The sequence below is a fragment of the Leopardus geoffroyi genome, chromosome A2 (genome assembly GCF_018350155.1).
Source record: "Leopardus geoffroyi isolate Oge1 chromosome A2, O.geoffroyi_Oge1_pat1.0, whole genome shotgun sequence".
Taxonomy (NCBI): Eukaryota; Metazoa; Chordata; class Mammalia; order Carnivora; family Felidae; genus Leopardus; species Leopardus geoffroyi.
In genome coordinates, this window is record NC_059331.1 from 9,942,474 (window position 1) to 10,201,165 (window position 258,692).

General features: G+C 54.8%; 9 protein-coding genes and 4 long non-coding RNA genes across 23 annotated transcripts; 7 read left to right on the plus strand and 6 right to left on the minus strand.

The window, feature by feature from the left end:
- The first annotated feature begins 11,923 nt into the window (after positions 1–11,923).
- Positions 11,924–14,888, plus strand: RLN3 (relaxin 3). The gene is made up of 2 exons (XM_045492227.1): positions 11,924–12,601; positions 14,095–14,888. Exons 1-2 carry the CDS (start codon positions 12,051–12,053, stop codon positions 14,318–14,320), a joined length of 777 nt encoding a protein of 258 aa, XP_045348183.1. The 5' UTR covers positions 11,924–12,050; the 3' UTR covers positions 14,321–14,888.
- Positions 14,889–15,060: 172 nt separating this feature from the next.
- On the plus strand, positions 15,061–31,924 carry IL27RA (interleukin 27 receptor subunit alpha). The gene is given in 15 exon segments (XM_045492226.1): positions 15,061–15,312; positions 15,739–15,856; positions 19,087–19,244; positions 19,340–19,497; positions 21,065–21,224; positions 21,334–21,398; positions 24,879–25,062; positions 25,162–25,350; positions 27,455–27,556; positions 27,631–27,789; positions 30,240–30,365; positions 30,738–30,831; positions 31,020–31,113; positions 31,243–31,404; positions 31,407–31,924. Coding segments are annotated over 15 exon segments (1,887 nt in total). The 5' UTR covers positions 15,061–15,218; the 3' UTR covers positions 31,431–31,924.
- Positions 31,925–32,086: 162 nt separating this feature from the next.
- On the minus strand, positions 32,087–40,538 carry PALM3 (paralemmin 3). Of its 2 annotated transcripts, XM_045492225.1 has the most exons (9): positions 40,321–40,538; positions 37,802–37,850; positions 36,683–36,763; positions 35,979–36,121; positions 35,754–35,838; positions 34,215–34,260; positions 32,953–34,098; positions 32,855–32,889; positions 32,087–32,788 (listed from the first exon to the last, which is right to left on the minus strand). In XM_045492225.1, exons 1-9 carry the CDS (start codon positions 40,359–40,361, stop codon positions 32,327–32,329), a joined length of 2,088 nt encoding a protein of 695 aa, XP_045348181.1. In that variant the 5' UTR covers positions 40,362–40,538; the 3' UTR covers positions 32,087–32,326. The 2 variants fall into 2 exon arrangements, with proteins under 2 accessions (XP_045348181.1, XP_045348180.1); XM_045492224.1 differs by having other exon boundaries at positions 32,855–34,098.
- A 3,688-nt stretch (positions 40,539–44,226) lies between these two features.
- On the plus strand, positions 44,227–48,414 carry MISP3 (MISP family member 3). 2 transcript variants are annotated; one of them, XR_006715744.1, is made up of 3 exons: positions 44,227–47,181; positions 47,555–47,775; positions 48,050–48,414. XR_006715744.1 is itself a non-coding variant. In XM_045492228.1 (3 exons), exons 1-3 carry the CDS (start codon positions 46,614–46,616, stop codon positions 48,065–48,067), a joined length of 660 nt encoding a protein of 219 aa, XP_045348184.1. In that variant the 5' UTR covers positions 44,227–46,613; the 3' UTR covers positions 48,068–48,414. The 2 variants fall into 2 exon arrangements, 1 of the variants encoding a protein (XP_045348184.1); XM_045492228.1 differs by having other exon boundaries at positions 47,702–47,775.
- Positions 48,415–52,697: 4,283 nt separating this feature from the next.
- CA2H19orf67 (chromosome A2 C19orf67 homolog) lies at positions 52,698–55,869 on the minus strand. Of its 2 annotated transcripts, none has more exons than XM_045492231.1 (6): positions 55,340–55,869; positions 54,535–54,676; positions 54,312–54,412; positions 54,040–54,225; positions 53,560–53,694; positions 52,698–53,080 (listed from the first exon to the last, which is right to left on the minus strand). In XM_045492231.1, exons 1-6 carry the CDS (start codon positions 55,672–55,674, stop codon positions 52,906–52,908), a joined length of 1,074 nt encoding a protein of 357 aa, XP_045348187.1. In that variant the 5' UTR covers positions 55,675–55,869; the 3' UTR covers positions 52,698–52,905. The 2 variants fall into 2 exon arrangements, with proteins under 2 accessions (XP_045348187.1, XP_045348185.1); XM_045492229.1 differs by having other exon boundaries at positions 54,535–54,679; positions 55,340–55,867.
- Positions 55,870–56,918: 1,049 nt separating this feature from the next.
- On the minus strand, positions 56,919–60,463 carry SAMD1 (sterile alpha motif domain containing 1). The gene is made up of 6 exons (XM_045492238.1): positions 60,367–60,463; positions 58,894–60,002; positions 58,162–58,456; positions 57,974–58,070; positions 57,764–57,875; positions 56,919–57,663 (listed from the first exon to the last, which is right to left on the minus strand). Exons 2-6 carry the CDS (start codon positions 59,845–59,847, stop codon positions 57,505–57,507), a joined length of 1,617 nt encoding a protein of 538 aa, XP_045348194.1. The 5' UTR covers positions 59,848–60,002; positions 60,367–60,463; the 3' UTR covers positions 56,919–57,504.
- Positions 60,464–61,129: 666 nt separating this feature from the next.
- On the minus strand, positions 61,130–78,299 carry PRKACA (protein kinase cAMP-activated catalytic subunit alpha). 3 transcript variants are annotated; one of them, XM_045492240.1, is made up of 10 exons: positions 78,039–78,299; positions 70,038–70,099; positions 69,421–69,549; positions 67,362–67,460; positions 66,333–66,415; positions 65,406–65,532; positions 65,210–65,305; positions 65,000–65,122; positions 63,150–63,314; positions 61,130–62,725 (listed from the first exon to the last, which is right to left on the minus strand). In XM_045492240.1, the coding sequence occupies exons 1-10, from the start codon at positions 78,082–78,084 to the stop codon at positions 62,600–62,602; spliced, it is 1,056 nt and encodes a 351-aa protein (XP_045348196.1). In that variant the 5' UTR covers positions 78,085–78,299; the 3' UTR covers positions 61,130–62,599. The 3 variants fall into 3 exon arrangements, with proteins under 3 accessions (XP_045348196.1, XP_045348197.1, XP_045348195.1); XM_045492241.1 differs by lacking the exon at positions 78,039–78,299 and adding an exon at positions 74,621–74,657; XM_045492239.1 differs by lacking the exon at positions 78,039–78,299 and adding an exon at positions 72,743–72,892.
- A 1,738-nt stretch (positions 78,300–80,037) lies between these two features.
- On the minus strand, positions 80,038–89,312 carry ASF1B (anti-silencing function 1B histone chaperone). Its single transcript, XM_045492242.1, has 4 exons — positions 88,668–89,312; positions 84,362–84,477; positions 81,616–81,792; positions 80,038–81,231 (listed from the first exon to the last, which is right to left on the minus strand). The coding sequence occupies exons 1-4, from the start codon at positions 88,774–88,776 to the stop codon at positions 81,025–81,027; spliced, it is 609 nt and encodes a 202-aa protein (XP_045348198.1). The 5' UTR covers positions 88,777–89,312; the 3' UTR covers positions 80,038–81,024.
- A 79-nt stretch (positions 89,313–89,391) lies between these two features.
- On the plus strand, positions 89,392–109,906 carry LOC123605398. The gene is made up of 2 exons (XR_006715745.1): positions 89,392–89,533; positions 109,477–109,906. It is a non-coding gene; the product is annotated as an uncharacterized LOC123605398 (long non-coding RNA).
- On the minus strand, positions 104,269–147,038 carry ADGRL1 (adhesion G protein-coupled receptor L1). Of its 6 annotated transcripts, XM_045492234.1 has the most exons (24): positions 146,891–147,038; positions 131,024–131,188; positions 127,889–128,102; positions 124,712–124,821; positions 120,935–120,949; positions 116,599–117,399; positions 115,491–115,805; positions 114,697–114,800; positions 114,202–114,387; positions 113,847–113,885; positions 113,471–113,654; positions 113,176–113,298; positions 112,428–112,642; positions 111,962–112,132; positions 111,304–111,513; positions 110,988–111,208; positions 110,710–110,776; positions 110,183–110,274; positions 109,464–109,632; positions 107,986–108,114; positions 107,704–107,800; positions 107,483–107,611; positions 107,292–107,309; positions 104,269–106,869 (listed from the first exon to the last, which is right to left on the minus strand). In XM_045492234.1, exons 2-24 carry the CDS (start codon positions 131,091–131,093, stop codon positions 106,127–106,129), a joined length of 4,422 nt encoding a protein of 1,473 aa, XP_045348190.1. In that variant the 5' UTR covers positions 131,094–131,188; positions 146,891–147,038; the 3' UTR covers positions 104,269–106,126. The 6 variants fall into 6 exon arrangements, with proteins under 6 accessions (XP_045348190.1, XP_045348189.1, XP_045348191.1 ...); XM_045492233.1 differs by lacking the exon at positions 146,891–147,038 and having other exon boundaries at positions 111,304–111,396; XM_045492235.1 differs by lacking the exons at positions 131,024–131,188; positions 146,891–147,038 and adding an exon at positions 118,562–118,646 and having other exon boundaries at positions 127,889–128,096.
- Positions 147,039–194,526: 47,488 nt separating this feature from the next.
- Positions 194,527–196,154, plus strand: LOC123605399. Its single transcript, XR_006715747.1, has 2 exons — positions 194,527–194,778; positions 195,159–196,154. It is a non-coding gene; the product is annotated as an uncharacterized LOC123605399 (long non-coding RNA).
- Positions 196,155–223,723: 27,569 nt separating this feature from the next.
- Positions 223,724–225,462, plus strand: LOC123607556. The gene is made up of 3 exons (XR_006716781.1): positions 223,724–224,338; positions 224,657–224,777; positions 225,330–225,462. It is a non-coding gene; the product is annotated as an uncharacterized LOC123607556 (long non-coding RNA).
- Positions 225,463–234,745: 9,283 nt separating this feature from the next.
- On the plus strand, positions 234,746–235,917 carry LOC123607557. Its single transcript, XR_006716782.1, has 2 exons — positions 234,746–235,115; positions 235,544–235,917. It is a non-coding gene; the product is annotated as an uncharacterized LOC123607557 (long non-coding RNA).
- Positions 235,918–258,692: the final 22,775 nt, after the last annotated feature.

The following is a 258,692-nucleotide window of genomic DNA, read 5'->3' on the forward strand; positions in this document are numbered from 1 at the left end:
AAATCTATGTCCTTTATGTATGTCATACCCCAATTTGAAACTTAAAAACACACGTTATACCATTGGAAGTCAAGTTATACTCTTGACCAACTCCTTTCTGAAACATTGGTAATTAGGGGGGCCTGGGTAGCTCAGTCCATTAAGCGTTCATCTCTTGATTTCAGCTCAGATTATGATCTCACAGTTCGTGGGATCAGGCCCCATGTCGGGCTCCTCGATAATGGCACAGAGTCTGCTTGGGATGCTCTCTCTCCCTCTGTCTCTTTCCCTCTCCCGCTTGCTCACTCTCAAAATAAATAAACTTTTTTTTTTTTTAATGCAGAAAGAATGAAAGAATTAGAAAAAATGCCATTTTGGGGCTTCCGGGTGGTTCAGTCCATTGAGCATCCAGCTCTTGATTTTGGCTCAAGTCATGATCTCATGGTCTGTTGAGTTCGAGCCCCATGTTGGGCTCTGTGCTGACAGTGCAGAGCTTGCTTGGGATTCACGCTCTCCTTTTCTCTCTCTGCCCCTCCTTTCCTCTTCCTCTCTCTCTCAAAATAAATGAACTTAAAAAAAGAAAAAGAAAATTTGCCGTTTTGCAAAAGCCAAGGAAATCATTGATCTGGGCAATGATCGTCGATGGGCATCATAAAGCAGCAGGTGAGAGAATGACGGGGAACAAACTATGCACAGGGTGCTGGATGGCTCACGGAGCCCAGGGGTGTGGATTTGATCACGGAGGCCAAGCTGTCACCAGCATTAGCTGCCAGGCAGCTCAGCAGCACAGTAAAGGGCCCTGGGCCTCCGATGTGATGCGAAAGGAAGTTCACAGCTTCCCCTAGGACACGTCTTGCCAAAATGTTAAACCTGACTCTGATGAAGTCTCTCAACCTCACATCCAGTTTGCAGGAAATGGAAAGGGTAGAGAAACAAGTTAAATGACAATATCAGGAAGCGACAGACAGACAAATCCACAGTCCGGGGTGGGGGGGGGGTGTACCACATGACAACTGTCCCTGTCTCTTCAACAAGTCAGTCATGAAAAAAAGGGACTGGGGACTTTTCTAGGGCAGGCGGCACCGTCAACACTTGGGGCCAAATTGTTCTTTGTGGTGGGAAACTGTCCTTTGTGTTTTACGATATTAAGCAGTGCCCCTGGCCGCCACCCACTAGATGCCAGGGCACAGGCTTCCCAGCTATCCACCAGCAGAGACCAACCTTCTCTCGCATTTAAGCCAGTCATCGGGTCTCTGTTAAACCAAGGGAACCGCGCCTCGGTGGTTCTGTTCCAAATTTTTATATTCATTGAAAGTTTTGCACCGGGTGAGCATACTCACTGAGGTGGGTCACTGGAGGCAACGTACATGTCCATCTTTCTAGCAAGATGAACTAAAAAAGCGGCATGATCCAGACTCCTCAGCCAAGTAGCCCGGCAGCAAAAAGTAGCTTACAAAGTATCGTGCTAATGGGCGTGAAACCCAGACACCATTGCATTTTAAGACCCGGCAACCCTGTTCCTCCCCCAAGCGGCAGGAGAAAGAGATCTCCGTGGAGTTTTGCTAAAAGGGAGAAAAAGAAGAAATTTAAAACTATCTACGAATGTGCCAGCTACTAAGGAGAATCTGACCCTCGGTGCATTGGAATGCAAACAAGACATCCTCCTGTTACGCTGGCAAATCATCATAAAAGCTGGTGCATTTCTGCTTATTATTAAGTGTTATGCTTAGCAGGCTAGTTCTAACTTTTCAAGCCACACAATGGGGTAAGAGAAAAAAAAATATCGTAAATGTGTGAATACTATGCAGATATATCCATGGATAAAATGGAATCTAGTGTCAGAGGACACCCAGTCCAACAGGTTTGGGGAACTATGTTGCAAGCAGGGTTTTGATGAGTTAAGGTGATCTTGGGAAAATATTGTTGAAGGTATTGCATCATCGAGCCGAAGGAAAAGTTGGGGGGAAAAAAAAAGGAATGAACTGAGATTTACAAAATAACAGGGGCGCCTGGGTAGCTCAGGCGGTTAAGCATCTGACCTCACTCAGCTCAGGTCATGATCTCACGGTTTGTGGGTTCAAGCCCCGCATCGGGCTCTGTGCTGACAGCTCAGAGCCCGGAGCCTGCTTCGGATTCTGTGTCTCTGTCTCACTCTCCCCTGCTCACGCTCTTTCTCTCTCTCTCTCAAAAATAAATAAACATTAAAAAAAATTAAAATAAATGCAAAATTAAAAAACAAAAATCCGAGATGTGAGGGACGCTTGGGTGGCTCAGCTGGTTAAGCCTCTGACTCTTGATTTCAGCTCAGGTCATGATCTTGAGGTTTGTGAGTTAAAGCCCCACGTAAGGCTCTGTGCTGACCGCACAGAGCCTGCTTGGGATTCTCTCTCTCTCCCTGTCTCTCTGCCCCTCCCCTGCTCTCTCTGGCACATGTCGTCTCTCCCCGCCCCCCCCCCCCCCGCCCAGTCTTTCAAAATAAATAAATAAACTTTTTAAAAAATCTGAGAAGTGATCCCCTAAATACTTGGGCTTTGAGAGAAAATGCTTGGGACACATGCATATCCACATGAACTTGTGTCAACCTATTCCCACCCCCCACCAAGTGGTAAGACAATTTTTGGTGGGGAGAGGCTGAAGGAAATAAGTTAATAACTGCTTTGACTCTCTTAACAAAACTGCAATATATCACTGAGCTAAAAGGGTACAGATGGAAATCTAGTACACAGTCCCATTGTGCCAGTCACAACATACTTGCACACACATACAAAGTGAGCATATAAACATACACAGTGGTACATCCTATTGTTCGAGGTTATTTTTTTTTTTTAATTTTTTTTTTCAACGTTTATTTATTTTTGGGACAGAGAGAGACAGAGCATGAACGGGGGAGGGGCAGAGAGAGAGGGAGACACAGAATCGGAAACAGGCTCCAGGCTCTGAGCCATCAGCCCAGAGCCCGACGCGGGGCTCGAACTCACGGACCGCGAGATCGTGACCTGGCTGAAGTTGGACGCTTAACCGACTGCGCCACCCAGGCGCCCCTCGAGGTTATGTACCTGTTCAGGAACACAGGGCAAATGTCTTAGAGATTCTGGCAGTGGTTTGGGAAGAGCAAGAAATTGGTTATCTGGGATGAAATTACACCAGTGGGCGCTTTGCCTGGACCAGTGAGGGCGTGATAGTGTCTGGGGAGAGATGGGACTGGGTGAGACCTAGGTTCCCTGGCATTTGGGGACCATATAGCAGATTGCAAACGGCTGAGGGCCAATTGGGAGGTGAATGGAGACAGTGAATGTAGGTTAGATGTATTTGGGTCAGGAAGACAGATTTGAAATCTGCACTAATATGGTGGCTGCGGGGGTGGGGGGGGGAGGAAGGGACACCTTTTATTTATTTTTTTAATGTTTTTGAAACATTTATTCGTTTTTGAGAGGGCTCGAGGGCTGGGGGCGGAGCAAGGAGAGGGGGACAGAGGATCTGAAGCGGGCTCTGCACTGACAGCAGAGAGCCCGACGCGGGACTCGAACTCATGAACCGTGAGAGATCATGACCCGAGCAGAAGTTAGACTCTGAACAGACTGAGCCACCCAGTCGCCCCTACCTTCTATTCCTTTTTCTGCCAAATTGCTCTGGCTGGGACTTGCGGTACTGTGTTGAATAAAAGTAGTGGGAACGGGTACCCTTGTCTCATTCCTGTCTTAGAGGAAAAGCTTTCAGTGTTATACTATTATGTCAGTTGTGGGCTTGTCGTACGTGGCCTTTATTACGTCGAACTACGTCTCCTCTATGCCCAGTTTGTTGAGAGTTTCCGTTACGAAAGGATGTTGGATTTTGTCGAATGCTCTTCTGCATCTCTTGTGATGATCATTTATGATTTTTGTCCTTCATTTTGCTAGCGTATTACACTGATTTGCAGATACGGAGCCGTCCTTGCATCCCCGGAATAAATCCCACTTGATCGTGGTGTGTGATCCTTTTAATGTATTGTTGAATTCAGTTTGCTAATATTTTGTTGAGGGTTTTTGCACCTACGTGCATCGGGGATCCTGACTAGTGATTTCCCACATGCTGTCAAAATTAAAAGTAACTTGGGATGCCTGGGTAGCTCAGTCAATGAAGCGCCGGACTCTTGATCTCAGCTCAGGTCATGATCTCACAGTTCATGAGTTCGAGCCTGGCGTCGGGCTCTGCACTGACAGTGCAGCCTTCTTGGGATTCTGTCTCTTCCTTGGCCCCTTCCCCACTCTCTAACACACACCGTCTCTCTCAAAATAAATAAATACCCTTAAAAAAAAATAAAAGTAACTAAAATAAAATACAACGAACAACTTAGTTCCTCATCGCTATTGGACACATTTCAAGCGCTCAGTAGCCAGCTGGTGGCCACCATGGTGGAAAGCACAGATATAGAACACTCCCACCATCATAGAAAGTTCTGTTGGTCTGGGCTGTAAATCAACTCTGAAAAGACATTTCACAGACTCAGGGAAATCTGAATATGTGTTCGGCTTAAGATGATACCGAAGAACGATTGTATATTTGTCAGTGTATAAATATCCTTATTTTCTAGAGATGCATGTTATACGTAGTATTTAGAGACGAAAAATGATGTCCGTCAGGTTGGCTAGGGTGTTTAAAGCACCGCAGAAGACCAGGCGTCCATCAAATTCTCAATAAATGTCAGTGTTCATTAATTTAAAAGTTTGGAGAAACGGCAACCTGGGAGAAAATATTTATCCCCCATCGGATAACCAGATAAGAGATCTGCTTAATATATAAAGAACTCCTAGAAATCAAGAAGAAAAAGATCAACAACCTAAAAAATAACGGGCAACGAAGGTGACCAGAGAGGAAAGAGAAAACTGTAATAGCTCTTGAACACATGGGAGTACGTCCCACTGTACTTATGGAAGGGAAGTGTAAATTTTCTCTATTCCGAGATACCATTTTTCACCTGTTATGCTGGCAAAAATCCAAAGGTTGACACACTCTGTGGGTGAGGCCATAGAGGAGCGGAACACTCATTAATTGCTGGAGGGAGTGTGGATTAATCTATCCCCCAAAGGGGAAATTTGGCAATATCTATAAAAAGCACAAATGCGCATATTGTTCGAGCCAGGAATCTCACTTTGGGGAATTTTTCTACTGATACACTTGCATATGTGCAAAATGACATTTCTACAAGGTTTTTCACTGCAGTGTTAGCTCCAGAACAAACCGATGAAAAATGTCGTCTGTCTCTGGGAGTGAAATTAACTATGGGACATCCACACAGCAGAATACTACCCAGCTGTAGAACAAGGTGTGTGAAGAGAGTTTAGATATGGGGAGATCTCCGGCATTTGTTGTTAAGTGGGGCGGGAGGGGGCGGGGGGAGCAAGGTGTAGCAGAATGTATAAAACGTGCCACCCTGAATTGAAGTTTTGACACATGCTACAACATGGATGAACTTGAAAACGTCGTGCCTGGGGCACCTGGGTGGCTCAGCTGGTCCAGCATCTGACTCTTGATTACAGCTCAGGTCATGGCCTCGTGGTTTGTGAGTTCAAGCCCCACATCAGGCTCTGCACTTGACAGCGTGGAGCCTGCTTGGGATTCTCTGTTTCCCTCTCTCTTTCTCTGCCCCTCCCCTGTTCATGCACACACTCCCTTGTTCTCTCTCTCTCTCAAAAAAAAAAAAAAAAAATTAATTAAAAAAAAAAAAAAGGAAAAGAGGGACGTCTGGGTGGCTCAGTCAGTTAAGGTTCCAACTCTTGATTTCCGCTCAAGACAATGATCTCACGGTTTGTGAGTTCGAGCCCCGCATCAGGCTCTGCGCTGTGTCAGCTCGGAGCCTGCTTGGAAGTCTCTCTCCCTCTCTCTGTGCCCCTACCCACCCCCTCTCTTTCCCAAAATAAAGAAATAGACTTAAAAATTAAAGAAAAGAAAAGAAAACATTGTGCCAAGTTCAAGAAGCCAGACACAAAACGACAAACGTCATAGGAGTTTACTCACACGAGGTACCTGGAATGGGCAAATCCATAGAGACAAAAAGGGGGAATGATGGGAGCCTGAGTGGAAGGGGGGAAGTGAGAGATTAGTGTTTCATGGGGACAGAGTTTCAGTTTGGGAAAATGAAAGGGTTCTGAAGAGGAGCGCCTGGGTGGCTCAGTGGGTTAAGCGTCAGACTCTTTTTTTTTTTTTTTTTTAATTTTTTTTTCAACGTTTATTTATGTTTGGGACAGAGAGAGACAGAGCATGAAAGGGGGAGGGGCAGAGAGAGAGGGAGACACAGAATCTGAAACAGGCTCCAGGCTCTGAGCCATCAGCCCAGAGCCCGACGCGGGGCTCGAACTCATGGACCGCGAGATCGCGACCTGGCTGAAGTCGGACGCTTAACCAACTGCGCCACCCAGGCGCCCCAACGTCAGACTCTTGATACCGGCTCAGGTCGTGATCTCAGGGTTCAGGGGACTGAGCCCCAGGTCGGGTTCTGTGCTGACATCGTGGAGTCTGCTTGGAATTCTCCCTCTCTTTTTTTCTGTCTCTGTCTCTCGGCCCCTCCCCTATTGTGCACGTGTGTGCATGCTCCCTCGCTCTCTCTCAAAATAAATAAATTTTAAAAATAAATTTTAAAAACATAGGGGTGCTAAAGATGCATAGTGGGGATGGCTGTACAACAATGCGACGTATTTAATGCTGCTGAACAGGACACTTAAAATGGTTAAAATGACATACTGTATGTTATGTATATTTTACCACAATAAACAATTAAAAACATTTTTTTAATGTTTGTTTATTTTTGAGAGCGAGTCAGGGAGGAGCAGAGAGAGAGGGAGACACAGAATCCGAAGCAGGCTCCAAGCTGTCCGCACAGAGCCCGACGCGGGGCTCAAACCCACGAACCGCGAGATCATGACCTCAACCGAAGCCGGATGCTTAACTGACTGAGCCACCCAGGCGCCTCACCACAATTAAACAATTTTAAATGCTACCTTTCATGTGTGTATGTGGGGGGGGGGGGGAGGATAAGAACCTATATTCACATGTTTGTACAGGTGCACAGAAATTCTGGAAAGATACTCAGGAGATTAAGAGCAGTGAGTTACCTGTAGGGGAAAGTGGGGGCTGAGATTGGGAGGGAGATACTGCAGCTGATCTTACGCTTTTTATTTCCTGATGCACCAGGCTGTACCGACCATCCAGAAATAGGATTAGTTAAGTTTGGAGAGAGTGGTTTTATTTAGGATTGGTAAACTTTGGGTGCATTTGTATGCTGACCAAAAATAATAATGGTAATGAAAATAACAATGATATTGGTAGCAGGCGGGCTTTCCTAATTCTTACGTATTCGTTTCCTGTGGCTGCTTTGATAGTTGCCACAAACTGGGGGGCTTACAAAAGCAGAAATGTATTCTCTCACAGTTCTAGAGGCCAGAAGGCTGAGATCAAGGTCCGCAAGGCCATGCTCCCTCCAAAGACTCTGGGGGAAGGTCCTCCCGTGTCTCTTCCAGCTTCTGGTGGCTCCAGACATGACTTGGTTTCTTCGTGTATATCACTCTAACCTCTGCCTCTGTCTTCACATGGCCTTATCTCCCCTGTGTCATTGGGTCTAGGGTCCAACGGGATAATCCAGGACCATCTCATCTCAAGGGCCTTAATTACGTATGCAAAGACCCTTTCCGCAAATAATATCAGGTTCAGAGTTCCGGAGGGTTAGGACGCGGGGAGGTACCTTGGTGCAGGGTCACACCCAACCCACCGCACTTACCGTGTGCTGTGCGTGATGCTCAGCACTTTACAGAATTTCACCCAAGTCCCCAGACAGCCCCAGGAAGGAAATAGGCCTATTTTTTTAATTTTCTTTCTTTTTTTTTTTTTTTTTAATGTTTATTCATTTTAGAGAGAGAGTGTGTGAACGGGGGAGTCACAGAGAGAATGGGGGACCGCTGTCAGCACAGAGCCCGACGTGGGGCTCAAACTCGTGAACCGCGAGATCATGACTCGAGCTGAAGTCAGAGGCTCAACCGACTGAGCCACCCAGGCGCCCCAGGAAATATGATAATTAACTCCGTCTTCCCAATGAATTCAGAGAGGTGTAAGGCCTTTCTCAAGTTCACAGAGGAACTGGAATTTGAATGCAGCTATATTGGGCTCAAAACTCTGACTCTGTGTGAAGCACAAAAGAGCCTTCTGGTTATGGGCCAGGCAGTCAAACTCAGACAGACAGCAATTATTTCCCAGCGAGTTTGTTCTTTGCCAGCCCTTGAGCCAGGCACTGGGGATATGGAGAAAAGGGCAGAAGGGTACGTCCCTGGAGAGTCGCTGGGAGGAGAGGAGGTGGGGGGAGCATTTTATTCATCAGCCCTTTCAAAGCAGTACAATCAGATATGACTCCCGCCTCCTGGAGCATTGCCTGGGCCCAAGACACCACAGGGGGCAACAGAGGCCAGGAGTTTGTCATGAAGAAAAGGACAAAGGGATAAAGTTCGGATCCAAAGAGAATGTGTCAAGTAGAAATAACAGAAGTACACAGCGCTTGCCCGCCGGCCCTGGGATGTTTTAAGATGCGCGCATTGAATCTTCCTTGTTTTACAGGTGAGAAAACCAAGGTACAGAGAGGTTAAATGCCTTCCTTGCCTACTAGGGTCACACAGCAGGAAAGAGGCAAGGGTGGGATTCCAACGCAGCTCAGCCCATCATGGGAGCCCCTAGTATTGCTTATTTAAATCGAGGTGAAATTGACGTAACACAAAACTATGTTAAAGTGAACAATTCAGCGGCAGATAGGATAGTCACAATGTTCTGCGACCACTACCTCTGTGCAAAACATTTTCACCCCCGCAAAGGGATACCCAGTAGTGATCACTCCCCATTCTGTCCTCCTCCCAGCCCCTGGCAACCCACTAGTCCGCTTTCTGTCTCCAGGGATGTGCTTATTTTGGGTATTTCAGATCAACGCAATCCTATAATATGTGACCTTTTGGGTCTGGCTTCTTTCACTCGCTGTAATGTTTTCAAGGTTCAACCACGCTGTAACGTGTATCCGAACCTCGTTTCTTTTTATGACCGAATAATATTCCATTGTATGGATCTACCACATTTTGTCTATCCATACATCTGTTGACGGGTTGTTCCTGCTGTTTGTGTGAATAGTGCTATCAACAAACATGTACATGTAACACCGAAATGGTTAATTTTACCTGTATGAATTTTACCCAGTATTTTAAAAAAAATGAATGCCGGACGCCTGGGGGGCTTGGTCAGTTACGCGTCTGACTTTGGCTCAGGCCATGATCTCACAGTTTGTGGGTTTGAGCCCCGCGTCGGGCTCTGTGCTGACAGCTCGGAGCCTGGAGCCTGCTTCGGATTCTGTATCTCCCTCGCCCTCTGCCCCTCCCCTGCTCTCTCTCTCTCTCTTTCTCTCTCCCAAAAATAAACATTAAAAAATTAAAATAAATCAATAAAAATTAAAAAAGGAAGACTCTCAGCTGAGAGGACCTAGAAGCAATGACATACCCGTCCCACCCCCACCCCCAATAGTGATGGACACACCCAGTGCCCAGGTCTTGACTTCCCATTGCGATACTCCAATAAAAGGGAATCCTGACTCCTTAGGAAAGCGTCTGATTCTAGGACTGGGGCAGGGAAAACACGAGGCAAGCCCCACGTTTCTTGTGGTGCCAGGAAATAAGAAGTGCTAAAAAAACAAAAACAAACCAACAAAAAATACGGAGTCACGGCGAAAGGACAGCACCTGAAATAAAATGCTTAGAGCAGGAGCCAACTGAAAGAGCTCCCAATGGCCACAGCTGGAACAGTTTGAGGAACAAAATAAATAACAATAGTGTCAGGTTACAACCCAAAGACTGAAATAACCGTTCACGAGTCCATATTGGTATAAATAAATGATTGAATGAACAAATAACTGGAGACAGAACAACTCTTCCTCCAGAATTCCAAATAATAAGTGATAGTAAATGTGGAAGGGATGAGGTACGTGGAAAATTACTAATCAACAAACACCACAGTAACACTTCTATGCACACAATCTACCCAGAATGCTAGCACGAGTGGGTAAACTGGGAAACAAGATCTTTGCAGAGCCTCGAAGTGTTTCATCCAAAGCGTATCTCAGCTACTGTATTGTAAAAAAATTTTTTTTAACGTTTATTCATGTTTGAGAGACAGAGCATGAGTGGGGGAGGGGCAGAGAGAGAGGGGGAGACACAGAATCCGAAGCAGGCTCCAGGCTCTGAGCTGCCAGCACAGAGCCTGATGCGGGGCTTGAACCCACGAACCACGAGATCATGACCCGAGCTGAAGTCGGCGCGTAACCAACCAAGCCACCCAGGCGCCCCTCAACTACTGTACTTTTGACGTATGTCCACAAATCCTTCCAAATTCGCCCTTCCCAAAAGGTGGAGCTTCGTTCCTCTATCTTGGGGGGTGGTTGGAAGGGGTGTTTCTGGGCCCGAGTCATAGTTACGCAGTATGTTTGGTCTGTGAAAATTCTTCCGGGTGTCCACGAATGATCTGTGTGCTCTTCCTTAAGTGTGTCATACTTTGATCACAAGTTCAATTGATGGGGCTCCTGGGTGGCTCAGTTGGTTGAGCGTGGGACTCTTGGTTTTGGCTGAGGTCATGATCCCAGGGTCATGGGGGCTAGCCCCATGTTGGGTTCCGTGCTGAGCATAAAGCTTGCTTGAGATTCTCCCTCTCCCTCTGCACCTCTCCCCACCTCCTGTTCTCTCTCCCTCTAAAATAAAAAATAATAAAGAAGGCAAGAGAAATGCACAAGGAAAGAAGGAAACAGAACTATCTGTCCCAGAAATGCACGTTGGAGTTAGAATCGCAACAAAATACAAAGAAGCGACAACTAAAGCTACCCCTAGGGGGTGGGAGGGCCTGTGACAGGATTATGCAGCGGGGGATGTCTATGCTGCTGGCACAGTCCCATTTCCTGACCTGAGCGGTAACAACATGGGTGTCTTGTTTATGATTCTTTCAACTGCACGTTCTGGCCGAGTCAGCTGACACTCGCTTGTGAGACCTGATGGTTGACGCTTCAGGACTCTGCTGACCACGCAGACGTCATATTGGTAGCTTGAAATTGGCCGGAAACCAACAGCTGCTACAAACCAGGGTCTTTTTAATTTCTTTCTTTCTTTTTTTTTTTTTTTCTTTCTTCTGGAGAACTCATTGGTAAACGCTCCCCAGCACATCCCAGTTTCTTGATGTATGTTATCTTAATTAAACATTTTAAAGTTATTTTTTAATGGTGGTAAAATACGCATAAAATTGATCATCTTCGTCGCTTTTACGTGTCCAGTTCATCTGTCTCCAGCGCTCTTTTCACCTTGCAAAACTGCAACCCTCTACCCATAATATATTCTTTGTGATCTTTAAGATTTTCCCTTGGAGAGCATGGATTTTGGAGTCAGGTGGCTCTGCTTGAATCCCCATCCCCGCCCCCACTTACTAGCCAAGCTTGGGCCCCTTCTGTCACCACTCTGTGCCTCAGTTTCCTTATCTGTAATATGGGCATAATCTTAGTCCTAATCTCATAGTCCAGTGGGTCTCAATAGTGTGGTTTCTGGGGTGCCTTGGGTGACAGCCGGTTGAGCAGCCGACTCTTGATTTTGGCTCAGGTCACGGTCTCACATTCGTGAGTTTGAGCCCTTCATCGGGTTCTGCGGTCACAGCGAGGAGCCTGCGACAGATCCTCTGTCTCCTTCTCTCTGCCCCTTCCCATCCCCTTTCTCAAAAATAAATAAATGTAAAAAAAAAAAAAAAAAAAAGAAAGAAAGAAAAGTGCCGTTTCTGGAGCAACGTAGCAACAGCACGGCCTGGAGATTTGTTGCAAATGCAGATTCTCAGATGCTCTGTAAATAGGGCCCGGGAATCTGTGTTTTAATGAGCCCTCTGGGAGATACTGAGGCTTGCTCAAATTTGAGAACCATTATCATAGGTCACTGGGAGGATGAAACAGATGCAAAATACTTAGAGCAGTGCCTGGCCTTGTAGCTTAGCCCACACTGCGGAAGCAGAAATGCTCATTATCATTGTTATTCTAGAGGAGATCCAGCCCTATGCGGGGGTTGTATCTGGCTGTGCCCTCTCTTCGGGTCTGGTGGGGTCTGGGTCCCCGGTCTCTGCTGAATCGAGACCTTCTCGCCCTTCTAGATGAAGATGACAGTGAGCTGGAGCACGTCACTCCGTCCCTGGTTAAAGGTTATCACTTGCTCCTGGAAACGGGAAAGGTCGGGGTTGGGGGGGGCATGCCAGCCTCCCCTCTGCTGGAGGAGATAAAGGAGGTCACTTGCCTTCTCCGTGACAGGTGGGGGGAACCCGGGGTGTATAAATGGGGGGCCAGGAGGCAGCAGAGACACAGACTCCCAGGGAGGTTGCGTCGCTGTGCCCCAGCGTCCCAGGTGTTCCTGTCCAGCATGGCCAAGTGCTCGCTGCTGCTGCTGCTGGCCGTGTGGGTGCTGGCTGGGGAGCTGTGGCTGAGCACCGAGGCCCGGACATCACCCTACGGAGTGAAGCTTTGCGGCCGGGAATTCATCCGGGCCGTCATCTTCACCTGCGGGGGCTCCCGATGGAGGCGGTCAGACATCCTGGCCCATGAAGCTACGGGTGAGGCTGGGGGGGGTGCGGCTGGTGGGGGGGCAGTGTGGCGGGGAGGGGTGGACAATGGATGGGACATGGGATGGTCCAAGGAGCCAGGGATGGAGATGAGATGAAGGGCCGGGGCAGGAGAGTCCCTGTCCTATGATGTACAGCCGGGGAAACTGGCCCAGGCCTCAGAGCTGTGCCGAGGCAGGGAGGAGCCAGTTAGCAGACCTGCGGAGTCGTGAGAGAACTGGCGGCTGTTTTTGGAGCACCTGCTGTGTATGAGCCTGTCCTTAAGGATGGGGGGTCGGGTGGGAGATGGGACGCCATTGAGAAACTGACACTGAACCGCTTTTCAACCCTCTGCGGAAGGTAGTGTGAGGGGTGTGGTGTATACAAGGCCAGATTTTGCCACCTAGCTGGTGACCCTCCTGGCAAGTTGCTTACCCTCTCTGAGCCTCCTTATCTGCAAATGAGAGGCACAGTCCCTGAATCTCCCAGGATGGCTAAGTGGCAACACTGAGTCAAAGCAGATCAGGACGGTGGGCAGGGGGCTCAGTCTGGGCTCAAGCGGGGGGCATGGGGCCTGGTTTCATGAAGGGCAGGAGCCTGGCGAAAAAATTAAACAAAAGTTTTCATGATGGTGATGATATAAAGGTGGTCTTGGAAGACACGCTGCCTGGGTTCAAGTAGGAGACCTACAACTTAATGGCTGCGTGTTCTTGTGCAAGTTGGTTTACGAAACCGTGCCTCAGTGTTCTCCTCTGGCAAATGGGCATGGTAATAGGTGCCCCCACCTCATGGGGTTGTCATTGTGAGGAATAAAGGAGTTAGCCCACTAAATCCTTTAAAACAGTGTTTGGCAGAGGGTGCCTGGGCGGCTCAGTCGGTTAAGTGTATGACTTCAGCTCAGGTCACGATCTCACAGTTTGTGAGTTCGAGCCCCACATCGGGTGCTCTGTTGTCGGTACAGAGCCCACTTTGGATCCTCTGTCTTTCTCTCTGCCCTTCCCCTGCTTTTTCTTTCTCTCTCTGTCCGTGAAAACTAAATAAACATTAAAAAAAACCAACAACAACACAGTGGCTGGCACATGGTAAGTATATGGTGAGTGCTTCTCGTGTGCCAGACTCTGTTCTAAGCTTTTCCATGGGTATTAATTCTGTCATCTACTCCACGTAAAACCCTAGAAGGTAGGCATTATTATTATCCCCACTTTGCACACAAGGAAACCAAGGGTCGGAGAAGTACATTCATGTGCTCCAGAGTATAACTCAGAGAGGCTCCCAAACACATGTTCTTAACCATCAGGTCCTCAATGAATAAAGAGTAGGAGAAAAGAAATGACAAGAGAGGACAGTCAAGCTCTGTGAGGTTGAATAATCTGCCTGTCAAAACTGGAAGGTAGGCCTGAATGGGATAAAACTTTTGACCATGAAGCTGCATCACAAGAATAGAAGTAGCTGAGACAGCCTCTGGGTGTGATCGCAGCTGAGCCCCAAGCACTAACTCTTTTCATCCTTCACCTTCCCAGACACAGACTCTGACACAGACAGCGAGCTGGATGGGGCAGTAGCCTCCAGCGAGTGGCTGGCCCTGACCAAGTACCCCCGGGCTTTGTATGCAGACCGACCTGGCTGGCAGGGAACTCCAGGGGCTCTGCGCGCTGTCCGTGATGTCCTGGATGGCCTCTCCAGCAACTGCTGCAAGTGGGGGTGCAGTAAGAGTGAAATCAGCAGCCTCTGCTAGACCAGCCACCGGGTGGCCAGGGGCCCAGGGGCCAGCTGGGCACCTGACTCTGGCCCCTCATGCGTTCATTCATCCGCAACTCAGGGGTCAGGCACTGTGCACTTGGACACGCCCCCCCCCCATGACCCTGACCTTTGACCAGCCTCTCCTAAACCGGAGCAAACTTCCCCTACCTGGCCAAATGGGAACCTCTGATCCTGACCCCTGACCTCTCCTTAGGTCATATCATGCCTTTGCCTGGCCTATACTGTTCCCTGCCACAGTGGCGCCCCTATTGTACTGAAACCGGCCACGCTGAGACCTTTGCCCAAACTGCGATTCTCTCTTGCCCCAACTGTGGCCACTCTTCCAAATTACGCCCCGGCTCCATTCCAGCCTTTGCTCGTTGCCTTCTCCCTGCCTTCCAGCCCCTCCTCCTCCAACCCCACCGGCTGGGGTTCTAGAGCTGTGGACCCTAGAATAATGGTGGGGACCCCTGGGCTCCCTTCACCCATCCTGGGGTGGGAGGCTCGGTGGGGGGGACCGATCGGAACCTTCTTCGACCCCAATAATAAAAGTTCCAAAGGACTTTGCGGCGTGTGCGTTGTTGCGGGGTGGGGAGGGCACGGGTTTCACACGAGCTCGGCGAGGCGCTCAGCACCCGGCAGACGCCCCAGGCCGTTTTCCCCTCCCTCTCGACAGCCCCAGCCTGCGCCGCTGGGGACTTTCCGCCACCGGGAAGGGGCGGGGACCCGGAGCGCAAGGTGCGGAGGCGGCTGGGAGGGGAGGGGCGCTTCCCGTGGCCGCCTGGGTGCCGGACCCGGAGAGCGAGGCGAGCGGCGCTGCCGCGCCGGGCAGGGCAGGGCCGGGCAGGGCCGGGCAGGGCCGGCCGGACTCGGGGCGCGGTAGGGGGAGCGCCATGCGAGGGGCCCGGGCCGCTCCCTTCCGGCCGCGGCCGGAGCTGGTGCTGCTGCCTCTGTTGTCGCTGCTGTGCCACCGGAGTCGACCCCAGGGTGAGTTCTGGAGCGAGCTCGTGTCGGGCGCTCTGGCGCCGCGCTCGCCCCGGGGGCGCAAAGCCTCCGGGTGCACGGCAAGTTTGCGGAACGACCGCCGCCTCTCTGCACCTCCTGGGGCGGGGACCGCGCCAAGAGGGCAGCGGGGGAACGGGGGTCGGCAGCGAGGTGGGAGCCCGAGGCCCGGGGGCGGGGTGGAGGCTCTTGGGTTGGCAACAGGATGTGGCTGGCAGAGGGAGTGGAGTAGTTATGCCCAAAGCCTGGGGAGGGGTATCCAGCGCCCCCTTCCTACTGCTCGCCTCCGGCAGGGACCCTGGATCGCCCTCCCCAGTTGGCAGAAGTCCGGGGGAAGTTCAGGTTCTGGGATGTGCAGGCGGCTGGGAGAATTGACCCTCTTCCCTGGGACCCTCCCACCTCCCTCTCCAGGAAGTCCCGGGCCACTGCAGTGCTATGGAGTTGGACCCTTGGGCGACTTGAACTGCTCTTGGGGACCTCTTGGGGATCTGGCAGCCCCCTCCACGCTGCACCTCCAGAGCCAGAAGTAGTGAGTACAACCGGCTGACGTGGGGAAACTGAGGCTTTGGAAGGGTGGCCAGTCAGGTCCCAGCATACTCAGTTGAGAGGACCCCTCCCCCCCCACTCTCAAGCCCTTTCTTTGATTCCAGGTTGTGCATTTCCTTGCTGTGCGACCCTAAAGCAGTCACTTTCCCTCTCTGAGCCTCTCTTTCCTCCCTCACCAAATGGCCAGAATAAAGGGACCTGCCTCCCAGCTTTGGCTTTGAGGGTTCAACGAGTTAGGCACTGGCCAAGAGAAGTTGCTTAATAATTAGAAGCTGGTTTTTATTGCTGTGTGACCTTAGGCAAGTAGCTTAACTTCTCTGAGCGTATAAAAAGGATCTGGTCTGGTGCTGGGGATGCCGCAGTGAAAGAGGCCGACCGACAGCCTGGACCTCGTGGAAGTCACAGTTGAAGGGGGGAGACCTGGGTTGCTTCATGATGAATCACACCTGTAAACTCCAATTCATGTCGAATTTGGCTAAGTGAGGGAGGCGTCAAAGGGGCATGGAAAGGTGGGAACCACTGGTTGGGGAGGGGCTGTTGCCTTTTTAAGGATGGTAAAATAGTCCTATCAAATTATACCATCTTTTTTTCTCAGCCATTTTTAAGTGTTCGGTGGCATTCGGTACATTCACATCGTTGGGCAGCCGTCCCCACCGTTCCTTTCCAGAGGGGCCTAGGTTTAAGCCCCCTCGGTTTAAGAGGGGGCAGTCGGAGAAGGTCCCCCCCTTTTTTAAGGAGGCGAAATTCACATAACACAAAGTTAACCATTTCAAAGCGAACAATCCAGTGGCGTTTGGTACATTCACAGTGTTGTGCAACCACCTTCTCTACTTCCAGAACATTCTCATCACCCCAAAAGGAAGTTCCATCCCACGAACAGTCCGCTCCCTATCGTGCTCCCCACCGGTCCCCGTCACCGCCATCCCACTTTCTGTCTCTGTGGGTTTACTGGTTCTGAACATTTCATATAAAAGGAATATACACTATGTGGCCTTTTGTGTGTGGCTTCTTTTACTTAGCATGTTGTTTTTTTTTTTTTTTTTAAGTTTGTTCATTTTTGAGAGAGAGGGAGAGAGACAGAGTGCAAGCAGGGGAGGGGCAGAGAGAGAAGGAGACGCAGAATCCGAAGCAGGCTCCAGGCTCCGAGCTGTCCGCCCAGAACCTGATGTCCGGCTCGAACTCATGACCTGAGCCGAAGTCAGAGGCTTAACCGACTGAGCCACCCAGGCGCCCCTCACTTAGCGGGTTTTGAGGTTCATCCATGTTGTAGCATGAGTCAGAACACCGTTCCTTTTTATGGCTGAATAATATTCCACTGTAAGGATGGACCACATTTTGCATATCCACTCATCTGTTTGGTTTCTTTTTTAAGCTTATTATTTATTTTGAGAGAGACAGAGAGAGTGAGTGGGACAGGGGCAGAGAGAGACGGAGAAAGACAATCCCAAATAGGCTCTGCACTGTCAGTGCAGAGCCCGGTTCGGGGCTCAACCCCACAAACTGTGAGATCATGACCTGAGCCAAAATCAAGAGTCGCCACCCAGGCGCCCCTCCATTCATCTGTTGATGGCCATTTAGTTTGTTTCCCCCTTTTGGGAACTGTGACTAGCACCGTTAGGAACATACACCTACAAGCGTTTGAGTCCCTGTGTTCCATTCTTTGGGGTCCATGCATAGGGGTGGAGTTGCCGGGTCGCACAGCAATTCTGGGTTTAACTGAGAAACGGCCCAACTGTTTTCTGCAGCAGCTGTAACATTTTCCATTCCAGTAGGAGGGCTACGGTTTCTCCGCATCTTCACGAGCGCCTGTGTTTTTGTTGTTGTTGCTGTTTTATGAAGGCCTCGTTTTTGCATCTTTGCAACCTAATCCTTCAGGATATCCCCAGCGCCGCTCTGTCACCCACCTCTGACCTGTCAGCGAGCCTTGCCGGCTCCACCTTCTCCAGTATCCAGAATCTGGCTCTCTCTCCTTCCCCAGCACCCACCCTGGTCTAGCCCCCATCCTGGCCAGCAGAGCCGGGACCACGCAGTCCCCACCTCCTTCCTGGGCTCCGGTTTGCGCCCTCCCGGCGTGTTCTCCGCCACAGCAGCCAGAGGGCGCCCGTGGACACCTGAGTCAGGGCGCATCTGTCCACCTCCCTCGTTGCACCCCTGCCACGCGGGCTTCCTTGCCGTTCCTCAAACACACCGGTCAGTTGACCTCGAGGCCTTTGCACCGACTGCCTATTCTTCCTAAAAAACGCTTCCCCTCCCCCGCCCACCACCACCCTATACTGCACGGCCCCGCCCTCATATCCTCCGGGCCTTTGTTCAAAGGTCTCCACCTCTGAGAGAGGCTCCTGACCACCCTGCTTAAAATAGCACTGTCTTTCCTCACCACATCACCGCACTGTATCCTCTCCACCCAGATGATTGTTCTGTGTATCGCGTATAACCACCATCGATTATATATTTATGTGTTTCTTGTTGGCCTCCCCCCTACTGGAGGAGCAGCTCTAGAGAGCCGGGTCCTGGCCCGCTCTGGTCCCAGTCCTGTCCCCAGCTCCCACAGCAGGGCCTGGCACAATATGGATTTGCTGACTGTACCGTTGCATAAGTGTAAATGTGCCCGCCTGGAAGTAGGTGCTCAATAAATGCAACGAGCAATGCTCACGTGGCTTGTAGTGGGCACCCACTGCTGTTTTGGTTTGTTTTTTAAGCTTATTTATTTATTTGGAGAGAGAAAGAGACAGCTCGAGCAGGGGAGGGGCAGAGAAAGGGGGAGAGAGAGAATCCCAGGCAGGCTCTGCCCTATCAAGTGCAGAGCCCAGTGTGGGGCTCGGACACAGGAACCGTGAGATCATGACCTGAGCAGGATCCAAGAGTCGGACGCTTAACCGACTGAGCCACCCAGGTGCCCCCCCCCCCCCCCCGCCAATGCTGTTCTAAACGTTCCACGTATTACCACGCGGTTCATGTTCTAAACATATGTGGTAATACATTCCACGTCTTACCTCATTGATTCCCCTCGCTCTTCCGCCCTTCGGCAGGCGCTTCTGTCACCCTCATTTTGTAGATGAGGAAACTGAGGCACAGAGAAGTGAAGCCATTTGCTCAAGGTCACACAGCCCTGAAGCAGCAAAGCTGGGATTTGAACCCAGGCAGAGCAGTTATCATGATGGCTTTGGCCCCAACCCAATCTATACCCCCCTTCCCCCACATCTCTCCTCACAGCCATCCCAACAGAACGTGGACTGTGACAGTGCCCACTGGGCAGAGCTGGGTGACCATTCCGCGGGAACAGCTTACCATGTCTGATGAACTGCTTGTCTGGGGTACCGAGGCCGGCCAGCCTCTCTGGCCCCCAGTCTTCGTGAACCTGGAAACCCGAAGTAACAGGGGGGATGGGGGGTGGGGGCGTGCTGTGGGGGGGGGGGGGTGGTCCTGGAGACCCCGGCTAAATACGTTCCGGCCTCTCCTTCCTCAGTGAAGCCGGATGCCCCCCGGCTCTACCCTGACGTCGACTTTTCAGAGGATGACCCCTTGGAGGCCACTGTCCATTGGGCCCCGCCGGTGTGGCCACCCCACAAGGTCCTGGTCTGCCAGTTCTACTATCAAAGATGCCAGGGGACTGCCTGGACTCTGGTGAGTGTCAGGGGCCCCTCTTCCCCCACCCTACTCCAGGCAGGGTCCAAGGCATCATCCCCAAATCAGAGACCCAGCCCAGAACCCGTTCCTCACTTGTTCCTGGAGTCTGTCCCCATCTCACACAAAAGGCCTGTATGTTGCATCTTGTTCAGCTAAAAAAAAATCACACCCCGCCCCACCAAATAATCTCAAATTTCATGCAGTCCCAATCCAAACTCCACTTGGGAATTTTGAGAAACTCAGTAAACTTCCTCCAGCCTTTTTGTGAATGCAAAGAAGCCCTCCGATAGCTTACATTAACCTTAAAATAACAGAAGACATTTAGAAAGCGTCTGCTGTGTGCCAGGCACTATTCTAGGCTCTTTATTGAACCCTTACAAGAACTCTTTGAGGTAGATGCCTTTTTTTTTTTTTTTAATGTTTATTTATTTTAGAGAGAGTAGGGGGGAAGGGCCAGAGAGAGAGGGAGACACAGAATCCGAAGCAGACTCCAGGCTCTGAGCTGTCAGCACAGAGCCCGATGCAGGGCCGGAACTCACAGACCACGAGATCATGACCTGAGCTGAAGTCGGACACTTAACCGACGGAGCCACCCAGGCGCCCCGAGGTAGATGCCTTTTATACCTACTCGCTTTACAGATGAGGAGCAAGGCTTGGTTTAAATAAACACTAAAAAATAATTAATAAAGGCAGCTGACATTTCTGAGCACCTGCTGGGCATCATCAGGTCCCAGGCTAATTGCACAGATTATCTTGATGAGTCCCTCCCAACTTTCCTTTATAGCAGATGCTTTTACGATATCTGTTTCACAGTCGGGGAAGCCAACCTCAGAGAAGCTAAGCACCTTACCAAGCTCGCACAGCAAGAAAATGGAAGAGAACCCTAGATCGAGGAGACCCCCAGAAGGAGTTGGGGGACCCGCCCATGCACTTTGTACAACACAGAAGTTGCCAGGATCATTTCCTCTCATATCTCATTGGCCAGGACACGGTCACGTGGTCCCACCTGATTGTAAGGGAGGCTGGGAAATGTAGTCCTCAGTCTTGACAGCCATGTTCCCCACTGATACTCAGGGCTTCTATTTCCAAAGGAAAAAGGGGAGAATGGATATTGGGGATCACCAGTTGTCTCAGGCGCCTCATGCAAAACATTGCAATATTGAAGAAAGTTGTCATTGTGATTATTCATGCGATTCAGAGCAATGCTGAGAGGCAGACTTTGGAATCTGACTGCCTGGCTATGACTCTCATCTCCAGCACCCACCTGCTTTGTGACCTTGGGCAAGGCACTTCCCCCTCTCCAGGGCCTCAGTTTTCCTCAACTGTAAAAGGGGGAGAATAACAGAGTTTACTACTACCTACTGCTGTACATGAGCCATAGAGTGGCCAATTTGTCTCCTCTTTTTGCTGGGGATTGTCCCAATGTCAAACCCAAAAGGCCTGTGTCCTGGGAGTCCCCTTGGTCTTGTGCAAAGCAGAGGGCAGTTGGACCCTGCGGAGATACCAGGTCAGATACTCGCAACTCAGCCCTCGGCTTCACTGCTCTTCCCTGTCTCTCCGCCAGCTGGAGCCAGAAGTGAAGTCCATACCCCTGACCCCCGTTGAGATCCAGGACCTGGAGCTAGCCACTGGCTATCGGGTGTACGGCCGCTGCCGAATGGAGAACGAAGAGGGTCTGTGGGGCCACCGGAGCCCCGTTCTGTCCTTCCAGACGCCGCCCTCTGGTGAGGCTCTCCAGGCTTGCCCGACACCCTCGTCTCCCCTCCCGGAAGTCTGTACCACCGTGCCTCTCTCACTCGTACCCCCTTTCCTCCTCCTTGGCAACTCCAAAAGACGTATGGATATCGGGGAATGTCTGCGGGACAGCGGGCACACAGGAAGCCCTGCTTCTGTGGAAGGTGAGCTGTGGGGCTCCGTCCCATTTCCCTGCGCATGTCAGGAAGCCCCAAATAACAACCACGTGGACAAGACAGAGGTGACGATGCGGATGCTGCCTACTTGAGGTGACCTCAAGGCTTTGCGGTGGGGGGCGGGGAGGGATGCTCAGAGAGGTCCTGGCTTAGGGCAAGCCTCCCCCAACATCAGCTACTTCTAGGAGGTCTGAGCTGAGACATGAAAGGTGGGTGCAGGCCGGGGGGAACAGCAGGTGCAAAGGTTTGAAAGCAAGAGTAGGCTCAGCTCCATAAAATACAGCACAGTGTGCCAGGGCCCCGGTGCTAGTATGGAAGTGGCGTTAGGAGAGGACAGAAACCCATCCCCACTGCTCCCAATCTGTTGAGCACCTACGATGTTCCAGGCGTCGCTAGGCCCTGGTGCACAGTAAATATGGCAGAGGAACAAAACAGCAGGGCCCATAACCCTCTTAGGCCACATGGTCTAATATTAATTTTTTTTTTTTTTTTTTGAGAGAGACAGCACGATCCGAATAGGGCCAGAGAGAGACAGAGACAGAGACAGAGGATCTGAAGAGTGCTCCACGCTGACAGCAGCAAGCATGATGCGGGGCTTAAACTCACAAATGTGAGATCATGACCTGAGGCAAAATTAGATGCTTAATTGAGCCACCCAGGTGTCCCTAATATTAATTTTTAATACATTCTTTTATTTTATATTAAATTTTAAAATGTTTATTTTTGAGAGAGAGAGAGAGAGCGAGAGACAGCATGAGCAGGAGAGGGGAAGAAAGAGAGGGAGACACAGAATCCGAAGTAGGCTCCACGCTCTGAGCTGTCAGCACAGAATGCGACGTGGGGCTTAAACTCACAAACCATGAGATCATGACCTGAGCTGAAGTCAGAGGCTTAACCAACTGAGCCACCCAGGCACCCCTATAGTCATGTTTTTAAAAAAATATGATAAAGAGTTCTGATTGTAACATTCAGTAGAAAGTGAAGGGGAGGGGCCCCTGCGTGGCTCAGTTGGTTAAACGTCTGGCTTCAGCTCAGGTCATGATCTCGTGGTTCATGAGTTTGAGCCCTCATTGGGCTCTCTGCTGTCAGTGCAGAGCCCGCTTTGGATCCTCTGTCTCCCTCTCTCTCCCTCTCTCTCTCAAAAATAAATAAACACAAGAAAGAGAAAGAAGAAAGGAAGGAAGGAAGGAAGGAAGAAAGAAAGAAGAAAAAGGGAGAGAGGGAGGGAGGGAAAGAAAGAAAAGAAAGAAAGAAAAAGAAAGAAAGAAAAGAAAAAGAAAAGAAAAGAAAAAAAGGGAAGGGAAGGGAGGGGGAGGAAGGGAAGGAAGAAGAAAATGAAGGGGAAATAAGGTAGCTACATGACGGCAACAATTCAGTTCACCTATATGATATGAGTACTAAAACTATATGTACCTAATAATATGGCTTTAAAATACATATAGCAAAAATTGACAGAACTACAAGGAGAAATATATGAATCCACAACCATTGTGGGAGAGTTTAACACACTCCTATCAGTAATTTCATAATAGATGAAAAACAAGTCAAGATCTAGAATATCTGAGCATGTGATTAGCAAACAACCTAATAGACTCACATAGGAAATGTCAGAACATGCCTTTCTTCCATGTACAATTAAGACATTTACCAAAATCAACTGCATACCAGGCCATAGAGCCAGTTTCCAGGGGCTTCAAAGGGGTGAGGTGATGCAGGGCACATTAAAGAATTCTCTAATTAGAACACAGACTGTACTGGGAATTGATAATAAAAAACTGCCTAGAAATCCCCATATTCTGAATATTTAAAAGTTCAGTGAGCATTCACACCAGGCCCCCCCAAGGTTTTGTCTTTATACATCAAAAGGAGGGGCGCCTGGGTGGCTCAGTTGGTTAAGCGTCCGACTTCAGCTCAGGTCACGATCTCGCGGCCCGTGGGTTCGAGCCCCGCGTCAGGCTCCGGGCTGATGGCTTGGAGCCTGGAGCCTGCTTCCGATTCTGTGTCTCCCTCTCTCTCTGCCCCTCCCCCATTCAAGCTCTGTCTCTCTCTGTCTCAAAAATAAATAAACGTTAAAAAAACATTTAAAACAAACAAACAGGGGCGCCTGGGTGGCACAGTCGGTTAAGCGTCCGACTTCAGCCAGGTCACGATCTCGCGGTCCGTGAGTTCGAGCCCCGCATCAGGCTCTGGGCTGATGGCTCGGAGCCTGGAGCCTGTTTCCCATTCTGTGTCTCCCTCTCTCTCTGCCCCTCCCCCGTTCATGCTCTGTCTCTCTCTGTCCCAAAAATAAATAAACATTGGAAAAAAAAAATTAAAAAAAAAAAAAAAAAACAAACAAACAAACAAAAGGAGTTTGCTTCTAGGGGCACCTGGGTGGCTCAGTCGGCTAAGCATCCAACTTCAGCCCAGGTCATGATCTCATGGTTTGTGGGTTCAGCCCCGAGTCAGGCTCTGGGCTGACAGCTTGGAGCCTAGAGCTTGCTTCGGATTCTGTGTGTGTGTGTCTCTCTCTCTGCCCCTCCCCTGCTCTCTCTCTCTCTTTCTCTCTCAAAAGTAAATAAGCATCTTTTTAAAGAAGGAGTTTCGTTGTAGGAACAGTTAACATTATTAGATAGGCTTTTCATCTACGGAAGTTTCCAGTGGGGATGGCATTCTAAAGCCACAATGGTCAAGGGGCAGTTTTTTGTTTCCAGGACAGTGTTACATCCCTGGCTCTTGCCCATCAAATACCAATCACATTTCGGCTCAGGTCATGATCTCACAGTTCATGGGGTCGAGCCCCATGTGGGGCTCTTCGCTGACAGAGTGGAACCCGCTTGGGATTCTCTCTCTCTCTCTCTCTCTCTCTCTCTCTGCCCCTCCCCTACTCACATGCACATGCACGCTCTCAAAACAAAGAAACAAACATAAAAAACAATACCAGTCATTGAGGCAACCAAAAATGCTCACAGACTTCCCCAGAGCCACGATCCTGGAGGCTGCGGTCCTCTTTGCTCCACATTCCCTCCCCTCTGTACAACAGCGGGGATTTTTAAATCCCAAAGAGCCACGCAGGACACAGATTACGATGAAAGAGTAAGGCAGGGCCATACAAGTGCAGGGGCAGATCCTGTCTGTCCTTAAAATCTTGAAATTTTGTTTGTCATGGGTTGTTTGGCCTTCATTGTGATGGAGTAGAATAGAATTTTTCTTGATTGCTGGGTTTTCCCTATCCTCTCCTTCAACTTTTGCACCCGAGGCGAGGGCCTCACCCCCCACTTCACCCTAGTTGGGGCCCTGGAACTGTATTCTAATTTCACCTGTGCCACAGAGCCCCCTAGAGGCTCCGTTGCTTCATCCGTAACACGGAGCTGGCAGAAACAGTCCACGGACTGCTTTGTCAGGCGGACCTCACGGAGACCCACAGCCACAGCGTGTGCCTGGCAAATGGGAGATAGTAACTAACACCTTTTTCCTGTCGGCCTTCAGGCCCCGGGCCACTGCGTGCGGATGAGCTATAAAGTCTGGTTCCAGATTAAAGGTCAGGAGCTGATCCGGAAGACGGCTGCCTGCTGCAACTTCTCCATCCCCAGCCAGGCGGGGTGGGTTGGGCTGTCCACCGTCAATGCCACGAGCTGGAAGCCTCTCACGAACCTTTCTTTGGCCTGCTTGGGTAAGAGGCTCTGGATCTGCCCCGCCCCCGCCCCGCCCCGCCCCTGAGAGGGAGGCGGGGCCTCCTAGCGTGGACCGCTGAGACTCCTCCCCCGTCCAGGTCCAAGTGCTGCCCCCCATGGCGTGGTGGTCAGGAGCGTGGCCGGGAGCCCGGAACTGCTGGTGACTTGGCAGCGGGGGTCTGGGGAGTTGCAGGAGCACGTGGTGGACTGGGCCCGGGACGGGGATCCCCTGGACGCCCTCAACTGGATCCGGCTTCCCCCTGAGAACCTCAGAGCGCTATTGCCAGGTGAGGCCCGGGGACACCGGGGTTCCCGTCTCAGCGCTTGCATAGCGGACTGATGAGTGGGCCTGCAGGAGAGAATGTTACGTTTAAAGTCTCATTAATTCATGCATGCGGTATTCTCCGACCGCTCACTGTGGGCCAGGCCGTGTGTGGGACACTGGTGTGCAGTGAGAGCCGCGGATGTCTGTTGGCATTTACCGTAAGCATTAAATGATTCAAACTGCCTTATAAAGTAGGCCTCTGTTATTATCGTGCCCGAGGTATAGGTGAAGAAAAAGGCCCAGGGAGGTTAAGCAACTTGCCCGGGACCACACGGCAAATAGGTGGTAGAACCAGGAGTTGAACCACATTATCAGGCCCCTGAAGCCAAACCCTGAGCCGTCACACTACCCTCCCTCTCGGCAACATCCCCATCGTCATGGAGCTGACTTTCTTATGGGTGAGCAGCCAATGAAACAAACAAACAACAAAGCAAATACACGGACAGTGTAATTGGGGGGGGGGGGGGAAATAAAACATAGTAAAGGGGAGGAGGGAGCACTGCTATTTTAGAAAGAAAGGTTAGATGGGGCGCCTGGGTGGCTCAGTCGGTTGAGCGTCCGACTTCAGCCAGGTCACGATCTCGCGGTCCGTGAGTTCGAGCCCTGCGTCGGGCTCTGGGCTGATGGCTCGGAGCCTGGAGCCTGTTTCCGATTCTGTGTCTCCCTCTCTCTCTGCCCCTCCCCCGTTCATGCTCTGTCTCTCTCTGTCCCAAAAATAAATAAACGTTGAAAAAAAAAATTAAAAAAAAAAAAAAAAAAGAAAGAAAGAAAGGTTAGAAAAGGCCTTTGTGGAAAAGCCACATTTGAACCGACACCCGAAGGAGGTGAGAGAGGGAGCTGTGAGGATGTCTGAGGGAAAAGCAAGAGGGAACAGACAGCGCAAGGGCCCAGAGGCAGGAATGTGCCTGATATGTTAGAAGAACAGCGAGGAGGCCGGTGTGGCAGGAGTAGAATGCATGAGGGGAGAGAGGGGGAGGAGGTGAGGGCAGGGAGGTGACAGGCAAATTGTGCAAAGCCTGGTGGGTTACAAGGACTTGGGTTTATCCCGAGTGAGGTAGGAGCAAGAATGGATATGCCCTGACTCGGTTGCTCACAGGTGCCCTTTGGCTGCTCTTGGGGGGAGTGGACTGGGAAGGGGTGAGGGCTGGACCACGTGGGAAGTGAGGAAGGGGAGAGAAGCAGGCAGGTTCTGACTGGGGAGTCCTGGGCAGAATTTTGGGCATCCGCTTGGATATGTTTTGTTGGAGATGTTCATCCAAATGGAGCTGTCCATGGGGCTGTTGGATACTCAGGTCTGGGGCTTGCTATGAGTTCTGGGCTGGGATGTGGTGCTGGGGAGCCCATCCTTGGTGTAAAGGACTTGGGAGAGCATGAGAGGGAGGCATTGAGTGAAAAATTTAGGAAGGACAGAGTCCCGAGGACCATAGTATGTATGGAGAAAAGAGGAGGAGCCCCGATTTTGGAAAATTCCCATCTGGGGAAGGCCATGCAGCAGCCGTAGGCTTTGAGAAGGGACCTCAGGAGCCTCACCTACCATGATGGGTGGCGTCAGAGCCACCCCACCCGTAGCCCGGTGTTTTGACCGTCTGCCAGCCTCCGGCACCTGCATTTCCTTTGCCCTGAAGCCTTTTTCTGGTCACTGAAGCATTTCGCCTGCCTAAGCAGCCGGCTGGAAGTGCTTGGGAATTAAGTCCCATCAGATGCAGCCCTCCACCGATTACTGGTAAGGGTTGGTGGATACATACCCCAGCTTCCTCCCTCCGCGGGTGGGTTGGCTCTCAGGCATGTGCTCTCTGCTGCCTCCCAGAGGTCGCCGGCGGGGTTGCATTTCCATTGCCTACATTGGGAAATTGTTCTCGTCATTTACTGGAGGGCTGCCTCTCTTTCCCTATTTCACTTCCCAGCCGCCCTGGTGGTGTTCTGTGGGGCTACCACCCAGGAAAATTACTTTTACCCAAATATTTCTCTCAGCATGTCCTTCAGGAGACCCAAATGAAGACGCCTACTGGGTAGGGACTGAGTAGTGGAGGGGGTGCCAACTCTGTCTTTGTGCCTCCACCCACCAGGGGAGTTTGAAGGAGGGGTCCCCTACCGAATCACGGTGACAGCAGTCTCTCCTTGCGGCTTGGCCTCTGCCCCCTCAGTCTGGAGGTTCAGAGAGGAACTAGGTAAGCGGTGGGGCTGGAGAATGGTGGAACCCTCTAGAACCGTGACAAACCTTGACCCCTGGCTTCCTCCCCAGTGCCCTTAGCAGGACCAACACTTTGGCGACTCCAGGACACCCCGCCAGGAACCCCCGCCATAGCATGGGGAGAGGTCCCAAGGCGCCAACTTCGGGGCCATCTCACCCACTACACCTTGTGCTCACAGAGCGGGACCGGGCCTTCCGTCTGCATGAATGGTGAGCTTCCCTGCCCCTGTCCCCTGCTCCTAGCCCCCACAAGACCCACCCATCAGTCTACCCAACTCTTGTCCCCAGATTGGCCCCTTGGTTCCCTCTCAGCCCCTGGGAAAATAACAGGGTGTCCTCAGCTCCCTAGTGGACAATAATCCTGTGGCTATCAATATAACGAACTGCCATTTGGCCATTAAAAATGAAGACTTTGATCTATATTTATTGACATTGAGAGATGCCTGTCATGTTTTATTAAGCGAAAAAGATAAAAAGATGACAAAACTCCAAGAGATGGTTCCATTTCTGCAAAAGAAACCCAGCACTGAGCAAAGCAGAGGTGCAAATATGGAAAGAAATTGTGTACCATGTCAACAGGGTCACAGGGTTATGTGTGATTTTTATTTCAAGTATGTATCCATCGTTAGATTTAAAAAAAAATTGTTTTGGGGCACCTGGGTGGCTCAGTCGGTTAAGGGTCCGACTTCAGCTCAGGTCATGATCTCGCGGTCCATGGGTTCGAGCCCCGCGTTGGGCTCTGGGCTGACGGCCCAGAGCCTGGAGCCTGCTTCCGATTCTGTGTCTCCCTCTCTCTCTGACCCTCCCCCATTCACGCTCTGTCTCTCTTCGTCTCAAAAATAAACGTTAAAAAAAAATTAAAAAAAAATTTGTTTTAATTTTAGAGAGAGGGTGCAGACAAGGCACAAGGGTAAAGGGGGAGAGAGAGAGAGAGAGAGAGAGAGAGAGAGAGAGAGAATCTTAAGCAGGCCCTGTGCTCAGTGCAGAGCCTGCGTGGGTTTCAATCCCATGACCCTGGGATCATGACCTGGACTGAAATCAAGAGTCAGATGCTAAACCGACTGAACCACCCAGGCACCCCTTACATTTTTATATTTATATGTTATTAAATATATACACATGTATGTATTATGATTATTTTTAAAAGAGGACCATGTATTGGGGCACCTGGGTGGCTCAGTTGGTTAAGCATCTGACTTCAGCTCAGGTCATGATCTCGTGGTTCATGAGTTCAAACCCTGCATTGAACTCTCTGCTGTCAGTGCAGAGCTCGCTTTGGATCCTCTGTCTCCCTCTTCCTCTGCCCCTCCCCTGCTCGTGCTCTCTCTCTCTCTCTCTCAAAAATAAATAAACATTTAAAAAAAGGGCGGGGCGCCTGGGTGGCTCAGCCAGTTAAATGGCTGACTTTTGATTTCCGCTCACGTCATGATCTCATGGTCCTGAGTTCGAGCCCCGCATCGGGTTTTGTGCTCACATTGTGGAGCCTGCTTCGGACCCTCTGTCTCCCTCTTTCGGCCCCTCCCCGGCTCATTCTCTCCCCGTCTCTCCTTCTCAAAAATAAATCGATGTTAAATCGTAAAAAATAAAACAAAATAAAATAAAATACCATGTTACAGACTATAGTTGGGCCCCTGAATCTCTTAGGACTGTGATATTTTGCAACTTTATTTTTTTCACCTGCTGATTTAGCTTAGACATTTTCCGTGCTCATGTCTCCTATTATCCTGTAACAAACCAAAAAGCTACTTCCTCTTTTAGCTTAAAAACAAAAAAGACAATTTAGTTAAAAAAAAAAAAAAAAAAAAAAGGTAGACAAATATAGCTCTGGGAGGTGCACATGTCTTCCCCTTATCTGGGGAGAATCTCTATTCACTGGGTCAATGTGCAGGTGAGGAATATGATGCTCATTCATTCTTCTAGTTATTCAAATGTATGTCGTTTTTGAGGGCTTTCTGTGTGCCAGGCACTGATCTAGGTGCTGGGAATATGGCCCTTGTAGAGCTTTCTTTTTTCTTTCTTTCTTTCTTTTTTTTAAGTTTACTTATTTATTTTGGGTGCCTGGGTGGCTCAATCGGTTTAAGCATCCGACTTTGGCCCAGGTCGTGAACTCGCGGTTCATGAGTTCGAGCCCCGCATCGGGCTCTGTGCTGATAGCTCGGAGACTGAAGCCTGCTTCAGATTCTGTGTCTCCCTCTCTCTCTGCCACTCCCCCACTCATGCTCTGTCTGTCTCTCTCAAAAATGAATAAACATTACATTTTTTTTAATAAATAAAAATAAAGTTTACTTATTTATTTTGAGAGAGAGAGAGAACGAGCACAGAGGAGGGGCAGAGAGAGAGAGAGAGAGAGAATGAATCCCAAGCAGGCTCTGCACTGTCAGTGTGGAGCCCAGCATGGGGTTCGATCTCAGGAACCATGAGACTGTGACCTGAGCTGAAACCAAGAGCTGGACACTTAACTGGCTGAGCCACCCAGGCTCCTTGTGGAGCCAACTTTCCTGTGGTCAGGGAGGACCTCACTGAGGAGGTGAAATCTGAGCAAAGAAGGCTGGAGCCATGTGGGTATCTGGGGAGAGTGTTGCAGACATAGAGAAAGCACATGCAAAGGCCCTGAGGTAGGACTTGACTGCCTCCCCAACCTCTCTGGGTGTGTCCTTCAGTGAGTGGCAGCGCCCGGAACATCACCCTGCCTGACCTTCCCTGGGGTCCTTGTGAGCTGTGGATGACTGCATCCACCATCGCAGGACAGGGCCCACCCGGTCCCAGCCTCCGGCTTCACCTACCAGGTAGAGGGGCTGGGGTTGGGACTACCACAGGAGGGGGCCTGCTCCATTTCAAGGAGATAGGGGTTTCAGAGAGTGAGCAACCTTTTGACTTGGGGGTAGTTATTGATGATGCCTCAGGGGCATTCTGATCCTGCAGAGTACTCTGGATTATCAGGCAGTGTGTGTGTCTCACCCTTTCGCCCATCCCTGACGACTGTTTTGTTCACAACCCTCCCTCCCACCCCAAGATGTCCCCCACCCTTAGCCCTTACCCACTCCTAAGCCCCGCCCACTTACCTGCCTCCCGCACCCAAGCCCTGCCCCATCCGTGATCCATACCTGATCCCTCCCCCATCCCTGGTGTCTAAATGTTCTTCTGTCCCTCGGCCTCAGATAACACCCTGAAGTGGAAAGTTCTGCCAGGTGTCTTTCTCCTGTGGGGCTTGGTCCTGATGGGCTGTGGTATGAGCCTGGCCACCTCTGGAAGGTGAGGCTGCCGGCCAGGTGGGTCTCTGCACAGGTGGGGAGGGCAGCTGGACCGAGCTAAGCTTTGCGGCGGGGTGGGGGGAGCCGATGGTGAGGGGACACTCAGGGCTCTGTGACGCTCCCGGACTCTGCAGCCTGGGCGTGGGTATCAGGTCACCTAGATTCCCTGCCCTCTTACCTGCTTGCCAGGTGCCTCCACCTTCGGCACAAGGTACTGCCCCGCTGGGTCTGGGAGAAGGTTCCTGATCCTGCCAATAGCAATTCTGGCCAGCCTCACATGGAGGTGAGCAAAAAGGCGGGCTTACCTGGGCCCTCTGGAAGGGTGGCGGGTGCTGGGAGAGTGGGGAGCGGGTGGGAACAGAGCGGGGAGAGTGGGGGGGGGGGGCAGTATCTCAGTCTCGTTTCTTCCCAGGAGATGCCTCAGGCTCAGCCCCTCGGGGACTTCCCCATCCTGAAAGTGGAGGAGATGGAACCACTCCCCGTTGCGGAGCCCCCCCAGGCCTCCACCCGGCTTGACTCTGGGTATGAGAAGCACTTCCTGCCCACCCCTGAGGAGCTAGGCCTTCTGGGCCCGCCCCCAGGCCCCAAGTTCTGGCCTGAACCCACCACAAGCCAGGAGACGGCCGCTCATTTGACGGATGAAGACACGGAGGATCAGGGAGGCTGAGTCACTTGCCTGAGGACACCCAGCCAAGGACCCCTACAGCGAAGGGCCTGGCCCTACGGGGGCACATACGGATGGATGAGGGAGCAAAGGAAAACGTATGACGTTGAGAGTGGCAGCCGCCTCCCCAGGTCCATCCCGTCCCGCTGCTATAACAGAACCGGAGCCCGGCGTCCCCAGCCTCCCTCGCAGCTCGGTGCAGCCACGGACCAAGTTCTCGTCCACGGAACGTGAGCGGCAGTGCCACGTGCCGACGCCCAGACTGTTCTCTTCCCTTTCCTGTGAGCTGGAACATCAACAGTGCCTGTGATCCCGCTTTAACCACACCGAAGGGGAAGGTGAGGCAAGTAGGGGAAAGAAACCTGAGTACCCAAGTGACTGCATGAATCAGAGCCACCCGGAGAAATAAACTTTTATGTTTTTATAGCTACGGTAGCTTGGGAACTTGCCACAGGAGCCGCGTATATCCTCACACTGGCTCAGTCTTTGATCCTAGCAGAGCGAGGCCTTGGACTTCCCACCAGGGGACGGACGGCGAGGTGGTTCCGTGTACACACACACACACACACAGACACACACACACACCCAACTGTCCGAATGCTTTAACGTTTTTATTTTCAAGTATAAAGGCTTTGTCGTAGAAGGGAGCCGGGGTCACAGGCAGTGGGCGAGGGGTCCGGAAGCCCAGGTGGAGGTGGACGAGCGGGCCAGCTGGCTCCCAGGTGCCACAGCCGGTCCTGTGGTGCCCTGTCTGTGCCCGGGACCCGCTGCTGGATGCCAAGAGGCCGAGGTAGCTGTGAGAGGAGCCGGGCGTGGGGTGGAGGGTGTGGGCTCACATGACCACACAACACTGGCACGTCTTTTGCTTAGGGCCACTTGCCTCTTCACCCTCGGGAGGGGCAGGTGGCTCGGGCTGCCGGGCAGGTGCATAGGTGGGCACGGGGCGGGCACTAGGGTTGGCCCTGGGCCCTTCCACCTGAAGCAGTGGCTGGCACTCGGCAGGCTGCTCTGGAGCTGGGGTCTCTGCCAGGAGGGGGGTGGTGGCGTCTCCTGAGGGGCCCTGGCCCTCAGCAGGGGTTTGGGGCCTTACAGATTCTTCCTCCAGGGAGCCTTCCTGCTTCTCCTGGGGCTGTGGTCCTTCCTCTTCCGGTCTTGACTCTTCCTTGGCCCCCAAGGAAGCCCCTGCCTCACTCACCTCCTCTGCCTGACATTCCTTTCCTCCTCCGGACTCTCTCTGCTCTTCTGGACTCAGATGTTCTTCAACCACGTCAGTCTTCTCTGCCTTCAGTGACGCCTCACCTCCTCCTTTCTCTGCCCCCAGTAGCGCCTCACGTCCTGTCCTCTCTGCCTTCGGTGACACCTCCCCTCCTCTCTCTGCTTCCGATGGCGCCTCACCTCCTTTCTCAGCTCCCAATAGTGCCTCACCTCCTATTCTCTCTGCCTCCGAAGGCGCCTCACCTCCTCCTTTCTCTGCCCCCAGTGATTTCTCGCCTTCCTTTCCCTCTGTCACCAATGGTTCTTCAGTCGCCTCTACTTTTTCTTCATCTTCTTTCTGCTCTACTCGCAATGGCCCCTCACCTCTTTCCCTCTCTGCCCTCAAAGGTCCCTCAACTGCCTTTCTTGCGGCTGACGGTGGTTCCTCAACTGCTTTCCTCTCTGGCCTCAGCTTTTCCTCCCCTCCTCCCCTCTCTGGCTCCAAAGAGCCCTCGCTTCCCCCCCTCTCCCCCACCAGAGACACGTCTGCCCCTGCCTCTTCCTCAGTCCCCTTCTTTCCTTCGCCCACTGATTCCACCCGTTCCTCTGCTTGGCTCCTTCCCGCCCCCCAGGCGTCCTCCCCTGCCCCCCTCTCCACCCCCAGCGGACTCTCAGGCCCTCCCCCGCTTCCCGGTGCCCTTGGCCCTTCCAACCCCTCCACGACCAATTCCTCCCCCAGCTCCTCCCACTCTTCGCTGAGGGTCACCCTCTCCACCCAAATGAAGGACCCCTCCTCTCCTCCAGAGCCCCCTGGCCCATCACCGTCAGAGCTGCCCCTGGGGACGCCGCCTTCTCCAGGAGCTGCTCCCTCTAGCCTCACCTGGAGCCTCGGGGAGCTGGTCTGCGCGGCCTTCTGGCCCCTGCCCCCGTCCCCTGTGGCCTCGGAGTCGCTGCTCTCCGGCCCTCCCACCCCCTCCCAGACCACCTCCACGATGCCCCTGTCCTCCTTCACCCAGGACGGGGGCTCTGGGCAGGCAGCTTCCTGCCTGTCCCCAATGGCCTCCAGCACCATTTCCTCCACCTTAGCCTCCAGCTCTGGGCCCGTGGCCTCCGTGGCACAGTCCTCTGTGGCCCTCAGCCCCTCCCATACCACCTCCACCACGCCCCCTCCTTTGGCCTCACCCACGCCCCCCTCAGATGCTGCCAGCCCCTGACTCGGCCCCTGTTCTGCAGCGGGGCTGGGTCCAGGGCAGGGGCCGTTGGCTTCTGAGGAGGCCCCTGCTGCCCCAGGGAACAGCCTCAGGGTGGGTGGAACCCTGACAGCCTCATCTCTGGGCTGAGAGGGGGACTCTGGGGAGGTGTCCACTGGTCCAGCTGGGAGGGAGGCTCTCCTGCTCAGATCAGTGTGGCCTTGGGGAGTAAGGGGAGGAAAGGAGAGGAGACAGGGGGCAACAGAGTGAGATCCTGGCCCCCCAGATTCAGGCCCCTCTTCGTGGGACCCCCAGACCTGGGGCCCAAACACCCACCTGTGGGACCTGCCTCCACGGTAGGCTGGGAGAGAGGTCGATGACCCTGCAGGGGTAACAGAGACAAGGTGAGGCCAGCCAGCGTCTCCACCTCCAACCTCCCTGCGTGCTGGTTCGCTCCCCAACCCAGACACCCTCGATGGCTCCTCTATCAAGTTCAGGACCACACCCTCCTCAGCCTTCCTCCCCTGTCTTACCGCTCTCTGCTCAAGTGCCCCCCACACAGTAGGTGCTTAATCAATACTGTGTTCATGGGCCAACAGCTCTGTATTAGGAACCTATTCCGTCAGCTACTGAGATTACTGTGGACAAGGGACACTTACTGAAGCCTTTTGCCATTGGAACTTACGTTCTAGGGGGTGGGGTATAAACATAAACACAAATAAACCTGTAATGTCAGGAGTGAGAAAGACTACGGCTGGAAAAACCAAAAAGTAGGACGAGGGGCTACAGAGAGCCTGGGAGGTGGTGGGGTGCCTCCTTTATGTAGAAGATGCAGGAGGGCCTCTAGGAGGAAGTGACATTGAGCAGAGACCTGAAGCGTGAGAGGAGCTGGCCTCAGAGGAGCTGGCCTCGAGGCTCAAGAGGTAGATAAGGCCATTCCAGGCAGAGGGGAGAGCAGCTGCAAAAGGCCTGGGGCTGCAATGAGCTGACAAGGTCAAGGACTAGAAAAGAGGGTCAGTGTTGCTGTAGTAGAGTGAAGGGAAGGGCCAGAGTATGAAAATGGGCTCAGAGAAGCAGGGGGTGGGGTCAAACCCCAGGGATCTCCTCCTCACAGTTCCCTGTAAGATAAGAACCTTCTTTCCAGCCTCCAGGCTTTCGTGTGGGCTGTTTCCTCTGCCTGGAATTCTCTTTCCCCTCTTGCCTGGTCCCCAGCAGACTCCATACAGGTACCACGGCCTCCAGGAAGCCTTCCTGGGTCACTCGGGTGATTCCTCTGTGCTCCTCCCATGCCCAGGGCTCCCCTGTCACAGGCTCTTGGATAGTGGGCTCCTCTCTAGCAAGAAACTCCTGGCCTATACTAAAAACCCAACAAACTCTTCCCAGATCCATTAACAGGTCTCTTGGCCCTTTGCCCTGCCAGAGGCACCTGGGAATCTTAATAAAGGTGCTGCCGAAACAGAAACCCGTGTGGATGCCTCAGATCACAAGAGCATCTCATGGTGACCCATTCCTCCCTTTGAAAAGAACAAATTCCACAAGCACTGCACCCCCCCCCCCCATTTTCCCACCACATTCCTCATTCTGGCATTAGCAGTCCCACAACAAAACTTCCCCAGGCCTGTTCCTAGGATCATGTCCACCCAACCCCCGCCCCCCCCCCCACCCCGGGGCCTCTTCCACGTGTGTGCTGTCGTTCCTCTCATTTTAGACATAGGGAAACTGAGGCTTGAACAACGAAAGCGGCTTGCCCGAGACCACAGAGCAGAGAAACAGCAGAGGACTTAGAGGTTAAACCGCACTTGGAGAAGGCCCGCTTTGGTCCCTGCTGGTCGCACCTCGCCCCCTCCCATTTGCTCCCCTGCCCCCGGTTCTCACCTGTCTGCGCCAGGTGGGCCTGCCGGGGGACTTGTGCTGGGCACCTGTGGATGCACTTTGCAACAGCTGCAGCTGGGATTGGAGTCTGAGGGAGAGAGGAGGCTGCTGGGAGCCGGGCCCCCAGGCTCAACGCCAAGGCCCCCTCAATGTGCCACTTCCCCGGTGTGGACCTAGGGCCCTGGTCTAGCCAGGCCGGCAAAGCCAGCAGGCAGGGGCCCAACTCACGTGAACAAGCTGTCTTCCAAGTTGCGGATTCGGGCCTGAGCCTGGCCCTCAGGTGACTGGGGGTCTTTAGAGGTGGAGTCCTCCTGCTGCTCCGGCTCCTCAGCTGCCCCGTCCATGAGCCAACGCTCCCGGAGAGACTTCCTCTGGGCACGGGAGGGGAGCTCTGGCTGTGCATACTGGCTACCCCACCCCATGGAGGGCTCCCTCCTAATCCCCGAGCTGGGAAGATTTCTTATTGTCCAAAACCACCCGAACGGCACAGACATCTCTCCTTCAGGTGAGGATATGATCCCCCCCTCAACACGCCAGGTGGGACAGACGCCCCAATACCAGCCTAGAGCTCTCCCAGGCTGGAACAAAACACCCCTCATCTCCCCACCCCTTCCAGAATGGGACAGGCACTCCCAGAGATGAAATCAACGTCTCTATGGGCCCCTCCCTACCCCAAAGCTGGGCAAACACCTTCTCTGTCCCCATACTCTTCCCAAAGGTGGTACAAATGTCCCCATCATTATCACCCCCCCCCCCCCGCCCCACCACCCGCTCTCCCAAGCAGAGGAAAAACGCCCGCCTAAGCTGGAACCAATACCCCCTGCTGCCCCCACCCAAACTGGACAGAGCCTCCCATGATCCCCCAGACCGACTCTCATTGATACCCCCACTTCGTTACCCAGGCTTGACAGGCGCCCCCGCCCGCCCCCAACCTTGAGCCGCTCCACGCGGAGTTTCTCCTCTTCCAGCTCCCGGCGCGCGGCGCGGATCTCCTCCTGCAGCCGCCGCTTCTCCTGCGCACAGAGGACCCGGAGCTGCCCGCGGGCCGGGCGGGGCCGCCACCTCCCCTTCCGCCTGCCCTCCTCCTCGGGGCTCCCGGGACTCCCGGGGCTGCGAACGGGGCGGGGCGGCGGAGCGCACGTCGGGGCCCCTGGCGGGGAGGGGGCTGCGGAGGCGCTGACTCAGCAGCGGGTGGGGGCGGGGCGGCGGGGGCGGGGCCGGCCGCGCCCGCGATGCTGCGGAGGCCTCGCCGGCGCCGAATGGGGCGGGGGGGGGGGGGGGGGGGAGGGTCTGTGGAAGGGGGTGGGGCCTTGGGATGGAGATCCCAAAGGGAGACCGAGCTGTGGGGGGGGGGGGGTCCGAGATCCGGGGTCACGAGAGAGGCGATTCAGAGATAATGGGGGTCTAGATATCAGAGGAAGGGGGTGATGAGATGGGGGGGGGCGCGGAGAGACTGGGGCGTAGAGATGAGGTCCAGAGAAATGAAGGAGCAGAAGTCGAGAGCAGAGAGAGGGGACTTGGTGAGATAGGGGTTCAGAGGGATGGGGTACAGATCTGAGGGTCAGAAGGATGGGGGTTTAGAGAGGCCAGGATGTTGAGATGGGATCCAGAAAGATGGGGGTGCAGGAGTGGGGGAGCAGAGAGATAGGGGTTAGCGAGATGGGGGTTCATAGAGATGGGGTTCAGACATGAGGTGTTTGAGAGACCGAGGTTCAAGAATGGAGCATCGGATGTGGATTCTGGGAGTGTGGGGTGCACAGCCTCACCATTCTGGGGGTGGTGGCGACCAGATAGAGGAACTGGGGAGCAGAGGGGCCTGAGGTTTTAGGTGGGGCGCTCCAAGGCAGGGCTGGAGCTGAGGGTGCTGCCCACCCCCCCTCCTCACTTCACAGGTTTAGGCCTGTTTTCCTGGATGAGAGAGAGGCGAGGAAGAAACCTGGGGAATGGCTAGGAGTGCCCAGGAGGCGGGGAAGGGGGGGAGGGGTGGTGGAGGGGGGCGCCAGAAGCGGGGGTGGGCGTGGGGGGTGGGGAAGGAGGGGTAACTCACTTACAGCAATGACCTCTAGCCGCTGCCGGTAGAGGGAGCTCTCGGCCATGGGTCTGTGAGAAGAGGGCAGAGACTGGGGAGGGGGTCTTCCCAGGTCCCCACCCCTCGACAGGCCACCTCCTGAATGCCCCTTTCTGGGTCAAGATCCCTGAGCTGCTTGGAAACCAACTAAAGCCCAGCATTTTCCTCTCTTTCTCCTCTGCAACTGAAAGGAGTTGGAGTAGAGGTCAGGGAGTCCTATGAGGGGGAGAAAGCAGAGACGCTGACAAGCTGAGCTAAAGCCCTTCCTAGGCTTGACATTACCTCTCTGAGCCTCAGTTTCCTCATCTGTAAAATGGGTCAGGATAGCTTGATCCTCACCTTATAGAGAGGTGCCCTTGCAAGGAAGTCTCCATGCAGGGGAAAAAAAAAATGGACATAGCGTTCCTAAAACAGTAGCATCATTTATTATCATTCATAACTTTAATAATTCCCATGATTAATAATGTTTATGGTTATTTATAAGGAGCATTTCCAGGCTGGCCCTCAGATACTCTCAAATCCTGCCAGGCCCCTAACATGCTGTGTGTCTCTTTCCAATTCTATACCCTCTCTGGACCTCAGCTCCTACCCAGGATACCTTAAGCACCAGGGGCTGAGGGAGTCTGGGGAGAGAAGCGTCCATCCCACCATGGACACATGCTATCCCCATGGTAACTATGGAGCTACCTGCCAAATCCCCTCCCTGGGAGCAAATGTTACCAGGACATGTAGCCTAGCGCTGGACTCTGAGCTGGGAGGAGACAGAAGGGTCTTGCTGTTTAAGGTTTAACCTGAGATGCCGCCATTGTTGATTTCCTTGCAGCACCCCAGGATCCCCGATTTCCAGCTCCAGAGCTGCCCCTTCTGTGCTTCCCTGACTGTGGTACTTCAGGACACTTAGGGGACAGATGTTGTTACGTTAACTTGTCATCGCAGATGTGCATCGAGTACCCCCTACTTGCAGGCGTTTCATAGGCCAGTATCTCGAAGGATGCATCTATTTGTCTGTTGTCCCTGACACTTAGCCCAGGGAGGGCACAGGGCAAGCCCTCAAACATTTATTAATTTGAGCACTAACTCCATTGGGTGAGCATTAGCCTCATTGCCCAAACTCTGCCGGGGCCTCCCAGATCCTCCCTGGCCACACCATAAAGACATAACAGTGCGGATACTTAGCCCTTACTATCTATAGTGCTCTAAGTGCTCGACAGGGCTTCCGCCAGGCCCTCCCAGCCACCCCCGCCTTTCCCTCCCTGCCCTGATCTTGAGACACTGTCGTCCACTCTTTGCTGAGTTGATATTCTGACAATAAAATCAGCCAACCATCAGCCAGCGCATACCATGTTCCAGGTACTGTTACATGCTATGCCTGCAGGAACTCATTTAATCCTTCCAAAGATCCTGGGAGGCAAGTAGTACGACTGTCCCTATTTTATGGATGGGGAAACTGAGGCTCCAAGAAGTGGTGAAAAGACTTGTCTACGGTCGCTGAGTCAGGATCAGAACTCAGGGCTCTCGGGCCTCAAATACTGGGAACGCTGCGGGGGAAGAGGGGGAGTCCAGGCATCCTTGTCTTGGCAGCCAGGAGGCCAGAGATCAGCCTGGGGGTTCCCGATTTCACTCGGGGCAGGGGGCTGAAGTCATGCTTTGCAGGGTATCCCAAAGGGAGCCCAGACCCCCTACTAATAGGTTTGCCCTTGGGGGAGGGCTGACATCCTCCCTCTGCTGTCCCATTCCCAAGATGTAATCTCCTTGCCTCTTCCTTGCTGGGGGGGAGGGGGGGGTGATCAGGTTCCCGTTGCTAGGCAACCAGGTTTGTAGTTGGTGAATAATGCATCAGGGGACCCAAAAGAGTGAGGAACCGAATTGGGGTCCCTGGGGGGAAACTCTTTTCCAGAACTCTTTACAAACCTCTGGAGCCCCTCCACCCTCTTACTTTAAAAGGCCCTCAAACCTTGAATGTTAAAACCCTCGGCACACCCCATTTGATATTGTTTATCTCCAACTCTACAAGAACAGGGTTCGTGGCTATGGCCTGTTGTCACCAGGAGCAATGGGTGGCCCTTTCATTAAGCCGGTGATGGTTGCAATTTTGCCATCACCTTTCCCAGTTGGGCAGCTGTTAACTTTCCCTGTTGTATCTCAAGCATTTCTTCCTACCCTGGAAGCTGAGGGGTGTTTCAAGAGGCAAAACATGGGAGTGAGGAACCCTGGCGTTTCCTGGCCCCCCAGTCCTAGCCCCACCCCCCAAGCCTGGACTTTGAGCTTGAAGACTGCCAGTGGAAAAATCCCCGGAAAAAAGAAAGTGGAGGTTCACATCCATCTCCAACCCGACTCTGGGGAGAGGGATCCGAAGAGCCTGCGGGGTTGCCTGCTGACCTCTCTCCGCTCCCCCTGGTCCCCTTAGGAGAGGCCAGCTGGGGCTCTCACCCCGTGGAAAGGCCAGTGACCCTCCCAGGCCCTGCGCACCCGCCCCCCCTCCCCCCGACCCAGGACACTTACGTGGGTGTGGCCGGAGACCACATCTGGCTCTGCAGGGCCATCTCTGCCCGGAAGCCCACCTTCGTTTGGGTCTCCAAGATCAGGACCCCCCACCCGGTTGCTTGAAGGTGCCCTGGAGACTGTGACTTGGCTGGCGCGAAGGGGGGGGGGGGGGCTGCAGGCGGGCACCGGGAGAGCTGGTCCAGCTGGTTTGGGTCAGGAGGCAGGAGGCAAACGGGGCGAGGGGGGCTGGGGGCTGGCGGGCAGTTCTGGGGAGGTACTATCAGCTGTCCTGATAAATTATTTACCAGCCACTGGCCTCCTTGCCGCACTTGGCTGCCTCGCAGCAAACACACTCTCACGCGCGTGGTGCAGTATGTGGGTGAGAACGGGGAGTCGCTGACCCCCTCCAGGGAATGGCACCTGCACTTGGCACCCCAGACGCCTCAAGTCCAGCTGCCCACCGAGGGTCACCGACATGTGAGCCTCATGGCATAGCACACGTGTGGGATACTCTTCTGCATGACTGCCCCTCCCTTCCTGGACCCTGGTGGGGAGGGAGGGACTGATCCAGCTAAGGGATTCTGGAGCCCAGAGGCTGAGCACCATGGGAATCAGGAGGCCTGGCCCAGGGGTTTCTAGGCCTCAGTTTGCCCTTTTGTGAAATTAGATCAGGTGGCCTCCAGGACCCTGACACCCCTCAGATGCTATAACAATTAGGGATGGGGTGGTGATGAGGAAGGTCCAGAGAACTTCCTACCCAAATCCTCCCCATCTTGTTCTTTTTTTTTTTAAACTATTTATTTTATTTTAAGTTTATTTATTTTGAGGGAGACAGAGACAACGTGAGCAGGGGAGAGGCAGAGAGAGAGAATTCCAAGCAGGCTCTGCACCATCAGTGCAGAGCCCGACGTGGGGCTCGAACTCATGAAACAGTGAGATCATGATCTAAGCTGAAACGGGGAGTCTGGATGCTTAACTGACTGAGCCACCCAGGTGCCCATTATTATTATTATTTAAAAATGTTTATTTTTGGGGTGTCTGGGTGGCTCAGTGGGTTAAGCGTCCAACTTCCGCTCAGGTCATGATCTTGCAGTTGGTGGTGAGTTCAAGTCCGCGTCCGGCTCTGTGCTGACAGCTCAGAGCCTGGAGCCTGCTTCAGATTCTGTGTCTCCCTCTCTCTGCCCCTCCCCAACTCACGTGCATTCTCTCTCTCTCTCTCTCTCTCTCTCTCTCTTTCTCTCTTTGAATGTTTATTTTTGAGTGAGAGAGAAAGATAGAGAGAGTGAGAGGGAGAGACAGAATCCTAAGCAGGCTCCATGCTGTCAGCACAGAGCCTAATATGGGACTGGAACTCACGAGCCTAACTCTGAGATCAAGGCCTGAGCCAAAGTCAAAGTCTGCTGCTTAACCAACTGTTAAGCGCCCTCCCCATCCTGTTCTTAAAGGGCCAGCACACCCTTTATCAAATGACAGGGTGCCTCATTTACCCTTTGCCACTTGGGGAACTCATCTCCTACTTTCCAGGCTAGTCTCCCACAGCCCCCAGTCCTCCCCTCATCAGAGCCCTGGTCATGCTGTGCAATTTGACAGAAGCCTCGGTAAGAAGGGTCCTTGCCCTCAGCTCCCTGCTCTAGAGGGCACACTCCAGCTAGGACCCCCTCCCCCCACCCCTGCCCCCAGGTGGCAAAGGTCAGGTACCTTCCTAACTCCTCCCTCCCTCTTGCAGATTCTCCTCAGGGTACTGGTGACCCCAGAATTCCCTATCCAAAGGGTCCTTAGCTCACCCATAAGGCCTCTGTGCCTTGTGAATGCAGACCCCACAACCAGGATGTGTCTCACCCCACTGCCTCCAGCCTGAGAAGTGGTCAAAGGCAGCTATTGGCAGAAGGGTAAGGATAAAGCTGGGACTCATGGTTCAGAGCCCCTCCTCCGTATGGGCACAAGCCTCCTTGCTATGCAGGAGAGCATTGAAAGGGAGAAGTACAGGAGGCCAGACTGAGAGCTGGGGTTTCCCTGTGCCCCACATTCTAGTACGAAACTCCTAGGGATCCAAAATGTTTTTGTTTGAACCTGGCCTTCTAAGTCATTCTGAAAATACATTTGCTATGATAAGAGAACACATTTAAAAAAAATTTTTTTGAAGTGTATTTATTTTGAGAGAGAAAGAGAGGGAGTGCACGTGGGGTAGGGACAGAGAGAGAGGGAGAGAGACTTCCAAGCAGCCTCTGCGCTGACACGGTGCGGATCCTGACGCGGGGCTCCCAACTCATGAATCGTGAGATCATGACATGAGCTGAAATCAAGAGTTGGACACCTAACGGACTGAGCCACCCAGGCGCCCCAAGATTGTTCTATTTATAATTGGGTCTGTCTCCCAAACTCAACTGTACCTTCCCAGTCTGATGTGTTTCTTTATTTCCAGCACGGGGGTAGGCGCCTAGTAAGTATCATTAAAGAATTCTTAAGCAACCGTTGTGTATCAGGTATTGTTCTAGGCATGAGGTAGTTGGGTCTAGAGGTGAGCAAACAGAAAATGCTGTAATGCAGCTCACTTTTGGTGGTGACGAGGAGAGAGCGATAAAATACAGATAAAGGCAATTGGTAATAACTGCCATATAGGGTGAGTCACAGAAAATAGCAGGATTAGGGTTACGGAGAAGGGCTGTGTGTGATGCAGGGTGAGTGATCAGGGACTATTTGTCTAAGGAAGTGATATTTGAGTCAAGACCTGCATAGCTGAAGCCAGCCAGGGGGTGAGTCCTTCCAAGCAGAGAAAGAAAGGCAAGTCAGTGCAAAGGTCCTGAGGTAGGAGTGCAGTTGGGGGTTTGAGGGAAGCACAAAGGCTGGAATGGAGGAGTGAGGGAGAGTGTCAGAAGATGAGATCTGAGAAGTGGGCAGGGCCTTCTGGGTCAGAGTGGGGAGTCTGGGTTTTTCTGGTTGGTGGGTGGGGAGCCACCACTCAGTGAAGAGGGCAGTGTAGTGGCTGGGACTAGGGTGGAGAGAAGCGGACGAATTCAGAATATGTTTTGGAGGCAGAGTCAACAGATTCAACAGCAATCCAGCATGAGGATGGATTGGAACAGGGCTGAGAGAGAGTTGAGGTAGATTCCTAGGTTTGGGGCATGAAAGACAGAATGGATGAGTTGCCACACATGGTGAAGAGCAGGGCTGGAGTAGGGGCGGGAGCCGAGAGCTCAGTTTTGAAAATGTTCAGTTGGAGGGGCGCCGGGGTGGCTCAGCCGGTTGAGCTGTCCAACTTCGGCTCAGGGCATGATCTCACAGCTAGTGGGTTCGGGCCCCGCATCGGGCTCTGTGCTGACAGCTGGACGCCGGGAGCCTGCCTGGGATTCTGTGTCTCCCTCTCTCTCTGCCCCTCCCCCCGCTCACACTCCCTCTCTCTCCATCTCTCAAAAACAAATAAACGTCGAAAAACCCAATTTTAAACCCAGAGGAGAAGTCAGAGATAGAGATTTGAGAGACACCAGCACAGAGATGTTGTTTAAAGTATGAGGTTGTGGGGGCGCCCAGGTGGCTCCGGGGGTTAAGTCTGGGACTCTTGATTTCGGTTCAGGTTATGATCTCACCGTCCGTGAGTTCAAGCCTGTGTTGGGCTTCTCATTGAAAGCGCAGAGGCTGCTTGGTATTCTCTCTCTCTCAAAATAAATAAATACACTTAAAAAAATAAAATAAAGTATGAGGTTGGAATTGGTCAGGGGCTCAGTGCTGGCAGGAAAGAGATGGCATACTCAAACTGAGTAACTCATCAGAGCTCAGTAAAGAGTTAGGGTTTAAAAAAATGTTTGTTTATTTTTGAGAGAGAGGAAGAGAGGGGAGAGCAAGCAGGGGAGGGGCTGAGCGAGGGAGACAGGAAACCAAGCCTGCTCCTTGCTGACAGCAGAGAGCCAGATGCAGGGCTTGAGCTCACCAACTGCAAGACCATGACCTGAGCTGAGATCGGAGGCTTAACTGACTGAGCCACCCAGGCACCCCAAAAAAGAGTTGGTTTACAAAGATTTGGGGAAACAATCTCTGTTAGCAACAGCCCGGGGCTGTATCCACGCACTGGCCTTGGCGAGAGAGCTGTGTGGAGTAACTACCAGCAGCGAGGGACACAAGCAGCGTGGCTTACGGGCAGGGGCATGGAATAAACGTGCTGACCTCACTCCCCCTCTCCCATCAGCCAACCCCAGTGGAAGCCAGGGAGGAAAGGAAGCCTGTCCATGTCCATGCAGGTGAAACAGAAGTCTGAGAAGAAATGCCTGAGGGGGAAACCAGGAAAAGATGGCATCCTCAGAGACCCAGGAGCTAATGGAAGAGGAAGTCAGACCCGGAACCAGGGTCTGGCAAGTGAAGTCCATCCGTGTCCTTGGATGGAAAAGGCTCGGTGGGGTGGTGAGACCCAGAGCCTTGTCAGTGCTGTCAAACATAAACAGGAGGCGATGAAGACGAGAGAATGCTGTAGACAACTCTTTCCAGAAGTAAAGCTTTAATCTTCATGACCCCCCCCCCCCCCAAGCAAGTGGACACCGCTCTGCCCATTTTACAAACAAGGGAACTGAGCCTTGGCGAAGGCTGGTAACTTGCGGAGGTTTTGCGTGGGATGGAACCCAGCTGGGCCCAATTCCAATTAGACCAAAGGGGTCAGAGGGAGGAGCTTGAGACTAGGATCTAGGGGAAGGAGGGGAGTCGCCAGAGTAGGCGGAGAGCTGGGGGAAGGAGTGATTGTTAGTTGGATTATTGGAGGTTCCCAGGCTGTTCAGCAACCACCCCCCCCCCCCAACCTTTCTCTAGGTAACTATATCTTTCTTCCTGGTCACCCTAGAACGGTAGAGTAGGGCCAGAGGACAGATTTGGGGAGAGCCTGGGGGAAGAGAGTGGAAAATGTCTTTGGGGGTGGGTCGGCGCGGGGGCGTCGACCCTGCTGCCTCTGAACGCCAAGATCTGGCGCCAGCTGCGGAGAGCTGCTCCACACCGCAAGCCTGGATACCTCTCTGGGCCTTCCCAGCCGTCTGGGCCCAAGGTGACCGCCTTTCAACCGCAGCTGCTCCTCTAAGCCACGGGCGCGCTGGGTCTGTCCCTCCCTCTTCCCTCAGTCTGGAAGTGCACTTGGCCGCGGACGCCTTGCGGACTTTTCCAGGAGGGTGCGGGGAAGCAGCCTCGGGCTTGACGCGAGCGGCGGGTACACCTCTCGGAAGAAGCCTAGTGGAGCCCAGGCACTGGGCGGGGGAGCTTGCGACGCGCCATGAGAGGGCTCCTGGCGCCCCCTTCAGTCTGAGCTGTGCGCTGCAGGGGTGGAACGTGGATGGACAGCCCGGGGGCCGGGGGCGTTGCTGCCCGCTGGTCTGGGCGGGGCTAGCAAGGCTTCGGAAAGATGGCTTTGGAGCACACCGGCACCAGAAAGCCGGCGGTTCAAACACCCGACCCAGGACAGAGTTGGGGTCAAGCCTCCCGGGAATGCCGGGGACGTGAGGGCGAAAAGGTGCCAGGGTGGCGCCCCGTTAGTGGAACGGCACCCAGACTTGTCCCCCAGCCGGCGGGGGGGTCTACCTCCTACGAGAGGTCTGGTGCCCTGAGCTGACCTGAGGCGCGTCAAGTGAACCAAATGCAGTGCCCTGCCGGGGCGCCCCCGCCCCGAGGGCGGGGCCAGGGCGGGGCCCAAGTCTTTCCTGCAGGTGCAGGGGGCGGTGCCCGGCCCTGTCCCCGGGGGCCGTTCTCGGAGGCCAGGGGCGGGTCAGAGAAGCGGCTGAGGTAGGCGACGCCTTAGAACCCGCGGGCGGTGACTGTGCCACAGGTGCTGCGCAGGGCACCGTGTCTCAGCTCTGAGCATCAAAACTCCGGCTCTGGAAACTAAGGCTTCCGAACTGCTCCCAACCCTGGACACCGAGGCCCCCGGGCCGGAGAGCGGAGCCCTGGGGTCGTCCGAAGCTCGGGGCCCCGAGCCCCCCGGGTCAGACATCGAAGTCCCGGGGCCTGCCGCAGAGCAGGACGCCGACGTACCCAGGCCAAGAGGCAAGGTCTCCGTGCTCTCCGCGGAGCAGGGCGCGGAGACCCCTGAGCGAGAGAGTGAAGTCTTTGGGCCATCAGCGGGGCTGGACACAGAACGCCCCGGGCCATCCGCAGCTGGGGGTTTTGAGAGTCTCGAGACAGGCGACGACAACCCCGAGCCGTCTGAAGCACGAAGCGCGGGGGTCCCGAAGCACTGTCCTCTTCAGTGTCCCGAGACCTCCTCTTCGGGGTCAGACTCGGAAACCCCCCTGCTGCATTTTCTACTGCGCCCCGAGACCCCCCAACAGGTCCCCGGGAAGCCGCTCATGGAGACGCCCATCGAGCGAGAAATCCGCCGCAGCTGCGAACGCGAGGAGAGCCTGCGCCGGAGCCGGGGCCTGAGCCCAGGCCGCGCCGGCCGAGAACTCGTCGAGCTGCGCGTGCGACCGGTGCTCAGCCTGCCGGGCCCGGGCCCCGCGCTCCCGCGCGCCTTGGAGCGCGCGCGGGCGGGCGCGCAAATGCAGCGAGACATCGAGCGGGAGGCTCACCGTCAGGCGGCGCTGGCGCGTCCCGCGGCCCCAGAGCAGTGCGCCCGGCCGCCGCCGCAGCCGCTGGGAGAGCTCAAGCGATTCTTTGAGACCGCCGCGGGACGCGGCTCCTCGCCGGCGGAGGAAGGCGGCGCGGGCCCGCAGGGGCTGCCGGATCCCGGAGGCCGGCCTCGCTTGGCCGTGCAAGGCCGGTGCCCGGTGCTGGCCCGTGCCCCGCCGCGGGTCGCGCCGTCGCTGCTGGAGCAGGAGGTGCGCGAGGTGCATGAGCGCGAGCGGGAGCTGCAGCGCCAGAGGCTCAGCGTCTACGGCACCGCTGAGTTCAAGGAGCCCGCGCCGAGCCTCACGGGTAAGCCACGCGCGCCCCCACTCTAGGGACTCTCAGGGCTCCAGCCGCCCTCACCAACTGCCCAACTCCAGGAGCCTCTCTTCTGGCACTTAGGGTACCTCCTTGGGGCTCCCAGACTCCTGGGGCCCTCTCTCAGCTCTCCGTTCACTGCCCCACCCCTTTAGGGCTGCTCTCTCTCTGTGCTCCACGCCCTACTCTGAATGGTCGACTCCTGGATACATCTCACCTAGGCTTTGGGTGGGAGGAAGGGAGGAGGATTCTAGATGTCTTTATCGGATTCCAGGGAACCTGCCTGGGTTCTGACACTCCTGGATGCTCCCTGTGAATTTGCGGGTTTCCACCTCCCCATTCTGGGTTCGCCTCCCTCCTTCAGGTTGCTCCCTCCTCCCGAATGGAGGCCTCCATGGGAAGGAGGGTAAACGCCTGTGTGTTTAAGGGGCGCGGCCGGTCTCCTTGGTGCTGGCCGCCTCCAGCTGGTGACAGGAGGGGCAACCCCGGCTGAGTGCCCCTTCCCCCGCAGCGAGCAGGGGCGACGGAAAGCTGGCGGTGATCTGGCCTCCCCGCAGAAAGGCATCGGAGAACGGCTTGGAGCAGGTGGGAGCCCTTTTCCCCCCCTCTTCCCTCAAGCGCAAGTCGCTCTTCCCTCACCTCTCCTCCCTGGGGCGTCAGGATGCTGGGCCACGGGAAGTGCACCCCCGCGCCCCCTGGGAAGTTACTCTGGGCTAGGACACAAAGTTCTGGACACGGCCAGGGGGTGACGAGGATGCCATAGTCCTGGGAACCAAGCTGCCCCACCCTGTGCATGAGTGTCACTCCCACGGTGCCCGGGTCTCTGAGGTCGGCCTTCTGTCTGGCCTCCTCTCCCCAGGAGGAGCGGAAGCCTTGAGGTTCCAGTAGGTTGGGACACCCTGCCAGAGGTAACACGCACATCAGAGGAAACTGGTAGGGGCGCCAGGGAGTGCCCTCCGAATCCGCGGAAGGCCTGGAGAGGGTCAGCAGTCTGCTCGGAGGAAGATGAAATCGACCAGCTCCTCTTTGCGAGATTGACCATTCTCTTCTATAAAACTATTAGTCCACGTTGGGAAACACCACCACTGTCAATCCTGCCAGTGAAACTGTCCAGCCCTTCTCCGCCTAACTGCGAACTGAACTGGCCTCTGACTCCGGCCTTTACCGTTCGAGTAAATGCCTCGGCTACCCTCACTCCCCAATAAAGCCCCTTCTTTCTGGGCAGTGCAGGCTGTTTTCCTCTGGGTCCTCTTATTTTGGGCTGGGGCGGGAGCGCGTTTGGCGGAAGAAGGCCTGAGGAAACCACAGGAGGTGCCAGCCGGAGTATGGAATGTGCCCTTATCGCCCAGTTCTGGGGCTGCTGGTCTCCCCCGGGTCCTGGTGCCCCCTGGCGGCGCGGGCGCGAACTGCGGTGTTCGGACAAACTGGCTCATGCCCTCCCTTTTTCCAGACTTCTTCAACATTTATTGTGCCAGTGCCAATGGTATGCCCGGGAGCTGGGCGCTGGCTAGACAGAGGTGATAAGAGGTTGTTCCTGATTTGGGGACGTAAGCAATAGCTACCAAAAAAAGGGGGGTGGTGGTGGCGGTGAGGGTACAAACTTCTTCGCAGGGCATACAAAGCCATTTATGATCTGTCCAGCTGTTGCAAACCTCCCATGCGTGTAGACCCCAGACAAATATTAAGGAGAGAAATGGGGTATGCTGGGAAATGCCTTATTTCAACGCGCAGGTAAGTGTTCCTCCATATCCGTAGTGAGTGAGCTTCTGATTTCCAAAAGCAAGGGGGAAACCTAGCCTTTAAAAGAGAAATCTCGGGGTGCCTAAGTGGCTCAGTCAGTTGAGCATCCGTGGCTTGATTTCGGCTCAGGTCATGATCCCAGGATCATGGGACCAAGGCCTCCCTGCTTCCCCTGCCCCTGCTGAGCTCTTCAGTGAGTGTGGAGCCTGCTTAAGATTCTCTCTCTCCCTCCCTCTCTCTCTCTCTCCCCCTCCCCCTCTGCCCATCTTCCTGGCTCGCATGCCCTCTCTCTCTTAAAAAAAAAAAAAAAAAAAGAGGGGTGCCTGGTGGCTCAGTCGGTTAAGCATCTGACCCTTGTTTTTGGTTCAGGTTATGATCTCACAGTTTGTGAGATTGAGCCCCACATCAGGCTCTGTGCTGGCAGTGCAGAGCCTTCTTGGGATTCTCTCTCTCTCCCTCTCTTTCTGCTCCTCCTCCACTCATGCTGTCTCTTTCTCAAAATAAATACGTAAACTTAAAAAAATTAAAAAAAATTTTAATGTTTATTTTGAGAGAGAGAGAGAGAGAGAGAGAGCTAGAGCACAAGTGGGGGAGGGACAGAGAGAGAGAGGGAGACGCAGAATCTGAAGTCGGCTTCAGGCTCTGAGCTGTCCGCACACAGGCGGGCATCGAACTTGTGAACCGTGAGATCATGGCCTGAGCCAAAGTTAGTCGCTCAACCGACTGAGCCACCCAAATAAATAAACTTAAAAAAATGTTTTATTTATTTTTGAGAGAGACAGTGTAAGCAGGGGAGGGTCAGAGAGAGAGGGGGGAACAGAGGATCTGAAGTGGGCTCTGTGCTGACAGCAGACAGCCTGATGTGGGGCTCAGTCTCACAAACTGTGAGATCACGACCTAAGCCGAAGTCGGACGCTTAACCGACTGAGCCACCAAATGCCCCTAAATAAGTAAACTTAAAAAAAAAGAGAAAGAAAGAAATCTACTGAACTTTAAATGTGACTACTTAGAAACATTTTTAAATGGGGTGTGGGGCACAGGCATGTTAATAAGCAAAGCCTGTTTGTAGTAGAGCTTGTAGCTGTCAATTGCCAAGCCCTCCTTAATTTCCCTCCCAAGCCAGGGGGCTCAGGCCCCTCCCCCCGATGGAGTTCAAGAGTTTGTGGACACCCTAAGTTGAAAAAGTGTATCGTTGCAGCTATATTCTGTGGTTTTAGGGTATCAGCTTCTTAGGGGTGCACTAAGACCCAGAAAAGACCCAGGAATGATTTAGAATCGTTGTTTAAACTCTTGGATTTGTCCAACACTGTGTGCCCTGGGTCTAGCAACAGACTTGATCCTACATAGGACAAGTAGCTAATGAAGAACTGAAGAATGCTCACACAGCATTGCACCCCAAGAGCAGCTCAGCCCAAGAAGGAACCACACCCCATCCCATCATCACCACGCTGAGCACATGCTTGATGGTGACTCTCAAAGGTCTGGAGAGAAAACAAAGAGCCAGTGCTGCCAGGGTGGGAAATGGAAACACCCAGAGCACATTAAAAAAAAAATTATTTTTTGGTGGGGGCGGGCAACGAGAGAAGAAGAGAGAGAATTTCAAGCAGGCTCTGCACTGTCAGTAAAGAGCTGGACATAGGGCTGGAACTCACGAACTGCAAGATCATGACCTGAGCCGAAATCAAGAGTCACAGGCTCAACTGACTGAGCCACCCGGGGGGCCCAGCATCTGTATTTGTTAAAGCTCTACGGGTGCTTTCCACATGGAGCCAAGTTTGAGGACCATCATGTAGATGTAGGCCAGCAGTCCTCAAAGTGTAGTGCCTGGACCAGCAGCATCAGGATGGCTTGGGATTTTGTCAACAAACACACATTCTTGGATCCCACCCCAGACTTAAAAATCAAACCTTCCACATGATTCCACACTCAAGTTGGAGAATCATGCGTATAGATAGTTCCTGAGCGACAGGATCCAGGAAATCAGGCCTGTTTCTTTCCTCTCCCAGCACCTCACACCAGAAACCTTTAATGTTTATTTATTTATTTTTTTGAGAGAGAGAGAGAGAGAGAGCGAGAGAGCACGAACTTAAGTAGGGGAGGGCAGAGAGGGAGACAGAATCTGAAGAAGGCTCCAGGCTGCGAGCTGTCAGCATGGAGCCCGACGTGGGGCTCGAACTCACGGACTGAGAGATCCTGACCTGAGCGCAAGTTGGATGCTTAACCGACTAAGCCACCCAGGTGCCCCCAGAAGCCTTTAGTCTTAAGTGGCCTGTGGATTTGTCTTAAGGGAGACAGTCTCAAGCTATGTGTGGCTGGTCTGAACTGAAATATGCTGTAAGTATGAAATACCAGATTGCAAAAACTCAGTACCCCCAAAAGGGAAATATCTCATTAATAGTTTCTCGCATAGATTATAGGTTGAAATAATATTTTGGATATGTTGGGTTAAATAAAAACATCACTAAAATTAACCTGACCTTATTTTTTTTTTTACCTCATTTTTAATTTTTATTATTTTGAGACACAGAGAGGGAGACAGAATCTCAAGCAGAGCCCCATGAGGGGCTCAAACTCAAGAATGGTGAGATCATAACCTGAGTGGAAGAGTTGGATGCTTAAAGGACTAAGCCACTCAGGCGTCCCTTTACCTCATTTTTCATATGTGGTTACTAGAAAGTTTGAAATTACACGTGACTTGCGTTTTTGGCTCAATTTAAACTTCTATTTAATTAAGCTAGAGTCTTACAGTGTATGTCACTCACAGGGACTAACTTAAATCAGTATTAGGCAGCTTCAGAATCCCCTTGAACTCATTCAGACCAAAAAATCTTTGATGAAATCAGAAATTGTCACCAGAAGCTGTCTCCCCCCGCCACCCCCCAAAGATAAAAGGTTTTGGCGTCCAGTCTTGATTCATTTTACCTCTCACGTCCGTTTTTATCATCTTAAACTGGTGCTTACAATACTATGTGCCTTTGTGCCTCGGAGTTTTAGGTAAGCGAGTGCTTTGCTCAAAAGCATAAATGCTAGGTCTCTCCTCCGACGACTCCAAAAATGTTACCAGGAATGAAAAGGCAGCCCCTACGGGGGTAACTGGCAGATGAGTGACACCCGGGTCAGGAATGACACCCTTCCCTTCGCAAGGGACCAGCTGTAATCAGAAAGACCCGGTTCAGGATGGAGCTCCGCCACTCGCGCGCTGTAGCTTTCGAAGAGGTGAGTTCACTTCTCTCAACCCGTGACTCCTTTCCAGTCCAAGGTTGGAGTGGAGCTTAGAGATCCCGAGCTGGAGTTTCTTACGGCTTTCCCATCCCGCGCGCGCCCCGGACACCCCGCGAAGTAAGATGACCTGCCCACTCCATGACCCAAAAGCTGGAAGAGGAAGATTTGACTCTGGCCTTTAGGAAACTGATCACGGGCCCTTTGCTGATGCACGTCGGGAAATATAGTCTCTTCGGTAAAAAGAAGTCACTTCCGGGTCAAAATATGAGAGTGGGCGTGGCCCCGAGGTCCCTTCCCCCATTGGGCGTTGAATTTCCCGGCTACCCAAAACTTGAGGTTTTCTAGGTTCCGGTTGTTGACAGGCACTGCTACTTCCCTTTTAGCTTCATGTGCGCCTCTGCGCATGCCTTGAGAGCTGGTCCGCCAGTCAGGGGACTTTGGTTTTGTTTCAAAGACTACATTTCCCAGAAGGCCGCGCAGGTGGGCGGGGCCTCCTCGCCCCAAGGGGTGGGGCGCGGCGCACCGAGCGGACGCCGAGCCTGTGACCTCTTTCTTTCTTTTATTTAACGCAAAACTGGTGTGTCCCCGCGCAGGGCTCCGCGGCCAGGTCCGACCCGGTGCGAACGGGCCAGCTTGGCCTGGCCCCTTGGAAGGCGAGGCCGAGGTGCACTAGGAGAACGAGTGAGCCCCTCCCCTGCTCCCTCTCCTGGAGTTTGGAACTGTCAGGCTCCGGCTCCCATTCTCTCTCCAGGTTCAAGACCCCTGCGCGGCCCACGCCGCGGGCCCCGCCGCGCTCGGGGGACGGGCCGGGCCTGACTGGCCCGTGAGGATCTGCACCAGCAGGTCGGTGGCCACCATGTGCGAGGGCTCTTCGAAGCCGATGGTCAGCAGTTGCTGGTAGTCCCCAGGAGGCTGCGGGCACAAGATCCTGGGGGCAGGGACAGACAGGCCAGGACGTGAGCGCCCCCAGCTTCTCGGGAACCCCTCCCCTCCGAGTGAGAGGCCGGTGGCTGAAAGAGGCTTTGTTTCAGCTGGGGGGGGGGGGGTGGGAAAAACCCTGGGGGGGGGAGTGCTTTTCTTGTTGCTGAGAAGCCTAGAGCTAATGGCTCTGGGAGGTTGAACAACTCTAGCCCTGACCTGGCCTATCACCCAGTTAAACCTAGCTGTGTGCCCTTGGGCAGGTAACTTAACCTCTCTGAGCACCTGTTTTTTCTTTGTAAAATGGGGCCTGTAGTATAGACCTCAATGGGTTGTGACACAAGTCTGCATAAAGCACTTTTCAGGGCACAATAAAATGCTCTCCTTATTACCAAGGGAAACAATGTGGGGGGAAGTGGATGGTCTTTGGTGAGGTTCTGCCCCTCCCTCCAGGGCCCAAGCCCACCTTGCCATTGTCCTAGTTCTTACCACGAATAAAGGTCATCCTCAGCTGGTCCTAGCGGCACCCATCGGCCAATGGACCACAGCTTCTGGATCTGGGGGCATGAATTGGCTGGACTCTTGCCTGTGTCTTCCCATGTATCTCGATAGCACAGGAAGTAGCTGGGAGGGAAGGAGGGTATTAATTAAGAACGAGCAGTTTCCTTCTTCAGTTGAGGGCTTTGATTGGGGTGGGGGGCGTGAGGTGGAAATTCATCAGAATTTGCCCTCAAGTTCTCGGGTAGGGATGTGGCTCCCGACGGAGGCCTTTTCTCCTTGCCAGCCTACTTTTAAGATGAAGACTTTTTTAATGGGAGGGTGAATTTTTTTTAAAAAGTGGGGAGGGCCTTTCAAAGATCTTTGGTTTCCCGCCGGGCTTTCCATGCTTTGGTGGTGGTGGTGGTTCAGAGGCCCACACTGGCATTCTGCACAGAGAGGGGAGAACTTTCATTCTCTCAGGGGACTCACTAATCCACGCGGGAATCTTGCCCCCTGCTGCTGGGCTCTGGGGCGGTTTCCAGATTCCAGCGCATCTTCTTATAGAGGTAGCGGGGGAAGCGGCTGGCGGTGTAAGCGGCTGGGGCACAGTATCTGAAGATGGACACCTCGTGGGACGGGCTGATGGAGAACCTTCCGCAGAAGAAACAGGAGATACTGGCAGGAGACAGGACGGTGGGAAATGAGGCTGGGCTCTGGACGCCACCCTCTCCCCACCCCACTCCAGTCTCCTACCCTTTTACCTTAGGGGGTCGGTCTCCTCCAGGTCCACAAACCCAAAGGAGGCATACATGAGGACCAGCTGTTCTAGGCGCAGGGTCAGCTGTTGGGAGATCTCCAACAGCTGCATGGAAGAGGGGGCATAATGAGATTAGCTGGCCTGCCCGCATCGCCCTCCCCCCACCATTTCCCAAGCCCGAGGAATGAAGAAAGGGGCACAGGGTCTAGAAAACCTGCTCCACACACCCCCTTTCGGACCAGCTCCTGCAGGACTCCATAGATGGGAGGCACACTCCTCGCGGCTGCCTCCAGGTAAAGAAAGTAGGGCTCACACATCTGTAAGAAGGTGGGCATGGCCTTTGCCAGCTGTTCCTTCTGCACTCGGTCCCTGCTAAAGAGAGAAAGGGGCCTTTGCCCGGGGTCCCTCATTCCCCACTCACTGGCAACCAGTCTTCCTGGCCTGGGGTTCCCCTGGCAAAATCCCCCTGCGCCAGGACTTTCTCAGAGTATCTCCCAGGACCATTTGCATCACAGCCATTTGGAACACTTGTTAAGGTGCTGACACCTGAATTCTACAACTGACTTTTCACTCAAAATGTCCTGTAGGGTGGAGCCCAGAAATCTAGGGTTTCAACAGCCTCCCAGAGGATTCCAATGGATACTGAAATGTGAGAATTACAGTCTCTGCTCCCCTGGGCTGGGAATCACATTATCCTTTGGGGTCCCACGCTGGTAGCCAGAGGGCCAAGTCTGGCACAGATTGGTTTTGTTTAGCCTGCCCAGGGTTTAAAATATAAGCCAACAGTTAAAAACTAGGAGAACCGTCCTCGTGATTTGGCAACCCCTGGGGGCCGCGTAATAGCAGGCCCTCCCTAACCCCAAATTTCTACACAGTCCTTATCACTCTTCGAAATTGGATCCTCAATCAACTAGCTTCATTTACTGTCGCTGGCTCCTAACGCTTTTGAGTTTGCGAACCTAGCGTGCGTTGCCTATCCTGTTGCTCTCCTCAGTCTCATTCCGAGGGACCTAGGACCCCACCCAGCACCACCTGTAAAGTAAGTAGCTCTGGAAATCATCTGCCTTCTTGAGCAGGTAGCGGAGCTGTTCGGTGATGGGGCTGAACATGGTGTCCAAGGGTAGGCGAGGAGGGGCGGGCCCTGGGCCCGGGGCCAGAGGCTCGGGGGAAGGAGTAGCGGTAGAGGCCTCGGGGAGCTGTCCCTGGACGTCCTCCGGTTCCGCCTCGGGTGGGTCCCCAGGTCCGCCAGGGGACGCCAACCAGGAGGGATCTCCGCAGGGCTGTGCCCCAGGTTCCAAGTCGTCCGCGGGCGGTGTTTCCCCAGGGCCGGGGGGCAGCGGCTCCACGAACCACTGCTCGGTAGCCATCGTGGGGCCGCAGGAGGGGAACGCAGCTCTTTAAGCCGCCGCCGCTCTCGTTGGCCGCGGGTTTGACCCCGCCCCGGGAACCTCGGACTTGCCGGGACTGGGAGCGCGGCCCCCTCCAACTCGCCCCTGCCTCGACCTCTCGGTCGGGGCGGCGCCGCGCGGAGGGAGTTCGCCTCGTTTGAATTTCAACACGCAGGAGGGGCGCGCCGCTCCGGTCCGCGGTGCGCGCCCGCGGGGCCCCGCGCAAACGCGCGCTCCCGGAACCTGGCTTGGGGGACGCGTCCAAGGGGGGCGACCTGGGCCGGTCCTGGCGCGGCCATGTCCCGGGGTGTGGCTGGGGGGGCCAGCGCCTTTCTCGCTCCTAAGCCGTTTCCTGGGGAGGAGGGGTCTTTACCGAGCGTCCAAACTCGGGGCGCAGGTACATAAAGGGAGGAAGCCCCGGCCTCGAGAAGTGTCTGACTCTCTGGCTCCAGAATCTGTATCTTAAAAAACAAACAAACAAAAAAACCCCCCCAAAAACACAACTCTAATGGAGTTGGGAAACTGCATTAGAACTTAGTGGGAATTGGGATATCAGTGGCTGCTTTCTACGGATAACAATCCTAAAAATCTTCACTTGGAAAAACGTGCGTGTCCCATGGTCTCATCCCTTCTGTTCCTCTTACTGGTGAGGACCGGTGAAGCCTGGAGACCCTACCGTGGGCCCAAGACAGACCCCTGCCCCCAATAGTTATAGACTGGATTCTTGGTGGCTTGCAAAGGCTGACTACATACGGCTATAAAGCTAAATACACTAATTACATTTTAAAAGACTCTGGGTAAAGAACTCAGACAGGTGTCTGACCCCACCCTGTGTGACCCTGAGCAAGCATCTTTGCTGTGCTGAGCCAGTTGCCTCTTCTGGAAAGTGGGTTTTTATGAGCTCTCTGCCTCACTGGGCTGGGGAGAGAACAACCGAGAAAATGCTCATAAAGCCTAGTTAACTGCTGGTCACTCAACAAGTATTTGAGCACCTACTGTGTGCCAGGGCACTGTTCTGAGCATGGGGAGAGGATGGCACCTGATCTCCTGGAGCACCTCGTGTTCTAGCTGGCTGTGAGGCAGGCCCGTGAACTACCTGGCTTGCTCCTCCAACAACTCTGTGTTAACCTAGACTCTCCCCGGAGGGGGCCCCCCCCCCCCCCCCCCCCCCGTTTGCTCTTCACCCCCCTCCCCCACTCCATTCATGAAGTGAACTCCCGGCATTTTTTTTTTTTTAAAACTTTATTTAAAAAACCTTCGGTGCAATATTAAAAAGCAATACGGCCAGCTGGAGCGACAACCAACAGAAAGAAAGAGGATTAGGGAAGACCCAGGGACCCCACCCCGGCTATTCCCAGGGGCTGGAGGCCAGGGGCAGACCAGGATGGGGCGTGGGTGGTGGGGGAGAGAGGAAAGGCCACCCACCAAAATGAACAGGCAGAACAAAACATTTATATAGGAAACATCTGGCTGAACTGAAGAGGACCTAGGGGAGATGGGAAGCCCCCATTTTTTTTTTTTTTTTTCAAAAATGTCCTAGACTTGGGGGGTGGGGGGAGGTTGGCTTCCTGGGGTGAAATGAGCAGGCCCTGTTCTCACCCCACACTCCTCTATCATGGAGTACAGGATGTGCTGGGGGCCAAATGTATGTATGCTGGGGAAACACAGGGAAGAGAGGAGTAGGGAGGAACACCCCCTCACTGGAATCTGTTAGGAGGGCTGAGAGTGTCCCCATCCAGCTCCTGGACTCTGGGGGTTTCGGGTGAGATGGGGGCTGGAATGGGTTGGGGCAGGGGAGAGGCTGGGTGCTCAGCCTAGAAAGCCATCGGGGTCGTCATCCTCAAAGTGGCCTTGCTGCAGCACCTTGATGTGGTGCTCGTAGATTTTCAGGGCTGGGCCCAGGCGGATGGACAGGCCAGTCAGCACATCTGTGCGCTGCATGAGCAGCAAAGACTTGCCATCGATTTCCTGGGTGGGACAGACAGACAGAGTCAGAGCAGATCCCCCTTTCCCCCCCACCACTGAGGCTCTGGGACAGAGAGGGGTACATTGAGGGCTGGGAACTCACCTGCTCTTGGAAAGCTGTTGCCTGCTCGGGGAAGCCTGCCTCAGTGAAGTACTCGACCACGTCCATCACCGTCCACTCCACAGGGTCGGCCGGCTTCTCTTTGCGCCCAGAACTGTGGCAGAACAAGGGGAACCAGTGAGTAGCGATACTCCTCTGGTTCTATTACACGTCGGTAGGCAACACGCCCATGGCTCAAATACCCCAACTTACGGACAGCCAAAGGGGGTCCCATCAGCCCCAGGGAGGGCTGGTTTTCCTGGGGGCAAAGGCACAGGGGACGGGGAGTCTGGCCCAGTGGCAGCAGAGGCTGGGAAAGAAAAAGCATATGCCTGTGGCTTTGTCTTGGGGCTCAGTTCCTCCCCATCAGGCAACCTTCCCCAACTCAGAGAGATCCTTACCTGATCCCCCTTCCTTATTCATGGCTGCCATGGAGAACACTTGGCGGGTACCACTGCCTGGTGCTGGCCCCCGGCCCTCATCCTGGCCCTGGAGGGGTCCACAGGGTGTCCACTCCTTGACCCTCTCCTTGGCACTCTGAGGGCCTCGCTCGCCATTAAGCTGGTGGTGCTGGGCACCTGCTGGACGGTCACCCTCCGGCACTTCGGATCCCTCTGACACATCATCTTCATCATCTTCATCTTCATCATCTTCTTCCTCTTCTTCCTTCTCAAGCACCCGCTCTTCTCCACCTCTCTGGTGCCAGGGAGAGAAGCAGGAAAAGGTTAGTGGCTGTTCTGGCCTTTCGCCCAGTCCCTGTGATCCAGGATCGAGTGGTGTGCTTACCACCCACCTTTAATATCAACACGGACTAACTTTTACGCATTCAGTCCGTGCCACGCTCTGTGTTAATAAAGCCCTTAGTAGCCAAATCTCACTAAACTCGCTCAACAACCTCAAGGGGTCGCTACTGCTATTAAGTCGCGTTGTACAAGCAGAGGAAACTGAGGCTCGGGAAGATTAAGTCACTTGCCAAGGTCACCACGGGCCGAACCCGCAGGGAAGACGCGAAAAGCCAAGGCCGCCCGCCACCCGGTTCCTCCCGGGACTCGCGCCCCACCACCAACTTCGCCCGCACCTGCCTACAGCGCGGCACCCACCCCCCCACCCCGCCCTTTCCCCGGCGCGCTCACCTTGCTCCGCGACGCGCGGGCGCTGGCGGCCGGCGGCGCCCGTCCGGGCCTGTCCCCGCGGGGCAGTGCGAGCGCTCCGAGGCGGGTGCGCTCCAGGCGGCCCCGCGCTGCCGCCTCTTCCTCCAGCAACCCCTGCACGCGGCCGCGGGTCAGGCGACCGCCGGCGCCGCCGCTGCCCCCGAGGTAGCGCACGACTTCCCGCAGGCTCACGGGCCGCGCCGGGCCGCCGGCCCGCGCCGCGCCCCCCTCCGGCGGCTGCTGTGGCTGCGGCGGCGGCGGCTGCTGCTGCTGTGGCGGCGCCGGCGGCTGTGGCGGCGGCGGCAGCGGCGGCTCCCGGGCGGCGACGGCGGGCGGGGGGGCGCGGCGCGGGCCGGCCGGGGGCGCCACTGCCGGAGGAGCGGCAGGCGCGGGCGGCGGCGCGGCCAGGGGCGCGGCCCGCTGCGCGCGGGGGCCCGGCTGCGCGGGGCCGGGCGAGGGGGGCGCTGTGGCGGCGGCAGCGGCGGCCGCGCGGGGCGCCCGGGCCGGGGCGGCGGCGGCGACGGGCGCGGGCGGTGGCGGCGGGGCGGGCGTGGGCGGCGGCGCGGCGGCGGCGGCGGCTGGGCCCCCGCGGGGGGCGCGCGGCGGGGCCGGCGGGGTGGCTCCGCGCCGGGGCGGCTGGACGCGCGCCGCGTTGCGGTACGAGATGCTCCCCTTGTAGCTGACCCGGAGCACGGCGCGCTGCTGGATCAGTTTCTCGAGCTCGGCGCGCGTGCGCTCCGGCTCCGGGCCGTGCCGCCGCCGCACCATCCGGCAGATGCGCTCCAGGTCCGGCCGCGCCTTGCGCGAGCGCAGCGAGTCGATGGTGTCCAGGATCCACTCTTGGTAGTGCGGGGAAGCGGCGGACGACGAGGCAGCGGCCGCCGTGGTGGCGGCCGCCGCCGTCTCCGGCGGGGGTAGGGCCGGGGGCCCCGCCATGCCTCCCGCCCGGCCCGGCTGCACCGTGCGCGCTGCCTCCCTCCCAGCGCGGCGCCCCCCTCTCCGGCTCCCCTCCCTCCGCCGCTGCCCGCCTCCTCCGCCTCCCCCCCCGGGGGGCGCAGCGCCTCGGCGGAGCGGCGGCGGCGCTGCTGTTTCTTTGCAAAAAAAAAAAAAAAAAAAAAAAAGCGAGAGAGAGGGAGCGAGAGAGAGAAAAAACAGTGAGAGAGAAAGAAAAGAGAGAAAAAAATATGCACACACTCACTCACTCGCACGCACGCACACACAGACCCGCTTCTGCTGGGCGCGCGCGGGGCCGGGGATGCGAGGAGGGAGGAGGGGAGCGCGGCGCGGCCGGCCCCTCCCCGCCGCCGCCGCCGCCGCACGCGCGCCCTGCGCCCGGGACACTCCGGCCCCCCTTCCTTCCCTCCCTCCCTCCTCCCCGCCGCCCGCCTTCCTCCCTCCCACCCCCACGCGCCCGCTTTTAAGGTGGAGCTCGGGCCCCCCGCCCGCCCCCTTTACCCTGCGCTCTCGCTCACTCAGGCTCGCTCCGGCCCCCCCTTACAACTCCCGCGCGCTTTTTAAGGAGGCGCCGTGGAGTTGGCGCCGGGGCGGGGGCGGGGGAAAGCGGCGGGCGGGGGAGGGGGAGGGGAGCGCCGGGGGGAGGGGAGAGGGGGCGGGCGGGGCGGGCGGGCGGCGCTCGGCCGCCCTCCAGCCATTGGGCGCGGGACCCAGACGTCCCCGGCGCCCAGCCCCCCTCTCCACGCCTCCCCGGCGCGCTCCGCTCTCGGGACCGCACTTACCGGGAACTCGCCGCCCGCGGGCCGGGCCGCTGCGCTTGCCGGGCGCCGCGGGGACCCTCGGACTGTCGCCGCCCCCGCGCCCCAACGGCGCGCTTGTCCCCGCGCTCCGCGCCGAGGATGCGGGGAGGGGGGCGCGCACCGTCTCCCCCACCCCTTACCCCCCCCCTTGCCGGGGCCGCCTCCGCCGCCGCTCGGCCTCCCGGCGCGCCGGCCCCAGCGTCTCCCTAGAGCGCCCTCTCGGCCGGGGGCTGGACGCCGAGGGGGCGCGCCACAGATTCGGGAACCCCGAATCCAGGGTCAAAGGGCAATTTGGCGCCCCCCTCTCCTGCAGGGCGGGGTAGTGGCGGAATTCCGGCTAAACCCGGTTTTACAAAGACTCCAGGCCAGGTCCTGATCAGCCTGGACGTTGGGGTCCGAAATGGTCTTTCCAAACCCCTGGGGGTGTGTGGGTGGGTGACCGAAGTCGGGAACACCAGCGACACTTTTTTTTTAAACAAAACTTTATTGGTAATAGTTTTCAAATATGTTTACAACAGCACACTGTTCAAGAGGAAGTCGCGTCCTTCGCAGCACACAGGTTGAATCGCCCCCGCGCCCACCCGGGGCCCCACCCTAGGCCTGAGAGCTCCTCCTGGTTGGGGAGAAGTTATGAGAGACAGATATGGGGATGAATGGGGTGGTTCCCCAGGGGCTCCCCACTTTTCTGTTGAGAGAGAAAAAAGCACAAATGGGGGGGGGGAGGAGTGATGGACAGCTGACAGCTACGCAGAGGAGGAGCGCCCAGGTTGGGGGGAGGGGGGGCGGAGGCTGCTAGGTGAATAAAACCGGCAGCCGCTCCCCAGCAACCCTGGCCTTGAACCCTGGGCCACAAGAGGGAGGAGGGCTTTGCCTTCTTTTGCTGGGGTTGCCTTCCCAACTGAGCTGAGAGGAGGCTGGGCATTAAAATCTAGCTGAGAATAAAATTCAGGAGTTTGGGGCGATTGCTGGTGGGAGGAAAGACCCTGGGGTTGGGGCTCCCCTTCTATCTTTTTGGGGGGCAACTCCTCTTTGGCAGGGAGAGGGGCAGCTGCTTTGTCTCGGTCCCGAAGCCCAAGGGTGAAGAAAGGTCTGTTGGGGCAGAAGGGGATAGGGGCTTCCTAAAGGGGCTGAGACCCTTCCAGGGGCTTGGCAGGGGACCCCCCCCAAGGTGGGGGGAGTGGGCAGAGGAGCAGAGGAGATTAGCAGCTTGGGGCGGAGGTTTGAACCCCAGCTCCTTCCTTTACAAATTCAGTCTGCTTCTCAGCCTAGTTAAAATGGATTTGGGAAGTGGGGGGCATGGAAGGGGTAAGGGTAGAGGAAGGAGGGAGGGAGGCACTGGTGGAACTTAAATAAGAGTATACAAATTTTTTTTTTTTTTTTTTTTTAAATTCTAGCAAGCAGCCCACTGAACAGGTCACTAAAATCTCTCCTCTCCAGTCACCATTGCTCTGAAGAGAAGGCTGGCCTTTCCTTCATTAGTTGGCGATGCCTGTGGTTTGGGGGAATGGGGATGGAGTTAAGTTTGGGCCTCTCTTTGCACACCCTGTCCCTGAATACACCAGCAAGACGTGGTCTGACTGGAACTCAGAAACTCATTTAAAACAGGCAGAAGTAGGCTGGTTGGGGGCGGCGGGGGGGGGGGGGGCTTTAGGGGAGGAGGAAGGCAAAAGCAGTTGGGTCTGGGGGTGGGAGCAGGAGGGTGAGGGAATGAGGGGGAGCAGCTGGTGTTTCCATCCCTCCATGTATCTGGGCTTCCTGCTCCCCCCTACCCTGGAGGGTGGGGTGGGGGTGAAATTAGATGCAAGGAACTCTGGGGCCCTCTGGCTGTTCAATCCAACCCTCCCACCCACCCCCCACCAAAAAAAAAAAAAAAAAAAAAAAAAAGAAGAAGAAAGAAAGAAAGAAAGAAAACCCATGGGGGCATAGGCACACCCCTAAAACTCAGTAAACTCCTTGCCACACTTCTCATTGATGGAGACTCGGATCTCTTCCTCCTCATAGTCGTCGAAATTACTCGTGTCCCCAGGGCCTTTAAACTTTGGTATGAAGGGAGCTTCCACCTGGAGAGGGGTTAAGAACCACCCAGACCTCAGTAGTCAACATAATCATCCTTATAACAATAAATGTGAATGGCCTAACATTTATGAGATGACTTACTCTGACCCAGGCCTGAGCTTAGCATCAGGCTGTGAATTCACCTTAATAACCTAAGAATCTCATTATAGCCAACTCACCAGAGGGGCATCTCCTGCCCAAGGTCACAGAGTGGCCAAATGACCCCACAATCCCATTTCTAGACCCCCACTGCTCTAAGGTGCCTCAGCTAGGTTGACTCAGAGCCTGCGGCCTATTTCCAAATGCCACTTCCCTTTCCATCTCTCCACTGGCAGCCCTCTCTGGCTTATAGCCTCCTCCCAAAACCCTCAGTGCACTGGGGGGGGGGAGGAGGGGGGAGCACATGGCACGGGGAAGGAGGCGGCCCACCTTCCTCTGGTAGATGGCGATCCAGTCAGTTGTGGCAAACCATTTGTGGTTCTTGATATCGTTGACTCCATTCTTGAGGTTCCCAAAGCGTTTGGTGAGGTCCACCTGCAGTAGGTTCCGCAGCAGATCCTTCAGGTCGGAGCTGAAGTGGGATGGGAACCGCACCTGGAGAGAGGGGGTTAACACAGGGTGGGCAAGTTGTCTGGAGTTTGGGGAGCCTGGGTTGCCTTTGCTGCCTCATAGACCTACCTGGTGGAGGGCTGCCAATTTGAGTGCACTTCAGAATCTCATTAAAACCTGGTTGGGCCCACTGGAGTTTGATTCCGGAGGTCTGAGTGGGGCCTGAGAACCCATGTACCTAGCCAGTTCGTCAGCCATGCTGATACTGCTGGAGAGGGGGCCGCTTTGAGAACTGCTGCTCTAAGGTAAATGCTATGGTGCTTCCCATTTTAGAGAAGAGGAAACAGGCTCAGAGGGGTTAAATAGCCTGCCTAAGGTCACACAGAGGAGTGGGACGGGGGTGTTTAATCTTGGGTCTGTTGGGAGTCCAGAACATGCATTCTTAGCTACTGCTTCCTCAGGCAGCTCTACTGGTGTCTGGGGATTTCTGAAATATTCATGGTTAGGAGAGGAACAATTGTTTTTCTGATTCCCCCTCTCTCCACTGACTGACTCTTCTCTTTAAGGTCCAGTTTAACTTTCCCAGAAACTTTCCCAAACCCTGGGAGCCCAAACTTTGCAAGTAGTCACTGGATTTACAGCTACAAGAAGTGACTTTCAGCAATGCTCTATATTTTACATGCTGTGTGACCTTGGCCACGGCCCTTAACCTCTCTGGGCCTGCGCCTGCCTTTCTGGCATGGGGCAGATATCCCAGAGTTGCATGAGGGAGATAATACTGCCGAGGGTGCGTGGGAACTGTAAAATGCTACAAAGAAGGGAGTTACGCTCATCTTCTCTTCCCCCTCAGAACTGTCCGTGGTTTTTTTTCTTTTTCTACTTTGGGCCATTTTCCCTGCAATTTCTGTTCTGCCTGGGGGCAGACACCTCGTCTTCCCCTTTTTAGTGACCCCACCTTGCAGCTGAGAAGTGTCTGGTCCCCCCATTCTCATATGAGTAAGAGGAGGTTCAGAGGGTGAAGGCACTTGCCCCAGGCTGAGCTGTTCCCACTAATTCCTGGGCTAGGTGGAAGGATGGCTGGGTCCCCGCAGCAAGGTAGTGAGCTGAGGGCAGAGGTGGGGTTCCCAACCTATCTCGAGACCTGGGGGCCTAGGATGATGCCGTGGTGTGGTCCCAGGCCAGACATTTCCCCTCTCCAAGCCTGAGCTCCATCACTCTTTCAAAGTGCTGGGGTAGAGCTGAGGGGGTGCATCGTGGGGCAGTGAGCATGTTATCACCACACCCTGTAACAGTTCTGTCCCCCCTACCTGCACCCTGAGAGTTAGGAAGTCTGCATTTGGGAGGGGAGGCATGGGCCACATACCCTAGGTGATCCCTGCAAGGTCTGGAGGGGCACCTGCGAACTGCACATGGTCTCTTTTCTACTGTGAAAAGTCAGGCTCGGTGGGGCGACTGGAGGCGAGCTGAGCCTCCTGTTGGGCTGGAGAGGTGTTCAGGTGAGGCTTGGGATTTTGGAAGCCCTTGAAGTTTCAGCAGTGTGGGTCCAGGATTAGATGGGGAGGTTGTGTGAGGTGCTCGCCTGTTAAGGTGGCTGGTGCACCCAGCTTCATTGCTTGGCCTAACTCAATGAACTTCCAGATGGTTCTGACAATAAGCAGGGCTCCACGGTGAGCAGAACTGGTGGGGGAAGGGTCTGTCTGGGGGCTTAGCCACCGTTATCTAGGCCTCACCTTCCCAGAGACAATCTTCTCATAGATCTGGATGGGCTGGTCAGCGAAGAAAGGCGGGTAGCCAGCGGCCATCTCGTAGATGAGAACCCCTAGGGCCCACCAGTCCACGGCCTTGTTGTAGCCCTAGAGTGAGAAGGGATACAGGGTGAGGGGAGGAGGGCAGGGAGGGGGTGGGCCTCAGGGCAGTGGGGTGGGCGGGGCGGTGCCTACTTTGCTCAGGATGATCTCCGGGGCCAGGTACTCAGGGGTCCCGCATAAGGTCCAGGTGCGGCCTTTTACACGCTTGGCAAAACCGAAGTCTGTCACCTGCGGGCACGAGAACGGGCTGTTGGCCAGGAAGGAGGGAGGGTGGGTCCAGCCCTCGGCCGCCTGGGCCTGCCCCTTGCCCGCCCGGCCTGGTGGGCACCTGAATGTAGCCCTGCTGGTCAATGAGGAGGTTCTCCGGCTTCAGGTCCCGGTAGATGAGGTCAAGTGAGTGCAGGTACTCGAAGGTCAGGACGATCTGGGCCGCATAAAAGCGCGCGTGAGGTTCACTGATGGGGACAATCGGGGAGGGGACGGTGAGTGCCGGTGGCCACATCTGGCACGACCTGCCTACCTCCAAATGGTCTAGCAGCTGGGCCTACAGGGCCACCTCCGGCCCAGCTATTGAAAATCTGTAAGCAGGGCAGACTCTTTCGTGTGTGGCCCCACACGGGAAAGAGCCTGGATGTCCGTCGACAGAGCAACAGAATCAGACTGTGGTAGATTCGTACAATGGAATTGTACCCAACACCACCGCCAGGATGGACGATGAATATACTCAACAACACGGCTAGATGTCAAAATGATCACGGGAAGCAGAAGAAAGGAACCAAGAAAATATGAACTGTGTGATTCCATTTATAACACGGCCAAACTCAGACCGAACACACTCATGGTGTTTGAAACCAGAAAGGATTTGCCAAGCAAAGGATTCGAGGGAATTTTCTAGGGTGGTGGAAATGCTCTATATGGTATTTCGGGTGGCGGTTTCACGGCGTATGTAACTGTCAACACTCACGGAGCAGAACACTGAACACCTGTGCCTTCTGTTGTATGCAAAGTGCGTTTCTATATACATAAGGAAAACAATAGCGTACATTTTAAAACTGCCAACTTAAATGGTGACAGCTAGAGTCACCATGTTTATTTTGTTTTGTGGTGGTTGAGAAATCACAGATTCCTTGGCTCACCGGGAACAAGTACCCAGACAGACCCCGAGAGCCCACTTCACGTCCCCAGGACAGCTTGGTCACGCAACGACACCCATGGACACACCCGGGCCCATGATGGCAGGGGCTGGCCAGCTCACCTGAACCTTCCAATCCGCCGCAGGTGTGAGAACATCTCCCCGCCAGGCACGTACTCCATGACCATGTATAAGTTCGAGTTGTCCTATGGGAAGCAGCAGCTGATCAGGGCCCCGCTCCCTAAGCCTAAGGCCCCATTTGAAGGCCTGGTGCCCTTACGTGGCAGGTGTTCCAAAATAAAGCGACAACGACAATCCTGGCTCCCATGAGAAGTCTGCTCTGAGCGCCAGGCACTGTATTTCCTGAGCGACCCGTCTCGCTTCCTTCTGCTCATGAAGATGAAGGGGGCAGTTCTGATCTTGCTTATAGGGGGTGAAAGTGAGCACCGGCGGGTGGGGTGTAAGGGACCGGCCAGCAGGCCTGGGCTGGAGAGAGGACCCCATGGTGGCTCATGTCTGAGACTGTCTTGACCAAAGCCTGAGATGACAATTTTGCTTTCAATCACGCATGGGGCCCTTGTGACTGCCTGGGTCTTAGGCCTTGAATGGCTTTTCCCAGATCTTGCAGTCACAGCTTAGGACAGCATCCAAAATAGCTCAGGCAGGGTGCTCACATTGTGCTCGGAACAGTCACGGCAACCCCTTCAGATGGGGGCCGTTATGATCCCCATTTTATAGATGGGGAAACCGAGGCTCAGGGCAGTGAAGTCCCTCACCAGCGCCAAATAGCCTGGGAAGTGCAGAGAGCTAGGATTTGAATCCAGGCTGCGTGGCACAGCCTGTGCCTATAGCCGTGTGCCAGGTGCTTGCTGTAAAAGGCAGAGGCGGTTTGCAGGGATGGCATCCAGGTTGGGCGACTTGCCCAAGGTTCTCAAGCTAGAAGCTAGTGTGCCCAGGAGTTGAACATGGGTCTCCCAGAGTCTCAGGCTGACTCCTGCCCCCTAGCATCCCTCTGGGGCTCTCCTTCCTTCCTGTCAGTGGGCCTGCCTCCTTGGGCAGCCACTGCTTGTCCTTGGCCCCCGTCCCAGCTCTGGGAGCCCAGAGGCTGTACCAGCCAGCAGTGGCCCTCGCCACTGGGTGTGGGGACCCCACCTTGAAGGAGAACTCGAGTTTGACGAGGAACGGAAAGTTGACCGCTTGCAGGATGCGCTTTTCGTTCAGGGTGTGCTCAATCTGTTTCAGCTTCACCACCTGCAGGGGTGGGAAGGGAGGGCGAAGAGAATGGTGTGTGAGAGGGTCCTCCTCTTCCCCGATGCCTGGAAGTAGAGGTGCCCGGGCTGGGCTAGTTCCTTTGAGTGCTTATGGTCTGTGGAGCCTTGGGCTGAATGCTGGGGACACCCAGAAGGCAGAGGCTGCCTGTCCCTGCATGGCATGCGGTTCAGGGCAAGAACATGTGAGTCACCAGGCCTCACGGCCCAGAGGTGTCAGAGCCGTGCTGGGGGAAGCTCGGGGCCTCTGGATGCCCAGATAAGGTGTCTAGTAAAGTCAGGGGGAGGGGGAAGTCAGAGAAGGCTTCCTGGAGGAAGGGGCAGCTAAGCTGAAACTGAAAAGACAAGCAAGAGTAATGCCTACGAGGTGGGTTGTTTAGAAATACCCTTCCTGCATCCAGGGCACCCTCCACACAGCCACTCAAACCCCAGGCTAATTCCTCCTCAACCCTCAGCTGTCCCCAGCAGGTGCCTCACACATAGAAACAAGAGCCCTGAGGGGTATGCACTGTGAACATGCCATTTTGGAAGATCCAGATGCAGAGAAGGGAAGTGATTTGCCCAAGGTCACTTGCAGCTAGTCAGTATCAGGCCCGCATGTCGTGTGCAGGCAGGCTGGCCCCTCAGTCAGCTCTCATCTGCTGTGTAGGGCTTTTTCTGCTTTGCTCATAGCTATATCCTGTGGGTCCATACCTGTGCTGCCCAGTATAATCCACGCTAGCCAGGTATGGCTGCTGAGCACTTAGAACCAGGCTAGTTGACTGGGGAACTGAGTTTTAAGGTTCTAGGGGTGCCTGGGTGGCTCAGTCGGGTAAGCGTCTGACGTCGGCTCAGGTCATGATCTCGAGGTTTGTGAGTTCGAGCCCCACATTGGGCTCTGGGCTGACAGCCTGGAGCCTGGAGCCTGCTTTGGATTCTGTGTCTCCCTCCCTCTCTCCCACTTCCCTGCTCACACTGTTTCTCTCTCTCACTCAAAAATAAACATTAAAAAATTTTTTTAAAAATTTAAAAATGTTAAGGTTCTAAAATGAAAATATAAAAACACTTAATGCAGTTACTCATTGCAACACCTGGGCTGTGTGTGAATGTGCTTTTCCAACTTCTCTGCTTTCTCTGGTTTTTCTAGGGAAAAGTTAACATCGGAACAGAGCTGTAAGGGTAAAACACATGCTGGATTTTGAACACTTGACACAGAAAAAAAGAATATAAAATGTCTCATTAATGATATTTTTTACACTGGTTACAGACATTGAAATCATAATATCATAGATATACTGGCTTAATTAAAGCACGTCGTTGAAATTAATTCTACCTGTTTCTTTTTACTATTTATTTATTTATTTATTTATTTATTTATTTATTTATTTATTTATTTTTTCAGGGAGTGCGTGTGCAAGCGGGGGAGGGTCAGAGAGGGAGACAGAGGATCCCAGAGAGCCCAATGCGGGGCTCCAACTCATGAACCGTGAGATCGTGACCTGAGCTGAAGTCAGATGCTTAACCGACTGAGCCACCCGGGTGCCCCTCTTCTTACTTTTTAAGTGGGGTTTCTGGCAAATTTAAAACTATACATGGCTTATAGTACACTTCTGTTGGACGGTGGTGCTCTAGAGCAGCTCCTGGCATCACGTAGGGTCTCAAAAATATTTCTAGAGATGAGGTCTGTGTGAATAAAACACTTTTCCCAGGGAGACTTTTGGCTGCCTTGATACAGGCTGGGTGTCTGAACCCGTGTCCCCTGCCTGGATTCTCATCAGCGGCTGGTGTGGGGGGAAGCTTCGTGGAGGCAGTAAGGGCCCTTCTGGCCCTTGAGTCTGGCACGTCACGAAGGCTCAGGAAACAGTCGGTGAACAGATAGTTAGGAAGACCAGCCAGTCAGTGGGAACAGCCCGAACGAAGGCCTGGTGGGTGGGATGGCGGCCTCCTGGCGGGGCTGGGCTTACCTTCTGTTTGTCGAGGATCTTCATGGCAAAGTGGTTCCCGGTCTCCTTGTGCTTTACCAGCATCACCCGCCCAAAGGAGCCCGTGCCGAGGGTCTTGATTCGTTCAAACTGATCCAAATGGGCTGTATTCTGTGGGCAGAGAAGTTGGGAGGGTCAGGGACCCCCCCACCCAAGTGGCCTGCAAGGTCAAGGTCTGGGGCATCCTCTCTGCCACCAGCAGAGGGGGCCCTGGGGGGTGGGTGGCATGTGATGGGGGTGAGGACAGGGGGCGGAAAAACAAGATGGCGAAGACACATTCCTTAAGGCTGGTGGCAGGGGCCAGATCCGGCCCTGGCCTGGGGCCCAGGAACTGCTGGCAGCTGCGTGGGGGGGGGGGGGGGGTCGGGGGGGGGGGCAGGGGCCACCAGGTGGACGGGGGTGGTGGGGTGGGGGAGCCTGGCAGTGGGTGATTGGGTGCCTCCACCCAGGAGCCCCCACAGGCATCTAGGGAGCAAATGGGGGCAGGTCTGGAGCCCTCCACATGGCCCTAAAAATCCTTGCCATGTTATGGGGACACAGCCGGAGGATGGGGGGGCCATCGGCTTACTCCTTCCAGGGCTCTGCTTCAGGGGGCTTACCTGAGCAGGATTTTCCCATTTTTTAAGAAAATCTTCTTTGGCTTTGGCTAAGAACTCTTTCACTGAAAGGAAAAGAGAGAGAGTTAGATAGAGACTCTAACTCGTCAGGGTGGGCCTAGGCTATTCCTGGGGAGATGCCCATTTGTGCAAAGTGGGGTGCAGCTGTCTCAACCCAGAGACCGACCCTTTCCCAGTAGCTTCAAGTGCCCTGCTTGAGCTGGAGAATAGCTCTGGGGGGCCCTGATTTGGGCTGGGGTCTGGGACCCCTTTACTCAGGGAAGTGGGATCCAACCTCAACTTTGTCCCAAATGGGGTACAAGGTGACTTGGGGGTTACTCTTAGGGGTACCGAGAGCTGTGCCCAGGCCAGCCCACCCCCACTCGCCCCAGTTCTGACCGACATTCCATGGCCAGGGCCGACGGCAGCCAAGATATTTATAGCCTGGGGATTTGGCTGCTCCTCTAGCCCCTTCTCTGGGGAGGCCGGGCCTTAGGTGGAGGCCTCCGGGGCTCGGGTAGCAGGCGCCTTGGGGGGCTCAGCTGTTGCCTTGGCCCCCAGCTGGCCCCAGTCCTGCCTTTGCCAGTCCAGGGGCCCTTCCTTGCTGCGGAGCTGGTTCAAGGGGAGCCTTACCCAATACCCACACCCATGGGCCCTTCAGCACCCCAAGGCGAATATCACCATCCGGCTAATGTTGAAGGCCTCCTGGATCTGCTGCTTTGTCTCCACTATCTCATTTGGCTTACCTACCAACTTTCCTTTTATCCATTCTTCCCATTTAACACCCTAGGAAACCGAGGCTTGAAAATAGGCATTCTCATCAAGGCTGAGAAGGAGCCCAGCAAAGCACTTAAGGGCCAGGACTCTGGGACAAGATCAAGTTCAAATCCCAGCCTGGTCTCTGATGAGCTGTGCAACCTTAGACAAGACCTTACCTCTCTGGGCCTCAGTTTTTCTCATCTGTAAAATAGGGACAATAATAGTAATGACACGACCAGGGGTTTTAAGGACTGAATGACCTAATCTTGGCAAAGGGGGTTGGATAGTGGCTGGTATGGGGTTTAGTGCCATATAAATGGCAACTATCATTTTGCTTTTAAGTATTTTCAAAAATTGAAGTATGGGGCATCTGGGTGGCTCAGCTGGTTAAATATCTGACTCCGGCTCAGGTCATGACCTCACGGTTCATGAGTTGGAGCCCAGCATCGGGCTCTGTGCTGACAGTTTAGAGCCTGGAGCCTGTTTCGGATTCTGTGTCTCCCCCTGTCTCTCTGCCCCTCCCCCACTCATGCTCTGTCTCTCTCTCAAAAAAAAAAACATTAAAAAAAATTGAGGTATAAAACACAGAGGGTGCATTGCCTGTTCAGACTTTAAGTGTACAGTCTGATGAATTCTTTTTTTATTAACAAAATTTTTTTTTTTAATGTTTATTTATGAGAGAGAGAGACAGAGTGCGAGCAGGGGCAGAGAGAGAGGGAGGCACAGAATCCGAAGTAGGCTCCGGGCTCCGAGCTGTCAGCACAGAGCCTAACGTGGGGCTCCAACCCACGAACTGTGAGATCATGACCTGAGCCGAAGTCGGACGCTCAACCGACTAAGCCACCCAGGCGCCCCTAGTCTGATGGATTCTTACAGTACAGGCCTGTCCTTGTAACCACCAGCTGGGGCCAGGCTCGCTGCTGTTCAGGACCCTTCCTGTGTGCCAGTGCTGGGCTGAATGCTTTCTATGCTTGATTCCTGCCCTAATGGGTCAGACCTGCTACCACTCTCAATGCACTTGTTAAGACTGACCAGGCCTGAGGTTGCCTGCTGGACCTCACTGCCCACAAGTTTAACCCTGGTGGCAGTTCAGCAGGGTGGCCCACAGACAGAGTGGTCTTCCGCCCCCTGCTGTTCTTGTGGCGACTGCCACCCAAGGGGTCCTGCACATGTGCACTCTGGCCTTGCCTGTCATCTGCCCGGACTACGCATACACCATGCCAGGAATCCCACACAGCCTCATGGGTGGCCACCACTCCCACTGTCCCCAAGAACCCCTCAGAGTTTAGAGACAAGGGCCTTCCACTGGGCTACAAGGGCGGCAGATGGAGAGACTGTTGGCTAGGAAAGTCCTAAAGTGAGTGACTGGGCAGACAGGGGGCAGTCAAGGAATGGCCAGGAGTTCTAGGCCGGTACTTGGCTGGGCCACCAACATCCTGAGACCTGGGGGCTGCACCAAATCCAATGCTTTCACTAGCAGGATCTTTTTTGACACACAGCACCCTCCTTGGCAACCTCCAAACATATGCCCTGAATTCTCGATGAAGGTTGGGGGAGAGGGTACCCTCTCAGGATTTTACCTCTGCCGACCCAAGAGAACAAAGAAAGGGGTGTGGAAAGAATCCAGGAGGATGCCCGGTCCTGCTTCCCTCTTTGCTCTCGGCCATCCCTGAGAACTGCCATATTCTGCTTTTTCCTGTCTCAGTGGGCCTGCGCTTCTGGCTGTCCGCTGGTACCCCACTGAGGGGCTCCATGGGTGCCTTGGTCCTAGTACAGCTCTTCTCTGGACTCTCAAAGGATAAGAGGGCCAAGACTGTGTCCCTTCTGGTGCCATTGGCTTGCCAGATTTGGGCACAGTGGTGGGGGAGGGGGGACAGTGCCAGAAGGACTGGACAGATAAAGAGGGATCATGATGGGAGGGAACCCCAGCCTGGAGTCCCCATACTCACCTCTGCTTCCTACCTCTTCCAGCAGAGGGTGCAATGGGAAGGGTGGAGAGGGATAGAGTGAGCTGGGACCCATCTGCCCCTGGCCAGGGGGGCTCAGGGTGCTGGCCGCGCCTTAGGTGCCCAGAAGGCGTGGTGCAGGTAGCCCAGGAAACGGACAGTCAGGTGGGCCCAGAGGAGCAGCTGTAGCCACAGCTGGAAGGTCGTCTCCGAGTCACTGCCCTGGCCACTGCCTGACCCCGTATCCATCCCAGGCTGCCCTGGGCTCTCCCTGGAATCTTCCCTCTGCAGGGAAACCAGGAATACGCAGAGCCTCTGAGCTGGCTTCCTCTGGAGGGCCTCGGGGGACCGGGGAGGAGGAGCTGGTTGCCAGGGAAGCATTTAAAGGTACCTGCTCCTGGCCGGCCAAGGTTTGCAAAGGCCCTCCTTGGCAGAAGGCAGTGGGAAGATTCTCCTGAGGGTGTCCCTTCTGGCTGGCCTGGCTGCCCCAGGGGTGGAGTGCTAAAGCTAACTTCCTGTTCCAGAGACTTCACTGCTCCCAAGATGCCAGGTCCTGACTTCCTCAGTGGGTGCTGAACTACCCAGAGGATGGCACCGGATGTGCCCAGGGCAGTGCCCACTGGGCAGAGGGGAAGGAGTTAAGGTTCAGGCCCAGGCAGCAGCAAGGGGCTCCCTGGGGGCCAAAGAGGCCCCAGAGCCCAGTTAATTAGCTGAAAGAGCCGCTGGAGAGAAAGGCGGGGGGGGGGGGGGGAATGGCCAAGGGCTACCCTAGCTCCTTCCCCAAGTCCTTTTTGAACCTGGAGCCTCCAGATCCTGGTACCCCAAGAGAAAAGTGGGTACATCTGGATTCGTCCTGCTTCTATGTAGGGGCAGAGAGGGGACCGATATCGCAGGATGTCCTTGGCCTCTGTCAAACCTTGCCCTGAGCTTGGCTCTGCTTTCAGCCACGAAAGTCCAACCGGAAACGAAAGGCTAAACCTAGGGGTGGGGGAGGGGGAGGCAGCCTTGACCATCTTCCTCCTTCTTTCCAGATCCCCAAAAAAGTGGAGGGTCAGTGGCAGCTTCCCTGAAAGTGCCCAGCACCCCTGGCCCCTGCTGACAACAGGAAGTGGCAGAGAAGGGAAACCCAGCCAGCTCCTGGCTTATGAAACCACCCCACTGCTATGTCTCCTATGGGGGATGGGGGGTGGCTGCCAGCCTCCACTCTGGTCTGGATTCGATTTGGGCTAACAGACAGAACCCCAGACACCCTTCAAAAAGCCAGGGCCACAGCATGAGGAGGAAGCCCAGCCTCAGACCCCCCTCAGCAGATAGCAATCTCAGCACACTTTGCCCTCTGAAACCTGTTTGTCCTGGGAATTCTGGGACAAGGATGCCCAGCCTGGGCTGGGGCCCCTACTTTGGGCTGGCTGATTCCTCTAATCTAGCTTGGATCCCCTGCTCTGGGCTAGACCCCGACAATGGACTGGACCAACTCCCATTCTGAACTAGATCCCTATTGTGGACTGGATCACCCCCAGTCGGATGGACCCCCATTCTGTACTCAACCATCATCCATTAAGACCCGGACTCCACCACTGAATTGAACCAACACCCATTCTGAGCTTAACCCAACACTGGGCTGGACCACTCTACTGCCTCAGTCTGAGCTGGACTCCTACTCTGGGTGGACCATCTCCCCTTGTCTGAACTACCCACACCTCTGGTCTTCCCCAGGCCCCCAAGGCCAGGGTTGTTAGTAAGGGAGGGGTTTCCAGGGCCAGCCAGGGGTCCACAGACTCTTCCTTGCCACCTGTTTCCTAAACCCCACTGCAGCCCTTCCCTGGCTTGAGGGGCAGACAGTGCCTGGGAAGTTGCTATGGCAACAGGGCTCATCCTCACCATAGTTGGGGTTGGAAGCCATCATTCAGTCTTCCTCTCAGGGCACCAAGACTACGGTGGCTGGGAAGGCTCATGAGACCTGCTGTACCAGCTTGGTTACCCATCCCCAATGCCCTATCTATAAGGGGGAGACAGGGAGTTTGGGGGGTGGTGGCAGGAAGAGAAACCTAACTTAGGGACCAATGGGTGCAGGGGAGGGACAGATAGGACCCTCCAGCTTCTGTAGGCCTTCCTGGCTGAGGAAAAAGCTGCCTTGACAGGACCCTCTTGGGCACCCGTACAACTGCTGGTGCACAGGTGTTTGCCTCTCAGACAGACTTCTGAAGGATGTTACAGGGCCCCAATTCTTCCCAGCCAGGGACCTCTTGGGGACACTTCTCAGAGAGCCTGGATTTGCTTGTCCCTGGGACCTGGAGGGGTATCTGGGGGCTCCCTCTCACCAGCCCTGCCCCTTCTCCTGTGGGCCAGCTCCCAGGGGTGCCTACGGCCAGTGCCAGCCAAGGCCTGAGCTCCACTTGGCCGCCTGTCCCTGGGCCTCTTGGGACCACTGCCTTCTCTCAGTTCTCCAGCTTGCTCAGACCCCTGGGCTTGGTCTTCTTCTACACTCTCTTAGCATCTTACTCAGGCCCCTGCCAATGGCTTTGGCATCTTTGTGTACAGATCTCCCCTGCCCCATCCCAGGGCTTGTTCTAGATCCCTGCCCTCCTGGGAGGAAGCTGACACTGTCCTGCCCTGCCGTGGAGACAGCAGCACGGGGGCTGCAGGATGCCTAAGTGGTGCCTACTGTGGCTTGGGCATTTTCCTTCCCCAGGTCAGGCTGGCAGCTGACAGATGAAATTCAGGTGCCCCCTGCAGGCTGGCCTGGCTACTGCCCCCGCCCCCGCCGGCACCCCACCATAGTTACGCGAGGGCAAATTTTGTCTAATTCCATCCTTTTGGAATCAGAGCCTCGGAGCAAAAAGGGGCTTCCTCTCTCACCTTATTTCCTTCTCTGAGAGCCCCTGCAAGTCTCTGGAAGGAAGTACAGCTTGCGGCATTTCCCAAAGTGTGCCCAGGGTCCCATTGGTAGGGCATAAAATCGTTTTAGAGATGTTTCGTTTTTCCAGTTACGTTATGTTTTAATGTGTATCACAGAGACTAGGACTGGCACAGCGGTCTCATGATTTCATTTATATGATTGCCTAGGACAGATCAAAGTTTGCATCTGAATGAAAGTGGCTCAAAACTTCATTATTTTCAATTAAGAAAATATAAGCGAAGAGAGTAAAAATCAGGGAGGCACCTTGAGAATATCTGGGTTGGGAAATTCTGGGGTCCAGGAAGCTGGCTGCTAAGTGGATCTGGATGTGAATCCTGCCTCTTTGACATCATCAGTGTCAAACTCGGCGTGTTTGGAAAATTCAGAAAAAACTACTATAAAAATCACTCGAGCGGACAGATCTATGGAGACCATTTAGCCTGGCACATCCTAGATGCCCAACAAATAGGAGCTCTATTTCATTGTGACAGTCCACTCCTGGGTGTCTAGCCCACGCTCTGGGAGAATTAGCGGTTCCTTCCAGAGCCTCTGATCTTTTTCTCGGGGCGGGGGAGATACTTTTCCCTGGGTGGCTTCCTGCCCCACACTGCATGTGTTTGATACGCCTTGAAAGTTTTCCAGGACTATGTCATCTCCCCAACTTTCAACTGAGCTACTGCAATATATCGCTTGCCTGCCTCTACCTTCTACCTCCCAGCCAGCCTCACCTGCTGGGGGCCCAGCCCCTCCCCCTCTGCCTAGTCCCCTCCGAGCTCATGCCCAGACCTTTTTTGGTCACTACCCACCTGCTCTTCTGTCATCAAGCGCTCAGCTACAGGCACTTGCCTCCCTGTCCCCCGCCCATTGGTGACATGTCAGGCCTTCTCATGGCTGCTTGGTGATTCTGAGTTCTGCCATTTGAATCCGCGTGGAAATAAAGTTCCCTGGGTTTCATGCCTGGATCCTTCTGGGAGGGGGTATTCAAAGGACTCAAATGCAGGGGTCTGAGACCGGAAATTGGGAAGGGTGTATTTGGACATGGCCTCTCTTTTCAGCTCTATTTTCTGGGTAACTGGAAGGGGACCCTAGCTAAGCTCCAGCTATAGGTCTGGAGTGATGACATTTTAAGAGTTGGAGGAACTGAGGAAGGGGCTTGAGGCCATTTCTGAAGGCATTTCCAGAATGCAGACAAAATACATACAGAATCTGGGACAAAAAGGCCAACATAATTTGGGGGCTGAGGGGGAAACAGACTTCTCTCTGGCTGAGCCCCGGGAATGATCAGAATCTATTTGTCCCTTGGTAAAGCAAGTCATTAGATATCACTCACTACTTTCCCCACTGTCAAGCCTCAAGTCCCCTTTCTCACCATCCCAGCTCAAGCTGAATGAGCCCTGCTAAACCCAGGCACTTCATATCCCACTTTTCATCCTGAGCCAGGAGCGGGTGAAGAAGTCCTGGGAACTGGGTGAATGACAGCGCCTCACTTGTGAAACAACCATTTATTTAGGGGCACTCCAAGAAGTCTAGAGCTCACGGCACACCAGGAGATAGGAAGGGGCTTTGCTGCTGCCCCCCTACCCCCAACCCAGGAAAGAAGATGCAATGACTCCCAGCAAGATGGGCCCAACTTGGCTTTGGAAGCACTGAAGCAGTTCTCTAGGTTCACAAACAGTCTGCTACCCCAGCAAGGGACAGACGTTTGCTTGGAGGAGGGAACACAAGCAGAGAGGCAGAGTGACAGGATGAGAGAGGGGCAGAGGGACCCAGAAAGATCCTGTCCCCCATGCCAAGTGACACACAAGGGAAAAACAATGCTGGAGGTGGCTCTGGGAAATGCTTAAGGGGGGCAGAGTGGGTTTGGAGGGGGGCTGTGATAAGGTGAAAAGGGGAAGGGCAGGAGAAAGATGGCGGGGGCTGGAGGGGGGAGGGGTGTGGTCAATAAGTGGCCAAGGTCCCTGCGGGGTGGAGGCAGACCCCACAGCACTCCCAAACTGGTAGAAGCCTTGGTCAGGGTCTGGTAGTGGGTCCCATCAGTGGGAGAGGTGAGTGAGGAAGTGGGGGGATTAGAATCTGGGAAGAGGGGCCTGGAAAGGAGGGGGTGGGGTGGTGACAGGGCCCCATGTGGGGCCCCAGCGGTCATACGTGCCTTGGTTGGCAGTGACAGCTGGGTGGGGGGGCACAGTCTTTGCGGTGGGGGGTGGACTTTGGCAAAGAGGCCCCTTCGGGGGTCTTCTGCGGGCTCTGGGCCCCAACCTTGGACAGGCAGGGAGAAGGGGTGCTGGGGGATGAGCAGAGAGAAATGGGGGGGGGCGTAGGAGGAGGGGCCAGGCGGTGATGGACGGGGGGGGGGGGCTGGCAGCGCGAGGCCGGGATCGGGGTCATGGCCCGGGCACTCACCGCTCTCCTGCTCGCTGCCCTTCTTGGCGGCTGCGGCGTTGCCCATCGCGGCGACGGCGGCCGGGGCCGGTCCCGGAGCTGCGGCGCGGCGGGTGCTGGCGGCGGCCGGCGGCCCCGGAGCGCGCTGGGCGGCGGCGGCGGCCCCTCGGGTTGGCTGCGCTGGCTGCGGCGCCGCGACCCCCGCCCAGCCCCTGCTTCCCGCGTCTCTCCGCGCCCGCCCGCCCGGGAACCTCAGCCCAAGTCCGCTGCTGCTGTCCGTGACGCCCCCGCAGCCCTCCGCTCATTGGCCTAGGCCGCCCTGAGTGACGGCGCCGCGCCGCTGCCCATTGGCCCTACACGACCCTCCCGAGCCTCCATAGGCCCTCGGCTCCGTGACGCGCTCCGCGGACGCCCCACCACTCGCGAGCTTGCGAGGCCTCAGCTGGGCGGGCCGGCGCATCTGATTGGCTAAGATTCCCGACAGGGCCCTTGGCCAGCCCACCGAGGCCGCCAATTGGCGGAGGCGAGCCGTCCGGCAAGCCTCCCGCAGAACGTTCAGTGTCAATCCCGGGGTGAGAGGGCGGGGCGGAGATGCAGCCTACTGCCCGGGCCGGCCGGGCGGGGCGGCAGAGGCTGGCGGGCAGCCGCGCCGCGCTCGAGACCCAGGAGGCGGTCCAGGCGAGCGCCCGCCTGGCCTCGTACACGCCGCAGTCCCCCGCCTCCGCTCAGTGCGGCAGCGGCCGCCGGCCAGCCGAGGTTGGCGCCAGGGCCTCCCCCCACCCTCCCGGCGCAGCCTCTGTCCACCTGCCAGCGGGGGAGGGGTGCGGCGGGCGCCTCGGGTCAGAGGTCGCCCGGCCGCAGGCAGTCGTCATTCATAAGGCCTGGCGCAGGATATCAGGGTCCAGGCCGAGGAGCCTTCTGGGTCTCCCCCAGCCACAGCCAGATCTTCAGGAGGATGCTGGGCCCCGGGAACAGGGGATGGTTGGAAGGGGGCTCTGTGTCTATCCCTTTGCTGGGCATCTACCCTGGGCTTGTGTGCGTCAGTAGTAAGAGCTGGCACTCGTTAAATAAATTACTTTTCACCACACTCCTATCACGGAGGTACTATTAGCATCACTCCCATTTTACAGATGAGGAGTCTGGGGCATAGCCAGGCTAAGGATTCCTTTTGTCCCAGAACAATAAAGATGACCATTTTTCTGGGTGCCCTTTTAAAACACAGCCTGAGGTCAGTTTCTCTCTGCCACACTAATGACATTTGGGGCAGGGTCATACTTTGTTGGGGAAGGGGGCTGTCTCGCGCACTGAAGGTTTAAAGGCATCCTGTCTCTACCCACTGGATGCCAGTAGAAGCCCTTCCCCCCCGCCCCCCCCCCCCCCCCAACCATCTCCAGACATTGTTAAATTGCCCCCGCTTGAGAAACACTGCAGAAGACCCAAACAGAAGGTGCCAAGAAGGGAGGGGGGCTGGATGAGCCAGCTATCTTGACTCAGAGGGCTAGCTAGTCTCAGGTCTACAAGCCAATTTGCTGTCCTGCCCATAGGCTTCTACAACCTGCACCCTATCCAGTAGCTGTCTTCACCCATGTTCCTAGGTCCACCAGTTTCTGGGAGGTAAGTGTCTGGGCACTTCTGTGAATTATGGGGAAATGGCTCACCAGCCAGACAAGTCTACCCTGGGCTGTGGGGTTACAAAGTAAAGTAAAATTTAATATGTTGCTGTGTGTGTCCTTGGAGCATGATGTTAACTTCTTCCTGTGGGTCAAGGTCAAAGTCTAAAAAATCACTGGTTATGCTCTATCCGGAACAGCTGGGTTGCTTAACTTTTGACAATGAAAAATCCCTCCCTGAACCTCAGTCTGGAGTACAATTAGGTAACCAATTAAGACTAGGGTAAGAAGCTAAGCAAGGGAACACGGGACAGTCAACCCACTGTCTGGGGCAAGAGCCCCCTCAGCACGTCACGAGGAGAGATGGACAAGAGATGGTCAGCCCACCTAAGACAAAAGCAGAAACAGTCTAGATGAAGTGCTTTTTATTTTTAGACCAACCAAACATGTTTAATATAAAAACCTTTTAATATACAAACTGCAATCACAACAGCATCCACGTAGCAGCGAGAGGGCCGGGTGTGCCAGGGGCAGCATGGCAGGAGGAGAGGTTTCCAGAGTCCCTACTGTTTCCTGTGCCTGTAGTCTGTCTGTAGCCTGAGAGCATGAGGTCTTTGCAGAGGGGCCCGATGCCGACACCGAGATGGACAGAGCACAATGGACTCCTCCAACATGCCATCCTCCCACTGTGACAGCCTCCAGGGAAAGCCAGATCCAGTTAGGAGATGACAGGAAGGTGGCTGTGACTGAGAGTTGGACCATCATTCCTCAGCATCCTGCTGAGCACAGCTTTGGGAACAGAGGTTTTCCAGAGGCTGTTGGATTGAAAAGACCTAAAAACTGTCCTGGAAGGACAGAAATTATGTCCAAGTCCACCTTCTAACCAAGATTTCTTGCCTGTGACTCCAAAAAGCTGGGTGGATCAGCTCAGATGTTTGGGAAGGGACAGGAATGACAGGCTTTGTCTCAATAGTGCTGGAGCCTTGCCAGACATTGACCAAGAAAGTCTCAAGGCAGGGCAGGGAGGTCTGTGGGAAGAATTTTGGGTCAGTGGTATTCACAGGACCATGGTGGCACAAAGGCCTGCAGGCGGAATTTATAGTGTGTGTGGAAAGGAGAAAAGACACAAGTCACAAAGAATTAAAAACTGAAGTACCCGCTTCTTACAGGCCTGGGCACTAGAGGTAAGATGATCCTTCTGGGTCAGGGTTGGGAGAGACCTGAGGCCCGCTCCTTCCTCAGAGCCATGTCTGCCTAGCCTTGGTGTATTTGATGGCCCCAGAGTCCTCCAGATGGCCTCCATGGGACTGTCTGGGAGGACCGCCTGCCCCCTCCAGATGCTCTAGGAGACTGGCCACAATCCCAGCTGGGCCCAGGCTGGGCCTGGATCCCTGCAGCTAGATGCAGTCCATGGAATTCTCGGGGAGGAGGCCAGGAATGCAGCCAGGGAGACCCAAGCCCTTGATGGGAGCACAGCTGAGGGGGAGGCCACAGCCCAGGGCAGGGTCCTGGTTCTCTATGGCTTCTAGACTGTCCATGTTGTTGTCCCAGTTGATGTGGAAGCGGGTCACGCGGGGGTTCGAGGCCAAGATGTTCCTCTGGAGCTGGGGCAGAAAGAGGAATGTCAACCCTTGTAGGCATGCCCTCTCATTACTCCCACAGAGCCGGGGCCCCCCCAAACCCCTGCCCCAAAGTCAGGAAGAACAGATCTCACTTATTCCATCTCCATCAACAACTACATGTAGAACTCCAGGGAGCGCCTGTGTACCATGACTTAGGGCTGGGACCTATCTAATCTTGATTCTGCGAGGGGTGCTTCTGAGAAACAAAAGACCTTTCTCTCTCCAGTTCTAGTCTGGAGCTGCAAGATATGAGGATGGCTTGAAAACCTTCAGAAGTGACCTTGGCTCCCAGTTCCAATGAGTCAACTCCCCCAGGTGCAAAGGAGCCAGCCTGTCTGAAGCAGGAAGTGCAGAGACAAGCCCCACCTGAGAGAAGTCTGGCTTCAGGGGTGGGTTCTCCCGCAGCTCGGGATTGGGGTATTCGTTGTTGACATAGTAGCCCACACGGATGAACTCCTGTCCGTGGTACGTGCAGGTGATGAGGACCACGGTCACACCCACGGCATCGGTCTCGGGGATGAGGGATGGGTTGGGGGCGTCAGCCTAGAGGAAACACATCCTGGGCCTTAGTACTGACTGCACAGCCACACCTCAACCAGGAATACAACGATTTTCAAGCAACACATATTTTACTGAGCCAAAGTATGGTCTCTGCCAACAGGAGTTTTTAATCGAGTGGGGAAGACAGAATCAATCCCGCAAATGCCTGTAAAATGCTCAGTGTGACAAGTGCCACAAAGAAGGAAGTGGTGCTGAGGAGTGTAGTGAGCAGGGGGGGAGGGCAGCATAAGATAAGGCTGAACAGGTAGGCAGGTTGGTACCAGGCCACCCAGGGCCTTTTGGGCCAGTTAAAGGCTCAGGAAAGACCAAGAATGTTTAGCAGGAGATAAGGGGTCTGTGAAGAAGACTGGCAGGGGTGCCTGGGTGGCTCAGCTGGTTAAGGGTCTGGCTTGAGCTCAGGTCATGATATCATGATTCCTGAGTTCAAGCCCTGTGTCGGGCCCCTTCCCTGCTTATGCTCGCTCTTACAGAAATTAAAACTTAAAAAAAATTTTTTTTCAAAATTGAGTCAACTCCCAGGGCGCCTGGTGGCTCAGTCTGTTAGTTGGTTAGGCGTCCAACTTCGGCTCAGGTCATGATCTCAGTCCATGGGTTTGAGCCCTGCGTAGGGCTGTGCTGACAGCTCAGAGCCTGGAGCCTGCTTCGGATTCTGTGTCTCTGCCTCTGCCCCTCCCCTGCTTGTGCTGTCTCTCTCTCTCAAAAATAAACATTAAAAAAAAAAAAAAAAAAAAAAAAAAGAGTGGCAGTGTGGGACACTGTGACAGGAGGACGGCCGGCTGCTGTTAGAGCAGGGATACTGGGCAGGAGGTTACAGCAGTCATCCTGGAGCAGGGACAAACTTAAACCAGGAAGTAGAGGACAGACGTGGACAGATTTGGGGTGTGTTGTTATGGACAGGAGCAGCTGTGTAACGGGTGCAAAATGAAACCAATATAACCAAATGAAACATGGGGTCCCTTGTTCACAAGTTAGTAAGTTTCAGCCAGCGACAGCAGAACATTGTGCCGGGTGCAAGGCCCTTGTGGCTGCATGGGCCGAATGCTCGGGACGCCAGCCCTGCTTGTGGAGTGGAGTAGGTGGGCTCACTGGGGCCTGGATACAGGTGGATGAGGTAACACCTCCTAACAGCATGAAATGGAGTTGCTTGGACTGGGGTGGGAGGAGCAGAAGGGGAGGTAGGTGAGGATTTGAGCAAAGCCTCTGAAACTTCAGGGAGCGTTAAGAATTGCCCTGTACCTGTGCTCCTGCAGCCCCTGTGGCCCTGGATTAGAGTCATGTAGCAGCTATAGTGAATCTTCATTTGTGAATTCGCCTTCTTGCTAATTAGTAGTAGTTATCTGTAACCTCAAAATTGGGGTGTTTTCGTGGTCATTTGAGGACATGCAGAGTGGGGAAAAATCGAGTTGTCTGATGTACGTGTTCCCAGGTGAGGTCATCACCTCACCTCATCTCAGCACATACTGTAAATGAGCATCCTTTTTGTGGTCTTTTTAATGCCACGTTTCTCACATTTTGGTGCTTTTTGTTGGTGATTTTGCAGTTTAAAATGGCCACCAGAGGTGCCTGGGTGGCTCAGTTGGTTGAGCGTCCAACTTCAGCTCAGATCATGATCTCACGGTTCGTGAGTTCAAGCCCCACGTCGGCTCACTGCTGTCAGTGTGAGGCCTGCTTTGGGTCCTCTGTCCCCCTCCTTTTCTGCCTCTCCCCCACTCACATGCGTGCGTGTCTCTCTCTCTCTCAAAAATAAACAAACATTAAAAAAAAAAAAAAAAAAAAAAAAAGGCCACCAGGGCGCCTGGGTGGCAGTTGGTTAAGTGTCCGACTTTGGCTCAGGTCATGATCTCACGGTTAGTGAGTTCGAGCCCCACGTCAGGCTCTGTGCTGACAGTGTGGAGCCGTGGAGTGTGGAGCCTGCTGCTTCAGATTCTGTGTCTCCCTCTCTCTCTGCCCCTCCCCCCTCTCACTGTCTCTGTCTCAAAAATAAACATTAAAAAAAAAAAAAAAAAAAAAAAAAAAGGCCACCAAGCATAGTGCTTACTACTGTCTAGGGTCCCTAAGGGCAAGAAGGTGATGATGTGCCTTATGGAGAAAATACATGTGTTAGATAAGCTTTTTTCAGGCATGAGTTACAGTGCTGTTGGCCAGGAGGTCAATGGGAATGAACCAACAATAATATTAAATAAAGGGTCTTTAAACAAACACACATAAAACAAGCTTACGTATTTACTGGTTGACAAAAATAGGACTTGTAGGAACCTAATCCGTATTTCTTCCAGGGGCAATGGTTCGGTATTCGTTAATTCAGCATTTACAGCGACCTTCTGAAGCATAACTCCCGTGAATAAGGAGAATCGACTGTGATCAGTGGCTTATGGTGACAACGATGACACAGAGGTGGAGGAAAGGGAAACGTGTGAAGTACTTCCGAGAGGTCAGAGTTCTTGAAAGCAAGAGCCAGAATTCTGAACCTGAACCACTGAACCACACCGTGTGCTTTTGGACAGAAGAGGATAATTCTAGGTGCCAAAGCCTCAGGCCTTGTCTTTCTTACCTGAAAGATGAACATGTGTCTCCCTGCTGGAACAGGCCCAACCAGCACGGAGTCTAGGATTTGATCAAACTCCTCACTCTCCGCTGAGCCAACATAAATGATCTTCCACTCTAGGTCTGTAAGGATATGAGGTGTTAGGGACTTGAAATAGCTGGGGAGCACGAAGGCAGGGGAAGGGTCTTCTCGAGTTTTGGACAGATCCTTAATATGCTGGAAGAGTTTTATTCTCAAGACCACCTGGCATCTCCTGGGCACTAAGTGCTGGGCACCACTGTCCTGTACACTGGAAGGGGCACGAGCCTCTAATTCTAGGGGGTAAATTTCTCCTGTGAGCCTAGCTTTGCCAAGCGACCTCGACTCTGCACCTCTGGGGGAACTCGGGGATCTCAGAGCCTGAGGGTGAACCGTATGGCAGAGGTTGAATTAGGCGCCACGTGACAGAGGCGTGCTGAGGAGGGAACAGCAGGGAATTGGGCCATTTCAGGGCTCTGCCCACTGGGTGCTGGGATAGGAAGCAGCATCCTCTTTCACACACAGGGACCGGTGCCACCGAACTGAATAGATCCCTCGACAACTGGGGCATGGCAGCAGATTCCAATCCAGCAGGAGAGCCAGACAGCAGGAGGGGGAAGACGAGGCCACTGGGGGAGCCAGCCAGGCCCCAGGTCTTCCAGATCAGGCACCAACTCATGCCGGCTCTTAGACCCTTGGGTGACAGTGACTCAGTCAACAAATGTGGCACCAAAAGATGATCCTCCGAACCCCAACTCTTTCATCCCATCCAGTGGGGGGATCTCATCCCTGAGTATGTTCTAGCAAGGTGAAAGGAAAAGTGCTTAAGGAGAGACCCGGCCCATCAAGCGCCGGAAATCCCTGGTCACCGCTGCCTCTTGCAGGAGGTCCAAGTGTATCAGGGGCAAGGTCACACTAGTACACGGAGGCTTGGCAGGAGACCTGAAACTTATTTTGGGTTCTTTGAAATTACACAACCCACAGCTCCAGCAGCCAGGGGCGGGGCGGGGGGAAGTTTCACAGGAAGTAAACTGTTGTTGAAGTTGCCCTGTTTCTTGGTCCAGTGTCCCACAAGAGCATCCAACTTTGGAAACACAGCTATGCAGGGCCACAACTACAGAGGTTTGACACCTGAGCCCCCAGCTCTTCCTTGATACACTGACTTTCTGTCGCTTTGCAGTTTTACCCAGGCCCTCTACTCAGGAAAAAGGAGCCTGAAGGAGAGCAGGCCCCGCGTAGGCCACAGGCACTTGATGTCCAACACCACTGGCAAAACCTAAACAGCGACCGGAGTGGGTGCTGACTAGAAGAGAAAGCATGCTGTGCCGGCAGCCAGGCAAACGGGCGGCAACGGCTCCCTCAATGCGGGCCGTTAAGAAATCAGAGAATTAACAGAAGGCCATAGTGAAATATTGACTCGAGGGTTAGAGGAGCTGCTGAAGTCATCCATGGAAGACAGCAGATGATTGAGATAAAGGCCTACAAATTGGATCACCTTAAACTTGCCAGAGTGTTTTAAACAGAAGCATTCCTAAGTGGCTTCATTTTGGAATTTAACCATTCTTTAGAATTAGATGTGGGACATCAATCACCAATACAGCACAAACTCATTCCTCTGGAATACAGGACTCAATTGTACCTATGAAACATGGTGCACCTAACTTTTTAGGCAACTTCAAGGGTAACTTGACAATATTCAATTTTGTCTTCACGCTCTAACTTTACAACCTAACACCTGACAACATGTTCCTCCACTATATATGAAAACAAAACCCAAACCAACAACCTGATTAAAGCCATGCAAAAAACTATCGTTAGTTGAACTAGCTGGAGAATGTTTCCTGCCTTAAAACACAACACAACACAGAAACCGCCCATGTAGGAGGCTTTTTTCTGTTTATCACTTTGCCGTTTTTCATAATCATATAGACGAACCCTGGTCTGACCACGGTGACAGCTGTGGGTCAGAACATCTGCTTCCATGACTTATTCAAACAGCAGCTGTTGAATTTCTCCATGAAACAGAGGAAAAACACACGTAATGTATTAAACGTGGACCTATGCCTTGGAAGCATCTATTTCCAGTTGCTGAGGAGAGAAAAGAACCAAAGGGGCCCAGAGCCCTTGGGAAACACGGTCAGCCAGTGACTGGGGGTTGGGTCTTTTGTCAGGTCTTCAGTTGCCAGTGTCAAGGTGACAGGACTGAGATTTCTCCAGAACCTGAGAGACTCCTAAAGCCAGGCCCCCTCCATCTGTTTGGGAGTCAGGAAACGGATTCCCTCTGCTCCATGGGAAGAAGTCCGGGAAGAGGCAGAGAGCAAGTTGGCAAGTCAGAGTCATGGATAGCCCTAGGGATAGAACCAGAGTCTGGATTTTCAGGCCAGAGTTTGCTTTCCAACTTGAATTTCTCTGAGCAAAAGCTTTATTGTCTGGGTGCAATTAGTAATAGCACTCTCCTCATTCTGTTTTGAGAGTGTCCTGGTGTGGAAATAAATTCTACGCTCAGTTCCATTTACGTTCCATTTCTAAAATGAGGGATGCATTCTTTCTTTCCCGGGTTATAGTAAAAGCGGAGAACTCTGGACTCAGGACTCACAGACAAACTCTAGTGTCAATACTTCTACAGACCGGCTGTGTGACCTTGGAGAAGTCATCTCATTTCTATTAAGAAACGACCAGCGGTGGACTTTTGCCTTTCCTGCTCTGAGTCTATAAACAGATTAGTAAAGTAACAGGGCAGGGGTTTTCCTAGGAATAAAACTGCTAGATAATGACAATGCAACCATTTTTAAATGCAAGGAGCGCAAACAGGCTGTTTGAAACCCGATCTCCTGCCTTCTGGGAACTGTGAATCCCTTAACCTATTAGCTCCTTACATCTCCTCCTGGCTTTAAAATTAAATCTTATTCCACAGTGTCATTCTACACTTTAATTATTTATTTACACCCTGCCTTGTTCCAGAAAGGATTTAACTGGGCTTATTCTATAGTTAGTCACAAGTAGATTCCTTAATTTAAAAAGGAGAAGAACCTAGGAGAGATTGATCCGTTGGCCCGGCCGAAAAGCACACATATCTCAAACCGTATCGGCCCCAAGCTAATCCAAGTGGCTGGCTTTTCCCACAAACCACCCACCTACCGCTGAGAGGTGCTAGTTAGCACACCATGGCCTCACAGATCTCCACCTCCTCAGCGGCTGTTTCTTCTCCTTTAACCACCAAGTGGAGAATTGGTCTAATGGAGTACTTCCTTCCTGAAAGTGGTGCCAAGAGTCCCTGGGCAACCTTACATTTTAGATTTTTATAGACCTTTACTTGAAAGGTCTTTCATTCTTTGTGGCTTCCGTCTTGTCATCTGTGAGATGAGAGCCATGTCCACCTTTATAACACACAGATGAATAAGTACGTCTGTGAAAGCACCCTGGAAAAGATGCACAAAAAGTTCTGACCTCTCAGCCGGTTGTTTGAAGCCAGATACCGTCATGGCTCAGCCTGGCCCACCTAACCCCCCCGAGACTAGGTCAGACCATCAAAAGTGTTGCAAGAAGCGCCTCAGTAGATCAGCTGGAACCTGGTGGGCAGACAGTGGGAGCTGGCTAAGGCTTGCCTGGCTATGCCACCCCTCCAATAGGAGTGTTTATCAAAGCAGGCAGAGAGGAGGGAGGGACCGAAGCTGGGGAGACCAAGTTATCTTGAAAGACTGGAGCTGGAAACCTGCCCTGCCTCCCCAGGTGGGTATCAAGAGTGGAAAACTGGGGCCTAGCTAAGGAGGTGGGAAGTCAGGTTCTAGGATGTGTGCTTTGGGGTAGAAAACAATCAGAAGGGGGTGGGGGTGGGGTTGTTTTAATATCAGCAGGCTAGGGAGGGGACTGGGAGACAAATGGGGAGATAGGGGCGAATTAGGTCTTGCCACGGGGGAAAGGGATTTCACAGGGAGAAAGGGTGATAGAGGGGCTCCGTTGCGGAAAAAGGGAGGGAGTTTGGGGAAGATAGGGTGACTGAAGGTCTCTGCAGGTTAAAGAACGGAGACTGAGGTCTCTACAGAGAAAATAGGTGCCCAGCAGGAGCTCCACAGAAAAAAAGAGGGGGGTGATGAGGTCTCCACAGGGATAACTGGAGTGACCCCGGCAGGGGGTTGGGTTGGCCATGGGGTGTCAGGGGTAGTCTCTACAAGGAGGCTAGGGCTGAAGCGGAGGGAAAGAGGGAGATCAGGGTTGGAAGGGAGATCAGTTGTTTCACGGAGGAGGTCGGGGTCCGCCGGGGGGAGGGGGAATCTCCACACAGGCCCAGCCTCACCGTCCGCCAGGGCCTCACTGCACTCGAAGCTGATCTCGAACCGGAAGGGGCTGTGGAAAGGGCTCGGATTCTCCAGCACCGCCACGTTCAGCACAGAAACCTTGGCCATCGCCTTGCCGGGCTGCGGCAGAGGCCACAGCTGGGGCCGGGCCCGCGCCGAAGTCCTCTGTGGTCAGCCGGGTAGCGTTACCTAGAACCGCTCCCGCCTCTTCTGTCCGCGGACTGAAGTGCGTATTTGGTCCGCGCGCCTCCTTCAAATAGCCGGCCCCACCCTCCGGCCAATCACCGTCAACGCTTTCCGGCAGCGCGAGCACACCCTCAGCCAACCCTGGAGCGCGGGGTCGGCGCGCGCCGAGCCTCCGCGGACCAATCCGTGGAGCTCCCTCTCCGGGATGCGCGAGGGAGGCGGAACCATTTCTTGGCTTCTTCGGGTGTCCACCGGGAACCAATCCCCAGCGTCTCCGACTTGGGTGTCTAGGGAGGGGGTGGGCGGAATCAGAGAGCGGGGCTCCTATCGGCCAATCCCGAAGGTTCCCGCACCGGCGTGGCCCGCGCTTCGCCCAGTCCTTCCGGGAGACTCATCCCGGCGGAGGGCAGCGCCGCCAACTGCCTAGCGGTGGCGCGCGGCGCTCGCCCAAGAGGGCGGGAAGGGCGGTGCCGGCGCCCGCGGTGATTGGCAGGGAGGAGAGTGGCAGGGACGCAGCAGATTCTTTGAGAGGTGATTGGCTGGATTGGTCGCGGGGGCGGGTGGAGAGGAATACTTAGCTGGGGATTCGCGGCAGAGGAGCGGAAGTTGGTTGCCGGCGTGGTTGAAGCGTGTGTAGAGGGAGAGGAGGAGCGTTTGTCGCCTTGGCGTCTGTCAGCAGGTGAGCGTTGCCGGGACCTTCTTTAAGGGGCTCCCGGCCCCTCCTCAGACCCAGCGGTGGGGGAGTCCGTTGTGAACTTTGTGAACGTTGGTCACCCCTCCCCCACTCCCCCGAGGGAAGACGGAGAGGCGGTCGCGCGACGCGCTGGGGCTGGGGCCCCGGGAGTGGGGCCTGGTTCGAGTCCCGCTCTCGCCTCCTTGAGCTGCTGGGAGGTTTCAGGTGGACACCGAGCACTGTGAGTGGGAGTTGGGGTCCTGCCTTCTGCGACTCAGCTCCCGAGGCCACGTCCCCCCCACCCCCCCCCCCCCCCCGCCCCGCCGCTCATTGAACGGGGCCGTGAAAACTCGCTGACGCGACTTGTGACTGCATAGTGTAACTAGAAACTTCTCTCGGCCCCCACGCCAGGGTCGGACCGCTGTCGCGCCCTGCCGGCCAGACTCCCGCTTCCACCCGGTGGAAAAATAACACGAGCCGCCTTTCTCGTGTCACATTTTTTCTAGCAAGGACGTCTCAGTGAAAAAAAAAAAAAGTAAAAAAAAAAAAAAAAATACAGGTGGAATGAATTTTAATGTTATCTTTAACCTAGTATAGCCAAAATAGTATTTCAACAAGTGATGGGCCTAAAACATACAAATGAGATGCCTCACGTTCTTCTGCTAGGGTACTGAGGCTTCGAAGTCCCCTGTTTTAGGGTTACAGCTACACTTTCATCGGAAATAGTTGGTCTGGCTTTGGGTTTCCTAAAATTGACACTTGAAAATGGAGAAGCTAGTGCCCACGCTGTCGGCAACAGGCTTAGAAGTTTTCCCTGAGCTCAATTACACACCGGTTTTTTATTTTTATTTTTTATTTATTTATTTATTTATTTATTTATTTATTTATTTATTTATTTTTTAATTTTTTTTTCAACGTTTGTTTATTTTTGGAACAGAGAGAGACAGAGCATGAACGGGGGAGGGGCAGAGAGAGAGGGAGACACAGAATCGGAAACAGGCTCCAGGCTCTGAGCCATCAGCCCAGAGCCCGACGCGGGGCTCGAACTCCCGGACCGCGAGATCGTGACCTGGCTGAAGTCGGACGCCCAACCGACTGCGCCACCCAGGCGCCCCTACACACCGGTTTTTTAAATGTCAGTGTTAATTAGTTAGAATTAAGTGACGTGGAAAGTTCTATTTTTACAGCGCAGCTGGAACTGTCTCCAGGTGTTCACAAGCCCCTGTGGCAAGTGGTTCCTGTATTCCTGGACAGTGTGGGTCTGAAACCGGTTGGATCACTCTTTTTAAAAATTAAAAAAAAAAAAAAAATTTTTTTTTCATGTTTATTTTTGAGAGCGAGACACGGAGTGCCAGTGGGGGAGGGGCAGATGGAGAAGGAGACACAGAATCCGAAGCGGGGTCCAGACTCGGAGCCGTGGGCCCAGAGCCCGTCGCAGGGCTTGAACCCCCGAACCTGGAGATCATGACCTGAACCGAAGTGGGACTCTTTTTTTTTTTTTTTTTTTTAATTTTTTTTTTTCAACGTTTATTTATTTTTGGGACAGAGAGACAGAGCATGAGCGGGGGAGGGGCAGAGAGAGAGGGAGACACAGAATCGGAAACAGGCTCCAGGCTCTGAGCCATCAGCCCAGAGCCCGACGCGGGGCTCGAACTCCCAGACCGCGAGATCGTGACCTGGCTGAAGTCAGACGCTTAACCGACTGCGCCACCCAGGCGCCCCTCGAAGTGGGACTCTTAACCGACTGAGCCACCTGGCGCCCCTGGATCAGTCACTCTTTAAACATGAGTGTTTTTCTGCTTTCCCGGTGAGAATGTGGTCTTCCAGGCTCTACAGCCTTGTTTCTGGTCACCGCTCCCCAGGCCCGACCCCAGCTTCAATTCAGCCACACTGTCTTTTTGTTTTTGCCAACCTGACCTGGCATTTCCAGCACAGAACCCCTCTCTACCCAGAACCTCTTCCCCTGTTCTTGGCATGGCTGGTGCCAGGTTTACCTGTTCAAATGTGCTTTTCTCAGAGAAGCCTTTCCAAGGGTCCCCTGGCCAGTGTTCAGACTCAGCGTGTAGGCCTGAACACCAATTCAAGCTACTAGCTTTTCTTATCCAGCCACCTCTGTGGTTTTGGTACAGTGAGTTGTAAGGCCTCGTGATGCTAGGCTTTTTTTTTTTTTTTTTTTTTTTGTATTTATATCTTACATTAAGTACAAAAATGTTTTGTGGCTAAAATCATTGAAAGTGTTTTTTCCTTTGAGATGATTTGGCTGCAAGAAGATCCACTTTTATGATCGGCTATGATTTTTTGGCGGATTTTCGTGACTGAGAAAATCTGATTTTCAGATTATTTCCAAATGTAATTCAGTTGTTTATATGAATACTGCATTTAATGATGAACGAAGTTGCCATGATGTTGTTTTCTAGACGTGTCATTAAATACTTATTCACTCCAACTTTGTAGTGTTCTTTTTGCATTGTGGAACTCCCCCCCCCCCCCCCCCCCACCTTTTTCATACCGCCTGAAAAGCTCATCAGCCACAAGTGTTATGTCTGTGGTGCTAATGAAGTAAATGGCTCCGTCTGTAATGAGTTCTCCATACAGCTGGCTGAATAATCTTCAGTTGTAAACCAGATCATGTCATTACCCTGCTTAAAACCTTCAAAGGCTCCTCAGGTTTAGAATGAAACCTAAGGTCTTTACTGTGGCTCAGGCCCTGCACCATAACCTCAGCTGACCTCTCAGGCTTCACCACCTAGTCTTCCTCTTGTTCCCACTCTCAAGTCCTGCCGGCTTTATTTACCATCTTTCAACACACCAAGCTTGTTCCTGCTGTAGGGCCTTGCACTTGCCATTCCCCCTGGAATGTGCTGTTTTCATATAATTGCATGGCTGTCTCATTCCCATCGTTTATGGCTCAACTCAGTGCCCCTCTCAAAGAGGCTTTCCCAGGCCACCCTAGTTAAAGCAGCTCCTTTTTTTTTTTTTTTTTTTTTTTAATGTTTATTTTGAGAGGAGAGAGCAGGGGAGGGGCAGAGAGAGAGAGAGGGAGGGAGACAGAATCCCAAGCAGGCTCTGAGCTGTCCGTGCAGAGCCTGACGTGGGGCTCATACCCATGAACTGTGAGATTGTGAGTGGAGTCGAGACCAAGAGTCGGATGCTTGACCTACTGAGTCACCCAGGCACCATAACGCAGTTTTTCCTTACATCACCCTGTTTTACTATCTTGGTAACATTCAGAACTTAAATTGGTTTTACACTGTGCTTCTCATCATCCCTCAGTAGATGGACAGCTAGTCGAGGGCAGAGCTCTCACTTGCCTCACATTGACCTTTGAGTGTATTCAAAAGAGTAAATTCACATAAAGGGCTTAACGTAGTACCTAGAGTCTGAAGAGCACTCCATGACCTAAACTTTTAGTAGTATACAGTAATAAGGAGATGAGTCTTTATTCTTAACATAATATTTCAGGTGCACACACACTTGGAAAGGTATAAGAAATGCTATAACAAAATACATTTTTACCTGTTTCCCAGCTTAAGGAGTCAAACATCAGAGATGCCATTGACAGGCCTTGTGTACCCCTGCCTCAAACCAAGTCCTTTCCCCTTATAACTACAACCCTAGATTCAGGGTTTATTTTTCTGTGCGTGTTTGTACAATTTAATATCTGTGTGTCTTTAAACAATGCATAGTATTATGTGTCATGTTCTACAGTTTTATATAAATGAAATCTGTGCAAAAAAGAGTTGGCCATAGTAGGTATGAGACTGCTGTCCTTTAGGAAGGCCTGTTTGCATGGTTGGCCCTTGACTGGTCTCTAGGAACTTGGATTTCAGAAGAGTTCTGCCATCCCCTAAAGAGTGGTTCTTGGTGCCTAAACTGTACAATGTGCTTTATGTTGAATATCTCCTTTCCTTCTGGAGTCTAGTGTTTTTGGTACTTGACTAGCCCCCAATAAATACCCTGGGCATTGATTCTCTAATGAGCTTCCAGTGGGCAGTATTTCACATGTGTTGTCCCAACTCCCCTGGGGAAACTAAGTGCATCCCACGTGACTCCACTAGGAGAGGATTCCTGGAATCTTGTGCTCCAGACTTTGCACCATGGGCCTTTTCCCTTGGCCAGTTTTGCTTTGTACCCTTTCACTGTAAGAGATCATAGCTGTGTGAAGGCTCTATGCAAAATTCTGTGAGTCCTCCTAGTGAGTCATTGAACCTAGGATGATCTTGGGGACCCCGGACAAGGTAGCATACCGGACATATACTTAAAAGGTGAGGCGAGCATGGCATCTGTGGCACAAAATCTGAGGAGGCATTCACTCTCAGGGTCACACAAGTGTCCAACCTATACAACGCTGAGGGTGAGCGCCTCCTAGAATTTTCATTCTAGACACCTTGCTTGCTCCACTCTGGTCACAGCCGTTACCTCTGAAACTTGCTTTTTTCGTCCAACAGAATGCCTTTGCAGTGTATATGTGTTTACGTATGTGTAACATCGCTGCAAAAGCATTACGTTGGACCCAAAAAAATACATTTTCACTGCTGTAGCTATGCTGTCTGATGTGGTAGCCATTTTCTACTTGTGGCTATTTGGATTTCAATTAATCAAAATTAAATACAAAGTTCAATTCCCAGTCACTCCTAGCCACATTTTATGTGTTTAATAGGCACCCTGTGGCTGATGGCAACCACATTTGGACAGCATGGGTAGAGAAAGCTTCCACGGTCACAGACAGTTTTGTTGGACAGTGTTTACTTACCTTACCCATTTACCTCTTGCTCAGTATTTAGGTTGTTTCTTGTTTTCTACTCTTGCAAACAGTGCTTCAGTGGTTGTTGCTGTATATGTCTCCTTGTACACACATGCAGGAGTTTCCCTAGGATACGTATCAGGAGTTGAATTACTGGGTTATGGGAATATCCACCTTTCCTAGATATTGCCAGTTTGCTCTTCAGAATGACCATTCCAGTTCTTACTCCCCCAGCAAGGTTGCTATTGCCCAGTGTCCTTATCAATACTTGGTACTGTCAGATTTTTACGTTTCTGTTTTTTGATTTGTGTAAATTAGCAGTTTCCGTTAGCATTTTCCTGATGACCAGTGAGATTGAGCTATTTATGTCTGTTTATTGACCCTTTATCTTCTGTGAGTTGCCTCTTCATATCTTCGCCCGTTTTCCTGCTGGATTGCCCTCATCTTATTGAGTATAGATGGTTCTCACATCTGAAACTTGCCTTTTCATTTGTATGGTGTCTTTTGAAGTTCAGAGTTTATTATTACTATGTTAATGTCATCAGAATGATCAGTCTACTTAAAGTTTGTGTTTTTTGTGCCCTGCTTAAGAAATCTTAACCTGTATCTACTCTTTTTTCCTCCATGGAAGTTTTACTTTTCATATTTAGCTTTTAAAAAATCTACCTGGAATTTATTTTTGTTTATGATGTGAGCTGGGACTGTGTTTTTGTTTTTTCCACACAGAAACCAGTTGTCCCTGTTTCCTTTATTTTTTTTATTTTTATTTTTTTTTCAACGTTTTTATTTATTTTTGGGACAGAGAGAGACAGAGCATGAACGCGGGAGGGGCAGAGAGAGAGGGAGACACAGAATCGGAAACAGGCTCCAGGCTCTGAGCCATCAGCCCAGAGCCCGACGCGGGGCTCGAACTCACGGACTGCGAGATCGTGACCTGGCTGAAGTCGGAAGCTTCCCGGTTTCCTTTATTGAGTAGTTCAGTGGTTTTCAGAATGTGATCCCCTGGGGATCCACGAGGTAAACCATTTTCATAATGGTTCTAAAGGGTCACCTCCATTTCTCGTTTGCACAGTGTTGTCCTCTGCACGACTCGTAGAAAAGCAGTGGTGGGTAAAACCGCTGGTGCCTTAGCACAGGAGTCCGTGCAGTGTCCCCACAAGGTAGTAGTAGTTGTCCTTGTATTCCTCGTTGCTGCCACACATTCATTGTGAAAATGATTTCACCTAAGAGTGTCCTTGAAGAAGCCATGAAAAGTAGTAATTGCGTTAAAACTGAGCCTCTGAACAAGTCTTTGTAATATTCTGTGTGCTGAAATGGGAAGTTTGCACGGAGCACGTCTATTGCTTGCTGAAGAGCGACGGGAGGTGAGGAAGTGCACTTGTACAGTTGTTTGAGTAGAGGTGGAACTGGTGCCTTTTTTCATGGAACACCATTTTTACTTGAAAGAATGACAGACGGTAGTTATTCAGTTAAGATATTTGGCCGATATTTTCTCAGAAATGAATGAAGGGAGCTGGTCACTTCGAGGACCATTGATGGTCTGTTGCCAGTGATAAAATTTGAGCTTTCAAGCAGAATTTAGTCTTTGGGAAAACTTTTATTCACCATGAGCCTGACTACTTTGCAATATTTAAAGATATTTTTCTGATGAGATCAGTGGTGATATTAACAAAGAAGATTTTCAAAATATTGTATAGGAATTCAGTAGATCAGTATTTTCCAATAGGCCAAGGGGGCTCAATGTAACAGTATGAAAAATTCATTGATACAGTTTCATATTCCACCTTACAACCAACTCTTAATTTTTTAAACATTTTTAAATTTATTTTTGAGAGGCAGAGAGCATGAGCATGGGAAGGGCAGGGAGAGGCAGACACAGAATCCGAAGCAGGCTCCAGGCTCTGAGCTGTCAGCACAGAGCCTGATGTGGGGCTCGAACTCACAAACTGCGAGATCATGACCTGAGCTGAAGTTGGACGCTCAACTGACTGAGCCACCCAGGTGCCCCTGACCTTACAACTAACTTGAACACACCACTACTTGTTGAGTTTTGGTAAGTAACAAAGTAGGATATCCCCAATTAGCTGAAAAGGCTATCGCACTCCTCCTTTTCTAACTGCATCTGTGTGAGGCTGGATTTCCTTTATGAACTTCGACCAAGACAGCATATTGCAACAGATTGATTGCAGAACCTGTGTGAGAATTCTGGTCTCTTCTATTGGGCCAAACACTAGGAGCTTCACAAAATGTAAAACAATGCCATTCTTTTCACTACTTTGTTTTTAAAAACATAGTTATTCTTTATTTTTGGGACAGAGAGAGACAGAGCATGAACGGGGGAGGGGCAGAGAGAGGGAGACACAGAATCGGAAACAGGCTCCAGGCTCTGAGCCATCAGCCCAGAGCCTGACGCGGGGCTCGAACTCACGGACCGCGAGATCGTGACCTGAGCTGAAGTCGGACGCTCAACCGACTGCGCCACCCAGGCGCCCCAAAACATAGTTATTCTTAAAAATAGCTGACTTATGTTAACATCTGTTGGATTTATTAGCTTATGTTGTTTTTTTTTTTTTTAATTTTTTTTTTCAGTGTTTATTTTTGGGACAGAGAGAGACAGAGCATGAACGGGGGAGGGGCAGAGAGACAGGGAGACACAGAATCGGAAGCAGGCTCCAGGCTCTGAGCCATCAGCCCAGAGCCCGACGCGGGGCTCGAACTCACAGACCGCGAGATCGTGACCTGGCTGAAGTCGGACGCTTAACCGACTGCGCCACCCAGGCGCCCCTTATGTATTTTTTTAAATGTTTATTTTGAGAGAGAAAGAGGATGAGTGGGGAAGGGGCAGAGTGAAGGGGGTGGTCAGAGGATGGGAAGCAGGCTCTGTGCTGACAGCAGTGAGCCTCGTGCAGGGCTTCAGCTCTTGAACTGTGAAATCATGACTTGAGCTGAAGTCGGACGCTTAACCGAATGAGCCACCCAGGTGCCCCTGATTTATTAGCTAATTTAAATTTTTAAAAAATTGTCAGTTGTAGTTTCTAATTTAGTAAATATACATAGAAATAATCCCTATCCCTATAAACAACAGCTCTTTAGGGTTCTCATTAGTTTTTTTTTTTTTTTTAAGATTTAATTTATTTTTAAAATTTTTTTAGTGTTTGTTTAGAGACAGTACGGAAGAGGGGCAGAGAGAGAGATAGAATCCCAAGCAGACTCTGTGCTCCCAGCACAGAGCTGACATGGGGCTCAAACCCATGAATTGTGAGATCATGACCTGAGCTGAGATCAAGAGTCAGACGCTTAACTGAGCCTCCCAGGCGCCCCTTAATTTTTTTTAAGAGCAGTTTCAGGTTCACAGCAAAATTGAGAGTAAGGTACAGAGATTTTCTGTATGCCCCCTGCCTCCCCTTTTCTCATGCATGGCCTCCCCCACCATTAACATCCCCACCAGAGTGGTATATTTATAGTTGATCCTACATTCATATATCATTATCACCCAAAGTCTATAGTTCACATTAGGGTTCACTCTTGGTGTTGTACGTTCTGTGGATTTGGACAAATGTGTGCCGTCATTATAGTCTCAAGAGTATTTTCCTTGTCTCCCAAATCTTTTGTGCTCCACCTGGTCCTCCCCAATTCCACTCATGAAGTTTTGTGAGGGTAAAGGGATCCCAAGACCAAAACCCTTGAGATCCTCTGGATCAATCCGTCCTTTCTCTAGTGATTTGTAACCTCTGTCTAGAACAAGTTTGCATGGGCCTGTTTGTCTTCCTGTGCCAACACCACATTTTCTTAAACATTAGCACATAACAACCAGTCTTTGTAAGGGCTGGTTCTCACACCTAGTTCTTCATTCTTTCAGAGGTATCGGTTATTCTTGGTTTTTGTTATTCCACAGAAAGTAGGACACACGAATACTTTTTCCTTTTACCAAAGTAATACATGCTTAATGAAAAAATTAAAAAAAAATTTTTTTAACGTTTATTTTTGAGAGACAGAGATAGAACATGAGTGGGAGAGGAGCAGAGAGAGAGGGGGACACAGAATCCAAAGCAGGTTCCAGGCCCTGAGCTGTCAGCGCAGAGCCCGACGTGGGGCCTGAACCCATGAACTGTGAGATCATGACCTGAGCCGAAATCGGATGCTTAATTGACTGAGCCACCCAGGCGACCCTGAAATAATTTTTTTATTTAAAAAAAAAAAAGTTTTTTTTCAACGTTTATTTATTTTTGGGACAGAGACAGAGCATGAACGGGGGAGGGGCAGAGAGAGAGGGAGACACAGAATCGGAAACAGGCTCCAGGCTCTGAGTCATCAGTCCAGAGCCTGACGCGGGGCTCGAACTCACGGACCGCGAGATCGTGACCTGGCTGAAGTCGGACGCTTAACCGACTGCGCCACCCAGGCGCCCCGAAATAATTTTTTTAAATGCAGAATTGGAAGAAAGTAAGTTACTCACCGTTCATATTCTGAAGTATAGCTTTATATTCTGATGTTATATGTGTGTACATATACGTACATGTAATGTTAACCTTAAGGATAAAACTGAGTTTTAACAGCAAAAATGAGTTTATTTGGGAATAAGAGAATTGCATTTTGGGACTTGCAAGCTGTGACCAGACAAAACCTTACCATAGGCAACTCTAAAGGACAAAGGAGAGGTATGCTCTTATAGAGAAAAGGGAAAGTTGGGAAGGCTGTAATAAACCAAGAGTGCTTTGGAGTGAACTGGCAGTGCGAAGTGTAGTGGCTTTTCATAGGCTGAGCTAATCTGTATCTCTTCAACTGGGCTTTTGTGGGGCGGGGTGGGGGGGAGGATTGGTTGGAGGGAGAAAACCTTCCTCCTGCTGGGGTAGGGAAGCGGTATCTACTTGCTTGGTGCATCTCTTCCTGTTGGGTCTGCAAATGACTGCTGGCGATAGGGCACGAGAGCTCCACCTTCTGGCCTCTTGACTCCATTTTAGTGAGGTTTCCCTTTATTAATTTTCACAATATACACATGCATGTGTGTGTACATGCACAAATACACACAAGTTTATGTAACGTTTATGCACTGTTTGTATAGAAGTGTCATTCGAAAAGGTGGGTCATGCTTTATCTTTTTTATACCTAAATTTTTATACAAAATCTGATTAGAAATTTATTTCTATGTCATTTAATGTTCTTCTGCACCATCTTTAAAATTTATTCATTTATTTATTTTTAAATGATTTATTTATTTTTGAGAGTACAAGCAGGGGAGGGGCAGAGAGAGAGGGGGACAGAAGATCTGAAGTGGGCTCTGTGCCGACAGCAGCAAGCCCGATGTGGGGTTCGAACTCACGAGATCATGACCTGAGCCAAAGTTGAATACTCAACCGACTAAGCCACCCAGATGCCCCTTGCATCGTTGTATTTAATGGCTATATGTATTGTTTTATGTGCCTGATTTATGTAATGATTTTCTGTGCTGAAATTTTATTCGTTGTGTTTCACTCACAGAAGCCTGACCACAGTGAACCTTCTTGTTGCTAAGTTTTCATGTGCATTTGTGATTGTTTAGGATTGATTCCCAGGAGAGGACTGGTTGGGTTACAATGAGGGCTTCAGTTGTGAGAGGCTGGGATCACTTAGATGAAGGTGGAGGGTTGTGGAAGACAGTGGGACAGGACAAATAGAAAAGATTAGCAGCTGCAAGGATTTTGGTCAAGGAGAGTCCTGGTGCAGTGAACATGATATAAGTGGGGGAGGGAGGAGGCAGCAGGGGCCTGTCCTCATTGCTGGTTTCCATGACTGATGTTTGAAGGGGTAAGAGAAGAGCACAATAAGCCTGTGGATGTTGTGGGGATTGAGGACTAGCCTCAGCCTGGCTTCCCCAGGTCTTGCTGAGAGTTTGTGGGACAGAGGAGGTTTTTTCTGGGTTGGAGGCCCCCAGTGCCTTTAGCCTTTTGGGGGTCTGGAGAGAATCCTCTGTGGCTCTGCATTTAGGCCGTCCTTCTGGCTTGACTCACATCAGCCCGCTCTGGACAGCCCTAATACTACCTACGTGGGGACTGTTGGGGAGTGTGGTGTGCTTAGTGGGCATCTCCTGTGATGTGAGGAGCCAGATCGTCAACCCTCTGTATTGTGTGCCACATGGGGTTGGTGAACAGTGATGAGGAGTGGGCAGTTGCAGCCAAGCACAGACATCCCTAGAAGCAGCTCCTGGGATCAGAAGACCAAGATGGAGGCCTGGTCCAGCTCTTTCTTATTAGCCAAGTGAACCTGGGGATAAGCTGTCCTGGGCTTCGTCTTCTGCAGCCATAAAACAGGGCTAATACCTGCCTCGTCGGGTCACTGAAAGGATTAAAATGGATGGCATGTAAAGCATCTGCGGGATGCAGACACTTTGAACTGCCCAGTTGTCCTGTTTGAGTAGGTCATTGTCACTCTAAGCTCAGTTTCCTCATTTGACGAATAGGGATAAGAATACATACTTTGTGATAAGTACATGCGGTGAATTGTAGGAAGCAACTTGGAAGTGATAAATGTCAACGTAAGTGTTACCGTTCCTGGGCATGTGCAGATGGCTGCACCAGGTATGTACGGGTGCCACTAACAGCCACCTGAGGGTCACAGGCATCTGGCACGGCAGATTGAGATTGTGCTAGCAGAGGAGGGTGTGTGCCGTGCTGGGGAGAGTAAAGGACACAGAGGTGAGAGAGCTGGTTGTGTTGTAGAACCTCCTCTTATGCTGGGATTTGATCTCAAAATCAGAGCACGAAGTCAGAATCATATGTAGTTAAATTTGATTACCCTTAAAGTCCCCACACCTGCTCACAGAGTGTCTCAGTAAGTCCAGTACCATCAGCTCCTCTTCCAGCATAGGAGCAGATTGCCTTTTCTTGGGTTGGGTACCAGCAGAAGTAGCGAACTTAGGTTTCAGGGCTGCGCTAAATTAAACTCAGCATTGCGCAGTGAGGGGCACATGGGAACCGAGAGCAGTGGAAGAAATGGCCGATTCACACAGTTCCATCATTTGTAACTCTCGTCTCAGGCTCACTCTAGGTCTCCCTTTCATTTCAGCTTTCCATCCTTTAACAAATATTTATTGATCACTTACTGTGTGTCAGATGCTGTGCTAGACACTGGGGAACAGCACTGAACAAAAACACACCATTCTACATTACATTCTGGTTGGGGAGGCGGATAATAAACAAGCAAAAGAAGTTTCTTAGTTTGCTAGATAGGAGTGCTATGGGAGACCAACAAAGCAAAATGTGTTTTAGGGAGTTCTGGAGTAGCCAGTTGCAGTTTAAATGGAGTGGCTTGGGAAGCTCTGATTTTCATAAGCAGGAGAATTCTCTGCAGGAGAATAAGTGAATGCTATGGAATGGCCAGGGCAAAGGCTCTGAGGCAGGTGCCTGCATCTTTGTGTGCAGTGAGGAACCCAGCATGGCTAGAGTGGAGGGAAGCAGGAGGAGAGCCATGGGGATGAGATCTGATGTCGTAGAGCCTCATAGGTCATTGTAGGCTGTTGGGCTGACTTTGGCCTTTTGTCTGGGCAAGAGAAGAGGTTACTAGAGAGTTTTGAGCAGAGGAGGGACAAGGTGCTTACCAAGATCATTCTGGTTTCTGTGTTGAGAAAAGCCTGAAGAAGGACAAGGGAATTAGGGGAGTGTTGCAGTGGTCGTGATGAGAGACAATGGTGGCTTGAACCAGGGTGATAAGAATTAACTGTGGATAATTTGAAGTTAGAACCACCATTCCATTTTCTGTCAGTTTAGATGTGAGGTTGAACAAAGGTAAGTTCAAAGGAACCTCCAAGGGTTTATTCTTGAGTTGCAGATGGATTTGCGATTAGTTGAGGTGGGGAGCCTATGAGAGGAGCTGTGGGGGACAGGTTTGGACAAGTTAAGTTTGAAGTCCTGCCAGACACCTAGGGGGAAATGTGGAGGGGGTAGGTTGGATGTGAAAGAATTTGGAACTCAAGGCAGAAGTTCAGCCTGGAATTCTGTGTTTGGGGGTTGTCAGTTTATAGTTATTATGTACAACCATGCAATAAGGCTGAGATCTCCTAAGGAGTGAGTGTAGGTATCTGGTCTCACCGGTGTTAAGAGTCAGGAGATGAGAAGGAACCAGCCACAAACTGGGAAGGAGTGGCTGGAGAGGTGGGAAGAGAATCGGGAGTGTGGCATCCTGGATGCAGATGTTGAAGGGAGGGAGGCACAGAGAGATGCTCGCACTGTTTGAATAGTCCTTCCTCTCTCGGAGCACTGGGAGCTGCATTTGAGAATGTGCAATACATGTGATGCGGTCCCACCTTGGCACGTTTGAAATGCACCGTTCCAGCAGCACGTGGGGGTCTAGGAATGGCAGGTGGAACGAGACAGGCACAGCATACAGTGCCTGCACTCTGAAATACAGCTGGTGGGGCTTCTCTGACACTTGATATGCAGTGGCCTGGCCAGAGAGACTTGGGCATTCATCTAGGCACTGTAAGCCAGGTTCCCCATCTGCAAAATGGAGATCTGATAACCTCCCCCATAGAGCATTTATGTGGATTCAAAGAGAAACTGCACCTGAAGTGCTCAGCCAGACCCAGGAACTTACAAAGTTCTCTGTGAGTGTTAGGATTCTGTGACTCGCCAGGCCTCTGCAGTGGGTTCAAAATGCTGCAGTGCAGGTTCTCACCGTGTCAGCCTCATGGGGACACTCTGAGCAGATCCACTCACCCACTTCTTACCCCCCAGCGAGTCACGCCACTCTTGTCATTCCAAGAAATCTTAATTTCTTTATTGTTTGATTTTTTTGACTCAACAATTTTTTTTAAACTTTTTGTTTTTTTCTGAAACGTTCTTGTTATGAGCCTTTTGTTTTGTTCTCGTTAAATGCACTCGACCCAAAATTGGTTTGGCATATCGAAAAGGAGACCAAGGAGGGACTGGGGGGCATGGGAGAGAGGGGAGGAGGCCCGAATGGACACAAGAGATATTGAGGGTGAAAGAAGAGGTACACAGAGACAGTGAAAAAGACACAGGGAAAGAGGTGTTGACAGAGAAAGGAAGGCCAGGGAAACAACAACAAAAAATACTAAGATTTAAAAGCAAATGAATTCAGGAGCCCAAGGAAGAGAGTAGGAGAGGAAACCAAGACCCTTCCTTCTCTATACTGTCCCAGCTGGGGTGGGGTGTCAAGGCACCAGGTCTGGTTGGGGTGAGGGGACACCTGGGCTCTCGGGGGTGGCTTTGCACTTGACTGCAGTGGTGTCCAACCCCACCAGGGGGCCCTGCCATGCAGCTCTGAGGCCTGGGAATCCACCTTGGTGATTTTGGCTGGAATGAGAACCTAGGGACCCACCACACCCTCTCTCCCCTTGATTGTCAGTATCTGGAGAGATAAAAGGAGGGCTGGTCAGGGGAGAGAAAGCTGATTCCTTGCCTGCCTCCAGCACCCACCCCCTGTGGAACTCTCCCTCCAAGCCTGCTCTCCAGCCCTCTTACTGGTGGCAGAGGCAGCCTCTGGCTGGACTGACGCCTGGCCAACTTCTCCATTGTCCCTCCTCTCTTGCCAGCTCTTCACAGACCTCTAACTGCCCCTTCCTAAGTGGAGTTCCTGGCCTAGTGATACCAAGGAAGGCCACAGAGCTGTCTGGGCAAGACTGTTCCCTATACTTCTCTCTTCCCCATCCAGACTTACCCATGTTCTTCCGCTGAATGAGGTTAAGCCTTCCTACTGAAAAGCCACATATGGAACCCAAACCTGCCTTCTCCCCACACCTGTCTCCCTACATGGGACAAACCACCATCTTTGGTCTGACCCCTTCTCCCCTAACTGATGGGGACAAGCCAGCCCCAGCTCCCCAGGAGAAGGGAGGGACTTTCTAGCAGCAAAAAGGGTTCCTCCAGCCACCTACCTGTCCCTTTCCCCTAGTTCCTCCCTAGAGCCTTCCCCCCCCACCCCTGCCCCCTTAACCCAAAGAAGTTTATGGCAGCAGCAGGCTGAGACCCGAAGATGTTTGAAAACTCATGGCACTTGTGAGAAAAGAGAGAGGGGCAAAAGAGACAAGAAGGGGGCCAGAATAGGGGTGGAGGGCCACCCCTGGGAGAATGGCAATGATAGGGCTGGGCTAAGTGTGGCAATGGGACTACCCTACCCTCAAAGAGTTGGGGCAGGGGAGGCCAGGGTAAGAGGCTGGAGAGGAGGGTGCTGGAAGAGGTACTCAGGAGACATCCCCAGCCTGAAGCTTCCAGAGTCTATAGGTTGGGGGTAGAGCCCCCAATACAAAGGTGTCCTGACTGCAGGCCCTGGTACTTGGCTCTGTGTCCCCTGCAGGAGGGTGTAGGGGAGGGAAGGTGATCTCTCACCTTTGCATACCCTCCCCACCCCCCTCGAGAGAAGACAACTTCACCACTCCTAGCCTCCCGGTCACACCCACCACTTGCTGCCTCCACTTTCCTTCCCCCATCAACCTCTCTAGGTGGGAAATCAGTCCCTTCTTCCTCGGCCCAGAGTCCCAGAAGCAATATACAAGAAGCAGGAACTCAAAGGGACAGCGCAGCCATCTTGGCAAAAGCATCTTTGGGTGTGAGGGTGTCTCCCCCGGGCCAGTGGGGAGGGGAGGGGGAGACAGGCCCCGGTCCTGGGGCAGGCAGTGAGGTACACGCCCCAGGAGGGCTGACTGAGGCCAGGGACAGGCGGAGCAGGGAAAGAGGCGACAGAAACAGTGCCGGGAAGGAAACAGGTTCTTTGTTTCGCTGTTGCTTCTAGATTTTGTTTTCTGTCTCTGGATTGTAAAAAGCTGCTCTGGCGGCCCGCCCACCCCGGCTGGGGATGCACACATACACGGAGGAGTCCTGGCTGCCAGGGCCCGGCGGCGCCACTCTGCTCCGGAGAAAGCCCCGGGCTGGCTGGGCCACAGGCTCCCGGTGGCTTCAAGTGATGAGATTTTCTTTCCTTTTTTTTTTTTTTTTTGTCTTTTTTTTTTTTTTGTCTTTTTCATTTCGTTGAAATATTTACAGCAATGGGGGAGGAGGAGGAGAGAGGAAGGGGTAAGATGGCCCCCTAGGGAAAGATCCAAGCCCAGGACCCACTCCCCAGGGAGATCCAGACCCAAAATCTGCTCCCCAGTTAGCCGAGCCCACAGGACTGGGAACTACCCAAATATGGCCACCCCTGTGGGCTGGGGGCCCTGCGGGGAGTTGTGCTTCATCAGGAGTCACCCCAAGGGAGGGGGTCACTGGGTGCACTTGAGGAGGCTGATGGGCAGGCTTGCTGGGGAGGCAAGGATGAAGAGCAGAGGAGGGAAGGAGCTTCAGAGAAAGTTCCACCTTTAAACCAGCAGCCACAACTGCCCTTCCGCCTGCCCTGGGGCCTTCTCTTGGGCCAGAGGCCCCAGTCTCCAAGGAGCAGGGAGCTAGTACAGGAGGAACCTGTCTGCCTGCTCCCACTGCTCCTTCCTGGTGCAGCTGGCAGCATTTCCAGATGCAGAGACAGGAGCAGCGGACAGGTTCCATTCAGCAGGGCCCTTGGCCCAAGGAGACCAAAGCCCTCGTTTCCCTCCAGGGGGTAGGAAGGTAGGGGAGAGGGGGAAGTAGAGAGTGGGCTGCACCCATCCAATTTCTCCTTCCTTACTCCCTTGGGGACCTCTTGGCTTCTCCTCACTGCACTTCCCCCAATTCGAGCTGGTGCACGTGGCTGGTAGGAAACCCTGTCTGTGAACCCTGCACCACAGGCCCCCATGGCAGAACTCCTGAGGGGCCTAGAGGGCCCACGGCCGACGGGTACTTGGAGAGAGTGGCCCACCAGCCACTGCCTCCATGAGTCTCCCTCTCCCACCAGAGCCCCACCCAGGGTTCCCTCCCTGGCCTGGGCCACCAGCCCCTGGTCCGTGAGGTCCCTCAGAGACTGGTGACCAGCTGCATCTGCCCATCCCCATCGGGCCCTGGCCCCTCGAGGCCTGGGGCTGCCAGGTAGCCCTCGTGGCTGGGCCGCCGCACCTGGTAGTAGCCCTGCAGGGGGTTCCGGGCCACCAGGGCCGGTGGGCGCGAGGTGTAGTAGATTTCAGGGGGGCCGGGGGGCGCAGGCGGGGGTGGTGGGAGGGCCTCGCTGGGCCCCTCGGGGCTGCTGTCCGGGTAGGAGGGCGAGTCCCGCAGGTTGGCCCCGCTGGCATAGAGGGAGTCCCGGCCCGGAGGGGAGGAGAGGGGCCGGCTGGTGGCCCCATCCTCCGCAGTGCAGCTCTCCGACTCATCCAGATCGCTCTGGTACAGCACCGACTGGGCCCGGGGCAGCAGCAGCGGCTCCTCCAGGGCCTTGTAGAGAAGTTCGATCTCTGCCCGGTCAGCACCCCCGGGCCCGCCTGCTTCTTCCTCGCCACCGCCCCCTGGCACAGGTGGCACGGGGGGTTCGGGTGGTGGAGGGCCCTTGGCCCCGCTGCTGCCGCCCCGCAGGTTGTTGTGTACCAGCTCTGAGATGATCATCTTCTCGAAGGCGGCAGCGTCGGCCAGGTTCCGGCCTCGCGGTGGCTCGGAGGCCCCATCCCCTGGAGGGAAATCCCCACTTCGCAAGGAGTAACTGTTGTTGAAGTTGCCATTGAGGGGCAGTGTGTCCATGCCACAGGCTTCCCGGCCTCCCAGAGGGTGCTCTGCAGGCAAAAGAGGATCGGCTCAGGAGGTGCGTGGGCGGCGACAGGGGCATGGGCACACGGGAGAGGGGGTGCCTGCTTCCCCCTGGGCTGAGCTCTTCCATTCCCATTCTTTCTCACTGGTAGAGGGGACACCAGCCCAGCAGCAGGTTTGGGGAAGGGGGTGGGGACCAGTTCTCTCCGGGTCCCCTCGCAGGTAGAGGCTATGTGAAGAGTTCTGTGTGACCGGTTCCATTTCCTGTGCTCTGACACTCCTCACCTTCACTGCCTACCTGAGAGCCAAATATAACCCCCTCCGGCTGTATGTGGGGGGGGGGGTTGGGGGCACCCTGAGTTCTCCTCCCTGAGTGAGATCATCCCAGGAGGCCACCATCACATTTTCCTCCCAGCCTCAGAAACGTTACCAGGCAAGTCACACTTACTGGGTTCCCGGTAGCTCCCTGCAGGTGCCAGCGAGGAGAGAAAAGAGAGAAGGTGAGAGTGTGCTTGGGAAGTCAAGCCCAGGCTCCAGTTCAGGAAGCATGAGGATGCCCCAAGCAGAGACCCTTGGGATGCAGACCTCACACTCCCCGATCTGAGCTGCTGATCGCTTCCTGTACTGGAGTGCTCTCACCTGGGGAGTTGAAGACAGGGGGCGAGGAGGGATTGAAGCCCACCGACTCAGCAATGAGGGTGTTGTAGGGGCTGGTGCCCCCACGGGGCTGTAGCACGGGGTTGGTCAGCAGGTGGTTCCCCATGGTACCTGTCCGGGACGTCAGAGGTCACAAGGTGGCCCAGAGACACTGGTCTAAGAATCTTGAGGGATAAAGTGAAGGGCGAGGGATGCTGTCTCACCTCTGTTCAGGGTGGGGGTACTGTTGATGTCGCCTGCCATGAAGGAGGACTCCGTCTGTTTCCTCACGGTGTCGTTCCACATCCTCCGGATTCGGCTCTGGGGACATAGCCTGGACGTGAGGGGGCCCCCGGGGCGCCCACCCTCCAGGATCTTTCTGAGGTCACTCGCCTGATGAGCACCACCAGGGACCCGGGCTGAGTGCTGCCTTGCCTCTCGGGCTTGTGGGTGCAACACTCAGCCCCAGGGAGCCCTGCCCGGTGCCCTGGCCCCGGCCCAGATACCTGGGTCCCTGTGTAGTAGCGGGTGTTGCTCCGCATGGCTGAGGTCTTCAGTGAGCCGTGAGCGCCCCCGGGGGGGGAACGGATGCAGCAGTAGGAGTGACGCAGGCACTTGCTGTACTCCTTGTGCACCTGGGTGGGGAGGAAGACAGGGAGCTGGCAGCGGGCGCCCCGCGAGCCTCTCAGACCTCTCCGTCTCCCGTCCCACCACAGCCAGCCAGCCAGCCTCTCTTGCTGCTCAGGCCCAACCTCCTTTCTCCACATCCACTGCTGGGTTTCTCGTTTGTTCACACGACAGATCTTTAATGAGCATGTGCCGTGCGCCAGGGAGAGTTTAGGTCCCAGGAATGGCATAGAACAAATCAGACCCACGGCTCTACCTCTGAGAGCTAGTACCGTGGTACACAGAGACACACGTAGATGCAAACGTCGGCACGTCGTGTGGGATGTTTGATGGTGTCAGGTGCTGTACAGACAACTATGGCCGGGAAGGGGGCCGGGCGGTGCTGTGGGTTGGGGGTGTAGTGGGGATCTGTGATTTCAAATAGACCAGGGGGAGCCTCCCTGAGGAGCCCTCTCAGCAAAGATCTGAAAGAAATAAGGCAGCAGACCTTGTGGATATGTGGGGAGGAGCAGGGACAAGCCCTGAGGAGAGTCCGTGTCTAGGTGTTCGAGAGAAAGCAGAGGAGAGCATGGCTGGAGGGGAGGAGAGGGAGGCCCGGGTAGGAATGTGCGAGCCTACGGCTGCTGTAAGGGTGTCACTGTCACTGTGTGTGAAGTGGGGGCTGTGCGAGGATGTTGGCTTTGGCTGTGTGCCATGGGGGCGGCAAGGAGGTCACACTGTCCCTGCGTACCAACGCAGGCCCCAGGGTCTTGCAGCAGCGATCTTGTGATCCCTGCTTCCTCTGTCCCCTGCTTCAGCCTTCCCCGCTTCACTGTCCACCTGCTCCCACCACTGTCTGGGGCTCCCTACTCCCTTGAAGATGAAGTCTACAAACACCTTGGTTCAGGTTCCCCAACTTTCATCTAGAGCTTACTGCCTGTACACCCTCTCCACACTCGTCTGCTTCTGTGATCTCCTTCGTATATATATTTCTTCATGATTCAGATTTTCACACATTTGAAAAGGAAACTGTTACCACAAAACTCACAGTTCATCTCCCAACTACTGAAGTAGAAACGTTCTGTCTGGGTGGTACTCAGTCCTCTCCCTCCTACACCCTTGATTTGTGCCCCACGCTGGGCGGGGGGGGGGGGGTGTGGGGGTGAGGTTGATCCTCTGTCACAATCCTGCCCTGTGCTCTCCCAGCTCCCCAGACCTGTCCTGCTTTCTTGCTCCCCCGTGTTGCCGTATCTTGCTCTTTTCCAGAGCCATCTTCACCCCTGCCTAAATCCTTCCTGACCCCAAGCCTGCTCTCCCCTCACAGCAGACACAGTGCCACTGCAGAAGGCAGGCACTTGCACCCCACCCCTGACCTCACCTTCTTTTGTAAGGCGCAGTGAAAGACAAAGATGAAGACCCCCTGGAAGGCGTTAAAAGTGGTGAAGAGATAGGCCATGACCACCGACTCCTTATTGATGAAGAGCAGGCCGAAAGCCCAAGTGAGACCCAGCAGGAAGAGCAGCGCGATGGCCCCCAGGGCCCAGGATCTGGGGAGGGGGAGAGGGAGAAGGGATATCAAAGTCCCTTACAGTGGAGAAACCCTGCCCCGTAGCCCTGCTGCGTGTCCCTCTTCAGGCGAGCCTCGATGCCGTCTGCAAAGACCCACCTAGGATGCGTGGGCCTCGGGGGGAATGGCCTGCACAGCGGTACTTTCAACCAGCCCGGGCCCGAGGTCGGGGTTTGGGGTTTTGCAAAGGTCAGTCGTTAGCCTTCACCCTTTGGTCCGTGTTTCCAGACCCTTAACCTGTCTTTTGCTGCCTATTTCTCTGTAAGTTTCCTTGAAGGGGACTTACCTTTTGCACTTAGCCTTACGCTAACCAGCTATGTCTCCAAGAGCACAGGTTAGATGTGTTAAATCCCGCATTTTCCAATACTCATTAAGTAGATACATAACAAGCACAATAAAACACCACATTTGTCCTTAAAATCACATCGTGTGGTACTGAGAGTGAGAGCACCACGTTTTAGGAAGCCCTGGGAGAGGCCAGGCCCAGTATGGAGACCTCAGGGGCAGGGGTGTGCAGAAGGGTTGCTCACTTAATGTTGTCGAGGCGACTGGAGTCGGGCTTGAGCACAGATGAGCTCCGGATCATCTTGTGCAGGGTCACCATGAGGAACACCAGGTTCACCTGGGGGTGGGACAAGGGGAGGGGCTAGGCTACACGTGGTACTGGCCAGGCTGGGGGTCCCTCCACCTCCCATTGTGAGCTCCTGGCCAAGTCTTAGTCTCAACCCTCCTTCTTCAGGGCTGCCTCTGCCAATGTACCTGTGCTCAGGTGTCTGCTGACCGGTAACAACTGTTAATGTGGCTCCTGCTGCTGGGAGGACAGGGCCCACACCTGACACAGGCAGGGGCTCAAATCACAGTGCCTGGATGGATGGGCCTCGGTGCTGGAGCTTTACGGACCTGCTATGCTCTTGTCCTCTTGGTTGGCTGCTCGGTTTCGATGGTGGTCAAACCAGCCCTCTCAAGGCTCGGGGGGAGTGGGGGGTGCTCAGGGGTCAAGGCTAGCTTGCATGAAGAACAGAGACGTGGTACTGGCGGGTACCACCTTCCTACTTACCACGATAACAAAGGAGACTGGCCCGATGAAGCTCCAGATGAAATAATTGTCCACTCGGAGCCAGCAGCTATAAAGGAAGTGGGGCTGGGGTAGACAAGAGGCGGGAAAGCCCTCCCCCCCTCCCCAATCCTAGTCCCCAGGGACTCTGCTGTGGCCTTAGATCTCAGGAGGAGGGAGGCCAGTGCCCTGAGGGTCCTGGCCTAAGAGGTACTGCTGAGCAGAGAGCCAGGCAGGAGGAAAGACTTGGGGGGGTGGGGGGTGGGAGGAGGAACACTCACGCCTTCTCGGTGCCATAGCTGCGGTAGTCGATGGCAGCCGCGATGCCCACCACCAGTGCCGGGAAGCAGTAGCCCCCCAAGTAGTAGTACTTGGTGCGGGAGTACTCGCTCTCAAACACTTCCACCAGCAGCAGATAGAGGTGCACACCCTCCAGGCACAGCCAGGAGAAGGCGGCCAGGAAGAAGTAGTGCAGCAAGCCCGCGAAGATGGGGCAGGCGATCTGGGGGCAGCGGGGACGGGGACCACAGGTGAGGAGCCACCCGGGCCGGCGCCGCCTCTCCTCCCGCCCGCCTCTGTCCCTGAGCCCCAGCCCACCTCATACTGAGTCTTGTCGATCCCGACCAGGAAGAGCAGCTCAGCCAGGAAGAGGTTGATGCACAGGTTCTTGTGGATGGTGTTGCGGTCGGTCTGCAGCCCCCGCAAGAAGCAGAAGGTAGAGATACAGATGGCCAGGCAGACGAGGGAGATCACGATGCCCACCCAGGTGATGACCGACAACAGCAGCTCATTGATGCGGCCCTGGTACTGGGGGATTGGGGGGGGGGGGCACTCAGCACCTGTGGCCTTTGTGTAGCCAGGCTCGCTCTGGGCTCAGCCAGGTACTAGTGGCGAGCAAGGCCATAGGTCACGGGCACCACCAGTGCTGCCCGTCTGGCCTTCTGCCCCCTGGCCGGCTCGCCGGCCCCCACCCTTCTGCGGCTGGCACGCTCACTTCCTCATGCTCTGGAAGGCTTGTGGAGAGATGACGAAGGTGACACCGACTTGCTTCTCCAGAGAAGGGAGAAGGTGGGACCGTGACCAGAAAGAACCAGACATACGGCCTCATGCCCCAGGCAAGACTGGTGGCCCCCCTCCTGCCCACATGCCCACGAGGCTGGCCTTCCCTGCACTGTCCATGCAGTGCTCTCTCTGCCATGCAAGGCCAGGAGAGCAGGTGGGCCTGCCCAGAGGAGCGGAGCGCCAGCCAGCTTACGATCTCGTGGTGGGCCATCAGCACGGCGAAGTTGGTGAGGTGGCTGCAGGCACACGTGGTGTGGGTCTTGTTGGACTCCACCAGGCGGCAGCCCTGGGTTGACCAGTAGCCCAGCATGGAACGCTCCGAGTAGTTCCAGAAGGAGCAGTTAGCATTGAAGTGGTTCTTGGCCTGTCGTGTGGTGGCGGCCGGGAAGTCAGGTCCAGGGAGTCCCGTTCCAGCCCCCACACCCAGCTCCCGGGATGGTGACAAGCATGAGAAAAGGGGCCGGGGCTCCAGGTGACAGTCTGGGGTCTCCGGGGACAAATGGCCCAAGCTGTTGAGATGGAGGCCGGGGGACCGGCGTCCCAGAAAGGGATCGTAACTTGTTCTTGGGGTGGGTGAACACGTAGTGGGGAGAATATGCAGGCTGGGAACATGGAAGGTGGTGGGACCCCCACAGAGGGAGGGGGATGCCTCAGCTCACCTCCAGGTGGGCCACGGTGAAGATGACAGGGTCCATGAGAAAGACTCGACTGGACTCCTTGTTGATGGACGCCGCGATGACCTGCGAATTCACCACCAGGGAGGCGCCGCCTGGGCCACCTGTGCCTGCTTCACCTGCCAGCTTCACTGTGGCGTTCTCGGTGGACAGGAAGAGACCCAGGTTGTTGTAGAGGATGAAAACGACTTTGACTACACCTGGGGACGATGGGCGTGGCAGGGCGAGCCATCAGTCCTCGGCCAGCAGCCCCCCCCCCCCGCCCCAAGCCACACCGGCCAGCAGGACCTCCAGAGCCAGGCTGTGGCCCAGGTGAGGGGGGCTTGGGGAGCCCTTCTGTGTACCATTGTTCAGTTAGTTGTAAACGGTTCCAAATGACAGGGCCGTGTCCCCAGCCCCACCTCATTTGCTGTGTTACCTTGAGGAAATCCCCATTCTCTGAGCCTTAGTCTCAAATGGGACAGACCTCCCTGAGCTATGAGAGTAGACTGCTTTTACACAGGAGTGAGCCCGGCAAAGTTCCTGTGCTGTGGGGCTTTGGGTGGGGTGGGGGGGGGGGGCGGGAGGGAGGACTCCACGAATCCCCTGAAATATTATGCTAGCTTGAATATAGGACAGTCTTGTGTGTGGTGGGTCCCACCCTTTTCTCGGATTCTTCAAAACCACTAAAATTTAAGAACTGATGTTTTTTGCCAGTGAAGCAGGGATGCCAGCCCAGGGTTTGGGCACTGACCGTTGCGGCTGTTCTGCTTGATGGTATTGGCGGACAGCTGGATGGAGTTCTCGCTTGGGTACTCCTGGGGGAACACCAGCTCCTGCACTTGGCCCTCGGTGTTGAGGACTGTCACCTCCAGGACTGTGGGGACAGGGGACGGCAGGACAGATGTGGTTGCGGTCTGTCCCCAGTCCAGAGGCCCAGCTATGGCAAGAGGCCCAAGGCCAGGGCATCCCCCGTGGTCTCTGGGCTGCAGCCCTCACAGTTCGAGATTTGCACTTGAACTTGCCCTGGTCATGACCGCAGCACTCACCCACATTCTGCTTGGCAGCCAGGAAGCGGGCGGGCTCCCTGACATTGTCGGCCAGCAGGAAGGCACCCTCCTCCAGGACATCCAAGAGCATGGTGGCTGTGTGCACCTGCTCCGTAGCATTCATGTCCTTCCAGGATTCCAGAGCCTCTGGCCGCAGCAGGTTGTCCACAGTCTCTACCACAGCCTACACAGGTGAGGGGGTGGCATTGTGATTCCCCCCACGTCCTCCAGTTCCTTGGGCTGGGCTCTGCATCCCTTTTCTCAGCCTCCCTCCCCAGTGCTGCCTGGGGCGTGCCCAGAAGCCATGAGGGCTGTCTCGCCAGCTCTCCCTCCCCTGCTGCTCGGCCTTGGCCAGCAGGAGCCCTCTGGGCCTCACCTTGATGTAGTCTTTGCAGGTTCTCTCCCGCTTGTGCATCTGGGAAAAGAGAGAGAGTTGCTGTCATTTCCCTCCGCCCCCCGCCCAGCCCCCCATGCTGACACGTCCGGGCCCCAGATAGGTTGCTCTTCCGTAGCTGTTACCGACCCAGGGCTGGGCCACGAGCAAGACCTATTCCTAAGGGACCCCCAACCCTAAGGACCACCCAGGGCAACTTGAGAGGAAGATCCAACATGCCTAGGACCAGCCCTCTCTGACCACCATGGGTGGCAGTCCAGCGTGGAGGTACCAGGCTGGCTCTTCTTGAACCCTCAGGGCACTGCCCCACCCTGTTGGCCCCACTGCCACGCCCCACCTTGTTGTAGTTCTTGCCAGCTGACTCGCGCTCGATGGGCCGCAAGGCCTGCAGCTGGGCGTCCAGAATATCCAGCAGCTGCTCCATCAGCTTCACGGAGGAGGACACGTCACCCGCATAGATGGAGCCTCGGGTGTGACGGGCTAGCTCACTGGCAATGTTGGCTGCATTCTCCCCACTCTTGATCTGTGTGAGGTGGAGTAGGGGCCCCCGGCTACCTCAGAGACCATCCTGCTTCCCGCATGTTCCCTTTTAACATGCCCAGCCTGCTTGGCCCCTCTCCTCCCTCTCTCTCTGGCCTCTTTGCCCTCCCCATCCGTCTCTGTTCCCGCAATAGGCCAGGGAGGGGACCCCACACAGTCCTGGCTCCCAGACCTGCCGGCCTATTTGTCTCCCCAATTGCTCTACTGCCCCCAGTGCGCCTTGTGCCCGGCCACCCAGGGCCCAATGTGCAAGCAAATGTGCCAGTCTGGAAGGGGCAGCTGCTGCTGGTACCTTCTGGGCCACCTGGTTGACCCAGGGGGAGGTGCAGTTGCTGAGGTCAGGGCCCCGGGGGTTCCAGAGCCCCAGGGCTGGTAGACACTGGAAGGAGGCAATTCCTGCAGGGACAGACAGGAACAGAGAAGGGGGCCACAGGGAAGGAGAGGAGAAGGGGCCACAGCAGGGAAAAGAGATAACAGAGGAGAACAAGTAGGTGAAGGAAACACGGAAGACCAGACATGAAGAGGGCCGGACAGTCAAGAGAGACATCACTCTGAGGTGACGTAAGCCACCCCTCACTTCTCAGCTCCCCCTCTTGGTTCCTCCTCCTTCCATCTTTGCCCACCAGAAATGGAACTTTCTAGCAAAGTCCATCTTGGAAGCCCTCCCTCTCCCTGAAGCCACTTCAGACCCTCCCCTTGGATCGCTCCACTTGGAGCACGGGGTCCTGCCCCCCCCCCCCCCCCCCCGCCCCAGGGCACTCGAGCTGCTCTCTGTGCTGCTGCTACTGGCTGCTCCAGGGCCCGAGTCACCTCCTGTGGGCTCCCTTCACGGTCTGCCCGCCACTGCAAGAGGGGACAGGGCAGGGGGACTCACTGAGCTGCTCCTGTGCCCTGAGAGCACAGCTGCAGAGGTCAGGCGTGACCCCTGTCCTCAGAAAGCCCATGCTTGGGCGTGGAACGTGAACAAGGGAGTGTGCCTGGGCCAAGCTGAGTGGCGGACACGTTCCCGACCCCTTCCCCGGCCAGACCAGATCTGGCCACTCCCCAGGCCAGCCACAGTGAGGCGGCCGCAGCCTCTGTACTCACCTCGGGTCCCCTTGGGGCAGGGCCTCTCCACCAGCATGCCCTGCTGGGTGGCCGGCCACTGGACCCGCCGCACCTCTCTAGGTTCACAGAAGAGCTCTGGGGACACGTGCAGGTTGGGGGCTGGGGGCCGCCGGGTGCTGGGAGCTGGGGCTGTGGCTGGAGGCAGGTCAGGTCCCAGCTGGTTGATGGCACCCACAGGGTGTGTGGTGAGGGGCACCCGGCGGAGCGGGGTGGTGGCTGCGGGCGAGGCCGTGCTGGTGAGGGGTGTGGGTCGGGCTGTGGTGGTCGTGCTGACAGGTGGGGAAGTGGCTGGGCCTGGAAGCGAAGAGGGTATCCAAGGCAGAGTCACCCCTGTGCCCGGAGTCCTGCCGTGGTGTGCCCAGGCACGGGGTCTCTGGCATTCTAGCATGTTCCCTAAAGTGGGAGGATGTCCTGGTCCCCCCTGGGTCTGGGAGATTTCCCCTGGCCTCTCTCTACCCCCAAGACCACCAGAAACATCAAAAGGCAGTAAAAATCCACTTGAGTGTACCCTGAGGTATGAGAGCAACCAGAGAGCGCAGGCCAGGAAGAGGATGTCACAACACAGGCACCTGCCATCCCCGTTCCACTCTCCGGCCTCTGTGACCTGGCCGAATCCCGGTGGAGGCCTCAGATCCCCATTTTGCCAATGAGGTTGGATTAGATGGGGCTCCCTGCGGCTGCTCAGAGCTGGCTGAGGGCAGCTGAGAGAGCAAAATGAGACTGCCCAGGGACACTCAGTCCTGGCATCTTTACTGACCCCAGGCTTTCACCCAAGATTTTGGGCCCAAAGTGCCCAGGCCCCTGGGCCAGGCGGGGGGTGACTTAGTGGTTAGGAGCGCAGAGCCCTGGATATAGACCGGCAGAGAAGTAAGCACGCCCCTACTGCCCTCCCAGTGCTTCAGTCTCTGCACCTTACGTAAAAGGCAGGAACGATCCCCGCCCCATAAGCCATGACGACGAACTGAGAGGCTGAGACCAGCCTCTGTCCCGTGCTATTTGTCGTTGACCTCCCCGCTCTCAGCACGCAGTATACCCCCACCCCACGCCAAGCAACCAAGGAGGCAGAGCCCAGGGCAGCCAAGCCTACCCGCACTGGGGTCGGGCGGCCCGAACTCCAGGCTGTAGCGCACCACAAAATAGTTGTTCCAGACGTAAAGCTGGTTGTCGCGAGGGTTGTAGTCCACGGAGGAGACGAACTGGTAGGGGTTGGGGAAGGCCAGGCTCACGGGCTCCTCGCGGTTGGCGTTGGTGTTGAAGGCGTAGTCCACGCGGTTGCCCGCCGCCTCGCTGTCGTCGTCCACGTACACGGAGCGCAGCACGTACAGGACCCCGCACACCATGAAGGCGTTGGACGCCGAGCGCTTGTCGTAGCCGGTCTCCCACGTGCCCTCGAAACGCAGCGTGTAGGGGTTAAGCTGGCTCACCACCAGGCGCCCGTTGTTGCCCTCGGTGGCGTAAATGACCCACAGCCCGTTCTCGTCCACAGCTAGGTCGATGTCGGTCTTGCCCCCCCAGCGGTAGGGCGAGGTGTCGTGGTAGTTGGCCGTGTTGATGACCGTCTCCCCGCTCTTGATGCGCGTGCGCAGGTCGTACTTGACGATGTTGCGCGTGCGCTCCTTGTTGTAGAAGACGGCGCCGTCATAGACCACGAAGCCCGTGCCGTCCACGCGGTTGGGCAGGCGGTAGGTGGTGGTGTGGCGCGCGGCCACGTAGTCCTCCCACGAGGCGTACTCGGTCAGCGTGTCCGTGCGGTAGGGGATCCAGGGCATGACGTAGATACGGTCGCCCGCCTGCAGCGGGTCCTTGCACCAGGCGCCAGACTGGTGTTCCGACTCGTGCGTGGAGGTGGGCTCCAACACCTTCTGCAGGGTCCCTGGGCACACGAAGACTGGGCCGGGCGGATGGGAGGGCGGGGAAGACATGGGGAGAGGAGGCGCAGAGGCGAGGGAGGGGGAGAGAGAGAGGCAAGTTGGTCACGCGGCCTGGGGTAGCCAGGCTGTCCCCTCCTGCTGCTGCAGTCACGGTTGCTTGGTAGGGCTGGTGACGGGAAGGGGGTTTCCGGGCTGGGACCCCTGCCCTGCCCAGCTGCCCCTCTCCCTGGAGAGGTCAACCCTGGAGGCCATTAAGAGCAGGGTTAGTGTGTGGGGTGGTGGTACCCCTCTCCTTCCCTGGCTGCTAGAGACCCCACAGGCTGGGGATAAAGGGTTTGGCAAGAGCCCTTCCAGAGTCGTCTTCGTGTGCCTTAAGTGGGGGCGGAAAGATCTCCTCACTGCAGCCACTGGTGGCTTTGAGGCTCCAGGGACTCAGTGCCCTGCTCCTTTACCATCGTCACAGCCCCCTACGGAAGAGCTATGGGTCGAGGGTCCCATCCTTCCCCAACCACACCAGGACAGATTTTTTTTTTTTTTAAACTCTTTCTCCCCTCTCCCCCCAACCCCCCGCAAAAATTGCAAGGTAGAGTGATGTTTCCGTACCCACAGTGGGTGTCAGGAGTGCCCCCCTATTCCAGGGTGGAGGAGGCACCCAGGGTTCCCGATGCAGCCTGTGCCCCCACCCCCCCACCCAGTACCCACGAAATCAGCAGGTGAGGAAGGGTTTTTGGAAAAATCCAGCCCCTCCCTGATGGTGCCCCGCCCTGCCCCCAGCCGGCAAGGTCTCTCATGGGGTTTGTTCAGCAGCAGACACTGACACTGGTGCACGGGGGTGGGGGAGGTTGGGGGACATGGGAAAGGAGGGGGCTTCCCGGGAGAGTTGGGGAGGGGAAAGGAGAGCTGCGTGGAGGGAAGAGAGACAAGGTGGGGGGGCCTCGGCGAGGTCCTGGCTCCAAGGGAGGCACGCTGGAGACCACCTGGGAAGAAAGGGTTAGTGCTGGCGAGGAGAGAGGGGTGAGCAGAGAATTCACTCCAAGGCCCAGGCCCGACTGAGGGTCCCTCGGGGGGGCAGTCCCAGGTCCAGCTCAGAGGGGGCAAGGGAGGGAACCAGGAGCTAGGATAAAGACCCAGCCCGCCCCAGCCGGCCCGCCCCCTCCCCTGCCCCGGACCCCGATTTACCTGCGACCATCCCCGGCTCGGGAGGAGGGACCAAGGCACCGCTGATGTCAGAAAGGTGGGGGGCCCCGCCCCACCCCCCCATTCCCTGAAAAGGAGGAAAACCTCAACTGCATCTCGTTGGCCGCCGCTGGCCTGCCCACCCTTGCCCCGTCACACCCCGGTGCCACCTACTCCTAGCCTCCCCTCACCGACCCGGTAGGGGTCTGGACTCAGGAGTGGGGATGTCCAGACGCCCCTCCCTCCAGGATGGCCGGGCCTCCCTCTCACCTCCCTGCTGGCCGAACCCACACACAGGCCAGGGTGAGGGTTTGCAGTGAATTCTCTGCTCCTGCTTGGCCTGTCACCAAAGCAGCTGGCCCCAGGGGGAAAAGGGAGGGCTGGGACCTGGTGCGGGCTTGGGGGGCAGCCCCAGTGGCAAGAGGGTCTTGGACAGGCACCACTCCTCACTCCCCCACGTCCAGCCTCTTCACCAGGCTTGGGTGGGGGGATGTCCAGCCCTCCCTTCACAGCATCAGGGACGGCTTGGCCCGAGGGTCCCCGGGCACAAAGCAGCCAGGAGCACACCCTGTTTTAGGAGGGGGAGGGGAGCCTGGGACACAGACGTCAGCAGGGACCAGAGGGATCCTGGCTTGCGCCCTAGGGCTCCACCATCTCCTTGTCCCCAGTGCCCTGAGGGGTTGGCCTGCGCCCTGTGTCCCGCACACCTGGCCTCCAGCTTTTTCCTCTGTGCCCAGGTCTCCCCTCTCCCCAAGCCAGGACCCCTGCCAGCTCTGTGGCCCCTGAGCAGATGTGTCTGTGTGTGGGGGGGGGGGCGGTGGGAGGCCTCAGAGCCTGACCTGGTCAGAAGGGTGTGGAGGAGGAAAACGTGGTTAGAGGTTACCCCGGGGAAGGGGGAGAAGATGAGGAAGGGTCTGCCTGGGGCCTTTGACAGCAAGGACCCTCCCCAGCACCAAGCTCCCAACACCTCCTCTTCCCTCCCCCCTCCCCCCCCGCCCCCCCCTCCCCACCCCCCTCCTCGAAGAGAAAAGATCCAGGGCTGCAGGGTCCAAACCACCACCGGGCCTGTAAGAAGAGTGTCTCAGGGAGAGAGAGGGAGAGAGTGGCGGGGCAGTGAGGGTCGGGGGCCTGGGCTGGCTACCCAGGCCTCTCTGAGGTGGGGGAGGGCAGGGGGAGGGGAGCAGCTCGGAGGGACCCCGCCCCACCTTCCTCAAAGGGATGCTCCACAGACCACCGTAATTTCAAGGCAAAAAACGACCCTGAAAGGATGGCTCGCCCGCAGCCAACCTCAAAGCTGTCATTTCCCCCCAAATTCAGGGGAGCGCTGGGCCATCTCCAATATCCCACCCACCCTCGAAGTTCTTCCGCGGCAGTGTGCCCCCCCGCCCCCCCCCCCCCAACACCAAAGGCCAGAGAGCTCCACCCCACCTTGGAGTTTTCCCCTTCCCCTGCTGAAGGTTAACCCTGCAAGAAATTACGGTGCTCACGGAAGTCCCCAGACCAGGCATGTACCTCCCCCAACCCCCCTCTCCCTGGTCCTCTAACCAAAACAGCCCAGAAGAAACCCTGACTGCAGCTTTGCAAGTGTTTCAGAACCAGAGAAAACGTTCCCCCACCCCGCGCTCCCCCCCACAGCGAGGCCCACCCCCACCCCTTCCCCCCCAATTTGGCAGACTGCCCTCCCAAGGCTTGGGACAGCTGACATCCCTCCCCAGGGCTGGGCCCCCGGCTGGTCAAGGATGGGGGTTGGGGGTGGGGGAAACTGGTGCTCCGTGCTCCAAAACAGCTCTGGGCCTTGGAAACGCCAAACCAGAAGGAACTTATGCCACCAGGAGCCCGAGAGATAGAAGGAATCTGCTCCCCCAAAGGAAAACAAAGGTGTCCCCTCCATCCCGCCTCCCCTGAGCCAGACACGTGTTACAAAAGTTGGGGCAGGAAGAAAAGGAGAGAGACCCGGTGCACTCTGCCCCCAGCTGGGAGCCAGACAAGGGGGTCCCTCCCTCCCCTCCCGCCCTGGATGCTTACGCACGTCTCCTGAAGGAGGCAAAAGAAGTGTGAGAGAAGGCCAGGTCCCCCCTGAAGGGCTGGGACGAGGGAGGAGGGACAGGGAGAGACCGAGAGAGAGAAAAAGAGGCAGAGAGAGAGAGAGAGAGAGAGAGAGACAGAAGGTCCTGCCCGTGCTCAGAGAGGAGCTTCCTCGGGTGTCTGGAGGGTGGAGTCGCCCGTGGCGGCACCAGGGCTGGCCCCACCGGGAGGACACCCGGGGTGGGGGGTGGGGAGAAGAAGGGGCCAAGAGGGGAGGGCGGGTCACATAAGTATGGTACAGGTAAGAACAAAGTGTGAGTTAGGGGTTAGCATTGGTAACAGTGCGTTTACCTTTCTGCTCCACTTCTACTTTAAGCATCGGAAGAGAGAGAGAAAACAAATTGAAAAAAAATGTGCAAGAAAAAAAAGAGAAAAAAAAAAGATTAAATTGCTTTCGTTTCTTATCTGGCAACATGCCCCCTTTTCCTTTCTTTCCTCATCCTGGTTCCCCAACCCCGAAACGTAGCATCAGCTCAGCCCCCGCCCCCAAGTCCCTTCCTCTGGGGAGGGTGTCGGGGGAGACAGTCACAGGGAGGGGGAGACACGCGAGGACAGAGACCAAGAGAGACACGGGGGGGGGGGGTGTGTACAAACAGGCAGGTGGACGGAGCCCTCAGATGGGTGGGAGCACCCTCGGTGCAGTGGGGGTTGGGGAGGGGGTAGCTTCAGCTGGAAGGTAGGCTCTGGTTAGGGGAGCACCAGGGGCGAGGGGGTGGGGAAGAGCCACACGGGTCCCCTCACACCCTGCCTGCTGCCCTCCAGCTAGAACCAGGGGCCCAGGGGGAGGGGGTTCAGTGCCTCCAGGGGCCTGGGTGCCCCCAGCTGAGAGAGCATGCTGAGCTCCTTCCCTTTCTGTGCTGGCCGTGCTAGAGTCCAGCCGAGCTCCTCCAAGCCCTCGCAACCCAGAAGAAGCCAACACAGAGAGAGAGAGGGCGGCAGAGTGGAACACAGAGTGACGGAGAGGCAGACAGGCAGAGCCCCTGGGCCTCGGAGAGCCGGGTGGGGGAGACAGAGGCAGAGAAGGAAGAGGCTGGGGTGGGGGAACATCACAGACAGCAGGTGGGGGCACAGACACGCTCCCACGCTCCCCAGCTCCCCCGGGGCAAGCCTGTGGCTCCGTTTGTCTGCCTAGCCCCCCCACCCCTGGGGGCCCGGGAGCCAGGAGCCCCCTGTCTGCTGCCCAGTGGGCGGGCGCACCTAGGGGAGGAAGGGGCACGGTTAGAATGTGCTCAGCTGCAAGGCAAATCCAGCGTTAGTCGGGCCTGTCTGGATGTGTGTGTGTTTGTGTGTGTGTGTGGTGGTGGGGGGGGGGGAGTCCCACACACCCACTGCCCCCTCCCCACGGTGGCCCCTACACCCACCCCTGACTCGCCCGCACCAGCACTGGGGTCACCCCAGCCTCTGAAGCCCAGGGCCAGATGGCTGCCCAGGCTGCTCCCCCTTCAGGCTCTGTGTCCCTGGCCCCTCAGGATCTTCTGGCCGGGGCCTTGCTCCCCTGCCGCCTCTCTAGAGGCACAAGCAGGGAGTCCACAGGGGAGTGTTTGGCTTCCTTCCCAGCGCCTCATCCAGGGCCTGGCACACAGGAAGTGCTCAGCGAACAGGAACATCGCGGGACGAGTGAGTGCCCGCCTTCCTGTTCTCTGGCCTAGCTACCCTCACCCTTGTTAACTGCAGTCCCCACTTCTTCTGGAACCAGGAGCTACACCCCCACACCCCTGGGTCCTGCCTGTCGAGGGCACACACGGCCCCACGTGTCCCAGACACATTCACTGCGCGTCCTGCCTCCCCCGGGGCTCAGGCTAGCTCTCTCCCCCAGGCCGGAGCTGCCCATGCTTGGGCCATCCAGTCTCTGTGGGCCGTGCCCCCTGGCCCACCCTCGGGGGCCGGGGGGCGGTCAGCTTCAGGAGGCCCGTAGGCCTCTTTCCTCCCTGTGCTGCGTAACTTTTTTCCTGCTTCTTCACCCACGTGGCGTCCACTTGCTTTGGACTCGACTTGGATCAAGGTCTTCTTTTCCTGCCCTTTATCTCACCTACCTCAGGAGGAGTTGTGTTCGTCACTAGTCATTACTTTTGGTTTTGATTACCAACGGCAGTAATGTTAACTGGTAAAAATCGCTACAAGTAGCCACAACAAAAGCAATGACTACCAAGTACCTAGCACTTGGTAAGTGACGAAGTGCCAGGAGCTGTGCTAGGAACTTCCCAGGTAGTTTTTCAAGAGCCCTGTCTGCGGATGGGGAAGCTGAGGCTCAGTGAAGTGAAACGACACAACTGAGGCCACTGAGCAGCTGGCAGAAGCGGGCACCGTTTCTCTGACACCTATGGTGCGGGGCGCACGAGGCGCTTCACCCACATTCTGTCTACTGCTGGCCGCATCCCTGGGAAGGGGCCCCTCCCGCCATCACAGATGAAGGTGCAGGCTAAGCTGGCTCGGAAGGGCACCCGAACCCTTGCTGAGCACATCCTGAACCAGGCTCGGGTCTGGGCGCTGGGGCATGAAGACGAAGCCTCTGCCCTGGGGGAGTTTACACCCGCACCTGCCACAGGGAGCCAGCTCTGCGGCCAGCCTCAGGTCAGGCGTTTCACACACACCGTCTCCTGGACTCTCGCCTCCTTTGGCCGCAGCTCAGAGAAGTTAAGTCATGTGCTCAAGTTTCAGAGTCAGAAAATCCAAGAACCAGGCTGAGCCGCAAACCCAGCCTGATTTCCCTGCTGTGCAATGCTCCCAGCCTCCCGCCTTCCTTCCCTGATGCCCCAGCCACGGGGGTGGATGGGCAGTGTCCCCAGTGCTGTGGGGAGGCTTCAAAGATCAGATGGGCGTCCCCCTCAGGTGGCGGCTGGAGGCCTCCGTTGCTGAAAGGAAAGGGTGAGGAGTAAAAGAAGGTTATGGAAGCACATAGGTGATCCTGTTTCCCCCGGCCTGTACGCCATCACCTGCGAGGAGAAATCAAAGGTTGAGGGGGACGGCTGGGGTGGGAGGGCAGAGGAGGGAGAGTCACAGGGCCTCCTGCTCCCCTGCCCCTGCCCCCCACTCTCTGACACTCTGGTGGCCCTGCCTCCTCCCCCATCTGCCCGGAGGCCCTACCTCCAGGTTGGCTACATGAAGCTGGCAGGGAGAGGAGGGGAATGGATGATGGGGAGAAGGGAAGGGAGAGTGAGGGCAGGAAAGAAGGGCCATGTTAAGAGCAGAGCGCTGAGGAGGAGAGACCCTGTCTTTGTTTGCTCCCTTTGGCCAGAGGCAAGAAAGCCAGGCCCCTGGCTCCCCAGATCACCCTCCTCAGGCTTCCTGGGGGGGGGGGGTGGGGCACTCTAGTCCAACATGGCAGCACTTCCCTTGCAGACAGGAAGTGCTACCATGGTAATGGGCAAACTAACCAAGAGATAGTAGCTGAGGAAGATGCCCCTAGTCCTTCGAACCAGATCTGCCGCCAGGCCTCAGACGGTGGCCTGCCTCTCTGTGGGTTTGGAGTCCAGCTTCCAGGACTGGGAAGGGGCAGGACTAGGAGTATGTGAGAAGTGAGGGCGACGAGAAAGAGGAGAGGGAGTTGAGAAAGGAGATGGAGTGAGTGAGAGGGAAGAGCAGGCGTGTAAGGTGGGGTCAGGAGAGGAAGAGATGTGAGAGGGGAAGGAGGCAGAGAGGCTGGAGGGCAGCAAGGCCCAGGCCCAGGGAACAGGAGACTGACAAGTGCACCGACCAGAGTTCTGGCCTTGAAGTGTTAAGTGAGCAAGGGGCACGTGCAGGAGCAGGGCTAATGGGCCAGAGTAACAAGAGGTGGGGAAGGTGCCCTGGGGATGGGGACAAAGTCTGTGAGCGGGGGGGGGGGGGGGGGGGGGGGGGGGGCAGGTTCCGAGTGTGGACAGAGGGGCTGGGAGAAGAAAATGTGTGAGGGAGGGAGCAGGCCGGCTGTCCCCCAAGTACCTGGTCCCGACTTGGCCCTGTGCGTGCGTGTGTGTGTGTGTGTGTGTGTGTGTGTGTGTGTGTGAGAGAGAGAGAGTCAAGGTGTCTCCTCCTCGCTTGCTTCTGGGAGGGGGAAGGGCCCGTGTCCGCACAAGGAACAAGATGACTCACTGTAGGGGACACAGTCGTACTGCACCTCCAGGTACTTGTAGGTCCCAGGACAGGGGTCGGGAAAGGCGTCAGAGCCGGCAACCACCACGCACTGGGTGCGGTTGTTACACCTGAGAGAAGAGACAAGGAGCTGAGATAAGACAGGCCTAGAACTGGGGGGGGGGGGGGGGGGCGGCATCTAGGGCCAGGAGAGGAACGCGCCCCCCCAGGCTGAGAAGCAACTCTGGCGACCAGGGCCCGCGGCCTTGTGGGGGCATCGTGTCCCGTTTCCTGCCTGCTCTCTCTTTCCCACCACACAGGTTTCTTCTGTTCTCAGCCTCAGGGCTGGGCCAGAGCTGCGCCCCAGAAACTGCTTCCCTGGCTGCCCTTCGCCATTTTCATCCCATCGGAGGGTCACGCCCGCCGTTACATCCTTGGCGTTTTTCCCGAACTGACCATAAGACGCGAGGCCACACGTGCGGGGACGAGGTGGCGTCTCCGCCAAAGTGCTGCTAACGAGACGCTCACGGTGCCTGTCTGCGTCCACCTCAGGCCACGTCTTAGGCGTACGTGTCTCGGCCTTTGGACGGCGCCGCTGTGACCACGTGCAGGTAGGACACGGGCAGTCTCTCGGCCTCGTGCGGAAGCCCCTCTCAGTTCCCCAAGGGGACTTGGGAGTCCCCACCCACTGCCCGGGAGCCCGGCTAGCACGTGAGGGGACTCCCTAACGACAAAACGAGGTTTCTCTGCTGTCTCTCCAACCAAAGTCATTAACTAACGAATCTGCTCACTCCCACCCACCTCATCCCCCTGGCTCAAAACACAGAGCACTGGCCTGGGAAGGTTAAGTAGAGGGTTGCCCAGGACCCGGCAACTGCACCCCTACTAGTCGTGTTCCCAAAGACCCAGAAGCGGGCGCTCAAACAACTGCTTGTACGTTCACGGCAGGACCGCTGTCGCGAGAGCCAAAGTGGGGGAACAGCCCCACTGTCCGCTGACGGATGAACGGATGAGCCAAATGTGGTCGGTCCGTGCCGTGGAACATTATTTGGCCATAAAAAAAAAAAAAAAAAGAAAGAAAGAAGTTCCGGTGCGCCACCGTGTGGCTGAACCCCGGCAACGCTGTACTGAGCAAAAGAAGTCAGACCCAAGAGGCCACGTCTCAGATTCTCTATGAAACGTCCGGAGCGGGCAAATCCAGAGAGACAGAAAGCAGGTGGTGTCGAGTGTCTGGGGGCGGGGCAGTGACTGGATGGGGTTGCCCTTCGGGGGTATGGAGATGTTCCGGAACTAGACAGGGGTGGTGGCGCACGTATTAAATAGCACTGAATTGTCCGCTTTAAGATGACGGACAGCGATACGTGAACGTCACCTCACTGTCCGGAAGAGAAAGGGGCTGGAGACCGCAGGTCCCAGCCTCCCCCTGCAGCTGGCCGTGCCCGGGAGGTGGCAAAGGGCCCACGGTGGCCTTCAAACGGGATGGGTGCAGGGAGGCACCGAGACAGCGAGAGGCGGGTGGCCTTCTTGCTTCCCGTCTTGTTTCCGGAGGCTGTCAGCCCTAAGCAGGTCGAGGAGCCTCCAGGTTTCAAGAGGGCAGAGCAACGGCCTCTCGCTCCCTGGGCCCCAGTAACCACACCGCACAGCGTCCCTGCTTTTGGAAGTGAGAACCCGCGGACACCGGAACCGGGCCGGGGAGAACACCGCAGACGCCGAGGCCAGCGCTGAACGACCGAAGTGGGCAGTGAGAAACTTGGAGGCGGGAGGTGGGAGGAAAGGGATCCCCAAGGAGGATGGGGCGTAGTCTAAGCCAAGGTTGACACCATGCAGGGTGTCAGAGAGGGAAGGGGGGGCAGGACCGCTGGAGGGGGTGCACGTTTGAGAGAGAAAAGGTGGGAGGGAGGGAACGAGGTGGCTCCAGCCTGGCCCACCGGTCAGAGCCACCTGCCCGTGCCCACGCCCTGCCCAAAAGCCTCTGGAGGCTCTCAGTGACCCTGCCCCATGACTTATTCTAGAATCTTCTGCCAACATTCAAGAGGCTGCCGAGCTGGCCCCAGCCCTCCTCCCCTTCTTCAGTTCTGTGCTCTGGATCCTGGAGTGAACCTTATGCCCTCTCGGGCCTTTAGCAAAAACTCAGTGAATGCCTCTGTATCTGGCTGGGGACAGCAGTGACAGACACAACGCCCTGTCCCCATGGGGCAAAGACAAAACGAACACAATAACAGAGGGAACTATTCTGTTCTACAGAACTGTGGCTAGAGGTCAGGGCTAGAAGATAAAGCAGGGAAGGAGCTAGGAAGTGGGGTGGGGGCAGTGATCTTAGGGTGGTCAAACGGGCCTCACCAAGAGGAGCATTAGGTGAGAAAATCTACGGAGGAGGGGAGGGAGGAGCCGTGCGGGTGTCAGGGAACAGCATTCCCGGCAGGGGGAACAGCCAGTGCCAAGACCCAGAGGAGGCCCGTGGCAGACGATGCCTGATGTATGTCAGGAGCAGGCAGGGCAGCGAGGGGGAGCGTGGAGAGGGGGAGGGCCGGGAGAGGGGCACAAGGCACAGAGTGCAGGGCCTCGTGGGCCTCGGGGAAGACAGGCTTTCGCTCTGAGTGAGGTGGGTGCTCACAGGTACCCTCTGGCTGCTGCGGGGCGGGCGGGGGAAACAGACGGTAGCGGGCGAGACAGGGCAACCCCAGGGGGAGCTGTGGCCACGGAAGCAATGGTCAAGTGTGGGCGTGGTTTGAAGCAGGAGCCGACCAGCTCTAACTGGACTTCTGCAGCAGGTGTGAGGAAGGCTTTGGCAGACCTGTCACACTCACACACAGCCTTGCACACTCAAGCACTCGCTTTCTCTTACACTCACGTATACTTCTGTCATCTGTGTTCAGGCTTCACCTCCTTGGGGAAGCCTGAGTGGCCTCTGGGCTCTCCCTCGGAGCCTGTGACACCTTCACCCTGTCCTGCTCTTGCGTTTACACTGCAAGACTGCCCCTTCCCCCCCGACTAGTCTCGGGATGGGCTTCTGGAGGCTGGTGGGGAAGACGGGCCGGGTCTTACCGGCTGTTTGCACGGGACCTGGCACCTAGTAGGCACGGAAGGAGGACTGAAGGCGTGGACAGGGCGCCCTGACCAGGGGGGTGTTTATCCAGGGACCCCGGGGACTGTCCCCACCCCTCCTCCCAGGAGCCCGGTGGGGCCGGGGCCTCTCACCTCTGTGACATGATCTTGAAGGCATCAGGCAGGTAGCATTGCACGTTCTCCATCTGGAAAGGGTCGGCGTCACAGATCTTGTCGTCTGTGCGCCCATAGTTGGCGTTCTCCACCATGATGACGTCGCTGCCTGGGCACCGCAGCTCGATGGGATAGCCTTCGCACGCCAGCTCCCGGCGCATCAGCCCGAACGGGAGCCCAGCCCGGCTCAGGCCTACGGGGAGGGAAGACCCTGCTGAGGAGGTCCCACCTCCAGCTTGGGCTGCATCCAGGAACCCCAGTTCTTTCATCTGCAAAACGGGCTTCCCAACGTGCCCAGCCGCGCAGTGAGGCCTCTGCCCTCGGCTCCCGGGGAAGTGCCTCCAAGCACCCGGAGTGTCCCGCCCGATGAGTGTCTTTGTTGACCTGGGGGCCTCGGGCCAGGTCAGACAGTCTGCACTGTTTTGGGCTGAGTTGTGTCCTCCCGTCCTCATCCCTCGTACCTCAGGATGTGACCAAATTTGAAACAGGCCATCAAGTTAAGATGAGCTGAGCCTGTTAAGGTAGGCCCTGCCCCAGTATGACCACTGTCTTTATAAAGAGGGGAAATGTGGACACAGAGACAGAGGGAAGACAGCCAGCCACGAGCCCAGGAAAGAGCGGGAACAGCTCCTTCCCTCACGACCCTTGGAAGGAGCCAGCCCCCTGACAACTTGATCTTGAACTTAAAGCCTCTAGAAACTGCAAGACAATAAACTTCTGCTGTTTCAAGCCACCAAGTCTGCAGTACGTTGTTACAGCAGGCCTAGCAAAAGAGCATAGTAAGGACGTGATCTAGGGTGGGAGTCTTGGGGTGTCAGTGTACCTCTGGAAGGGCAGGAGACTGAGGCCAGTGCTGCGGGGGGTCTCCCGCATCTATATGACTGAGCCCCAGTGAAGGCTCTGGACAGCGGGGCTCGGGGAGCGTCCCACGTTGGCAGGGCACCATGCGTGTTGTCGCACAGCACGTGTGACCACTCCGTGGGGAGGGGGCGAACCGCGAGCCCTGGGCACGGAAACTTCCCGGACGCTGCCCCACACACCGCTTCCCTTGGCGGATTTCCTCTGCATCCGTCGGCTGTAAGAAGCTGTCACCATGAGCACGACAGCATTCTGGAATACGCTTCTAGTGAATCATCATGTCTGAGGGTGGTCTAAGGAACTCCCGAACTTGCAGTTGGAGTCGGAAGTGAGGGAGGTCTTGGGCGCTCCCCTAACCTCGCACCGCCCCACGCAAGCAGGAGAGATGGCGTGGGAGGAAGTGCTCTCCTGTTAGGGAGGACACCGCAGAGCCTGGCTTTGCCACTTCTCGGCTGATGGGCCAGAGCCTCTCACGGCATGGCCTGGGGGTCAGTGGCACCGACGTCCCGTGGTGGCTGCTTAAGAAGGCAGATTCTGCCCCCCCACCCCACCCCCAGGCCTGCTGTATCAGGATCTCGGGGGTGATACCAGGAGCCTCGGACCTGTGTGCCCACCAGCGGTTCCGACGCGTGCTCAGTTCGGACAGCCACAGCTTTAGCCTCCTCGGGCCTCAAGTTCCGACCTGTAAGATCGGCACTAACAGCCCAGGAATGTACTTCGAGGACTCGGTGCACTAGAGAATGTTCCTGAAGGAAGCACTGAGCGCGGTGCCGTGTGGGGAGGGTCAGCTCCCCGTGGGGTCGCACTGTCACACGTCCTTGCCCATCCTGTGCCGTGTGAGGACCCAGGGGGTTTAAATCCCCGGCTGACGGCCTGGCCCAGTAACGGACCACCTCCGTGGCCCCAGATCCTTCTCCGAGGAGCCGCTGCTCCCACCTCAAGGCACCGCTGAGGGGCTGCGACAAGGGCAAGCGGCATGTGGCGAGGCGGCGGGTGCTGAGTCCCACCACCGGTGGGATTACCGAAGCAGCCAGACTCTGCGGGACAGAGTGGGCTCCGCGTGGCCGACACCTGCCGGGGCAGCCACCTACTCAGACGCTGGGCTCCGCCAGGCCTCGCCAGGGGCTGGAGGGAGGCGTGGATGCGCGGAGTGACCCACGGGCCCGATGTGGGGACTGTGGCTTGTGGGTCAGGAGAAGTACCGGTGCACGAGGGCGGCAGTGCCTTTCAGAGACCTGTCCTTCCAGCGTCGGGTGGGAGGCCCGAGGGGGATGGCGGCTAGGCCCCCGGGGTTTTTTGGGGTGAGTTGAGTCTCACTCGGGGGAAAGTATCACATGTGTTCCTCTAGCACCATCTGCTTTCACAGCTAATTTTAGTCCTCCCCGGGCCCGGGAGGGAGGCCGGGGGTGGAGGCTGCCTCAGATGGGTCTGGGGGTGGGAGCGGCCCCTCCCGGCCCAGCTGGGGCTGTGGGGCAGGACCCGGACGGGCAGAGAACGTGGGCATCAGGGGAGCAGAGGGTGCCAGCTGGCCTGGGGCCTGGCTGAGTAAGGCCCCCTCCACCTTTGTGGCTTTCTGGAGTATTGGGCTCCAGGAGGGGACCCTGGGGCACAAAGTGTGCCAACGGTGCTCTCCAGACAGCGCTGAGGGGGTGCCGGCTGGGGGCAGGCCCCCGGGCTAGGGACAAGGCCAGCGGGCCCCTGCTTTCTGCCTTTCCCCTTGCCCTGCCCTTGCCCCCGCCTAGGCCTGCCACGGGGACCATAATTGAGTAATTGGTGAAGATGGGCGGGCGGGCTCGGGGCACTAATTGTCGCATGTGCAGGATCCTGGGGCCAGCATAGGGCCGAGCCGGGTAATTAGTTGTTTTTAAATAAACGTCAGCGGGCATGCTTTAATTAAGCCTTCTTCCCAGTGAGGGCCTCCGAGATGTAATCACAGAGAAAGCCACACACGCAAGACAGAGGAGTAGCGGTTCACCAGGAAGGCCCGTCCCGGTCCCAGGAGGCCACAGCCCGCGTCCCAGGTTCTAGGACCCCCGGCTTCCCCGGGCTTTGGGGGTGAGGGGCTGGTCCGGGGAGCCCTCCGCAGTGCCAGGGGGTGCAATTACCAAGTCCTCCTCCGGCTTCGTTCCGCCGAGGTCTGGAGCGAGGTGGGGACTGCGGTGCTTTACCAAGTGGCTGGGAGGTCCTGCACCTTGTCATCTGCCCGCCCAGCTGCATTCCGGAGGCTGGCCCCTCCCCAGCCCCAGCAGCACCTACCTTGGGTGGCCGAGGTGACCAGGACGGCGGTGATGCAGAGACTCCACAGCACAGCGGCCAGGCGGGCCATGGCGGCGGCCAGGGGCGGGTCCGGGGCTCTCAGTGTCCTGTGCGGGGGGCCTTGCCCCGCATCAGCAGGTGGGCACCACGGCCTGGCCCACCAGCCTGGGGAGAAGAGGGAGAGTGAGGCGGGAGCGAGGCCCCAGCAGACGCAGGAGGAGGTGCGTTTGGGCTGGTCCCCTCTCCTTGCCGGTGGCCGAGGCCTTCCACCCCAGAGTCCCCAGACGGGCCGGTCAAGGGACCTCTCTCGAGCCAGCTGTGCCTGACTGAAGCCGCACCCTTGGGCCAGAGGCTGACCGGCCCCCCGGAACCTCTGGCTTACACTAACTCCACTGCCCACCCTCACCCCCACCCCCGGCAGCCAGACCCGCCCATCTGGGCACCTTGAACCAAAGGGAACCTCCTGGACGAACCTCCCGTGGTCTGACAGTGCCCCTCAGGTAGCCAGGGCGGCTCACTGGGATGTCAAGGGGGATAAAGACCTTCTGGAAGCTTCTTCTCCATCCCTAACCCCCAACCCTGCCCTCTTGTCTCCCCCACCTAGCTTCCCCACCCGGCACAGCATGGGGGCAGGGGCCGGGTACCCAGGCATCCTGGCTTTGACTTGCTTCACTAGCCTCCCAGTCTTGGGCAGGAGTCCAGGCCCCGCCCCCAGCCCTTGCTTCCTGTCTCTCCCGCTCTGGTAGCTAATTAGAATCCAGCTGGCTGGCGCCACAGATCGGGACCAGGGACAACTGAGTCCCCTTTTTCCCCTCTGGGGGACCCTCGAGGTTAGTTGGAGACAGGCGGTGGGGTGGGGTGGGGGGGAGGTAGGGAGGCGTGTGCAGCCCCCTGGGGAGCCAGGAAGGGGGGAGCTGGCATCGCGTGCCCTTCCCTGCAATCCTCCCACCCATCTGCCCGTCCCTGGGCACAGGGCTTGGTTCTGACCCACTCCTTCCCCTCTCGGCTGCTCCTCCCTCTTGCCACCTCGGTCTCCCCTGGATGCTCTCAGAGCTGCAAACCCAGATCTCTACTCTTGGCCCTTTGCTCTATCTACACCATGGTTCTCAAGGGCGGCCCTGGCCCAGGGGCGCCAGCCTGGCCAGGAACTTCTAGAAACACTCATTCTCGGGGGAGGGCCAGCACCCCATGTTTTAACTGGCTCTCCAGTGTGTGAACACCCACTCAGTCTTCTCCCACACTGTCATCCCCAATCTGTCCCACACTTTCAATGCCATCGACCAACTGATACCTACCATGGCTCTCATTTTCGGTTTGGAATCTCTCAACAGAGCCCCAACTACTGTCTCTCCCCCCACCAAGTGAAAGCCTATCCACCAGCCCAGTTAGCTCCCTGACCCCATTTCTGCTCAGGCCACTCCTGCCTCCAGCTATTCCCTGAGCACACCAAGCCCTGCCCCAGGGCCTTTGCGCTTGTCAGTTCCTCCACATGTATCTTAGACTGCCCACCAGTTACCCACAAGGCTGCTCCCTCTCACCTCCTTTAGGCTTTTGTTCAAATGTAACTATTTACTTCCTGTATGGTAGAGCTCCTGCACAGACAAGGGACACTGGGTTGTTTTGCTCAGCCCTAGCCCCGGCTTCTGGAACAGGCATGGCACACAGCGATGAGCATTTGTTGCATCTCAGACCCCAAACTTAGGAATCCACCTCGATTCCTCACCCCTCCCCAGCCCTCCCCTTCATAAGCTCCATCGGCAAGTCCCTAGAACTCTGCCTCCAAAGCACCTCACCAACCTGCCCACTTGCGGCCCCCGGTGCCACCGTCCGGGACCAAGCCGCCATCCGCCTCCACGCCTGCCCTCCACTCAGGGCTAAGGGATCCCTGAATGACGTGATCTGCCTGTTAACCCTCCCCTCCGCTCTCCACTGGGGCTTGCGTTCCTCAGCAGGGCCTAGAGGCCACTGGCGATCTGGCGTCACCCTGCTCTGCAACCCGCCCCCTCCAGTTCCTAGAATGCTCTAGCTCCCGCCCCCCACTCTCTGCCTGGAACGCTCTCCCCGGTTCCCCATACACCTGCTATGGCTTTTCTCGGCTCAGAGCTCAACTCCAAGGCCACGCGGGCAGAACAACCCACCCCGACCTCCCCAAACGTTCCTGCTGCTCCCACTTGCCATCCTTCTGCCCTGTTTTTGACGTACAGCTTTCGACCACACCCAAAATTACCTTTTTACGCTGGCAGGTCTGCTGTCAACCTTCCCTACTAGACCAGAAGCTCCTTGAGGGCACAGGTTCTCAAGAATTATAAAGGTCAGGGCGGCGCGCTCACGGGCAGGACGGCCCCTTCTGGGCCTCAGACTCCTCTCGCGAAATGGGCAGTAATTTCACAGCACAGCCCTCCATACCTGCGCCCTCCCTGTCCCCAGCCTTCAGGAAGTCTCCCCTCTACTGCCTCACCCCACAACCCCGACCGGACAGGGCCTGTGCACTTTGGGTTCATTTCACAGCATTTTATTTTATTAAAAAAAATTTTTTTTTTAATCTTTACTTTTGAGAGAGAGAGAGAGACAGCGTGTGAGTGGGGGAGGAACAGAGAGAGAGGGAGACACAGAATCCAAAGCAGGCTCCAGGCTCTGGGTTGTCAGCACAGAGCCCGACGCGGGGCTCGAACCCACGAACTGTGAGATCATGACCTGAGCTGAAGTTGGACACTTAACCAACGGAGCCACCCAAGCGCCCCCTCACAGTGTTTTATGTTACATTGTGGGCAGCAGGGGCTTCCTCATTACCCACCCCCCCCCCCCCCATCTCCTAGCCATGATCAGGCTCAGGAGAAACTCTGACCCCAATGGACACTTCCCTCCCTGGTTCTCCCTGAGGGACTTAAACTAGTTAGCGGCTGGTTAATACTGGAAAGGCTGCCGGACGCCAGGCTCCGGGGGGGGGGGGGGGGTGGACAGCCAACCCACCTAGGTCTGGATCCAACTCTGCCATTCACGAGTGGTGCGAACCTGAGCCAGCTGTCCCCTCCCCCACCCCGCTTCCGTCTGAGGGGTTCTGGTCAGGACAACAGTCTATGCATGGGACAGGCCAGCCTGGGACCCATCAAAGGGTGCTGTCCACAGCACAGCAGTATCAGAACACAGGGGGCATGCATCTGAGCAAGGTGGCTCCCACCCCCAAGGGCTGCACCCAGGACCCAGGCGCTGGAATCCCAGGTGGGGTCCCCAGGCCTCTCCCCCATCCACACTCCTTGGGGGACTCAACTAGCCTCCCCCAAGACTGCCACACTGGAGCACCAGCTCTGCTTCTCTCCTCACCGTCTACACCTCCCTCGGGTCTCCCAGCCTGACCAGACCAAAACAACCCCACCCCCCATATTAGTCCATGGTCCCACCATCCCCCCGGGTCCCTGGGCTGAAACCCAGGGAGTCAAAATCCTTGGTTCCTCTTTCCTTCACCCTGACATCCAGTTCAGGAGTTAGGACACCCCAGCAGCCGCTCTCCGGACAGCCCTGGCCTCCCCCTAGCAGCCTCCAACCCCTCTGGCTCCCACACTCTGGGCTCCCCACCGGCAGCCAGAGGGGCCTTTAAAAAATTACAGTGTAACAGACATGTAACATAAAATGTGTCATTTTAACCGCTTTTACGTGTATAATTCAATGGCGTTAATTACATTCTCAGTGCTGTGCCACCATGGTCTATTTCCAAAACCCTGTCATCACCCCAAACAGAGACTCTGTCCTCGTTAGGGGTCACTGCTAGCCCCCGCCCCTGGCGACGACAATTCTACCTCTACGACTGACTCCTCTGGGGACCTCATCTGAGAGGAATCGCACAGGATGTATCCCCCTGTGGCTAACTTGTGTCACTCAGCATGGTGTCCCTCAGGCTCATCCACACAGTAGCCTGTGTCAGCCCCTCATCCCTCTTTGGGGCTGAATAATATTCCATTATGAGGATGGACCACATCTTGTTTGGGGATGCCTGGGTTGTTTCCAGAGAGGGGTCTCTTTTTTAAAAATGTTTGTTTATTTTTGAGAGAGAGAGAAAGAGCACCAACAGGTGAGGGGAGCAGAGAGAGAGAGAGAGAGAGAGGATCCAAACAGGCTCTGCGCGGACAACAGGGAGGCTGACACAGGGCTTGAACTCACGAAACAGTGAGATCACGACTGGAGCCAAACCGACTGAGCCTCTATGAGTCCCAGAGAGGGGTCCTTTCCCTTTTACAGACATCTTGTCACTCTTGACAATGTCTCCCGCTCCACGATCCCTGAGACAACGCAGAATCCCACCAGGGGGCCCCGGCCTGTGTCCCTTAGATCGCAGTTCAGATGTGCCCTCCTCGGAGAGGCAGGTGGGCCTCCAGTCCGTTCGGTCTGTGTGCACTTGGTGCCTGGCCGCCCAGCACCCCCCCCCCCCGCCCCCGCCATCCCGTAAGGTCCTCTGGGTGAGACAGGGAAACCGCCCAGGGCAGCCGCGTTGGCAGGAAGAGTTCATGCGTGTGAGACACTTGGGGCCGTGGCTGGCACACAGTGACTGCGGAGCGTCCCCTGCAGCAGCTGTCACTACCGTCGCCACTGATCGCGTCACTGCCTCAAGACCTCGCTTGTCTCCTCGTGGGTTTCCTTCACACCCCCAGGAAAGTGCAAGCTCCCCAGGCCACCTCCGGCACGGAGACACACAGTAGGTCCTCACGCAGATACTTACCCGACGAATGCCAGGGGACAGAGGTGGGGGCTTGTGACCTGGGGGCCTGGGCACCATTGCCTGAGGGCCACACAGAGCGTTCCCTTCAGGCTGCCCCCCACTCCCTGAAGGCCACTCCCCAGAAAGCCCAGGCACTCCCAGAACGGGCCCCAGCTCAGGGCTGGAGTAGGAGGAGCCAGGCACTGTGACTACTGTCCCCTGCCCTCCCTTCCTGGCCTGTGTGCCCACCCGGCCTGGGCAGCTCGGCCTGCCACCCGGCGCCCACCTAAGCGGGGAGGCAAGGCCAGACGTGGGGAGGGGGGAGCCATGTCCCAGGAGGCCTGAGCCTGAACATCCCTGGGGCCTTCGGAGGGCGATGTTATGAACTGCCCGCCCCCCACCAGCAAGAAAAAGGTATGTTGGAATCCTATCCCCCAGCACCTCAGAATGGGACCTGACTTGGTCTTTTAAAAGGTAATCAAGTTGGGGTGCCTGGTGGCACAGCCGGTTAAGCATCCGACTTCGGCTCAGGTCATGATCTCATAGTCTGTGAGTTCGAGCCCCGCGTTGGGCTCTGTGCTGATGGCTCAGAGCCCGGAACCTGCTTTGGATTCTGTGTCTCCCTCTTTTTCTGCCCCTCGCCCACTCTCTCTCTCTCTCAAAAATAAATATAGGGGCGCCTGGGTGGCTCAGTTGGTTGAGCGGCCGGCTCCGGCTCAGGTCACGATCTCGCGGTCCATGAGTTTGAGCCCCGCGTCGGGCTCTGTGCTGACAGCTCAGAGCCTGGAGCCTGTTTCGGATTCTGTGTCTCCCTCTCTCTCTGACCCTCCCCTGTTCATGCTCTGTCTCTGTCTCAAAAATAAATACACGTTAAAAAAATGAAAAAAAAAATATAAAAGTAAATAAGTAAATAAATAACAGGTAATCAAGTTAAAATGAGGTCGATAGGGTGAGCCTTCACCCAGCATGGCTGGTGTCTTTATGGAAAAGGGGATATTGAGACGTAGATGCAGACGGGTGGCATACAGCAGGGGAGGACAGAGGCAGGGATCAGGATGATCGCCAAGGCGTGCCGGAGAACCCCCAGAAGCCACGGGAGAGGCACGGAACAGACGCTCCCTCAGAGCTTCCACAAGGAACCCACCAAGCCCATACTTTGACCTTGGACGTCTGGCCTCCGGCACTTGGATAATAAGTTTCCGTGGTGAAAGCCTGCCAGTCTGGAGTACTCGGTCGGTCGGGGTACTCGGTCGGTCACGGCAGCTCTGGCAGATGCACCCCCGGGGGGTCAGGACACATGGGGGCGGGTGGGGGACAGAGACGGGGGCAGGGCTGAGTCGCACAGCCTCAGAGAGCCTGGCACAAACTCTGGGATCGCCAGTCCCAGACCCTCCTGTGACGCCAGGGACAGCAGCTGACACCTCTGTGCCCCATCCCAGGCACCGTATACACACGGTGCGTTTGGTCCTTTCGAGAGCTTAGTACACGGGGAGGGCGGGTGGGGGAGGCACACACCCGCATGGTACAGATGGGGAAAGTGAGGTCCCAGGGGCAACCCACTGCTCAAGGGACTCTGAACCCAGGCAGGCTGGCCCCCGAGGTTCGGCTGGGGAGACGGTGGTGGCCGGGACAGCCCCCTTCTCCGGGACCCACCGCTTCTGTGTGACGGCACCCCCAGAGCTGGGCACACCCAGATGTGCTGCACCCACGGGGCCAGATGAGCCTGCAGCTGCGTCTGTCCCCACCTCAAGCCTCCGCAGACTTGGGTGACCCTACTTCAATGCGTGGGACACAGGGCTTGCTGCCCTCACGCCGCAAGGTGGACCAGACCCCAGGCATGTCCAACCCCCAGGTCATGTGGGCAGTGCACCAGTCCCACACCTGCCTGTTTGCTCCTGAGCCCCACGTCAGGGTTGAATCGAGGGGGAGGGGTGCGGCGGGGGTCCTGAGAGTGGGTGACACGGCCCAGGCTCTGTCCTCGGGTGCCCTGAAACGGGGCAGGGGAGGGTGACAGGAGGAGAACCAGCTGCTGGAGAAGAGGGGGCGCCTCTAGTCTGCCCTAGAGTGCAGTTGCCATGGCAACCCTCTCCTCGAGTAGGTGGGAGTCTGAATGCCTGGGGGGACACCAAGCAGGGAGGTGAGGAGCTCAGGGCCCCTCGTGGCCCTGCCCCTCCACAGGAATCTCCTGCCTCTCGCCCCAAACCCAGCAGCCTGAGAGCCCAGCTCCACAGACCTGCCTCCTCCAGGAAGCCCTCAGGCCTGGCAGCGTAAAGCAGCAGCAGGCCCCCAGGGGAAGGTACAAGGGCCAGGCTCCAGGGTCTGAATCTGGTGTGGACTCAGGCTCAGCTCTTTGCCTCTGAGAGCCCATTTCCCGTCTCAACTCAGGACTAACAGCTCCACCTTGCAGAGGTGGAGCGAGTACCCAGACAGCGCTGAGCACACAGCCCTCCCCTGGGCAGGACGCTGCGGGCTCAGAGAGGGCAGGGTCCACCCCGGCCCCGTATCTCACCGTCTCCCCAGAGGGCAGCCCAGGCCTCCCGGGTGCTCATCCCAGACCCCTCTCCTCTTCTCACCCCACTTCCAACCCCAGCAGCTCCCGCAGTCCCTCCTGCAGAATCTGCTCTCTTCCCACTCCTCGGCCCTCACTGGTCCAGCCCCATCACCTGTCCCCTGGGCAGCCCTGCCTCAGCCTCTCAGGTCTCGGGCCATCGCTGCCCACAGCCTGTTCCTCCCACAGTGGCCAGAGGGTGCCCGTGAGCACCTGAGTCGGGCACACTCCTCTGCTCAGAACCCTCTAGGACTCCCACCTCGCTGGGAACAAAAGCCCATGTCCTTCCCTGGGGCCCACAAGGCCCTGCACGCTCTATCCCACCCCTGCCCTCACCTCCTTCCGCTCTCCTTGCTCGCTCAGCCCCCATTTTCTGGAGGAGAATATCAGGCGTGGTCCCACCTCAGGACCTTTGCACGGGTTGTTCCCTCTTCCCCAGATACCTGCACGGCTTCTACCTGGCCTAGAGGTCTTTGTTTCACTGCTGCCTGCTCAGGGAGGCCCCGCTGGCCCCAGTGCTCCTACCTCCTATTCTGGCTTTTCTCTCCACAGCATCCATCACCAGCACGCCAGCCGCGCATTTGATTTATCTGCTTATTATTTTTCTCCCACTAGATGTCAGTGCCACAGGGTGGGCTTTGTCTGTCTTGTCAGTTTTAAAAGGTCACTCTGGGGGCACCTGGGTGGCTCAGTCGGTTGGGCGTCTGACTTCAGCTCAGGTCATGATCTCATGGTCTGTGGGGTCGAGCCCCGCGTCGGGCTCTGTGCTGACGGCTCAGAGCCTGGATCCTGCTTCAGATTCTGTGTCTCCCTCTCTCTCTGCCCCTCCCCTGCTCATGCTCTGTCTCTCTCTGTCTCAAAAATGAATAAAAACATTAAAAAAATAACTAAATAACTAAATAAAAGGTCACTCTGGTTGCCCAGTGGCCTGGACCACAGAGGGGTGGGGACCATTCGAAGAAGCCCTTGCCCCCAGGGCCTCCTCCCCGGTCTCCCCCATCTATCTGCCATTCCCACCCCATCCACTCTCCACCCAGCCCAAGTGATCTTTGCAAAATAAAAACCCAATCATATCCCTCCCAGCCTACAACCCTCCATGGCTCCCTATTGTCTCAGGTGGCCTAGCATGGCATCTCAGGCTCCGGTCTCCTGCCACCTTCTCACTCCCTTCTCTGCTCCAGCCTCCCAAAGTGCCCCCCCCCCCACACCTCTCCCCTCTCCCCCTACCCCATACACACAGTACCAGGGCCCCTGCCCCTGCCCCACTCTTCCTTCAAAAGGATGGCCTGCGTCGGTCTATAGCCCCGCTCACAGCACACTGGGCCTCCACGCTTTGCTTCCCTGACTGGACTTGGGCTCTGCTGTTGAATGTCTGTCTTTCCCACCAGCTGGGGACTCCTCAGGGAAAGTTCCATCGCGGGTCATTCTGGCTCTCCGTTGCATGCCCAGCCCTGGGCAAGAACAAGTACTTAATTTGTTTAATGAACAAAGACAAAAACAGGTCCAGAGAAGAGGTTATCCATCCAGTGGACAGTCACCTAGTTCCCACTGGGTCACAAGTACTTTGGAGGAAAACAGGCCTGAAGGGGAGGGAGAGTGTGGGGGTGTATCTGTGGGGACAAGTGTAAATGGGGTGCTCAGGGAACACCTCTCCCGGAAGGAGACATTTTAACAGAAGTGTCAAGGAGGTGAGCCACCCAGGGACCTGGGGAAAGATCTCGGGCAGAGAGAACCGCACGTGCAAAGGCTCGGAGGTAGCAATCTGCCGGCGTGTGGCTGTGGCCCAGCGAGCAGGGGGAGAGTGGGAAGAGGTTGAGGGCTAGGGGAGGTTACGGGACAGGGCTAGTAGGTGTGAGTCAAGGGGTAGGACACAGGCTTTTTCTCCAAGTGAGGTGGGAGCCAAGGAAGGTTCCGAGCAGAGCAGGGACATGGCCTGACTCGGAAGTTCACAGACTCCCTTCTGTTGCCAAGGGAGATTAGACTGCCGGGGCGGGGGGGGCTGCTGAGAGCAGTGGGGGCTCCCCATCCCCACCCCCTTCTTTTCTCCCTGTCCACTCAGCCGTCAAAGCCAGGAACCTGGAGTTTACCCCACGCTTCCTTTCCTCCACCCTCCTACCAGTCACCCACAAAACCCTGTCAACTCTGGTCTCAAACCCTCTGCACCAGCCCTGATGTCTCAAGGCCCCTTCCGGAGCCTGCACTTTGAGAGCCCGCAGTAGCCTCCTGTTCCTGCTGGCTTCCCGGCCTCTCTTCTTACCCTCTGTAGTTCTCTCCCACGCAGGAACCAGGAAGAACTCATGCTGAGTATTCCCATCCTGTCCGGCGGGCCCTGACCCCTCCATAGGCCTTCCCAGCCCCATGGCACAAACTCAATCCTTCTGCCCCCAAGACCGGCCTCCAGCCTCCTCTCTACACACCTGGCCAGAAAACATCTTACCTTTTCCCCGTGGAGCCACCACCTTCTTTCTGACCCCAGGGCAGGCCTCTCCTCACACGCTCTCTCTCCCCTCCACTGTATCCCTCCTTCCCCCTCCAGGCTGCAGCTGGGAGGCTCCCTCCCCCAGGAAGCCTTCCCTGACTGATAGACTCATCAGGTGCCTCCTCCAGGCTCCTTACCATGGGAGGCTGGTACCTTGGTGGCCTGTGGTCTCTTTCCACCTCATGGTGTTCCCCTCCCAAACCAGAGCCTTGCACCCGGGGCATGACAGAACACAGCTGAAAACGGTCAGAGGAGCCAGGGCCCAAGGCGCAGGGTAGAAAGCCGCAGGAGTCTCTGGGCCTCCGGATGCTGGCAGTGAAGGGGCAGGGGTGGGGCGGTACAGAGACCAGAGAGAGGGGGAGATGATGCCTAGCAGGGCAAGAGGGAAGAGTCCCAGGGTCCTAGGTTCAAATCCCAGCTCTGCCCACCTCAGGCTATGTGTTCTTCCTCGGAATTCTGCCTCTCCCCCACAGAAATGGGATGGAAGCCTCCCGCAGTGGCTACGGGGCTTAGGAGTAATATATGACGATCGCACGCATCCTCTGTAGGGCACCTCTGTACCAGGCACTCATCTAGGTGCTGGACAGACATCTGTGGAGAAGCCAGACACAAAGAGCACTAAAGGAGTCCGTCCCATGATGTACCAGTATCGTGGAGGAACAGGGGCTCTGGTGTGTGTGTGTGTGTGTGTGTGTGTGTGTGTGGCAGAAGGCAGTGGGGAGTGGGTAGTATGTACAACTTATAATAGAGTGATGTAGAAAGCCCAGACACTGCAGCAAAGCCCCACAAAGGTTCAGGGAGGAGCCGTACAGGTGTCCAAGGAAAAGAGTTCCTGTCAGGGAGCACAGCCTGTGCAAAGGTCCTGGGGCTGGCCAGTGCTCGTTTGAGGACAAGTGAGGAAGCCATTGTGACCAGTGGAGGGAGCATGGGGGAGTGGGAAGAGACGAGGGCAGGGAGGCAACAGGGACAGACTGTATCAGACTTGCTGTGTACTTAAGTGCACAAGTGCGCCCCAAAGGGGGCTCTCCTCTGCTGAGGAGGGTACACCCACAGGTGCCCCGGCTTCCACCACCAAGGGCAACTGTGGGGTACTCTAGGGCAGGAGCTGACCACCGATGGCCCAGTCACTCCCTGTTTTTGCACAGCCGGTGGAGTAAGAGTGGCCTTGCCACACTTTAAACGTTGTGAAGAGGGGCGCCTGGGTGGCTCAGTCAGTTAAGCGTCGGACTTCGGCTCAGGTCATGATCTCACGGTTTGTCGGTTCAAGCCCCACATCGGGCTCTCTGCTATCTGGGCAGAGCCCACTTCGGATCCTCTGTTCCCCCCCACCCCGCTCCTCCCCCACCCACACATGTTCTCTCTCTCTCTCTCTCTCTCTCTCAAAAATAAACATTTAAAACAAACGTTAAAAAAAAATAAACAAAAGGTTTTCGAGAGGAGGCAGAGGCAGAGTATGAGAAGAACAGGTGGGCGACCTGTAAGTCTCCCGAACTTACTATCTGGCTCTTCACAGAGAAACCGTGCTGACCCTGGTCCTGAGCAGTAGTTCCCAACGAGGCACAAGTCTGTTCTCTGTCCCAGGCTGTTTGGCAATGTCTGGGGTCTCAGTCGGGGGCGGAGGGGATACTACCAGTATCTGGAGGGTGCAGGGCGGGGATGCTGGCCGCAGTCCTGTGATCCACAGGGCAGCCCCCATAGAGAATGACCCGGCCCCAACCCAGGACCGCCATGGCTCGGAGACCCCCTCGCCTGCCTGCGCCACCTCTCCAGGGGCCGGACAGGAGCTCCCGCTTGGCTCCCTGGCTTGCCCGTTCCTGACTTCCTGGGTATTTTTAGCCTTGAGGGAGGGACCCTGACTATTTTTAGCTTTGGGGGGGGGCAGGGCTATTTTTAGCCTCAGCATCTATTTATTAGAGTTTTAATCTTCCCCAAATTTTGGAGTTGGGGGTGGGGAGGCAGGGGCTTCTTCTGGGCTATTTCCCCAGGGCCAATGCAGACTGGAAACAAGGGTGAGGGGCGCATCCCATGAGACAGAGAGGCTGGGTCAGTGCCCCACCAGGAGGGGCTGCTTGGGCCCTGACCCTGGGTTTCCAATCCCCCCGCCGAACAGAGGGCCCCCACATTTCCCACCTCAGGCTCTCCACCCCATAGCGTGCACAGTTCCATACAGATACCCTCACACACTGGAGCACCCATGAGGCCAGCTCAGAGAGAGCTGGTGGGCACAGGTGGGCTCACAGGTGGGCACGGGGAACAGGTGCAGAGATGGCCCGGTCAGGCCCCTAGCGGCGGCCCTCAGTCCCCCCAAAGGGGCGGGGTGGATGGGGAGCCCTCACTATACACAGCCGGAGGACTCCCGTCCTTTGACAGGCCCCCTCCCATTCACTTAGGTAAGATTTCTTGAACACCTACTGTGGGCCAGGTATGAGTCTCGACACCTTGGATCCAAAAGCAAACCAAGTGATAAACTCCCTGAGCACTCGGATCCCGGCTGGGGAGACAGACGACGAAGAAACAGGCACGATAAATAAATAAATGACAGAGTGTGCAAAAAGGCATCCCTGCTAGGCAAAGTCAGGAGGTGGGTGGGAGGCTGCGATTTTAAACAGGCTGCACGGGGTAAAGGTTACGGGGGCGGGGGCTGACATCTGAAGCGGGTGAAGAAGCAAAAGCCTTGTGGATGTCTGGGTGAGAGTCCTGGGTGGAAGAACAGCCAGTGCAAAGGCCCAGGGGTCGAAATGTACTTAACATGTCGGTGGAGAAGTGAGGAGAGAGGGAGTGAAGGGGATGAGGTGTTGGGGACGGTCACGCAGGGCCAAACCCCAAGATGGCCCAGTGCCGGAACCTGCTGTATTACGTGGACACAGGGGCTGCCACAAACCTTCTCCCTAACTCCTGGAATACAAGCCCCTTGACTGAAATCCCTACGTGTTGCCAGACTAAGAGCTCCACGAGGACAGGGCACTGTCCCCATGGCATCACCAGCACAGACTGCACAAAGAGGTGCCCCCAGCCTCGTTCCGAGAAGCCTTGTGTCCACATACCTGCCACATAAGATGCAGACCCCCCGCTCCTGTGTGGAGCCACAGACAAACACGGGGCCACTTGCTCTGCAAAACTCACAAACTCCAGCACACAGGAGACCCCTACAAGCATCGGACTAGCCTGTTGGACACGTGATCGCAGCCGGGCTCAGCCGGGTCACCGTCCAAGTCGCACACACAGAACACACAGACATCTGACAGAGGACTGGATTCTGGGGGCGATGAGAACCTCCCCCCGCCCGTGGCTCTGTTCGGCAACAGCCTCCCGTCCTGGGACCCTGCTTTCCTCTTTGATGGGGGTGGCCAACACCCGGCCTAGGACGAAGGCTCGGTTGCTCAGGCACGTCCAGGGTCACTGCGGTCGGGTCCAGACTCCAGACCCAGGGAACACCCCCCCCCCCCAACAAAGAGGGGTCTGGAAGAGGGAAGTGTCTGGCGGCTGGAAATCGGATCCTTGAGAGGAGCCCACATTGAAATCGGAGCCTTGTCCTTGGCCACACAGCTGGCTGGAGAGGTAGGAGGGGGCAGAGACCTGGAGCTCAGCTCCCCACAGCCAGCGGGGATCCCGCTCCTCCTCTTCCGCATTAGGGGTACCTGCTCTAGCTGAGCAGCACAGCCCCTTGGGATCAGCACACCCCCCACCAGATGCCCACACTGGGGCTCATGCTCTCCTACCAGCCTGGGGGTGCAAGGAAGATGCACACCCCAGATGCAGGCGGCTCACAGGTGGAGCCCCCCGGGGCCAGGAGTTCAGACCGCTAGATGCAGGCAGCAGTGCAGCCAGGGAGTCCGCCAGCCCCTCCCCTACACACCCGATGGGGGTCCTCCTAGGCTCCCCAGGGCACGCTGGGAATAGACACAGGGCTTCATGAGTCTCCCTTCCACCTCTTCCCTACAGGCACCATGGCCCAGGTACGCCAGCCCCGTCTCCCCGCCCTAACCCTGGGAAGCTTCCAAGCCCAAAGGCAGGCATTAGCAGGGGTGATCATGCCTTAAGCCAGCTCCCCAAGAGTGGGGGGTTGGGGTGGGCGTCCTGTAGAGGGACGGCCTAGTGAGGCACTGGAGGGCAGGGACCATGAGCATGGGGCGGGCTAAGCCCCTGCGGGAGGTCACCAAGGGAGAGGAGGGAAGGTGGCCGTCACAGTAGGAGGGCCGGCGCTCACATGTGAGCGTACATGTATGTGGCTCGTTGCATGGGTGCCACTGCCGCCAGCCAGGGATCGAATTAGTTCCCTTTTCCGCTTTCCAGATGATTTTTCATCTCTGTAATTAATGGGCAAGTCAGTTCTGAACGGCATGGCAGGCAAATTGCTAGTTAGGAAAATCACGGATAATTTTCTCGATATGATAATGAAGGTTGTATTCCTTCTCTTATTCTCCCTGTTTTCATCCTACTTTTAAGTAATAAATTTGGCATTAGTGGGTGAGGAGTGGGGAGGAAAGAGAAGTCACCTGCCCCCACAGCTGGGGCCTGACCCAGCCCCACTGGGAGTCCTGAGCCCCTGGCCATGGGGCAGACGGAGAGGATGATAGATGGGGACCCTCCGTGGGGCACCACACCATCCCAATAATTCAGGTGCCAGGCCTAGAAGAGCAGGTGGAGGGCAGGGAGCCCCCAGCTGTGAGCTGGGCTGAACGGATGGGGTCTGGGGTCAGGTTACAAGCTCATGCCGGCCCCTGGGGTGCTGGAAAGAAGAACAGAGACCAACAGCCTCTCCCCAAGAAGCAAACAGCATTGAGGTCAACAGGCCTAGAGCAGACATCATCCTTAGGAGTCCCCCACACCTGTCCCCACACTGTCCGACCCCTTCTCTGCGATGACTCCTGTAGCAGCCAAGGGAACAGAGCAAGCAGAAAAGGGAGAGAGAGAAAGAGAAACAGACAGAGAGAGGCGGAGAGGCGACCAGCCATCTTGGCAGCCATCTTGAACCCCTCCCCCTGCTCCCCCAGGCACACCACATGTTTGGATGTGGGCAGACTAACCCAGGCCCTGGGTCCTGCAGGAGCCAGGAGGAAAGGGGGCCCTGCCTCAAGCCTGGGACGGCTGGACACCCACGCAGCTGCCACCGCTGGGGAGGGTCATGGGGGGCAGTGGTTACGGCCAGGAAGGTACAGTGAGGGGCTGGGCAGGGATGGGGCTGGGTGCTGACCTAGACTGGAAGAGTAGGGACAGGGCCGTGCGTGGGGGCCGTGCAAGCAGAGTGCTGTCTTCGCAGGGGTGCTGGGGGTTCACTGAAGCGATGCCTGCAGGGGCATTTTTCTGGCCGAGGCCGAGCACCCACAGCACTCTCCACCCTCTTCTGGTCCGGACTCCCGTCCCGGGACCCTCCGATGAGAGGATGTCAGTTGAATCCCCATAGCCGGACCCAATGAACACCTGGGGGAGAGGGAGGGCTCTCGCCCTCAGAGCCCGAATCCGGGTGGATCAAACCCAACAGCTTCCCAGGCTTAACCGGGTGCCAGCGAGAGCCGGAGCGAGAAGACGCAGCCGAGCTGCCCACCTCCTGACAGCGGTGCCCCCCGCGCTGCGGCCGGCGGGACACCCAGACGGACCCCTCCCCATCCACCGCGTCTGCCTCCCGGAGAAAAACAATCCCCAGCCCAGCATCCTGCGGTGCCAGCCCTCGACACTGCTCCTCCGGGGGCCGGGGCCCGCGCGCGGCGCGCACACGCACCCTCTCAGCTCACACCCAGACACCTACACAAACAGGGCGCCAAGCACCCGCGCGCACACGCACCGGGGACACGCAGGCACCGCCGCGCCGCTTCCCCACAAAGGCTGGAGCGCGCGCGGGCACACGCAGCCACGCGCGGGCACACTCGCGGTCCCCTCCCCCCGCCGGGCACCCCGCGGCCGCCCATCCGCACCCCAGCGTCCCCGGCGCTCCGTGGGGGCCGCCCCTCTTGACCCCCCAAGCCGGTGGATACGAAGTGCAGGCCGCCCCCGACTCCCCTCCGGCTCAGGTGCAGTGAGTCGCGGCTCCAGCATCCCCTCCCCCTTCGCGGCCCGGACAGGCCTCGGCTCCCGTCCTCCCCCCACCCGCCTCGGCCCGCACACCTGGCCCAGGTGCGGCGTCCCCCTCGCCCTGGACCCGCAGACACTCACCTGTCCAGCGCCGCTCCGGGGTCGGCCCTGCGCGTCTCTCCTGCGGCTCAGCGAACCCCGGCCCCCCGCCCGGCACATCTCCCGGAACCGGGGCGGGGGGGAAAAGGGTGAGGGGTGGCGGGGCGAGGGCGGCCTCCGTGTCCCCTCCTTCCCCCGGCCCAGCACCGCCGCCACTAACCAAAAATTAAAAAAAAAAAAAAAAAAAAAAAAAAAAAAAAATTAAAAAAAAAAAAAACGGATTATACAGCTCCAAAGGCGGCCCCCTCGCGGCGGCAGAGGCTCGGGGCTGGGGGCTAGCGGGTCTGCACCCCTCCCGGAGAGGGAGGCGGCGGAGGCGGCGGGGCGGGGGCGGCGTCAGAGCTCCGGGGGCTGGGGCGAGGCGGAGCCCCCCGAGGCGGCGCCGACAGCGGCCCGCATCTCCCCCGCAGCTCCGCGGCCCCGACGGAGGCGGCACGTGTGCGCCCAGGCGACTTCCCAGCCCCCTCCGACGACGGCGGCGGCGGCGGCGGCCGGGGGGTTAACGGGCCAGCCGGGGCGCCCCTGCAGCCCCCCGCCGCCCGGCGGCGCCGCTCAGGGGCCCGCTCGGCCCCATCCGCCGGGGCCTCCTCGGCAGACGGCGGGGCGGAGGCGCCGCAGCGCCAACAGCTCCCGCGCCGACGGCTCGGGCTCCCCGCAGTGGCCGCGGGGGGCTCGGGTTGGGGGCGGGCGGCGCGGAGCTGGGGGGGCGCGGCTGGAGGCGGGCGCGGCGGCGTCGCGCCCCCGGGGCGGCCGGAGGGGGGGGGCGCCGGGCCGGGCCCGTGGGCACCGCAGGACGCGCGGACCGAGCCGGCGCCGGGCACCAGCAATGACAAGCCGCCTGCTCGCCCCTCTCCCCGACGCACCCGCTCCGGGAGGGGGGCGGCGGGCGCGCGCAAAACCCGGCCCGGAGCTGCCGCCAGGGATCGGCCGCCGCAACCAGTCCGAGCGCACCGGGGGCCGACCAGAAAACCCGGACTGGATTTTCCTTTCCTGCGCCTCCTACAGCCCCTCTGGAAATGCGAAAAGAGGGAAGGCGACGTGCTGGGTGGCTGCGTCGGAACGGGGAGTGGGGGAAGGGAGGCGGGCGCAAGGAAGACCCGGAGAGGATTTCGCGGCAGTTAAGTAAAGGAAAGACGAAGGGAGAAATGGAGGAGCTCTGGAAGGGGTATGCAAAACCCGGATTGGATTAGACAGAGATGGGCGGGGGGGAGGGGGGGGGAGTAGCTGCGACAGTGCCAAATGCACCCGGGGCACGCAAATTTGGGGCCGGATTCATCCTCGGGAGACGGAGTAATGCGTCATGCCTAATGCAGTGGGAACAAGCAAGACCTGGCCTAGACTCTCCAGACCTGGGCTCGCAGGGGGCTCCTGGAGGGGCTGCTTAGTGGCTGAGGCCGAATGGGCTGCCCCAATCTTTCTGGCGGAGACGTGCAAGGGGGAGGGGCAAAAGGAGGGCTGGACTCTCGCACGGAGGGATCCGGAGCGCTGGCTGCAACGAAGCAGGCTGGTAAAAGCGGCTTCAGGATCCAGGGGCGACGAGAAGGGAATGCATTGAGGAGGCTGCTACCCTGGGAGACCAGACCTACAATAAAAGACGAGGGAGGGACGCAAAGCCTGGACTGGAATTAGCGGGACAGGACAAGACCCCAGGAGAAGATCCTGGACAACTGGACAAGGGCTTGGAGCTGACGGGACAGCAGGACCCGGGAGGGGAGCGTTAGGTGGAGGTTGTATCTATAAACGCCTCGAACGTCTCGCTTGGGGAGGGGGGTGGGGGGGGAGGAGAGAGAAAAATTGGAATTTTAGGTTCTCGGCAAGAGCAAAAACCCGGTTCGGAATTTCACAGCCCAGCCACTACACTGCAGCTGGTGGACTTGAAGAAGTAGGGCAAGGAACCAGAGGGTTCCTAGGCATCTGGCCGAGTGAGGTGAAGGGCAGGCTTCAGGCCGAAGCTGCAGAGGGAGCCCCGCACCCCCTCTCCAGGGTGGGGAAGGCTGTCCAACCTGGCTTGGATCCCCGGAACCAGACTGTCCCTGCCAAGACCCACAGTGGGGGCTATAAAACCGGGCCCCAGGCCAAAAATAAGCACTTCAGCAGAATAGAGAACACAGTGCCAGGTGGGGGCTGGGGGGAAATTGGAGGGGTGAGGGCTACTGGAAGGTCCTGAGACGTAAGATTGGGTTAGGATCTCGGGAGACTGGACCTGGAAGCCTGGCTGCTGGCTAGGTTTTATGAAAGATGGGTGCAACTCTAAGACTTCGGAATGGGGAGGAGCAAATCCCTGGCTTGGATCCTCTGGGAAGGGAGTCCATCCAAAAGCGAGGCCTAAACAGTAAAGCAGCCAGCTTATGCAAAGTCCACAGTCCTGGATGACTCTTGGTGGGTCCAGAAGGGGCACATAGTGGGGTGTGGGGGAGATGTCGGGCAGATAAATCTGGATCTGGATTATAGAGGAAGGGAAAGGGCTGAGGAAGGGGAGGAGGGCCGACTCCTGTTTCTGTCTCCAGGGAAGAGAATGCATCGCCACCCAAGCTTGGCCCTGGAGAATGGGTGATGAATAGGGTGGAAGTCGCAGCGGGAGGGTCTGGGTGGTAAATACACAAAACTTGGGGCAGACTTGGATGGAAACTCTGAATAAGAAAGCCTAAACTGAACATCTGCAAGCAAATTAACCTGGCCTCTAAGAAACCCTTCCAGGAAGCATATCCAGATAGCTGAACATAGGGAAAGACAGAGACACCAGACTTCCAGGCCTGCTGGGTGACCAGGGGCAAACTCCTTGGCGACCTGCTGCCCTCCACCCCCTTTAACGGAGAGCTTCAATTTCAGGACTAGGCAGGGATTTTCGTGGTTCAAAACCTGGGGCAAATCAGGCCCCCAAACTTCCAGCGGGGGGAGGGTAGGTGAGCCACCTTTGTTCCCCTTTCACTCCCAGGACTCCATGACTGTAGAGCTCAGGCCTGGAATCTGAGTGGCTAGGTCCCACAACTGGATCTAAGAACAAATGTGAACGAAGCAGAGGTTGGTGGATGCGGAAAGGATTCTGCGGATCTATGGGGGGGGGGGGGTGCGGGGGCGGGGAATGGGAGGGGGTGCCTCACCTCCCCACATCCCAGTTTCCCACTTTGAGATATAGCAACAGCACCTGATAAGGACCCATGGAAGGCTTTGGGGGTGCTGGGGAGTGGGGGGCAGTGCCCGCTTTCTATAACGTATAGCTCAGAGGAAGCTGGGCAGACACCTCCAGAGCCCTCTGGCTCCGAGCCTCCTCCCACCCCCCACCCTCCAGCAACGAGCAGCCCACTCGCCTCCCCCCCAGCAGAGCAACCCTAGGAATCTAAGAGCTTGTCTAGGAGGTGAGGGGGTGCCAACTTGCATTCTCCAGGGACTGCCAGAAGGGGTAGTTTTTACTTGTGGAAAATCAAGGGGTCGCAGGCTTGAAAGGACTCCCGGCTCGGTTCGGAAAAATCCCGGCCAGGGACCCCCTCCCAGCCCCTCCGCTCTCTGCTAATCCCCTCGCTCTCAGCCAGGATCGGTTAGCCAGCCGCCATTCCATCCCGGGCTCCTGATCTCGCTGGCGAGGGGCTCGGGAAGCAAAGGCTGGGGAGAGACTGGGGGCGCGAAAGAGCCCTGACTCCCTCCCACCACCACCCCCAACACCCCCGCCCCCCAACCCCTCGGCTGCGCAGCCGCAGTGGAGTCTGCGAGAACTGCCCGGCGCCGGGAACCAACGCGTCGGCGCGAGCGTCGGTCTTGCCGGGGCGCCGCGTGCCCTGCACCGTGCGGGTTGGTACCCGCGCAGCGCGCGGCGACTCTCCGCTCCCGGGGTGACTCTCGCTTCGGGCATCCTACCGTGCGCCGCAGTCCTCCCATGCCCAGCGTGCCCCTCGCCCCGGGTACCTCACGTTCTGTGCACCCTACACCCCAAACCCTCCACACCCAGGATGTCCCGCGCCCAGGGCACCTCACGTTCTGATCCTCCCACCTGGGGACCCTGCATGTCGTGCGCCTTAGCACCTCGGGCATCCCGGCTTCAGACATGGCTCCACTCAGCCGTGCCCTCTGTCCCTGCCTGTGCCCTCCATGCGTGGCATCCACTGCCCCGGACCCCCCTGTCTGGGTTCTGCCCCCCTCCACCCTCCCCTGTGTCCCGGTGTCCTGCCTCGGGCTCCTTAGGTCCTCAGTGCCAGCTTAAGTCTTGTGTGCCAGGCTGAAGCTTGTAACAGGAGCGCGGGGCGGGGGTGGGGGGTGGATGGTGGGGGGCAGTCGGTGGATGGGTAGGAAACACATTCGGGACTCAGGAGGAACTGAGCTACGCCCAGACCTCCACCGTTCACCAGACGCCCCCAGCTGGGCTTTTCTTAGAGCCCATTCAGTGCGGGATGCACAGTCCTGCAGGTCATGTTATCACTCGGTTCATATATTCACTCCTGCCATTTATTCCTCAAACACGGAGCACCCCTTATGTGCCCTTAGTGTGGGCAAGGGGGTTGGCGTTGAGGAGGCCCTGGTGCCCCAAGAACATGACTTGGAGCCCTCTGGGGCATTCTGGTTCTAGCGGGTAAGACAGACACAGGGGGCATGATGGAATTAGCCCTGGAAAGTGAGCCGGGTGTTGGGGAAGTGGATGGCAGCTGTGTCTGAGCCTTGAGGGGTGAGCGGGCGGGGCTCTGTGTGCCCCTGGCCCTCCTGGAGGCTCCCTGTATCCCACTTGGGGCAATGTTTTAACCCCATCCCATGCTACCCCCTCACTCAAGTGAAAAGCAAGGTAAAGAGGTGTCAGAATTGGGTCAGGAGGATAGACTGGGGACGGACATGAACTCCAGCCTCTGTCTTTGCTGAGGAGGTATTCAGCCAGTCAACAAATGTCTATTGAGCATCTATTGTGTGCCAGGCGCTGTGCCAGGTGCTGGGGACACAGCAATGAGCAAGGCAGAAGAGATTCTCTGTTCTTGGGGCTGACATCAGGTGAGAAATCAGACAAGATACAGGATGTCAGATGATGATAAGTGCTGTGAAAAAGATTAAGGAAAGAAAACAGAGGGCGTGGTTGTGGCTTCAGTTTTAGATGGAGGAAGTCAAAGGAGCCTTCTCTGAGAAGGTGGTATTTGGATAAAGACCTGATGAGGAGGAGTCATGGAGGAAGGGTGTTCCAGGCAGGGGGAGCAGCCTGTGCAAAGGTCCTGAGGCAGAAACATGCCAGGTGGTCGAAGGACCCACGAGAGAGCCTATGTCTCTGGATGGAGTGAATGAGGGGGAAAGAAGGGGGTGAGGTGGGGAGGTGATGGGGCAGATGGGGTGGGGCTCTCTGAGGAGGAGACAGTTGAGCTGAGACCTGAAACCTGAGGATCCCATCGTGTGTGACCCAAGGAGAACAAACAGCAAGTGCAAAGGCCCTGTGGTTGGAATAAGCAGGACTATTTGAAGAGCTCAAGGGCCAGCATGGTGAGACCACTAGGCACAGTCTCAAAAGCCACGAGGAGGGTCTGGATTGGATTCTCAGAGACAAGCGAGCCGAAGGAGGGCCACGAGCAGGCGGATGGCATCTTCATATTTAAATGTTTAGCAGACAATACAGGTTGTTCCTCAGTAAATACAACATAGAATTACCATATGGCCCAGCAACTCCACTCCGAAGTGTATACCTAAAAGAATTGAAAGCAGATAGTCAAATAGATACTAGTGCACCAATATTCACAGCAGTATTATTCACAAAAGCTGGAAGGTGGTCCATCAATGAGTGAACAGATAAAATGCTGTATATCCACGCAAGGGAATACTATTCAGCCACAAACAGGAATGAAGTCTTGACACATGCTACAATGTGGATGAATCTTGAAAACACCATGCTGAGTTAAAGAAGCCAGACACCAAAGAGCAGCTATTGTATGATTCAATTTATATGAAGTACCCAGAGCAGCTAAATGTGTAAAGACAGAAAGCAGATTAATGGTTGCCAGGGGCTGGGGGGAGCTGGGAGGTGGACTGACTGCTAATGGGTACCAGTTTCCTTTTGGGGTGATGGAAATACCTGGAATTAGATTGAGGTGGTGGTCGCATAACCCTGCAAATGTACTAAATGCCACTGAATTGTTCGTTTTTTAAATGGTTAGCGGTTAATTTTATGTTATGTGGATTTTCCCTCAGTTAAAACAGGATCGTAGGGGCGGATATGAGAAGGAGCCCGGAGACTGGGGAGGTGGCTGCCGCCATCGGCCCAGGTGAGAGCCCACAGAGGCCTGGAACAGGGTGCGAAGGCAAAGTGGTCGGATCTGAGGCATATCCTAGACGCTGAGCCAATAGAACCCCTTAACCTTTGCACCCCGCATCGGGACTGATGAAAGGTCACCTCATGACACAAAATTGAAAACTGTTAACACCCCAACCCTCCTCACTCCCGAAAAAGGAAGAGTCCAGGAAGCAGACGGGGTGCAGCCTGAGCGGCGGGCAGACGGGAATGGTGGTTGGTTCCCAGTTAGGTACCAATTGGGGGGGGTGTTGGAAGAGGGGGGGCACAGCTGCGCTTCCCTCCCCGGCCGCTAGGGGCCGCTGCCCCGCTGCTCTGCGGCCGCCAGGTGAGGAGGCCCCGCCCCTTCCCCCCTAGGTGTGCGGGAGGCGCGGCCGCGGGGCCGGGGGAGGAGGGGGAAGAGCGCAGAGCCGGCGGAGGAGCTGGAGGGTGAGGGGACAAAGTGGGGACAGAGGGAGCGATCTGAGCGCGTGGGGCTGCTGAGGTGGAAGGAGAGAGACAGTCCAGGGGAGGTCGAGGGTGTGAGATTAGGGAGCAGGAGTCAGCAGAGTGCTTGGGGGGGGGGGGTAAGCTTGGGGGGGGGGCGCGCTGAGGGGTCTGGCAGAGCGCGGAGTTGGGAGGAAACCGCCGAGGGCACAGAGCAAAGCTGGGGGAAGGAAGACAGGTGAGGAGGCAGGGGGAGTCCTAGAGGTGAAGGCATTGCCTCAGGGACTTGACTGGGGGACACCTGGACGGTGTTTGGGGTTGGCTGGGATGGTGGGGGGGGGGGGGGGGTGGGCTGGCGCGTGGGAAGTCAAGGACCCCAGGGAAGGGGTCCTGCGCTTAGCCAGCCTTGACTGGGATGGACTGGGGGAGAGGGGCGGCGGGGAAGACATCTCAGACCCTGACCCCTTGGACCAGCCATGAGGAAAGACCTTCTGAGGATGAACTGTGCCTGTCAGCTCATCTTAGGAGCCCAGCTTGCTTCTGCAGAAGGTATTAGCCAGGTAAGCGGTTTATTCCACCTGGCAAGAGGGCCCTCCCTCTCTCTCCTTTATGGCCTGTGCTCCAGGGCCACTATTCACTGTGGTGGAGCTGGGTGGTGGGCCAATGGCAATGAATGAGACACGCAGGCGCAGTTGGCTGGGAGCTGGCAAGGACGTGTCACTGCAAATGTGAGCCTTGGAAGACAGGTAGGGACCGTGCAAGAGGACCCCTGGGAGGCCCTCCCCAGCCAGAGGGCTCAGTGAAGGCCGGGCTGGGGGAAATGACCCGTAATCAGACAGCAGGAGCCCACCGGCTGAAAAATAGAAGGCCCTGGTCCCTCTGGTGATCTGGGCAGAGAAGAGGTCCTCCGGATGTTGCCAAGAAAAATGCCAGCAGGTTCCAGGCTGCAGTTGGGCAACAGGGAGACACAGGGCCTGAGGTAACCTGGCAAATGTCTGCCAGGTCTAAAGAGACCACAAGGCTCTGTGAGATGGAGAGGAATGGGGAAGGGTGTTGAGAGGGGAGGGGAGGGGCCCATGAAGGTCAAGGCCATGGCCACGGGAAGGTAGAAAGAGATTCCTGCCCTTGCATGGGTCCAGGACAGGTGCCACAAAGCCAAATGCCGACCAGGGAACAGAAGCATCGAAATGAGGCAGGTGTGAGGCAGCGAGGAGGGAGGGTGGGCTGGAGACGCATGCTCCCCCCCCCCCCCTTTTAAGCCAGCAGCCTCTTCGTGCTACTTAACTCCAGCCGAGTGCTACCCCGTGCAAAGTCGGGCTCGCAGTTGTCAGCAGGGATTTTTCAAGAGAAGCCAGAAGTCAGGATTTTTGTGTAAAATTCCCTGAGCTTTAAGACTTTTAAAAAAAAGTTTAATTTAGGGGCGCCTGGGTGGCGCAGTCGGTTAAGCGTCCGACTTCAGCCAGGTCACGATCTCGCGGTCCGTGAGTTCGAGCCCCGCGTCGGGCTCTGGGCTGATGGCTCAGAGCCTGGAGCCTGTTTCCGATTCTGTGTCTCCCTCTCTCTCTGCCCCTCCCCCGTTCATGCTCTGTCTCTCTCTGTCCCCAAAATAAATAAACGTTGAAAAAAAAAATTAAAAAAAATAAATAAATAAATAAAAAAGTTTAATTTATTTTGAGGGAGAAACAGAAAGAGCGCGCACAAGTGGGAGAGGGGCAGAGAGAGAGAGAGAGAGGGAGAGAGAGAATCCCAAGCAGGCTCTGTGCACTCAGCATGGAACCCAACGCAGGGCTCAGTCTCATGAACTGTGAGATCAGGACCTGAGCCGAAACGCAGAGTCAGATGCTTAACCGCCTGAGCCACCCAGGCGCCCCCCACCCCCCCAAGATTCCCTGAGCTTTAACTATCAGGGACTCATCTGCTAAGGTGAAATTGTTCCAACCCAGCATTTCCGTTCCTGGGTTTATTCCCAGTGGGAACGGACACGTATTCCCACCAAAAGACACATCCATCATAGCCAGACCCTGGATACCTCTGGACACCAGCCAAGTGGCCATCCATTGGCAAATGGAAAAGAATTGTGTATACACACACACACACACACACACACACACACACACACACTGGAATATGATACAGTGATGAAAAAGAACAAAGTACGGATACATGGAGAGCCTTGTGCGTGATGAATCTCAAGACATAATGCTGAGCAGAAGTACAAGACAATTAGAATGCACTGCACGATCCCTTTCTATGACCTTCAAGCACAGGCAGAAGTAATCTGTGGAGTCAGGACCCCAAGGCTTGCTATCTGTAGACCACTGATGTCTGGGCCTGGATGATTCTTTGTCGTGGGAGACCTGTTCTGCACATTGGAGGATGCTGAGAAGCGTTCCTGGCCTCTCCCCACTAGATGCCAGTAGCATATCTCCAGTTGTGACATGTGTCCCTTGTGTGTTGGGGTACAGTCCCCTTCAGGTGAGGACCACTGGGAAAGGGATACTTTGGGGCAGGGCCATTCACTGGAAAGTGGCCTTCAGGGAGCCTCTGAGAGGCTGGAATATTCTGTATCTTGAGCTAGGTGGTGGTGACAAGGAAGAAATGTATTTTTTAAATTCTGTATTCTTGAGCTATATTCTTAAGAAGCATGTGCTTCACAATAAAAGAGTTAACCCTGTAACATGAATGACCCCTGAAAACATTAGGCTGAGTGAAAGAAGCCAGACACAAAAGGCCACAGATTGTATGACTCCATTTATGAGAAATGTCCAGAATAGGCAAATTCATAGAGACAGAAATTAGATCAGTGGCTGACCAGGGCTGGAGGAGGAGGAATGGAGGGTGACTGATCATGGGTACAAGATTTCTTTTGGGGCGATGAGAATGTTCTGGACCTAGATACTGGTGATGGTTGCACAACACCTGAATATACGTAAATGCACTGAGTTGTACACTTTAAAATGGTTACTCTTATGTTGGGTGAATCATACCTTAAAAAGAAATTATAAGAAAAAAAAAAAAATGTTTAACTCACACAAGCTGCAAAAGACCCAGCCCTGGGCCAGCTGGCCGTTTTGCATCAGAGGGAAGAGAGGCAGGGAAAATGAGGCATCGCCGTCTGTCCGGAGAAAGTCAGAGCAGGAGCTGTGGGCATTCTTGGGGAGGGAGAGCTTAAGCGGCTTGGAGGCGAAGAAGTCTGCCTCAGCTCAGGGGAGCGCTCCCTCTTAACCCAACCTGTCAGGCCTGGAAAGAAACGGGCGGCAGGTCAGAGGCCAGCACACAGACTGTTGAAGGGAACACACAGTTCTGACATGAGAAGGAGAAATGACAACCACTCAGCCCAGCCCCATGCCAAAGGAATGCACCGTGGTGCTTGCTGGGTGTTCTCTGCAAGCTCGGGAGGGGAGGGCGGGGGGCGGGCGGGGAGGAAGGTGGGGGGCTCGCCCCAGCTCTTCGGCAGCCCACAGAGAAGCAGATTTCCCGAGGGCTCGGCCTGTGCCGGAGACAGAGAGCCATGCCATCGGATGACATTTGGGCCTATGCTTCCCCTCCTGCCAAGAAAATGACCCCTCTTCGTTCCCCACTGGGGGCCAGGGGGCAAGGGTCTGGTTATCCACTGGCTTCAAAAAAAAATCGAGTAAGTGAAGAGAAAAGAAAGCAAGCCAGGACTCCAGAAAGCTGTGGAGCCTGGACTGCACCAAATGGGCCCCACAAGATACGTCCACCCGGAACCTGTGAACGTGACCTTATTTGGAAAAAGGGTCTTTGTAGATGTGATTAAGTTTAAGGATCTTTCAATGAGATCCTCCTGGATCAGGGTGGGCCCTGAATCCAATGACAGGTGTCCTGAGAAGAGAAGGGGAGAGGACACAGAGAAGGCCACGTGGAGGTCACAAGCCAAGAACCACCAGAAGCTGGGAAGGCCACGGAAGGGTCTTCCGTCTAGAGCCGAAGGAGGGAGTGCAGCTCTGTGGACTCCGGGAGAGCAGCTTCCGGGCTCCAGAACTGAGAGAATCGATTCCTGGTTTAAGCAGCCCCGTCTGTGGTTTTTGTTAGAGCCACCTTGGGCAGCTAACACAGGCCCTGGTCTTCAATCCCACAGACCTGAAGCCTCTGTAGGGCCTTACAGTGCCATGGGGAGGGCAGACACATGAATCAATCATTCCAGTATGCTGGGGTCACCGGTAATGGAGAAGAGTGTCGGGGATGGTTATGCAGTGGGGTGGAGGGGGGCCTGGGAGCTCCTTACAGCAGAGGTGATGGCACAGAGCTGAGCCACAACCTAAAGGGGACAGCAGGTAATGTAAACACGCCACACGGCCAAGTCAAGACCAGCCGTGTCAGCAATGGCATAGGTAACCCTCAGCTTCTGTGTCGGGGAGACAAAAAGGAGTGATAGGGACTGTGGTGAAGAATAATAGTTGTTAATATTGGGGCGCCTCGGTGGCTCGGTCAGTTGGGTGTCTGACTTCGGCTCAGGTCACGATCTCACGGTTCGTGGGCTCAATCCCCACATCGGGCCTTGTGCTGATGGCACAGAGCCTGCTTTGGATTCTCTGTCCCCCTCCCTCTCTGCATTCTCTTTCTCTCTCTCTCTCAAAAATAAACAAACATTATGGGGCACCAGGGTGGCTCAGTCAGTTAGGCGTCCGACTTCGGCTCAGGTCATGATCTCGCGGTCCGTGAGTTCGAGCCCCGCGTCGGGCTCTGTGCTGACAGCTCAGAAGCCTGGAGCCTGCTTCAGATTCTGTGTCTCCCTCTCTCTGCCCTTCCCCTGCTCCTGCTCTGTATCTCTCTCAAAAATAAATAAACATTAAAAAAAAATGTAGGGAAGGGAAACAAAAAGAATATAAAAACAGGGAGGGGGACAAAACAGAAGAGACTCATAAATATGGAGAACAAACTGAGGGTTACGGGAGGGATTGTGGGAGGGGGGATGGGCTCAATGGGGAAGGGGCACTAAGGAATCTACTCCTGAATTCATTGTTGCACTGTATGCGAATTTGGATGTAAATTTTTTAAAAAATTGAAATAAAAGGAAAAAAATTTAATACACATTAAAAACTATTAATATTTATCAACACTTGCTAAGCCCTTTCCTTATACAACATTAACTCATCTAACCCTCACATCAACTCTCGAGGCAGGTGTTATCATTATTCCCATTTACCGGGTGGGTTGACTGAGGCACAGGGGCTGTTATCAGCCGGCCCTGGCAGGGAACATGCGATACCTTCAAATTGGGGAATTTAAGCACAGTCATTGAAGGAACAAATTTACAAAGTAGGGCGAGATATAGGAACGATACCGCACCTTGGGCTTACAAAATTAAGGAGCCCTGAGAGGTGAGGCAAGGGAGTTGTCAGAACCCTGAGACATGACAGGCTATGTGGAAGGTGAGAGCCTGTAACCTATGACAAGGACGACGCTGGCCCACAGAGGCCACAGGGTGAGAGGCTGAACTGGGGAACAAATACCCCCACTCCCCTGTCCCCCACCTCAGGAGTCCTCAATGGCTGAACCCAGCACAAGCCAGAGGACCCGGGAGCCCGTTGGTGAAGTCCACAAAGCCCAGTCTCCTGGGACACCAGTCCGGACGGAGAAGCGAGGAGTATTGCTACGCAGAAGATTCCAGAACAGGAAGGTTGAGTGACACCAACCCGGGCAAGTCTGGGTCCAGAGTCCCCTCAACCACTCACCATGTGAGGACCAGAGCCAGCGGACCTGTGCCCTCCCCTCAGGGCCACCCTTGCTGAGTGCCACCCCCAGCTGGGAACGTGACCTCAGCTTCCTGGAGCCCGCATCTCCCATCTTCCCGTGGAAAGCCACGAATCCAGATTTTTATCCAACAGTTGCCTGATATTTAAAAGCTGGCAACTCATTCAAATTTTTTAAAACCCTGCACAGGTTCAGCAAATCACACGGGTGGGCCGGATTGCACTCTGGGTGTCAACACCCCCCTCCCCCCCCCCCGGGGTTGGGGCGGGGGGGTCAGGGCGTGGACACTCGGGGAGCAAGGCATCCGGGTGCAAGAATCAGGATGTTCAGAGAGGCGGCTGCGCAAAGCATTCTGGGTGAGATGGGGCCCACACACACGGACTGATGGGTTTGACGCAGAGGTGCCTGGGGAGGGGGCAGGGGCCGGGCGTTGGGGGGATGAAACTGAACCGGTACTTTGGGCCTGAACTAGGAAGGGCCAGAGCCAAGCTAACAGGCTTCGGCTTGGAAGGAGAGAAGCCACCGATGGCTTTTAAACAGCAAAATGACTCAGTCGTGTTCCTCTCTTCTCCCCACCAGCCCAAAGCTGGCTGTGGATCCGGCTTTCTTTTGCGGGGTGGATAAAGGAGCGAAATAAATGTAAGAGCCCCCTCCCGGTGGGTGCTTCCAGTTCGGCGGGAAGGGCGGATGCGGAAATAAGGTCAGGGTATGATGCACCTGCTAGCGGAGAGTTAGCCCACGTCTGCAGATACCTGAGCAACTGCCGTGTGTCCCGCGCCGCGGATGAAGGGACAGGGTATGGCCCTGCCTTGGATGAGGGAGGAAATAAAGGGAGAGGAAAATCCCAGGTGGTGCTAGGAACACGTAAACGTGGAAGGAAGGGGCTCATAATAGGCGCCCGCGGGTCCAGGAGCCAGAGCGGGCCGCAGGCAGGGGGGCGGGGGACAGGGGGTGCCTCCCCCCCCCCCCCCCCGCCCTGGGGCCCAGCAGCCTGGCCCGGCCTCCTTCTCCCCAGTCACCCCCATCGCACCACCGGGAACAAACCCACGGCTGACATGGATTCCTAACTCGGCGCCCGAGCAGGGGGAGAGAGGGGAGAAAAAACACCCATCTGTTCTCTCTCTGATGGAACACGATTCTTCACTCAGCGCTTAAACCCCGCGCTTGTCTTCCCGTCTCCCCGCAGCAGCCGCGGGGACGCCCATATAAATGGCTGCAAATGGGTTTTCCCGCCGGTAGCCGTGTTGTTTTAATAATGGTTCATTTTCTGCTCCAGGAAAAAAAAAATATTCCGTCGAGAAATTGGGGACGGTGGGGGGGGGGGGGGGCGGCGCTCATTCTCTGTGTGTGTGCACGCGCGCGTGTGCGCCTGCAGGAAGATTCTAGAACATCCTGCTGAGACACCAAGTGACCTGTCTGTCTGGTTGGGTGATGCTGGTCTGAGGCCCAATGCATCCCCCTCACCTAGACAAAGGAATTTGTCGGGAAACTTCCTGGGCATATTTATTGAGCACCTACTATGTACCATACCTGAATTCAGTAGGAAGGGGCACAGGGGTTTCCCAGGTCCCACCCTTCCCAGGCTCACATTCTAGAAGGGGGGAGAGCAACATTAAAAAAACAACAACAACTATGCAAAACTATATAATACAATTATGAAAACGATTCACAAGGGAGTATCGGGTAAGACAGGAATGGATAACAGGATCTTGGTGTAACTGAGGCTCCCTGGCCCTCCCCCTCCCCACCCTGAACTGCAGAAGGGACCCTCAAGCTGAAGCTTGAAGGACAGATGGGCCAGTTGCAGGAGAGAAGGCCACTCAAGTGGAGGGACTCCCTAGTCAAACATCGGAGACCTCATTTGGAAATAGGCTCCTTGAGGATGTCATTTGCTAACATGACATGATACCATACCAGATCTAGGGTGGGCCCTGAATCCAATGACAAGTGTCTTTCTTTTTTATTTATTTATTTTTATTTGAGAGACAGCACAAGAAGGGGGGAAAGGGGCAGAGGGAGAGAGAGAGAATCTCAAGCAGGCCCCACAGTCAGTGCGGAGCCCAGTGTGGGGCTCGATCCCACGCCCCTGGGATCATGGCCTGAGCCGAAATCAAGAGTCAGATGCTCAACCGACTGACCACTCAGGTGCCCTGGCAAGTGTCTTTGTAAGACGAGCAGAGAACACACGCAGAACGCAGAGGTGGCCACTGGACCGATGTGGCCACAAGCCAAAGAATGCCAAGGAATGTAGCTCCCAGAAGCCAGGAAAGAAGAAAGCAAGAATCCTGCCCTGGGGCCTTCAGAGGAAGCCCAGCCCTGCTAACATCTTGGTTTGGACTTTGGCCTCCAGAACTGTGAGACGATACGCCTCTGTTCTTTTTTAAGCCACCAAGCTCGCGGTGACTCATTACAGCAGGCCTGGGAAATGAACACAGTGGGGATCTCCAGAAGCGACACCTTGATAAATAACTGGTCTACCTGGGCAGCGATGGCAGGAAGCACTGATAGGGGAGAGGGGAGGGCACCCATTAAAGAGTGTGTTCCTGGACAGGTCCTACAGGGGTACCTTGGGCTTAATCCCTGTGGGGACCAATGGGACACACGCCTCAGAATTCCTTCACGTGAGGGGTGAGGGAGCTGGGGTGTTTATCCGCCAACAACCAGCCTTCACCGGGTGAGGTATGCTAACAGGGGGGATGGAACCTCCAGAACTTTTGGCTGCCTCCAGGCAAGCCTGAGCTGCCTCTGTAGCCAGAGAGAGCCACCGGGCAAAGAGTTACAGGTGCTGGCGACAGGAAGCCGTTGGGCCGATGTGTATGGTGAGGTAGCAGCCTCGAAACAGCCTCCAGTGACCCCCAGTCCTGTGTGATCCCTTCTCCTTGGGTGTGGATAGGACGCCATGACTTTCTTCTAACCAACAGAATGTGGCAAAGGTGATAGGATGTCACTTCTGAGATCAAGTTACAAAAAGACTGTGGCTTCCACTGGAAGCCAGGGCCGTGTTGTGAGCTGAGCTGCCCCGTGAAGAGGTCCACATGGCAAGGAACCTGAGGTGGCCTCTGACCAACAGCCAGTGAGGGACTGAATCCTGCCAGCAGCTAGTGAGCCCGGCAGCAGATCTTCCCCAATGGAGCCTTCAGATGAGACCACGGCCCTGGCCACCATCTTGGTTGCAGCTCTGTGAGACACCCTGAGCCAGAGACACCCCGCTAAGGCCAGACCTGGATTCCTGACCCACAGAAACTGGGAAGGAATAAATGTGGATTGTTTCAAGCCCACTAGGATATTTGGGGTAACTTGTGATATGGCGATGAGTAACTAGAGATGCTGAGTGCCACAGGGATGTGGGAAGGACGCATAAGCAGTGACGGGTAAACTATCTATTCACTTCCTCTAGATGTTCATCTCTCTCTCACCCGTCCCATCCAGTCCATTAACGATCCCTGTCAACTTCAACTCCCAACCTATCCTGAATCCAGACACCTTCCCCCACCTGCACGGCCACCAGGTCATGTCAAGCCACCCTCGCCTCTCACGTCCATTAAAGCAAGGGACGCACCCCTCACCACCAATCTCCACCCAGCTGGTTCTCCACAGTCAGGGAGGGCTTTCAAATCACAAATCAGATGCTGGCACTCAGCAGTGCTCAGTAATGATGGACTGAATTCAGGTGTCAAGTCAGGCTAGACTGGATCGCTCCCCTACCTTCCGGCCAGCCCCTTTCCCTTCTGGCACCTGCATAAGGAAGGGACTCATGGGGCACCTGGGTGGTTCAGTTGGTTAAGGGTGCAACTCTTTTTTAATTTTTTTTTAATGTTTATTTATTTTTTTATTATTATTATTTTTTTAATTTTTTTTTTCAACGTTTTTTATTATTTATTTTTGGGACAGAGAGAGACAGAGCATGAACGGGGGAGGGGCAGAGAGAGGGAGACACAGAATCTGAAACAGGCTTCAGGCTCTGAGCCGTCAGCACAGAGCCCGATGCGGGGCTCGAACTCCCGGACCGCGAGATCGTGACCTGGCTGAAGTCGGATGCTTAACCGACTGCGCCACCCAGGCGCCCCTTTTAATGTTTATTTATATTTGAGAGAGACAGACAGAGCGTGAGCAGGGGAGGGGCAGAGAGAGAGGGAGACACAGAACCCGAAGCAGGCTCCAGGCTCCGAGCTGTCAGCGCAAAGCCCGATGTGGGGCTCGAACTCACAAACCACGAGATCATGACCTGGTCACGAAGTCAGACGCTTCACTGAGTGAGCCACCCAGGCGCCCCTAAGCATGCAACTCTCGATCTTGGCTCAGCTCATGATTTCACGGTTCATGAGATCAAGCCCCACATGGGGCTCTGTGCTGACAGCAAGTAGCCTGCTTGGGATTCTCTCTCTCCGTCTCTCTGTCTCTGCCCCTCCCCCCTCAAAATAAATAAATAAACATTAAAAAAAAGGAAGGGACTCATGTACGAGGGGGACTGTTAGGCCACCAGCACTGATCTTCTGGCCATCGGAGGCAGCTCCCTGGCCTCACTTCCTCCATGTACACACTCAGCAAATGCAGACTGCCCATGCATCCATTAAGCACTTACTGTATACCACGACTTCTAAGTACCTGACAGGCATCATGCCATTTAATCCTTGAAATGAGCCAGGGTAATCCTGAGAAAGAAGGAAAAAACTGGAGGCATTACACTTCCTGATTTCAAACCATATTACAAAGCAGTAACAATCAAAACAGTAAGGTCCTGGCATTAAAAAAAAAAAAAAAAAACCCACAGAACAAAAACAAAAACAAAAAAACAAAAACAAGACACACAGACCAACGAAAGAGAATTAGGAGACCAGAAACAAACCCACGCATATCTGGCCAACTAATATTTGACAAGGGAGCCAAGAATATATTTTTTTAATTTGTTTAAACATTTATTTATTTTTGAGAGAGACAGAGTGCAAGTGGGGGAGGGGCAGAGAGCGAGGGAGACACAGACTCCAAAGGAGGCTCTAGGCTCTGAGCTGTCAGCACAGAGCCCACGTGGGGCTAGAACTCACAGAACTGTGAGATCGTGACCTGAGCTGAAGTCAGACACTTAACCGACCGAGCCACCCAGGTGCCCCGGGAGCCAAGAATATTCTGTACAGAAAAGACAGTCTCTTCAATAAATGGCTGGGGAACTTGGATATTTACATGCAAAAGAATGAACTAGACCCCTCTCTTTTTATTTAATTGATTAATTACATTTATTCGTTTTTTGAGAGACAGTGGGGGAGGGGCAGAGAGAGAGGGAGACACAGACTCCGAAGGAGGCTCCAGGCTCTGAGCTGTCAGCACAGAGCCTGAGGTGGGGTTCAAAGGAACCGCGAGATCATGACCTGAGCCGAAGTCGGACGCTTAACCAACCGAGCCACCCAGGCGCCCTTGGACCCAGGCAGTTTTAACACCAGCACGGGGGTCCTCACGGAGCTTTAGCTTATATGTCCCATGTGTTAATTCTCTTGCTTTCATCCAGAGGGGCATTGCCAAGTGCCCAGAAACCTAAGCCAATTTACACCCCTAGGCTTTGTCCAGAAGGTAATTGGTCTTGCGCCACGAAAGGGCCCTCCTCTGCCCTCAGGGAAGTCCCAGCCTAGCGGGGGAGCCAAGGGCATCAATAACCTGAAATCCACAGTAATGACCCCAGCCACCTCAATGCGCGCTGAGCACCTGAGATGCATTAATCCTGGGGGGAGATTCCGGACAGCTGGAAAGGTTTCCGGACCCTGGAGGTGGTGCCTCCCCCGTGGGTGGAGGACCCTCCTTGTCTGTGTTAGTGCCCTGCGCCTGCAGAGGGCGCTAAAGCACACAAAGGCCAGGAGCGGGCCAGTGATTTGCTTCAGGTCACATAGCTGGAAACTCAAGGGAGACAAATGTATCGCGTCTCCTGCTGCCTTTCAAGCCTCCTGTAAGTTTCCTGTGGCTGCCATCACACAAGTCCACAAACTGGGGGCTGCAAACAACAGACAGGTCTTGTCTCAGAGTCCTGGAGGCCAGAGGTCTGAAATCCATCAGAGGGGCCACAATCTCTCAGAAGGTTCTAGAGGAGGATCCTTCCTTGCCTCTTCTGGCTTCTGGTGGCTGCCAGCCAGCCTCGGTGTTCCTTGGCTTGTAGACACATCCCTGCAGTCTCTGCCTCCGTCTTCATGTGGCATTCTCCCTCCCCAGACGTGTGTCTGTGTCTCCTTTTGTAGAATAAATTTATAACCCAGTCTTACTAGATGAAGACCCCACCCTACTCCGGTATGACCCCACCTTAACTAAATATATGTGCAACAGCCCCCTTTCCAAACAAGGTCACATTCTGAGGTATTGGGGGTCTGGACTTCAATATATCTTTTGGAGGGGACACAGTGCGCCCATAATGTTCTCCCTTCCTTATAGACAGGCTCTCGTCACCTCTTTCTGGGCTGCACAGGGGCCCGGTTAATTGCATTCACTCCCCCGCTTTTTCATGTGTCAGTGCCCGAGCCTCAATCTATACACTAACCTTAAAAAATTAAAATAAAATCAGGGGGCACCTGGGTGGCTCAGTCGGTTAAGCTTCCGACTTCGGCTCAGGTCATGATCTCGCGGTCCGTGGGTTCGAGCCCCGCGTCAGGCTCTGTGGTGACAGCTCGGAGCCTGGAGCCTGTTTCGGATTCTGTGTCTCCCTCTCTCTGACCCTCCCCCGTTCATGCTCTGTCTCTCTCTGTCTCAAAAATAAATAAAAATGTTAAAAAATAAATAAAGAAACATTAAAAAATTAAAAAATAAAATAAAATCAGGGGCACCTGGGTGGCTCAGTTGCTTGAGCGTCTGACTTCAGCTCAGGTCAGGAACTCACGGTTTGTGGGTTCAAGCCCCACATCGGGGGGGGGGGGAGCCTGGGCCTGCTTCAGATTCTCTGCCTCCCTCTCTCTCTTTCCATCCCCTGCTCGCGCTCTCTCTCAAGAACAAATAAACGTTTTTATTTTTTATTTATTTATTCAACGTTTATTTATTTTTGGGACAGAGAGAGACAGAGCATGAACGGGGGAGGGGCAGAGAGAGAGGGAGACACAGAATCGGAAACAGGCTCCAGGCTCTGAGCCATCAGCCCATAGCCTGACGCGGGGCTCGAACTCATGGACCGCGAGATCGTGACCTGGCTAAAGTCGGACGCTTAACCGACTGCGCCACCCAGGCACCCCTACAAATAAACGTTTTTAAAAAATAAATAATAAAAATAAATAAAATCAAATCGGTGAACAGCTACGCTGCCCTGAGCATTTTTAGAGACCCAGAGAAATTCAATATCATCATTTGGGGGTGCATTGGGCTGCAAGTTATCAAAATACCTAGCTGCCACGGCTTAAGCAGAAAACTGGCTTTTCCCTCAGCAATCTGCAGTTGGCACCTGGTGCGGTCGGAGGCCAGCAGCTAGATGGTATCGGGGCCACCACCAACCAATTCCTCGGGTCACCTACATATCCCTCTGGGTCCCTTATGAGACCCTCACCACAGTGAGTTGCTGTTTTATTCCCTCTTTACAGATGAAACGACCAAAGCTCAGATAATAACATGCCTACCTTTCTCTGAACCGCCAGCTGACAGACTTCTGCTTGGACCCCACTGGCCAGAAGGGTGCCACTTGGCCGCTTCCAGAAGCAAGGCAGGCTGGGAGGCAAGTTCAGAGTAGCTCACGCGGCCGCTCAACGAGCAGGCACGGTTTGCGATGAAAGAATTCAAGCGTGAGTGTTGGAGGCAAGAAAATGTGTCTCCCACAATCATCCCTGCCTCTAGGTCTAGATCAGGTATATTGAGTGCCTTCGACCTATGGGCTCAGTTTGAATTATTTCTAAACATTAGGAACAGCAGCATTTATCTCACGGAATCCTCACCATCTGCGAGGCATATGCTATCAGCATCCCATTTTACAGCTGAGAAAATGGAGGCTCAGACAGGCCCAGGAGAACCTCATTTATTTACTCACGCATCAAATATTTATTGAACATCTACTGTGTGCCAGGCCATTTGGGCACTGAGGATACAACGGTGAAGGAACTGAACACGGTCCCTTGAAGACTTAGCCCTCGGGGAGGGGAGGAGGGAGAGGGGTGGCCAGAAATAATACAAATAATATTAGTTCTGGAATAACATCTAGTGTAGGCCAGGTGCTGTTGCGCGGGCTTTCTGTTCACTAAGTCACTTATTCATCCCAATGAGGAAACTGAGGCTCAGAGACGTTAAGTAACATGCCCAACGTCACCCAGCCAGTTAACTCTAGAGCCGGGATTTGAACCGAGGTTCTAGAGCCTGTGCTCGGGTAAGTAATATAATGTCAGGAGGTGATGATACAGGTGAGGAGGGCTAAGCGGCCAAGGAAGTTCCTTCTGAGGAGTAGACATGTAATTATTATCCTCGTTTGATGGATGGGCAAATTGAGGCTCTGAAAGGTCAACTGAGCTGCCCTGGGGGACACACGGCCAGAAAGAGGTGGGGCCAGGATCGGACCCCAGGTAGCCCGGACTCCATTGCCCACCCACAAGAGAAACAGTGTCCGAGCAAATGCCAGGAGGCTTGAGGGCTGCCTGGAGGAGGTGGAGGTCACCAGGCCTTGAAGCGATTGGAGGAGCAGGGAGGGGGGAAGGGAGGGTACAGCGTGAAGAACCTGACGGAGGTGGCACCTGAATACGTTCCTGGGGGCAGTTCTTCGAGGACAGATTTCCAGGCACAGCCCTGCCTCGGCTTCCCCCAGGCCAGCTCTGCTTAAAGGGAAGGCAGCCACAGGGACTTCATTAGCCTCTCGGAGGCCCCAGCAGCCCTGGGGGGATGAAAAGGGCCCGAGAAGGGAGCCATCCTAATTTTGGCACACCTGGCAGGGGGCACAGGGCCACTGAAAAGGAAGCAGCTGGGGCCGGCTGGGCAGGCCCCGTCATTGTTCCAGCTGGACCCGCTGTCAGAGCATCAAATGCAAAACCAGAGTAAAGGGGGTGGGGGCGCCGGTGGCCTCTGCTCCTCCTTTAATAGACCAAAGGACCCTGGCGGCTTAGCTCTTTTTCCTAATTTAAAGATATTTTCAGGCTTTTGGGAGCTCCCCTATGGTGAAGCAGGAAGGTTGGAATGGGGGGGGGGGGGGACTTGAAACTCTCATCCTGGTTGTCAATGGAGGATGGGGGAGCAGGCAAGGAAGAGGAGGGACTCGAGGTGGTTTGGGGCCAAGGGTGGGACCCTTGAGGAATAAGGAGGTCACTGTGTTCCGGGCTCTCTTCTGCCTCAGTTTCCCTCTCTGGGACCCGTGAGATGCCTCTCCAGAAAATAGTACGGATGCAATGTACAAACATTGGTCCCTGCTAAGGAAAGGCGGGGGGAGGCTCTTCCGTGTCCACTTTGGAGGCCTCGAGTTGGGACACGGTGGGGGGGCTTCCCCATGCCAACCCCTGGGCAGGGCAGCCGGGCCACAGGGGAGGTTGTCAAGAGCCTAAGAAGCAAAGCAGAGGGAGGAGGCTGCCCATATGCGCAGAAGGAGTCGGATGGGGGAGGTGTGTTCCCTGTCAGCGTGGCACTTCTGGTACCAGGGCAGGAAAGAGAGTGGGGAGCCCGGCCAAAGGGGTGCAGCCACCTCCAAGTGGGGGGAAGGGGCTCCTTGGCTCATCTCCACGGGGAGGGTGCACAGGAACCAGGAGAGAGCGGGCCCGGGACCCTGGCTAGACGGGAGGGTGTAGCCTAGGGCCAGCTTGGGCTGGGTGGGGGGGAGAGGTCCATGCCCTTCAGACCAGGCTCCCCTCACTGCCTTTTTCTCCCCCCAACGTTTCCTTCCCCTCCTCCCTCCCTCGCTCATCCCACCCCAGCCTGCCATCATCCTTCCTGGCCCCCCGCCCTCCCCCACCTCACCTCTCGCCGCCCTCCCCTCTACCTCCGTCCCCCTCCCAGCTCCCTGGCCAGCTCTCCAGCCTCCCGCGGTGCCACCTCCTTGGGCCGCCTTTCTCTTCCCTCCTCGCCTTTCTCTTCCCTCCTCCCGGCTCCCAGCCATCCCCTCCACCCCGCCCCCACCCCCCGCCAGCCCGCCCTCCTCCCTCTGACTGGCTCCCGCCTCCCCATCATTCTCCCAGCCCCCTCTTCCCTCTCTCTCTCAGTCTCACTCTCTCTCTCTCCCCCTTCTTTCCTTCATCCCGGCCTCTCTTCCCACCTTCCCCAGCAGGAGACAGGGGCCGCACTCTCCCCCCTCCAGCCCCCTCCCCGGGCCGGCGGGCTCGGCTCCGCGCCCTCCGCTGGGGCCGCCGCCATCTTGCGGGATGCTGGGGAGGGAGCCGCGAGCAGGCAATGGAAACAATACATCTTTTATGAAGCACCCCCCCCCCCCCCGCCCGCCTGGAAATCTTACATTAACGTGGCATTGATTTCCCTCGGAATGGAAGGGCCTCTCGTGCGCCCCCAGAGGGGCTGGAAGGCGGGGTGGGACTTGGGGAGGAGGGGGCCGTGCTGTGTGTTGGGGGGGGATCGTCTGCTCCCGGCTCTGCCTCGAGCCCAGCAGCCGGCACCCCCCCCCCGCCCCCCCAGGTCCGGGCCCCGCGCAGAGGCAGCCCCCGAAAGTGGGCTCCTCGGCAGAGGGACGCAGTGGGCCGGTTCCCAGACGGGGGTCCGGGAGCGTGGCTTTGGAACAATTCCTGGACCTGGGGCGCCCGAGAGTCCCTCCTCGGCCTTGGCATTGGCCAGAAAAGGCGCAGGAGAGCCTCGGCTGCCCCTGGGCCCACGATGTGCGGCCAAACGGACACGTGTTCCCCCCCACCCCCCACCCCAGCTTGGGCTCCCTCTCGCCTCCCCACCCGGTTTCTTTCCTCTCTCCTCTCCCATCTTGCCACCTAACTCCCAGTTCCCGCCTCCCTCCTCCTCCCTCGCCCTCTCCCGGTTCCCCCCTCCCCATCCCTTCCCTGCTGCCGACTGCTTGACTGCTCCCTCCCCCCACACCCCCTTCCCTGCTTGCTAATGGCCCGGTGGCAGGCAGGCGGCTCCTCGCCTGTTTCCGGGGGAGTCGGGTTTGCAGCCAGGGGAGATGCTGGAGAGACTGGGGTGGGGGGAGAAGAATTATACACACATAAATCTGGGATAATGACGGTGGTGCTGATGGGGCTGGCAGCCGCAGCTCCCAAGCACCACCCCCCACCCCCCCAGCCGCCAACACTCAACAACCAACCAGGACTTCCTGGCTCTCTGGAGGGCCCATGGATCCTTGTCATCTCTCTGAATGGGTCCTGCTGGGTAGACAGGGCCCAGGCTAGTGTGGGACATCTCATGCCGCACTGGGTCTCCTTTCCATTTGCAGCTTGCCCGTTTGCCTGCCCTGCAACCCAGGGCAAGTAGGCACAACAATAAAGACAGGTGGATTTTCTGGGCCTGCAGGTCCTGACCCTGTAGCCCCCCACCATCTGGAATCCCCGTGTCTCTAGGTTTCCCGAGGTCACGCCACCCACAAGATGGCACCTTACATATAATTGAACAGTCAGACCTGGATTTTCTGCCCTTTCCCCATTTCCTAGATGTGTGACCTTGGGCAAGTCACTTAACCTCGCTGAGATTCAGTTCCCTCTAAGTCGAGGATAACAACCATCTTCAACTAGAACACGAAGCATGATCCTGACAAGTTCAATGTTATGTGAAAGACACCAGACAGAAGAGGGCACACAGTAAGGTCCCATTTACACGAAATTCAAGGACAGGCAAAACGAATCTATGATGACAGAGTCAGACTGGGGGCTTTGGACTTCCAGGAATGGGCATGAAGGAATTTTCTGGAGGGATGGACATATTCCTTCTTGGTTTGGGTGGTGGATACGCAGGTATGTACGTGCATAAAAATTCACTGAGCTGAAGCTGAAGATCTGTGCACTTTACCTTATCCAAGTTAACACTCCATTTTATTTATTTATTTTTTTAATGTTTATTTATTTTTTGAGAGAGAGACAGAGCATGAGCAGGGGAGGGGCAGAGAGAGAGGGAGACGCAGAATCCAAAGCACGCTCCGGGCTCCGAGCTCTCAGCACAGAGCCCTACGCGGGGCTCGAACCCACGAACCGCGAGATCGTGACCCGAGCGAAGTCAGATGCTTAACCGACTGAGCCACCCAGGTGCCCCCTAACACTCCATTTAAAAAAAAAAAGAGAAGGAAACAGAGAAAAGAAAATGTCCCCTAGACATCACCCACTTCTTCCCACTTCTGTGGCCCCCACCCCAGCCCAGTCCCCCTCACGGCTCACCTGGATTATTGTTGTTACTTCTGCCCTGGAGTCTTGCTTCTGCCTTTACTCCTATCCGTCTTTGCAGGGGCCCAGAGGGGTCTTTGAAAAGACCAGAAAGTTGTCATTCTGTTCAGAACCCTGCATTCCATCCCGGTGGCTCCTAGATTCAATTCAAATCCCTCACCGAGCCCCTTTGGGACCCTTCTCCCCGTTGCTTACCGCACTCCAGCTTCACAGACACTTGGCACTGGCTGTTCCCCTTCCTAGAACACCCTTCCTCCTAGATCTCACTGTTGGCTAACTCTACTGCCTTCTTCAAGTCCCAGCTCCATGTCACCTCCGGAGGAGGACCTTCCCAACCCCCGCCCACTACCTCTTTGACACTTCCCACCCTCCAATATTGCCTTGTTTCTCTGTCTTCGTGTGTGCAGTGCCTCGCCACTCTCCACTGGAACACAGTCTCTTTTTGGCCCTTGACTCTTACTCTCGTCGTGTCCCGCAATATCTGGCATCTATTAGATGTCCGATATAGGTTGACTAAATGAATTAAATAAGAAGGTTGTAACTATTTAAGGATATAAGTGATGGAAAGTCCTTGGCATGTCACAGGCATTCAATAAACCGGGGAACTGCCTTCTTCATGAAGATAGAACATGAAAATAATCTGTGGCTATTTGCTCTTTTTTTTTTTTTTTTTTTTTTTTTGCTTTTTAAAATTATTTATTGAGAGAGAGAGAGAGAGAGAGAGAGAGAATGAGCAGAGGAGAGGCAGAGAGAGAAGGAGAGACAGAATCTCAAGCAGACCCCTCACTGTCAGCACAGAGCCCTGCTCAGGGCTCGATATCATGAACCGGGAGATTGCAACCTGAGCAGGAATCAAGAGTCAGATGCTTAACCGACTGAGCCACCCAGGAGACCCTGTGACTCTTTGCTTTTGTGCCCTCTCTCACTGCAGAACTTGGGGAGGTAATTTGGAGTAGGAAATATTCTCCCAAAAGGAAGATATTTGCAACAGGTATATCTGACAAAGGATGCATATCCATAACATATAAAGAGTTCCTGCAAATCAATAAGGAAAAGACAACCAAATTTATAACATGATAGAAGACTTGAACACTTTGCCAAGTAGAAGTATCAAAATAGTCAGTAAGCACACAAAAGGATGCTCAATGTCCTAAGTCATCAGAGAAATGCACATACAACCACAGTGAAATCTCACAACATAACCATTTGGAATGCCTAAAATGACAAAGACTGATGGTACCAAGTGTTGACAAGGATGTGGACAATTGGAACTTTTTTTTTTTTTTTTTAGTAATCTCTACACCCAATGTGGGGTTCGAACTCATCACCCTGAGATCAAGAATCACATGCTCTTCCAAACTGAGCCAGCCAGCCACCCCTGGAACTTTCATACACTGCTGGTGGGAATGTAAAATGATACAGCCACTCTGGAAAACTGGCAGTGTCTCCTAAAATTGCACACGCACTTGCCCAATGACCCAGCCCTTGCACTCCTGGGTATTTACCCAACAGAAACATAAACTGTGTTCATATACAAGAAGGTTCATGGTGGCTTTGTCACAAGAAGCAATCACCAAAAACAACTCAAATATCCATCAACAGCAGAATACATGAGCAAATTGTGGCATGGTCTTACGATGGAATATTACACGACAAAGAAAAAGGACAGACTAATAATACCTGTGATGGCAAGGATGATTGCCACAGGTTCGATGTTATGTGAATGACACAAGACAGAAGAGGGCATGCAGTAGGGTTCCATTTATGTGAAATTCAAGGACAGGCAAAACGAATCTATGGTGACAGAATCAGATTAGGGGATTTGGACTTCCAGGAATGGGCATGAAGGAATTTTCTGGAGGGATGGACATATTCTCTCTTGGTTTGGGTGGTGGATACACAGGTATATACTTGCATAAAAATTCATTGAGCGAAAACGTAAGATCTGTGCACTTTACCTTATCCAAGTAATACCTCAGTCAAGGGCAGGGGAGGAGGGGGAAGATGGAAACAGAAAAGAAGATGTCCCCTAGAGCTGGGTATGGTCCATATGCTGTGTGAGTCCTGGGAGGTTTCACCATAGTCTTCCAGGGTGGACAAAAGTTGGAAAATTTAAACAGCTGCCCCGGATTCAGGAGGGAAGTTCAAGGGTGGGAGTGGCCCCTCCTGTGTCTCTGGGGCGATGAGGGCTCCTAGTCTCCTCTGGCAGTGGGGTGTGGGCGGTCCAGTCTGAGGGCAAGAGGATGCCCTTGAGGTCTCCTTCCTACCCCTTCATCCCCTCCAGCCCAAGCTGTGGACCCAGCCAACTCCTGTACCAGAAACTGCTAGTGAGTCTGGTTGCTATGGCAACAGGGCTGCGAGGCCCCCAGGAACCCGCTGCTTTGCCTCATTGCACAGGGAGCTTTTCCCCCCTTTAAAGGGAAATGGGAGTCAGGGGAGGGGGAAACCCCTTCCTCTGATCTCGAAGGAGACACGTCCCCCACCAGCTTTGGCCCAAACCACTGGTTTGGAGAGGAGGGTCTGGGTGGAACCCAGACAGTGGTTAAGGACGGAATCTGCTCTTTGGGTTATACCAGCCCTCCTCCTCCCTAATTTGATTTATTTATTTTCTTTAAGTTTATTTATTTATTTTGAGAGAGAGAGAGAGAGGGAGAGGAACAGAGAGAGACAGAGAATCCCAAGCAGCCTACGCACTGTCAGCGCAGAGCCCAACATGGGGCTCGATCTCACAAACTGTGAGACCATGACCTGAGCTGAGATCCAGAGTTGGACACTTAACCGACTGAGCCACCCGGCCCCAAGTCCTTTCAAAGCCCAAGAAAAGAGGCTTTCTGTAGCTCTGACTTTTCCTGTGTGTTCATTCCTTCCCCCTACCCCACCGTGGGAAAAATGGGTAGAAATGACGGGTAGAAGGAGCACTAAGGAAAGGAAGGCTGAGGGTCTGGCAGCCTTCCTGTGTGACCTTGACCCATTCCTCAACCTTTCTGGTTCCTCTTTTACAAAAACTGAGACTTCAGTTCCTACTTCAGAGCTTACCGTGAGGACTTGCATGGACTCACGCATGCAAAACGCTTAAGACAACTCCTGGCACATAGCTGCTACTCAAGACATCTGTTATTGTGTCGTGTCAGTCACTTTCATGTGGAATAAGGTATGTCACCCTCACCAGCAGCTTTGTGGGCTAGCCGTGATCATACCCCTTTCAAAGATTGGGTAACTGAGGCTCGGATGCTCTTGGAGAGAGGCCATTCTCCAGTCTCCCAGAAATCCTGGACCCTGGAACCACCCCAAGCCCTCAGCTCAGCAGTAAAACGGGTTGGTGGCACCCTGCCACTAGGGTACAGAGAGGGGCTGCCTCTAGCCCCTTTCATCCTGCTTCCTGTGTGTGTGTGTGTGTGTCCAGAGAGTCATAGCTGCTTCAGGGCTAGTGTTACCGTAAGTAGTAAGTTGTGAGCGCTTCCTGACCTTGTCCCTTTGTCTATTATGTTCCACAGGGGATGCAGGAAATCCTTCCTTGGGGCAAGATAAATAAATAAACAAACAAACAAATAAATCAGATATTACAGATGAACCTTCCTGTCCCCCATTCCAGTTCCCTCATTAGAGGACCCACTGTTGTCTGTTTGGTGTATATCCTTACAAATCTTTTTTTTTTTTTTTTTTGAACATTTACATACACCTATACCCACCTATATAAATGTAGTATTGATTTGTGTGATGTCTTTTTGTTATGCTTATTTATTTACTTTGAGAGAGAGAGAGAGAGAATGCGAACGGTGGAAGGGCACAGAGAAGGAGACAGAGAATCCCAAGCAGGCTCCGCTCTGTCACTGCACTCAGCGCAGAGCCCTATGCCTGGCTCGAGCCCCTGAACTGTGACATCACGACCTGAACCCAAACCAAGAGTCAGACGCTTAACCCACGGAGCCCCCCGGGCGCCCCTGATTTGTGTGATGACTTAGTCTGGGTTCCCTCAAAAGAAAAACCCTGAGACAAGCAAGGGTTTGGGGGCAAGCTGTCGGTCTGGGAGGCGACCCCAGGAAACAGCCGTGGGGGGTTGGGGAAGTGAAAAAGGAGGGGCAGATTGTGATTTTTCAAAGATGTCCACCCTTGGTATTTATACCACTGTACAGGTTCTTTTTACAACAGGCTGAGGCTCCTCCCACAAGAGGCGGGGTCTGTGCGCCTCTCCTTGAACCTGGGCGGGGCTTGCGACTGCTCTGACCGAATGGAGTATAAAGGAGGTGATTCTGACAGTCTTCAGGGGCTGGGTCACAGAAGAGAGGACCGCTTCCACCTGGGGCTCCCCTCTTGGCTTTTTTTCCCTCCTCCTTCTCCTCTCCCTCCTCCTCCTCCCCCTCCTCCTCTTCTCCTCTTTCAATCCTTACCCTTGGAACCCAGCCATGTTGTAAGGAAGCCCAGGTCACACATGCGGGTGTTACAGACAACAACTCCAGTTGGGTCCTCGGGCAACAGCCAGGGTCAGCCAGCAGTCCTGCTAGTGTCGCCCTCCGGATGACTCCAGCCCCCCGCCTTTGAGGCTCCCAGCTGAGGTCTCAGACACTGAGGAGCAGAGACACGCTGTTCCCCTTGTGCCCTGGTCAGAATTCCCAATTCATAGAAACATGAGAGATAAGAAAATGATCATCATCTTAAGGCACTGAACTTGGGTAATTTGCGAAACGGGATTAGACAGTTAATACAACAGGGAAGGTAGGAAGCCAGCAGGGTGGGGCATTAACGAGTAGGGGACCCCTATGGGCACCTGGGGCTCAGTCCTACTAGGGACCTCTGGAAGGCGCTGGGAGTAGATTGAACATCTCAGCGTTGTCCCCCCCCCCCCCCCCCCCCCCCCGCCACCACCGCCACCCAGGTGAGGGAGTTGGGCATAGCCACCAGCTCCCATCCGTCGCTGACAGAGGCCTGCTCCTGGGTGCGATCCCTGCCTTGCCGACCCCTAAGAAAATTCCCCCAGGTGGGGATGTAGCTGTTTGGGGTGGGATGCTGCAAGGCTCTATGGGAACTGTCTACTAAAGCTTCAGGTGACCCCAGATGGACCCAGGGCATCGACCTCAACACTACACGTGCTTTCAAAAAACATTTTAAATAGCAGTTATATCATAGGGCCCACATCGCTCTGAAACTTGCTTTTATCACTGTGTTAGTTTCTTGTGGCTGCACATCTCGCAGTTCTGGAGGCCAGAAGTCTGCAATCAAAGTGACACAGCAGGGCCACACTCCCTTGGAAGGCTCTAGGCTCTCGGGGAGGATCCTTCCTTGCCTCGTCCAGCTTCTGGGGGCTCCTGGCATTCTTTGACCTTCTTCCCCGTGTTTCCCCAAGCTCCCTTTCCTTTCTCGTGCAAGGACACCAGCCAGTGGATTTAGGACCCACTCTAAAATCCAGGACGATCTCACCTTGAGATCCTTATCACTCCTGCAAAGGCTCTATTTCCAAAGAAGGTCCTGCTCACAGGTACTGGGGGGTTAGGACTTGGGCATCCTTTTTGGGAGGGGCGCGGGGGGACACGACTCAACGCACTACGGTCACAGATTTGGGTGCTTTTTGCACCACGTTTTTTGGGTCTTGTTCTCCATAGTCGGGACCATAATTCGCTTAATAATTCATCATTCCCCCTGGCTTTATCTGAGGTTGTTACTGACTTTTTGTTCTCGCCAAAGTCCTTGTCTGTACCATCTTGTGCAGGAGAACAAATATGTCTCCAAAAGGTGTTCCCACCGGTACAAGAGCTGGTTCTGAATTCTAAGTTAAAGAGGGCAGGATAAGCTAGTCCCCTGTGGCCTTCAAGATTGACCCTTCACCCTCCTCCACCCGGCTCAGGGTGCTGGGAGCCCGATGGGGCTCCCTGGTCCTCCGGCTTCCCCGGATCTCGCCAACAGGGGGCGCTGGTAGGAGATGGAAGGAGGGAGGGCAGAGGGGTCAGCTGTGAGCTGGTTACTCACCTGACCAGGACCACAGCTCCTGGGGGTGGTAACAGCTCCCCAACCTCCCAGGACCCTAGGGTCACGTGCAACAGCGGTCCGCTCTTCTGTGACCCAGCCCCTGAAGCCCATTTCTATAACGGACCTCGAGTCACCCGCATAACAGAGTCTGTTTCTCAGGGGGACCCTAACCGCAAAGGGCTTTTCCTTTTGAGTTTTTCCTCTTACCTAACGGGTTTGATTGATTGATTGATTGATTGACTTATCTGTCTATCTCCCTCTCTCTCTGCCCCTCCCGGGCTCACGCGTTGTGCTTTCTCTCTTTTCCAATGTAATTTATTGTCAAATTGGCTTCCATACAACACCCAGTGCTCATCCCAACAAGTGCCCTCGTCAATGCCCATCACCTGTTTTCCCCTCTCCCCCATCCCCCATCCCCCCTCAGCTTTTTCTCTGTGTTTAAGAGTCTCTTGTGGTTTGCCTCCCTCCTTCTCTGTCTCTAGCTATTTTTTCCCCTTCAAAGGGTTATATTTAGAAAGAATTTAAAAATATTTAGCTTTGGGGCACCTGGGTAACTCAGTTGGTTAAGCATCCTATTTCAGCTCAGGTCATGATCTCACGGTTCATGAGTTCGGGCCCCACATCAGGCTCCATGCTGACAGCTCAGAGCCTGAGGCCTGTTTCAGACTCTGTGTCTCCCTCTCTCTCTGCCCCTCTCCTGCTCGTGCTGTCTCTCTCTCTCTCTCTCTCTCGCTTTCTCAAAAATAAATAAACATAAAACAATTTAAAGAATAAAAAGATTTAGCTTTATTATTGTGGTAACTATCACAGGCAGGAAACGCACTCAGAGCACACGGAAAGACAACAGCGTTCTCGCGCATTCCCAGCCTTGAGGAAATCACTGTTGATCTCTAGGTGCTTAGTCTACCAGTCTTTCCTGCGGTCGGGCTTTGGGGTCAGACAGAGCCGGGCCTGAGTCCCAGCCTGGCCACAACATGCTGTGTGATCTTGGTCAAGTTTCTTAACCTCGCTGAGCTTCTGTTTCCTCATCTGTAAATGGAGTAATCGTAGCACCGACTTCGTGGGCTTGCTGGGAGGTGCAAATGCCCAGGACTGACAGATACCAGCGCTTTCTGCATATATCAGTGTCACAGGTAGTTCTCCAAATCCCCATTCAGGCGTTCTGTATATAACAGGATCCCAGCCCTGCCTTTTGTGGTCAAAACAAGTCCTGATCTTGTTTCAACAGTCCTAGAACCTCACAAGGTTGCTGCTAGGCTGCCAGGATTTTTTTTTTTTTTTTTTTTTTTTTTTTTGAGGTCTTAGGTTTGGGTTTTTTTCAACGTTTATTTATTTTGGGGACAGAGAGAGACAGAGCATGAACGGGGGAGGGGCAGAGAGAGAGGGAGACACAGAATCGGAAACAGGCTCCAGGCTCTGAGCCATCAGCCCAGAGCCCGACGCGGGGCTCGAACTCACGGACCGCGAGATGGTGACCTGGCTGAAGTCGGACGCTTAACCGACTGCGCCACCCAGGCGCCCCAGGTTTGGGTTTTTTTCTATATAGTTTTTCAGCCAATGCCCTAAAAAATTGAAGTTCACGTTTGTCTAGTACTAGGTGCAAAGCACCATGTTAGACACTTGATAGACATAATTTTCTGTAACCCTCACAATAACCCATTTCACAGAGGCAGGAATGGAAGCACAGCTAGTAGGTGGACGAGGCAAGATTTCTTCCCATTCCCTGCCTTCAGGACTAGTTGCTGTGGCCGCCTGGAGTCACTCCCTGGACCCATTTAACACAATCAATCTTGTTATTGTGTCAACGAAGACACGATAAGCCAAGGCCATAACCATGGGGCACCTGGGCGGCTCAGTCGGTTAAGCGTCTGACCCTTGATTTTGGCTCAGGTCGTGGATCTCACGCACCGTGAGATCGAGCCCCCAGTCAGGCTCCGTGCTCAGAGCCCGCTTGGGATTCTCTGTCTGCCCCTCCCCTGCTTGCTCTCTTCATTTCTCTCTCGAAATAAATAAATAGATAAATAATTTTTAAAAAAGAGCCATAACCGTCAGTTCGATTCAATTCCACAAAAATACATTGACCACCCACTACATGCCAGGCGTTATGCTTCTCAAGACACGATTAGCGGGATGCCCTTCTTTCCGGAGCATATGGACCTTCTGGGTTCACATGCTTTCACTGATGCCCGGACTTTGTGCTATGTGCTTTGGGTCACAGAGTCTCCCCTTGCATTCGGAGGCTCCGGGTGGTTAAAGGTGTTGGAACAAGGACTGGGGGACAATACGTTGGTGTTATTAGTGTTGCTTTATCAACAGTTAAAGCCAATTTGGGGTGGCGGAGGGGAGGAAACTGTAGTCCAAAAGTTTAGGGGCCCAAGCTCTGGCCCCCGAATGTCTGGATTTGAATCCCAGATTCATGACTCCTTGTGGTGTGACCTTGGACAACCCTCTCGTCTCCCTATGCCTCAGTGAGTCCATCTGCAGAATAGACCTCATGATAGCAACCCGTCTTCTAGAATCGTGGTGAAATCAGGGAGCTCTATAAAGCTGTAGGCAGCTCGGGGCACAAAGCAAGCACTCAGTAAGTGATAGAGATTATGATGATGATCCAGCCAGCCCCCCCCCCCCCACCGCCAGCCCCCCAGAAAGTAGCCGGAGGGAGGACCCAGATTCTGAACCTGCAGGGCTGGTGTGGAGGAGTAGGAGGGAGCCAGGACCCCAGCCTCTGCTTCATGGGGGCTGCCAAATCCGGCAGAGGTGCGGCGAGGTCTGGCCTCCCCCAGCAAGCACGTTAATTACCTCTCAGGGTCACGGGTCTTAAGGAGCCCCTCTGCGGGATCTCACCCGGCCCTTTGTATATTGATCTCATCTAATCTCTCAGCAGGCGGGCGGGGCTCTAAATCCGTTCTTACTCCTTTCCTGCCCCCGCTGGGCCGGGAGGCCCCAGGCAGGGCTTAGCTCTCAGCGAATGAGGCCTGGGAAGCCAGAGCGCTTGGGGGGACATCTCTGCCCCTCATAACAGAAGATGGACAGCGCGGTGTGTACACAGGGGACGTCCCCCAGATGGGGGGAGGGCAGGCTGGCACTTCGTCCCTCTGTCAGCCAGGGGACCGGGACACCCACTGCCCTCCCCCCCCCCCCCGCCCGGGTCCAGAATCCACCATTGGGGCTGCGGAACCCGGGTCAGTGGCCTCTTCCAGACAGCCAGTCGTGGCGCCCCACTGTCCCCATGGCGGGGGAGGGAGGGGGCTGGAGGAGGATTTGGGAGCTGGTGAAGGGCACTGCTTTGCTGCTCTGTCTTCTTGCAGAAGCCAAAGCTTCAGGGAGAGGCCACCTGGCTGTGCTCTTCTGGGGTGATTAGCGTCTGCGGGGGCTCCTGGCCTTACCTGGGGTCACCGGTGCTTTTCCGGCCATTGCCAGTCGTTCAGGGGGCTCCCTGGGAGCCTGGGAGGCCTCAGTTCCCACCCTTGAAGTGGGCTCTGGTGGGGTGTGGGGAGCCCAGCGGTTCTGTGGAGCTGCCTGGTCCGGAGGGAAGGTCAACGGAGGCTGTGGGGCATGTGGGGGGACTAGTGGAGCGGGCGGGGCGCAGAGGTGGCCTCAGACACGCAGCTCGGTGGCACTTGTTAAAACTCTGAAGACGGAACAGTCTGGGTTTGAGTCCACTTTTTGCTGGGAGACCCTGAGCAAGTGACTTTGCCTCTCAGGGCCTTGTTTCCTCCCGTTCCTTGTCACCTCCTCTGTTTTGGGTCAAGAACCGAGTCAATGAAACGGCTTGGAGCGAGGGCCCCTCCCGGCCAAGAGAAAAGGCTATCGACCAACAGATACGTGAAGATCGACGACGGGGTGGCAGCAGGCTCCCACCCGTGGAGGTTTCCCCGTGCCCATGCGGGGGGCCCACCTGGGACACATCTGGACCGTACCTGGAGCACATCTTCCAGGCTTCCAGCGACTGGGCCATCTTGGCCCGGCTCAACCAGCATCAGAGAGGCACTAAGTCCCTGGGTGAGGTCTCCTTTCCTGAGAAAACACAAAAACCGGAACACGTAAAGGGCGCTCAGCGAATGCCAGGCACTGTCCTGAGCACCTCACATTCATGACGGCACTTAACTTTACGACAACCTGCGAGCTGGAGGCCATCAGTGGTGCTGGCCAAGAATTGTGCTTCCTGCCCACCCTGGGGGGGGGGGGTGTCATGTGACTACTTCCAACCAATGAGTTGTGAGTGGAGCTGACACCTGGCATTCCCAACTAGAGCTTTTCATTGCCTGTGCACGACTTTCCAAGGCCCTTATTTCCTTCTGACATGACGGCAAGCAATGTTCCAGAATGTTCCAGAGTGTGACTGCTCCGCCAGTGACTCTGATAAGCAGACCCTCCCCGCAATGGCCCCAAATGGATATGAAGCATGAGTGAAAAATAAGCCTGTGATTTTCAGTCACTGAGATGCTGCATTTCTCTTTTTCTGCAGCCTAGCCTAACCATCAGAAATTACATCCCCCCCCCCCTTTTATAGTTGAGGAAATTGAGACACAGACAAGGTGAAGTCACTTGCCTTAAGTCACCCAGCTAGTAAGTGATGGTCAGAGTTAGAAGCTGGGCAGTCCAGGGGTGTCTGGGTGGCTCAGTCAGCTGAGTAATCAACTTCGGCTCAGGTCATGATCTCGTGGTCCGTGAGTTCGAGCCCCCACGTCGGGCTCTGGGCTGACAGCTCAGACCCGGGAGCCTGCTTTGGATTCTGTATCTCCCTCTCTCTCTGCCCCTCCCCACTCATGCTCTGTCTCTCTCTGTCTCAGAAATAAATAAACATTAAAAATTTTTTTCTTGGGGCGCCTGGGTGGCGCAGTCGGTTAAGCGTCCGACTTCAGCCAGGTCACGATCTCACGGTCCGTGAGTTCGAGCCCCGCGTCAGGCTATGGGCTGATGGCTCAGAACCTGGAGCCTGTTTCCGATTCTGTGTCTCCCTCTCTCTCTGCCCCTCCCCCGTTCATGCTTTGTCTCTCTCTGTCCCAAAAATAAATAAACGTTGAAAAAAAAAAAATAAAAAAAAAAATTTTTTTTCTTAAAATAAAAAAAATGTTTATTCATTTTGAGAGAGAACGACTTGGGGAGGGGCAGAGAGAGAGAGAGATGGAGAGAGAGAATCCCAAACAGGTTCCATGCCGCCGGCACAGAGCCGGACAAGGGCTTGATCCCATGAACCATGAGATCACGACCTGAGCTGAAATCAAGAGCCAGAGGCTTAACCGACTGAGCCGCCCAGGCGTCCCCAGAATCTGTGCGTTTTATTTCTAAACGGTCTTTCTGGATGGGACACAGTCACCCTGGGGGGCCTGGAAAGTATGGAAAATTCATAAACTGTAGTGGATTCTGGGTGGGGTTGGCTTCTGTGGCCTCTGATTGTTTGGGGCTTTTTGTTTTTCCTCTCCCTTGAACACGGACTCTCCTAGAAGGTTCCCTCCTCAGCTCCCCTGTGCCATACCCAGGAGGCTGGGGGGGGGGGGGGCAGAGAGGGGGCTTTCTCCTCTCCCTCTCCTCACTTAGAAAGTCTATCTTCTGCAGCTCCTCCTTGCCCCCCTCCGGGGACAAATTCCCCGAGTCCTAGTGGATCTGCACCCCATTCCCCAGCTCCTCCTACACCCTGTCCACGGGAGCCCCAGCGCGCCCTGCGAGGCCGCCTGGAATAGATCGAGGTCAAACATTGCAAAGGAGAAAAGCCCTGAGGCCAGACGGCCGAGCCCCGAGCTAAGCTTTCAGAAATGTCTTCTCACCTCTTCACCCCACGCGGCTTCCTTTGCTCTCCCAGGGTCCCTGAGGTCCGGCTGCAGCCCCCAGAGAGCCAGCACTACAGCGTCCCCTGCCCTCGGAGGCTCCCCGGGAAAACATGGCCAGGCGGGGCTCAGGACACCTTCACGCAAACCTCAGCTCGTCCTGCCCTGACCGGTTAACTCGACACTTACTCCACATTAAATACCAATTGGGCCAATTTTCTGCTGTAATTAAAACCTCTGCAGACGCGTTCCCTGCTCATCAGTGATGAGTTTATTAACCTCCAGCTCTGAAGGAATGTGGGGCAGGGAGAAGGACGGAAAAGTGTTTGGCTCCGGGCAGGTGGCAGGGGGCAGGCGGCCGGCAGCCGTGTTTGCAGAAGCATCAGCATCTGTGTGTGGCCGGCCTCTGTGACGGGGACCCAGAAAGACCCATCCCTGCCGTGCTGACCTTCTGCAGCCCTGGAATCATAACTGAGTGTCTTTTGAGAGTTCCACCTCCCAGACTGCTGACAAGCAGCTTGTCTGGAACCCGGAGACATGGCCTCTTCCGGCTCAGCAATCTGGGCTCGCTTGTCGTGCAGCATAACCGAGGCTGTGATAACGATTACATATTATATCCCCACTTACAGAAGGTGAACCCGAGGCAGCCCGGTTTGCTTCCGAACCCAGGGGAGACCAAGATGGTTCTTGGCAAAGGGAGCCCCCAGATCCTAGGGATAGACTCTCAAGGTTGACAGGGGGAGAAGGCCCGGCTGGTTCCCTCGTCTGCCGGAAGTGTGAGGTTCACGGCCGCCAGCCATAGGGGCTGGAAGCTCAATGCCTGGCACACCCGGGGCAGCTCAAGCAATCAATGGTCTGTTCGTCAGAGAAAACCTGTAGACTGGAGCATGACCCAGCCCCCAAAAGCAACTGTTTTTGTTTTTTTAATCAATAGATTTTATTTCTTTTTTCTTTTTATTATTTAAAAAAAATTATTTATTCTTGAGAGAGAGAGAGAGAGTGAGCAGGGGAGGAACAGGGTAGGGGGGCGGTGGAGAGAGAGGATCCCAAGGAGCTCCGTACTGTCAGCACAGAGCCCAACGCGGGGCTTGATCCCATGAGATCGTGACCTGAGCAGAAACCGAGAGTCAGACGCTTAACCGACCGAGCCACCCAGCCGCCCTTGCTGGACAATTACAGTCGGACTCTGCGGGTGGGTGAAGGGGCTCCGAAAGAGGTGCAGCCCCTGCGGGAGCCCCTGGCTGAGGTCTGGCATCCAGACCCCCTGGGGCCCCTCCAGCCTTTCTCAGCCGCCGCCCCTCCTTTTTCATGTGACTCTTGTCCTTGCCTCCTGCTCACTCCCCCACCTGCTCCTTCCCTCTTCAGCCTCTGTCTTTCCTCTTGTTCTCTCTCCCAGGCTCCTCCACCCTGCTCCTCCCCAGCTCTCCGCCACTTTCTTGCCCCAGACGCGGGGATGTGAGAAAGTTCCGGCAGAAATTGCAATCTCCTCTCCTCTCATGTGGCTCCTAGATAAGACAGTAAAAATCCGATTTTCAGCAATTTGCTTCATTTGTGAGCTCTCCCTCGTCTCCCTTTCTCCCCCTGACACCAGCTTAGCAAAATTGCCTGGGCGGAGTGGATATTTTTAACCACTTAGTAGTCAGAGGAGGATCGTATAAAGTTTTGCAGGAAACCCGGCCCCGTGCAGCCAGCTGCTGGCTGTGTGCTTTGGGGGTTAGCGGACAAGCACTTAAGGAAGCCGGGTGGGCAGGCCGAAGGGAACTGAGTAGGCAGGAAGGGGCTTGTGGGGGGAACGGAGTGACCGGGACCAGAGGGGGAACAACGTGTGGGAGAGGGTCTGCTGGACGGGAGCTGTGGTTGCTGGAGGAAACCAGTCTGGGACCCAGGCTTCTTGTCCGGCAACAAAGAGATACGAAGGGAGCTTCCCCGGCACTTTGGGAAGGGGCGTCTCCTTCCCCAAACCAGAGGCGGCGGTGGCTGGGGACACAGTGAACGTTTATTGAGCACCTTGGCGTGCCGGGCACAGGCTGCTTGCTTTATGTGCGTTGAATCCCCGTCGCGGTTGCCGAAGGAAGCCGCCTTCTTCTGTGGGTATCAGTTAAGGCAAATGCGAGGCTGTGTTGCCACCCAAATGCAGGTTCCCCGCCCCCGTCACTGTCCCAATGGTTGCTATTTGGAACATGCGGTCTCCACCACTACCCGAGTTTGACATCAGACCCTTGCCATCGAAGCCAGGAACTGAAAGGGTGCAGATAGCAAGGGAAATACCATGGCTTAAAGTACACGGGTCATTTTTTTTTTTTTTTTTTTTTTTAGTTTTTATTTTTAGAAGTTATTTTTTTAAGTTTGTCTATTTGTTTTGAGAGAGACAGAGACGGCGCAAATGGGGAGGGGCAGAGAGAGAGAGAGAGAGAGAGAGAGAGAGAGAGAGAGAATCCCAAGCAGGCTCCACACTCAGGGCCCAATGTGGGGCTGGAAGCCACAAAGCCACAAGATCATGACCTGAGCTGAAACCGAGAGTCGGACGCTTAACTGACTGAGCCCCCCAGGCGCCCCTGGAACACAGGTCACTTCTGACTCAAGTGCCGGCCATAGCCGCATGCCCTGTGCTCTGCAAAGCCAACCACTCTCCCTAGAGTCACAGGCTGTCTTCAAGGATCTCACAGAGGCCAGGCGTCTCCGTCCATTGGGGCTGTTAGATTACAATAAACAAAGACATGTATATCTAGGTTCTGGAATCCGGAAGTCCAAGGTCAAGGTGCTGGCAGATTTGGTATTTGGTGGGGACCTGCTTCCTGGCTCACGGATGGCTGTCTCCTCAGTGTGTCCTCATATGGTGGGTGGGGCAAGGGAGCTCTCTGGGGTCTCTTTTAGAAAGCCAGTGCTCCCATTCATGAGGACCCCATCCTCATCACTTAATCACCCCAAAGGCCCCGCCTCCAGTTGCCCCCATCCTGGGGATTCAGTTCCAACATCTGAATTTGGAGGAAGACACACATTCGGTTTATAGCAGCTGGCCACCTAGATGTTTTGTCCCTGCGTGACAAGGGCCACCGGCTTCCCAGCCTGTCAGATGGGAGTCCTTACCAGCTGCCCACCTGCTAAGATAATGTCAGGTATTTTAGATTCTATGACCGAATTGTTAGTTACAATAGCATTTGGGCTGCTGGAACAGAAATCCAAGATTACAGCGGCTCAAACAAGAGGTAACTTTTTTAAAGTGCCTTTCTTTATTTAAGTCATCTCCACACCCACCGTGGGACTTGAACTCATGACCGCGAGATCAAGAGTTGCGTGCTCTTCCAACTGAGTGAGCCAGGTGTCCCCAGAGATAACTTCATTTACGACTTACTTGATAGTCTGGCTGTCAATGGTCCGGGGCTGGGGTGATTGGCTATATCTTAGTGAGGACGTGGGCTCTTTCTGGCTTCTGATCTGCCACCTCTAGGGGGGGCCAGGATGACTCCCCAACATGTCCTCTTTCCAGCCAGTGGGAGGGACTCCACTCCTTCCCTTCAAGGGCAGAGCCCAGGAGGTGCACAGGTGGCTGCCGTTGGCCAAAGTCACATGGTATAGCTTCAAGGAAGGCTGGCAAATGAAGTCGTTTTCCTGGGTGGCCATGGGCCCAGGTTAAAAATGCAGGTGCTTTGGGGTGCCTGGGGGGCTCAGTCAGCTAAACATCTGACTCTCGATTTTGGCTCAGGTCATAATCTTGCGGTTCATGAGTTCAAGCCCCACATCGGGCTCTGTGCTGACAGTGCAGAGCCTGCTTGGGATTCTCTCTCTCCGCCCCTCCCCCGCTTGCACCCTCTCTCTCTAAATAAAGAAACTTAAAAAAAAATTGTTTTTAAATAGGAGGTTCTTTATTAATACAAAAGACAAGGAGAATGGAGGGGAGAATGGGGAGTGATGGTTACGCTTTGAGAAGAGAGATGATTCATTTTCAGAAACGCCAAATAAAAGCTGCACTGTCTCATTAACAACAGGTTTACAACCTACTGCAAATATGTACGAACCCCCCACTCCACCCCAACCCATGGAGTCTCAAATACTTAGACGCTTCACTTCCTGGTTCTTCTCCCCACCCCCGCCCCCCCCAACCCCCCCCACCCCCCACCCCACCCCCGCTCTGTTTCGTGGGCTTATTGTTGGGGGCTTATTTTCGTGGGCTTTGCAAGGAGCATGCACCAAAGAACAAAGGGAGGAGGGACCGAAAGTCTCCGTGTCACCTCAGGGGATGGACATTTGTTCCAATCAGACTACTTTTTGCCTGACATGGGCGTAGGCGACGCCCGGGGAAGGCTGGAACCTCTCTAGTCCTCAGCCAGTGAGGAACCAGGGAGGGACCCACACGCCAGGGGATAAATTGTCTGCTGTGACTCCCCCGAGTGAGCCTGTCCACCAGACATCTGCGCTTGCAAGAACATTGATTAAAGCCTCATTTCACTGTGATTGGAGTCTTCACATCCTTCCTTTGATTGGGTTGATGGGCTTATTTCTAACATACACAACATGGTGAATATATTTAATGCCACTGAGTTGTATACTTTAAAACGGTTATAATAGGGGCACCTGGGTTGCTCTGTCGGTTAAGCGTCTGACTCAGCTCAGGTCATGATCTCGCGGTTTGTGGGTTCGAGCCCTGCAATGGGCTGTATGCTGACAGCTCGGAGCCTGGAGCCTGCTTCGGATGCTGTGTCTCCCTCTCTCTCTCTGCCCCTCCCTGACTCGCACTCTGTCTCTCTCTCAAAAATAAAAAAAAACATTTTAAAAATCTAATAAATAAAATGATTACAATAGTAAACTTTAGGTGGTGTTGCGTTTTATCGCAATAAAAAATAATTTACTTACCAAAAAAAACAAGAAAAGGGATATTGGGAGACAGAAGCAGGAATCCGAAGGAAGAGAGAGAGCAAGCCATGCATCTGCCAGGGGCACAGATTTTTCCTGGAGGGAGGAAAGGCATATGCAAAGGCCCTGCGGCTGGGACTTGCTTGATGTGTTTGAGAAACATCGAGGAGGCTGGAGTGAAAGAGGGTGACAGTGGTAAGAGATGAGGGCAGGGAGGTGACAGGGGCTATAAACTGTGGGAGGAGCCCAGATTTTTTTCCGAGTGATGAGAAGCTGATGGAGAGTTCTGACCATGAAAGTGACCAGGTCCAACTTAGGTTTTAAAGCAATCGCTCAAGCCACTATACCTTCAGGTGTTCTCAGCACCCTAAGAAGGCTGAAATTCAGGTCTCCCCAAGTCCAGGCTTCCTGGGGGATAACCCAGGCCTCCCATGGCTCCCACCTGGCCTCCCTCATCCATTCTCCCTTCCCCTCCACAGGCTGTCCCCTTCCTGGCTGGCTGCAAGGAGCAGTGGGCAAAAGCTTGGGTTGTGGAGTCAGTGTTGAAATCTCAGCTCCAGCACTGAATAGCTGTGAGCCTGTGCTGTGGACCGAATGTGTCCTCCCAGGTTCATATGTTGAAGCCACAATCCTCAGCGGGACTGTATTTGGAGACTGGGCCTTTACATGAGGTCATTGGGGGGGGGGACCATGATCCAGTAGGATTAGTGTCCTTAAAAATTTTTTTTATTTTACATTTATTCATTTTTGAGAGACGGAGAGAGAGCACAAGCTGGGGAGGGGCAGAGACAGAGAGGGAGACACAGAATCTGAAGCAGGCTCCAGACTCAGCTATCAGCACAGAGCCCGACATGGGGCTTGAACTCACAAACCACGAGATCATGACCCGAGCCAAAGTTGGATGCTCAACCGACTGAGCCACCCAGGCACCCTGGGTTAGTGTCCTTTAAAGAAGAGACTGGAGAGGGTATGCATTCTCTCTCTCTCTCTCTCTCTCTCTCTCTGTCTCTCTGTTCCTGCCACATGAGGTTCAGTGAGAAGGTAGCCATCTTCAAACCAGGAAGCTCACTGTCACCAGAACCCAAACCAGCTGACAACTTGATCTTGGACTTCCAATCTCCAGAAACCGTGAGAAACAAATTTCTGTTGTTTAACAACCTCCCGGCTCCCACCCAGTCTCTAGTGTTTTGTTATGGCAGCCCCAGCAGACCGATATGCCTTGTTTGGGTGACTTAACCTCTCCATGCCTCAGTTTCTTCATTACAAAGGTGGGCGTATAAATACACCATAGAATACCTTGAGGCTCCGTAAGCAAAGAATGCATTTGAACAGTGCGTAGCGCCTCCAAAGCTCTCAGCAAATGTCAGAGTATCAGTCAGCACAGGCTTGATGAAGCCAACACGGTGGGTTCCCTGCACACGTCCCCATGACCCTGGCCGCCCATTACTGCTGGCACCTGTGGCACTCAGGAGCAGCCTTGGCAAAGGAGAGATAGGGCTGGAGGATAAACACCCCAGATCCCTCACGCCTCTGGTGGAACAACGCTGAGGCGTGTTCTTGCAAAGTGTAAAAGTCCCCAAGACCACCCTCACATCTACACCAACAGCAAGTCTGGAGTCCCTAAGACTACCCCAGTTTCGATAATCCCCGAGGACTCACTGATAGCTCTCATACGCGACATGTTATGGTTTGTTACAGGGAAAGGGTACAGACTAACATCAACCAAGGGAAGGGGCGCGTGGGGCAGGACCCAGGAGACGCCAGGTGCGAACATCCAGTCGGCCCCTCCCAGTGGAGTTGTGCGAGCAGTGCTAACTTCTCCCAGTGACCCTGCGTGACGACACTCACGGTGTACTGCCAACCCAGGATGCTCACCCAGCCTTCGTGTCCAGAGTCTTCGTTGAGTCCGTATCACATAGACATGGTTGACCCTCCGTGTGGCTGACCTCAGTCTCCAGCCCCTCCAGAGGTCGGGCTGACACTGGGTGACCCACGCCCGCCCCCCCCCCCAACCGCCCCAACCACCATAAATCACATTGTTACTACCTAGTGTGACCAAAGCTCCCCCGTATAAATCATATTGATTGAGTAGATTGTGTGGCCCAAGGTCCCAGGTAAACAAAGATACTCTAACCAAGCAAGACATTCTAGGGCTTCCGGACCACCTCTCAGGAGCAAAGGACAAAGACTAGACCTCTCTTTGGGTGAGGTTAATCCTTTACGGCACCTTTCTACAGTGTCTCCCAGAATTCCCCTGTGGGATCGAGCCTCAGTTGCCCACAGTAGTAACCTCAACAGTGTGCCCGCTCTTGGCTCCGTCATTTCCCTCACTCTCTTTCCTAGGGTCACTTCCGAAATAAATGATTTGCCCTTGCAACCTGGCTTCTAGGTGAACCCACTGTTGCAGGCTGAATAACGCCCCCCCCCCCCCCCAGAGATATTAGTTCCCGGGCTCTGGAACCTGTGAATGCGACCTTCTGTGGCAAAAGAGATTTTACAGATGGGATTAAGTTAAGGCTCTTGAAATAGGAGATTATCCTGGATTATCTGGGAGGGCCCTAAATGCAATCATAAGTGTCCTTATAAGAGGGAAGGAGAGGGAGGAGGTCAGATGTTATACTGCTGGCTTTGAAGATGGAGGAAGGTGGGGCGCCTGGGTGGCGCAGTCGGTTAAGCGTCCGACTTCAGCCAGGTCACGATCTCGCGATCCGTGAGTTCGAGCCCCGCGTCAGGCTCTGGGCTGATGGCTCAGAGCCTGGAGCCTGTTTCCGATTCTGTGTCTCCCTCTCTCTCTGCCCCTCCCCTGTTCAAGCTCTGTCTCTCTCTGTCCCAAAAATAAATAAACGTTGGAAAAAAAAAAAAAATTTGAAGATGGAGGAAGGGGCCCTGAGCCGAGGGACACAGCACTGCAGCGCTGGCAGCTGGAAAAGTCGAGAAAACAGACTCTTCCCAAAGGGCTCCCAAAGGAGCAGGGTCCTGCTGACACCTGTTTCAACCCACTGAAACTGACTTCAGGCTTCTGACCTCCAGAACGGTAAGGGAAGAAATGTTTGTGGTGTTAAGCCACCGAGTTTGTGGTAATTTGTCACAGCAGCCATAGACTATTGATACACCAGCTGAGACGCGAGGTCATGCTGTGGGAACCCCAACATCTCAGTGACTTCAAAGTTTATTTCTTGCTCATGTTACATGACTGTTGGGAACCACCTGGGGCCTCTGTTTGGGTCATCCTCATAGCAGGATCCAGGCTGATGAGGCAGCAGCTATCTAGAACGTTCTTAGTCACTGCAGCAGAGGAAAGAGAGCAGAGGGTCCTGCCTCAGCCATTAAATACACCAACCTGGCAATGACGTCATCACGTCTGCTTGCAGCTGATTGGCCAGCACTCATCGCATGGCTCCAGCCAACCCCAGGGGAGCCCGGAAGTGCCTCCCATCAGGTTCCCAGAAGGTGGAGAACAGGGAAACATCAGTAACCCCCGCCCCCCCCCCCCCCGGAACTGGATATTACTAGAGTAACAGGATGCTACAATGGACTTTTTCGTTCAGGCCCCAAATAAGTAAATATAGTGCCCAGTGAGAGGCACCAGACCACAGTGAACATTTCCAAAGTCGAAGGCTCCCAATGGGTTTCATGACTCAGCGTGAGCGGAGTCTGAAAGGCTTGGGGAAGAAGGCAGGTTTGGAGAGGGTTTTATGAGGATTTCTCCGGAGGAGGCTGTGCTGTGAGCTTCGTGCTCTCCCCATCAGGAGAAAAGGGTCAGAGCCGGGTGCCCCCCTCACTTCAAGCCAGGGAAGGAAGAACATTGGCAGGATGTTCGGGAGAATCTGTTGTGGGTCCCCTGGACTTTTGTGACCCGTGGAAGGCAGAAGAAAGGGGCTGGTGACTGCTCTGGTAGATCAAAATACAGGGTGTTTCCAGGAGGGCTTCCTGGAGGAGGTGCTGGGACTCTGGCCGCAAGCATATGACTGGTTTCAGCGGGGAGAAAGGCTGAGCAGAGAGCAGGTCCTAAGGGAGAAGCAGGGGCTGGGTGAGAGGGCTCCTTCGACAGCAGAAACAGCTCCACCAGGACCCTCTGGCTCCTGGTGTCCTGGGACTGTCACAACAAAGGACCACAGACTTCAACTACAACAATAGGAATTTCTTCTCTGCCAGTTCTGGAGGCCAGAATGGGAAATCCAGGTGTGGGCCAGGCCAGCCGCCTCTGGGAGGTCCAGGGCAGAATCTTCCCTGGCTTCTTCCAGCTCTAGTGACCCCAGGCACTGCCCCCACGCCTGGGCTTGTGGTTGCTTTGCTCTAATCTCTGCCTGTTTGCAAAGTCTTCTCCCGGGGTGTCTCTGTTCTCATGTCTGTCCCTCGCAGGGATACCTGTCCCTGGATTTAGGCTCACCCAGATGAGAATCTCATCCCAGGATTCTTAACTTTTTTTTTTTTTTTAAGTTTATTGAAGTAATCTCTGCACCCAAAGTGGGGCTTGAACTCACAACCCCGAGATCAAGAGTCGCATGCTCCTTCGGCCCCCCAGGATTCATCACTTAATCCTATCTGCAAAGACTCTTTTTACCAAATAAGGTCACAGTCAGAGGTTCCAGGGGTGAGAACGTGGCACATGTCCTTTGGGGGACTGCCACGTGACCCCCCCTACACTCCCCTTCCCTCCCTGAGCTCAGATCCTGAGCGTTGACCGGTCGTCAACCTTGGGCTTCTCTGTGCCCTCCGTATAGAATCCAGTTTTAGCAAGAATCCAGTTAAGTCAGTGGAGCTGGAACCTCCCCTTACTCCTGATGTTTCCTCCTAGTAATTTTCCATCCACTGCCCCCCACCCCGCTCCTTGGCTGTAAATCAGAACCGAGCCTGGTTCTACCCTGAGATATCATTTTCCCTATTGCAACAGTTTAAAAAAAACACACACACAAAATTTATCTTTATCCCTTTAACAGTTGTCCAGCTCTGGTTTTCCTTAAGTGTGACAGGAAGGGCTAGGAAGGAAGGAGGGAGGGGCGGGCCCCCACACCACTCCGGGCCCCCAGAACAAGGAGAATATTTAAGTCTAAAGCACCATCCGAGCTGGGCTCTCGACATTCTCGTTCTGAATCGTGCCCAGCCTGCCTTCTGACCTCAGGTGACCATTAGAGCATCTGTGATCTGAGATGCGCAGAAAAGTCAGGAAGCTAAGAGTTTATCCATTAACACCCCTGCCACCACCCCGCCGTAAAAACACGTTATAGGAGCAGGAGGAACCACCCCGTGAGTTAAGGGTGGCTCTGTGCTGGTTCATTTTCGTTACAGTGTCTTGATTCCAAGGTTCCTCTAGAAGTCGTTTTGTCCCCCCCCCTCCCCTGCACTGATTTCTCTCTACCTGCCCGGTCTGCCTTCCACTGGGCCCCAGGTCCTCCTTCCCCCTGGGGCCCCGTCTGCCTGCCCTCCATCCATTTAACAAACTTATTGAGTCAGCAGGGAACAGCAGAAACAAGGAACCTCCCTGGTAGAGCTGACGTTTGGGTGGGGGAGCCAGCTAAGAGACAGCCTAACGAGTAAATATCCTTGGTACATCCCAGTGAGTACAAGTAAATAAAGCAGTCATGCGGATTTGTGGTGGTTGTAAGGGGGTGGGGGTGGGGAGGGTATCAGAGAAGGGCTTCCTGGGGAAGGGACCTGTGAGGGGAGACCTGGAGGAGGTGAGGGAGGAGGCTTGCAGATATCAGGGAGGAGACAATCCAGGCAGAGGAAACAGCCTATGCAAAGGCCCTGAGGCAGGAATGTGCCCAGGGAGTCTGGAGAATAGTGAGAAGTCCCAGGTAGCGGGAGGGGAAGAAAGTCAGAGACAAGGGCAGGGAGGTGATGGGGGTGTGCAGGGCCTTGTGGCCTCAGGGAGGACTTGGGTTTTGCTCTGAGTGAGGAAGCTGGCAGACGCAATGGCCCCCCAAAGATGTCCACGTCCGAATCCCTGGAATTTGTGCACGTATTACCTCACATTGCAAAAGGGACTTTGCAGATGTGATTACATTAAGGCTCTTTGAGATCATCCTGACTACGGGGTGGGCCCAATCTCGTAACACAAATCCTTAAACGCAGACGGGTGAGGCAGAAAGGGGGCCAGAGAACGGCCATGTCAGAAGGTCTCTCCTGGCTGGTTTTGAAGGTGGTGGGAGAGGCCACAAGCCAGGGACTGCAGGCCACCGCTTCAGGTGGCAGCCACTGGGGAAAGGGGGACCTCCCCCCTGCAACCGCAAGGAACTGAATTCTGCCCGCACCTGAAGGAGATAAGGGCTCCTTCCCCCGAGCCTCGCAGTCAGCTGATATCTTACCCCAGGGCCCGCGATGATACATACGTGTTGTTGAAGCAGCTAAGTCTGTGGGAACTCGCGATGGCAGCAACAGCAAAGCAAGCCAAGGTGGCCGTTAGTTCTGAGCGGAAGAGGAGCCCAAGCGGGCTCGGGTGCTCACCTGCGCCCCCTGGGGGCCGAGGGGGGAAGAGACCGCAAGGCGAGACCAGGAGCCTGGGACCAGGCCGGACGCGACAGCAGGTGCAGGAGGGCGACGCTGGGCTGGACCCGGCGGGGCCGCGGAGGTGGGCAGAAGTCCAAGGTTTGGATGTGAGTGGACAGAGAGCGAGAAAGGAGTCAAGTCAAGGATGACACGAGGCTTCTGACCGCGGTACCTGGAGCCCCCCGCCCTCTCCAGCCCCCTGCTCCACCAGCCCCCGCCTCGCTCCTGTGTCCCCCTCAGATGGTTCAGGTAGAGGCCACATGCTGCCCTCGCCTCTTAGGCCTTGGCTGTGCCCTGTGGCCTCTCACGCATGGCATTTGCCCTCTCCATTCTCAAGACAGGAAGTCAGATGAGGCTGGAGAGGGGCGGAGAGCTGTCAGGGCCCCGACCCCCAAAAGGACTGGGGATCTGCCTCCTCCCTCCCATCCGAGCCCAGACTAACCGGCTCCCATTTTGCCCCCCGGTCGGCGCATCGCTCCCTCTGTCTCCCTCTGGAATTTTCGTTCTCTTTACGGTAACCAAATTACCCCATCTCTGCTTCTCGCCAGGGACCGCCTGCCTCAGCGCAGCGTGGGCTAGAAGGGCCAGGGTCACGGGGCGAGCGATTAAACCATCAATCACCCGCCGATGCTGACAGCCACCCCTCACCTGGGACCCTCGGCCGTCTGCGAGCCCCCGGGCCAGCGGCAACTCAAAAACAGGCCTGGAGGCCTCCGAACCCTTCAAGGTGCGGCCTCGAGAGAAGCTCCCAGATCCTTGTTCGTCTGGATCCGCAGAAAGCCATCCTGGGTTCAAACTCACAGCTGCCTCTTGCTCACTTGGCCGGGCCACTTCATCGGTCCGTGCCTCAGTTTCCCCACCCGGAAAGTAGGGATCATACCATTTTCGATGCCGCTGGGGATTACATCAGTGAATGTGATAGCGTGGAGCGCGTAATAAGTACTTTCTAGGATGTACTACTGTGACCCTTGCCTTGCCTCTGGTATACCTCGGAGATCATCAAGTCTTGATAGAAATCCAAGACTTCTGACTTGGGGGGTTGGTGATGGGGATCATGCCTATGCCTTCGTCCAGCTGGTGCCTCATCCAAGTCACAACTGGGGGTGGGGGGGAAGGCTCTAGCAGAACCTTAACTCCTGCGCAACAACCCACATTTAGCGTCACTGGTTGCAAGTAACAAGCCTCCCTGCTTTGCACTGGCTGTTCCCTCTGCCTGGAATGCTCTTCCTCCACATACCACGTGACTCCTCTTTGCCTGCTTCGGAGTTTGTTCAGATGTCACCTCCTCAGTGAGGACACCCAGTTAAAAGCGCGCACAGTGCCCCCGCCTACCCCACCCACGCGGTTTTGTTGTTTCTAGAGCGGGCACGCACCCCCACCTAATGTACCGGAGGCTGTGTTTGCTGGGTCAGTCTGACCACCTCACTGGAGTGTCAGCCCTGGGGCAGGGGTGTACCCCCTTCAACGCCCAGCACAGCACCTGGCATGAAATAAACACTCGGTGAATTCTTGTTGAACGAATGAATGAATGCATTCCAAGGCTGCTCTGGAATTGGACTGCTGTGGGCAATCCCGGGCTTTCTGGGGGTAGATGGGGTGTGATAAGTCTTGTGCAGGGACCCTGCTATCGTCTTTATGTGGATCTTCCCCTTCCTTCCTTCCTCCCTCCCTTCCTTCCTTCCTTCTTTCCTTCCTTCCTTCCTTCCTTCCTTCCTTCCTTCCTTCCTTCCTCCTTCCCCCTCCTTCATTCTTTCTTTCTTTCCTGAGGTGAAATTCACCTAACACAAAATCAACCATTTTGAAGAATACACTTCAGGGACATTTAGCACCTTCACCACATTGTGCGGCCACCACGTCTACCTAGTTCCAGAACATCCCCGTCACCCCAAAAGGAAACCGGCACCCATTAAGTCACTCCCCAGCTTCCCCTTTCCTCCCAGCCCCTGGCCACCACCCGTCGGCTTTCTGTCTCTGTGGATTTACTTATTCTGGACATTTCACATAAATGGAATCGGGTCGTGTGTGCTCTGTCGTGTCTGGCTACTTTCACTGGGTATAACGTTTTCAAGTTTCCTCCACATTGTAGCGTGTGTCAAGATCGGTCCTCCTTTTACGGCTGAATCATATTCCAATGTATGGATGGACCACATTTGTTCATCCATTCCTCTGGTGATGGACATTTAGGGTGTTTGCACCTTTATTGTGGATCCTTAAAAGGCACCCTTTCTTCGGGGCAGAGGAAGAGCGCAATGAGGGGAAGAGATGATATCAGGCCTTGCTCTGGCTTCTTTCTAGCATTCTTGTGCAGTGAGCCACCTGCACAGCTGTTCATGGCAGCCCGAACAGTGTGATGCGTATCCTGACCAGCTCAAAGACCAAGGAACCAGGAGCTGCCCCTCCTCGCCTAGGCTTTCAGACTGCCAATCCCTAACCTCTCTGGCCCGCTCACCCCTGCGGAAAACCTGCCAGGGAATCGGGCCGTTTTGGTGGGTACTCCAAGTCCCCTCCTTCCTGTTGCCCCTAGCTGTGCCCACCCCCCTTGCCTCTCCAGACTCTGGGACCCTCTGGCTGTCTCTTCTTCATGCTTTCCACCCAGCCTGGAGTCCCACACCCACCTACGTCTCCCAACCCTCTCTCTGTGTCTCCGGCACAGTGGCTATTTTTATTTCCCCTTCTTATTAAATTTCCAACTTCTGCAAACACCATGGCCCCTGCCTCGCTGCACCGCACCCCCCCCCCACCCTTTCCCTTCGAGCGGATTTGATTCACTTGCGGTTTTATTAACAGATTAAAAAAAAATGCAGCTGCCACCACACCGTGCCTTCTCTGCTTTCTTGGAGGTTTAGAGAAGCTGGAGGGAGGAAAACCGGGCTGCAGGTTCCCTCTGGGGGGGGTTAAATCCAATCCACCCTCCTCCCCACAGCCCGGGATATGTAGACCTTTCCGTGTGTAGCCAAGGAGGAGGGGGGAGGGGCTGGGCAGTGAGGCCGGGCCCTTTCCTGAGTTTGAGGAAGGATTTGAGGGGTCTCAGGCCTGTGCACTGCCCCAGATAGTGCCTTGTCCTGAGGTGGAATTGGAAATTCAAAAAAAAAAAAAAATCCACATGGAGGTCCTGTCCCTGTGGACACCAGGAGCTCACAGCTGCCCAGTTGGGCCCCGGAAGGGGGGCCTGGGATTTGGAAGCACCCACACCAGAGCTGGGGGGGGGTGCCTCCACCCACTCTTCTTTTGGATCACTGGTAGAAGTGGGGGGGCATGGAAGGTTCCAGGCTCCCTGACACCACCTACCCTGGCAGGCCTCTCTTAACTTTTTCTCCCCAGGAGATTCCGATCCCCATCCCCGTGTCCTCCTTCCACCCCCTGCCTCCCAGAGCTGAGAGCAAATTGCTTCTTCATGCCCCCGGGGTGTTTTTCCCCCCAAATTCTTTGCGTGGCAGTCACTATGGCAACCAAGAACCCAGCTGCACTTTATTTCCTGGGGACACAGGAAGGGGGTGGGGAGTATGTTCAACTGGGACCTTTCTACCCTCTTCCTTTCCCTTCTTCTGATCCCCCTCCCCCACAGGGCCTGATCCAGCCTTGGTCCACTAGAAGAATAGGCTGCCTGTCTGGGTGCCCATCCTGGCTTGCTGGGCTGGCTCCCCATTGGGTCCCTCATCCATTTGAGGAAGGTTGTTCCTTTGGCCAGAGTGCTAAGGCTAAATGGTGCCCTGGATCCCAGTGGAATCCCTTTCCCCTTCTTTCTCTCTTCCCTCTTCCTCTCCACTCCCATAATCAGGTCAGGCTGGTATGGTTGGGCAGGCTGGACACTGCACAAGGGGGCACAGAGTGTGCTCAAGCCATGCTGTGAGTGCCCCTTTCTCCTTTGCTCAGGGGCACCCTATGGACAAACCTCTGCCCCGCTGTGGCTGACACCAACTCACAGTTCACTATTAAGAGAGTCAGTTATTTCAATAATGAATTTCAGCTCCAGTCATGCCCCAAAGCAGAGGAGGAAAGCGAGCCTCGCCAGAAATTTGAGGTTGTGAACAACACAGGCTACAGCTCCTTTGGGACCTTAAGAGAACAAACTTGGGCGGGAAGAATTCTAGAGGGGCTGGAGCTGGAGTCAAAGACCGTAGGATGTCTTGGGAGAGCCAGAGAGGGACAGGGGGTGATCATCAAAAGTCCCAAAGACGTAATGCAGCTGGTGTAGATTGACTGCCAGATGGACCCAGGTCGATGCCCTCACCACCTACCCTGCCTCTGTCACCTGACTGGAGCCCGGGCCAGCCGGCTGAGGCATATCGAGGCAAGCCCTGTCGTCCCAGCCGAGGCCATCCTAGACCAACCTATGGCCAGCCGAACCCCAAACATGTGACAGGGCCCAACCTGGGTGAATAAAGAGTGTCCTCCGGATCCCCAGCTGATGAAAGACTCCTGAATGCGCCCAGACAGAAGAAATGTCCGGTTGATGCATAGACTGTGAGCCATAATTAAGGCCGATTGTCTAAGCCACTGGACTGGGGGGTTGTCTGTCACACAGCACAATGGGCTACAGGTAACTGACACAAGGCCTGACTAGCGCGGGTGCATCAGGCACACCTTGCCCTTCCTCACGGAAGAATTGGGCCCGGATTCGGTTACCATCTCCTTCCCTTTCTTACAAACTCTTCCCCGTTCCTTCCATTCTTGATCTCTAGCCCCATCCCCCTCACTCCCCCCCCCACCCCCACTTCCATTCAGCGACATCAGATTCTCCCACTCTCCAAGCCTGCACCCACCTCCGGGCCTTTGCACCTGCTGCTTCCCTGCCTGGAAGCATGCTCTTTCCCCAGGGTGGGTCCCTCCCTCGCCTCATGATGTCCCTGCTCACGCGTCCCCTCCTTTGAGAGGCCGTCCCTATCTCAGACAGGCGTGCCACCCTCCGGCCCCTCATCAGCTGCTTCCTCTGATTTTTATGGTTGTTACTCACGGCACTTACCACTACCCGAAATTGCCTTCTTCCCTTCCTTCTCTCACTTCCCCTTGTCCCTCCTGGTGCTTCCTGGGGCCACTTGCTCTCAGGGGCTGCCTCTGGAGCCAGTCCAACCTAAGACAGCCAAAGAAGATTCCGGATTTGGGGCAAGGACACTCAGCGGTGCCAGCTAATTCTGCTGCTCCCCGCGGGAGCCGCCTCCTGTCCAGCTGCGCCACACTTAGGGATGCTAAGATCGACTCAGGGCTTCAGATGGGGGCAAAAGAACCTTCCACAAATTTACTCCTCATCCACCTTTTCCCTCGTGATCTCCCCATCCATGGATGAGCGCGTCCCAGATCCACGAAAAGAGTCCCCAGGCACGGCCCGACCCTCTGCACCCCCCCCTTCCCCGCCATCATCCGAGGGGTTCGAGAATCACTGGGGGCTTCGTGGAAAAGAAAGATCATCTGTCTATAGGCATCAACATCGCTTTCCTTTAAAAAAATTTTTTTTTATTTTAAACCTTCCCACAATTCAAATGTTTCTCTTATTATCTTCTGCCGAGGGAAAAAATTAATAACACGGCGCAATATAAAACACTAAATTAAAGGCATTTTGGAACCAGCAATTATTCCATAAGCTTCTCTTTTATTGCCGCGCTAATGTGCCTAATTGCTGTCTTAATGAGGACATTAATTTCTAGCTAATGTGATGTTATTAGAGAAATTGCAGTCAATCTCTTAAAAAGGGGAAAGTGCTAGAAAGCTGTCCCACGAGGCAGGGGTTCTGGTCACCCTGGGGCTGAGGGGCAAAGGAGAGGGGAGGAGATGACGCTGGGACCCAGGCTGGGACAGGAGCAGCCGGGAGCCAGGGAAGGGGAGAGGTGGGAGCATCCCGCAGGTTGTGGGCAGCCTGGGGAGGCCCCGATCAGGGAACCAGCTGTCACCTGACCCGGGGTCCCAGGAGACGAGCTCCAATAGGGGAAAGTGTTAGCACAGTAGTAAAACCTAACATGGGTGGCAGGTGCTGTTGAAACATCTTATATCTATTTTTTTTTTAATTTTTTTAATGTTTATTTTTGGGAGAGACAGGGCACGAGTGGGGGAGGAGCAGAGAGAGAGAGGGAGACACAGAATCCGAAGCAGGTTCCAGGCTCCGAGCTGTCAGCACAGAGCCCGATGCGGGGCTCGAACTCGCGAACCACGAGATCATGACCACAGCCGAAGTCGGACGCTCAACCGACTGAGCCTCGAATATTTGTTTACTGTTCTTTTTTGAATGTTTATTTATTTTTGAGAGGGGGGAGGGGCAGAGAGAGCGGGAGCTAGAGAATCCCAAGCAGGTTCCTCGTTGTCAGCGCAGAGCCGGATGTGGGGTTCAAACTCACGAGCCATGAGATCATCACCGGAGCCAAAAAGAGATGCTTCGTGCACTGAGCCACACCCAGGTGCCCTTAGATCTAGAATATTTAGACCCACACCCGACAGAAGCAAGTCAGGATGATGAGGAGAGGGTGTGAGGGCAAAGCAGTCCGGGTTGTCACCCCAGTGTCCCTTGAAGCTCAGTCACTCGCCTCTGCCTTTTGCACACCACCTTGCCAAGCACGCAGCCTGACAGTCTGACCCAGTAAAAACACAACAAACCACTTTTAAATTCTGACAGCTACTTACGTGAATAAAAGAAGAAGCCCCCTGAGGCCTGTATCCCACACTCCAAAAAAAAAAGACAACCGCAAAACGGAAGAGATGTGATTTGCCGTGGTTCAAGCCTTTGCCAGTGTGGCCGTGGGGATACACACAGGGTTGCCAGGCACCATGGCAGAGGTGCTCCCCTTCACGCTTTTTTACTTTATTTACAAAACCGACTTTACTTTGTTTCAAACTTAAACCAAGTCGCTCACGAAGGAAACTTCTCATATGTCTACGGAGCGAGAGAGACTTATTTTAGGAATTTGGCTTTTGCAGTTGTGGAGGCTGGCACGCCCGAAATCTGCAGAATAGGCCAGAAGGCAGGAGACCCAGGGAAGTGTTGCAGTTGTAGTCCAAAGGCGGTCTGCTGCTGGCAGAACTCCTTGCTCAGGGAACATCAGTCTTTGTTCTCTTAAGGCCTTCAGCTGATTGGATAAGGCCCACCCACAAAATGGAGGGTAATTTGCTTTCCTCAAAGCCCGTTGATTTAAATGTTAATCTCACCCAAAGAGAGGACTTTCTCAGAAACTTCCCAAATAATATTTGACCAAATATCTGGGCACCGTGGCCCAGCCAAGTTGACATAAAATCCAACCATCCACTCCAAACTCTTGCTTTCTATTACAGTAAAGCAAGTGTGGTTGGTGCTATTTTTACATCCCCTTGGCCCAGACATCCCTGCGTCTCTCTGCCTGAGGCTTTTATACAAGTAAGCAGGGGGGCGGGGGGAGGCTGCAGGCCCGAAGTGCTGGGAGGGGACACTCCCAGAAGTGACTGTCATCAACAAGAGACAGAATTTTGGAGGATAAATACCCCAGCTCCCTCCTCCTCTGCAGATAGGACTCTGAAGTCTGTGCTCTCTGCTGCCCCTGGAGGTCCCCAGCAGAACTGCACCCCACTTATCACATTGGGAACCTGCTCAATGACACCCCCTATACTGGCTGCCTTCATTGTCCTGCCTCACTCCTCGTCCCCCCTCAACCTGTGTTTCTTGGAATCACTTTGGAGATTAAACTTCCTGCACCTAAATCCCCCAGTCCAGGGACGGCTTTGGGGGAAACCCAGTCCTCTTTACCTTTTTTCCCATCCCTACAGCAACAAAATATGAGTGGGTGGGAGAATGAGTGGAATTTCTTTTCTCATAAAGGCAATACGCACTCCTGATTAAATGAAAAGAATGCAGGGCCTGTCAAAGGGAGAGTGTGCTGAGTTGAGTCTCTCTCTGTGCTGATCCTCCCTTGGCCTCAATATAGCCCGGCTCAGACCTGGCCGGTGCATCCACTCTGGTGTTTTGTATTCACACTCCAGCATCTGCACGAATATCCTCTTTGCCTTTCACAAATGGGGGATCGTTGCAGACGCACTGTTCCACCCTTGCTTTTTCTCCAGTTAATTATATAGCTTGGACACCCGCCCCAAATGGGCGCATCCAGGCCCGCCTCATTCTGCTTAATGACTGCAGAGTATTGGAAGATGTGCTTTCACAGAAAGAAAGGATTTATCTGGAAGGCTCCGCCTGGGAGTCCCAGACCTGAGCTAATGCGATGGAGGACCACACTCCAATTCGTCTCCCATCTTTTCCAGCTCCTCTGTGCCCTGGGGATCCACCTGGACACAGTGTCTGGCCAGCCACCCCTGAGCGGGACTCGGCCACACCTGAGCCTGTGCCTGGGTCAGGGTGAGAGTTTGAGATTCCTGCTCCAGCCATCAATCATCCAGGCAGGGAAAATAAAAAAGCCAAACAAACCCCAGAGCCAAGTGCCTGCTCTGTGGGCCTCCACACCGTGGACCCTTGACGTCTTCTCGTGGCCTTGAACGCGCCTGACCCTCAACCATCTAGGAAGAGGCAGCGGCCAATCCATTTCCAGGCTGAGTGGGCGGGTGCTTCAGAAGGTGGGCTCTGGTTGGTCCAAATCCATCGGGCGTTCCCTTCCCTTCACTGACGATTGGCTGGGGCATGGCCTCTGAAGCTGTGGGCATCCTGCCGGCTCCGCTCAGGACTGGCTGTTCCAGCCCATGGGTGGACGAAGTTAGGGCTTGAGGCCGGTCTTTGCAAATAAAGTTTATTGGCCCACAACCACGTTCGTTTGTTTCCGTATCTTCTCGGGCTGCTCTTTTGCGCTCAAAGGGCAGAGTAGACTAACTGCGAAAGAGACTATGCAATCTGAAAAGCTAAAAATACTTCTATCTGGACCTTTACAGAGTTTGCCGACCCCTGGGCACATGTGTGCGGCTCTCTACCTGGGGGTTTTCTCCTGATCCACACGTGGGACAGGTCGGAAGTGACCCTGGGAGCAGCCCTCAATCTATGATGGATGGGATCTGGAGCATGCATTCGCAGGGACCTCTCCACTTGGGTGAGACGTCTCAGAAATACGCATCCGCACAACGTAGCCCAGCGGAATTGAACGCCAGATGCCCTTGGCAGTGATTGCTTATTTACCCCTTGCTTTGGCTGCCCTCCTTTTCCTATACCATTTCTGATCTCCCCGCCAGTGTTTCCCGGATTTACTTCCCAGATAAACTGCTTGCACTCATACTGGGCCTCTGAGTGCACCTCTGGAGGACCCCAAACCGAGACACCGCATGACAAATTTCGGGTTAGGGAGAACCAGGAGAAGGGTTCCTTCCTCTTGAAAAGAGATGCGATTAAGAGATGGGCTCTTCTGCTGCTGGAACCTGTCATTTCTGCACATGACACCTGGAGTTCTGGAAGCTGACTTCAGACCATGAAGAGAGCCAGCCTTAGGACAAAGCTAAGATGCAGGGAGGGCAGCAAAGGCCCTGAGTCGATGACATCATCGGGCCACTGAATTAATCAACCCAGGAGCTGCCCTGACTCTGAACTTACTGTTCTACAAGATGGTGACTATTATTATTATTATTACTTAAGTTGGCTTGAGTGGGGCTTTTCTTCTTCCTTTCTGATAGATGGAAAGACCTAGAGTGGGAGGGAGATGATCAGCCTAATGGAGTAAACACTGGGCTATCACCCTTGGGTGAGGTCAGAGGTGAAATCTTTGCAGCAGCCAGAACGTTTTTTGTTTGCACATAAGGAAACCCTTAATTGCCATCACTTATTCAAAAAGAGAAGGCATTGGCTCATACAAGGGAAAAGTACAACAGCAGTATAACTTCAGTCATGGCTGGATCCAGGCGCTCGATGATATCACCAGGAGTCTGGGTCTGTCCATCTCCTAATTCAGATTTCTTTTGTGTTAGCCTCTCTCTCAGGCCAGCTCTCAATAAATAGTGGTGAGACGGTTCCATGCATTCCTGACTTATATCCGCACAACTTAGCAACCTTGGCAGACAGAAAAATACCTCTTTTCCAACAATTGCTGCAAAAGTCTAAGGACTGTCTCTCATCCACTCATCTTGGGTCACAGGTCTATCCCTGGACCAACCAGGAAGGGGGAAATGTTCTGATAGGCCTATCTTGGGCCACATGCTCATCCCTGGAGGTAAGGGGTGGGGGAGGGAAGAGGGCTTCAATCCTGCCATGCTGTTCCATGTTGACCAAAAGGGGGTTAAGACATGGTTCCTCCAAGCGAAACAGTAGAAAAGGAAAGGGATGCCAGGAAAACAAAAATATCAGACTTCTAGGAGTCTAGACTCTGTAGGCTGGTGATTGAAATAGTGCGGTAAGCCCAGAGCATTAAGATCTTGAACAAATGAAGTCTCGACATAACCTGTCTGTCTGACTCCCGTCTCTCACATGCTGGTGTTACTTGGGACACAATCTAGGAAGGTTTGTGCATTCTTGTGTGGGACGTCAGAGTCACAAGAGGGAGGGAGGGAGTGTGGTGACAGGAATGGAGGAGCTAGGTCAGCACCCAAGGGGTTAGCCTGCAGGAGAGGGCTGATGCTGCATTAGTCCTGCACAAGCCACGATGCTATGACAAAGAGGCCCAAAACTTCAGTGGCTCTAAGATGAGGGTCTATTTTTTGCTCATGTGAGTGTCCAGAGGTTAGCCTAGGTCCAGGGCTAGGGGGACAGTGTTGCCATGCACATCACTGGTGGATTCCTCCTGGAGTTTCGAGGAGAATCAGGGAAAAGGAAGTGGAAGGCAAAAGCTTTCCTTGAAGGACACACCGGAAGCGGCACACGGCACGAATGCTCACATCCCATTGGCCAGAACTTAGTCATATGGCCACACTTAGCTGCAAGGGAGACTGGGAGTTGTAGTCTCTAACAGGGAAGCCATGTACCCAGCTAAAACTGAAAAGACCGATACTCAAAAGACAGAGGAGAATGGCTGCTGGGGAGTGGGATGGCAGGACCTGCTTCATCTGGGAAGGGGCTCTGCCGTCCAGGACTGCCGGGCCCATACAGATGGACAGGGCCATCCCCACTCCGCACCCGCTCTCCATGCACACACGCTGTGTGATCACGATCACTTCACCGTAATTTATTTCAAAATGTATTTATTCAAAAACTTTGTAAAGTTTTGCTAATTTAAAATTGTATTTTAAATCAAGTATGTATGTATGTATGTATGTATGTATTTCCAGCACTGAGCAGCAGAACATGGATAAATATCTGGCACTTAGTAGGCGCTCAGGTAAAAGGGTGACCCTGAAGCCACCGTCTCACCAAACCCGTTTCCTCTCCCCATACGCACAGGAAGACTGCCTTTCCCAGCCTCCCGTATTGCTGGGCAGGCTCATGGGCCCGAGTTCTGGCCAATGGGACGCAGAGGAAGTGATTATTCCCCTTCCAGCGCAAGACTTGAAATTAACCCGGCCAAATCCTACACTACCCCGTCTCCTCCTGCATCCGGCAGTCAGAGGTGGAGGGTGCTGGGGAAGATTCCGAGCCTTTGAAGAGGTTGAGGGGAATGGGGTCTCTGTACCTCTCTATTCTTTTATTTATTTACTTACTTACTTACTTATTTTTTGTTTCAGAGAAAGAGAGAGAAAGTGCGAGTGGGGGAGAGGGGCAGAGGGAGAGAGAATCCCAGCATGGGGTCCGACGTGGGGCTCGATCCCACCATCTTGGGATCGTGACGTGAGCCCAAATCAGGAGTGGGTCACTCGACCGACCGAGCCACCCAGGCGCCCCATGTCCCTCTATATTCTTATCTCTAAATAGGATAATAACCGCCTCACTTCATAAGGCTGTTTTGCGGATCAAATGAAATAGATTAACATTTGAACGTTGAAATTAATTCATTTCACGAGTGTTTGAAAAGTGAAATGAATGCATGTCAATGAAATAAATTAATATTTGAGAAATGCATAGAACAGTGCCTAACAGGGGCCTAAGGGCTGTATGTGTGTTCAATATATTTTTTAATGTATAATTTCATCAACGAGCACCCGTATACCTACAAGCCCAGTCAGGACATAGAACATGACTGATACCTGGGCACAGATGAAATAAACACCCAAATCACACACATTTGTCGTTATTAAACTGTAATCATTGCCTTGAAGGAAAAGAACAGGAAGCTAGGAGAATAACCAGGGAGCTAATTTAGATTAGGAGGGAAACGGGGAACGATGTCTTCGAGATATTTCATTTGAAATGGGGACATTTTGAGCCCTGCGTGGGGCTCTGGGCTGACAGCTCAGAGCCTGGAGCCTGCCTCAGACACTGTGTCTCCCTCTCTCTCTGCCCCTCCCCTGCTTGTGCTCTGTTTTTCTCTCTCTCTCTCTCTCTCAAAAATAAATATTAAAAAAGAAAAAAAAATTTTAAAAATTAATTGGTTTAATCATGCGTTGTATTTGTTTATTGTGCGGTGGTGGTTGATGATTTTTTTGTTGTTGTTGTTTATTTTATTTTGAGAGAGAGAGAGAGAGAGCAGGGGAGGGGCAGAGGGAGAGAGAGAGAATCCCAAGCAGGTTCTGTGCAGTCAGCACAGAGCCTGATGCAGGGCTTGAACTCATGAACCTCACATCATGACCTGAGCTGAAGTCAAGAAAGAGTTGGTGGCTTAACTGACTGAGCACTCCGGCGCGCCCCTTGATGTACATTTTAAGAAGATGGCCTTGCCATCTAAGAATTAGATTCTGTGCAGCATCCCACACCCTGGCGGTGGGAGGGCACGTGGTAATATTTTAGAAAACTGTTTCATTACACCCACGAAAGCTGATTCTTCACGCCCCCATGACGGAGCAGTTCCGCTCCGGGGTAAGTAGTCCCAAACTGGAAACCACCCAAATGTCCATAAGAGTAGACTGGAGGGGCTAATTGTGGGAGTCCAACACTGGGATACTGCAACACAGACGCATCTCGCAGACAATATTGGCAACAAGAAGCAAATACAGAAGAAGAAATACTGTCTGGTTCCATTTCTACGAAGTTCTAGAACGGGCAAAAGATTTCTGTGATGATGGAAACTGGGACAATGGTTATCCTTGGGCGGGGGGGAGGGGGGGTGGCCGCTGGAAGGGGCTGGGGGTGGGGGGAGTCGCTGGGGGCTGGGAGTGTTCCATCCTTGATCTGGTGCTGGTAAAACGTTAAACTCATTTCATGAGAATTCATCGCGTGGTCTGCGTCTGACATGCCCGCTAGGCAGTATGTTTGTCGCGCTCCAGTAAAAGATTTTTAGAACTGGAGCGCCTGGGTGGCTCAGTCGGTTGAGCGTCCGGCTTCGGCTCAGGTCACGATCTCGCAGTTCGCGGGTTCGAGCCCCGCGTCGGGCTCCGGGCTGACGGCTCAGAGTCTGGAGCCTGCTTTGAATTCTGTCTCTGTCTCTCTCTCTCTCTCTGTGTCCCTCCCCCACTTGTTCTCTCTCTCTCTCTCAAAAATAAATAAACATTAAAAAAATTAAATGTTTATTTTTAAGAGACAGAGCACGAGCAGGGGAGGGGGAGAACAGGGAGACACAGAACTGGAAGCAGGTTCCAGGCTCCAAGCTATCAGCACAGAGCCCGATGCGGGGCTCAAACTCATGAGCCACGAGATCGTGACCTGAGCCAAAGTCGGACCCTCATCTGACTGAGTCACCCAGGCACCATAACTTCAAAAAAATTTAATTAAGAGCCAGCTGGCAGGGGTGTCTGGGAGGCTCAGTTAAGTGTCCGACTCTTGGTTTCAGCTCAGGTTGTGATCTCACCATTCACAAGTTTGAGCCCCGCATTGGCCTCTGCCCTGATTGTGCGAAGCCTGCTTGGGATTCTCTCTCTCTCTCTCTCTCTCCCTCTCAAAATAAATAAAGAGTAAAACCTTGAAAATATAAATAATAATAATAATAATAATAATAATAATAGAGAGCCAGCTTACACACACCCACTATACCACTGGATATAGATAACAAGGTGAAACATGACAAGGCCATGCCTTCAACCAGTTCTGTTTGTGCCCTGTGGTGCTGGACCCTGAACTTGAGGACACAGTGCTGACCGGGACTCACAGAGCTACCCCCCAGAGGGCACATAGATTGTATGTGGGGATTGGGGTGTGGGGTGCGGAGGAAGAAACAAATAAATCTACTCAACAAAATAAGAAAATGCTCAGGAGGTGTTCCAGGGGAGTTCTGCTTTGAGTAATTTCTGAGTAGGGTTTGTGGGATGAATACGAGTTTTCCATAAAGACTGGAATGGCAGATCAGGCAGAGGGAAAAAACGTGTGCAAAGGCTTAGGGTTTTTAAAGGATATGCCAGGTTCTTGGAGCTGTAAGTTGCTCCAAAAGGGTAGCGCAGAGGGTGATAACTAGTCAAAAACAGCCCACAAGTATTTTCAGAAATATCTTGATCGAACTCCTAAGGCTTAAAAATTAATGATTAACGTTTTTTATATTGTATATTTTTATTTTGAGAGAGAGAGAGAGCGCGCGCGCAAGTGAGCAGGGGAGAGGGGCAGAGGGAGAGAATCCCAAGGAACCTCCACACCCAGCACGGAGCCCAATGTGGGGCTCAATCCCACAACCCTGGGCACCGTGACCTGAGCCGAAACCAAGACTCGGATGCTTAACCGACTGGGCCACCCAGGCGTCCCTAACTAATTAACGATTTTGTATAAAAATCCAGATTTCTGCCCTTCCAAGAAAACCCAGAAAAGCGGGTAACCCAGCCAGGACCTGCATCCCCACAAGGCAGTAAGAGACCAGAGCATAAGGGGAACGGGCTCTCGCATCCTCCACGGTCCCCACCACTCCCTATTGCCTCCCAACACAGTGCCTGTGGGTCCCTTAGCATCATAACATTTGGCTCGCGTTTTAGAGCAAGGTCCAGCCATACTCACATCTCTGTATAAAAAAGGAAAATGAAATCCAGGAGGACTCCCTGTTCCTAACCCCCAGCTGGCTTTGCCCTCTGTCTTTCCTGCCCGGCGGACCCTGTAGATGTTCGAGTTTGCCACCGCTGATGTAGCATCAGGACCTAAAGCTGGGTCACAGTGGTTTTATGCGCCAGCTCAGAAGTGTCCTTTAGGCTATGGGGAACTCTTGAAAAATGTGTATTCAATTATTCAACTGATGGTTGCAGCGGAAGCTGTCGATGCCCCATCCAGACCCCTCCAGCCTCACCGGCTCAGCAGGCTCCCGGCTGCGGTCCAGCTGCCGCTTCGCGCGCGGCTCTCGGCCTTGGGGCTTTCTCCAAAGCTTCTGAAGCCTCCTCTGCCCCGAGCCTGGCAGGTTGCAAGTGCCAGGGAACGGCCCCCCTCCCCGGGATCGCCTCTCGACCTGACGGGCAGTTGGTGAGCAAACGAGCCGTCTGTCTCTCTCACCTCCCCGCGCCGTCCTGCACCGCCCCCCGGAGGTCCCCAGCGCGAATGAGCTTCAGTCACCCACAGTGGTAACGGGCTCCATAACACACCCGTCAGTCACCAGCTGTGTTCCATCTGTCTCCCTTCCCTGCCCCCCTGCTGGTGTTTCCCCGGGTCACCACCTAAATAAACGACTTGCCTTTGAATCCTTATCTCAGACTCTGCTTCCCAGAAGCCCAACCCAAACCCTAGTTGTCAAGCAGCTACTCTGTGCTGGGGAACAAAGAGGGTGGTTTCTACTCTTGGGGACCTCACAGGGTAGCTGTAGAGGAGAGAGCCCACAAATAAGGAAGTGAGCGATATATATGATTTAAAGACGGGAAGAGAAGGAAAAAAAAATACGGTAGAATGTGGTGGTTTTAAAACATGTCCACCCAGGGGCGCCTGGGTGGCTCCTTGGTTGAGCGTCAGACTCCTGATTTCAGCTCGGGTCACGATCTCGTGGTTCGTGAGCTCGAGCCCCGCATCGGGCTCCGCGCTATCAATGTGGAGCCTGCTTGGGATTCCCTCTCTCCCTCTCTCTTTCTCTAATAAATAAACTAAAAAAATAAAATAAAATAAAATATGTCCACCTACCCCCATTTTGCCCATGTGTGAAGGTGGCCAGAAGGTACAAACTTCCAGATAGCATATAAGCCCTGGGTATGGAATGTCCAGCACGGTGACTCTAGGTAGCAATACTGCGCTGTATATTTGAAAATTGCTGAGAGTAGATCTTAAAAGTTCTCATCACACGGAAAAAAACATACCACGTGTGGTGATGGGTCTTAACTAGATTTATTGTGGTGATCATTATATGTATGTAATGTAATAACATATATAATATATATATATAATCATTATGTTGCACACTTAGCATACAATGCTCTATGTCAATTAGATCACCATAAAAAGAATTCTAAAATATGAGGTGCCTGGGTGGCTCAGTCGGTTAAACGCCTGACTCTTGATTTTGGCTCAGGTCGTAATCCCATGGTTCGTGAGTTCGAGCCGCCCGTAGGGCTCCACACTGACAGTGCAGAGCCTGCTTGGGATTCTCTCTCTGTCCCTCTCGCGCTTGCTTTTTTTCTCTCTCTCAAAATAAATACATAAACTTAAAAAAAATGTTTATCAAATAAATACGTCCACAAATTCTTTGATATTATTTCTTGCAAGAAACGGAGCCCTGTCTACCTCCATCTGGAGTGTGGCTTGAGGAACCATCGTCTGATGGATAGAGTGTGACACAGGCGACAGAACGAGGCAGAGCCTCAGCTCCCTCAGATCCCTTGCTGTAGGGAAAGCCAGCCTTCATGTTGTGAGGCTAATAAAAATTAACCCTGGGGGTAACTGAGGAAGAAGGTTCCAAGGAGAAGGAATGACCTGTGCAAAGGCCCTGAGGCAGGAGCACACCTTGGTATTCAAAGAACAGTGATGAGGCTAACATGGCCAGAGTGGTGGGGGCAGAGGAGACATGGGGGCCAGAGAGGTCAGATGTGGTGCAGCAGTTGTCAGTGAGGGACACTATCACCCCTCAGGTTGACGGTAGAAATGTGCAAGAGTTTGGTGCGGTCACAATGCCTGGGATTGCTTGTGACATCTGGATATGGCAGCGGGGACACACAACAGCCTGCACTGTGACAACCAGTCACATGTCACAAAGAACTACCCTGCCCAAGATGCCCAGATCGAGACATCAGAGAATTATGAACATCTTTTAAAAGATTTCTCTGCCTAGGGACACCTGGGTGGCTCAGTCAGCTAAGCGTCCGACTGTTGATTTTGGTTCAGGTCATGATCTCAGGGTCATGAGATCAAGCCCCATGTCAGGCTCTGTGCTGACAATGAAGAACCTGCTTAGGATTCTCTCTCTCCCTCTCTCTCTGCTCCTCCCCTGCTCATTCCTTTCTCTCTCTCTCTCAAAATAAGTAAATAAACATTATAAAAATTCTCTAAGGAAAAAAAAAAGATTTCTCTGCATAGAGTAGAATGCAGAGTCAGCTACCTTTTTTTGTAGATGGGGGCAGAAAAATATATTCATATTTGTCCAGACTTGCATAAAGACACTATGGAAAGATATATCTGATTCTGGTAATAATGTATATCTGTTGGCAGCTTGCAAACTGGGCCAGTGGGGCCTGGAGTAAGAAGGGGGACCTTTTGGGGCACCTGGGTGGCTAAGTCAGTTAAGTGTCCGACTCCTGACTTTGGCTCAGCTCATGATCTCGTGGTTTGTGAGATCGAGCCCCACATCAGGCTCTATGCTGACAGCACGGAGCCTGCCTGGGATTCTGTCTCTCCCTCTCTCTGCCCTTCCCCTGCTTGTGCTCTCTCTCTCTCTCAAAATAAATAAACTTAAAAAAAAAAAAAAAAAAGTAAAAAGGGGACCTGTCAAACAATACCTCTTTGTGTATTTACATTTTTTTTTTGAACGTGTGAATGTACTACTGATCAGACAAATAATTAGAAATCGAAAAGGATCACCTTGGCCACTGAGGGGGGGCATTTGGAGAGGCAAGGCTGGGGTGACAGGAGTGTCATCTGATTTGAAACAGGAGTTGGAATCACGGGGGCAGGGGAAGGTTGACTTGGAGCTCACAGGGAGTGGGGTTCAGTTCTAAGACTGCATTCCAGCTGGTGTGTGAGTAGCTGGGTCGGCCTCCTAGGAAGGCGACTGTCTCCGACACCTTGGGCTGCTGTAACGAAATACCATAGATGTGGGAGGGGCCAGGAGGGGGGTGGCTTAAACAGCAGACACTCCTTTCTCACGGTCCTGGAGGCTGGGAAGTCCCAGATCAAGGTCTGGGCAGATTCAGTCCCTCGTGGCAGCTCTCTTCCTGGCTGACAGCTTACACCTTCTGTGTTCTCACGTGTTCTCACGTGGCAGAGGGAGAGGAGAGAGGGAGGGCAGGCACAGAGGAGTTCTGGTCTCTTTCGTGTCTTTCTTTCTTAAAAAAAATTTTTTTTTTTAATTTTTAAAAATTAATTAATTTTTGAGAGAGAGCTTGAGTGAACGAGGTGCAGAGAGAGAGGGAGAGAGAGTGTAGATCCTGGAGTGGGGCTCGAACTCACGAACTGTGAGATCATGACCTGAGCTGAAGTCAGATGCTTAACCGACTGAGCTACCCAGGCGCCCCTCTTTTTTTATGTTTGTTTATTTATTTGTTTGTGAGAGAGAGCAAGAGAGAGAGCACGAGCAGGGAAGGGGCAGAGGGAGAGACTGAGAGAGAGAGAGAATCCCAAGCAGGCTCCAAGCTGTCAGCACAGAGCCTGATGTGGGGCTCGAACTCACGAAGCATAAGATCATGACCTGAGACGGAACCAAGAGCTGAGTGCTTAGCGACTTAACCCGACTGGGCCCCCCAGGCATCCCCCCACCTTTCCTAAGAACATTAATCCCATCATGAGGGCCCCATCCTCACGATTGCCTCTAAACCCAATCCCGGGTTAGGGCTTCAACATGTGAATGTGGGGAGACCACAAACGTTCGGTCCATAGCACCTACCTGGAAGCAGAACCTGAGGCAGGGACTCGGATGCCCGTGATGTGGGGGGCAGGACTCTCAGGAGAGAAGAGAGCGAGGGAAGCAGGACGGACAGATGGGTGGGCTCAGCCAGGACGTGGGTTCAGCTGGATCTAACCCCAGCCTGATCCCACGGGGAGCTCTGGAGTGTGAACTGCATCATATTGTTGTCACAAGTTGAGGCAATGGGGGGGCTGGCCTTTAGCACCCCCAGATCGGACTGCGATTGGCTGCGGGCTGTACCTGGGGGGAGGGAGTAGCCCCCTGGCATCTCCAGAGGAGGGGGCTCCCAGCACAAGACGTGCTCCAGAGAAGGGGCAGGTGTCAGTCCTTGGCAGCTAATGGCCGAACCCGAAGCGGGTGGAAGACAGGTGCACTGGCCCCGGAAAGGGGATGTGGTCCGGGTGGGGGCACCCACAGGGTCTCCCGCGGCGGCCACCGGCCATGTACGGCCAGGGGAGGCCCGGCCCCATCCTTCGTCTTATTTTTATTTAGCAAACGCCGATCTGTCTGTCATCTGTAGCATGCCAGGCACTATTCTTAGAGCCGCACACGTTTCAATCCTCACAACGACCTCCGAAGCGAGCACTGGTTTTACCGCTACCCTGGACTGCGGTCTCAGGGAGCCTCCCCCTGAGCCCCCCCCACCCCTGCCCGGGGCCCACGGAGCCCCTCGCCTCTGCCAGTCGCCCCCATCCATCCATCTTGCGGCCCCGAGCCCCCAGCTCTCACCGCCTCCGCTTGGCAAATCCTTCTTCCCGCTCTTAATTGATTCTTAATCTGCAGCCTTGGGGCAGCGCTGCTGAGAAGGCAGGTGGAAATCATTTCCTTCAGCGCCAGCCGGAGCTCTGGGCATCTGAGGGGAGCCCCCCGCCCCACCCCCCGTTGCTCGCAGACCTGGGCCGGCCGTCCCCACTGACCCTCATCCCACTTGCCCTCTGCTTCGCCCGCTTGCTCTCCTTTCCCAAGGATTTAGGGGGAGAATGTGGCAAGAGGAAAGCCCCCCTCCCCTGCCACAGACCAGAGCCTTCTGGGGGCACTGGGAGATGGTGAAGGGTTGGCATCATGGTGCCCATTCGAGGCCCACGTGTGCCCTGAGCCCAGAGGTTCTCACAGGGGCGGTTCTGCCCCCCCTCCAGGGGCAATTTGGCTATGTCTGGAGACATATTTAGTTGTCATGACTCAGGGCAGGGGGGAGGGGGAGGGTGCTATGGGTATCCGGTGAGTGAGTGGAGGCCAGAAAGGCCACTCAACATCCTTCAGAGCGTAGGACGCCCCGCCACAGAGAAGGATCCGGGCCCACTGTCACCCGTCTCCCTGCTGAGAACTGCCCTAGGCTTTGCCTGGGGGTGCAGCCTCGGTGGGGGAGATGCCAGGACATCAGAGACATTTTGTAGCTTCCCTGGGCGACCGTGTTGGGCAGCCAGGACCGAGAACCACCCCCCAGCAGAGGGTCTGCTCTCAGTCCCCTCCCTCTTCCTCTCTGGGCACCTGAGTTTGTCAACTGGGGGACAGAAGAATGTTCTGGAAACCCCTCCACAGCCCCAGGCTCCCATCCCCCTTCCCACCCCCCTGTGGGCTCTCCGGGCCACCCCCACACCCCCAACCCAAAGAGCAGTGGAAGCCCCCCACCCCCACCCCCCACCAGAAGGGCACGGGAAGGGTCTCCAGGGAGCAGAGGGCTCCGAGGTGGCCCAGCCCTCTGACCCTCCTGCCGGGGCAGGGGAGATGGCGGACAAGGTGGGCCGTCCCCGGACCCTGACGTGTGAAGTGCAAACACACAGAAGAAGGGAGTACGAGGCTGGACGGAGGGAAGGGCTAACCCTCAGGGGAAGGGGGTGAATGTGGAGAAGGGGCTGGGGCAGTGGATGGGCCCCGACGGAGGGTGGCCAAAGCCCGGGTGCATGTGGGGCAAACAGGTCACCCGTGCCCCAAACACACCCTCGCCCGGTGACACCCCTTCTCGTGCGCTTAAATTCCCACACAGCCGCACGCACGCTCACGCCCTCACGTGCCCTCAAATTCCACACGCTTACATGGCCTCCTATCCCATGGCAGCTTCACACACACACACACACACACACACACACACACACACGTGTGAGGTTAGTGTCTGTCCCTCCAGGACGGAGCGCAGTGCAGACAGGGATGCTTATCTTGCTCACCTGGTGCCCAGCACAGAGTGGACACGCGGGAGGTGCTCAGTCACACACGTCCTCACTCCCACATGGTCACACACAGTCATGAGGGTCCCCCACACTCGCACAGACACACGCAGGCGCCCTCCCCCCACCCCCCATCTGCCAAAGCCACCCTAAGACTCTGTAAATGTCACCTGCTGTCTGCTCCGGTCCAGGCAGGCCAGGGCGGGAGGGGGCAGTGGGCCGGGCGCTGGCCCTCCGCTCCCCACAGGCACCCCGAATATCTCTGCTTTAGGGCTGGGCAGATTTAAAGCGAGAGCCGCCCTCCTGAAACCAGGACCCGCCCCCCCCCCCCCCCCCCATCCCCAGCACCACAGGGGCCTGGGAGGCAGGCCCAGCAGCCTCAGGCCTGGAGGGGTCCTTTGTCACTGTTAGTTCCTCGATTCATTTTGCATACTTGATTGAGTGCCTCCGGTGTGTCTAACCCCCTCGCAGGGGGGACCCAGCCCTCCATTTTTCTTCCTTTCAGCCAGGAATGTCTTCTGAGTGGGCTTTACCCCAGCCCCCAGCCCCCGCTAGGGAGTACCGTGGGCATTTTAATCCCATTCTCCACCGCAGAGACTTTGCTGGGAAACAGCTAATTATATCCCTCCCCCAAAGACAGTCTGGTGGGGCTTGGGTGGCGTTGGGTGAGCACGCCCTGCGTCCACAGCTGGTGGCCCGCGGGCCGGCGCACAGAAATTTCTATATATTTCTAATTCCACAGCAATACTTTGATTAGAGAGCCGAGGTGTTGTGTACGACCTCAGGGACCTCATTATTTTTCTAACTCAAATAAATACGGCATTCAGAAAGCAGGGAGGGGCGGAGGGGGTGGAGGAAAGAAAAGTCGCAGGAAACCTCATCTATAAAAAGAATTCAGGCCTTAATGAGCTTTTAAAACTTGCCAACCCCTCTCCCCCCTCCTCAATCTATAAACAGAAGACATGGCTTCTGGCTTCAGCCCCGGATTTGGGGGGAGGGCAGGGTGGGCACAGCAGGCTGGGGACTCAGCTGGGTGTCTAAGATTTTGGGGAGGGGGGCTACCTTGCTTCATCCTTGTGTGTCTGGAAATTCTTTCTAAAAGAGCTTCCGCCAGGAGGGGCTGGGGTGAGGAGATGGGGAAACTAAGTCCGGGCAGAGCAAAGGAAGGCTAGACCACTGGATGCGTATTCAGCACCCTCCCTAATCTACTTTCGCGCTGGGGCAGACAAGCCTTGGGTCTGCCCCAGGCTGTGGGGAGTGGGGGGGGGGGGGGCTTGCCACCCTCAATGGCTCTGACATTGGGATGGGTGTGGACAGAGTGAGGTGGTGACCACAGAGCTCCCTGAAGGGCAGGGTGACCTCCGAGTCACTGCCCATGTCGCCTCTCTAACAGGAGCAGGGAAGCTGCCCAGAGCAGGCAGCAAAGCCAATTTTAGGTGAAAGATGAGTTCAATGAGCAGAAATGAGCTTGGAGCTGAGAAATTTCTGCATGACGAAAATTCTGGGAGCAGGGTAGACCCAGGGCAGCGGGCAAGGGCCTTAGGAAGGACTCAGGGGTCTGGGAGGGGAGGGGGAGCTGTAAGAAAAAAGATTCAAGGCACCCAGGGGACTGATGGGGGAGAGACGGGAGGGCAGAGAGGGGGCTTTCCCCTTTCCCTCACTTTCTCCCTACCCCCCCTCCCCCGCTGCTGTTTTCTTCATGACACCTGATATGTGTTGGTCTTCTGCCTCCTCCACCAGACTGGCCTCCTGCCTCACCTGAGGGCAAGGGGCTTTGTTTATCTTGAAATGTAGGCAGGAAGATGTCAGCCAGGATGGGGCCACCCTCAGGGCGTAAGCATCCCTGGGCTGGTAAGCCCAGTTGGGATTTGCTGTGTTTGCCAATTTCCAAGACATAAATTTCCCCACCTTGGTCAATTTCAAGTTGCAAAGGTGATAATCAGCGAAGGGGTAAGGCCAGTGCGATAGGCTGAATGTTTGTGTCCCCTCAGAATTCAGATGTTGAACTCCTACCCCCCAAAGGGAGGGTATTAAGAGGTGGGGCCTTTGGGGTGATTAGGTCACGAAGGTAGAACCTCATGAATGAGATCAGCATTCTCATAAAAGGGACCCCTGAGAGCTCCCGTGACCCTCCTGCCCCATGAGGACACAGCGAGAGGATGGCCATTTAGGAACCAGGGAGAGAGCTCTTACCAGGCACCTTGATCTTGTATTTCCAGCTCCCAGAACTTTGGGAAATAAATGCTTATTGGTTTTTTTGTTTTGTTTTATATATTTTTAATATTTATTTATTTTTGAGACAGAAAGAGAGAGACAGAGCATGAGTCGGGGGAGGGGCAAAGAGAGAGGGAGACACAGAATCCAAAGCAGGCTCCAGGCTCCGAGCTGTCAGCACAGAGCCTGACATGGGGCTCGAACCCACAAACCACGAGACTAAGACCTGAGCCGAAGTCGGACGCTCAACCGACTGAGCCACCCAGACGCCCCTAAATGTTTACTGTGAATAAGCCACCCAGTCCACGACGCTTTGTCACAGCAGCCTGGACACACAGAGACGGAAGCGTGAGGGGGTGTGCACAGGGGTGTGAGCTGCGGGGCGCAAGGGAAACTGGCCCCCCGGGCGAGGGGACCTGATCTGTAGTGTATGCCAGTTTCCATGGTGTAAGTTTCCCCAGCTTGGTGGATTTCAGGCCGTGAACAGTGACGTCACCGAGTCCTAGGCTAGGAAGAGATGTGCAGAATGGGCCTCTGCGAGCCCGTGTGACCCAGCCCAAAGACACCACTGCGTGCCATTGCCTGGCCTGGCGGTGGCCCTTTTCCAAATTTGGCTCAGGAAGGAGAGAGGAGGAGAAAGCGAAAAAGCAGGCCTTCCCTCCTTCCTTCTAGTCCAGGGTCACACTCGCTGTTCCCTCAGCCTGGCATGCTCTTCCCCCAGACAATACCTGGGCCTTCCGCTCCCGATCCGGGTGGCCCCCATCCCACCCTGGCCCTGCCCCCTAGGCTCCCAGCACCCTCCAAGCCCACCCGTGCAGGTTTCATGACGGCCATACCCCCACTTTATGAGTAGAGACGCTGAGGCACGGTGGGCGGGAGGGGTGGGTGAAGCAGGGATGAAGGGACAGAGCCACAGGGTGCCGGGCCGCTGAATCTGCAGGCGTAACCACTGGGTTCAGCAGCGCCCGCCCCGATTCTGTGATTCTCTCTGCTGCTGTTTGTGCTAAAGACCAGCGTGAGCACCCAGCTCCGCTGTCTGAGCGCGGCCAGGTCACTTGCTGTCTCTGGGCCTTGGTTTTCCCATCTGCAAAATGGGAGCCCACTGGCACCAGCACTACCCCCTGATGCGGTGTTGTGCGCCTTCGAGTGGAGAACACTTGGTTCGCGGAGCTCTAGGGCAGGGTTTCTTGGCCTTGGCGGGACTGACGTTTGGGGATGGGTCAGCGTTCGTTGCAGGCCCTGCCCCGGTCCTTGCAGGCCGCTTTGCAGTATCCCTGGCCTCCGCCCGCTAGATGTTCATATAACCCATGCCCCAAATTGCGACAACCAAAAATGTCTCCAGACATTGCCTACTACCCCCTGGGCAGGGGACATAACTGCCCCCTATTGGGAAACACCGCTGTAGATTTGCGGTTTTCCGCCCGTCTACGCATTCGAATCACCCAGGGAAGTTGGAAAACTCCCTAAAGGCAGCCTCGCCCAATGACTTCAGACTCTCTAGGACTGGGGTCAAGGGTCATCACTGTCAAGGCTCCCCAGGTGATCCACGTGTCCAGCCAAGGCTGAGACCAGTGACGGGTGACAGGTGGCACAGCCAAAGGGGACAATGGAGGAAGGCCCGGCCACTGTGTGGGTCACCTCCAGGGAGAGGAGCGAAGGGTGAGAGGTGGCCGCAGGGCTACCGGGAGCCACAGGAACTGTTACTCTCCCCTTTCGGCTCAGGCTGTCACAACAGAGTATCATAGACTGTGTGCGTTATAAACGACAGATATGTAAACAAATAACAGATTCACAACTCACAGTTCTGGAGGCTGGAAGTCCAAGGTCAACGCGCTGGCAGATTCCGTTCCCGCTGAGGGGTTTCTTCCCGACTGGCAGACGGCTGCCTTCTCGCCGCCTCCTCACCTGGCCATGCCTCTGTGTGTGTGTGAAGAGTGAGCAAGAGATCTCTGGTCTCTCTTCCTGTTCTTATAAGGACACCAGTTCTGGGTGGTTTCGGTGGTCGAGCGTCAGACTTCTGCTCAGGTCACGATCTCGAGGTTCGTGAGTTCAAGCCCCACACCGGGCTCACTGCTGGCAGTGCGGAGTCTCCTTCGGATCCTCTGTCCGTCCGCTCTCTGCCTCCCCAGCTTGCGTCTTTCAAAAGAAAAAAAAAAAAAAAAAAAGGACACCAGTTCACCAGTTCTACCAGGGCTCCACCCTTAATGTAACTTTAATTATCTCCTTAAAGGCTCCCTCTCCACATACAGTCACATTGGGGGATTAGGGCTTCGACACAGGAATGTTGCAGGGACACGGTTCACTCCGCACCGAGGCGAATGGAAGAATATTCAGGACACAGCCAGGCTGTGAGCTTCTCAGTGTCATATGGGCACACAGACCCTTTGTGAACGTGGGCTCTCCATTCACCTGCAGACAAAGGGCAGGAGGGCTGAGTGGGGCCTGTGGGGGCTGTAGTGGCTCATGAGGAATGAGAGATAAAGAGAGGACGGCTGTCAGAGACCCACCCAAAGTGTGATTCATGCAGGACACTGTCCCCAGAGCCAAAGGCCCCTCCTGACACAGGTTTCCAGCAGCTGCCGAAGGGACAAGGGAGCCCCAGTGGACGGGGCCCACGCCAGGCTCTCCGGCTCTCTAAGGCCACACTCGGTGGACAAAAGAGGAATACTTTCTGGTTCCACACTTGGGCAGGAAGAGGCTTTCCCATCCCTGAAAAACTCCCCCCGAAGCTGGGAAGATGTAAAAGGCACGCAGATGTGACGGGTTCAGGGCAGGAACGGTCGCACACAGCTCGGCTCCAGGAGGGGGACGCCCAGGCCCCCACCCCGTAAGAAATCTGAAGCTGGTAGCCCCGCCCCCCCGGGGCATACAACATCATAGCCTCTGGCATCCTCCCCGTTTTTGTTTTAATATTCATTCATCTTTGAGAGAGAGAAAGGAGAGAGAGCGAGAGAGAGCGCGCGCGCAAAGCAGGGCAGCAAAGGGCAGAGAGAATGGAAGACAGAGGATCCAAAGGGGGCTCTGCAGCCCGACGCGGGGCTCGAACTCACGAACTGTGAGATCATGACCTGAGCCAAAGTCAGACACTTAACCGACTGAGGCACCCAGGTGCCCTGACATCTTCACCATTTTTAAGTGGTGGCCTTAAGGCACATTCACACTGCTGTGCGGTCATCAGGGCCGTCCGTCTCCAGAACCCTATCCGACTTGTAAATCAGAAACTCTGTCCCCCGTAAACACTAACTCTCCATTCTGCCTCCCGCCAGCCGCTGACCCCCAACATCCTACTTTTCTGTCTCCATAATTTTTATACACTAAGTCCTCATATAACTGGAATCACAAGTATTTGTCCTTTGGTGTCTGGCTTATTTCACTGAGCACAATGTCCTCGGGGCTCATCCGTGTTATAGCACACGTCAGAATTCCCTTCCTTTTTAAGGCTGAATCGCATTCCCTTGTATGAATACCCCACATTCTGTTTACCCATTCATCTGTTGAAGGGCACTTGGGTCGCTTCCACACTTCGGTTATTGTGAATGATGCAGCTTGTAAGGAGGGCGCCCGGCTGGCTCAGTCAGACCGGCACGTGACTCTTGATCTCGGGGTCGTGAGTTCAAGCCCCATGCTGGGTGTCGAGATTTCTAAAAATAAATAAATAAACCTTTTTTTAAAAAAAAAAGTAATGCTGGGGGCGCCTGGGTGGCGCAGTCGGTTAAGCGTCCGACTTCAGCCAGGTCACGATCTCGCGGTCTGTGAGTTCGAGCCCCGCGTCGGGCTCTGGGCTGATGGCTCAGAGCCTGGAGCCTGTTTCCGATTCTGTGTCTCCCTCTCTCTCTGCCCCTCCCCCGTTCACGCTCTGTCTCTCTCTGTCCCAAAAATAAAGAAACGTTGAAAAAAAAAAAATTAAAAAAAAAAAAAAAAAGTAATGCTGCCGTGAACATGGGTGTGCAAATATCTCTTCAACACCGGGTTCTCATTTGTTGAGGGGTACATACCGAGAAGTGTGATCGCTAAATCAGTTGTAGGTATGCCTTTAAATCCAGTGAGGCCTGGGGTGCCTGGGTGGCTCAGTCAGTTAAGCGTCCGACTTTGGCTCAGGTCATGATCTCATGATCTCATGATCTCACAGTTCGTGAGTTCAAGCCCTGCACGGGGCCCTGTGCTGACAGCTCAGAGCCTGGAACCTGCTTCGGATTCTGTGTCTCCCTCTCTCTCTGCCCCTCTCCCCACTTGCACAAAAAAAAAAAAAATCTAGTGTGGCCTACTGTGTGCCCAGAGTGCCTCAGTTCAAGACTGAGGGCATGGGACACCTGGGTGGCTCAGTCGGTTAAGCATCCGACTTCGGCTCAGGTCATGATCTCACGGTACGTGGGTTCGAGCCCTGCGTCGGGTTCTGTGCTAACAGCTCAGAGCCTGGAGACTGTTTCAGATTCTGTGTCTCCCTCCTTCTCTGACCCTCCCCTGTTCATGCTCTCTCTCTCTCTCTCTCTGTCTCAAAAATAAATAAATGTTAAAAAAAAATTTAAAATAAAAAAAAAAAGACTGAGGGCAGAGCAATGAACAAAACGGACAGAGGCCCCTGTCCTCCAAGAGCCAGTGGCCCTGCGGGGAAAGGCAGGCAATGAATCAGTTAAATAAAATCCAAGGTGATAAGTTCCACAAGGAAAATAAAGCAGGGGAGGTGAATGGGCAGCGCTGGCATGGGGGTGCAGATTCAGTGGGGTGGCCAGGGAAGGCCTCACGCAGGAAGAAAGTGACTTTTGAGCAAAGACCGGAAGGAAGTAAGAGAGTTGGATTAGTTATCTACTGCTGCATAAGCAATTACCCCAAAATCTAGAGGCTTGAAACAACATGGATGATCTTATGGGTCTGTGGGTCAAGAATCTGGGTGCCGCTCAGCCGGTCATCTAGCCCAGGGTCTCTCCAGAGGGTGCAGTCAAGGCTCCCCTGGGGGTGTGGCCATCTCAAGGCTCCCCGGGGGGGGGGGGGGGTGTGGTCACCTCAAGGCTCCCCCTGGGGTGTGGTCATCTCAAGGCTCCCCCCAGGGTGTGGTCAGCTTGCAAGCACACACAGTGGGCTGTTGGCAAAATTCCGTTCCTCCCTGGCTATTAGCTGAAGGCTACTCTCTGTTCTTTGCCACCTAGACCCCTCCACAGGACGGCTCACATCTTGGTCACTGGCTTCATCAGGGCAGGCAAGTGAGAAGAAAAGAGAGAATGCTAGTAACGGGGACAGCCCAGCAGGACAGAAGTCACAGTCTTATAACCTAATCTTGAAAATGACATACCACCCACTTTGGCCACATCCTATAGGTTAGAAGTGAGTGGTCCAGCCCTCCCTCAAGAGGAGGAAAGTACACAAGGGCATGAAGACCAAGAGGCAGGAACCATGGGAGACCATCTTTGATGCCGCCTACCACAGGAACTAGGCAGATATCTGGGGGAAGGGCAGAGGGAATAGCCTGTGCGTGCAAAGGTCCTGAGGCAAGAACAAGCTTGGAGTGTGGTCAGGACAAGAGGGACAGTGTGGGTGGAGCATGGACTGTGGAAAGGGAGGAGTAGAACAGGAAGGCTGACATTTTCTCTGAGAACAATAAGAAGCCACTGGACTATTTCAAGGCAGGTTACAATGTCATGTGATTTCATTTTGAGAAGTTTCATATGATACTTACAGAAGTAATAGGTGCCTGGGATTTGCTTTAAAATAGTCCATAAATGGGGCACCTGAGTGGCTCAGTCGGTTGAGTGTCTGACTTCGGCTCAGGTCCTACTCTCAAGTTCGTGAGTTTGAGCCCCGCGTTGGGCTCTGTGCCGACAGCTCAGAGCCTGGAGCCTGCTTCGGATTCTCTATCTCTCTCCCTCTCCCCCTCCCCTGCTCATGCTCTGCCTCTCTCTGTCTCTCAAAAATAAATAAATGTTAAAAAAAATTTTTTTTAAATAGTCCATAAATAAAATAGTCCATAACAAGAAAAAAAAGTTGGGAGGTGAAAGGTGAAACAAGACGGGCAAGATGCGGATTATGACTCAAATCTTAGGAGGTTTTCACACGCTTCTATTTTTGCATGTGTGTGAAGTTTTTCTATAAAAGGGAAGTAATAACACATCATGTATCTGGTTTCGGCGTGGGGGGGGACAACAGTGGGGGATCCTGGGCGGAAGCGGACCAGACGTGACTGCCAGAGTCCAGGCTAAAAGCCGTCAACATGGCCAAAACTGGATGCTGACAACACCAAGTGTTGACAGGACAGTGGAGGGACTAGAACTCTCTCATCCGCCGCTGCTGGGTGTAAAACAGTTTGCCACAGGCCTTCGGTCTCATGAAGTCGTGCGCTTCACACCCAGCCCAGCGACCCCACTCCTGGACGTTTCCCCGAGAGGAACGAACACATAACGTCTGCGCAAAGACAGATCTGTTGGCAAACGTTCGCGGCTGCTTCGCTGTGATCTCCAAACCGCTGGAAACACCCCAAAGGTCCACCAGCAGGGGGGCACAGATGAACAAGCCGAGGTCCTTTCACCCCGCGGCCTGCCGGGCAGCAGTGAAGGAGGCAACTCTGACAATGTTTGTGGCTGAGAAGCGGCGGGCCCGGCGAAAGAGGCCACCCTGCGCGGTCCCAGGGGCACGAAGTTCTCCAAAAGGCTAGACTAAGCCGCAGCGATAGAAATCAGAGCAGTGATTGGGGCGGCGCAGAGAGAGGGCTGGGACACTTCTGGGACCTTCTGGATGCAAAGGGCGCAGACTCCGTGGCCTGCGGCCGCCGGGCCCACACACCTGTCGAGGCGCGCAGGCGTGGGAACCTAGCGGCTGTAAACGGTCTCTCGCCAGGGAAGGTGATGCCAACCCCGGTGTGAAGGCGGCGGTGTGAGCAATGGGCTTCCGATTTCAGCTCTGAGGCAGAGTCCACAGGCCGTGCAGGCGCCCCTTGCAAGCCCCTGGTCGCCCCCAGGTAGGGGCGGGTGGGGGGGCGGGGGAAGCCCAGACCTCCGTCCCGCCGGGACGCGCTGGCTGGCGGGTCTAAAAGCTTCCCTGCAGCGGCCCAGGCGGTCGATAGCAGACACCCCGGCTCCCTCCGTCCCGCCTGCCGGGCAGCCCGGCCCCTTCCCGCCAGCCCAGCCCCCGGGGGGGGGGGGGGTGAGGGGGGTGGGGGGCGGCCGGGTGGAGCCCCGCGCCTGGCGCTGGTCCCCCTCCCGCACGCCCCTCCTTCTCCACCCCCTGACACTTGCCCTTGTCCCGGAGGCTGGAGGCGGGGGGTGGGGGTGGGGGGCACCAGCCATTCCCACAGGGGGGTGCCGGGGGACGCCCCTGCCTGTGCCCACTTTTCCCCCCATTGAAGAGGCCCCGGGAGCCCAGATGGCTCCCTGAAATGTAGGCGCTGTCTTCCCTCGCCCCGGGCCGAATAAATCTTTGACTTAGAGCCACATCTTCGGGGCCATTCAGGCTTGGGTTCATTCATTCATTCACCAAATATTTATTGCGCGTCTAATCCCCCCTGCCCTAGTGGAGAGGACATCCTAGACCGGCGCGGGACAACGGATACGACGAAGCCACAGATAAGGGCACATGGGTAACTTAAAATTCCCCAGCATCCACGTTTTGAAAAGTGGAAAATAAATAGATGCAATTAATTGTAATCCTGTATTTTATTTAACCCCATCTAGGCAAACTATCACCCATCCAACATGCAAATCAATAGGAAAAAAAAAATGATTAATGAGCTATTTTACATCCTTTTGTCCGTACTAAGTCTTAGAAATCCGGTACGTTTTCCCTTGGAGCAGCCCTCAATTCGGGCTGGTCGTTTTGAAGCACTCAGTAGGTACATGTAGCCGGTGGTGACCACGTGGGCTGGCACAGGCCGGGAGGATGGCAGGGGGCAGGAGCATGATCTGACTGTTAAGAAAGATCCCTTTGGCTGCTGTGTTGAAATAAATGGGGAAGAGGCCGTGACTTACCTTGAAATGCGCTAAGAAATGAGGCGCCCGGATAAAACAAGCTATTCATTAGCGCCAAAAAGAAACAAGCTATCAGGTGAAAAGACAGGGCAGAACCTTAAATGTATATTGCTAAGTGAAAGAAGCCAATCTGAAAAGCCTAGGTACCATGTGATTCCCACTCTATGACATTCTGGAAAAGGCAAAACTCTGGAGACGGTAAAAACACCAGTGCTCGGCGGGGGGGCTGGGAGGGATGAACAGGTGGGGCACAGAGGATTTTTAGGGCAGTGAAAATACCCTGTGTGTGTGACGATAATGGTGGACAGAGGTCATTCTCCATTTGCCCAAAGCCACAAAACGCACAGCACCCAGAGTGAACTGTAAGTTATGGACTTGAGTGGTTAGGAAGGGTCAGTGTGGGTTCATCAACTGCAACAAATGCACCCTCAGGTGGGGATGGTGATGACGGGGGAGGCTGTGCATCGGCAGGGACAGAGGGCACATGGGAAATATCTGTGCCTTTGCCGCAAGTTCGCTGTGAACCTAAAACCGCTCTAAAGGCAATTAAATTCTTAATTCACAAAAATGTTAATGAGGTGGGTGGATAGATGGAGAGAAGGACAGATAATGACAAATCAAGCCAGATGTCAACTGTAGACGCCAAGTGATGGGTGTTCAGCAGACAATTCTTTCCATTTGTCTGTACATTTGACATTTACGCTAAATCGTGGGAGAATAGGGTGTATTCATTTCCTGTGGCTGCTGTCACAAACGGCCACAGACGAGGGGGCTCACCACAACAGGATTCTTATTCTCTCAAAGTTCTGGAGGCCAGAAGTCTGAAATCAAGGTGTCTTCGGGGCCACATCCATCGAAGGCTGTAGGGGAGGATGCTTCCAGGCCTCTTCTGGCTCCTGGGGGGTCCCGTGTGCCCTGACTTGTGGCCCCATCATCCCGATCTCTGCCTCTCTCTTCACATGGCCTTTCCCCTCTTGTTTTTTAATTTTTTTTTTAACGTTTATTTATTTTTGACAGAGAGACAGAGCGTGAGCAGGGGAGGGGCAGAGAGAGAGGGAGACACAGAAACTGAAACAGGCTCCAGGATCCGAGCTGTCAGCACAGATCCCGATGCAGGGCTCAAACTCACGAACCACAAGATCATGATGTGAACTGGCATCCGAGGCTCAACCAGCTGAGCCATCCAGGTGCCCTGGCCTTTTCTTCTTTTGTCTCTTATAAGAACACTTGCCAGTGGATTTAGGCTCACCTGTATAATCCAGGATGCTCTTATATTGTTCCTATCTTAATTCTGCAAAGACCCTATTTTCAAATAAGACCACATTCACCGGGCGCCTGGGTGGCTCAGTCGGTTAAGCAGTTAAGCGTCAGAATCCTGACTTCAGCTCAGGTCATGATGTCACAGTTCATGAATTCGAGCGCCCCATCGGGCTCTGCACTGACAGCATGGAGCCTGCTTGGGATTGTCTCTCCTTCTCTCTCTGCCCTGTGCCTTCTCTCTCTCTCTCTCTCTCTCTCTCTCAAACATAAATAAATAAACTTAAAAAAAAAAGACCACATTCACATGATCCAAGGGTTAGGATTTGGACATATCTTTTTGGAGGCACAATTCAACCCACAACCCATGAGGCCACGTCTCACGAATCAGCCGTGGGACCCCAGCACGTGGCACAGCCTCTCTGAGCCCGTGTCAGCAGCACGCAGTAGGTGCTCAATAAACAGAAGCTATTGTTTCCATCATCCCCAGGGCCTCTCCTGGCAGGTGGTCCACTTGTAAGCAGCCTCTGGGAGCCAGACTTCATGTTGCCAGAGCATCAGGAACAGAGCCTGGTGCTGTCTGGTGCCATCTGGAGGTGAGGGCCGTGTCCTAGTGGATGCCCCAGGCTCTGGCATCGGAAGGACAAGGGTTTAAATCCCGGTCTCACCACCCGAAAAACACGGTGACCTTGGGCAGGTGGCTTTGAACCTCTGAGCTTCAATTTCCTCATTTGTAATGGGAGAGGGATGCCGTTCATTTACTTAGCAAATATTTACTGAGTATCTACTATATGCCAGGAGCTGAGCGTGAAGGGTGGGGATAGCGTCGAACAAGAGGGACGAGGTCTGTCCTCAGCAGGGAGCTGAGTGATAAAAACAAGAAATGTGTTATTTAGAGAATTTAAATGAGCTGATGGGTTGCTGTAAACAGGTCAGTAGAGAGGGCTTCCCGGAGGAGGTGATATTAACTGGAGTCTAAATGACAAGAAGGAGCTGGCTATGTGAGAACCATCAGGAAGGGCGTTCCAGGCAGAGGGAAAGGCAAAGGCCAATGATGGCAGTCCTGGTTCCAAGGCTGGGATAATGGACTCAGTCATTTTTTCATCCACTTATCCGTCCAACAAATGCGTGTTCACCACCGCTCACTGTCCGCAGACAGAGCCGTGAGCGAAGAACAAAGAGTTCCTGGCCCACGGCGAAATACTCAGTAAATGTCAGCAACTACTGATGGTCAGTATATTTGGGGATCTCTCGGAATCCCTCCTTCTCAGTGAGCTTCCCTGAGAGAAACACCTCTGCCCAAGACCTTCCCTCCGGAGTAAAAATGACTTCCCTGTTTTTATTCTGGTTGTAAGAGGACGCGTACCAGGGACAAAGAGAGAGAAATACCTGGGTTCTCACTTCGTTGAAGAAAAGTATGGTTAGCTCAAAGGGCATCTTTCTGGATGTTTCTCTGGGCGTGCAGGCGTGCGTGTGCACACACACACACACACAGGTATGCACACACACGTGCACACAGGCCTACGAACGCCTACATATGTGCACATGCTGGCAGTCATGCATACACAATGCACACACAGAAGCATGCAAACACGAGTGCATTCACACCCACAGATGCTTGTGGACCCGTGCACTCGTGCATGCAAACACAGGTGCAAACACGTGCATGTACACGGGACCAGGGTTAGGGTGAAGTGAGGCCGATCTTTGAAACCACGGCCAGTCCTGGCTGTATTTGAAAATGTGATGCTTTGGGGTGTCTGGGGGGCTCAGTCGGTTAAGCGTCCGACTTGGGCTCAGGTCATGATCTCATGGCTTCTGGGTTCGAGCCCCGCATCGGGCTCTGTGCTGACGGCTCAGAGCCTGGAGCCTGTTTCAGATTCTGTGTCTCCCTCTCTCTCTGCCCTTCCCCCGTTCATGCTCTCTCTCTGTCTCAGAAATAAATAAACGTTAAAAAAAATTTTTTTTTAATTTTTTTAAAATTTATCTTGATGGTGGAGTTTTCTGACACCCCCTTAGACTTTGCTCCTCACCTGCCACTCCTTCATCTCAACCCTGGTGTGCACACACACGTGTACACGCTCACATACCTGCGTGCACACGCCTGTATGCACACGCTTATGCATATGCATGCACACATGGGCATGAGTTCACACACACACGCCACAACCCACTAACGGGTGTGAAGTCGAACCAGTTGGTCAGAACCATCAGTCACCCTGCCCCCCCCCCCACAGTCCTTTCTCCCAGTCGCTACATAGGAGTCCAGTGACATCAACCAGAGCCTTGAAGAGAAAAATACTGTATTTGTGAGAACGATCTGCCTCTCAAAATGGAACAGAAGAGAATAGAAAATATCAGAACTCAGTGCACAGAAATAGGATAAATATACTTCGGGAAACTTTTCTTCAGTTCTGAACCGGGGTAAGGCTGCCTTGCGTTGTGAAAAATTAACGCTCTGATGCATGGTCAGAATGCTTGAAATATGTGGCTACATATGACGTTTGAAACCTTTGTTCTTTTTGTTCCTCTCTCTTCTTTTTTTGAAGTCCCATGTTTATTACGGCATACCCCAAAACCGAACCTGGCTGGGTCCCTGAATATCTGTTTGGAAGAAATTCAGCAGTCACTTGGAATTTGAGAAGCCTGTGTTTAGGTTTTATATGAAGTAAATCTAAATTCGTACAATGTTCAAACAATTGATATTTTCACACATATCTGTTATAGCACCTACATTTAATTCAAAGATGTCTTATGTAAACCTTGAATATCATATATCGCATTTATCTGTATTCAACATTTACGTGTTAAATAGATAGCCATTATAGGGGCTCCTGGGTGGCTCAGTCGGTTAGGCGCCGACTTTGGCTCAGGTCACGATCTCGCAGTTCGATCTCGCACGATCTCCCGCGTCGGGCTCTGTGCTGACAGCTCGGAGCCTGGAGCCTGCTTCCTATTCTGTGTCTCTCTCTCTCTCTGCCCCTCCCCCACTCACACTCTGTGTGTGTCTCTCCCTCTCAACAATAAACACTAACAAATAATTTTAAAAAATATACGGCCGTTATTTCGTTTGAGGCGTGAGGTGTGAGGTCACACGATATTGACGAATGTACGTTTGCTCATTTTCATTTTCTGCTATTTATTTAATCAACCTCATAGAGACGGACACTTTCCTTGTCTTCCAGCTTTCCTTAAGGGTTTTCATCGTGGTGTAATAACAGCGAGGCGCTGAGCATTTCATGGAGGCCTCACGATGTGCCCAATGTACAGGTGAGAACATGGGGGCTCTGTGGCATTAATTTACGTGCCTGAGAGCACACAGCTCACAGATGTCAGTACCAGGATTGGAACCCCAGCCGTCTGATTATGGGGCTCTTAACCAGCCTGCATGACACTTAGATCTTTGCATGTTCCCAGAAATGGACCTCCTGCTGGGTCGGAGAGTTCACACAATTAAATGTTTAACACAAACATCTGGACCGCCCTCCATGAGGGTTGTATCATTCTACACTCCCATAAGGGTGCGCAGGTGTGCATCCCCCAAACTTCACACATGCTGATAAGCTTGACAAATAAAAATGAGTCTTTAGAGGATAAATTGTCAAATTGTGCATCCTTGCAAGGGGTTTGTTGACTTTGTATTATTCTTCTGTGAGCCTTTTATTTATGACCTGTGCCCATTTCACCCGTGGGATATTTGTCTTTTTCCTATTGATTCATAAGTGCTCTTTGTATATTAAGGTTCTTAGCGCTTTGTCTGCCATATACGTGGCCAAGAATCTACTCTAGGACCACTTGACCTGGGACCACTTTGAAGGCCAGACAGGTCTGCTTTGATTACCCATCTGGCCTCAATGAATGTTTTTGTTCTGACGTGTCTCTGCTGCAGGCTGTGTTTTATTGGTGCCTCCAGAAGCAAAAGGGGAGACCCTGAGGTCTTATAAACCTCAGTCTTATCCAAACTGACATTTGAACAACACCTCAGCTTTCCATGGCAAGAAAGTTCAAGCCTAGGAGTCAGGAGCCCCAACTTTCTGCCCCAACTGCAATGACTGACTGGGCTTCTTCCTCCAGGTTCAGTCAGAGGTGTTGCGAATTCTGTCCCACCCAGGGAGGTCCAGCCACGCCCACCTCCTCCAAGCCACGCCCACCTCCTAGAGTAGAGCGGAAGTGGCAGACAGAAGAGGTATGAGTGGCACCTCAAGCATGGTCTGGGAGACTGTATGAGGGGCGGGCAGGCAGGAGGGGTCCCCGGCCTCCATGGCTGGCAACCCCTTGGTGCCCCCAGCACCCTCCACATAAAGGAAAGAAGGCCCCGCCTCCTTGGGCCTGTCTACTTTTCTCACCTACTTTTTTTTTTTTTTTTTTTTTGACAATTTGGGTGGGAGTGGGACAAAGGTGTCGGTGTATTTTATTTTATTTTTAATGTTTACTTATTTTTGGGAGAGAGAGTGAGAGAGACAGAGTGCAAGCAGGGGAGGGGCAGAAAAAGAGAGGGAGACACAGAATCCCAAGCAGGCTCCAGGCTCTGAGCGGTCAGCCCAGAGCCCAATGTGGGGCTTGAACTCACGAACCTTGAGATCATGACCTGAGCCGAAGTCGAACGCTCAACCGACTGAGCCACCCAGGCGCCCCTATTTTGTTTCTAAAGTTTATTTATTTATTTTGAGTGAGAGAGGGAAAACGAGTGGGGGAGGACCCGAGAGAGGGAGAGAGACAGAATCCCAAGCAGACTCCGCACCCTCAGTGCGGAGCCTGATGAGGGGCTTAAACCCACAAACTCATGAGATCGTGACCTGAGCCAGATTAAGAGTCGGATGCCCAACTGACCGAGCCACCCAGGCGCCCCTCACCCACTTCTTCATATACTCTTATATCTGGCTTCTCTGTGCCCAGTTTTATTATCTGCAAAGTGGGGATAATGTGAATGATCACAAGAGTCAGCCTCTGTAAAGGGGTTGGAATGGTGCCTGGCACATAGTAGGTGCTCAGTAAACAATATCACTGTTTTAGTGTCACTCTTTGCTGTACTATTATTTCTTTTTATTTTAGAGAGAGAGAGAGTGCAAGCAGGGGAGGGGGGCCGAGGGAGAGAGAGAATCTTAAGCAGGCTCCACACTCAGCATGTAGCCCGATGTGGGGCTTGAACTCACGACCCTGAGATCATGACCTGAGCTGAAGTCAAGAGTCGGACCCTCAAACCACTGGTGCCCCTGTTTATTGTATAATTATTGAGGATTACGTGTGGGATGGAAACACAGGGCCCTGGGGTACCTGGAACCAGTCTTTACCTGGCACCATCTGGGTGGACCCTGGGAGGGGGGGAACTGAGGCCCCACCAACGACCCTCCTTGTCCTCACCCAAATCCCTACCCCAGCCCCTCCAAGGCCCAGAGGGGCCCCCTGGGAAAGTGGCACCGTGGGGACTGCTGCCCAGCACAATTACCGTTTTCATCCTCATTAAACCACATTTTCATTCTAATTAGAGTTTCACTGCCTCCCAGAGAGAAGGGCCGATTACTTTTCAGCATCATTACCAGCCTCTCCCTCCCTCCCCACCCTGCCCAGGTGCCTGTTCCTTCCACACCGGCCAGCCTCGATATCTCCCTCTCTCTCTCCTCCCTCTCTCTCTCCCCCTCTCTCTCTCCTCCTCTCTCATTCCTCCCCCCCCTCTCCTCCTCTCTCATTCCTCCCCCCTCTCCTTCTCTCTCTCCTCCTTCTCTCTCCTCCCTCCCTTTCTCTCTTCTCCCTCCCTGTCTCTCCTCCCTCCCTCCCTCTTTCTCTGTCTTCTCCCCCTGTCTCTCCCCCTTTCCCTCTCTCTCTCCTCTCTCTCTCCTCCCTCTCTCTCTCCTTCCTCCCTCTTTCTCTGTCTTCTCCCTCTCTCTCTCCCTCCCCTTTCCCTCACTCTCTCTCCTCTCTCTCTCCTCCCACCCTCCCTCCCTCTCTTCACTAGAGACTAGCATGGTTTATTCATGAGTCTCCTACTGGGTGCTGAGCTCAGTGTCAGGGACCTTGACCTACTGCACTGTCACCTTACCCCTGGCCGCTCTAACTCATCTTTTTCCTTCCACACACACCCCTCCGCGTACACCCTGTGATTTATTTGGTCTGTTTATCACCTACCTTCACTCTCCCAGAATGTCAGCATCCGCCCATATCCCCACGGCACTCCTGGGAGCGGACCCCCTTCCTCCAACAGCTAGCCCCCCCCAACCCCCACAGCCGGACCGTTCCCAGGGCCAGTGGAAAGTTCTGGAGAGCAAACGCAGTGTCGGAGCGGCCTTTGCCCGGTGAGACTGATGGGAGTGCTGGATAAATACCCCAGCTCCCTCGCCCCCTGGTGGGAAAGCTCTGAGGGTGTGAGCCCCACCTGTCAGCAGTGGAGACTCGCTTGTGAGCACAACTTCCCCGACAGCCCTCCCTTCCCTCCCCCTCTCTCCCCTTCCCGTGCTTCCTGGGGTCACCTCCCACCAGAATCCACCATGCCCGGATCTCTGGCCCCTCTGGAGGTTCAGGAAGTCCAAGGGAGTTTCTTCCCTGCTCAGCGCCCGAAGGACGGGCTACGAAACTCCTGCAGCTTTCCCTAGGACGGAAGGGTCGTTTTAACCAGGCCGCAGCCTCCCTGGGCAGCTGGACCCACGTCTGAAACAGGCTCTTGGGGTGCTCCCTTTCGGAGGGGGTGGTAAACTTCCTGGCACCTCTGGGGGCCGCTTGGCCCCATTTAGTGCACCGGCCCTCTACCATCCACTCCCTTTCCGGCAGAAGCTGCTCTCGAGCATGAAGGTGGGAGCCGGGATGTTGCTGGCAGGCTTGTTGGCCACCGTGCGGAGCGGGAAACGACCCGTGGTCCACGGACAAAGGATGAGGAAATCTTAGCCACGGTGCCGGGGGCACCACGCAGCTTTGGAAAACGGGACAGACGCCTGCTGTAGGATTTTAGGGCTGACCAAACAAAGTGCCATAAAACCGGGTGGCTGCAAACAAGAGAAATCGATTCTCCCACAGTTCTGGAGGCCAGAAGTCTGGAATCGGACGTGGGCCGGGCTGGCTCAGAGGGAGAATCGGTCCCAGGCCTCCCTCCCTCCCTCCCGGCCAGGGGCTGCAGGCCGGGTGTTCCTTGGCCTCTGGCCACATCTCTCCTCTCTCAGCCTCTGTCTTCGCGTGGCCTTCTCTGAGTTCCTGTCTCCTCTCTTTTTTTTTTTCCTTTTTAATACATTTTTTTTAACGTTTATTCAATTTTGAGAGACAGAGAGAGACAGAGTGTAGGCGGGGGAGGGGCAGAGAGAGAGAGAGGGAGACACAGAATCCAAAGCAGGTTCCAGGCTCTGAGCCGTCAGCGCAGAGCCCGAGGCGGGGCTCGAACCCACGCACCGCGAGATCATGACCTGAGCTGAAATCAGACATTTAACCCACTGAGCCACCCAAGTGCCCTCCCGTCTTCTTCCAACCAGGATACCAGTTGTATTGGATTCAGGGCCCACCCTAATCCAGGATGACCTACCTCTAACTTAACTAACTGTACCTACAGAGACCCTATTTCCAGATAAGGTCACCTGCCCAGGTGCCGGAGGTGAGGACCTGAGCATATTTTTCGTGGAGACGTAAGTCAGCCCGCCCCAGTGCCCCGGCACTAATCATTCCCTTAAGGTGACCGGACTTGGCCTCCCGCCCTCAACCCCACACCCCCTCGCTCTAACGCAGCCACAGAGGCGTCCTCTCTCCGCGTTTCAGCCACCAGTCGTCACGACCTTACAGCGTGTTCAGCCCTGTCCTGAGCATTTTAGGGGCGTTATCTTATTCAGCTTTCGCACAATTCTGTGAAGTCCATACCGTGTCGGTCCCGTTTGACAGATGTGGAGACTGATACCCAGGTACGCCGAATCCCAATTCCAGGTCACTCGGCTGGTAAGCGGTGGAGCTGGCCCCCGGGGCCTTTTGTCACAACTGTGGCTCCTGGTTATGACTTCCGTAACCATGGTGACAGTGTGCACCTGCCATGAAATGCACACACGGCCATTTATTTTTTCCATCAGCCGTTGGAAATCACACTCATGTCATGAACGAGGAGACCAAGGGTAAGTAACTTGGCCAAGGGCACACGGTAGGTGTGCATATGTGAGCTGAACCTGTGGCCTTTCGGGGAACCGTGGACTCCAACCCCTGGCAGACGGGGTGAGGGTCCCCTCCGGCCCAGGCGCTGCTCTGCCTCCATGGGGCCACACAGGGCCTCCTGCCTCTGGGGGTTGGGCCTGGGAGCAGCAGCCCTGACCTGTTAAGGGGGCACAAGCGGTACCATCCATGGGTCCCGCTCTCAGAGCATGCCGGGATCCCGCAGCCGGGGCACAGCCAACCTTGCCCACCTCGGGGCCCAACTCAGCCTCCAACAGCCACACACCAAGGACCCAAGTCAGCCTCTAGGCCCTCCGGAGCTTGGGGATTTACAGGCAGCTCCCTCGCCCCTCAGGGGTTATTAATTAATGCTAATTAATATCTGTGTTCACAGAGCCAGCCAGGCCCCTGGGCCTGGAGCATCCGAGAACGGAAAATATGAGAACGCTGGCACCCGGCCAAGACACATGGATTATTCAGACTGGCACAAGCTGGCTAGTGGGGCAGGGGAAGTGACTGGAAGGGGAAACTGAGACACGGGTGAGGTCCAAGCAGCCCTGGACAGCTTCAAAAAACTGCTTGCCACTTGAAAGGACAAGGAGACCAGCCTTGGAGACCCACGGGCTCCGGGTCCCGCCTCTGTGCCTCAGTTTCCTCCTCTGTGCACGGGATGGGAATTCGTTTTCTTCAATGTGTGAGAGGACCCATCAAGCTTTCATGCGTGTAAAATGCTTTGCATGTAAAACTTCCTTTCCCTGGCTGCCCACAGAGAGGCCTCGCGCAGCCCCCCCCCCCCCGCGTGCCTCAGTTTCCCTTTTCAGGCACACGAGGAGGGGGCAGGGCACCTCAGGCCCAATCTCAGGGAACGCTTATGAAGATCACTTCCAAACGGCTTAATTAATCACACCATTGCTAGCATGGCGACGAGACAGTTCCCTGGCCCCTGATTAAAAACAGAAGTTTCCCCCACGTTTGCGGAGACGGAGCAGAAGGGAAAACAAAGACGCGCACACTCGCGCCAGATAAATACAGACTCAAACACACGCACGGCAGATAAACACACACTGGCACACCAGATCCACACACAGCCGGCTGCGGAGATCGGGGTGGGCCGGCACAGCGCAGCTCAGGCAGCCCGGAGGACCCCCCCGCCCCACCCCGCAACAGCCACACGAAAGACGGCGACACTACCCCCCACCTCCTGTCCGGATGCTGCTGAGCCCCAGCCACATCTGGGCCCTGCCCCCCCCACCCCCGCAGTGCACACGGCCAGAAGCCACAAGCGTGGGCGTGGGTGCCCCCCCCCCCCCCCCGTCCGAGCAGCCCTCGGCCCACGACAGAAGGAACCTGGTGGAAAAATATCCCTACTCCTTCTTCCGGCAGGTGCACGGCCCACGTGGTCCACATGGTCTCCCAGAGGCCCTCAGTCTCCTTCCTTCTCCCCCTCCCCAAGTTCCCTGCCAGGGCCTCCCGCTTTAGTCCGCTCGGGCCGCCGCAGCCACAGACTGGGTGGGCCTGGGGACGACAAACACGGACCTCTCCCAGTTCTGGAGCCTGGGAAGTTCAAGACCGACACTGTAGCCGCCTCACGGCGTGCACGTGCACGCTGGCCAGAAGGTTCCCGGCGCCAGATGTTTGACGAGTTGTGCAGACATGTCTAGTCGTCGCAGTTGAGGTCGGGGGAGGCCGCTGGCACCTCGGGAGTCAAGGCCAGGGAGGCCGCTAAAAACCCTACAGGGCCCAGAACAGCCCCCCGCCCCCACCCCGCGGAGACCGATCCAGCCTGCAACGTCAAGGGCTGCGGCTGAGAAACCCTGGCCCGCAGGAACCCCGTGGGCCGCCCGCCTCGCCGAGCCCCACGCGGAAGGAGCTGAAGGCTCGCACGGCCGCCCAATGCAAACACGCACAGAGATCCGCAGGCGGCCTCAGACCACACCGACGCACTGTGCGCCGGGCCCTCGTACCAGGGAACCAGCGGGAACGTGTGCGAGCCTGGGACGTTCCCCACAAGGATGTCTAGACCGCCAGGGGGGCGCTGCCCCACGCCAGGTTCTGCTCCAACGGCTTCTTGTGAGAATAACTCATTCAGTCCGCCCAGCCACCGCCCCCCCCCCTCCCCCGAGATGGTTCAGTGACAATTAGGCACATTTTACAGATGAGGAAACTGAGGCCCAGAGGGGGGAAGCGCATGCCCAGTGACCCAGCTAGAAATCCAGACACGGGCGGCAGGATGTGTCACATGTGTGTGAAGGCAGGGAAAGCAGGCTGCAAGGGGACCCTGCCTGCCGCCTGGGGGCTGAGGTGAGGAGGTTCAGGGAAGGCGTTAGCTTTCCCAAGGGATTCCTGCAGCCCTTGGTTAACTAAAACATCCACGTTTAAACGTTTTTTTTACACCAACGGACCCGCGAGTCGGACAAACCTTGGGACTCCACCCCCTGCCTCACCGTGTTCTGGCTCTGTGATCCTGGGCCAGCCATGTAGCCTCCCTGAGCCTCAGTTTCCCCCATCTGTAAAGCAGGGGTCCGCCCACTCACTATTCCGCACGAGGGTGCTTCAAGGGGCCCCGCTGAGGACCCAGCCCCCTGCCCAGCTCCGGCCTATACAGGATTAAGGCGGGAGGGACACGTCGTAAGCGCCCTCTGCCCTCCACCTTCTCCCAAGCGTGGGGTTGCTTAACTAGTTTTGTGGGGAGCGGGAGAATGCGGGGAGGGGGGAGCCCTCACTCCCCCCCTCCCCCGCCCCCAGCACACCATCCCTGGGCGTCTCAGGCCCCAGGAGCTGGGACCCGTGCTGCGTCCCACGGCTTGGCGTCCAAATTCGGGGTCAGGGCCTGGCACCGGGAGGCGCACAGGGGAGCGGGCTAAATCCGGGGGTGCCTCCCCCCACCCCCACCACCGCTTGGATTTTCCCACCTCTGCTTCCCGCCGCCGCAGCGCGGGGAGCGAGCGCCACCTGTGGGTCACCAAGGAGAGGTGCGCGCGACTCCGGGAAAGTGGGTCGCCTCTCGGTTTCTCCCCACCCAGGGAACCCGGCCCCCGCCCCTCCCGGAGCAACATTGGAAACAGCCCCCGCCCATGGAAGCCCATGGAATTCTCCTCTACGTACCGTTTACCCAGGCGCTGTTCCCACGCTTCAACCCCACCACCACCAATAAACATTTATTGAGCACCTACTACTGTGTCCGGGCATTCAGGGACACAGAAGAGACGGAACTTGAAACCTCCCTGCGCTTCTGGAACTTAACCGTCAGCGGCAAAGACAGAAGAGGAAGGGGACAGCAACTTACAAGATCACGGCTGGTTAAGTGTTTTTTTTTTTTTTTTTTAATTTTTTTTTTTTTTAATGTTTGTTTATTTTTGAGACAGAGAGAGACAGAGCATGAACGGGGGAGGGTCAGAGAGAGGGAGACACAGAATCTGAAGCAGGCTCCAGGCTCTGAGCTGTCAGCACAGAGCCCGACGCGGGGCTCGAACTCACGGACCGCGAGATCGTGACCTGAGCCGAAGTCGGCCGCTCAACCAACTGAGCCACCCAGGCGCCCCTGGTTAAGTGTTTTAAAGGAGGAAGTAAACAGAGGGATGCAACTAGGGGTTGAGGAAGAGGAGTCCGCTCTGCATAAGGTGAGCAAGGAGATTCTCTGAGGCCACAATGTTTGCACGCAGGCCTGAGAGGGATATGGCCCCTGCCATGCCGAGTCAGGGGGGCAAGGCCGTCCAGTGGCGGGAACAGTAAGTGCAAAGACCCTGGGGCAGCAAGGAGTTCGGGGTATTGGACAAGAAAGGATGTCAGGGTGGCCACAGCAGAGAGCGACAGGTGGGGAAGGAGGGCAGGGCCCCTTTTGGAAGCAAATCTGCCCCCACTCTACTGAGTGGAGAAGAATAAATCTCACTCTGAGCCGAAAGCCATCCTTCACCAAGCATCTCCATGCAGATCCCCTCCAGCCTCCCCCCTCCCCACCCACAATGCCAGCCCAGAACCAGGTGGCCCCCGCAGAGAAAAGCCCCATCCCCACACCACATCTCACTCCCCTGGGCTTTTGCCTCTGATGACAGTCATTCCAGTCACACCACCAAGGGGCACGTGCAGAGGACAGAAATGGGGCTCGGTGAGTGGCCTAGGCCTTGGCGGGGGGGGGGGGGGGGACCTAAAGTTGCCTTCAAACGTCTCCTTGGGGGATGCCAGGGGCTAGATTGTTGGGATAAGGGCAAAACGTGGCCCAGTATGTTTCAGGATTCTTTTTATGCCAGCTGCCCCATGCCAGGCATTCATGGGCACAGGGGTAGGGGGTCGGCGCTTCTGGCAAAGCCCCCACCTCGCCCCCCCAGCCGCTTGAACGGGAGACCCAGGAACCACAGAGCCAGCCTGCCTCCTGGTGCCAGTGCCCCCTTGGATGAGGTGAGCACCCCCACTAGAGGGCATCCTCTGTCCTCTCGGAGCCCCCAGACTGTCCCATCCCTGTGTCCCTGGCATCCTCAACCCCTTTTGCGGCTGGGGTCTCTGTTTCAGCTCCCCTCAACCAGGACCGAAGTTCTCAAGGGTTGTCACCAGTCCCACGCCCCAGATCCCAGCTGAGCCCAGTTCCCCTGCCTTCGTGCCCTCCAAGAGCAAAGTGCCCCCCCGTGTTGCCGGACAACCCCCAAAATGACTGTGCATGGAAAAGCTGGGGTTCCGCGAATGCCATTCCCCGGATCCCTGCCTTGGGTGCCATGACGGAAGCTGTGGGGCTCACTCAGCACCATGAGGGGAACAGATTCCGTCCCCCGTCCCCCAGTCCTGGCTGGTTTCCGCTTTGGGGACTGCCTGTCTCTTGGGGAGGGGGCGGAGCCTCCTGGAGCCTCTAATTATGGTTTCAGAGGCACAGACTTAATTACTGCCTTTCGAAGGGTTAATTACCCCTAATCTGTTGGGAATCAGGCAATTCTCGAGCCTTCTGAGAACCAAAATATTTCCCCTCCCAGAAGCTGCCAGCCCCCCAGTCCCTCCACCACTCTCGTCCCTCCAGCCCCCACTTTGGATCTTCTCAATTTCTCTGTATGGAAGTGTGTGGTGAGCTGGGCAGAGTTGGGAAAACCAGAAACCACCAGTCTGCCCTCAAAGAGCCCACTTGCCGAGCCTGACACAGGCAAGAACTGAATTCAGAGAAGGGAAGGCCCTGGCCAGAAAAAGCCGGGAGGACTTCCTAGAGGAGGAGGCTGAGGGCTGGTCTTAAGGGCCCTAAGTGATCCCCCGTGGGTCCAGGGCTCCTAAGATTCTGTCCTACCCAGAACTCTGCTGTTCCTGGAGAAGCTGGAGCTGACGGCTCCAGGCCTAGGGGGCCTGTTTGGAGTCTCAGTGTCCTCATCTGTAAAATGGGCCTGATATCTGTGGTCCCCTCAGAGTCCTGGCCGCTGACGGTGGTGGCCCCAGATGCACTAGGACTTTCTGCAGGTCACAGGATAGACCCAGGGGATTCTGAGAAAAGCTCGAGGACTGGTGAGCTGGACCAGAGCAGGCAAGGGAGGCTCCGAGGCCCAGTCGGTCAGAACAGGCTAGAGAGAAGGCCCACCTGGGACTGGTGGTCAGGCGGTTAGGCCACTGTTTCACGGAAGAGGTGAAGGCACTTACCAAGGGAACATAGCCTTCTGGTGGGGGAGCCAGGACTCACAGCCCCATTTGGCAGAGTCCCCGCATGGGATGGGGGAGGAGTAGCCTGGGGAGGTAAGGAGAAGGAGCCATGCAGGAGGGCTGTTTGGAGGAAAGTTGAAGAGTTTTGACTCAGCTGTGTTGTCAGGGTGGGACTGAGGCCAGGACGGAATAAGAATTAAATTAGAGACAGAAGGGTGGCAAAAGGGAGGGAAGGAGGATGTGTAGGAAGGGGGGGGTGGATGAGAGAGGAAGACAGGGAGGGAGGGGAAGAGAAAGAGGGAGAAGAGGGAGAGAAGGATGGAAGGAGAGAAGGAAATTAGGAAGGAAGGAAAGAATTGAACAGGAGTATTTCAGTTGCCAGGAAAAATCCAAACCCAAACTGGCTTAAGACAAAAAGAATTTATTTCTTCATGTAACTGAAAAGTCTAAGGAATGTTGGCTTCAGGAATAGCTGGATCCAGGCTCTCAAGCAAAGTAAGGTCCCCCTGTCGACTAAGCTTTCCTCTGGGAGCTTTACTCTCAGGCAACGATTTCCCACGGGGATAAAATGGCCCTAGCAATCCCTGGCTTCTATTTGATCAGCCACAAAACTCCAGGGAAAAAAGAGAAGCCCCTTGGCCAAGAGTGCTAGCAAAACTCTGGTGGCTACCTCTCATTGGACAGACTCTGAGTCACATGTCATTCAGAAACCAATCACTGTGGCCAGAAAGGATGGAATATGCTCATTGGCCAGGCCCCAGACATGTGATCACTCCTGGTGCTGGGGGTGGGTCCAGCCCCACCAGACTGGCAGAGGGGAAGGAAAGCATTGATTCCACAAACGTTTACTGATCACCTGCTGTGTTCCTGGCCCTGGTCTGGGTGCTGGGGATACAGCAGTGAACAAGGCAGAAAAACCCCTGCCCTTGTGAGGCTGACACTCCAGGTAAATAAGTGAATTACAGCGCCATCCCAAGGGGATGTGTGCTGCAGGGAAAATTAAAGCAGAAAAAAAGGACAGGGGCTGCGGGGAAAGGATCTGAGACTTTAATAGGAGGTGGTATCTTAGCAAAGACAAGAGGCAGAAGGAGTGAAAATATCTGGGAAAGGGTGTTCCAGACAGAGGGAACAGCCCAGGAGGAGATCCTGAGGCAGGAGCATGCCCCATGTGTTTGGGGAACAGCAAGGAGGCCTGTGCAGCTGGAGGGAGGGTGGGAGGCAACAGGACCAAGCATGCAGGGCCTTGTGGGCCTCGAGAGGATTTGGGGTTTTACCCTGAGGAAGGTGGGAGTCGCAGAGGATTCTGAGCAGAGGAGGGACAGGACCTGACCTGACTCAGGTGCCCACAGGAAGAATGATGGTCAGCCCAACAAGGTGGCCCTCATACACACACACACACACACACACACACACACACAGATTTTATGTGTAAACAACTGGCCTTGTCCTCATCGTGAGCTAGTCTTTCACCAAAGGCTGGGTCTCTATCCCGCATGGCCTCCGCAGGTCTGCCCAGGAGGACAGGCCACTGGGAGTTCCCCTCCCCACGAGGCAGGGAACCCCCCCCAACACCCCGATCCAGGACATGCTTCGGCATGGCTGCTAGACATGTTTGCTTTTTGCCCTCTTCATGCTGGGGACAACAGGTGTAGCTGGGGGCACCGGAGGCACGACCCAGCCTGAGGTTTGGGAAAGGAAGGAAGCTGGGTCACCCAGAGGCCAACCTGGGAGGGGAAGGCCGAGGAGACAGGAGCTGCCCCCTCCAGGAAGGCACAGGGGTCTGTTGGCCCCGCTGACACCTTGCTCTGTTTGGATATCAAGGCTTCTGCACAAGCCCCAAGTTACTGGAAGGGGCAAGGGTGGGGTGGCAGGCCCCGTGGTCGGGCTGGGTTCAGAGTTGGTGATGGACGTACTGATAAGGGCGCTAGAGGTTGGATTTCAGCCCTGAGAGAGTTGGGCAACATCCTGTTTGGGCATACTGCTGTGGCTCTCTCTCCAGCGGCCTGGCCTGGCCCTGGTGGGAGAAGTACAGGCAGGGGAGCTGGGAGCCAATGTTAAAACAGGAATAGCCACCCCACCCCCATCAAGAATAGGACAAACACTTGCAAGAAGAGAACCAGAACAGCGACCTGGGTCCTGCTTCGCGTCCTACACAAAAAGTAACTCTAAATAGGCTGTAGACCTAAATGTAAAACCCGAGGCGATAAAACCTCTGGGAGAGAAACATACGAAGAACTCTTTGCGACCTTGGCTTAGGCAAAGATCCCTTTGCTCTATCACCAAAAGCACGCTCCGTGAAACAAAACGTTCGTAAATTGGACTTCGTCAAAATGAAGATTTGTGCATTTCAGAAGACTTAAGGAAAATGAAAAGAAAACCCGCAGCCTTAGGGGGAAATATGTGCAGATCGTACCTCTGGTGAGGGGCTTGTATCCAGAGTATATAAAGAGTTCTCAAACCCAACACTAAGATTTAGTGTTCATTCGTGTTTAAGACTCTAACCAAGGTAGAAATAGAAAGGAACTTCTAAACTTTGATGTGGCACCTACAAAAAGGAAAGAGAGAAGGAAAAGAAAGAAAGAAGGAAAGAAAGAAAGAGAGAGAGAGGAAAGAAGGAAGGAGAGAAGAATGAAAGAAAGAAAAGGAGAAAGAAAGAAAGAAAGAAAGAAAGAAAGAAAGAAAGAAAGAAAAAGAAAGAAAGAGAGAGAAAAAGAAAGAAAAAAAGGAAGGAAAGAAAAAAAGGAAGGAAAGAAAAGAGGGGCGCCTTGGTGGCTCAGTCAGTTGGGCCGCTGACTTCGGCTCAGGTCACGATCTCGCGACTTATGAGTTCAGGCCCTGTGCCGGGCTCTGTGCTGACAGCTCAGGGCCTGGAGCCTGCTTCAGATTCTGTGCCTCCCTCTCTCTCTTCCCCTCCCCTGCTCGCCCTCTGTCTTTCTCTGTCTCAAAGGTAGATGGACATTAAAAAAAAAAAAATTAAAAAAAGGAAAGAAAAGAGAGAAAAAGAAAGAAACAAAAGGAAGGAAAAGAAAGAAAGAGAAAGAAAAAGGAAGGAAGGAAAGAAAGAAGAAAGAATGAAAGAAAAAGGAAAGAAAGGAAAAGGAAAGAAAAGAGAAAAAAGAGAAGAGAATAAAAGAAAAAAAGAAAAAAGAGAAAAGAAAAGAAAAAGAAAAAAGAGAAAAGAAAAGAATAAAAGAAAAAAGAAGAGAAAAAGAAAAAAAAGAAAAAAGAAAAGGAGAAAAAAGAGAAAAGAAGAAAAAAGAGGAAAAAAGGGAAAAGAAAAGAAAAAAGAAAAGAAAAGAAAAGAAAAAGGGGGAAGACCACAGCACTGTAAAACTTGGTTGTGAAATAGTGAAAGATTTCCCCTGGAGATCAGGACAAGAAAAGAATAGCTGTTGTCACCACTTCTTTCAACATCACACTAGAGCTTCCCAGGCGGGGCAACAAAGAAAAGACCAGAGAACATGTACAGATCGAAACGTAATAAATAAAATCTTCACCATTTGTGAGTGACGCAGTTAGTAACTGGCGGATATAACGAAATCTACTGATGAACTAATGGGGTTAAGTGAATTTAGCAAGGCTCCTGGACACAAGGTCCATATGCAAAAATAAATTCTATTTCTCTATACCAGCCACAAGCAGTTGAAAAAGAATTGTTTTAAAACTCAGTAAGAGGGGCGCCTGGGTGGCGCAGTCGGTTAAGCGTCCGACTTCAGCCAGGTCACGATCTCGCGGTCCGGGAGTTCGAGCCCCGCGTCGGGCTCTGGGCTGATGGCTCAGAGCCTGGAGCCTGTTTCCGATTCTGTGTCTCCCTCTCTCTCTGCCCCTCCTCCGTTCATGCTCTGTCTCTCTCTGTCCCAAAAATAAATAAACGTTGAAAAAAAAAAAAAAACTCAGTAAGAAAACCAGAGTCCCCGGGGCACCTGGGTGGCTCTACGTGTCTGACTGTTGGTTTTGGCTCAGGTCATGATCTCACAGTTCCCGGGTTCAAGGCCTGCATCGGGCTCGGGGCGGGCAGCTCGGAGCCTGCTTGCCATCCTCTCTCCCTCTCTCTCTGTCCCTCCCCTGCCTGCGCTAAAGAAAAAGAAGCCCGAGTCCCAGTTTGAAAATGAGCAAAGGATTTGAGCAGATACTTTGGCAAACAGCACATCTGGATGGCAAATACGGGTCAATCTGACAGTTTCTTAAAAAGTTAAACACACAGTGACCACAGGATCCAGAAATGAAAGCATATGTGGACGTGAGTGTTCGCAGCAGCATTATTCACGACAACTAAGAGGTGGGAACGACCTGAATGTCCGTCACCAGAGGGATGGAGAAACAAAGTATGGTCCGTCCGTCGAAAGAACAGCCTTTTGATAACTGCGGCAACGTGGATGAGCCTCAGAAACAGACCGCGTACAAAAAGCCAGGCACAAAATACTACAAAGTGTATGATTCCGTTTGTGTGGCATTTCTAGAAAAGACAAAGCCATAGGGAGAGAAAGCAGACGAGAGGCCGGGGAGGAGAGTGGAGAGAGACTGCAAGGGGGACGAGGGGACTCTGGGGTGACAGAAGCGTTCTCAGACACTGGTTTGTGGTGATGGTTGCACAACTCAGCAAAATGTACTAGATTGAACTGTATGCATACGATGGGCAAATTCTATGCTAAGGAGGGTGCCTGGGGGGCTCAGGTACTGGGCGAGTGCAGTTTTAAGTTGGGGGTCAGGGGAGGCTCTCTGCGGAGGTGATGTCTGAGCCAATACCTGAAGGAAGCGAGGAGAGAGCCATGTGGAGATCTAGGGAAGGAGGGCAGCAAGCAGGGGAAACTGCAAGTGCAAAGGCCCTGGGGTGGGAGCATGCCGGGAACAGTGGGAACAGCGAGGAAGCCACTGGGCTAGAGGGAATAGTGAGGAGGAGAGGAGGAGGGGAGGGCAGGGAGGGGAATGGGCAGAGCCTTTCGGGTCATGGGGAGGACTCTGACTTTGGCTCTCAGTGAGATGGGAGCCACAGAGGCTTCCTGACCAGGGAAGGGATGGGACCCGACTCAGGTGTTCCAGGGCGCCTTCTGGCCACTGCTGGGGGAACAGCTGTGGGGCTGAGCGTGGGAGTGGGAGGACCAGGGCAGAGGTGACTGCACTGATCCCAGTGGGAGATGATGGGGCGATCCAGGCCCAGCCCTGGAGGCAGTGGAAGCAGGTGGATTCTGGCTAGATTTTGAAGGCAGAGCCCTCGGGGGCGCCTGGGTGGCTCAGTCTTGAGCATCTGGGCTCTTGACTTCAGCTCAGGTCATGATCTCACAGTCCCACGGTTGGTGAGTTCAAGCCCCACTTTGGGATTCTGTCTCCCTCTCTCTGCCCCTCCCCAGCTTGCTCTCTCTCTCTCTCAAAATAAAAAGTAGAGCCCTCAGGGTTTGCTGGTGCAGGAGAGAGGGACAGAGAGAGAGGGACAGAGACAGAGACGTGGATAACTCCCAGTAACTTGAGCTGAGCATCTGGGCCACCAGGGAAAGAAAGGGAGGCTGAGACAGAGAGAGGAAGGCACCCAGGCCGCACGCCTGGCCCCCGTGGTGGCGAAGGCTTGGCTGTGACTTGAGAGCCCAGCGAGGGGGGCACCACGTGGGGCGGAGGCTGCTCCGAGCCAGGCACCCCCTCCCCCTGCGTCCCGAGTCCGATCCCAGTACCCCTCTGGCTCTTCTTTTCAGTCTTCATTTCCAGAACTTGTCCTCCCTGGGGAATCCAGCCCATGTGCTTCTGATTCCTTTGTCCTGAACTCATATGGCATGAGCACCCCCCGAAAGCCTTATGTGGAAGAGTCTAGAGGCAGGGGGTGGCGAGGGGGGCACATTCCTCCTGGGGGGCCAGGGCCGCATCTGGCAGCGTCTCCAGGGTGTCCAGCAGCAGGGAGGCCTCCTCCCGAGCCAGGCCAGACCGGCGGCCGCCCAGCACAGACTTCCCTTGGGGCCCAGCCGGCGCCCGCCCACGGCCCCGGTTCCAGCTGCCCTGACCCCCCCAGACCTCCCACACACTTCCCCCTAGGAGCCCTGACCAGGGGATTTGGCTTTTCCCACCCTCTCCCTCCCTACCCAGCCTGCCACTCCCACGGGCCCCCTCCCTGGTTGCCACAGTGGGTCCGGCTCCCCAGGCAGTCCCCCCAGGCAGGCAGGGCCTGCGTGTGGCCGGAGCTAGAGGGTGGGCATCTGACCCTCCCTGGCACCTCTCCCATCCTCTGGCCTCTGAGCCCCTCCTCCTCCCCACCATCTGGGCCGTCTCTGGTCCCCGCATGCCTCCCTATGTCAGAGGCCTCGGAAGGGCCTCCCGAATTCATTTGCCCTTTATGAGCACTGACCTGCCCGACCTTGGTCAGGCTACTGGGAGACACAGTGACCAGTGCTTAGAAGCTACTACTTATCAAGAACTTTGTAGGCATTAATAAATCCTGTCCGCCCACCTCCCAAAGAGGAATGAGTGCTTCTGTTCTCTCTTTACAGACAAGACGACTGGAGCATGGAGAGGGTTAACTGGTTACCCAGGGCCACACTGCCAGAAAGTAGCCAGGACCAGACCCCTGACCGCCCTGCTCTTTAGCCTCTCATGAGAATGAGCGACAAGGTCCTGGCCTTCTGGAGCCCTCGATCTCAGAGGAGACAGACAGGAAATACCAAACAAGCAAGAACATACCATTTAGTAGTGACAAGGGCGATAAAGATCCTGAGGGCTTGGGCCAGGGGTCCCCAGGACCACCCTCAGGGCGAACGATTCCCTAGGATTCCCGGAACTCAGAAAAGCAGATACAGTCACAGTTTATTACAGGGAAAGGATGCAGTTAAAATCAAGGGATCAAGGTGCACAGGGCAGGGTCCAGGAGAGACCAGGCACGAGCTCCCAGGTGTCCCCTCCCCGTGGAGTCACGCAGACAGCCTTTGACTCTCTGCGGCCGACAACCGGGGAAGCTCGCCTTGGTGTCTGGGGTTTTTCTGGGAGTCGGTCACATAGGCAGGCTGACCACTCATAAGGCTGACCTCAGACTCCAGTCACTCTGGAGGTCAAGCTGATGCCGCATGGTGGCCCAAGGCCGTCACCATAAATCATATTGTGACCATGGACCATCTGGTATGGCTAAGGTCCTAGGTATACAGACACTCCTATCAGGCAGGACACTCCGGGGGCTGAAAGATGCCCGTCCAGGAGCAGAGCAAGGGCCAGTCCTGCACACGGAACGTACAGGATTCAAGCACCCCAAACCCGCAGAGTTAACTCTAGTGAGCAGGGCTAAATGTTACGGTGGGCCAGGAATGCATCTTTAAGGATTTCATGTTGAAACTAAGGCCAGAAGGAAGGGCATCCTTACCTGATGGAGCCTTCAGATGAGACCACAGCCCTAGCTGCCACCTGGATGGCAGTCTGGTGAGAGACCCTGGAAGAGAAGCCATGACAATGTCTGAGGGCAGAGAATTCCAGGCAGAGGGAACAAGAAGTGCAAAGGGCCTGTGGTAGGACTGGGCTTCCAAGAATAGGAAGAAAGCCAACATGGCCAGCCCAGGGGGAGGGAAGGAGGTGAGATCAGAGTTGACCATCTGGAGCCAGGGTAGAGGGCCTTGTGGACAGGATTGAAGAAAGAGAAGAGCTTGGGAGGGTACCCCCAGTTGCAGCCTGAACAGCTGAGCTGGTGGTGGAGCCATACGCTAAGAAGGGACAGCCTCCAAGATGACCCCATGATCCCTGTCTCCTGGTGTCTGCACCCCGTGTAATCCCCTCCCCTTGATTGTGGGCAGGACCTTGTGACTCATTTGTAACAACAGAGTAAGACAAAGGTGATGGGATGTCACTTTCAAGATTAGGTCACACAAGACTGAGACTTCCCCCTTGGGAAGTCTTGGATGGCAGCTTGTGAGGGACCCTGAAGCAAAGAACCCAGAGAATCCAGACCCCAGTCCTGGCGCACATCTATGGTTTGCTGTTATTTTAAGCCCCCACATTTGGAGTAAAATTTGTTACACAGCAGTAAATCACTAGCCCAGCAGGTTTGGCCAGAGGTCAGGAGGCGAATCAGGAGCTACAGTGTTGGCCGTGTTGAAAAAAATTGTAACAGACATTTGCCTTGGGTGGGCCTCCCTCAATTGCAGAGCCTGAGACAAGGATCTGAGTGCAGGTACTTTATGAGAAGCGGATCCTAGAAAGCATGCCTGGAGAGGCTGGGAAGTGAGGTGGGGAGGGGCAGGCAGCAAATACAGAGACCTTGAATGTGTACATTACTTCTGCAGACACCGGGGCTCAGCCCCACCCCCACCCCACCCTCCGGGGACCTCTGAGAGACTGTGTAGGACATGCACCTCCATTATCCCCCAAGAGGGGTGAGGGAGCTGGGGTACTGACCCGCCGAAACTGGTGGAGGTTTGGTCCCGGGATGTCAGTTCCCTCCCAGTTCCGACCTGCATCCACAGGGGCCATAGAAAGCCCTTGAGCAAAACATCATGGGTGTTTACAGGGGGGAGGGGGGGGAGCGGGGGACTAGGGTAAGGTGAGTGAGGCATACATTGATTTTTCCCTTTGCCTCAGGCTCCAGTAGGTCTCAGCACATCACTGTGACTGATCCTATCTTCACTTGAAATTTTCCTATTTTATTTTATCATGGATATTTTGCATTAATTTTGATTATTTAAAACAGTGCATTAGAACGGTATTCATCTTTTAAACATTTTTTAATGTTTTGTTTTTGAGAGAGAGAAAGAGAGCAGGGGAAGGGCAATGAGAGAGGGAAACACAGAATCTGCAGCAGGCTCCAGGCTCTGAGCTGTCAGCTCGGAACCTGACGCGGGGCCCTAACCCATTAACCATGAGAACATGACCTGAACCAAAGTCAGACACTTAACTGACTGAGCCACCCAGGTGCCCCAGAACAGTCTTCATGTTGACTGTTTGAGTTCTTTGGCACCCCCTTAAATTTTGCTTTCTGAGGTGAGTGCTTCACTTCTTACCGGAGGTCCAGCCCTGGGGTTCACAGAAGAACCCCATCAGCATACCCAGGAAGGGACTCAGATGTCGGCTGCCGCCTCAGAATCAGGGCAGGCTCGGTTCCATTGCGGTAACAAGCGAGCCCCAGATCCTAGGGGCTTAAAACATCAGAGATCTGGGGGTGCCTGGGTGGCTCAGTCGGTTAAGCGTGGGACTCTTGATTTCAGCTCAAGTCATGATCCCACGGTTGTGAGATCCAGCCCCACGTCGTGCTCTGTGCTGACGGCACGGAGCCTGCCTGGGATTCTCTCTCCCGCTCTCTCTGTTCTTCCCCCCACCGCGCATGTGCAATCTCTCTCTCTCTCACAAAAAAATACACTTTAAAAAACAAATCACAGATCTTACTTCCTACTCGGCCACCGCACGGCACCCTGCAGGTTGCTGTAGCAGAAGGAAAAGAAATCAGCGCGGCGCACCGGCTTGTAAAGCTTCTGCCCGGAAGTGGCACGTGTCATAGCCAGCTGCTCACATTTCATTGGCCAAAGCAAGTCACATGGCCACACAAGTGGGTGGGGCAGTGGTTTCTTCCCTTGTGCGGGGCGGGAAAGCAAGAATGGTGGTGAAGGGCCCCAGTGACCGTTGTAGCACCCCCGAGTGAGGCCCAGGGGGCAGCTGGGTGTCCGGGGCTAGGCGGGAAGGTCCAGGGAGGGACCGAAACGTAAAAGGCTTCCAAGTATAATTGGTATTGACTCACTGGGGGGCCTGTCCCAGATTCCTGACCCCTGGCAGGCCCATTGGGTTGGGGGGTCCAGCGGCAGCCCTGTCTTACCTTCTTTTCCTGGACTTGATTTATTTTTCAGCTGATTTCTTTATTTTGAGCGAGAGCGCGCGCATGCGCGACTTGGGGAGGGGCAAACTCGAGTTGGTGGCACATCGCCGGCCAGTGCAGAGCCTGACACAGGGCTTGAACCCACGAACCCGTAAGATCGTGACCTGAGCCGGTATCACGAGTTGGACGCTTAACCGACTGAGCCACCAGGCGCCCCCTTGATTTTATTTGTTAAATGCGGTGAAATACCCATAGTCTAAGATTTACCACCCCAACCTTTTTTTTTTTTTTTTTTTTTTGTACCACCCCAACTATCTTTAAGTGTCCAGCTCCGTGGCATTAAGGACATTCACACTGTCGTGCAACCCACCGTCCATCCACAGAACTTGTTCATCTTCCCAAACTGAAACTCTGTCCCCATTACACACTGACTCCCCAACCAGTCCTCCTACTGTCTCTGTGGAGGTGACCACTCTAGGGACCTCATACAAATAGAATCATATAGTATCTGTTTTTTGTGACTGGCTCATTTCACTCAGCATATTGTGCTCAATGTTCGTCTAAGCTGTAGCCTGGGTTAGAATGTTCTTCCTTTCTTCCAAAAAAAAAAAAAAATTTTTTTTAATGTTTTTATTTATTTTTGAGACAGAGAGAGACAGAGCATGAACAGGGGAGGAACAGAGAGAGTGGGAGACCCAGAATCCGAAGCAGGCTCCAGGCTCTGAGCTGTCAGCACAGAGCCCGACGCGGGGCTCGAACTCATGGACTGTGAGATCATGACCCAAGCCAAAGTCGGACGCTTAACCCACTGAGCCACCCAGGCGCCCCCCAAAAATTTTCAAGTGCTAAAAAACATAGACCATAAAATATCAGCTTAACCCTTTTCACATGTACCGCTCAGTCGGGTTAAGCATATCTGCGCTGTTGCAAAACCGACCTCTTCATCTTGAAAAAGGTTTCCATCCTTCTCATCTTGCAAAACTGAAATTCACTACCCACGGAACAACAGGTCCCCGTGCACCTCTCTCCCTACCATCCTCCCACTCCCAGCAGCCACCATTCTACTTTCTGTTTCTATGAATGTGAATATACTTCCGTGACCTCATATAAGTGGAATCAGACAGTATGTCTTTCAGTGACTGGCTTTTTGCCTTCGGCATGATGTCGTCAAGGCTCGTATATGTCACAGCATGTGTCAGAATTTCCTTCCTTTTTAAGACTGAATACTATTCCGTTGTACGACTCTACGTGTTATTTATCCATTTGTCCGTTGATAGAAACTTCGGTTGCTTCTCCTTTTCGGCTACTGTGAATAACGCTGCTAGGAACACGGTGTGCAACTTGTTCTTCCTTTCGAGTCTTTTGGGTAGACACACCCAGAAGAGGGATTGCTGAATCACGTGCTAATTCTACGTGTGACCTTTTAGCCAGACTCTTGTCCACAGCGGCTGCACCAGTTCACACTCCCAATAACAGTCCACAAGGGTTCCAGCGTCTCCACATCTTGGCCAAGACTTATTACTATTTTTTTTTAATAGTGGCCATTTGAGGGGCGCGAAGCGTCCACCTCTTGATTTCAGTTCAGGTCACGATCTCACAGTTCTGAGATCGAGCCCCCGCACTCAGCACAGAGCCTGCTTACGATTCTTTCTCCCTCTCCCTCTGCCTCTCCCCTCTCTCTAAAATTAAAAAAAAAAAAAAAAAAAGGGAGGGTGCCTGGGTGGCTCAGTCAGTTGAGCATCTGACTTCGGCTCAGGTCATGATCTCGCAGTTCTTGAGTTCGAGCCCCGCGTCGGGATCTGGGCTGACAGCTCAGAGCCCGGAGCCTGCTTTGGATTCTGTGTCTCCCTCTCTCTTTGCCCCTCCCCCATTCACACTGTCTCTCTCTCTCTCTCAAAAAACCCCCAAACCATTAAAAATTAAAAAAAAAATAGTAGCCATTTGAAATACTGCAGGAGGTACGTTGCTGTGGTTTTGATGTACATTTCCCTGGTAAGTAGGGATGTCGAGCATCTTTTGGTGTGCTTGTTGGTCATTGGGGGATTTTTAGCGACTCTGTTTCAAAGAAACCTCACGACGTGGGGGCGAGTCTCCTTGCCAATGCCACGGCTGCCTGGCCCCGTGGGCAACTGAGCAGCCTTCGGCGTCCCCAGGACTGACTCCTTGGGCCGGGCAGAAGCTGGGGGAGAGAAGCAGGTGCCGCTGAACTGCGCCACTGAACTTGGTCACTGGGCACAAGACCGGGGCCAGGGAGATCCCCTGTGACACCCTTGCCCCCAGACACGGGGGGCCAACCTGAAATGTTCTCAGACAAGTCCCTCCTCGGGCCACTCAGAAGAAAATGATGCTGTCTGTCCAGAGGGGCCCTCTCTTCCCGGCTCCCAGTAGCAGTACAGAGGACACTTTTGGCCCAGGGGGCTTCCCACCTGCACACAGAACCCAGGCGAGCCACCCTTTCCTAGCCTCCTACACCAGGGAGCTGCCTGGCAGCTCAGAAACATCATCCATTCCTCTCTCCGTGGACCGCAGATTGTTCCTTCAATCAACTTGCTTCTCCTTTCCTTTTAATTCTTAAATGAATTTCTTTTGAAAGTAACCTTTCTGCCCTAGCCACGAAAGGAAAGCCGAGCCACATCCAGAAGTAGAAAGCGGCAGAAAGAAAGAGCTACATCGGTAGGGGTGGAGGCGGGTGATAGTAAATCCGGTTAAGGCTGCTGCCTGTGGAAGGTTCAGGGCTAAGACTAGGATGGGGACAGGGAGGCACCCAGGGGCAAAAGTTAGGGGGTCGCTCGCTCTCAGGGTTAGGCCTGCACTCCTAGGAACCTGAGAGCCATGGCCTCGCCCTCTAGTTCAGCGGTGGAGCAAAGGGACCGCTCTTTCTGTTGAAAGAGAGAAAGAAGGAGGGAGGGGAAAGAGAGAGAGAGCGAGAAAGGAAGAAGGGAGAAAATGGCAAAAAGGAAAACGTATAAATGAAAACGAAAGAGATCACCGGGATGTTTAAAGTTGTGAAAGATACAGCCGCAATAAACACGACTTTGACATTCATCCATGAAACCGTTGCTGAACAGGTGCTGTTGAAGGGGCGGGGGACACAGCCCTGGCTGTAGCAGGTGCACAGGAAGGAGGCGGGACAGTGAACGGTGGAAACAAGCGGAGGGTCCGGGTCCCCCAAGGGCTCAGCAGAGTCCGTTGGAAACGAGGGGACAGGAGAGAAGCCATGTGGGGTTGACGGTGCTCTTCTAACTGATCAGCTGCCATGCCTTGCTGGGTATTAAGTATGTTGAATATCACCTCTGACTTCATTGCTCGCTGTGCACAATCTCACCCCATTACCTCTCCGGCCTTATCGCCCCTCCCCTCCCCCCTCACTCATTTAGCTTCAGCCACACCGGCCTCCTTGCCGTTCCACCCCAGGCCTGCTCCTGCCTCAGGGTCTTTGCACAGTCTGTCCCCTCTGCCTGGAACCCTCTTCCCCAGATAGCTTCACCGCCCCTCCTTCCTCACTTCCTTCAGGTCCTTCCCCAAATGTCACCTTCTTGGTGAGGCCTTCCCCAACTGCCCTATTTAGTTTGGGCAACCCCCAACACGACCCTCCGTCGTCAGCCTGCTTGATTTTCTCGTCCTTAACGACCTCCACAGCATTCTTATCTATCACGTTCACAGTCTTCTCTGGGACAGGATGTCAGCCCCACAGGGCAGAGGTGTGGACTGACTTCTTCACACCCGCACCTCTGGTGCCTGTCAGGCAGTGTTTCCCGAGTGAATGTATGACTGTCAGGTCTGTAAGAGGAGGAGGGTCGTGCCTCCTTCCTCTCAAGGCAGTGGAAAGGTGAACCGAGGCGGTGGGGGAGGGGGGTGCTGGGAGTCACGAAGGAGAGGCTGCGACAGGAAAGATACCCGGGGTGGGGGGTGGGGGACACTGCCCCAGACCACTCAGGATTTTTTTTACGTTCAGGTAAGGCTGCCACGACATAAAATTAACCACTGAAGAGCGAATCCAATGGTGCTGAGCACATTCACGATGTTGGGCAACCACCACCCGGGTCCACGTCGTAACAATGATCGGAACTTCCTTTTCTGTGACTGAGTAACATTCCATCATGTGGCTGCGCCACGCTTTGGTGATTCCTTCCCCCGTCGATGGGCCCTTGGGTTGTTTCCCCCTCGATTTGTTGGAGTCCCTGGCTTCGGTTCTCTCGGGCACGTACCTAAGAGCGGAATTGCTGGGTGTCAGGGCAATTCTGCCTAATGTCAGGAGGGGACAAACAGTTCTCCGGTGTGGTGAAGGGAGACCCCAATCTGACAGGGGAAACTGAGGCACGGGGAGCCGTTGATGTGGGCTGTCAGCCTGACCCCTCTTCCTCTCCCGCCCTGCCCCACCTTGGGGGGGCCCCCGTTGCTGGCGCCCTGGAGACGGAACCCACCCTCCCTGGGCATGGTCAGCCCGTGGCCCCCCATCCCCTGAAGCCCTTGCGGAATGGGGAAGAAGCTGAGAGCTGGGAGGAAGAGGTGGGCAAGCCCCTGACTGTCGCCCAGCGCTCCCAGCTCTCGCTGCAGGGCTTCCTGTTGGTGGCTTCCAGTTTCTACCCACACCACCCACTGCCAGCCCCACTGCTTCTCAGCACTGCTTTCCAGCCCCCTGCACCGTCTCTAACTGCTTCTCATGAAAGCCTTTAAACATTTAAAAAAATTTTTAACGTTTATTTAGTTTTGAGAGACAGAGACAGAGCACAAGCAGGGGAGGGGCAGAGAGAGAGAGAGGGGGACGCAGAACTCGAAGCAGACTCCAGGCTCCGAGCCAGCCGTCAGCACAGAGCCCGACGCGGGTCTCGAACTCACAAACCGCGAGATCATGACCTGAGCCGAAGTCGACGCTCAACCGATGGAGCCAGCCAGGCGCCCCAAAGCCTTTAAAGATTTTTAAATTTCCAAAGGAAAAACATTTACAAGGCCTCAGGTTCCCAGAATCTATGACAGATCATTGTCGTGGCCATCAGTCTACTCATGACCCACTTTAATTTACTTTATGCATTAATTTTTTTTAATTCCATAAGGCACACCTAGGGGCCCCCCCCCGCCGTGAGCTGGGACATGACCCTGCTCCCTCCCTCCACCACCCTGAGTTCTGTTTCTTATTCTCTCCCCATTTGCTTTTTTATTTTTATTTATTTTAAATGTTTTATTTATTTTGAGAGCGAGAGAGCGAGCAGGGAGGGGCAGAGAGAGAGAATCCCAAGCAGGCTCTGCGCTTAGTGTGGAGACCGTTTGCTTTCTTTTAAAGTGTTCTTATGTATGTTTATATGCCAAGCCCTTACCTTGTTTCTTTTTTTTTTTTTTTTAATTTTTTTTTTTCAACGTTTATTTATTTTTTTTTTTTTTTGGGACAGAGAGAGACAGAGCATGAACGGGGGAGGGGCAGAGAGAGAGGGAGACACAGAATCGGAAACAGGCTCCAGGCTCTGAGCCATCAGCCCAGAGCCCGACGCGGGGCTCGAACTCGCGGACCGCGAGATCGTGACCTGGCTGAAGTCGGACGCTTAACCGACTGCGCCACCCAGGCGCCCCTCAATTTTTTTTTTAATTAAGAAAGGAGCAGGGGCGCCTGGGTGGCGCAGTCGGTTAAGCGTCCGACTTCAGCCAGGTCACGATCTCGCGGTCCGCGAGTTCGAGCCCCGCGTCGGGCTCTGGGCTGATGGCTCAGAGCCTGGAGCCTGTTTCCGATTCTGTGTCTCCCTCTCTCTCTGCCCCTCCCCCGTTCATGCTCTGTCTCTCTCTGTCCCAAAAATAAATAAACGTTGAAAAAAAAATTAAAAAAAAAAAAAAAAGAAAAAAAAGAAAGGAGCATGTTGGGGCGCCTGGGTGGCTGAGTCCGTTAAACGACCAACTCTTGATTTCAGCTCGGGTTATGATCTCACGGTTTGGGAGTTTCAGCCCAGCATCAGGCTCCGCACTGAGAGGGAGAGTGAGGAGACCGCTTGGGATTCTCTGTCTCTCCCTTTCTCTCTGCCCTTCCCCTGCTCGCATGTATGTGCTCTCTCTCTCTCTCTCTCTCAAAATAAATAGGGGCGCCTGGGTGGCTCAGTCAGTTGGGCGTCCGACTTTGGCTCAGGTCATGATCTCACGGTCAGTGGGTTCGAGCCCCGCCTCGGGCTCTGTGCTGACAGCTCAGAGCCTGGAGCCTGCTTCGGATTCTCTGTCTCCCTCTCTCTCTGCCCCTCCCCGCCTCACGCTCTGACTCTTTATCAAAAATAAATAAACATTAAAAAAAATCTTAATAATAGATAAATAAATAAGCAAGCTTTAAAAAGAAAGAAAGAAAGGGGCGTGTTGCTAAGAGCCAGCCCCTCTCGTGGCCCGCCCCTGCTTCTCTCACTGGCTGTATGAAACTCCAATCCCTTTAGACGGTTGCTGAACCCGCTAAGCTTCCATCAAAGTCTTAATGGCCGGGGTGTGAAGGTGCTGCTTTAAAGAATCATTGACATCGCGGGCTTTAAGCAGCTTGTCTCTCACGTCCCCCTCACTTCCCTAAACCTTGGCGACTGCTGGGAAGGCGTGAAGCTGGGGAGGCTTTGGGGTTCAGCTGTGCCCCTGAGAAGCTCCCTGGGTTCCAGGGCCACCTCCTGCCTGGCTAGCTCAGCAGCTGCTTATAAACCGGCTATTTATAGCTCCACCCCCCCCCCAGCCACGTCACGGCCCCCCACCCAGGCCACCAGTGAAGTCAGACCAATGGGGAAGGGGAAATGGGTTACGAGCTGAAGTCTGTTTGCGGCTTATGGGTGCCCGTGCCATTTCCTGGGGGCCTTTGTTTCCTAGAAGAGCCAAGAACACTGAAGTGACAGCTACACCCACTGGCCTTACCCCAGTGGGTCTTGGGGTGGAAGAGGTGGGAGAACGGGGCGCTGGGGACAGCGGGCACAAACGTGTGCCCTCTTCCTGGGCCTGGAACGCATGCGTGCCCGCCCCTTGCAGGCGTCCCAGCCTCTTGTCGCCCTGGGCTGTGGCCGTGGCCGTGGGCAACTCCATCGCGTCTCTCTCTGTGTACCCCCATCCAAGCGGACAAACTGCCCCCCCCAAGATCGCCCACAGCCTCGGCCCCAGGAGACAGAGGCCCAGGGAGTCTCGGGGGCCCAGGCCAGGGAGGCACACGTGCAGTGGTGGCCTTCACTCCCACTCCGCCCCAGGGCTGAGGCCCCAAATAGCTTGGTGTCTATATTTAGAAGTTTGCTCAGCGGTGCCAGGGAACTATAAATATGGCCCAACTTAGCGCTGCCTCCTAACTCCCCAGGCTGGGCTGGGCCGGGCTCTGCACCGGGAGCCCCTAGGCAGGTGGATGCTGGGGGTCCCGGCCCTGGCGAATCCAAGTGTCCAGCCTGCAGGAGGAGACAAAGGGCCCATTGTCGGGCCTGCCCTGGTTTGGGGGGTCAGGGTCGGCCAGTGGCCTCCCACTTTCTTCCCTGGCTTCCTGGCTCCGGGACAGCTGTCTGGCCTCACAATAGCTGTGCCGCCCTCCCGGAGCCAGCAGCTGGGCTCATCCGCGTGGGGGCTGGCCCGGCCCCTTCCTCTGCCATTGTCTCCCAGGCAGGGGGCTTCCTGTTAGCCCCCCTCCACCCAGAGACCCCATCTGACCCCCTACCTCAGCATGAGCTTGAGCTTGCGTGCGTGCTGGGCATAGGCAGGTAGCACAAGAAACCAGGAGGCAGGACACTGGGGACGCTTGTCTCCCTCCCCACCGCAGCAAAGAGAAGGGGGAGCATCCTAACAGCCACAGCCGTTGTTCACGGAGCGTCCACTCCCAGCTACGCCCCTGCGATTATGACCCTCTCTTTTATGACCCTCACCTGCACTTCGGCCAGGTTCCGACCGTTTCACAGACAAGGAAACTGAGGCCCAGGGACCTCACCTCCCCAAGACTACACGATCCAAAAGAGGAAGAGATCGGGCTTGCCCAGGACCTCTGATATGAGATGGGGGTACCCTGTGGACTGTGCAAGTCAGTTGACCGCTCCGTGCCTCAGTTACCCTATCTGTCAAATGGAAATCACAGCACCTGCCTTCTAGGGCTATTGGGAAGAAAAGTGAGTTCAATCCCTGTAGCATGCTTAGGAGTGGGCCAGGTATACAGTAGGCGCTGGATGAGTGCCATCTTCCACCATCATGATTTGTTACTGTTGTAGCT

Coding starts and splice junctions, on each gene's coding strand:
- RLN3 (XM_045492227.1), top strand. CDS start 12,051: ATGCGGGGGTTGTATCTGGCTGTGCCCTCTCTTCGGGTCTGGTGGGGT. Junction 12,602..14,094: donor GCCCATGAAGCTACGGGTGA/GGCTGGGGGGGG, acceptor CTTTTCATCCTT/CACCTTCCCAGACACAGACT.
- PALM3 (XM_045492224.1), bottom strand. CDS start 40,361: ATGGCCCTGCAGAGCCAGATGTGGTCTCCGGCCACACCCAC. Junction 37,851..40,320: donor TGGTCTCCGGCCACACCCAC/GTAAGTGTCCTG, acceptor CTCTTCTCACAG/ACCCATGGCCGAGAGCTCCC. Junction 32,789..32,854: donor AAGCAGAGAGAGGAGGGGAG/GTGTCACCGAAG, acceptor GGAGGAGGTGAG/GCGTCACTGAAGGCAGAGAA.
- MISP3 (XM_045492228.1), top strand. CDS start 46,614: ATGGAGACGCCCATCGAGCGAGAAATCCGCCGCAGCTGCGAACGCGAG. Junction 47,182..47,701: donor GCCCGCGCCGAGCCTCACGG/GTAAGCCACGCG, acceptor CTTCCCCCGCAG/CGAGCAGGGGCGACGGAAAG.
- CA2H19orf67 (XM_045492229.1), bottom strand. CDS start 55,674: ATGGCTACCGAGCAGTGGTTCGTGGAGCCGCTGCCCCCCGGCCCTGGG. Junction 54,680..55,339: donor CAGAGCTACTTACTTTACAG/GTGGTGCTGGGT, acceptor TTCTCTCTTTAG/CAGGGACCGAGTGCAGAAGG. Junction 54,413..54,534: donor AGGAGCTGGTCCGAAAGGGG/GTGTGTGGAGCA, acceptor TCTTCCATGCAG/CTGTTGGAGATCTCCCAACA.
- SAMD1 (XM_045492238.1), bottom strand. CDS start 59,847: ATGGCGGGGCCCCCGGCCCTACCCCCGCCGGAGACGGCGGCGGCCGCC. Junction 58,071..58,161: donor GAATAAGGAAGGGGGATCAG/GTAAGGATCTCT, acceptor TTTCTTTCCCAG/CCTCTGCTGCCACTGGGCCA. Junction 57,876..57,973: donor GGGACCCCCTTTGGCTGTCC/GTAAGTTGGGGT, acceptor GTTCTGCCACAG/TTCTGGGCGCAAAGAGAAGC.
- PRKACA (XM_045492239.1), bottom strand. CDS start 72,815: ATGGGTCCCAGCTCACTCTATCCCTCTCCACCCTTCCCATTGCACCCT. Junction 70,100..72,742: donor GGAAGAGGTAGGAAGCAGAG/GTGAGTATGGGG, acceptor TTTTCCTTTCAG/TGAAAGAGTTCTTAGCCAAA. Junction 65,123..65,209: donor CGGAGATCATCCTGAGCAAA/GTAGGCACCGCC, acceptor TTCTCACTCTAG/GGCTACAACAAGGCCGTGGA.
- ASF1B (XM_045492242.1), bottom strand. CDS start 88,776: ATGGCCAAGGTTTCTGTGCTGAACGTGGCGGTGCTGGAGAATCCGAGC. Junction 84,478..88,667: donor CAGTGAGGCCCTGGCGGACG/GTGAGGCTGGGC, acceptor ATATCCTTACAG/ACCTAGAGTGGAAGATCATT. Junction 81,232..81,615: donor TGAAGCCAGACTTCTCTCAG/GTGGGGCTTGTC, acceptor TTTCTGCCCCAG/CTCCAGAGGAACATCTTGGC.
- ADGRL1 (XM_045492234.1), bottom strand. CDS start 131,093: ATGGCCCGCCTGGCCGCTGTGCTGTGGAGTCTCTGCATCACCGCCGTC. Junction 112,133..112,427: donor TCACCGTGGCCCACCTGGAG/GTGAGCTGAGGC, acceptor ACCACACGACAG/GCCAAGAACCACTTCAATGC. Junction 111,209..111,303: donor TCGACAAGACTCAGTATGAG/GTGGGCTGGGGC, acceptor CGCTGCCCCCAG/ATCGCCTGCCCCATCTTCGC.